Genomic DNA, 253932 nt, shown 5'->3' with positions numbered 1-253932 from the left:
ATTAATAAGATAGAAATGAAATAATTGGTAATGTTGAGGTGCAATGATTAAAAATAATTTGGAAGAATTTAATTAGTTTAATTAAATAATTATTTAATTAATAGGACGAATAATTATTGTAGATTAATGACATATTTTTAGGAGTCTACATTTGCTCCTCTTTGAGACGATGTCAAAATGATGTTATTTCAAAGAAAATGAAAAAATTTCTTATCCCGATGATGGTAGAGTATAATGCCCTAGTATGTCAAGAGATAGAGGTAGGATGCCCACTTGAGAGATTGTTTGTCCATTAAAGGCATGAATGATATCTCGAAAGAAGAGAATGTTAGATGAAAGATGAAAGAATGGTTAGCTTGATGACATGAATGGGTTTGATTGGATAGAAGAGATTATTGGAGCAATTTGTAGATTGATTTGATCAATAAGATTGATTGGATTGATTGAATTGATTGATAAGATAAATACTGAGTCTGGTATCAGGAAGGACACATATTGTATAAGACAAGGATGATCAAAACATCTGGTTTCGGGAAGGATACATCTTGTATAAGATAAAGATAGATGATCGTGTCTGGTTTCAGGAGGGACACGTCCTATTTAAGAAAAATGATAGATGAAATATGATGAAAGTTCGATGAATGATGAAGAAATTATGAAAGTGAAGAATGTTAGGAATTGTAATTGATTGATTTATTGAATGAATAGTTGATGTGAGGAAATGATTTGAGATGGAATTATAGATTAGATAAATAGACTAGAAAAGATACAACCACGACTTCTTGTGTCTTTATTTTTTAGTGCAACATTATCATCATTGAGCCTTATTATGAATCAATGGAGTTTTGTACACCAGGGTATAAGGAACCAAGGGGTAAATGATACCCCATTTTAAAAAAAACACATGGAAGACAAGGAGTGAACCCCTCCATTCTGGGTGTAGTGCCAAGGGTCGAGGTATGTGCAATAGTCACAAGCATAGCTATCCTTGACATTATTTTTGGATATGATACTTGCCAAATGAAAGTACCAACACAAACACCCAAAGAACCATTGCCCTAGAACTTCATCAGTTCACACCATAAACAACAAACAAAGATAAAAGATCACGAACCATCTCGGCTCCTCTAGTCACTTGTGGAAATCCTCGAGTAGCATTGGAACATGACCTGTCATAAATTGATAAAGATAAATCAACTGAAATATAAGACTAACTTTACCAAATGAGTCAACAATCATACTGATCTTATTGCCAAGGATAAGTGTTTCGTGATAGGATGATTGTTTGATAGGATGCCCATTGTAGGAAAAATGTATCCATTAGGACATGATAAGATGCCTATTTTAAGAATGATGTATCCATAAAGGCATGTTGTTTAATAAGGATGTTGAAAACTGATAGCCATTTGATCAGATAGGTTGTAGCCTAGCTTAGTTGTTTGTTTGTTGATACATGATTTGCTAAGCTCAATGTTTTGATCTGTTTTGCATTTTGTGTCTGTTGAAATGCTTGTCTTTTGCAAAGGATAATTTATTGTGAATTGTGATTGATTGATTGTTTTACTATTTTTAATTGTTTTTTATTATTTTTTAAGATTTTTAGAGTTTATTTGTTGTTTTTTAGATTTTTTCGGGATATAATAATATTTTTTTATTTTGCGAGATTTTTAATGATTTTATTTATTTATTTTGAAATATTTTTGACTTTTTTTTGGATTTTGAACTATTATTTATTTATTTCAAGATATTTTTTATTTTTTTTTGAATTTGAGAGATGAAACATGACCTGCCATCACTTGATAAAGATGAGACTAACTAGGAAAAAATCCAACAGTCATACTAATCTGTGTCATTGTTTAGATTGATTGTGTTGGAAATAATACAACAAACTAAGAGGAGGGGTGAATCAGTTTGCTCACAAACTTAAACCCAATTTCAAATCTGGTAATTAGCAATGAAAGCACAAATTAACACCACATCAATAACACACATAACACCAAGATTTTTGACATGAAAACCCCAGTTAAGGGAAAAACCATGGTGGGAACCTACCCACAATGAGATGATACCTTGTTAGGAGTAAATGAAATAATACAATGGGGAATGCACATGTATTCAGGCACACTACCTAGAGCTCACTGCTCAAAAACAACAAAGGGCTACAACCCTGAGAAGACTCATTATCTTACAAAAACATTTGGATTACATCTAGAAGATCATGAACTGATTGAATAGTATCTCCTCATGCCTAGTTATAGTTCTGGTTAAGAACACAACACAAACTCTACTCTTTAACACTTTTTTACACTTCTTCGCACTTCTTCTCTGCTATTGAAAGATCAAATCATTGTTCACACACATAGATACATCTCTCACATGATTATTACATATATTTATACAAATCATCAACCTATATTTCAAGGTCTTCTCAACACTCATTACACCTTACAAGAATAACCACACATGCTACAACATTATATGCAGACCAAAAAATGTCAGCTAAGACATAGTATGGACCTAAATCAATACCTTGAACATGAAACACCTCCAAAAATTACGCCTTGAACATCCACAACACTCTACAATCATCTGGTTGGCCAAGAACATTGCATAACATGAACATACCGAAGAAATCATCCACAACGAGCACAAGGATGAATGCAAACCATCAACACAGATAGGACATGATTTAGAAACAACCACAAGTATCATGAATTACCACAGTAACAACCGCAACATCACCACTTACTAGAATATTCATCATCATTATACCAAACCTCAAGAACACCAACTATACTAACTGTCAACCTAAAATATTCACTTGCGGACCTTTAAATCACCAACCATCTGAATTGAGGACACATGTGAAGGTCCCAAACACTCTACCAAATCCACAAACCAAGATATTGCAATGCAAAGCAATGCAGAGCAAAATCCAGAACATTGATCAACACAAACAACTAAAATATCATATCTCATAACTCGATAAAATCATTGAAACCTTAGTTGAATCAACTAGAGATACTTATCTCAAAACCCTTTAATCCGCAACAACTCATCTGGAACACACTGACTAAACCAACTCAATTAATCTAACTGCAACATTGGAACACATGGAGGAATATTCTGACATCAATGACAATACATTATTCCAACAAACTTCTCAGCAATATCCAACAATTTCCCCCTTTGGCATTGATGGCAACATATGAATGTGAAAAATAATCATTGCAAAGAAAGAATTCAATTACCAATAATCTCCCCCTGAAATCTAGCATATGATATAGCAATTTTTCACATGATCTTCTCCCTCTTTGACATCAATGCAAAAGGAACATACGCAAATCATGATTCTCTCCCCCTTAGAACTATCTCACAAATCTGAACAACACTAACTACTCCCCCTGAGTAGCAGCCTCACTCATCAATCTAGATCACAAGATATCTCTATGAAGTCTACCAGAGTGATGCAAATCCATGCATATTAGTTCTCATCAAGAGGGGCAATCACCCCTAGATTCTCTCTGAGATACTCAAAAGTATCTTTAGGAAAAGTCTTAGTAAAGATATGGGTATGTGCAAGATCAAGGGGGGCCAAAAAGTGGCAATGGAGAAAAAAATGCATTTTCAACCTTTCCAAACATGCCAAAATCTGCTTTGACTTTTTGTTTGGGTCGGGCGAAATTTGAATTTGGTTTGGTAATACCAAACCAAATCGGATATCCGATTTGTGATGTCACTATTGTGATATCATACTTTTCAAATCGGATATCCGATTTTATCAACATAAAAAATATAGTTTAGTAAAATAGCCATAACTTTTGCATTTCTTATCGAAATTTTGATTTTTTATAGGCGTTGGAAAGGTAATTCATAGACCTATCAAATGGATGAGGTAGTTTGATGATATTATAGACCAAAAATTAATTATAATCATTTGAAATTAGTCCTTCAATTTTAAAACTGTAAATACTCACAAATTTTGCATACAAAGTCTCATTTTTTTTTCCTATCACCTCCTTTATCTATCACTTGTCTATCTATACTTATATAATATATTTTATATATCTCTTTCTTCTCTAATTATGTCACTTATTTTCTCATTCCATGTAGATAAATAAATTCCCAAGTTACATGCATCTCTGCATATATCTCCATCTTTCTATTCATATCTCTCCCTCTCCCACTCCATCATTGTCACTCCTTATTTCTATATTTCTCTCTAATAATATCTCTTCTCTATATTTATCTCCCTCCTTTACCTTATCCTACTTATATTTATATATTACTTGTCTCTATCACCTCCTTTCTCTCCCTATCTTGTCCCCTCTCTCTCTATATCCCTATAGATCTATCTTCATGTATATTTATATCTCATTATCTCTAAATCTCACTTATTCACTCCATCTCTCCCTCCATTTGTCTTACTATCTCTATCTCCATCTTCACAACTCCATCTCTTTCCCTATCAATCTCTCTTTTTATATGTTCCTCTATCTTTATATATATTCCTCTATACATGATTAATCTACTTCTCTGTCTCTTCCTCTATCGCCCTCTTGAAGTATCTTTCCCTTTCTCTACTTTTATCTCTTTATTTACTCCATCTTTATATATCTTTTGCTCTCTCCCCACATCCTTCTCTATAGTGCCTTTATATATCTCTATATCTTCCTCTTTTTCTTTCTCCCTCTCTATCTATCCCTATCTATAATCTCTATCTCTCTTTCTCACTCTCTTGTACTATCTATATATCTCTATCTATCTATATTTATCTTCCTTTATCTCTCCATCTCTTCCTTTTTTATCTCTCTCTTTACCCCTCTTTATCCATTTTTCTCCATCTCTTCATATATTTATCTTTGTATTTACCTCTCTCTTTCTCTATATCTATTCACCTCCCTCTCCCTTTATCTTCATTTTTTATCTCTATCTTCCTCTCTCCTTTTCAATATCTAGATATGTCTACCTCTTTCTATCCATCCTTGTCCTTTAGTTTTTCTCCCTCTCACTTCATACTCCTTAATATCTATATCTCTATTTATGTCCTTGTCCTTTAGTTCTTTTCCCTCTCTTTAGTTCTTCATCTCTCTTCACCTTTATATCTCTCCTTATTTGAAAATTAGTATATATGGTCTCCTAAGGGGTTATATCATGTCTTAAGGGGTCATAGAACATCATATGACCCCTTAGGACACAATATGACCCCTAACGACACCATATGGTCTCCTAAGGGGTCATATGGTGTCATAAGGGGTCATAAAACACCATATGACCCCTTAAGACACAATAAGACCCCTAATGACACCATATGGTGTCCTAAGGGGTCATAAGATACCAAATGACCCCTTAGGACACCATACAACCCCTAATGACACAATGTGGCATCCTAAAGGGTCATATTGTGTCCTAAGGGGTCATAGGACACCATATGACCCCTTAGGACACCATACGACCCATAGCACCATATAGTGTCCTAAGGGGTCATATGGTGTCTTAAGGGGTCAGAGAATGTCATCTAACCAATTAGGACACAATACGACCCATGATGACACCTAAGGGGTCATATAGTGTCATAAGGGGTCATAGGGCACCATATGACCCCTTATAACACCATACGATCCCTTACAACACCATATGGTGGCCTAAGGGGTCATATAACACCATATGACCCCTTATACCACAAGAAGACCCATAACGACACGATATGGTGTCCTTAGGGGTCATATGGTGTCAGGAGACACAATATGACCCCTAACGATACCTAAGGGGTCATATGGTGTCCTAAGGGGTTATATGATGTCCTAGGAACCTTTAGGAGACACCATATGACCCCTTAGGACACAATATGACCCCTAACGATACCTAAGGGGTCATATGGTGTCCTAAGGGGTTATATGATGTCCTAGGAACCTTTAGGACATAATATGACCCCTTAGCACACCATACAAACCCTAATGACACCATATGGTGTCCTAAGGGGTCGTAGGACACCATATGACCCATTAGGACACAATATGACCCCTAACAACACCTAAGGGGTCATAGTGTGTCCTAAGGGGTCATAGGACACCATATGACCCCTAATGACACTATATGGTGTCTTAAGGGGTCATATTGTGTCTTAAGGGTTCATAGGAGACCATATGACCTGTAACGACACAAAATGACACCTAACGGTACCTAAGGGGTCATATGGTGTTCTAAGGGGTCATAGGACACCATATGACCCCTTAGCACACCATACAACCCCTAATGACACCATATGGTGCCCTAAGGGGTCATAGAACACCATATGGCCCCTTAGGACACCATATGATGCATACTGATACTATATGGTGTCCTAAGGGGTCATAGGACACCATATGACCCCTTAGGAGACCATATGACCCATAACAACATAATATGGTGTCCTAGAGGGTCATAAAACACCATATGACCCCTTAGAACACCATACGACCCATAACGATGCCATTTAGTGTCTTAAGGGGTCATAAGACACAATATTACCCCTTAGGACATAATATGACCCCTAACGACGTCATATAGTGTCCCAATGGGTCATAGGACACCATATGACCCCTTAGGACACCATATGACATCATACCACCCTTTACGACACCATATGGTGTCCTAAGGGGTCATATAACACCATATGACCCCTTAGAACACAAGAAGACCCACAACGACATGATATGGTGTCCTAACGGGACATATGGTGTCATGAGACACCATATGACCCCTTAGGAAACAATATGACCCCTAACGATACCTAAGGGGTCATATGGTGTCCTAAGGGGTTATATGATGTCCTAGGAACTTTTCGGACACAATATGACCCCTTAGCACACCATACAACCCCTAATGACACCATATGGTGTATTAAGGGGTCGTCGAGCACCATATAAACCGTTAGGACACAATATGACCCCTAACAACACCTAAGGGGTCATATAGTATCCTAAGGGGTCATATAACACCATATGACCCCTTATACCACAAGAATACCCATAACAACATGATATGGTGTCCTAAGGGGTCATATGGTGTCAGGAGACACCATATGACCCCTTAGGAAACAATATGACCCCTAACGATATCGAAGGGGTCATATGGTGTCCTAAGGGGTTATATGATGTCCTAAGAACCTTTAGGACACAATATGACCCCTTAGCACACCATGCAACCCCTAACGAAACCATATGGTGTCCTAAGGGGTCATAGGACACCATATGACCCATTAGGATACAATATGACCCCTAACAACACCTAAGGGGTCATATTATGTAGTAAGGGGTCATAGGACACCATATGACCCTAACGACACTATATGGTGTCTTAAGGGGTCATATTATGTCCTAAGGGGTCATAGGACACCATATGACCACTAACGACACTATATGGTGTCTTAAGGAGTCATATTGTGTCCTAAGGGGTCATATGGTGTTCTAAGGGGTCATATGACACCATTTGACCCCTTAGCACACCATATGACTCCTAATGACACCATATGGTATCCTAAGGAGTCATATGGTGTCCTAAGGGGTCATAGAAAACCATATGACCCCTTAGGACACCATACGATGCATAATGACACTATATGGTGTCCTAAGGGGTCATAGGACACCATATGACCCCTTAGAGGACCATACAACCCATAACAACATAATATGGTGTCTTAGAGGGTCATAGAACACCATATGACCCCTTAGAACACCATACGACCCATAACGACACCATGTGGTGTCTTAAGGGGTCATAGGACACCATTTGACCCCTTAGCACACCATATGACCCCTAATGACACCATATGGTGTCCTAAGGAGTCATATGGTGTCCTAAGGGGTCATAGAACACCATATGACCCCTTAGGACACCATACGATGCATAATGACACTATATGGTGTCCTAAGGGGTCATAGGACACCATATGACCTCTTAGAGGACTATAAAACCCATAACAACATAATATGGTGTCTTAGAGGGTAACAGAACACCATATGACCCCTTAGGACACCATATAATGTCCTAAGGGGTCATATAATGTCCTAAGGGGTTATAGAACGTCATATGACCCCTTAGGACACCATAAGACCCATAACGACACCATATGATGTCCTAAGGGGTCATATGGTGTCCTAAAGGGTCATGGGACACCATATGACCTCTTAAGACATAGTATGAGCCCTAACAAAACCTAATGGATTATATGGTGTCTAAGGGGTCATACGATGTCTTATGACCCCTTAGGACACAATATGACCCCTTAGCACACCATACAACCCCCAATGACACCATATGACCCGTTCAGACACAATATGACCCCTAACAATACCTAAGGGGTCATATGGTGTCCTAAGGGGTCATAGGATACCATATGACCCCTTAACACACCATACAACCCCTAATGACACCATATGGTGTCCTAAAGGCTCATAGAACACCATATGACCCCTTAAGACACCATAAGACTTATAACAACATCATATGGTGTCCTAAAGGTTCATGAGACACCATATGACCCTTTAGGACACCATATTCTCTCTCACATTATTTATTTTCCTCAATTACCCTTGATCACCTCTCTCCTCCTATGGGTTTATAGATACTTCCCTCTCCCCCTCTACCCACCCCCTAATTACTCTCTATGTCTCTCTTCACCTCTGTCCCCATCTCTCTTCTCTCTTTGTTGATACTTTCCCCTCTCCCCCTCTCCTCCTACCCCCTAATAATCTCAAACTCTCCCTCTCATTCTCTCTTCACCCCAATCACCCCCTCCCTCTCTCTCTTCGCCTTCCACCTAATTACCTATAGCTCTCTCTCTCACACTCTCTCTTCCCCCCAATTAATCTCTCCTTCTCACCTCTCTCCCCCTCTCCTTTTTTTGATACTTCCCTACGCCTCTCCTTGTCCCCTCTGAATTTTGTTGCTAGAGATGAGAAGGAAATGTAGAGAGAGTAGTCTAGATCTTAGGGAAGACAGAGTGACATAGAGGAGGAAATTATGAAGAGGTAGAAATATAAGCACCTTGTAGAGCTTGAGAGATTTAATGAAGTATTCATTGATAGTTAGAGATATAGGTCTAGAGAGAGATGTATAAATATGGACAAAAGAGAGGGAGGAAGAAACAAATAGGTGGAGTGATAGGTTTAGGAGAGAGAGGTGGAGAAAGGAACAAACATAGATAACATGGTTTATCAAAATTTATCGAACTCAATAAAATTCATAAATTTTCTATTATTAATTAATTACTTATTTAGTTTATTTTGAGATGATTGTTACAAAAATTCATGCAATAGGGAAATCATATGAAAAAGTCATGAGTTTTTTATGTTTTAAAAATGTAGGATGAATTTAAATGAATTATAATTATTTTTTAAAACAAATAATTGAAAATATAGCTATTCCATATCATAGAGCTCTTAATTACCTTTCCAATGCTTGTAAAAAATCAAAATTTCAATATAAAACGCAAAAGTTATGCCCAATTTACTAAAATATATTTTTTATTTTTTCAAAAATCGGATATCTGATTTTAAAACATAAATTTTTCCCTCCATATTTTGGTTCGGGTTTGCTTCAGGATTTGGCTTGGAAGTGACAAGCCTAGAAAGTCAACTGAAAAAACGTGTTTTTCAGTATTCCTTGATTTTCCAGACTTTACACTGGTGGCTGACGACTTTTTTTATAGCCAAAATTGATAAAATGAAAAGGGTTTTTTAAGGACGTTCTCAGCTTTCCAACAATATAAGGCTTGTCTTATTTCGACTTTAATAAATAATTATTATTTATTTTCTAATTGAATTATGACAAAAGTCCTGATTGATAGACTGATTGAAAAATACTCATAACTTTCAAACCGCATAACTTTTTTTGAATCTCAAACATGCGTCACATCCTATGCTTCGTCTACTATAGGGAAAAAAATTTTAAAATGAATTTCATAAGGTTTTGACCAAGTTAAGGTGGTCAGACGTAGGAGTTTCTAAATTTCTGAAAAGTTGTAGTAAAAAATTCATAAATAATTATTTACTTTATAAAAAATTATTAAAAAATATGTGTCACATCCAGACATGAGTCTAATACTTATATTATAAATCTTATAAAAAAATATTATGATTTGATTGTGATTAGGGTGGTCAGACATACACCTACTTCTTATCTTTTTCCTGAAATTTTTGTACCACTGCATTGAAATTTGAAATTTTCATCAAATAGGATTTTTTTTTTTCAAAAAATAACTAGTAGCTTAGAAACTACATTCAATTTTCTATAGATTTTCTTCTTACATATTTTTAAAATAATGTTCATAACTTATTCAATTTTGCATGTCAAGTTGCATAACTCTAATTTTTTGAAATTTCATTGCCACTTAAGGGCATGTTTTGGCACACCATGATCCTGCACATACCCATATCTACAATCTGTTCCTTTGTAGATACATTCTCCAATCTGACTTCCCTCTCATTCACCTTCTCTCTCAATAAATGAAACTTGATTGATATATGTTAAGTCTTTGAATGCAACACCGTATTCTTAGAAATGTTGATAGCACTAGAATTATCACAATATATAGTAGTAGGCTCATCAAAAACAACACTGATATCCTTCAGTATCTACTTCATCCATACCACCTAAGTACAATTGTTGGCAACAACAATGTATTCAACTTCTACAGTAGATAAAGACATAACATTCTCCTTCTTACTCATCCATGAAACCAATCTCTTACCCAAGAAAAATGCACCACCACTAGTACTCTTTCTATCGACCACATCACCTACCCAATCAACATCAGTAAAAGCATTCAAAGTAAAATCATCATCTTTAGGATACCACAAACCAAAATCATCTGTTCCTTTCAAATATCTGAAAATTATTTTCACAACTACAACATGAGATTCCTTAGGATCAACTTGAAATCTAGCAACAAGACAAACAACATTCATAATATTTGGTCAAGTCTAAGTTAAATATAAAAATCCACTAATCATAGATCTATATCTAGTCTAATTTGCTTTTAGAGAATCATCATTCTTTGTCAACTTACATCTAGTCACCATAAGTGTACCAACTTGCTTCAAATCATCTAAACCAAACTTATTCAACAATTCTTTCACATACTTAGACTGAGATATAAAAATACCTTTATCCAACTGAGTAATTTGTAATCCCAAAAATAATTTCATCTCACCAATCATAGACATCTCAAACTCATTTTGCATATCATCAACAAACTTCTTGCACAAACCACCATTTCCACCAAAAATAATGTCATCAACAAATACCTCAACAATCAAGATGTTATCATTATCAATCTTGAAGTATAGATTACTATCAGTAGTACCTTTATTGAATTTAAGCTTGTTCAAATACTTATCCAATCTAGCAAACCAAGCTCTTGGGGCTCGCTTTAATCCATACATTGCTTTCTTCAATCTGCAAACCATATCTTTCTGATCTGTCAACTGAAAACCATATAGTTGCTCAATATAAACTTCCTCTTCTAGCTCTCCATTAAGAAAGGATGACTTGGCATCCATATTATAAACCTTGAAATCTTTGTAAGCGACATAAGCAAGAAATAATCTAACAACTTCAATTATAGCTACTAGAGTAAAAGTCACCTCAATATCTATTCCTTCCATCTGAGAATAACCCTTACAAACAAGTCTTGCTTTATTCCTAACAACTTCACCTTTTTCATCCAATTTATTTTGAAACACCCATTTAGTTCCAATTACAATTTTATCCTTAGGTCTGTGAACAAGAATCCATGTATTATTCTTTTCAATCTGGTTCAATTCTTCTTCCATTGCTTTAACCCAATTTTCATCTTTGCAAGCTTCACTAACATCCTTAGGTTCAATATTTGAAATCAATAAATACTCTTCTAGAATTCTCCTCCTAGTCATCGCACATCTATTCTTATCACCTATGATCTGATTCTCTGAATGATTCAATCTTACATACCTAGGAGTCTTAGGATTTTCTTGATTTCCAAACTCCTGAGATTTTTCTTCTGCACTAGCACTTGTACCTTCTCCTTCATTCTCAAGCTTTTCTGGAACAATCTAAATTTGATAATGGGTCTACACATGCTTTCCTTTATCTAAATTGAAATCCTGATCATCTGAATTATATCCGCAAGATCTAATTTGTCTCGCATTTCCTTCATCAACCTTCACATTAGCACTTTCAACTATCTTTCTCAATCTCTTATTATAACACCGGTAGGCCTTTCTCTTAATAGAATAACCATGAAAAATTCCTTCATCACTTGTAGCATCAAACTTCCCGATTTCTTCATCTCTTCTTATATAGCATTTACTTCCAAAAATTTTGAAATATCTAACTGTAGGAATATGACCAAACAACAACGCATAAGGAGTCTTACCGATATCACCTTTGATATGCACTCGGTTAAAAGTGTATACTATAGTACTTATAGCTTCTCTACAGAAGATATGCTGAACATTTCTTTCAATCATCATGGTTCTCGCAACTTCCTGAATTGTTTTATTCTTCCTCTCCATAACATCGTTTTGTTGAGGGTTTCATGGAGTAGATAACTGTCTCTTCACCCCATGCTCTTCACAAAATGCATTGATCTCACCAGAAGTGAATTCACCACCTTTGTTAGATCTCAGACACTTCAGCTTCAATCTAGTCTCAGTCTTAACCATAGCTTTGAAAATATTGAACTTCAATGCTTCAGACTTCTCGCTTAAGAAAGTAACCCAAATCATCTTTGAATAGTCAACAATCAACAACATGAAATACTTGTCACCCTACAAGCATATCACTCTAGAAGGACCACACAAATCAGTATGCACAAGATCCAATATTCCATTAGAACTATATTGCTTTCTTTTTAAAGTAACTCTCGTCTTCTTCTCTAATTGTAATTCCTTGCATACCGGATTAGTAGGCTTCACCAACTTAGGAAGATCTCTCACTACTTGAGTAGAACTTATCTTAACCATGCAATCAAAATTTACATGACACGTCCTTCTATGCCATAACCAACTTTAATCAATCTGAGCAATCAAAATGTTTTTACCACCAACATTCAAGTGAAAGATATTAAGTTTAGTCTTTTTACCTAATGCAATCTCAATTCTGGAACCACTCAAGATCTTACATTTTTCATTCTTGAATTTCAAGTCATAACCCTTGTCAACCATCTGTCCAACACTCAAAATATTATGCATTAGACCTTCAACATACAAGACATCATCAGTGTTATGCTTACCATCAAGAGAAATAGAACCTCTACCACAGATTATACCATATTTGTCATCTCCAAATCTTACTACACCACCATCATACTTTTCCATACTCACAAACTTACTCTTATCACATGTCATATTATGAGAGCAACCACTGTCAATAACCCATTCATCTTTCTCTTCAACTTTAGCAGCCAAAGATTTCTCCTCATTAATGCAGCTAGTAGAATCAATAGTCACCAGATCATCTTCCTTGAAAGCAATGAACACCCACTCATCTCCTAAATTTCCCTTATCAGATTCATCATTTGTCACACCTTCATCAACAACATAATAACACTTCTTCTGATATTTAGGCTTGTATGGTTTTAATGGCTTGTTAGGAACTCTTTTAGGACACGTTGAGGCAAAATGTCCTATCTTATTACATGAAAAATATTTAAGAGGCAAATTTCCCTTCGTACTTATCAGCTCCCTTCAACAATCTTTTGGCAATCAGGGCTTCAAGCTCCTCAAGCTCTCTTTCTTCTTCTTCAAGCTCTCTCATCTCTTTCTCATATCTAGACACCCTTGTAGAACTTTCTCCCGAATCATATTTCTACTTCCTAGAAATAGTAGCTTTGAATGTAGATTTTGTCTTAGGAAGAGATTCACTAAATTTGCCTAACTCAAAGGCAACAATCATTCGGTCATCCAAGAACATCGCATAACATGAACATACCAGAGAAATCATCCGCAACGAGCACAACAATCAATGTGAACCATCAACACGGATAGGACATGATCTACAAACATCCACAAGCATCATGAATTACCACAGCGACATCCGCAACATCACCACTTACTAGAATCTTCATCATCATTATACCGAACCTCAAGAGCACCAACTATACTAACTATCAACCTGAAAGATTCACTTGCGGACCTCTAAATCACAAACCATCTGAATTGAGGAAACATATGAACGTCCCAAACACTACCAAATCTGTAAACCAAGATATTGCAACACAGAGAAAAATCCAAAACATTGATCAACATAAACAACTGAAATACTGGATCTCATAACTCGATCAAATCACCATGCAAACCAATAATTGACTAGAGATACTTATCTCAACTAGAGATACTTTTCTCAAAACCCTTTAATCCACAACAACTCATCTACAACACACTGACCAAACCAACTCAATTAATCTGACTACAACACTGGAACACGGAGAGGAATATGTTGACATCAATGACAACACATCATTCCAGCAAACTTCTTAGCAATATCCAACTAATTGATGTGATGATTGATAAGAATGTCTGGTTTCAGAGAGTGAGTACCACATATAAGACCTATTTGTCTTGTTTCGAGTGTACCCTTCCTTGTATAAGACATGTTGATGTTCTATAGAGTTTTATCAATAGATTGGTTAACAAGACATGTTATCAGTTTGATTGCAAACTTTGAGAGTTCGCCTATTGTTGACTTGATTTGATGGATGGTACATGCTTTCTTTCTTTCTTTGATTTTCAATCTTTTGGTTTTTTCGATTTTTAGGGCTTTTTTCAAGACATTTTTGTGAATTTTTTTTCGAAATTTGAAAGATGTATGGATCATTGATTGAGTTAAAATAAATGTGCCACGATTTATTCTCAAGAAAGATATGTTTATTTGCCCCGATGTCTAGAAAGACATGTAACATTATGAGTGCATGGAGGAACTGGTGGGATGGAAAAGGATTGATGAAATATGGAGGTAACTTATTATGAAGGGACATATCAAGAGCTTTTTTTTGAAACCATGTTTTTTCATTTTTCTTTTGTCCTTAGTTTTGATCAAAGATCAAGGGTGGAAAAGTGGATATGGATGGAGATTAGGTAGTAATGGATGATGGAAGGAATGGATGGATTTGATAAGGGATATGGATTAGAGGGTATGGATAAGGTGAAGCAAAGAGGATGCTTGATGCCTATGAAAATCATTAACCTCATTAAGATCAAAGGTGGAAAAACAAGATGGATGTAGATACGATGATGGGTAGTGGATGAGAGATGATGGGAGATTTGGTAGGAAGGATGGAGTGGATGAAACTTACCCCCAAGTATAGAGGTATCCATTTGCAAAAAGGTGATGTGTGAAATCTTTAGAACATGTAGCACCACCCGAATAAGTGTTCTTGAACCTTTCAAAGATAGAGACCCAACCCACACTTAGAACCTCTGGAAAATTCAACCAAACATATCTATTAACTAGAAAACATACTCAAAAGTGAAGAAGAATCCCAAACTGGATCAAGGTACTTAGTCTTTGATTACCCATGTGTGTGCATGATCATTGTAATCTTTAGAATCTAGCGTGACTGGATATGTGAGTTATCTTGACTTCAAAAGTATCTTGGATAGAGCCCTGTTGCCAACGAGCATCGATAGCCCCGACAAGTTTATCATTGTAATCTCATGAATATTGCTCCATTGTCTACCAAGCATCCATAGCCCCGATGGAGTTACTCACTTGTTCCCAAAGCTAAGAATTTTGATATTGCATTTCATTACATTTTTTTTCTTTTCTTTTCTCGATATTCCTTTTCTTGCTCATTCTTTTGTTTTGATCTTTTGATATTGTTTTTTATCTTGTCACTTACTCTTTTGTGCATTGGCTTGTAAGCAATGAAGCTCATGTTGGTTAGAGAATTACAGTGGTGCTGAAATAGGATTTTAGGTTTTTCACTAGCCACGTCATCACCTAAGAAACCACAATGACTTAAGGCAATTGATTAAGTGCGTAAGATATAGTAATCAAAAGATGTCGATATCAAGATACAATAAGTGATTCTTTTCAGGATCGAGTATGCATCCCAACCAAAAGATAGTGTTAAAGACGAACAACCTCGGATTCTAAAGCATTTCATGAATATATATCTATGAAATAGATCGAACATAAGATTGAGCATGGGTGACCATGTGACAAAATGACATAAATGCCTATTTCACAAATGAAGGATTTATGCAAAGGATTGAATGGGAGGGATGGAAGGATGAAAAAGAGGTGTTGGATAGTAGATAGGATGTTGGAAGTTTTGCGGTTGGCTGGATAGAAATGTTTTCGAGATCAATGTTGGCACACCCCTTGAGGGGTGGTGGAGTGATGAAGGAAAAGTGGATTTTGGATTTTGAGGTTTTAATGGAGTGGATATGGAATTCAAGACATAAGGACCCAAAATAGATGACGGAAATGATGGAAGAATAGATTTGGAAAGTGGGAGATATGTAGACAAACGATTGAGAAAGCATTTGGAATAGAAAGTCTCGATGCCAGTTTTGATTTTCCTTTGGGACATAATGTTCTTAAGGGAATCCAAATTGATTTTGATTTTTCTTTTCCTTCTGGTTTTTGGAACACATTGCTTCTATTAGCAATTTAGGAACCCACATGGTTTTTTATTTTTCTTTTCTCATAATGGGCCTTTGTAGCCTTTTGGATATTTCTTTTTACTTATGGATCAAACTTTTCTTGTATTTGATATGTATTTTAAATTGGACATGTTGATCTTTGGATGTATGTGGATTTTGGACTAGTGGATTTTATTCTTGACATCCAAATTTCTTCCAAAAAGAATGGGATTCATGGATGAATAGGAATGATATGGAGGTCTTTTGGATGGGTTGATGTAGGTAGATGGTTGGAAGGTTCTCAAAGATGTGTGCCTTTGTTGATCTTGATTAATTATAAGATAATTGAATTTGGAGCTAGGGATCATATGAATAGTGGATGGAGGGACATAGGGTCCTAATATGGATGGAAGAGAGGAAGGCTTTGACGTTGGAATAAAAGGACCTAAAATAGATTTAGAGGATAGGGATTGTGTATGCTCGGAATTACAAGAAGGGATACTTTGATCTTGACTTGGAATACGATCATCAGAGTTTGTGTTTCGCTCTTAATTTTGAATTGGATCATTGGAGGGGATAGAGCAGATATTACGATCTTTCTTAGGAGGTGGGTGTTGAATGAGACTTAAAAGGACATTTTTCTCTCAAGATGGAAGGGGATCATCGTGGATGGAATACAAAAAGATTAGGGGATCAACATAAGACTCTTGACAAGTGAGATCTTGATCAAAAATTGGATTAGACAAAGTGTTTGTTCTTGATCTTGATTAATTTCAGGACTCATTTCTTTTGATTTTGGATTAGATGCAAAATGAGGACTAAGAACTTTGGACAAAGCTCTACGATTGCAAAAGATGTGAATAAGATATTTTTTGGGGGATTTTGAGACCTTGCTTGATAGTTTTGGTATTGATTGCATTGGTTGTTTGAGTGACCTTGTTTGAGCATATTTTTGTATTTTAAGGGGTTTTGAAAACATTGCATATAGATAGAAAAGACAACATGGTCAACTGGACTTGTTTTAGACAACTCTAAAAATCAGAGTTACGTGAGAAAAAGGGCCTAGATTGGCCCAAAAAGGACTAACCCTTTCTAGTTTAAAACATTGAACAAATTAGAGACATGATAAAAGATTTTACAACCTAGGTTGGATACAAGAAACTATTCAATGGGGCCTCTACAATAAAATACCTCATGCAAGACAAACAGATAGAGATTTTGGTAGCCATAGCTCCACTCCACAACATACACTTCTCAAGCATACTAGATTCTCTTACCCCAAAGATCCAGAGATCTTATGATTGGAGGATTCTTGTCTCATCAAGATGGGTACATGAGAGGTATCTGTGGGCTACAATGATACACACTCCTTGAACCATCAAATGTGGGATTTTGGGTTAACTAAAACAATTGGCTCGTAGTAAAGTTATGAGGGATCACCAATCCAATGACGAATTCTCGAAGCAAGCCACTTAAGGCTTTAACTGAGCTTATTAGTGCAGAGGCGGACTCCACATGCGTCGAATTCACTTAGCTCTCCAACTACCTGACCAACATAATTATATAGCGGCTTGAAAAACCCGCTCGAGATCGCATTGGAGAGTCGATATCCTCGAGATACCTCCGTGGGGTGATGAAATCCTTAGTCAAAGATACCCCTCACTACTAAAAAAAAAGATGGGTGTTATTGTCACTAATCCCTATCTCCCAAGACCCCGAAGGCAGGTGGAAAGGTATTCTTGATGCAACAGCGGGTCCACCCTAGAAATCGAGCAAGCGCTCCAACACGGAAGATAGAAGTTCATTAACCTTAAAGCATTACAATGTGTGATCTATTCTAAGCATAAAGTAGATCCATGTCCATTTTTAAACCCAAATTGAAATGTGAATTGCATATACATGTTTATTTTAGAGCACCAAAACGAAATGTGAGTAAAAATGGAAGTCTCAAAAGGACACCCTGCTAACCACAAGTTAATAGTTCAATATGGTTCTTGGATCATTCGTTTCTTCCTTGTTCTCCGGCCACACACTGCAAACAAATTATCAGAAACACAAAAAGAACATAACAGAACAAGATAAAACAGAAATAGAAAGTGATCTATTCTAGATAACAAATGCAAAAAATTGTAACTACGAATGTGAATTTATGTAACCATGAATGTGAATTTTTGACAGAACTCTTGTGAATTTCTATCAAAAAGCATGCGACACAGATACTGAGCAAAAACACAGAACTTGAAAACTGCAAAACCAAGAGTTAGAAAATTCAAATTTTAATAACTTTTTTCTCTAAAATCCTAATCCCGTTCCTTCTATCATTCCATATTTTTCAATGTAGGCGAAGACTCATCTCTGGTATTTCATATAGGCGATTTGAAGTTTGGGTTCATTGAATTCTCTTTCTGCTTGCAACAGTCTCTGGAAATACTATTGTTGCCTTCTTTGTTCAGCGCTCCTCCTAGATCCTGAAATTTTAAATGTCACCCTGCGTGCTATGGGTTATGGGAACTTTAAATGAATACATAAAAGTAAAATAGAAGAAACCAAAATTTCCAAAATTAAGAGAATTAATCAGGATCTTAAAGGAAAATCAATCACAATTAGAAATGACTTAATCATTAGAATGTGTCTACATTTTGTACATATGTGAAATCATCGATCAACGAATATGAAATTTGGTAAGGACAAATGTGAAATAGTGACAGGATGTATGCAAATTTTTGCACATACGAATGCGAAACATTTTTTTGTTCCTGCGTAATTTCATATAGGTAACCTATAAAAATACCAAATTAGGCCAAAATCTGTACACAGAACCTACAAAAACACAGAATGAAGGAAGAATATCAGTTGTTGTTCTTCACGTTGGGTTCACCATTGTTTGTATAGAAAAATTACTCATGTTTAATTAGATTTAAGAGAGTAAACCACTAATACTCTAATCTAATTAAGCAATTTCATAAGCACAATCAAATAAACAATAGAAATCAATGACTTGGAAATTAAACACATAAAACTCCCTCATTGACTCCATTGATGGCTTCCATTTCTCTTCTTCACCATTGTGTTGTGTGGCTCTCAATGTCTGCGTGCTAGGATTCCTGCATAAAGATGGCACAATAATTCTAAAGATAGTGGTTCCAAAAAATAGGAGAAATGGGCTGAATTTATAGGTTTTGGAGGATGAGAATGGATGGTTGAGATTCATTCTGGAACAGAATTGATCAATGGCTAAGATTTCTTGAGACAAAACTGACTGATAGTTTAACTCATTTGATTGATGAGTTTACTAGATTGATTGATCAAATGATTGAATTGATTTGTCTGTTAATTGAATTGCTTACTCTGTTCCAAAAATATGTTTGAGAGTTGAAAAATGTGATTGATGAGTTAACTAAGTTAACTAGGGAGATGACTGAATAGATTGATCAGTTGACTTAATTGATTGCCCAATCAGACTGAAAGTCAATGGGAGTTAGAATTTCAACATGTGTTGTAGGATTTTGAAATGAAATTCACATTTGATCTGCATTTTAATTTGAATTTAGATTTTCGAAAAGTGAAATGCACACGTAATTAATTGAAATTTGGGGAGAATATGAATTTTGAATTTTGAAAAAAATGAGTTAGTTAATTAAATAATTTAAAGAAATTATTTAATTATTAAAATTTGAATTTAATTAAATAATAAAGATTATTTAATTAGAGGATTAAATCATAATTAATTAAATAATAAATATTTAATTAATTTAAAAAAGAAGTTAAATGATTAATAAGATAGAAGTAGAATAATTAGTAATGTTGAGGTGCAATGATTAAAATCAATTTGGAAGAATTTAATTAGTTTAATTAAATAATTCTAATTATTTAATTAATAGAACGAATAATTATTGCAAATTAATGAGACATTTTTAGGTGTCTACATTTTTTAAGTGTCTACAAGAAATAAGATATATTGTAATATTATCTAATTCTATTCCACTTATGAGTGATAGAGTATTGAATTACATGAGAATAACCATAACAAAACTAAAATAAATAATTTTAATATTATAATAACTAAAATATTGTTATTCTAAATATTATATTATTATCATATTGACAATATTACTTTCTTATCAAAGTTTTATAGTATTAAATTGCATGAGGATGACTGTAACCTAGCTAAAATAATATTTTTAATTTGTATATTTTAAGATTATTGTTAAGTTAGTGTTATATTTAAAGTTATGTTAGGTTAGGCTTAAGTTAAATCTTTAGTTTATGGTTATGTTAAGATTCAATTAGATATATGTATAGATTTAAGGTTAGATTAAAAGTAGTTCAATATAGATAAACATTAAGATTTTATATTATTTTATTTTAATTATTATATTATTTAAAGATAACCCTAATCTAACTAAAATAAATAATTTGAATATTATCATACTAACATACCCATATTTTAGCATACCTATATTTTTACAAATATATATAAGATACTACGAGAATATATATTGAAACAAAATTTAACCATATTGAAAAAAATGATCATATAGAATAGTTAAAGTTGTCACATGTTAACAGCATAACCTAACTCCCATAAAAAAATATAAGAATAGTGTATATATTAAAAAATAAAAATATTGTAGATCAAATGTTACAAATAATGTATATATAAAAATATTAATTATTTAAAGTTCATTGCACATTTTAAAAAGTATAAATTTAATGAGATAAATGTATTAAGAGTGGATAAAAAAGAGCTTATAGTCAACAAAACAAAAAATTAAAATCAAAATGTAACATACTCTTTCAAATTTAAAGTTGGTGTTAGGTTAGATTTAAGTCGAAGTGAATCGCTTTTATCGAACAAACTGAAACCAAAGACCTCCCAGGTAGGAGGCTCACAACTAACCACTACGTTACGAGATCATCCCCATTTATTATTTTTTTGTATTAAGTATCATAAATGTCATTACAAAGTTCAGAAGACTAGGCTGGAAAACACATAGCCAGCTAGCATTTAGATTTCATAGTGTCAAGAAAACCATGGCAGGAAGGTCAGCGGGCCATATTATGTGGCCTTATACACAGGATGCGACTGAATCACAAAATTACAGAGTTGGATGTCCCATATACAAAATATATCATAGAGGATTGTCGGATAACTAAAGAGGAAGGAGGAGTCAGGATCAATATTATCTCCCAAGGGGGGGAGCCACGCAGTCCATCCTAGCTCTTCCTCGCACCACATCAGTACATTTCCTTCGGCGAATTGGTCTCTAAAGGGGTGGGAAGGCAGTCCTTCCAGTTCAATCTCAATAAAATCCTCTCTCTGTTGTCTTGCCTCCATCTCCTGCATAAATCTCATTAGCGCCTACTCAAAGTGTGACTTGTTGCTTCGCATTCGGTCCAAAGTGAACCCATGGGATAGTTATGGGATGAAGACATGTGTTGTTCCATCATTCAGCCATCTGTCAAATTTTTCCTCATCCAATCATAGAACCACAGTGACCTGCATAGCAACAAGGTAACGAATGAGTCTCGTAAGAGACTCAGTGAGGTATCTACCCTTTCCAATAAACACATCATCATTCCTAGATTTCCAAATGATCTAAAGAATTTTCAAGGAGAGAACAGAGCAAAAAAGATTAGCACATTTCTTGCCACCTTTAATATAACCAAGTACCACCTCATCAATAGAAAGACATTTATTATCAATTGAAAAACCAAACAATTTCCATACCTCTTTGGCAAAATGACATTAAAAAAAAATATGAAGCCATTATTGTCCTTAAGAGGGAGCTTGTGAAGCAAAAGTTTCCAGGCAAAGAACTTTTTTGGTTCAGTCGAAGTAGACCAGAATCTCGAGAGACTAGTGTGTCAATTTTTAGAATCCCAGGTGAGGTTCCAGATATTGTTGAGATGGGTTAGAATATCTTTGGAGTCAGAAAGGGTAGAGTTGATCAGTTTGGCCTTCATTAGAGGGAGGGGAGAGCCATCTCCCCAACAAAGGGTGGAGATTGGTGAGAGCGGAGAAGGGGCAAGTGAGGAGAGGATGGGATCGAGTGCAGTCTTAAGGACATTGTAGGTTCTGGCTTGGGAGATGGGGAGGTTGAATTCGGAGCTAAGGGCATCCCAAGAGATGAGGGAACCGTCTTTCAAGATGTGTTCAAAAGTAACCAATCCTAAGTTGTGCCACTTCAAGGCAGAGCATCCTTGAAGATTGGCCAGCTGCTTTCCATTATGTAGAGTATTCCACCATATAGATATGCCCAAGTTGAGAGATCCCTTATTATCAACAATGCCCCTGTTACTGATGAATTGTATGACATGGTTCCAAGCCTTCCATATAGACTTGAAGACTTCTAATCCCGCATGAGAGATCTCGAAATTAACAGCAATCAGGTCCCACATGGGTAAGTTCTTCCAATTCTTTGCCTTTTTAGAGGTGGAGTGTTGTATATTATGTCTGAATCCTCATTTATTATTATAAATATTAGTACTATATTATTAAATTTCATGAAGATAACTAAAATACTATTGTTAATTTATTTATTTATTTATATAATATAAAACTTAAAAGAATTTAAATATAGATTCTAACTAATTTGTTAAATATTTGTTTATGGGATATGTAAAATAAATTTGAGAAGAAAATTTAAACATACTAAAAATTATGTTAATCTACCTAAGACTTTGTCTAAAAAATTAGTTAAATAAAAATTGAGTGCAATCAATTGCAATAGTAAGAACTGTATAATTTGTCTCCCCATGCTACTTTTTAGTATTGGTTATTGACATATAGGTAGTATTGGTTATTGGCATATAAGAAGTAGATGATTGATCTATACCATTTCTAAAAGTGCATGTTTTTTATTTGTCATAGATTAATTCAAGGGTATCAAAAAGGGATTGAGGGGAGCCCTCATCCTATTATTTTTGTCTGCTCTTATGAATATAACTCTTTTCAATTTTCTTATATCATAAACTTGCAAAACAAATTTAAGGAAACTTGGAAATTGAAAACTTTATGTTAAAAAGAAGTTACTTTCTAAAATAAATTTCTTGATTCAAGATATATTTAGTTTCATGTGTGTTGAAAATGATAAAAAATATGATATTTTATTTTTTCTTCTTATATTTAAAACTAGTTTTTATTAGAGTGATCCATATCCAAGATCACTAGCCATGATCAAGTTTAAAAAATTGATGATTTTAGAATAACTATTCTTAATGGCAACACATTATATTATCAAAATTATTTAAACAAAAAATATTTTAAAAAAAACATTATCACTTATCTTTTATATTCTAAGTAACTCTTCTAGTCAGGTTTATAAATCCCAGTAAACTCATACTTAATTCAATTGCAAAGCTATATCATTTTGTTGTAAAGGATTGTTTCCAGTCTGCTAAAGACCATTAATATTATTATTACTACCCTGTTCGAAATAAGTCTGCTGCAGGACACGTACACCACTTCCTTGTGTTGAATTTAGACCAGGCCAAGGTTGCATTGCAGTTCGACTAGTTGGGAGTGTTGTTTGCACACCAGATTGCTGCAACCGTGGCATGGAACTATGCTGAACAGTGTTTGGTTGCACTAATGTTGCAGAATCCTGTAAGTTCATCTGTTGCAACTGAGGTATTAGAGATTGTGATTCTGGCTGCATAGAATGCAAATGGTTAATGGACTGAGGCGGGAAATGCTCATGTCCCTGTTCGTGTTGCGGGGCGGGATTTCCTAGCATAAATGAGCTTAGAACACTTTGAATTTGCTTCTCAACAGCATCGATCTTGTCTTCTGCGAAGCCAGGTGGAATATTGATCTTTGGAACTTGACAATATTGCATCATACGAAGAACTTTGGTTCTATATAGCTTTAACTTTTCAAGCTGATCGGCTGCCACAGGCTGCCAAAATAACATTTTTTAAGTTTTGATGCCAAAAAAAATTAAAAATTAAACATTTGCTAATGCCTTCAGACCCTTTTGTTTAAATTTATAGCCCACAAAAAGTGAGTGCGGATAAAAAAAGGTAAATCTACCTGACTAGATTTTATAGTAAGCCTCCGGAGTAATTCTGTTAGGTCAGGAAAATACATATCCTTCAGCCTTTGCAGCTGCATGAAAAACGCATCACCATTTGTATCAAGATCATTGCTAGAAAAAGATGTCCTGATCCTATTTTACTGAGAAAAATGCTAGAAGAAGAATCATTATATGCACAAAATAGAATATGGACAATTAAAAACTATTGAATAATAGGTGATAGATATCATATAAGGAAACGTATCATTGAAACCATATATTATGGAGGCACGATAACATAAATAAAAAATGACAGACCAAATAGGATAACTGTAAATGTTTTCTTTAACTAATAATACACAATTTAGATGATAACAGCAAGCAGATGCTAGTTTGAAAGACTTGAAATCACACACGTATCATCAGGGAAGGTTGTGGCAAATTACAGCTAAAGTGAAGTAAAGGGAAATAACATAGTTCTCACAGGGCGTCACTAAGCATTGGAAACTGTTTTCCAATAAAGAAATGGCATGTTGGCATGTTAATTTCCCCACACGCATTCGATCAACTGTATGAGGAAATTAGCATGCCAACATTAAAAAAATTAAAAACAAACACAGAATTGTAAAGCAGATAACATTTTATATTTATTCAAATGAAATTACAAACTTCTTGATCGCGTGATCAAGAAGTTTCACAATTGATATCAGAGCTATTTATTTTTTTCGTGACTGTGTCTCATAACTGATCTTTTTCTGTAACTGCCACACCACACCTAAGGTTAGGTAAGTAGGAATACCAGCACAAAATAAAATAAACATCGTAAAGTTTGGGGCTGACCTAGTGTTTAAGGGCGAACAATAAAGATGATCACTAAATAATTATGGGCTGACCTCCCTGACCTAGGCATTCAAATAGAGTATGCAAACAAAATTAAACAAATTCATTGTTGGGGCCAACCTCTCCTAGCATTGGCACCCGCCTTTTGAAAAGGGATTTAAATTAATTTAAATAAATTATTTTCTGGCTGACCCCCCGTTGGTTGTGCCCATCTTGGTTGGGGAAGAAAAAATTCGCAGCAGAAAGAGACCAGATTATTGGAGCAGATTTCATGCGTTATTTCAGATTCTCGTGCATACATTAAAGAATCAATTGCAGGTCTAATAGTTAAATTGATCAAGCAGACCCTAGTGCATACAAAGAGCAGATTGAAAAAGTTGAGTGAATCTGCAGCTAGTTCAAATCTTTCACGTTGAGTGCCTCTGTGATGCATTATGTTTCACCTTCTGGGAGTGCCATGGTGAGTGTTATTCCATGACACAGATATCAACAAGGAGTCCCCCCTAGCTAAGAGGGAGTGTTGATGTATATATATGCGGGAGTCTCCTTGGGGACTGATTCCACCAAATATGCAATTGACCTTCGGCCTTGCATATTTCATGTTGCCCGATAATTATCTAAGATGTGCGATTTCTTCATTGTGTGCAAAATAAATATAATAAATATATTTATTAAGGGGGGGCGACTTTTGGGAAAGTCCGCCACCCTTGATGGAAGGATACTTTGCTTTGTATGGATTCAATCTAAGGGAGCCGACTCTTCATGGAGAGTGACCTTGTACGGGTATAAAGGGAGATCGATTGATTTCTCCTTGGAATTCGAATTACACACCAAGCAGACCGAATAAGATACACAGCAGATCGAACTTCTAAGGCAGATCATATATCTTTATCAGCAATTTGTATATCCTCTTCAGCAGTCCGTGGATTATCTTGTGATCATCAAACAGCACATTCAGATCAGACTGTGTGTTATCAAGTGTTTGCTTCTAGCTTCAAGGAGTGAAGCGAATCTATTGTAAAGACAATTTGTTTTCTGATAAATATAATAAGAGACAATTTGTTGCTGAGTTATTCACCTTCAAGTTGGAAGGTTTTTCCATGGTATATGCTGTGCAAACTTGTGTAAATTGTCTTATTCTGCATTGTTCTAAATCTGATCATAAAATAACAAACTTTAGTTCACATTGTTGAGAATTATTGGGACACCCCACCCTAGAGTAAAGATAAAACATATCTTGGTTCAAATTTGCAAGCTGAATAAATATCATTGTTGTGCATCAGAACTAATTATATCCTAGGGAGGATCTAAGGATAACAATCTCCTAAGGTTAGTTTAGGGACCCCACATTGAAAGAATTTGAATAAATTTGACATTGCTTGACAACAAGCAATTTTGGAAAGGGTGAACTATCATGTCCCACATAAGGTTAGGGCTTTATAACTACAAATCTGAGCACTAAATAAAATAAACATTTGAAGGTTTAGGGCCAACCTAGAGTTTAGGTGGGCAAATAATAAAGATTATCGCTAAATAATTATGGGTCGACCTTCCTGACCTAGGCGTTCAAATAGAGCATGCAAAGAAAATTAAACAAATTCAATGTTGGGGCTGAATTTAAATAAATTATTTTCTAGGTGATCCCCCTTGGTTCTAGTGCCCATCTTGCGTGAGAAAAAATAAAATTAATTAAATGATAGTTTTGGCTGAGCTGATTAGAAGGGTTGCATCTTTTGGTGAGAGGGCACTCTTGAAGGGTATAAAAGGAAGGTTATTATAATTCATTTGGACATCAATTCATTTTTAAAAACAATTCCTAATTAAGAGTAGATTCACAGGGTAAGAGAGCATACCATTGGAACAAATTTGATGAGGAGTTATTTCAGAATCTTGTGCATACATTAAAGAATCAATTGCAGGGCTAATAGTTAAATTGATCTAAGAGCTAACTGGTGCAGACCCTAGTGCATACAAAGAGCATATTAATAGTAGCAATCAGGCCATAAGATTATATCAGAGTTTTCTATTTATTACAGGCAGTAGTATTCTCATTTCTCTTGTGATATGTATACTTGATGTATGGTTGTAATGTGAATATAATGATGTATTGGATGTATAATCTTTAATAAATTGATATAGGCAATAAGGTGCAATATTTAGACTCTCAATTCAATTGTCAAATCGCTGCAACCAAACATGCAGAGGTTAGTGAAAGGGTACAAGGAGGGGAAACAATTATGAGATCCTCTTCTAAGCACACCACCTCATGTTGGTGACTGATAGACCCATGAGGCCAAGGGAGTGCAAGGAGTGCCCTACCCTTGGGCTTAGAAGGAAGGATGTTTCGGACACCCTATTGTAATTTGCCACAAACCTCTACCATGGTTGACTTGTAAGGACCCTTATATTATGTTCATATATATATATATATATTCCCATAGCCTATTATTGTTAAAAGATTATTGTCTTACAATAAAATTATCCACAATTTATTATTAATATATTTGTTTATTAATGTTGATATTTAATATACTTGTTTAATATAAATATGCATAAATGGTAATTCACAAGCACCGATCTGTATTAAGGGTTAATACGTTTATATTGGAAAGACATGACCCAAGGGACATCTATCCAAGGAATTATGTACCCTTGAAAGAGTCATAGCAAGTCAAATGGTTTGATATACCATTGACCCCCCCTTTCCTCCAGCATTACACACTCATGGAAAAATAAGATGAGGAGAATACAGAAGGATAGGATAAAGAAAACAGGAAGGGAAAGAAAGAGATCGACAGTCACTAAGGCTGAGAAACATTATGAGTATGAGGTTTGTTTACAGAATCGCATGCCACTGTTTTATTGTTAATATAATTTAGCAATGTTAATACAATTAACAAGTGTCACATAGTGGTGAGTACTTACCTTCATAGTATTGTAATAAAAATAATTGTTTAGTTCTTAATTACTACAATTTAAAATTATTATTATTATTTAATTATAATATATTTTAATTATATTTATGTAATATTAATTATAACTCTCACTTTAATAAAATAATACAATATAAATATTATAGTAAAAATATATATTTTTCTTAAAAACATAATCTTAATTTAATTTAAAAACTTATATAATTATAGTTCTAATAAAAAAATTAATTGTAAACTTAATTATTAATTATTAGTTTAATGTTACATAATTTAAATTATATTTATGTAATATTCATTATAACTAATCTTAATAAAATAACTACTAATAATAATAAAATTGTATAATATAAACATTAGAGTGAAAATATGTATTTTTTTAATAACAAAAAAATATAAACTTATGAATAACAGTTATTAAAATATTTTGTATATATTAAAATAATAATAAATAAGATCATGATTTTCAAAAAGTATTATCAAATGGATGATTTCAAGAAAAATTATACAAAATTATATTTATTAAAAAAATACAATAGTTGAGTTAATTTTTTTAATAGAAATATTGTTGTGTAATGCTTGTCATGAAATATTTTTATTTTTATTTAATTAAATAGCTGATAAAATAGAAAAAACATTTTATTTACAATAATTATAGATTAAAAATTTTAAAAACAACTATTTAAACTAGACATTTCTTTTTTAAATATAAAAAAATCCCAAGATAACTTAGAAAATCTATCAATAATTTCTTAATATGTTAATATAATACGCTTATAAATCCCAACAATATAAAAATTTAAGTTTATTTTGAAAACAAAAATAATAATCACTTTTGAGAGCAAATGATTAATTTTCATCTCTCCGTCTTCTACAAAAAAATTATTTATAAAATATAAGTATGCTAGTTATAACTAATTTAATATAAAATTTTATTTATAAAATATAAGTATGCTAGTTATAACTAATTTAATATTTACTTAATAAAAAATATTTTCAATTAAACTCCCCATTTACGAAAATCAACTCTTTTTCCCTCTTTCATTTCAATATTGATATACATCAAATAGTATTTAATATTTAAATTCCAAATATTGTCATTTAATTATTCACTACAATAATCTAGCTTTATAACAATTATTATTATTAATTTATTTTAATATACTTTAAAAATCTAATAATTATAATGATTTTGAATGACCCCATTCATTTGAAATCGTTTTTTGAGAGTTGACAATATTATTTTTTTTTAGAAAAGAGGAATAAAGACAAATTTAGCAAATTTTATAACATGGAAGTTACAAATTTATTTTATGACAAGAATATGTCCACTCATGGTTGTTTTTTTTGAAGTTACAAAACTAATTTGGGAGGAATAAAAGCAAGTTAGGAAAGCACTATGACAAAATTTAATAAATGGAGGAAGTTATAATATTTTTTTTTTGACATATTCTCTTACAACTATTAATTGGAGAATCTCCCTAATTGAAAAATTACTCTTACTAATGGTAAAATTATTTTACATCTTCAAAATCTATAAATTGAGAGGGTATTGTATGCATTTGGAGGGGATTATGAGAAATGTTTTGAAGATTTTATTTTTGTAGTTCTTCTATTTCATATAGATTTTGCAAGATATTTTATTTTGAAATTGAAAAAATGTCAACAATCTTGTAAGAGAGCGAGAGGAAAAGCCAAGAAGAATTCAAAGAGATTTCAAGATCTTCAACAAAAGAGAGCATTATCACATAAGTGGATTTTCCTGCAAATGATTAAGGAAGTTTGATTTATTAAATTTATTTCGTTTTATTTTAAAAATTATAGTCTTTATTTCTTTGTAATATCTTAGGAAGCAAAATAAAAATTTGTTTTTGTCATTTAGAAAAGAAATAAATACTGTTTCTTATTAAGATTTTCTATTAGTTTCAAATAATATTTTAAATTTTGAGTTTTAAATCAAATTTTATTTCAAAAGAATGCTATATATACATTTGTATTCAAAAGGAGGTAAATTAGCATATTATATATTTTAAAAATCTATATGAAATAATGGCGATGGCTTCTGCAACCCATGGGCGATCGTATCACCAGTGGTCTGGGCAAACGTATCCTCTAAGGAATGAACGTCTCAACCCCTTTCATCATCCATGTCCATCATTTGGCACTTCTGCTCATTCTAAGTTGGCCTCAGGTTTCGGATCTTTGCAAATATCAAGCATAGGCCAAAAGTAAGGAATCAAAATACCTCATGGAATGCAGCGAAGGAACCCACAAAGGAAAAATAATGCTCTTCTCCATTTCCAACCAGATGGGTGGGCCTTCCACAACTTTTCACGGTGCGGTGGAGCTATTGCGGCTCCCAATGCAGATAATCCCTAGCCCAGATTGGGCTTAAGGTGGCGACGGGTGCAAACAGTATTCCTCTTTGGAATTTCAAGCAATATGTGCTAGCTCAAAATCAAAAGGGTTTAATGCTCAAAGCAACATTTCTTCCCTCAGGCACGGTAGGGTCCAGAAAGGCCAATACGAATTCCAAATGGCAAGGTTTCTCGCGACTAAAGTCTTGGCGAGGAAAAATGGATCCATCCTTTATCAGAGCTCCTCACCCACAGTTACAACTTGAAGAAAATATGTTGTCAAAAGGATTCTAAACAGAACAAGGAGCTGGATAGAAGAGTCTCTCTCTCATACCCTAAGACAGCCTGGTCGAAGACTTCATCAAAAGAATGGAGTAGGAAGGACCCGAGAAGTGAATTTTTTGTTATGCCATCAGAGGCCATCAACCTTCCATTGGTCTTCTTAAAGAGAAAGCGTTCTTTGCTAAATGGTGTAGTATTGGCAATGACAGCAAAGAAATCATTGCATGGTGGCAACAATCCTTTCCTAGTATGGTCACTACCTGCTCAATTTAGAACGATTCTCTTAATCGAATGCATAGACTCTAGTTTGAAAAGAAGCATACTTCATGGTAGCCCCATTTTTTATCTAGGATCCACCTTTCATTTCATAGACTGGAAACCTGGATTTGATCCACATTCATATAGAATTAGGAGGACTCCAATTTGGCTCATCTTGGTTGGTCTTCCTTCTGAGTTTTGGTGTGTGGAAGCTCTCCTGAAAATTGGAGATGCTTTGGGCTCCCTTCTAGGTATAGAAGAGGACTTCCTCAATGGGAGCCAAGGGGATGTTGCAAATATTTATGTAGATATAGATTTAGACCTAGGCTTCTATGGTGAGCTTGAAATAGTGTCTGAAGTTGGAAGATGGAAACAGAAAGTTAAAAGATTGATAGGTAGATGTCCAAGGAAATGTTTACTGAGGAATCAGATAATCTCGAGAACTTATATGAAAGGTGCATCAGGCCCACTCTTTCAAGAGTCCCGCTTGCTCATCTTGGATGCCTCTCAAGCTAAGGAGGCAATTTTGCAATAGAGCAATGGGAAAGATGCCTCCTTGGAAAAGGATGATCTCAACCCCACCATAGAAGTATCAAATGAATCTCCTCATGAGCTTAACCCTGAATCCCCCCTAGTTCTAATTCATCATTGGGTGATCATAAAAAGTTAAAAAGCTATAAGAAGAAATCCTCTAAAAGGGGATATTGCAAGGTCTTTCTAACTAAATATAAAAAACCCACCAGAATAAGGAAACGAGTTGGGAAAGCCAAAGTTGAAGCATCTGCAAGACTTATGAATCAAAAGAAAACTAAAGTTCAAGCTCTCTCAGACCTCCTCTCAGAGACAGAAAATTTAAAGGAGGAAATTTTACAAGAAATGAATGGGTCCAAGGAGGATAGGGCTCCGGAAGATGAGGTTCATTCACTAAATACAGAGAACTTGCAATTGCCTGGGGTGGTTGAGGCTACTAAAAGCACACCTCCCCCAAATTTACTCCCTCCTCTGTCTTTCAACCCCTCGCCCACGAGTGTCTCTCTCAACCCAAGGCGTCTAAATCTATCTTTGGAGGTCCCTAATTCTTTGGAAGAATCTCCAGTTATTCCCTTTGCATCTCCAGATTTGGGAATAGCTTCAAACATTCAAAGTTTGTTGAGCAACTACATGGAGGAAGAAGTTTATGAGAAAGTCATGGAAACACCCCTGGCTGCCTTATATTCCGAGGTGAAAGAAAAAAGAAAATTGGGTATCAAGCAGCTTAAATTGGGTATCAAGCAGCTTATTGACGGCAATTCTAAACCTGACTTTGGCATTGCTTCCCCTAAGAGAGGAAGAAAATCACTTAGTGAGCACAAATCTTTGGAGGGAGAGGATGATGGTCAACGCAAAATCACATATATTCTGAAAGTAAGGAAGGGTACTACCCTTATTGAACAAAAATGGAAATCTTATTTTGGAAGGTTAGGGGCCTCAATGCCCCTAACAAGAAAAGCTTAATCAAAAGAAGACTTCTTTTGATTAATCCAAATATCATCATGCTACAAGAAACCAATTTTAATTCCCAACAGGCAGAACTCTTTGGTCAATATCTTGGCAATCAATATAGAGATTGCAAAATGGAATCAGTTCAAGCAAAAGGTGTGTTTGGAGGCCTTCTCGTAATATGGAAACCAACAATTTTACAAGTTGAGAGGCTAGCTTTAGACAAACATTGGCTATTGGCAGCTGTTAAAATCCTATCTTCCAATTTTTCCTTCTTCTTGATCAATGTCTATGGACCTGTGTCTCCAACATTGAAACAGGCTTTTTTGTCAGACTTGGATGGAATTATTTCCCAATTTCAAAATGAGAATTTATTTATTGGAGGGAACTTCAATGCTTTTAGAAGTCTGACAAACAAGAGGGGAACTACTCTTAGACTCGGTAAATCCCAACGAGAATTTAATGATTGGGTTGATAGGAATGGGCTTCTTGAAGTGGAGTCCAGAGATAGCATTTTACCTCGAATAATAGAAGGCTGGGGTTCAATAATATCGCAAAAAAGATTGACAGATTTTTTTGGCTGGGTGACTCCTCTTCCTTCCCTTACTCTCTTGAATGCAAAGTCCTCTCGTGCTCAGGATCATATCACTACCCATTGCAATTAAGTTTCCAGGGCTCATCTACTTCTTTTAAACCCCCTTTTAGATTTGAGAATATGTGGACGAAGGACCCAAATTTTATGTCCCTCATCGACCAATGGTGGAAAGAAGGCACCTTTGAGGGCTCCCCATTATATTGCTTTGTTTCTAAACTGAAGTATATCAAAAGGAAGCTTTTAGAATGGAACGTTGAGCACTTTAAAAACATCTTTGCATCCAAGAGAAATATAGAATCTCAATTGGAGGAGTTGAATGAAAAAGTCATTCAAGATGGCATGTCTCAAAAAGAATTTTTAAGAGAGGAGTTATTAGTAGAATATGAAGATATTTTATCCAAAGAAGAGCTATTTTGGAAGCAAATGTCTAGGGAAAGTTGGTTGCAAGCTGGGGACAAGAATACAAAATTCTTTCATAGTGTCACAAAGCAAAGAAGGTCTATAAACAGAATTGACAGAATAGAAATACAAGGAAATCATACAATAGAAGATCCTAAGATCATTCGGTCAAAATTTCTCAGTTTTATTTCAGCCTACTTAATAATGAGGAAGGATCTGATCTTAGGGAACAGGACAAATTTCTTTCAATCATCCCTAAAGTCATCTCAAATGAGCAAAACCAGCAACTAAATGACAACATCACTTTGGAGGAAGTATCAACGGCCTTAAGCCAACTCCCGTCTGATAAAGCCCCTGGTCCGGATGGCTTCCCTACTAGCTTCTTCAAAAAATGTTGGCCAATTGTAGGGTTGGAACTAGTAGAGGCACCTGAATCTTCAAGGAAATCAAGACGCATTCTCAAGGAAATCAACAATACTTACATTGCTCTCATTCCCAAAAAGAGAACGATGTTAGGTTGGGAGATTTCAGACCAATATCCCTTTACAACACAATCTACAAAATTTTATCGAAGGCGCTCACCAACAGACTTAAATCTCTTATGGATAGCATAATCTCAGAAGAGCAGACTGGATTCGTGCCAAGAAGATCAATCCTTGATTGGGTGATTGTTGCTCAAGAAGCAATCCACACACTCCAAAACATCAACAAAGCTAGGATGATTATAAGTTGGATATATCAAAGGCATATAACAATGTCGACTAGAGATTCCTTTGCAAAGTTATGCAGACATTTGGCTTCAACAATCGATGGATTAATTGGATTTTTGAATGCATTTCAACACCAAGGTTTTCTATTCTTATAAATGGGAATCCAGAAGGATACTTTCCATCTTCCAAAGGCATAAGACAAGGGGATCCCCTATCTCCATTTCTTTTCATCATTATGGCAGAGGCTTTGGGCAGAGCAATTAAAGACATGCACAGCAGAGGTTTAATAAAAGGTATCAAAATAGCTAAAAACTTCTCAACTACACATCAACAATTTGTTGATGATAATCTATTGCTGGGAGAAGCCAATCCAAGAGAAGCGACTCATCTCCAGAACATACTTTTTTTTCTATGGTAAGGCTTTGCATCAGGTTATTAACAGAGAGAAGTCTGAAATCTATTTTTTTTCTACCCCTCCCAAAACATAAATCAGAATTTTGAAGATCTTCAGCTACAAGAAAGGGAGCCTTCCTTGTTTCTATCTTGGAATCCCAATTGACAAAGGCCTATGAAATTCAAAACTTTGGGACCCATTAAAGATGAAAATGGAGCATAGCACTAATTCTTGGAAAGGAAAATGACCTTCATAGGAGGGAAGATTGATTAGGCTACAGGCGGTTATCTCGGTGCTTCTCATCTATCTTCTTTCTTACCTTGCTCTGACTGCAAGGATGAACTCTTTCCTAATTCAGAAAATGAGAAAACAAATTTGGCAAAGCTCTGAGGAGAGGCATAGAATTGCCCTAATAGCCTGGGATAAAATTTGTAAACCAAAGACCTTAGGTGGCTTGGGAATTCATAATCAACAACTACAAAATCAAGCTTTAGGAGCTACTTGCGTGGAAGATGGTTAAAGACCCAACAAGAAGATGGGTAAAACTTATGTATGCAAAATACATTGCGGATGGCAATCCAAGCAATTTCATGAGTCATTAATCCGCCTAAAGGATCAAGGATATGAAATTTCATTATTAAATGCAGACCCCTAGTGGCTGACTATATATCTTGGGATGTTCATGATGGCTCTTCATGTCTATTTTGGGAGGATTCTTGGGGGGGCTACCATCCAATTCACAAGAGATTGGCTCAAACCTAATTGGGGAATATACATCAAGGACTATGTTGTTTTTTTCTGAGAAAGATCCCCTTGGGTGGCGTAGCTTTGAGAGGCTCCCTCTCCCTTCCAATGAAGTTGATCAACTCTTGCACTCTATCAAAAATACCCAATTGTTCTTTACAAATAGCCATGATTCTCTAATATGGACCCCATCTAAATCAGGTCAATACACGGCCAAGGAAGGCTATAATCTTGTAGCTAATCAGTTTGAGAAAAATGAATTTGGAATTCATCATAAACTTTTCTGGAGTAGCAGACTCATTCCAAAAGCAGGAGTCTTTGCTTGGTTAGCCACGAGAAAGAAAATTCTCACCTCAAAAAGGTTCAAGAAAATGGGCTTTGAAGGCCCTTCAAGATGCGTTGTGTAAGGCACAAGAGGAATTAGTTGATCACCTTCTTCTTAATTGCCCTTTCTCAACCAGATGTTGGAGGTGGCTTTGTGCTAAGTTGGGATGGAGCACTACCCTCCCTAATAACTTTATTTCCCTTTTCCAAGGATGGCCAATCAGACCTAAAGATGATCTTCTCAGCCCTTTATGGGAAGTCAATCCCTCAAGCCTCATATGGGAGTTATGGAAAGAGTGAAATAGGAGAATATTTGACAATAAAGCCAAGAAGGTAGAGTCAGTTATCAATTCTATTGAAAGCTCCATAGTAGAGAATATTAATTGCAAACTGAGATTTAACCCCAATTCCAACAGGGAATTTACAGACTGGGATGGCAAGACCAGATTTAGATGGAATGGCATTAAAATTCCTCCATTTACTCGTAAGAAGGCCGAAGAAAAGAAGCATTGTTGTTTGGTCTCCACCAAAAGCAGGCTAGTTAAAACTCACTTTTGAAGGTGCATCAAAAGGCAATCTAGGTCCATCTGGCATAGGCTACATTATTAGGGATCACATTGGAACTTTTAAAGGCAAATTAGCTATTCCTATTCCCCTGGATACTAATAATGTGGCAGAATTCAAAGCCCTTCTTATGGGCCTTGTTGAGTGCTCCACAAGAGGCATTAGGGACATTGAAATTGAAGGTGATTCAGTCATAGTGATTAATGCAATTAGAGTTGAGAGTACTCCTAACTGGCGTCTAAAACCTTATTGGAGAAGATTCTATTGACACTGGTTGAGTTTGATAACTATTCATGTAGGCATATTTATAGAGAATCCAATTCGGAGGCAGATTTACTTTCCAAGTTAGCAGTTGAAGGGTCTGGATTAAGATGGTGGACGAATGATACCAATCATAAACAAAAATTTACTAATTGGATTCAGATCGGCTAGCAGAATCAATCGTTGCCTACCCTAACCTATTCTTGCCTTCAGCTTATTGAAGAGATTGGTGCCATCTACCTGATTGTTGAATTGACAAGTAAACCCTGTTCTTTCTCTAGCCACATTTTGAATTTGAAATCTGCACGGTAATATATGCCATTTAATAGAAATAAAGTGGCCAATTGGTTAAAAACTAGCTTTGAGTTATACGGCAACAAGACATTCCTAAATATGGACATCTCGGTTGGTCGAAGAGTTGACGTCTCGGTTAGTCGAAGAATTGACAATTGATGTTTGCCCTCTCCCCATTAGGAATTTGAATTTGAATTTTCAACATTAAGTCATACCATATGAAACAGAAGTATAGCGGCCTAGTTGGTAGCTGAGGTGGAACTCGTCTTTATTTGGAAGTAGGTCGTATTCAATAAGAGTCGTTTGTAAATTCTAATTGTTGGCAAAGATGGCCTTTAAGGTGAAGCTACATTTATGGCTCCCTTAGGTGTGGTTGTCCATGCAAGAAAACAAAGCAGAATTTCAAGGATTGTGTCATCCTTTCCACTCAAAAACAAGGGTCATAGATAAACTCGTTGGCGGTCCTATTCTTCATCTCCACATCAAGATGGTAATTTCTATCTTTGGCAGATCCTTTGCAAGCTATTTTCTCCCAATTCAGCTAGCTTACTTTCATTAAATTGGTATGATGACCTGTCTTCGTCCTAGAGATTTTCTGAGACCTGCTAGTATGTTTCTTGGATTTCCATCTCTCAACGGCACTTGTATTTAAGGCCCCTGTCTATTCCACTTGCTTTGAAAGGCAAAAAGCGAGGAAGGATGAGTTAATGCTCTTCATGTTGTAGTCTTGATTGACGTTTAAGCTAATCCCAAGTCAAGTTGGCCAACCCAAATTGAGGATGACAAGGCATCCCTAAGGGATAAGATAATTAATACTCATTTGATCGCAAGATTGGAATGTCTTATCAAATAGTTCATCACTAAAGGCAACAGACTTTTCTTGAGCGGGATGAATGCTTTCTTTAATGAAGGCACTTCATTCATTTCAATTTATCCTCAGCTCACCGTCCTTATTTTTTCTTAATCTATTCTTCTCTAAGTTGGCTGGCCTTCTTTTTGTGTTGATAACAAGGTTTTTTCTTTCCAAACTCGGCATTGGCTAAATCTTCCAAGATTATCGTCAAGCTATTCACAAACCCCATTTCATGCTTTTGGGTGGATACTCCAATTTCCTTATCCAGCCCTGTTCGACAATGTTGTTTTAAGGAAATAACTGACTTGAGAATCAAGCAAATTCTCCACACGGTTAATCCCTTGGTTATTTTGGCTACAAAAATGGTTTTGGGGTAGGGCCATTTAGACAGGAAGGAATATTATAGGGATAATATGCAGATTTCTTCATGGTTAGTTGCCTCTGTCCTTGATGCAGGCTTCTCAAAACCTCTCACTACCGCCCTTGCTACCGAATTGTTTGAGCCCAAAGTGCTAGGAGGGCTTGATAAGGCCCTATATTATGCCCTACCTAGCTCTAGCGTTTTGAGGTCGGCTGACATTAAAGTTGCCCACGATTTTGGAGACACTATCAATTTTTATCCCCTTCTACTGGATCTCAAGGGGCCTGCTAAGAGAAAGCATAGACAAAATGTAGCAGCAGCAGTAGAATTCTTGAAGTGGAGGATCCTATCGGATCGGTCTGAAGACCTCAATAAGGAGAAATATTTCAAAGAATATGCCACTCTTAATGGCTTCCTACCAGCTACAGAAACAAATGTCCCTCCCCTCCCAAGTGGAGAATCTCAAACAGACATGTCGAATGCTAGTGACAACAGCGGTAGTGGTGGACCGGGCCATGGTAGGGGTCGTGTAGGTGGACGGGGCTGGAGTAGGGGGCAGGGTCGTGCTTCTAGGGCCTTAAACATGTTGTTGGTTCCTTCTAAAAACTGAGAGATATGCATTCCTTTGCTTTTTTCTATCATTAAGTTTTGTAAAGACAAAAACTTTCTAGTCTGAAGTCATTTCAATTTGCTCATGGTGGTTAAATCAATTTGGGTGGTTTAGCCATTATCCTAATCAGCAAGAACTTTTTATTAATATAAAAATCTTGGCTCTACCTTTATCAATAAAAAAAAAATTCAAAAGAAAGCTAATAGTGTTTGAATTTATTCTGAACATGAAACACTAAAAGTTCAAACAACAACAACAACAGCAACAACAGCAACAACAACAGCAACAACAACAACAACAGCAACAACAACAACAACACAAACAACAACATCAACAGCAACACAAACAGCAACAGCGACAGCAACATCAACAACACAAACAGCAACAACAACAACAACAACAACAGTAGCAGCAGCAGCAACAGCAACAGCAACAGCAACAGCAGCAGCAGCAGCAGCAACAACAACAACAACAACAACAACAACAACAACAACAGCAGCAGCAGTAGCAGCAACAACAACAACAGCACCACCAACAGAAGCAACAACAACAACAATAGCAACAACAGCACCACCAACAGCAGCAACAACAGCAACAACAGCAACAACAGCACCACCAACAGCACCACCAACAACATAATTAAACTAATAAATATTATAGCGAAAATATATATTTTAAGAGTATAATCCTAATTTAATTATTAAATCTATATAATTATAATTATAATAATAAATTAATCTTAAACTTATTATTAATTTAAGATTATATATTAATAGTTATTTTATTAAGATAAATTATAATTATAAAACTATATAATATAAGCAATAAAGAGAAAATAGGTTTTTTCATTCTCTAAATGAAAAATATTTAAATTTATGAGTAAATGTTATAAAATAATATTATATATATTAAAATGATTAAAAAGAAAATTATGATTTTTAAAAAGTAGAGATAAAAAATAGAATTGGTTTCAAAAAAAAATCAAACAAAATTATAATTATAAAAGATATGGTTTTTTTTTTATTTACAAATATTTTAATATATATATATATATATGGGAAAGATCAATTTATTTACAAGATTATGAATAAAAATTGATAAAAAAAAATCAAAAAAAACAAACAGGCTTTATCAAGGGCAGATATATCCTCGAGAACCTCATTACGAGCTGGGAAGCCATGGATTGGGTTAGAGCTTCTAACCAAGACACTGCTATGTTTCTACTGGATTTTGAAAAAGCCTATGACCGTGTGGAATGGGACTTTGTCATCATGATGTTACAAGCCTTTGGGTTTCCGATTAACTTCTGTAAATATGTTAAGGTCCTTCTCCAGGATGCCTCAGCTCAAATTGAAATCAATGGATCCTTATCCCAAAACTTTCAACTTAGTAGATCTATCAAGCAAGGTTGTCCACTTGCACCCGCTTTATTTGTCATTGCGTCAAATGCTTTGTACTATCTTCTTAGGGACAACTCTCTATCCCCCTGTGTCAAAGGAGTTAAGCTCCCTGATGACTCCAACCTCCTCAACATCCAGTTTGCAGATGATATTGCCCTTTTCCTTGAACTTTCACCCCAGAATATTGACAACCTTGTTCAAAAGCTTAAAACCTTTGGTATCATGTCTGGAGCTAAAATCTCCCTTGCCAAGTCTACTCTCCTAGGTTGGAAAGAAAAACCCCATGACTGGCTTAGTCCCTATGGGTTTCAATGGGGAGGCCCCAACAAAATCGTCTGGTACCTTGGCATCCCTTTCTCTATTTCTCCCTCTCTTAAAGAGTTGTGGCAGTGGATAAAGAATAAGATTGACAAAAAACTGCATAGGTGGGATAATAGATTCCTCTCTCTTGCTGGAAGAATCCAAGTCTATCAGAAAATCCTCTCCTCATACAGTGTCTACTACTCCTCCGCTTGGATGCTGAATAACTATCAAACCTTGATATCCAGAAAGCCATAAGGCAGTACCTTTGGTCTGATGGCAAAGGTAGGAAAAAAATGCATGCGGTTAAGTGGAAATGGTGTCACATGACCAAGAAAATGGGTGGCCTTGGGCTAAAGGATCTCAAGATCCAAGGTATTGCCCTTGCTGCGAAATGGATCTTTCATGCCTTAGATGGCATGGAGCCCTGCAAAGTCCTGATTAGAAACAATATTGAGAGAGGTGTCCCTAAGAATGCTAAGTCCTGGAAAGCCCTTCCCCTGGCTGACCTGGTGGCAGGTCGCTTTCCTGTTTCCGTGCAAGGCTCATATGTTTTTAAGTCCATTTGGAAAGTCTGGGAGCATATTAGACATCTTATTGAAAGCCCTAGTGTTAGCAACAATGGTACCATTCATGGGGAAAGGTCGATTTGGTGGAATCTCCTTCATGCTAATAAACCCTTAGCCCTCACTCAAGGCTGCTCGACCAAGCTTTGGGCCAGATCCGGCATCAGGGTCTTTGAGGACTTATTTGAGAATGGTGTCCTAATCAGCTGGGAAAAGCTCAGTGCTTCCTACAATCTCTCTCCCACCCAGAAAAGAACTTACTATATGATAAAGAATACCTGTGCTGCTCCTGCCCTGTCCTCTAGTACTAATCTGGACTCCCACCGATTCTTGACTCTCAAATGGAAAGATGGCTCTCTCCTACCCAATACTAAATGCCGCGCCATTTATGACCTGGTCTCCAATGATGACTCTATTATTAAACATGTTAGCATTCTGTGGTACTTGGATCTGCCTGACAACTCCTGGTATAAATGCTTTACTCATCTATGGAAAAGCCCGATTCCCCCTAAAATTCAATGTTTTAAATGGCAGCTTATTATTGACAGACTCCCATTAACGATAAACCCTCTCAGTACTGATATGTGTTCCATTTGCAGACTACCTGAGACTGGCAGACACATTTTTTTTGACTACTCCTTCGCCAGGGAGGTTTGGTTAATGTTTGGTTTTTGCATTCCTAATCATGTGGATACCCTTAACATCATTACTGGTTATATTGATGGACTAAAAAAGGACGCTAATTTATTCTGGTTTATCTTATCTTCTTATATCCTTTGGTTCATTTGGAAGCTGCGAAATGAGGACAAATTTAATGGCAATGGCAGGCGTCTTACTGAGTCTCTTCGTAGACTCACTTTTTTTAAAATTGCTTCACAAGTCTCCTTGGTGATGAATGTCGAAAAGCATAAGTTCCTCCGGTTCCTGAAAGATGGTCACACCACTATGTTCATACATGAGATGAAGGATGGCTACAAGTGGAGAAGGCTCGCGAAAAACAAGTCTTCCTTTGAAGAGGCTCTAAAGAAGCTGCATAAAGAGATCAACAGTAACAAGATGCCCGAGGCTGACCACATTGCCATGCTGACTCAGATCCAGGACCGAAAGAAGGTGATTTGGATGGAAGGGGCCCAAGGGTGGACCACTTGGATTGATCCTTTCGATCACATTCTACAATAGTGCTTTGGCTCTCCTTTTGCATTGTTCCTTTTTGACTTCGGACTACTCTCTAGTAATGTAACACAGATCCTTGATGGTTTTGGTGGTTGAGGCGTAGCCTCCCCTGTTTACAATTGGTTGTATTTTGTTTACTCTCGATCTTTAATACCAAAAAAAAAAAATTAAAATAGATATTTATTTTTTAAATATAAAAAAATCTTTAAAAAGCCTATAAAACCTATCATTCCTATAAATTTGCTCCTCGAACACCACATTTATTCATCCAATCATATTGTAAATAAATAATTTCTAGTTCAAAAATATAAATCTCAATTTTATAAAAATCAATTTTATTTTGAAAACAAAAATAATAATCAAATTTCGTTCGTGCAAAAAATTGATTAATTAGGCTTAAGTGAATGCAATAGTATTGCATATAATAAAAATATTTGTTTTAAGTTTTTATTATTATAATTTTGAATTGTAATAAAAATGTGTTGTAATTTTTTAATTATTATAGTTTTGAACCATTGTTATTTTTAAATTATATTAGTATAAATATATTTATGTAACATTAACTATAACTCTTATTTTAATTAAATAATTATAATATAATACAAATTTTATAGTGAAAATATATATTTTTCTTAAAAGCATAATCCTAATTTAATTTAAAAAATTTATATGATTATAATTAAAATAATAAAATTAATTTCAAATTTAATTATTAATTTGTAGTGTAATATTATATTATTTTTTATATTTATGTAATATTAATTATAATTGACCTTAAATAAATAACTATTAATAATTATCAAAGTGAAAATCGATATTTTTTGAATAACTGAATGAAAAATATTTAAATTTATGATTAAAAGTTATTAAAAAAAATTGTATATATTAAAATGATTAAACAAATTATGATTTTCAAAATAGAATGATTTCAAAAAGATATTAAAATACAATTATAAATAATACATATAATAATTAAGTTTTTTTTCTAAGTAGAAATACTTGTATTTAATTTTTCATCTAACTTAATTTAAACTAAATCAAATTCCTATAATTGGTTTTATTATCTATATTTTGAGATTAAAAAAAAAATTATTATTTATATTTTGAGATTAAAAAAATTTAAAATAGTAATACTAACGACTGACTTAGTCAGTGACCGGGCTGACTTACAAAAAATAATATAGGAAAATTGTCCAAAACCATTCCAATAAGGGTGTTATATCAATCTAAGCCGCCAAAGCTCAATGAAACACCTGTCATTGCCAAAAGTCGGATCAAACTATCATATTGAGTCCTCTAGACCTAACTAATTAGCCTATGAGAACCCATTGAATAAGCTAATGGTCCACCATGTTGAAGTGCTTAGGAAGGGGACATTACATTTACTTGCAACAAAAGCTTTACCAATCTTGAAACGAGCATTCTAGGTGCATGTCCTTGTATTGATTTCTTAGCTATCTCCCTATCTCACTCTTTCTTTCTCTCTCCAAAGTTATTGCTGACAACAATTTTGGGTACTTTGAATGAGACCATAAGCTGTAAATAGACTTTCATCAGCCAAAATGAACCAATTGACTACTATGTTGGCCACTAACCGATCAAGGGCTCTCAAGCGAACTAAAGGGAGTTTTTGAATGATGTTTAGCATTTTCAGTTTACATATATGGAGTAGTGATTATACTGGCTGATGTAAAACAAGTATTTCATCCCAAGGTAGAAAACATATGTATAAAAGACTAAATAGTGAAGGCGATAGAAGAATTAGTCCATATCATTGCTAACCGTTAATACCCAATTTGGACAAAAAAAGATCAGTTATGGGACTCTGCCATTTCTTTATTGGAAAACAATTTCCAATGCTTACTGATGCCTTGTGGGAATTATGTTATTTCCCTTTACTTCACTTCAGCTGTAATTTGCCATAACCTTCCTCGATGATACTGTAAGTGCCCTAGCTTTTGCCCTAAAAATCACAATTCCAAGTAACACGAGAAATGGAATGGAGTTAACGATATCCTTTACCAACTTAAATTGTGGAACAAGATAGATCCTAGTTGAGTCCTTGCAACCATGTTAAGGTAATCATTGAAGCATAATCCATAAAATAGATCTTTCCTACTAGAAACATTATCTTAATCAAAGGCATAGATCTTTCCTACTAGGGTTAGGAACATTAACTTCATCATATGATATATCTAATTCATCAATGGAAATCAATCATAGAGGAGTTAGGATAAGGAGGCATGATAGGGTGTCTGAAATGACCCTCAACCCTAGGCCCAAAAGTGGATATACCAGCCCACTTGGCCTCATGTGGCTTTTCGCCATCCATATGAGGTAGTGTTCCTAGTTACGTCACGCTTGTCACTCTGTTGATGCAAGGTAATAGAGGACCGAATCTATTGTGACATTCTTCTATTTGTATCTCACTTCTCTTTGTTGCTCCTCACGTTGTCTACTTTGGGACGCTGCAAAATATTGAGATCTCTTTTGGTCTATTCCATGTTGACTCAAAAGACACATGCTCCCTTCTTCCATTGTGCTTGTGGTTCCCCTACCTTTGGGGGACGAGGTCAATTCAACGCAAATATTCATGATATGCATTGCTTATCGTAAGAGCATACTGACCTCAGAGTTAGTGGATCCCTTATGCGTTTTCTTTGATTTGTCCTTTCTTCGGAGCATCTCATTGTGGTAATGTGCTTCTCTTTTGGATGCATGCTACCTTAAAGCAATTTCTACCAATAAGTCTTATGCAATTGCTTTAACTTGGGGCATACACTCTGCTCAATGTTTCAATTTATGCACACACCATAACGTGTTTTGATACTCAAGTTATTTTGCAAACTAAACCTTTTGTAATTTGGTATTTTTCTTTTTCATGACTCATAGTAAGCGAACCTTACTGGGATAGTACTCATGATTCTCTCTCTCTTTCCCCTTTCTTATGATGTCCCTTTTATCTTGATAGTGAAGTAGTAAGATCCTAAAGTCCCTTGGGGGCTTGGTGTATCTTGTCTCTTTGATGTCTTGATGAAAGTTTTCAATGCAAACCTTTGTACTTTACCATGAGTATGCTTAGTCTCATACTCCTACTAAAATGGGGGCTAAATGTAGCGTCCTAAATTGTACTAACTACAATTTTGTCCTCAGTTAGGCCTCACTTTGGTGTTCGTCCTCTAAGGCCTGATTAAAGAATTGATTATACTCACACCAGTATCAAACACAATTGTTCACTATCTTTTCTGACTCCCCTTGATACTAGATCCCTGATTTTGAGGCAAAAAGGGGCCATCTTGGGGCCTCAAATAGTCACCTAATTTGAGCACGGACAGATCCCATGGCAGCCTATGTCAGAAATTCAACCTGTTTTTTGACCAGCAAGTATAAAACGAGGTCTACCCCTCTCATTTTGATATAGAACACTCATAATTCGAATTCATCAACTCAAGGGAGAAAAATTGAGATCCTGCATTACAGTGAGCAAGCAATCAATCTTATATCAAGCATTGGAGCAGAAGTGAAGTCAGGATTCAAGCATTGGACATGGCATTCATGTTCTATGTTTTATGAAGACTATCCACATGAAACCCTAATTCCTTGTGAGGACAAACAAAACTTCATTTAAGGAATGGGTATAGAGCTGCATTTTGGAAGAATCGATAGGATTTGCAAAGACAAACAGGTTCACCTTTTGATAGTTGAATATTCGGAGGACCAAGGCGGCCACCACTACGGTCCCGACAAATCAAGCTTAATTTCTAAGAATAGATCCGAACCATCATCTTTTGCTCAAATCCTGGTTGGTGGCTCCGTAGGACGACCGTAGCTTACTATTTCTATCAAATTGCTTCAATAATCATTATTTTACCCTAATCATTAAATAATTCAAATTCAATTGAATCTTACGGAACGAAGAGCCCATGATTGGGGCTTCACTTAGCGAACCTGGGTTATATCACATGCATTCATGGCATACTAAATAATCCCCTTATTTAAAAAAAATATTGTCCTAGAATCCTTGTTTTCCATCCCCTCCCAATGCACAACCTAAATTAAAAGCCCCCATATTCACCAAGTATTGAATTTTTTCATAGCCTGAATTTAAAACCCCCCTATTTTCACCAATAGGCAATATATTGTACCCTCATTTTTGGGATATTAAACCCCCCAATATGAATGCATGCAATATGATATTGCCTAGCTAGTGACAACCCCATAAAACCCATTTAGGAGGCCTGGAATTTGCTCAAAATCTTGGTCTATTAGGCTTAGATCTATCAAATTCCATTCTCCCCTAATGTAATGGTAAATTAAGCAAAATTGGTAGTTTTATTAAATTTTATGGTGACACCCTAATTTTCACCATTACAGGTTTATCTTGATGCCAACCAATTACTCGTCATGTAGTGAACAAATCATATCTTCTCAACTCCTTAACCACAAACATAGCAAATGATAAAACAAATCTCAACTGAAGGAGAAAAATGCCAATTCCTAAATATTTAAAAATGTAATGTTGGAGGTCATTACAAATGAATTTGTGTATTGTGTAGATTGTCATCATGGGGACAAAAACAACATTGTCCCTAAAGTTATCATTTGTGAATTCAAAGAGAAAGAACCATAATGACCCTATGCATAAGGTTAGGCTTTGAGAGCTTATCAACAAATAATATGTTAAATAGATTCATTGGCCTTTCCCTTCATTTGTATATTTGTTATAACATTAATCTTTAATACATACTATTATTGTGATCAAAGTTGGATTAAGTTCTAGACTATTAAGAGAAATGAGTAGTTTTCAAATGATTCAACAACTAAACACAAAGAAACAATGCAATAATTCAACATATGTGTGTGAAAATGGAGAGTGTAATAATTCAACATGTGTGTAAAAATGGAGAGTCAGCAAGGGGTCAAAAGTGGTCATTTTAATCTTGAAATCACTAAAACTTGATCTCAAATAAAGTAAAGAAATATACTCATGCTCAAAATTTCAAGATGGAATACGAACAAGATTACTAGTGCTGAAAATCTAATTTATAAGCTACCACATTTTTGTAAATGGTGGATATTAAGCAGGTCAAACAAGGGTAGTGTAGTGTGTCCCTAGCAAATATTAATGGTAGTACTCTTTAAGTCCTCTACAAGTATATATTTTAATCGATATGCTCCAATACCACTATGATATCCCAACTAAATATTTTAAGGAATATTTAATAGATTTAATATTCTTGGCCAAAACTTCTAAAGCCTAAGTTTTTATCACTTTTCTCATTTAACTTTTATAGAATTTATTATTTATATTATTTACCTAAGTTTAGCTCAAACCTACAAATTATATCCACATTTTCCTAATAACATTAATATCACATATCAAATTCACAAATAAGATAACAAACAAATTTAGAGTTTTAACAAGATTTAACAGAGACATTGAATTGTTTTTTTACATCAATCCACTAGTATCGATTACCCATAATAAAATTAAGTTCTTAAGGATGTAAAATGAAATGTAAAGTTTTCCATATATTAAAAATTTTAAAAGTCATTATAGTACATTGCTATAACAATAATAAATTATTAAAATATAACACTTGTAGATGTCTAAAATTAATTAAATTATTATTTAATTAATTTAAGTCTTTCCACATAATTAATTAATTTAATTTAGTCCTCTTTTCAAAATTAATTAAATCTAATTTAATTAATTTTATCACTATAGCCTTATAAGTAATTTATTAAAAAATTAATTATTCCTCATTCTTCTAAAATCATTTCAACCTTTATCATTTCCTCTAAACCTCGATTAGTTAATTGATTCCAATTAACTAAACTAATCATGTGATTCCTACAAATCACCCTTCTTAATCTTGTCATCTAGCCTAATTAATCTTATATCATTTCCCCCAATTTTATATTCCTCCACTCAATCTCTCTCCTCATGTCACATCCTCCTAACTTTCCGACTTGCATTCTAATCTCTCATTAAGCCACTTCATTTGTCCTCCTAATCACTTGCACATGCTTAATCACCTTAATTAGGGATGAGTCAACTATTTTCCATAAATGGCTTTCTCATCTCACATTCCAAACCTTAAATGCATCAACTTTGCCTCTTCCAAGGAATGTCAAATCATTGCACATCCCCATACCTCCTCTTATGGAATTTTTAATTTCTTTCTCCATTTACTCTCCCCACACAATCTTCTATTTTGGAATTTTTAATTCGTTTGTCCTCCAAGAAGAATTTTATATTCTTTTTTTCTTCCCAATGTACTTGGGGAACTCTTCCCCATGTACTTGAGAAGTGTGGATACAATTAATGTCTTTATACCAAATCTCTTGGACCTTCCACTTTGTCCTCTCAATCCTCCTCCACTTTCTTTCAATCCTAGCCCTTCATTCCCATTCAATCTTGAACTTCCATTTTGGGTCCCTTCAATCTATATATTGGAGTCTCCACTCCTCACAAATCATCCACTTCATTAGTAAGCTTATATTGTTAGTTTGATATCCATCTTTCATGCAATCTTATGTTGTCCATTTGAGCTTCAAAATCCATTTTCATAGCCTCATAATGCCAAATTGTTGCCTCATATAATCCATCTCATCCACACTTACCATTTAAATCAATCCAATCTTGTTGTGTAGTGGAGAGCAATTCATATATCTTTCACCAAAAGGGCAAATCAAGTGGAGCATAGGGCGCACATCCATTTCTAGCTCAATCGGAGGAAGAAGAGAAAGCTAAGGTATAATTGTTATTTGCCTTGTGTGAATACTTTTATTGTGCTTCATTTGATTTATGCATTTGATAATTAGCTTAGATTTTCCTCTCTTCATTTTGCCACGCTCAGTGGAACCCTCCTAAGGTGTTTAGACAAAAAGGAGGTTGAACAAGCATTACATGAGGTACACAAAGGTATATGTGGGGTACACTCAAGCAGCCTCACTTTGGCTAACAAGTTGTTGTGTACTAGATACTACTTGCCCACAATGGAACAAGATGCCTAGCACTATGTGAAGAAATGTATTCCTTGTCAAAAGCATGGTACAACATTCATGCACCCTCTCATGATCTGCAGCCATTCATAACACTTTGAACCTTCTCTCAGTGGCAGCTTGATCTCATAGGTAAAATCCATCCCACCTCATCCAATGGCCACAAATTCATAATCATCGCTACAGAGCTCTTCACCAACTGGGTGAAAGCCATACCACTCACCTTTACCACTGGCAAACAAATTTCTAAATTTATTCTGAACTACTTATTCTGCGACTATGTAATTCCTAAGGTGATGCAGGAGAATCCCCGGTCGATGAGCAATCTTGCATCAACCAAAATCTTTTGTTTTAGTTTTCTTTTTGTTAAGTTTTGTGTTGCATCTTCTGTGCTTCTTCTGGCATTCTCTGGTAGCTGTTTATTTTTTGTCGTGGATCATATTCTTGGCTTCCAGACGTGTTCTTATTCCTTATTCCAGAATTTCCAGTTCATTTGGACTCTTTTCCGACAAGTTAGCGCTTCTGGATTGGTTGTTTCTTGGTTCTCAGAGCAATTTTGAGCTTAACTGCTAGTTGGAGATTTCTTGGCTTAAGGATCTAATTGGCACTTCATTCGATGTTCCTGAGCCCTTGGCCGACCTTCCTTGGTGTTTTGCACTTCATTTGCATTCTTGGTGGAGATCTTCACGTTTTGGGTCCGACTTATTTTACATGTTTTATTTTCTTGTCTTGGAGAATGTAATCTATTGTGGTCGACACGGATGTGTTCTGGATGCTATATATGTTGTTACATTTGATTCTTTGGTAGAGAAGCAAAGATAGATGATAATTTCGATTCATATTTTGTAATTTAAACTCCTCTGGAGGTCCAGATGGATTGTTTTCCGGAATGTATGTTGCTTTAGACCTGTAAGCTTGTATGTATATCGGATGTTGTTAGCTAGTTTATCATGAATCTATGATGTTGCAGATGCCTAATCTTGCATTTTCTACTATATGTTGTTGCTCCAATTGTGTTACTCTTGTTGCACGATCTGGATTGTTCTCTTTGAGGGCCCTCTGGATAATGGCTACGTCAGATGGTATCAAAGTTGGTTGCAAACCTTGAAGTATTCCTTTGGGTGAACAGATCGTCGATTTGAGGCAGGCTACAAGTGTGTTCAATAGATTGTCGACGGAGAAGCAATTGGAACCTTGTAGTCAGATCGCCAAGTTGAGGTAGTTGCACAGGGTCAAGGAGGAAATGTCACTGAGAAGGATGAACCCTAGAAGGGTAGAGCAAATGATGTAGGATTTCAAGAATGAGATGAGGAATCAGATCTGAAACGCACTGGTTGGTTTGTGGAGGAATCCAGGATCAAAGGATGAGTATGAAGAGGTATGGGAAGATCTACAGGCCGAAGAGGTTGAAGGACCGGTAGATGAGGGAGAAGAAAGATTTCTCAGATCAGTGGCACAAGTAAGTAAAATTCATAAAGTTGAAGTTTCTAACTTTTCAGGCATTGAATCTGTAAGACTCGATAGATTGGATCGAAGAGAGACTGGTTAGCACAAACTAAGTTCAAAGGGCACATTGCTTTATGGTGGAAAGAATTGCAGAGAGATAGAGTGGAGGATGGTGAGATGAAAATCACCTGGTGGAGGCAAATGGTTACGAGATTGAAGGCTAAATTCATTTTGGGAGACAATGAGTTGGAGTTGTTCAAAAAGTTGCAAAACTTGAAGCAAAAGGACATGAGTGTGAGAAGAATTCTACAAGGTGATGATCAGATTTGAACATCGAGAGATGGATAGGGAGAAGGTGACTAGATACATAAATGGACTCCAAATTTAAATTCAAGATGAGATGAGTATGCTAAGAATTTCTACAGTTGAGGAGGCTTACCAATATGCTTTGAAGGCTGAAGATAAAGTGAAGAGACAACAACAGAATAACCCTAAGGGAATAGAGAGACATGCAGTGGATAGAGGGCAAATGAGTGGCAATATGGAGAAGCAAACTGCTGAAGAACCAAAATCTAAATGGAGTAAAGAACCAGAGCAGAAGATTCAAAGAAAGCAGTAGTAGCAGGGAGTTCTTGGGCAAATGTTTCAAGTGTGGACAAACCGGACATAGATATTATGAGTGTTCTTAGGGAACTGGTAGCAAAGGAACCCCAAGGAATTTCATGGCACATGAACGTGGGAGCTTCACATAGTGAACCTGGGTTATAGCATGTCCATTCATGGCATACTAAAGAATCCCCTTATTTTCAAAAAATATTACACTAAACTCCTCCTTTTGTCACCCCCTCCCAATACACACGTTGAATTAAAAGACCCCCCCAATTTTCGCCAAATATTGCATATTTTCATAGTCCAAATTAAAAACCCCTCTATTTTCACGAATAAGCAATATATAGTACCCTCGTTTTTAAAATATTAAATCCCCCAATATGAATGCATGTGATATAATATTGCCTAGCCAATGAAGCCCCCGTGCACATCAAAAACCGAATGCTAGAGTTGCAGATGAGAACATGATAGCATCAGAGTAGGGAGAATCCCTTATGTTTAGAAGAGTCTTAATGGAACAAAGCAAAGAAGAAATTGGACCTACACAAAGGAAGAATCTTTTCCAGACTGTTTGCAAATCAGGACGTGAGTGTTGTAAGGTTATCGTGGATAGTGGAAGTACTAATAATTTGGTATCAAAGGAGAGGGTAGAGAAGCTTGGTTTGAAGAGGCTTGACAACCCATGGCCTCACAAGGTGAGTTGGTTGCAAGATGATCACGTGGTAGAGGTGAGAGAGCAATGCTTGGTGAATTTTAATATTGAACATTACAAAGATGAATTCTTGTGTGATGTTTTCTCTATGAGTGCTTGTCATGTTTTACTGGGTAAACCTTACCAGTATGTCAGAGGAACTATCTATGATTGTAGAAAAAACATGATCACTATTAAGACTGATGGACATAAGTTCACTTTGGTTTCTTTCAAGGAGAAGGAGAAGGAAGTGAAAAACTTGAGTCTGGTGAAGAGTTGTTGAGCTAAGAAGAAGGATGCAGAGGATGGCTTGGATTTGAAGAAAGACCTTGTGGATAGGCCTGATAGCAAGGTGGTACTGGATGACAGCAAGATTAGAGTGATGGTGGCAGACAAGATGAATTCTGGTAGAAGAACTAAATCAGATTTGTTGAAGAAAGAGAGTAGTAATAAGAGACAGTGTGCAAATATGAATCAAGGAAAAAAAGAGAAGTGGCAAAAAAGTTGGAGAATTCAACTGAGTTACTGGAAGGGATAAGGAGGAATAACTTTGAAGACAAAGAGCACATTTGGGTCAGAAATGAGCAATGGGGTCTATATTCTGAACCCTTTTCGATCTTCATGAGCTTCCTCTAATGGAACATCTTTTATACCTAGGGTGTCTGAGGCAAGAACATTCCCAGTCGATGAGCAATCTTGCATAAACCAAAAATAGTTGTTTTAGTTTTGTTTTTGTTTTGTTTTTGTTCAGTTGTGCGTTGTAGCTTCTGTGTTTCTTCTGGCATTCTCCGGTAGCTGTTCATTTTTCGTTGCGGATAAGATTCTTGGTTTCCAGATGTGTTCTTATTCCTTATTCTAGATTTCCAGTTTATTTGGAATCTTTTCCGGCAAGTGAGCGCTTTCGGATTGGTTGTTTCTTGGTTCCCGAAGCAATTTTAAGCTTAACGACTAGTTGGAGATTTCTTCTCTTGTGGAGCGATTTCTTGGCTTGTCAATCTAATTGGCACTTCATTCGATGTTCTTGAGCCCTTGGTCAACCTTCCTTGGTGGTCCGCACTTCATTTGCATTCTTGGCGGAGATCTTCACGTTTTAGGTCTGACCTATTTTACATGTTTCATTTTCCTCTTATGGAGAATGTAATCTTTTGTGGATGACCCAAATGTGTTTTGAATGCAATATATATTGATGTATTCGATCCTTTGGTAGAGAAGCAAAGATAAATGATAGTTTAAATTCATGTTTTGTAATTTAAACTCCTTTCAAGGTTCCGATGGATTATTTTCTGGAATGTATGTTGTTCTAGGCCTGTAAGCCTATATGTATACCGGATGGTATTGGCTACTTTATGGTGAATCTATGAATTTTGTCCTTGTCTGCTTTCCAATATGACAATCTTTGCATATTGCTTTTGTAGGCTTGATAATCTTTGACATATCTCTTGATAAATGTGTAGAACTAATCTTCACCATGTTGTCAAAGTTGATGTGTCCCATCCTTTTTTGCCACCCACATTCCCTACTTTGAGTCATCAAACAGTTGCTTCCTTTAGCTTCCTTTAGATGATAAATATTTCCAACAGTCCTTGTTCATTCTACAATTAGTTTTCTTGAGCTACCATTTCTGATTTCACAACCTTTTTCATGAAATGTAAGTTTGTATCCTTTGTTGCAAATCTAACTGGCACTGAAAAGATTACGTCCCAATCCCTTAACATAAAGAATGTTGGGACTCCAAAAATTTTGTTAAATTCTGAAGCCCCAGGTTTCAAATTTTGACACTCAGAATCCCCTTTGCAGGATAACACATCATGTTAGTTGCTATGTAGCTATAGGGAGTATTGGTCGTAGTTTTGCATAACATGTCATGTTAGCTACATAAGTGTTGCAGGCTAAAAAATGTTGAAAATCCATGTGAATGGTGGTTTTTGGTGAGACCGTGTCTTTCTCTCATCGACATGTTCCTTGTCGATGAGACATCATCTTTCGCTAAGACTATTTTAACTTCCTATCGGCCTTCATGTGTTATGTTGATATGTCCCTTTTTCAGTGTGACAGAGGTCTCTTCTTAGCGACAAGGCTTGGATTTCGGTGTGAGAGGGTTTGTCGGCAAGGCCAACCCCTTATCGAACTGTCGCATCCAAATGGAAAGGAAGAAGTTGCTTTTTGTTTTCATGTTGAGTTCCGGCAAACCTCCAACCCCTATAGATGGGCTCATGTTGTCTGCCCCTTATCATCCTATCACATCCAAATGGAAAGGAAGAAGTTTCTTTTTGTTTTCATGTCGAGTTCCGACTAGCCTCCAACCCCTGATAATCGAGCCCACGTTGTGCGAGTGTCTACAGATGTCCAAGTGGTGAGCATGTGTTGGTTCATTCAGAGTGAATTGTGGTTGTGTGGGCCCTTTCAATCATGGTTCCCTGGTGCCATGTGGCAACCACGGGTTAGATCTCCCGGTCTATGTGGGCCCCTTTGTGGAATGGCGGCAAGTGCCTTTTCGGCAAGACCTTCTCTCCTCTTGGCCGCCCCTTTTGTCTTTCACTGAAATATCCTTTTCGTTGTGATAGTTCCTTTGTCTGAGTGACATGTGCTCCGTGTCAATGTGACAACCATCCCATTTTGGCGAAGTGTTTTCTTTTCGGCATGACTTTGGAATTCAGTTAGACCAAATCTACCTCTCTTTAGCCCTTTATGCTACCCCAACATGATCTTATTTTGTTGCGACTTTGGGAATTCTGGCCAGCAATGGTTCTTTTTCAGTGTGACATGGCATTTTTCCATGACCCAAAGTGCCTCCTTACAAAGCATTTGTGCTATAGCGACATGGAGTTTTCGATTTGACACATTTACTGTCACATCGATAAAGACTAGCAAGGTTTTTCTTTTCGGCATGACATAGGGTTTCGGTATAACCCCAAGTGCTTTGATCCAGCTTGTGAGAGTTACAACGAAGATGTTCCCTTTCTGTGTGACTTAGTTTGTATCTAGACAATAAAGTGTTATCACCATCCCGCAAAAAGCTTGTTGTTGAGAGAGCGCATAACACACGTGTTAGTCGACCTGCAAGTTTGCTAGCATGCAACCCGATAGACTCGATTCTCCACGTCATTATTAACCAAGCTTGACGAGGTGATTTGGACAATGAAAATGATGATGTGGCATCCAAGGCGATCATAGAGGCAATTGAATACATAGAGGTCGGTAATGTTGGGGGTAGTTGTCAATCTTTTTAGGGCAAATCGACAGAGGATGGAAAGTGCATTAATGGGGATTTTGTTACAAATTGTTTAGCGGCTTGAGATGATCAGAAGGAAGATATCACATTTTATAGGTAGATGAAGATTACTACATATAGTAATCTAGACTCAGATGAGAGCCCCGAGATATGACAGAAGATCAAATCTTTGCTAGCAATTGATCAACAAGTTTGGCGGATTTCTTCGAGGCTCAAGAAAATTGCTCAGGGTGATTGTAGGCTCACGGCTCCAGAGGCTACCATTGCAACTGCTCACATTTAATGCATCCAAATCATGTGCAATGTACAAGGACTCATGCCTTAAGGTTTATTGTGATCTCATGCAATCAAGTTGTGACATGTGTCTCACCTGGCTTGTAGCTTGGTTTACTCCCTTGTCATATAAAAGGGAACTCTAGGCCAATGAGAGGAGGTTTGATTCTGATGATTCTCAATATAATCCTAGAAGCAGGGACTTCCATGTACAGTCAAGGATTAGGAGTAAGCTACAGTTTGATTATCAGTTTGTAGTCATTTTATCATAGTGTATAACCAGAAATCATACATGTTTTCAATGTTTTTATTGTAATTATCACCAGCATGTAATCTAATTGTTTTATGAAAGAGATGATCAAGGATCCTCTGTTTTGTCCCTGCAAGCTCGGGTGTTTGTCTTGTTTCTTTCTTCTCTTCAAGTAAGAGATTAAAGTGATTTTAACAGGATAATGAAATGGTGTTGCGTGGATGTAGAATAAGTAAGAATGGTTGCAATAACGTTGTAATAGGGGGTGTAAGTGTAATACATTAATACTGAGAACCCATTGGTTATATGTTAGTCTATTTGGGTTTAATGTCTATTAGTTGTAACTTGACTCTTGTGCCCCAATGAAGGCACTGGTAATGGGGTTTCCTCCCAGTTTTCAAAATCAATCCATTCTCTTAAAGTCTCTCTTTTTTTTTTGTTATTTATTTTTTGTTCTAGGGGTTAATTTTAGGAGTAGGTTTAGTGTAGAAATCCTTCCCAAATGTTGAGTGAGAGTTTAGAAGCCAGGATTGTAGCCAAATTTGAAGATTCATACACTTTCCTTGGCATATACACATTGGGATATCTACTATAACTTGTGAGGCCTTGAGTGTTGGAATTTGAAAGTCATTTAGGCATTGCATAGGTACACCCGCCTTGGTCTTGCAGAGCCAAAAAGTGCAAGAGATTTCAGTCTTGTGACTAAATCTCGTTCGTTGGACAAATCTAACCTTGAACCTATTGATAAGAACATGGCTAAGTCTTTAGGGTTTGGGGATCTGTTGATTTGGGAACCAACAGAGAACATCACCCAATGTAGACTCTTTGGGTGATGCTTCTCAATTGGTGGCTATGGATGTTGTGGGTACTAAGGTCGTGCCCAAACCTTTTGTTGGCAGGCACAACTTTGCTCGTGTGGCCAGATCTGCTACCCAAGCCTCCAAGGGGGTTCGTCATCTTCCCTATGCCAAATCCTCTATTGTGGTGGATTGTGGACAGGATGTGATGGACAACATTGGGTTCTACCAACGTTGTGCTTTAGTGTGCATATTCTCTAGGCTCTGGCCCTCACTAACGGACCTCTACTACAGGGTAAGTGATTCTTGGAGGTCTTTGGTGGCTCATAATATTGAGCTTTTCCCTTGTGCTAAAGTCTTTTTCAATGCTTCTTTTACATCTTCAACTAATTGGGATTTGGTTCTGGGCAAGTTGTGAGCTTGGGGAGTCCACTCCCTCTCTGTTAAGCCTTGGATAACTTCTTTCAACCCTCTCACTAAACCACTTAATGTGCATCTAGTTTGGGTCCACCTTCCAAATCTCCCTCTCCATTTTTGGGAGCATTCTTGCTATGAGGTTATTGGTAACTCCTCGGGTTGTTTCTTAAACGTTGATCATGTCACGTCTTCAATGGGCCACACTACCTTTGCCCCTATCCTAATGGATATTGACATCTCTTTGCCTCTCCAGGGAGATGTGGCTCTCATGGTAGGGGATCGACCTTGGACACAACCATTGGATTTTGAGGGCCTCCCCTTTCGCTGTCAAAAATGCTTCTCTACAGATCATCTTGCTTTGAACTGCTCTATCTCACGCCACAAACGTGTTGCTACTTGGTAGATGGATGCTATTGATGATCACTTAACCATCTATGTTGTTGATCCCGATTCGATTGCCTCCTCTCATGAGGATGAAGTGCCTTTTAATATTGTTGATATTGTTGTTGATTCCACCATTTTGGCTCCTCCTACCTTGGTGTATCCAGCTCTTGTTGCCTCTAACTTGCATCTCCGCTCCACACCTACCAGTTCTGATATTGATGACGTCTTTCTGCATCAACCTGTTGTTGTTCTACAACAAACCCTGTTGTTCTATAGCAGCAGGCTACCATTCTGCAAAAGCTCTTTGATGGATCTATTGATGGCAACCCGGCGTGGTCCTTACCGCTTGACCACTCTCTTCTTGGTCCCAATGACAATATCGCTTAGAATGTTGGTTGTCCCAAGAAGAAGGGGAACTCCTCCCCGTCCCACAAAACCCCTCATTATCAAGGCTTGGGTGTCCCTACCCCTCCTTGTGTTAGGCCTAGGTTGTAGATGGTTAGACATGTTTTCTTTGATAGTCTTTGACTATGTAAAGGGTCAACACCCTAGTTAACACTGCTTTTTAATCAAAAACATAGAGAACATCCTCAGTTTTGTTCTTTCCATCACTTCTTATGACTCATTTACAACAAATCTGAGCAAACTCTTCACCGGCAAACTTAACTTATCCACCATTCTAGTTTTCAAGATTGATAAACTTTCCTCTATCACCAATTATATGACCAGAGTACCCACTATCAACCACTCATTTGGTTCTTCTTTTGCATGAAGAGCAGTATACACAATTAATGAACTTTTATTTTCATCTGTATGTAAGAGATTCCTTACATTTTTCAGCATTATCAACTTTCACAGTCATATATAGTGTTTTATCATTTGAATCATCATAAAACTTCTTTTAGACTTATGTCTTTTGTTTCTGTCTTCTCCACTTTTGTACCTATCATCTCCCCTGGTATTAGTATCTTCCTTGAAAGTACATTTAGATGAAAAATGACCACTACTTCTTCCACAATTAAAACATTTGAAAGGTAACTTAAGTTTGTATTTGCTAGTGCCTTTCTTCAATCTTCACACAAAACTTGCTTCAGCATCATCAAGACCATCATCTTACACTTTCTTACTGGCTTCGAATGCAGCATCCTTCTTAGGGTTATATAATTCAAACTCTCTCATCTCAAGGAAGTGACCACACCTACTTTCCTCAATAGAAAATACTTTAGAACTATAGGACTCGAGAAGATATTTGACTACCTTTTTCACTACTACATCATCATCCAATTTTCCATCAATGCCTCTAATTCCATTCACCATCTCTGTTACTCAGTGCATATAGCCATCAATGTTCTCCTCTTTTGACATTCTTAGATTCTCAAATTGGTATTTCAAATTTTGCATCTTGATTTGTCTTACTTTTTCATCTCCTTCACAAATGTTGTTGAGCTTCTCTCAAACATCATTATAAAACTTATAGTGCAACACCTTCATCAGTACTAAATCTGCCAAACCACTTGTAATTGCATTTCTTGCCTTGCCATTGTTCTCATGCAATTTGATTTCATCTGAAGTAGTTGGAGGAGTACGAGTAGTATAACCATATACAGTAGAGTTCCAAATTCCAAATCCCATATAGCTCTTATATAATTCCATCCTTATCTTCCAAAAGGTGCAGTATGTACCATCAAACTTAGGTATCTTGTAAGATCCATCTTGTGTCATCTCAAATCTTCCTCAAGCGGTTAAGCTTCTTCTGGAGGAACCTAGCTCGGATACCAATTGTTAAACACACCACAAGATTGAGAAGGGGGGAGTAAATCAATCTTGAAAAAACACTAAAAAAATTTATCCATCACTTCATATTCAATTAATCCTTAATTTGATTACCATCAATGAAAGATAAAGCAATAAGAACAATACATAAGAGAACACCACATTTACGAGGAAAACCCAAAAAGGGAAAAACCATGATGAGAGTTAACGCACAATATATGAACAAGATTGCAATAATTGGTTTAGGCACTCTACCAAGGAAGCTCGCTGCTCTTGAAAGGACTTGTAAGTTGAGGTGCACTACCCCAAGAAAAAGATACAAGGAACTTGCAAGCTAAGAGTCACTACCTCAAGGCAAGATAAAGAGAATTTATTAGGGAGACTCATTATCTATGAGCAAGGCACATGAATATATGAACCAAGATGAATAAGCCTTCAGCATACTACCTCCAACAATCTCCAAGCATGAAGCTATTGTTGAACCTTTGTCTCACGCAACCAACTTCAAAAACATTCACCAAACACTTTCTCTACCTCAACTTTGCATCACATACTCTGCAATTGATATGATCTTGTAAGCACACACCACAGACATATTGATTTGATCTTCTATATATATCAACCTCCTCATAACAAAAACATTAATTTTGTTGGCTAGAACATGGGACGAGCATAAGTTTTATCAAGTCGGCCACTAAACACAAGGTGAAAGCGATCCAATCCAGGAGATAGAGAGGACCTAAAACATCCTTTCACATCTTTCTAGGTGGCCCCAAACATCACACATGTTGATGCACATCACCTCAAGTTAGAAACAAGGTAGCATGCAGGTAAACCATGTAGCACATAACTATCAACCCAAAAACATATCTTTCCAAATGCCATAAGGTCATTCCTTGAACATCCAACAACATTCCCAACCACTTCTTTCTCATTGTCACATCAAAAAATGTTGGCACAACACAACACAAATAGATACAAAACACTTCAATCCAAAAGGATAGAAGAAACAGTTATGAACATAAAATCACTAACAATTCTTGCAAAACATTTCAGTACCTAAAACTTGAACATAGACATAACACAAACATTACAAGCATGTCTCCAAGATAGAGCAACAGACACACTAATGTGGAGCAATGTAGAGCATTCTCTAGACTACACATGTCAACCACACAAATTGGTAACAACTTGTTGAGAAGATTCTATAGTATCACTACTTCCCTTTTTTATATTATCTAGATCCTCGGTGACAATCTCAACTACTATATTTCACTTACTAATTCTATTTTGGACCCTTCTTATCTTGGTTGCATTGTGAAAGTATTTAGAGTTTCTATTACCATTTTTCAACAAAATTTATCTTCATTTTTGTCTCCAAAACACCTCTTGTCTAGCTAGAATAATCCAAGTACTCCTTCATAAGTTCCTTTCCTCTAAGAAATCTATATTGATTCATTCCAAAAATGAAAACTTATTCATTCAACTCCTACATTTCCCTTCAATTTCGTTCTTCTATTCAAAGATATTCTTGAAGTGATCTATGTTACAGTGCTTCATCTTTCTTTTTACATATTTCAACTTTTCAACAAGGCAAAACATATTTGTACCTAATTGGAATGGATCAATCCACAAGCTTGCAATAAGGTGGAGGAAGTCAAGGTTTTTCATCGACATGTTCTCAAATTTAGAGGACTATTTTACAAGGCACATGTCACTACTAATTAATCGAATCAAATAGTGGTTAGACCCAAAAAAAAGAATCAAATTACATTCAAATGTGAATGGACTAACTTTGAGGTTCCCTTGCAAAGGAATTTGACAATTTTTAAGGTTGTTGAAACCAAGTCTACGATTGGTCCAAGTGTAAGAGTCGTCCTTCATAGGAATTTCAACCATATGGTTTCTCTCCACAAATTCTTCAAAGTCAATTTGAGATCAATATTCCCTTCTAACCCCTTCAAATTTCTCAACCCCATTAAGAGTCACATTGATGTCCCCTCCAAGAATATGTAGCTCATTTGAATAGGAGGCAAATACCTAATCCAACTCCCTTTGCTTCTTCTCAAGACAAGGACATTAGAAAGTGGCAATATGGTTTTTCTTGAGACTATTTACTCTACTTGTAATGTAATTTTCGCTTTTAGCTATTTTCTCTAGATGGATCGTTTTAGGGCACCAGAAAGTGGCAAAACCCCCAAAAGCTCCCATTGTTTTGACAATTTCCACCTCCAAAATTTTAACTTGAATTTCGAAATATCTATATCCATGTTGGTCAACTTTGTTTCTTGTATCAAAAGGATATTCAAATTTAATAACTCTATTCGGCACTTAACTAAGCACTTTTTGTTAGGGGCATTTAAGCCCCTAACATTCCATGAGGAGATATGGCTCTCTAAGAAGGGGCTTCTTCCTAGATCTTAGCATCATAATTATATTCTATCAACCGTCAACATCTCCATCTTGACTAAGTTGTTCTTTACTTAAATTTCTTCCTTTTCTCTTGCCCTCTTTATAGTCAAGAGTTTCTTTAGTAAATGAAGTTTGGAGATTCCCAAGTTTCTCTAGGGAAAGGTGTTTTGTAGCTCCTTTTCCAATGACAAAGGGCTCCAATGATCATGTCAACTCTTTTATCTCCCCTTCCTCTAAAAATATTTCCCAATGGGCCTTAACATCTCCATGTTGGATTCCTTATGAAGGCACATGGAATCTACATTCAGCCCTCTATATTTGTTAGAAATGCAAAACAAATCATAAGCCCTCTCAAAATTGTTTGCAGCGAAACTATGGTCAATTTGTGAATTCACTCTAGATCTCAAAGAAAATGAGAGTCATGTCCTCTAGATTATTCATCTCCTACATCTTAGTACCGGTATTTCGTAATCCTTGATCTAGCATCATATAATTCTATATTGGATTAAGGGGGTATTTTGTTTTTTGTTTTTTGTTTTTGTTCTCTCTAAGTGTCTCTTTTCCTTTGAATTTGGTTTGCCAAATTCCTTTCCCTCCCTAGAGTGCCTTCCCCATTTTACCATCGCTCAAGTTATCTAAAGAATAACAGATCAATAGAGAGGAGGGAGGTAATCCCTCATCAAAGTGAGCCATTCCCTTCTAATGTGCCTCTGGGTGGGTCTCCCTTAAAAATTTACCTTCTAAATATTTCACTATGGTTATAGAAGCTATCTCCAACTTGATCTTTTGGCATCATATGTCAAATTCAGATCTCAATTCTAACTCCTTAGTTTGGGGAGAATTTGAATTGATTCATACACAAATTATGGCATACATACCAAAATCCGCTTGCCCTAACTACTCATCTACTCTAATAATTTTACCTATTTTTTCCCGAATCATCCTAAGAGATTCTTCATCCCAATATTCCATCATAAAGTTGTAGAGGTGAAAGTAGGTTGGAATATTTGAAATCTTGTTTTAGCATGTTGAAGTTATGAGTCCAATTAGAAATGATAAACCCTACCCCATCCATCATCAAACCACAATGCCTTAATTTTGATCTCATTGCCATATTTCTACTCACACCACCATGTGTGAATTTTTCCCCTAACAGACCATTAATCTACCCATTTGATAAAAAAGGCATAGACTTCTAACCTAGAGACAATTTTCGATAATTCAAACAAATTGAAAAACGATTGACATATTTCCTTCAATCTCGATTGAACATGGATTACATTTGCACCAGTCACCACCACTTCACATTTTGGAATCCACCATTTCTCTAGGGGTTTCAAGGCAAATCTTTGTCTTCTCCCAATTTCATTCTTTGAACCTTAAAAACCAAGATACCTACTTGGATCGAAACCCTAATGTCATGGTTGAATCGTCTACTTGGGGTCATAAGCTCAAGCCTCTTATGCCCATATCAGTGCCTTCACCTTGCTCAAATTGCCTTTTTTCGCCCTTTTTGTCAAAGAACCACATGTTTTTAAGAGTCTTATTATGTGTTATATTTTATTTTTTGTATATTGGCTATTAATTAATTTTTAAATAATACATTTTTAAATTGCATGAATTGGGTAGCCCCCCCTAGAAACTATAGTGTGCCCGGTAAAATTTTTAATGTGACTGGTGACATCAACACAACGCACCCTCTAATACCACATAGGCTAGAAGGATACTCGACCTTATAATCTTGTAACTACCACAAGAAGCTCTCACCAATTAAACCAGACCCCAACCTTCGAATCTTACCTTTTTTAACAATATGACAACTTATATTGAAAATCCCAATTTCAAACATCATCACGACATTCAACTTTATTCATATATGATTGTAAAGTGGAAAATTGAACCCTAGTGACTCCCCACCTAGGAGAGAGAAAGGAAGTCACTAGGAAGATTTTCGCTTGGAGGAACTTTACATTCAAAAGAGGGGCTTGAATCCACTAGATCCAAATCCAAGGGAAACAAGGATGTGAATTCCAACTGGGTTACAAGGTTTAAAGTGTGACTTGCCCTCTTTTGTAAATGAGAAAGTTTACTTGTTGACTATGTAGGAAAGAGAGATAAAATGAGTGAAATGAGGAGCTACCAGTACTGGACCGCATTGTAACTTCAAATCTGAAATATTTAGACTAATATGGATCTACCATGCAAATTTGGAGAAAAGTCATCAAGACCATGTTGAAAGTGTACACGGTCCTCCGAAAAATCCGCGAAACAAAAATGGTTTTTCCGTCTCTACAAATTAAGTCCAAACCTGAAAATACAGCCGCACACCTACAACCTACACAAAAAAGAGAAGGGGAGAAGGGTTGTGGATAGGGGTTTGCCTCAATCAAACCCCGGTTGAGGAATCAACCTTGAAAGAAAATAAATGCAAATGCTTGAATGTAAACAATGGAAATGTATACCTTGTAGATCTGCAATTTTGTTGACGATGGTTGCTTTTCTTCTTGAATGTAATCACAAATGTTGTATGTAATGGCATGTAACATGACAAAACCCTAACACACACATATGCTTGCAAATGAATGTTGTAACGTTGCTCCAAGGGATGAATGAAGAAGACTTGAATGCTTGAATACTTGATGAAGACCTTCGCTTGAATTTCGCCTATCATGTATTTCGTGTACTGCCTATATCATGTATTTCCTGTATATGCAAATGAGAGGACCAACTCCCTTTTATACATGCCTCAAAAGATTAATTCATCTCACCAAAGGTCGACATCGGGGAGATTTGGAATCCTGAAATGAAGATAGGACCGAAGGGACCTATCTTGGGGCCACCCTAAGAGAGGGGGGGGGGGGGGGGCACCACGCCCCTGTCCTGCTCTATCTTGGGGTCTAGATAGGGTCCTGAGGCAGAATCAGGGCTCAAACAGGAGGGGTTCAAGGTGAAATTGTTGAAAGGGGTCTCAGTTGGAAAAGAAGATACTGTCGCCAAGGTGAGAACCTCAAATGTGGTTAAAATTTCTAGGGTCACAATTTTATGACACTACATTTAGCCCCCACTTTAGCGGGAGTATGGCTTAGGCCAATATTGTCGGTAAAGTAGAAGAAAGAGATCACAACGAGTAAGACATCACTAATCTTGAGGAACAAAAGCCTCCAATCTTAGGATCTTAATTCACGCACACATATGCGAGAGCACACAACACAAAAATGAACAAGACAAACAAAGCAAAACAAAGCGCAAAAGACACATGACAAAAACAAGACACAAGACGACAAACCAACTAGCCGAAGAGACCTCGATACTCAAATGTCTCAACAACTAATTAAAACACAAAAACAAATGCCACCACATAAACACAAGTGATCACATAAAAGAGCAAAGCTGACATCATCCATGAACCATCAATAGTAAAACTATGGTTTCATGAGAGGAAGGAGAGAGAGGACATGAATACACACTTTGGTGATCCATGAGAAGAAATGCGAACAAGAGAGAAGCCATGGACATCTCGCCCCTAAAACTAGGTGATCCGTGGAGAGGACATGGAAATCTAGCCCCCAGAGTCTGTCTAGGTGATCCATGTAAGGGAGGAGGGTGAGAACACTGTTAGTTCCACCTGACCTCAAGAGCATGTGTGCAAGTGAGGTTTCAAGCGCCTCATAGGAGTCTATGCCCGAGTATGCTACAACTTGTATAAGATGTATAGTACAAATGTCAAGAAAGGCGTGGCATCTCACTCTAAGAGCTTGTGCTCTGGTTCCGAGAATAATCACCTTGTATAAGAGAAAAGTGGCGTCATCTCGCTCTAAGAGTCTGTGCTCTGGTTCCGAGAATAACCCACTGTACAAGAAAAGAAGAAGTGAAGACATCTCGCTCTAAGAGTTTGTGCTCTGGTTCCAAGAATGACCCACTGTACCAGGAAAAAGGAGCGTCATCTCGCTCTAAGAGTTTGTGCCCTAGTTCCGAGAATGACCTATTGTATAAGAGAAAATTGACCACATCTTGCTCTAAGAGGCTACCCTCTGGTTCTAAGAATGTCCCATTGTTCAATGTAGGAGAGAAGTATAGCACAAAGGAGCGGTGTGGGTGTCCCCCCCTTAAGATGTCAACATAGGTTGATGTTTATATCTTAAGGAAAGTAGAACAAGGATACCTACCTTCATCACAAAGAAGATATCTGTTATGCAACAATGTCATAAATCCAAGCAAGAAAGGGAATACTCTTTAAGAAATGATAGGATAGATGAAAAGAGATATCTTGTTGTAAGTATAAAGGATATCCTTGGAGGAGAAGAGATCTTTGTTCAAAAGACATCTCCCTCCAAGAGGAGTTATCTTAGACAAATATAGCATCTTCTAGAACAAGGCAAAGGAGAGAACAAGAATGCGATCCTTCCTCCTATTCCTAAGTGAAAGGTATTCTTGATGAGGGATGACTCACTTTTAGCCCAAAGATGGATGGGTGAATTTATCATAAATGTACATTACCAAGTGTGAAAGAGGTTGTAGTCAAGGACTTACACCTCTTGTATAAGAGAGAACCCTTGAGCAAACTACCAATAATTTCGCACAAGGAGTGAGATGAAGTAATATAACTCACATTATTCACAAAATAGGGCAAAGTGGATCCCCAGAGAAAGAGAGAGAGGGATCATTGCCCCCAAAGCGGAGGGACAATGAGAAAAACTTACACAATCTTCTAGAGATAGATTAAACATAATCGAATGCACAATGCACTTGCGTGCAAGAATGACATTTATATATGTAAAAATACATGTCTCAAGAAGTGGTATCTTCAAAAGGAAGGAAGAAAAAGCATCACATATTCCCCAAGGGGGATTAATCATAAAAACATATCATTGTAAGAAATGATGATCACATATGAAAAATGCAGCCCCTAAAGGAAACAGTGATACATGGGATAAAAAGAAGGAAAGGAGGAGTGAAAATCCTTGCCCCCCAAGTGAGGAGGACAAGGAGAAACATTACACATCTTCTAATGGTGAGTATTGGCAAGCGATATGCCTTCCTAGTGGAACAAATCCTTGCAAGGAAGGGGTACATGCTTCTCAAGAGATCATTCCATGCTAAGGGGTATATCATCCTTGCGAATAATCGAAACCATAAAAGTGGTAAGTTTTCCAAGAGAATGAAAGAGAAGAAGTGCACTGCTCATTAAAGAAACTGCTCTCAAGCAAAGAGGAAAACCCAAGAACAATTATATGCTCACATAGGAATGATTCTTATGCAACAAAAGAGATCTAATAATGAATAATGCACCAAGATAGAGATGAATACATAGAAAGAATGAGGAAAAATGAATTTCATGTTGCTGCCCCAGAGTATGTAAATTTGAAACAACACCACAAATGATATAAAGCCCCCAACTAAGTTGACTATTTATGTAAGAGGGTAAGGAGCAACATGAAGAGAAAAGAAAGTGCTAAGGCACTATTTTGATGTCAAGGAAGACAGCTAGATCTATGGTAAGAGAAATTCATGCAAAATCATATTGTTTTTGAACAAATTTCTTAAATGCATAACATTTCCCAATAGAATGTGGATATAAATCATGAAAAATGCAATATTCAATACCTTTCGCTTGCTTAACATTATTGTTCTTCTTCCGAGGAGGAAAGGAAATGTTCCTATCATATTTCAATTTCCAATAAATTCTTGCAGCTAGTCTTTCAGGATGATAAATATCGTGTTGACATAAAGGAGAAGAAGAAGGATTATTATCCACAATTCGAATTTTGCCACTATCTATGCGTTTTTCAAAATCAGGGCAATCATCAGCACTATGGTCATGGGTTTGATGAAATGAACAAAAAGGACGTTTTGAAGAAGAAGCATTCTTGCGGGCTCATTTGATTTGTTGTCTTTGAAGATAATTTTTAAAATTTTGGAGCCTAAGGAGTTCATCCATAGAAAGAGGACCATCATTTCCTAGGCCTTTTGTAGTAGTTTGTGTAGGAGGGTTTATAGGGACACGAATTCCTTGCTCAAATTTCCCAATTCCTTGTCCTTTAAAACCTTGTTTTGTTATTATATGAAAGCCACGACTATAAGAATGTTCCAATTGACTAGATGGAGGAATAGGGTCATGAATTTCTTTGAAATCTGATGTGTAAGGGGGAAGAAAAGGATTTGTATATGAAGCAACAGTATCATGTGAAATGACAATCTCCTTTCCTTTATCAAGCTTATCCTTTTTAGGAGATTGGGAATGAACATCTTCATCATCTAAAAGCTCATTTTTACTTATTTCTATGTGAGGGGAAAGATCATGAATAAAATGTATGGCATCATCCTCCCTACATATACTTTGATATTGAAGATAGGTCTTAGGAGAATAAGGAGGATCTAAAGATGTAAGAATGTTAATGTTTTGATTTGGCCCCCTTGTTCAAGGGTATGTGGAAAAGAAGATGGGTACTTGTTGCTTTGCAATGCTCACTCCTTTTTAGAGAGATCATTGGTTAAAGCATTAAGTCTCATCTTATCCACACAAGATACCCTAGGAGAGGTACAAGGGTTAGGATCTCTAGGTTTAGGGTCTACAAAATCTTTGAGGTGATCAACATAGAAAATGCATTTTGTTAATAATATCACCATAATGCAACATAAATCATACATGAAAGCTCTGAGATCTAATTGAAAAGGGAATAATTTTGAAATCCTAACAACACAATATGACCAAGTGTTATGAATGAAGAGAAGCAACATGAAATGAAAGAAACCCTTATCCGACACATGATTATAATAAATATATGTGAAAAATAATGTAATCACATGTGACTGAGCAAGTAAATCCAATTTGTTAATTGCCATTGAAAGTCTCTTAATTAAAATCTTAGTTTGCTGGAAAAGATCTAAAATTAGGACCTTTTTATGAAAATTAATTTAAAAGATGAAAGTGGTGAAATTTGAATTTGTTTTCGACCTTAGGAGGTGTTAGAATTGATAAATTACATCGATTTCTAGATTTAAGCAGAAAAATGCAATCGATTCTGTCTCCCAAAAATTTGAGAAAAAAGTCAAGGACAATGTTAAAAGTGCACACAGTTCGACCAACTTTTTTCGAAATTTTCAAGGATGATAGATATTATGATTTTATTACAGAATACAAAAAAACGGTTGATTTGGAGATGTCTAGATCGGTCAAATAAGCAGTCAAAGGTCAAAAATAGAAGGTTCTTAAAAATTAGGGGCTTACTTTTTAACCACTGAATTTTCAGAATAAAAATGCATATTTGAATTGCAATTTTGAAATAGAAATCAGATCTGAAACAAGCAATTAAAATTTTACCGTTCACAAGCTTAATTTTCTCAAAATGAAAAATTAGGGTTTTTATGCAATAACCTCCAAAATTTGCAAATAGATCAAACTTGGAAATGAAATTTTGAAATTCAAATTGCACTTAATCAAATCTAATAATGGGAAATTAGAATTAATGTGTAAGACGTCGGGTTCACCAAAATGTAAAGTGGAAAATTGAACCCTAGTGACTCTCCACCTAGGAGAGAGAAAGGAAGTCACTAAGATGATTTTCGCTTGGAGGAATTTTACATTCAAAAGAGGGGCTTGAATCCACTAGATCCAAATCCAAGGGAAACAAGGATGTGAATTCCAACTGGGTTACAAGGGTTGAAGTGTAACTTGCCCTCTTTTGTAAATGAGAAAGTTGACTTGTTGACTATGTAAGAAAGAGAGATTAAATGAGTGAAATGAGGAGCTACCGGTTTTGGATCACGTTGTAACTTCAGATCTGATATATTTAGACTGATAAGGATCTGCCCTGCAAATTTGGAGAAAAGTCATCGGGACCATGTTGAAAGTGTACACGGTCCTCCGAAAAAACCGCGAAACGAAAAGGGTTTTTCCGTCTACAAATAAAGTCCAAACCTGAAAATACAACTGCATACCTGCAACCTACACACAAAAAATAAGAGGAGAAGGGTTGTGGATAGGGGTTTGCCTCAGTCAAACCCCGGTTGAGGAATCAACCTTGAAAGAAAATAATTGCAAACGCTTGAATGTAAACAACGGAAATGTATACCTTGTAGATCTGCAATTTGTTGATGATGGTTGCTTTTCTTCTTGAATGTAATCACAAATGTTGTATGTAATGGCATCTAACATGACAAAACCCTAACACACACATATGTGTGCAAATGAATGTTGTAATGTTTCTCCAAGGGATGAATGAAGAAAACTTGAATGCTTGAATGCTTGATGAAGACCTTTCGCTTGAATTTCGCCTAACATGTATTATGCGTACTGCCTATATCATGTATTTCTTGTATATGCAAATGAGAGGACTAACTCCCTTTTATACATGCCTCAGAACATTAATTCATCTCACCAAAGGCCAACATCGAGAAGATTTGGAATGCTGAAATGCAAATAGGACCGAAGGGACCTATCTTGGGGCCACCCTCAGAGGGGGGGATAGGGGCTCCATGCCCCTGTCTTCCCCTATCTTGGGGCCTAGACAAGGTCTTGAGGCAGAATCAGGACTCAAACAGGAGGGGTTCAAGGAGAAAGTGTAGAAAGGGGTCTCAATTGGGAAAGAAGATACTGTCGCCAAGGTAAGGACCTCAAATGTGGTTAAAATTGCTAGGGTCACAATTTTATGACACTACAATGATAAAGAAAAAACCTAACATTAAAAAAGTCAGAAAAAAACAAAAAATAGGTCTCCCAATATGTAAAGATGCATGTCTACTCTCTGAATGTCTTGGTCATCATGGAAACCAGCTAGAGTTGCCTCTTCTTGAGTATATCATTGTCATTTATATTACCATTACAAACATATATTCTTGTTGGCTGATTACTTTCCAAAAAATAAAAGTTTCAAGTTCATTATACACCCATGGTCTTAAAATTCTTTATATTAACAGTTTTGACATCAAGTTGAGTGCAGTTATCATTATTAACTTCTCACAACTACTTCTAGACCTATCTAATTCATCAAATGCACTTCATAAATGGTACAACTCATTGTACATTATTAAGAAATTTATCACTCTAGTTATCATAAATTTTCTCAACCTTGTCATCCCATAGGTTATAAAGCAAGAAACCTAGACATATTTATATACCTACCATGAACAGTATGTAATGATGGAGTGAAACATCATATAAGGTTTTCTCAAAATCAATGCACCGGTCATGAATTTACTTATACTCTTTCTACCTAAAGCTCTTCTATTCTCCGATTTCAAACAGTACTTATCATTTCACAAACTGCTTATCACACATTATGAAACATAACTAAAAATTGTACAAAAAATTTGTCACAATATCAAGCTTCCTTACAAATGTTTTTTATTAATAAAGCAGCGTTAACTAGGGTGTTGACCCTTTACAAAGCCAGAAGGCTATAAAAATTAAACATACCAAGCACGGGTACAAACCCCAAACAAACAAAGTTGGACAGGCCAAACAAACCAACTTGTCAAACCTGCAACAACCCAACCCAACTCAAGAGTGGGGAGAAATACCCAAAATTTGATGAAGGGGGAGCTGGGGAAGGGGGGTTGATTTTACCTTTCGCCTGCGACAAACAACCGTCTAGGCAACACTTTCATTAGGAATATTCAAAGAAAAATCAAGCGGAGAAGACCCCGCAAGGTCACTGCCAGACTGCTGTTGCAGAACACCAGCAGACTGTTGTTGCAGAAGAACATCAAGAGAAGAATCGCCAGGAGAAGAGCAAAGTTGAGGAGCAGGAGCAACGGATGTAGGAGCCAAGGGGACGGAAGAGTCTACGGCAGCAATAACATCAGCAAAGGCTTCATCAGCAATAAGGGGCACCTCATCTCGAGAGGATTCACCAAGATAGAGTTAGAAGCATTAATTGTCAAGTGATCTTCAATAGCATCCTTCCACCAAGTAGCGGCGCCTCTACAGCAAGAGAGAACAATTTGAAGCTAAGTGGCCCGTTGAGAAGCACCTTCGGTAGCGAAAGGGGAGGCCCTCATAATCCAGTGGTTGAGCCCATGGCCTATCCCCAACCATAAGAACCACATCCTTGGGGAGGGCCAGAGATATGTCGACATCAATTAATAGGCGAGCAAAGGAAGAATGGCCCATGGAGATCATGGCATCATCAACCTTCAAGAAGCTACCAATGGAGTTACTGATGGCCTCAAAGTAAGAAGGCTCCCAGAAATGGAGGGTGAGATTGGGGAGGCAGACCCAAACCGGATGAATAAAGAGAGATTCGTAAGGGGGTTGAAGGAAGAAGACCAGGGCTTAATAGAGAGAGAGTGATCCCCCCAGGACCACAACTTTCCCAGAACCAAATCACGGTCAAGAGTAGAGGTAAAAGAAGCAACGAAAAATCCTTTAGCACAAAGGAAAAGCTCAATGCCATGAGCAACTAAAGGCTTCCAAGTATCACTCACCCAATGATGAAGGTCTGAAAGAGAAGGCCAAAACCCAACAAATCTGCAGACCAAAGCACTATGTTGGTAGAAATCAATATTCTCCACAACCTCCTGGCCACAGACCACAACAAGGGAAGTCTTGGCACAAGGAAGAGGACGAACCCCCATGGAAGGATGGGCAGCAGATCTGGCCACACGAGCAAAGCTACGATTCCCAGCAAAAGAAGGTCTAGGCAGAGCATTAGCACCCACAGGAGGATCGTCAAGAGCACCACCAATTTGAGGAGAGTCCCCATTAACCTGAGCATCAGCAGCAACAAGGGCATCCAAATCCGAAATTGGATCAGAGACACCAATCAAGGGGGAACCAGCACGAAAAACCCACCACCAGGGGAGCATCGTGCATAGACCCATCAGCAGAAAGGGGAGGGAAGGCAACGGTAAAGGGCACAGAGAAGCAACCCCCACCACTACCCACAGCAGCAACGACACCACTAGCAGTTGCACCATTTGCAACAACGAGGTCCAAAGCACGGGAGCCGTTTGAAAATGCCTGGGCGAGAGACATGACGGGAGCTTCCTTACAAATGTTATATAGTCAAACTCATGCATTTTACACTCTCAAATCATTGTGTTAGGGTACAACTACCATACAAACAATGAGATTCGGTGAACTAATTCCTAATATCATAAGATCTCCATTTTATAGTTAGCATGATTATTTCACCATAAAGGTCATATATGTGTGTCATGCTTCTAATCCTCATCTTAATATGTGGATAGCTCACTCTTGCTTCGACTCAAAAAGATATCCATGACAGGGCCAACCAAATCTCTTGCTCATACCATTAATTCTATTACGAAATGACCTTGTTCCTTCTCTCATGAGATGAGAGAAAATGTCTTAGATTTACGCAGGGCCAACCAAATCTCTTGCTAATACCATTACTGCTATTAAGAAATGACCTTATCCTTCTCTCACAAGATGAGAGAAAACCTGTCTTAAATATACCAAATTCGCAAATTTTCAATTCTTAGTTATGTTGTGGGATGGTGCACTTTGAATCAAAGGCAACAATCTATATATCCTGATTCAAATTTACAACTTGTGATAATATCAGAGTAGCACAACAAAAGTTGAATTGTGAAGAAAGTTAGAAGCTTCAAATACCAAATTGTTTACTCTTGAAAGTCATCTTGAACATTCTCTCCATGATCATCCGAATGCAAAATTTCTCAAATTTAGAAAGGGCGGATTGTCATGCCCCCACCATATACACATACAGAGCACAACATTACCATATCCTTGTCTTGTATAAATAAATCGAAGTGTCCAAATAAAAAGGAAAAATGATCACTGTAGGCACCTAAAATTGTCCTAGCCTAATTAAATAGATGTTTTTATTTAATTAATTATCCCCTTTTCTTCTATTAATTAAATGAATTTTTATATGTTTAATTAATTCACAAATCTTTTTCTTGCCATTTTTCTAACCTAATTTAAATAAATATTTTTATTTATTTGAATTCCTTTTTCCTATGTGCCCCCTCTACTAATTAAAATTTTTTTTAATTTATTTAATTAATTCATTTGGCTTTTTCCCCCATTTACCTTAACCACTTCCTTTATTTTCTTATTTTCTCTACTTACTATTCAATCTTAACCAACCGTCCGTCATCCCACCTCTTAATCTTAACCCTTCGTTTTTAAGATGTTTAATATATAAGAGGCTTCATCCTCTCTCTTTCCAATCAATCAACTTGGCAGCATACTTGCATTTTGTCGAATTGACTTTAGCCTACATCAGGCTACATCATCACAACCACATATGTTCACCATTGAGCCCTTGTGCAAGTGCAACACAAATCTGAGAGTAAAATCAAAGCAAGATTAATGGAGATAGGAGAATAATGAAGGTCAAACCCATGTGAATGTGTGAAAGTATCATCTGGTTTATTTTATGATTTTGCATGTTGCATGGTTCTTCATTAATGTATTGTTGAAATTCTTTGTAAATCTAGGGTTTTGTGGTTGGAACTAGGGTTTCCAATATTGACAATTCAAATTCCAAAAATACATTTGGCATGCCTAGTGGGACTCTTGTCCTTTATTTCTAACATTGTCTTGGAGTTTTAGTGTTTTCAAATTGTAGGCCGAATTTTGTGATGCTTTTATAACCATTTTGTGTTTCTAGTAGATTTTGTCGTGTTTATGTTTCTTCTGTCAAATCCTTATTTGTCATGTTTTAGTCATTATTGACACGTTTGTGGTAGTTTACAACATGTATACGATAGTTATGGCCATGTATTTAGTTTTTTGCATCTCTGTTTTAACATGTTTTTGTTCATTCATGACACATGTTTTATTTTGATGCGTTTTTGGCTAATATTAGCACGTTTTTTGTAAATTAGGGTTTTCAATTTTTCCTACAGATTTTATTTCCTAGCATGTATATGTTTTGTTCTAACACGTTTTTAGGTTTTGTACTGACACGCATATGCTAATTTCTGACACATTTTTGCTTTGTTCTATTGTGTATGTGGTTTTGCAGGGATCTCGAATCTTGGAGTTATTCATCTGCTTGTAGAAGATTCCCCTTTGTTATTTGTTGTTATTATCTTGTCCTACTTTTTGTGTTTACAAGTTGGGGGTTGTTTTTCAAACTACTAATATGTGGTTTTGTAGGGGTATCATAGGAGTGTGTTTGTGATTCCTAGACTAGCTTACATTTGGATTTGGTGCACTATAAAGAACCTTTGTTTGAAGCATCTTGTGCGCTTGCACAATCTATGTTATAGAACCCCATTTTTTTGTGAAAGTATCATCTCCCCTCAACTTTGTGGATCTTCTATCTAACAGAAATCATTAAACATCTTCTTTTCTTTTGTAAAATGCCCTGCCTTAGAGAAGTAATCACTTCAAGGGGATGACCCTAAGTGGATCTTTCCTTCAAGCTGCTATATAAATCAATTAAGACAAAAGTCAAGATCTAACTAGTGTTAGCCTTCATACAGTGGCAATCTAAAACGAGATGTATCCACATTTATGTGAGGTATTCTACACTCCAAGTAAGCTTGGTCAAACTCTTAAGTGACTTGTTAGATGCTCGCAAGGCACTAGTCCCCCGAATTGCAACTAGAAACCTTTTTGGAGGCCCACGCTTATTTTAACCGAACGTTCTAATATTTTTTAATGCAAGGGTATAGCTAGTTGCGTTCCCAAGATACTCACCATATGGCTTCCTTGAGATGAGACAGAAATCCTCGGCTTAGCATAAGTTATACGCAGCTTTCCAAGGAGAGGGTGATTGGGTCATCCTTGTAGTCCTGCATGCCCCTACATATCATCTCTCGCAAAGATAAGAGTGTACACACCCATTTTAGGTAGCTCTACATTTACATCGACGGAGATTCAAAGTTGTGGGCTAATGTTATCACAATGAAGCTTTGACCTTAGGCATAGGAAATATTTAAAGTGTTTTCAATTGTGATAAGAACTATGGAAATTGGGAAAAATTTGGCCTACGACCATTCACTATACGCTCAAAATTTTGACAAATCACACAACAACCATTGTATCTTCTTGTGTGCAATGTTTTCTTGCCACAACAATCATTAAACAATCAGATCTAGACACACTTGACACTTTGATAATCAAAATCAGATTTGGACAAACTTGGACATACAATTTTACCGCAAACACGTTTTTGACACTTTCTGTCACGTCTGTGGCTTATCATGTCGCATATCTGGTTAATTATGTCGTGTATTTGAACAATCTTGCCACATATCTCATACATTTTGTCCCACATTTGCATCATCCTAATGCATATTTAGACATTGTTAATGCATATTTCGACAAATTTTGTTGAGCATTTAAAAACCAAAAAATGCATATTTGGATGTTGTTAATACGTCTGTGGCACTTTTCGACATGTTTGTGGTTTCTTACTCCATATATAGTTATAGAGATTGAAAGAGCTTCTAGGTTGATTCCTTAGGATTCCCAATCAATCAACCATCTATTTGTCATTGCTTCCCTTCCATTTTTAGATACTTTCATGCCTCCATTTATCCAAAGTACCATATCTCCCTCAAAAAGTCAAAAATATGTTTTGTTGTCCTCATCTATCTTGCAATATACCTCTATATCACTAGGTGGTTCCCACATCAAATTTATCATCTAGGGTGTCATCTTAGTCTCTTGAGTTGGGTCAACTTACCTATTGGAATTTGTCATCTCCTAAGAAGCAATATCTTTCTTAAGCTATCGATTGTGGCTATCTGGCATCATCCTAATCTTATCATTTAGAACCTCATCTTAGGACCTTGCAAGAAAATTCTAGGCTTTTCTCCATCGTCGTCATTATTTTAGCTTCATTCTTCAACATTGTCGTTCCTTTAAATTTCACCCAAGTCAAGTACTTTAATTTTCATGGTTGAAACCTGAGCCAAAAGAATTAGAAGACAAAACGAAGAAGCTCCAAGACCTCAAGACATGGACCCTGATGCTTATGAAGAGGAAGAATATTATAAAACTACAAATTTTGAAAACCGTAGTAATATGCAAGATTCAAACATTGAGTCCTTAACATCAATAGGACTTCAAGATCATATGTCCAATGCTAGATTCAATGAAGTGCTTGAAGCGATTTGGTGAAAAGATCCCCCATGCTATTTCTATATGCTAGTTCAAGATGGTGTCAAGTTACCTCATGATTTCAATGTATCTCAACTTTTAGAAATCACTCTGGTGGTAGCAATGCTGGAAATGGACATGAGCATAGCTTCGTGTGTGAGTCACCTTCATCCATTTTACAAAAACCAAATATGCCTATCCACGCACGTACTTGTTCAACTAATATTCAACAGAATCATGAGCAACCTCATCCTAATGACCTCCATGACCGAAGAAATACACATGCATATACTCATGCTCAACAATAAGATGCCAACCAAGGTCACAATTGTGACCATGCTCATACTAGACAACCTCGTGTTACATTTGATGAACATATCCAAGAAGATGCTTTTGATACCAATTATGCTCATGGTCATGATGCTTACACCTGTCAAAGGTCTAATAATCAATATCAAAATCACGTTCCAAATGGTCCATACAACAATTATATACCTTCTCCACCACCTCTGAAAGACCCACAAGACCAATATCATGCTTATATACATCCGTCTGATGGCCATTACAATAATTACATTCCTCAGCCACCCAATGGCTCAAGCATAGGGGTAAATCAAAGGAATAGAAAACCACCTAATGGTGATTTGCAACAAGTGAGAGAATTGCAGCAACAAATGGCTAGTATGCGTACTCCTATAAAGAACTACACACTTCAAGATATGTGTCCTTATCCTTTCGATAGGACCATACCAATGTTGGCTTTTCCTCCAAATTTCAATGTGCCCAAATTTGACAAGTACAAAGAAAAAGGCAATCCTAAGGCACATATTAGAGATTTTTTCACAACTTATATAGAAGTGGCTCACGAAGATTCTTACATAATGGGTCTTTTTCCACAAAGTTTGGGTGGACAAGCCACATAATGATTTTCACAGTTACTGCATGGGATTAGTTCATGGGTTGATTTGGCTAAAGAGTTTATTCAACATTTCTCTTACAATATTGAGTGTGAGATTTTAGTGACAACTTTATGTTACCAAACAACGTAATGGGAAATCTTTTGCATCATTTCTACAAAGAAGGAGAAGTTTGGCTAGTTGTTGCCCTTATAATGTTCCACAAAAACAAATGGGTGAAATGCTTACACAAAATCTAAATCAAAAAAATTGGATATGAGCTTCGCAACATTTGTTTGTCCATATTTCAAGAAGTTGTTGAGAAAGGTTTATCCATTGAGAAGGTCCTTCTTGAACAAGGACTTATCCAAATTATAAGAAGAAGAAAAAAAAACTGATACTAATTCAAAGGAAAAACCCCATTTTGGGAACAATAAGAACACAGTAAACGATGGGGTTCTAGATGTGAATGTGGTCAAACCTTTGGTAAGTTTTCTCAGAGCTAGCTCGTCCAACAATCAAGTCAATACCCAAAGGGCGCCAAGGCCTACGACACAAAGGAAATATACAACATTGGAAGAGCCAATTAAATCAGCATTACAAAAACTAGTTGATAGCAAGCTCATCACAATACAAGATAATTGGCCATTTGAACCATGGATAAAACCATCATTGTGGAATGACAATGAGTATTGTAAGTATCATAAAATCAAAGGGCCAAAGACCAGTAATTGTCATAAGCTTAAAAATCTTATTCAAGATCTTATTGGCAATGGAACAATCGAAGCTGAAAGTCACTCGTCCAATGAAGAGCATGTGATGTTTAAGGATCCATTGCCAAAACATGACAAAGGAAAAGCTCCAAAGACCAATACTAATAACAATGCCAATTATGATATACCTCTTATGAGTACACAATGAACCACATTTATAAAATGGACCATTGTGTTTCTACCATAACTATCAAGGACAAAACCCCTAAATGTAATGTAACAACTCATTGGGGTAAAGTCATCCTACAAGGTATTATGTCCAAGCCTACTTCGTCATCCAGTCAACATGACCTTGTTGACCAACTTGGTAAAACACCAACCCTCATATCCCCTTCACATAAGGCTATCCTAGATAAGACTTTTCAAGAAAACTTTGTACCTACCGACCTAAATGTGGATCAGTTTCAAGCCATGCTGGGACATCTTTCTACCCCTCGTAGTCTTACATTTACTAAATAAGACAATTCATCCCCACAACAACCTCATAATGCACCACTCCATATTGAAGCTTTTGTCCATAAATATCGAATGGAGTCTTGATAGATGGAGGAGCAAGTCTAAACATTTGTACCTTGGAAGTAATTCTAGTATTAGGATATTCTAAAGGAGTTGTGGACTCAAAGAAAAAGATAACAATCAAAGCATATGATGATGAACAATGCTCATCTAAGGGAACAATCACCTTGCAAATCAAAGTGGGGACAGTAGTAAAAAGATGTGGTTTGCCAAAGTTTAGACCTTGATCTCACCCATAACATACTTTTGGGTCGTCCTTGGATATGTGCTATGAAGAGCAGTTCCTTTGAAATATCACCAATGCATCAAATTCCAACATAATGGAATGGAAGTTACAATTCATAGTGATCCAAACCCATATCTATATTGCAACAGCATTCGCCTTAAGCTTGAAGCAACAGTACATATCCATTGGGAAGCTAGTCCATCTTCGTCATATGTTGACCCCAAGTCAATAAAAGCTTCCACTTCTAAACAATTTGAGATCAAGGCTAAGGTCAAGGACAAAGGAATGGGAGAGTATAGCTTGCAACAATCCTTGTATCTTAGACAACTTATGGACTCTCCAAAGTCATATGGTAGCCTACCATTTTTACTAAATGGGGTCCTACCATTTTTACTAAATGGGGTGACATGGAAGAAGAGGGCCTTTATAAAATGTTGTACAAAGATCTAGAGGAACAAAAAGATCAAGAGGATATTAAGATACATGTTGAGAACTATGGAAAAGGTTTTAAGTTCTTACAGAAAATGGGACACGATGGAAAAGGTCCTCTTGGCTTGCAAAAACAAGGAATTCTAGAACTTCTTCAACCTGAGTTGGTACCTATGAAGCTAAGGACAAAAGGATTAGAATATACACCTTTGAAGTTGTGTTGTCCTAAAGGCAAAACTCACACAACATTACAAATAGGGTCATCCAATTCTACAATCAATAATTAAACAAAAAATGGCGATTGTCCAATAATAGATTCCAGTGAATGGGAATGAGATTCAGATAAGTCATCTAGTGTTCTTCTAGTAACATCAATCCAACTAAATTTACAATCAAAACTGATAAGATTATCAGCAATGACCCTAATGACATCATTGACATATACAAAGACTCATGTGTCTTTACCCTCACCCCTTCTGATTTCAATCATTTCGATTGCCTTCAATTCATTCACCCTCAATTTATAGACTGAGACCAACAGGAGCCTCCACAATTTATAGACTATCTTGGACTAAGAGATGATATTCCTATCAGAGATCATAGAATAGGTTTCATCATTGGACTCAACAATGCAACCTCCTTTGGAGAGGGTGCCAAGCCTTCTAGTCGCAAAAGTACAAAAATAAAAACAAATGAAGGGTCTTCTAGTGAAAACCGCTTTGCGATGCTTTTAGACCAAGAAAAAGTAAAAATAAATGATTATCAAATGGTGAAAACCTCTCTAAGGCACCAAAGGATGAAAGGCTTGGAACTCTCCCCATAGCATCATATCATGAGAGATCATTTGTGTTGGTAGAAGAGACAATAAAAACTAATCTTAGGACTGGGGAAGATCCACATAATATCTTTCTTGCAACATCTCTAATAGAACAAGAACAACCTAATTTCATTCAATTTTTCAAGCAATGCCAAATAAACTTTGTGTGGTCATATGTTGATATGCCTAGTATAGATCCAAATCTTGTTATGCATCTTTTGACAGTAGTACTCGGTGCAAAACCAATAAAACAAAAGCTAAGAAAAATGCATCCACAAGTAACACTTTTGGTCCAAGTTGAGCTTGAAAAAGTATTGGATGTTGGTTTTATTAGACCCATAGATTACCCAGAATGGATATCAAACATTGTACCCATTGGCAAACTGGATGGCAGTGTCAGAGTGTGTACGGACTTCAAAGACATTAACAAGGCTTGTCCTAAAGATGATTTCTCACTACCTAACATAGACTAAATCGTTGATCTCATAGCTGGGCATGCAATGTTGTCACTTATGGATGGATTCTCCGGTTATAATCAAATCAAGATTGTACCTAAGGATCAACACAAGACCGCTTTCACTTGTCCTTGTGGAAATTTTTATTGGAACATCATGCCATTTGGGTTAAAGAATAGGGGTGCTACCTATCAGAGAGCCATGACCACAATATTTCATGAGATGATGCATACCTTGATGGAAGATTATGCAAATGACCTCTTGGGAGAGTCACAAGAGAAGACCGTTTGAATATTCTATCTAAAATCTTTACTTGATTGGAGAAACACAAAGTGAGATTAAATCCCAAGAAATATGTCTTTGGGGTAACCTCGAGGAAGCTCCCAAGATACATCACGTCACACAGAGGTATTGAAGTGGATCCTACAAAAGTCAAATCCATCTTACAGATGGCACCTCCAAAGAATATAAGTCAATTTCGATCATTACAAGGAAAACTTCAATCAATTTGTAGATTTATAGCTCAAGTTGCATACAAGTGTCATTCATTCACCCATTTGTTACATAAGAATATGAAGTTTAGATGGGATGATAAATGCCAACAAGTGTTTCAGTTGCTCAAAAATTATCTCATAAATCCACTAGTTATTATGCCACCAATCGAAGAAAACCCCTTACTAATTTACATATCATTGACAACAACGGCACTAGGGGCACTTCTAGTGCAACAAGATTACGAAGGAAGGGAAAGAGTCATCTATTATATCAGTCGAACATTAGTGGGATACAAACTTAATTATACTCCTATTGAGCGTGCATGTCTTGTCGTAGTTTTTTCTTCGCAAAAATTGCGACACTATATGCTTACTCCAAACAAAACTTGTAGCAAACATTGATCCACTCAAATACTTACTCAACAAAACAGCTCTCATAAGCAGATTGGCTAAATGGGTAAAGATCCTAAGTGAATTTGATATTGAGTATGTTGACAGAAAGGCTATAAAAGGGCAAGTCATTGCAGACCAAATAGTAGACGCACTCATGATAGATGACTATCCTTTAATTTCAAAATTTCCAAACAAATCTATTCTAGCAGCAACACAATCAAAGTTATGGCAACCCTATTTTCATGGATCTTTCACACAGCATAGAGTTGGTGCAGGCAAACTTTTTGTAACACCACAAGGAGATTGCATCCCAAAGTCATATTGATATCCTTTCCTTGCACCAACAACATAGAAAAATATAAGGCACTCACTACAAGTCTATAGATTGCAATTTAATGGAGGATCCAAGAGTTTCATGTTTTTTATTAAGGCAAAAACAGGTTTTGAAGGGACCCGAAACCCTTTACAAACAGATTTTGAATGGATCTGGAACCCTCAACCAAAAAGTTGTCCTAACACAAGGAACATGAAAGCACCAGACAAGCATGGGTTAAAAAGGCACGCATAGCCAAAAACATGGGTTTTAAAAAAAAAAAGGCTCACATAAAGTAAAACAAAGCTGCAAAAAGAACAGCCAACAACCATCCTAAAACCAGCCCCCAACCAAGAACCATCAAGATTTACATTTAGAGATACTCTTGTGGGATCGAAGAGAGATATCATTAGTATTCCTCCCTACAGGCATGGCCTTATCAAAAACGCCACCAGTTTTGATAGCCAAATCGTAATCCGACAAACAATGACTATCAAACTAAGAGCTTCAAGTTTTTGGTGACTCCCATATCGTAATCCGACAAACAATGACTATCAAACTAAGGATGAAAAATTAATGCCTTACAAGCAGATGGTGGACGATTTCAAGAAATATTTTGCAGAGATAACCTTTGAGCAAATTCCTAGAGAAAACAACTGATCTATTGATGCATGGCTATGATAGTTTATTTCATTGACATACTGCAGAATACGACCCACTATGAATTCTTGGTGGATAATCTCTTGGTCCTTGCATACGAGATCCCTTCGTCTCAACTCATATGTGTTATTGGTCTTGATTACCCTTGAATATGATATATTCTCCTACCTCTGCGATAATATCCTTCCACCCAACCTTTCCAACAACCAGCATCGTACTTTCATTTGTCAAACCTCTCGCTATGTCATCATTGTCGACACCCTTTATTGTAGGGGCTTTGATGGTACTTTTCTTAGATGTCTAGAAAGGGAGGAAGTTCAGACCACGTTGCAAGAAGTTCACAAAGATATATGTGGGACTCACTCTAGTGGTCCAAACTTAGCCAAGAACCTGATGAGGACCGCTTATTATTGGTCTACAATGAAAAAAGACGTCTATCAATTTTTCAGAAAATGCAAACAATGTGAGATTCATGGAGACCTAATACATGCACCAACACAAGAACTTCAATCGATAGCTACACCTTGGTACTTTTGTCAATGGAGACTCGACCTTATGGGTAAGATTCACCCTCCATCCTCCAATGGCCTTTTCATAATAGCCGCCATTGAGTATTTCACGAAATGGATTGAAGTTGTTCCCCTAACACAAACCATCGGCAAACAAATTACCACATTCATACTTAATTATATCATATGTCGGTATGGTGTTCCCCTTTCCATCATTATCGATAACGAGTTTCCTTTCATGAACCAGGATGTTTGCAAGCTTTGTGAAAAAATTCCATATCCAACACTGTTTTTCCACTCCCTCCTATCCTCAAGGAAACGGTCAAGCTAAGGCATCCAATAAGACTATTTTGAAAATCCTCAAAAAAACAGTCAATGATGTTGACCATGATTGGCACATACAAGTTAATCCCGCTTTGTGGGCCTACCGTACAAGTGTTTGCATACCCACTAGAGCCACACCCTACTCACTTATCTACAGTGTCGAAGCCATCTTACCCATCAAGGTCGAGTTGTCATCCCTAAAGGTTTCTTTACACAATCTTATCAATGATGAGGATTACTGAGCCTCGCAATTACAAGATCTTGAACCAATGGATGAGCGCAGACTGAATGTTTTCAATTATCTTAGGGCATACCAACAACGCATGAGTTGAAGCAACAATCAAAAGGTGAAACCTTGCACATTTGAGGTTGGTGACTTATCTCTTAAAGAAAATCCCAAAAATAAACAAGGTCAAGAGAAACAAGGTAAGTTTGAACTAAATTGGCTTAGCCCTATATTGTTACAGTTGTTTATGGCTCTAGAGGTATCACTTATCTACTCCTGAAGGTGGGCCGCTTGACAACCCTATCAATAGCATGCACAATCCACAATAAAGGTTCATTTGCATCATTGATCCGCAATAAAGTTACTACTTGCTTCACAATAAGATATTAGTTTCATGGAGTGAGGCAATTTTAGATAAGAGAAACATTGAGCTTCAACCAAATCAATATTTTGAGTAGATTGAGATTCTAGCATGATTTGAGTCCATCTTGTATGCTTATATGCTATTTGTCCTTTTACCGGGATGCAACATTATGACCACATCAAAAACTTTAAACATATATGGCATAAAACATCTACAACATGTGAATTTCAATGATTGTTGGTTTTTAAGTCTTTGTTTTCCTTTGATTTGATCTTTTCAATATCATGTTTCCTATGCTCCTCAAGGATGTCTACAAACTACAATGGTCAGGATGGGGTATGCTCACCTAATTACTACTTGTGGATTGTTTCTTAGTAACACTATAGCTTGTCTGACGATATGGTGACACAAGATCACCAAGGACATCATAAGTCTAGTATGAACAAGGGCATTCCTTGTTTGTGAGTGTTTTATCTCCACGCAAATGACACACTAGCTAGCTAGGTCTAAATCGTATCTAAATGGTTACACAAACCTTTGTCATAATAAGCTCAATGATGACAATAGCACAAGAAGCTCGTCACACTCATATCTTCTTCCTTTTGCCACTCAATCCTTTTGTGTCTTCTATCATTTTCCCTTTGTCCTTGTTCCCATGTAGTCATGCATCAACTTACTGGGTATAATGACACACCAAAAAAAATAAAGTCATGCATTGCATTAGCATCATATCCTGCATCACCACATATAAGTCTTGCATCATATAATAAGCAGATCATGTAAATAAGATATAGCATCACATCCTGCATCCATCACATGTTGGTACATATCCATCTATCATAAGTATCTTAATGCATCATATATGTAAGATCATCCACTATATTATTGCATCAGGTATATACATCTAGAAATCATACATCATATTGAGCATTATAAACATCTCATAAGATGGAACACGACACAAACATTAACCATGTATCATCGTCCATCATACATCATTCATCATAAGCACATCTCATAATGGCATAAATAACATCACATATAGTACATCATGTATAAGCACATAGACCATGTCATAGAATCGCAAACAAATACATATAGTTGTCATCAAGAATAGAACTAATCTCATATATATATCAAAAATAATAATACAATGAAGTCAAAAATCATAATGGCTACTGTCAGCCCTAAAATCAACCTCGAGTGTCTATGTCATCATACAAAATGCACTAATACAAAATGGACTAAAGAAGAGAGCTATGATGAACTACTACCCTCGAACCCTGATGATCTCGAAGGCCTCTGAGCACTCGAAGGTCTTGCCACTCCAATATCATATGGTGGAACCTCTTGACCCTGTAGTAGGCCCTGTCCTAGGAGGCCCCATAACCCCTCCGCTTTTTGTCTAGTGTCTCTAGCTCTTGCCCTATGAGGTCATAGCAAAACTCCCTGCTCTTTGTCCAACCGGTACTGCTGCCTCATAAAGGTTTCGCCAATAGGCGATCTCTTGTGTAGCCCTGTACACAAAGTTCGTACCTGAGCTCACATACCCCTGTTGGGTGGCTCTCGCTCGCTCAATGGCATCCTCCAACCTGTCGTATCGTTGGATCGCAACATCTCGCTCTCCAGTGATATTCTAAACCTATTGCCTCAGGGTTGCTATCTGTGTAGCTTGTGTCTCAATTTGCCCCTGCAATATTTGTATCTGGGTTCTCAGTGCACCCACCTCATCTTGCCCCTATCCTTGTACATTTGATACATAACCTCTCATATATTGGATATAGGCAATAATGTGAAATTTATAGATTCCTAGTCTATTCATCAAATTGTTGCAATCAATCATGAAGAGGTTAGTTAGGGAATGCAAGGAAGGAGAGAAGAGATGGAACCTCCTTTCTAAGTAGACCACCCCATGTTGGATGTCCAAAGTGCCTACCACTTGGGGGCCAAGGGGTGCAAAGACACAATCTTGTGCTTAGATGAGATGTTCTAGGTGCCCTATTGCGGCTTCCTCTCCAACCTCTATGATGATTGATTATGGACACACTTGTATGTGGGTTAATGAAATGGCACAAAAAGGGAAGGCAGAGACGAATTCCCCCACTAAGTAGGACACCCCATGTTGGATGTCCACAGTACCAATAACTTAGGGCCAACGGGTGCAAAGTCATGCCTTAGGACTTAGATGAGAGATGTTCTGGGTGCCTTATCATGTTCCCCTCATTCAACCTTACAATATGGTTGATTAGTATATTTAAGCATGTTGCCTATTTATTCTTTAAGTTCAATGTGATCTAATATTAACACATGATTATTACTACAATTGATTATCTATGTATTTATTTGTGATTAAACCCTAGCCCTAATGAAATAAATTGGTCTTATGAATTACATTTCCAACATTGTCTAACATGATTGTAGGGCCTTAACCAAGATTTATCTTGCTTAAATCTTTTTAATTGGTAAAATTATAACTCTTTACATTTCTTATTTTAATGAAACTTGTGATTTTAGGGCAAGAATTAGGGCAATCCCAAAAAGGGACATTACAACTATCTGACTCCGACCATTTAATGAGTTGACTAAATGTTATTGTGTGTTATTCCTAGCAATCACTATGTTCTACTTCTCACGTTGCCATATCCTTTCCCAACTCAAATGTAACTTAGCGTGTTCATAGTTTGATGGAGAAAAAGCCCTTGAAAATTTGATACAATTCTTTCATAAGAGGATAAATATTATGCAAGAGCTCTAATACTTATCATAGGTGACCTCCCAAGAAGTCTCAATGCATCACCCCTATGTGGATCACCTAGATGCAATGAACATCAAGTGGACAATTCATGCTCTTGAGGGATGGGTTCTACTTATAAAATATGGGTCAATGAGATTGGCACACAAAACTATATAGTTAAATACTGGTAAAAACATCATGAAAGAAAGAGAGAGAGAGAGAGAGAGAGAGAGAGAGAGAGAGAGAGAGAGAGAGAGATCGCTAGCTAAGATCAGAATCACTGGCAATGTTAACAGCGGAGAGAAGGAGGATGCTAACACATCAATACAAGGACCTGCAGCCCCAACATCTGTTTCAGGATTGCTAAAGCTTTTGTTAAAGGTAATTCCTACATAATGTATCAATTCTCAAAAGTGTTATCCATATTTAAAATATTGGCCAAAAAAATACTTCACAGTTATTTCATTGAGTTGAAAATTATTAGAGTATCTATTTGACTCCCATGTAATACTCACATCAACCAACGTATTACCGAGTTAAGTCAACCAAGTTGAATGACAGACCAAATGTATTAGATTATCATTTAATGAGTTGACCAATTGTTAGTGGTGTTATTCCTATCAGTCAATGAGTTCTTTTTTTTCTCATTGTAATATACTTCCTTTCCCCAGCTCAGGTGTGACTTAATCGTGTTCATAGTTTGATGGAGAAAAGCCCTCTGAAAATTTCAGACAGTTCATGAGAAGATAAGTATCATGCAAGAACCCTGATGGTTATTAGTTATTCGCATTTCTATACCCATTGTACCGGTTATTTACTGTTTTACGAACTTCTTTTGGATTTTCTTTAATCATTGATATGCTAATTTCGTTGATTCCGATATGAGTTGCACATATCAGATTACAAATCATTCTACTGATAATTAATCCTTTCACTCATCTTGCAAACTCGTACTCTAATTTTAGATTATACATAAGCAATCACTCAAAACTCTATCCCCAGCGAAGTGAAAAAACTGCAATATTGAAAATTGATCAACAATTGGGAAGATAGGAGATTACAATTAGCTTTACCTTCTGATAGATCTTCTCCTGCCCATTTGATTGTCCAGTTTGACCTGATGACTCCACTGATACTGAAAAATCCCACAATTTCTAAATATATAAGGCCACTAAAAAATTTCTACAATGCAAATATATTAAAAGGAAAGAATGAATGTATACATTCCATTTCTGCTAAACCAAGTCCAACATGTGCAGTATATAGATAATAAAGATGGCCAACATGTGTCATCTATCTCAGTTACATTCAAATAAGAATATAATAAGAAAACTGTGATAAAATAATAGTAGAGTTAAATGAGTTTTACTTTTAAGGACATCTGACAGCCTCTGGGTTTGGTCTTGCAGTAACTGCTTCTGCTGTTCAATAGAGCTCAGTTGATGCTGCTGTTGCAATAAGCCAACAGCCATGTCAAGCCTTTGCTGAAGCTCTTGCTGTATTGAGTTCAACTGTGGTTGTTGAAACTGCTGGGGCTGATGTTGGAGCTGACAGACAAGTCTCTGCTTTTGTGGTAGTGATGCTTCTTGAGGTTGGGGCTGTCGAGGCAGTGAAATGCCATTGCCACTTACTCTAGCTGGAATCAAATGAAACCAAAAGAACCCCACTTCTCAGTCAAACTTCTCATTGAAACACTGAAATCAAAGAATATAAGGAATTATTGTAATTAATAAAGTCATTATTGTAAAAAAAAAAATGGTAATATAAATTATGCTTAAAGAATAAAACCAGTCCTCCTATTAGAAAGTAGCCAATCATCTGCCTGTCCCCACCAGGATCTAGAGGCTTCTGGTTGCCACTAGTAGAACCACCTGCCAAAGAATTTCCATCTCGAGAAACATTGTTTTTTAATGATAGCATCTTGAGAGATATTTTGCGCAGATAGTCTTGCTGCATAACACAGAGGGATACCATTATCCTCCAAAGGAAAGGGAAAAATTATTTCAGCACAGTAATCGCTTGACAAACATGTATACTTTTCAAAATGCATGATGCAAATGATAATAGAAACCATATGACTTGAATGACTCTATGCAATGAGAACTTCATCTGGCTGTAAAAAGTGTGCAGTAGAATAGATATTCAGAAGAACCATACCTCTGCTGCCTTCCTGAGTAAAATGAAAGTTGAAACCGTTCAATTGAAAAAAAAAGTTTAAACTTTCACAGAAAAGGAAAAGCGTAAGAAATCTCAGTAAAATTATCATTTATTGCAAGAAGATGAAAGATGCTTGAAGACCTGGATGTGCTCAAAAACTTTTCCCCAATTTGGGGAATTGATTATTTTAAGCTAAAAAGGATAAATTAAGACAGACTGAAGTTTAAACACTCAAAATAATACAGATAAGGGAATACATGCACACATATACATCTATGATTCTATCAGTTTTATCATTTTCCTAACTTGATCAAACATTTTGACGATTTGGCTCTCATGTTTTATATTTTCTTCCAAACATGGTAGATATAAAATTTCAATATAATTATATTGCAATAACCAATCACATGAAATTTTGAAAAAGACATGTTCAATGATGACATAGACAGCAGTTATTTAAGGAAATTCATGCAGAACGAGTTGTTTTGGCAAGTATTACAACCTCCAACAACAACAGCTGGGATCCATTTAAAGGATGTAGAAGGCTATGCGTATAAAAACACATGTACATGTATATGAGATAACTGCTGGTAACACACCTGATCCACAGCAGCTGCATAGATCTTCTCTTCAAATCGCAAAGCAATCTTTTTACATTCATTCATGTCATCGGGACCTATAAATGGCATATGTTTTTGGAGAGTATACATTCTGCAAACAAAAACTTGCCATTTAAAAACTCCTTCCATTAAAAAACTCCTTCCATTGTTTCTATTGACAAACTAACCAAGTGCAAGAATTTTTGCCAAAACACAAACACCTCAATATATTTCCTTTAGATCACATAATTTTGATAGGTTAAACCCTGAAAGCTACAATGAAAAAGCAGAACATCATGTGAAGAAAATACAAGGCTCAAAATTGAAATAGATAGGTTATCAGTTTGCCCACTAAGTGCTTCTCTAATAAAGAATTATTCAGCCCTGCAAACAGTGTTAGAACAGTGAAGGAAATCTTGGCCATGCAAGCAGGGAAGAAGGTTTTATAGGAAAAGTTAGAAAGATTAAGCATTTTTTTGCTTAAATCTCAGGAAATCATCTAATAAATAGTCAAAGGAAAAAGCTCTTCTCCAAGGCCTCTCTCTTGCCATGTGTAATATGTGGCTGAATATGGAAGCCGAATGAGTTGAAAGCTAGTTATAAGCTCCATTTTTGAGAAATGGACCTCAAAATTGAATATTAAATATGGTTATTCAGGATGTTTTCTATATCAAAAAGTCTTTCATCATCATTCCTTTTAATCGTGCTGTTAGAGGTAACAATGTTGCAGACTTTTTAGTAAAAGAAGGGATTGCATCTAGGGTCTAGAATTGGGTATAAATCAAAAGTTTTCAAAAAAGTCCACACAGAAAGAAAAGCATGTATTACTATTTGAGATGATTTCCCTTAGTTCTTGGATTATATGAGTACAACAACTACCCCACCCCTTAATCAAATTAAGGCTTTCACATATGAAGTTTCGGAAGATATCATTCATGCCCGAAAGGTATCCAAGACAGTGAGTATAATCTGGAGTCAAGGCTCTTAAAGTAGAAAATTTCCTGTCAATTCAAGACAATCATGTATGCAGGTAGTGACCGTGGCTTCAATGCAAGTGTTGTTATATGCATGGATGTTCATTTAAATCATAAGATTTACATTTTCTGGGTACTTCCAGTTGAGCTTGAAGTTATTTTTCTTCTTTAGCTTCCTTGGTTAATGCAGTTTTAGATAACATTGCCAGAGCTGCCTGCATTGGTCATTCCAGTTTTGGGGTCTGTAGCTCTCTTCAGTTGCCTCTTTGGTAATGAGCTTCATGTAGCCTTTGTGATTGTCATTTTTTATCTACATCTCTAAGTCTATCAAATTGTTAAAAAATCTTCAATTATTTAGAGATATTTAATTAGGCCAATTTGTTTTCTTTCACGTGGGGATTTTCTAAGTGGATTCTTGGTCCTGTTCTTTCTTTTTTAAGATTGCTCTATGCTCCATTTTGCTGTGGCTTTCATAACAAATTCTAGTGGAACCAGACTACAAGCTTTAAGAAGAATTTGAGCAAAGGGTCATGACAAAGTTTGATTCCAAAGACAACCTTTGTTGCTGCAAGTTTCAATAGGCATGTTTCTGGTACAAAATCAAACACAGCAGAATAGAAAAGAAATACAGTGTAGATGAGCAATACCAAACAGAAATCGAGCACAGCATTATGAAGTGGTTCATCAGACAAAAAAATCAAACTTACTTCTTAGAAGATCACTCTCAACCATTCTAATCTGTTCACAGAGGCTAAGCCTCAGGGTAAAGAAAAACACCTCATAAAAATAAATGCTACTTCTACAAAGTCCAAGGATGGGTCTAAGAATGAATGTGAGTGAGTGCCAAGAAAAACTCGTGCTAAGGACAGAATAACCAAAAACATTGCTAATAATGTGCAATAAGATTTCAAAGGTTCAAAAAGAAAAATTAATGACTTGTTATTTATAGTTGGACTATGCACAGCAAGAAGAAACATTCACACTGCAGTATCATAAATTGTATCCCTCTACAATTTTACTCACTTTGGTGGTTGTCCCTCATGCCCCTAATTCATGACTTACTGTGCTCATTCCATGGCCAATTCTGGAAGCCCAGCACAATTCTATACTCACTGACCCTGGTATTAGCTCAAAAAGCTAGGACTATGGCACCATAGTCTAGTCATTCCAGGACCACATTTGAACCTCTAAAAGTCATGAAAATGTGGAGAGGGAAATTGCTCCCCGATGTTGGCCACCTTCAAAATTTATACAACTCTCTCCCCCTCATTTGAAAATCTCCTAATTTCAATTCATTACTCTAATTGAGCATTACAATCAGGCATCTTCAAGGCAATTGAGGAGAAATATGAAGTTAAGCATTTAAGCATCAAAGTTCAGCAATCATGATCAAGTTATGTGTTCCTCCATGTAGACATACATTAACTTCTATCAAGTAACATCAAGCTTTGTGAAGGCTTCAAGGCAAGAAGTTCATAGAAAAGGTATCATTTGTCAATCCAATCATTTCCTTAAGGTTTTCAGCATCTGCCCTACCAGGGGTAAGCTTTCTCTCTCATTAATCATTTTGTAGTGGAGATTAATTCCTACCTAGGGTTTGACTTAGGCAAACCCCTATACAACACAACATTTTTCTTTATTTTCTGTGTGCAGGTTACATATCTGATAGCCAAAAGTTGCAGGATTGCACGGAGCATACTAAAAGCTACAATTCCAGGTTTTGAACAGGCGAATACTCATGGACTATGTCAATTAGCACATTCGTCTGATACTTTGTGGCTGAATTTCAAAGGGCGTCACTACAGAGCATCTCTATCCGAGATGACCTCCTAGACTAGGGCACCTAGCACACTGGTTCATCACTTTCAGGCTCAGATTTCAATCATACGTTCCTTTTTTAATCTCATTTCAAGATCTGTACTTTTGTGTTTGTATTATGATTTGTTGTCTGTTTATGTTAAATCTTGTCAATTTCTTAGCATTTTACCTAGTTCTTGCATCATTTCTTATCCTAATCATATTCAATCGATCACAAATAAAAAAGGGAACAATCATTCACAGTGCTCAGCTCTCCTATAGGACTGAAGTATAAAAGGATATGGAATGAAGAGAGGAAGAAGGAAGGAGAGGGATTAAGGAAGGTTAGAGGAAGAAAAGAGGAATAGCCAGAAAAGTGACTTTAAAGGATAGAAACAATCAAAGGTTGTTACACTTTGATAGGGTGGTAATTGTGAAAGGTTGTGACCCTTGCCAAGGGAAGACATGATCAAGGGGTGTGACTTCACCCTTACAATGGAAGATATAAAGGGAAGAAGGTTTCATTTGAGGAAAGGTAGATATCGAAATATAATCAGTAGATCAGATTTATATAAGCATTTAAAACCATCAAGAGAGATGAATCAAGTAGGAATCTGAATAAGTGAATCATATTCAGCATACAGTCCCTATGCATTTATATGATTGTTTGGATCTGATGCATAATGCATGAACCATGACCTTACCAATTTGCTATTTTGTCATCCATATAGAAATGGATGTAATTTACATATTATTGTTAATATATATATTTATATATTTCTATCATTTAATGATGATGAAGATTCCTTTAAAGCTTCAGCCGAACCATCATCCCGTTATGGAGGGGAGATGTGGGCATATAAGGAGAGCAAGTAGTCAAGTGGTCCATTCAAGTTAAGTAGGAGGCCGATACGACTGATATACTTCTGTGCCCCTTACGAGGCCGATATGATGGATATACTTATGTGCCCAATTGAGGCCGAATGACAGATGTACTTTTGTGCCCCTGAACTTGATGGATAGGCTCAAGGTGCCTTGTATGATCTCTCGTGGGTTTCATAATATGGATGAGTCATTGGGAAATCCTAAAAGGAATCCAAATGCACAGTATGTAAACTACAATGATGATTAAGATAATGTTCCCAAGCCTGGTAGGAAAGATTGATCTTATATCGAACATGATTAAAGGGTCTCAATCAAGATCTAATTGGTTAAGTTATACCTCTAACCATCTTACATCTCCTAGTTGAATGAAATTTGTGATTTTAGGGGAAAAGTCTGAGACTATCCATTGCACGTCAAGACCTCAAAATAGGAACCTTAGGTAACCTTCTTTGATCATATCTTTAGCATTTGAGGTTTCCTTATTCAAGAGAGGATACAATAGTTAGTGTATTTTATTCTCTATTGGAGAGTCACAAACAGCCGTCAACAGGAATCCTATTAATCAGTATGCCTATCAAGTTGATATTCTTCAACTTTGGTGGCCTTTGAATGAATAGTTACATCCACAAAGTTTGTCTCAATTTGCATTACCAAGAAAATGTAGAATTCATAACACCACTGGGCATGGTGAGATGCATTGCTTAACTTTTTTGTTAAGGATGGAATAAGCTTTACAATAGAAAATTTACTTTTCGGAAATACATAAAGGCATAGTGTTTGCAGAATTAGAAGTCTCAAATAGTGAAAATGAAGCTTTCATAAGATTCGAGGAGATGATCAAGAAGTAGTTAAGAGTTGAGGAGTTACGTATGGAAGATATTTTGCTGCCTTGTTGGTGTAGAGTACATATTACGTCTCATTCAAAATTTACAATCTCATTATGCAAGAATACCATCAAGCAAGTTAAATGTCATTTGGGATTGTTGGAACAGCCAAGCATATGTAACGAGGAGTCATCAAAGGAGTGCAACAAAGATAACATTCAGCAAACGGTCTTGGCAAAAGAAGAATATGTTGCAGTAATATCTAGCAGTGAAGGTAGCGCACTACAAATAGATAGTGTGATTGAGCCTAATGATCAATATATTGCAGTGGAAGACAACTTTTCATGCATTGCACCAAAAGAACAACACATTGAAGTGGAAGTCAAGGAGGCAATGGAAGATATCCAAGTGAAAAAATATTCCAAATTAATGATCAATGGTTGGAAGTGTTAAAGCATGAAGAGCTACAAGTGGTCGGTATTGGTGAAAAGAATCTAAAATAAGAGATGGATGACCTAGAAAAAGGATTAAGTGACTTGGAAGATTGTCATGATTCAATATCACTTGATTCTTTATCAATCAAGGAAAAGAGAAGTGATTCAAATCGATTGCAACAAGGAGGAAGTGACTTATATGAACCTCAAAAGGAGGAAATCCTTGAAAATTCATCTATGCCACAAAAAGGTCCAAATAAAGAATTACCTATTGCCTCAAATGGAGTATCAATCAGCAATCAGATTTCGGATGATACAAGAGGGTTTTCATTATGTCATAATGTTGATTCATTACATTTTGTTGATTCTAATAATACAAATGTAAGTATAATTCATGAAGATGGTCATCTAGGTGTTGTTAAATGCACGAAATTTCAAGCATCCTTGGAGAAAATAATCAAATGGACATGCAAGATGATGACCACGTTGTCACAATGGAGGCAAAGAATGAAGAACAATTTGAGTTGACACTTGAAGGACCATTCATTGATACATTGAACGATGTGTTTGCCAAAATACAAAAGGATTCACTGCCAAAGATGTTTCAAGACGAACGAATAGGTGAAATGTTCCCTTGTTTCTAAGTTTCAATTTAAATTTAATTTTCACCATGAAAAACTTACTAATGAATGTAGTTTAGTTTGCATGTTTTGAATGCGAGAGGAATGATACATCATCAAATTCGACCTCTTGAAGCTATAGAAGGTAAACAAGAATGTCCATTCGAGGGCAAAGCACACTTGGTTGTTTCTTTCCTTACCATAAATTTTGAAAGATACCAATTTGATTATGGAAGTTTAGGAAAAACAACTTGTGTATGGATAAATCATGGACCCAATGAATTGCCACAATTATTGATATTGCATGCTCTTTTCGTTATATATGAAGGTTGCATAATGAAAGGTCATTTCTCTGAATTTAAAGACAAATTTGCAAAACTTTGAACCATGACTTATGCCATGTTATTGCTGAACATTTTGAGAAATCATGTTAGGTCTAGTACATATTTAGGCCCTTTGAGTCTTGTTTGCTCTAGTGTTTTATACATAGTTAAAGTAGGTTTCCTTTTTGTTTGCTTTAGTTTAGTTTTCTTTAGTTTGGTTTGCTTTAGTTTTTTTTACTTAGTTTAGTTTGCTTTGAGTCTTTTAGTTGTTGTTGCTTAGTTTTAGTTTCCTTTCTGGGAACTTTGTTTGTGAGAAGGATGTTATGTTTTTGGTATACTCTAGCACAATTCTGATTTTATGACCAGTTTATTTCTTGGGTAAGTATTTATGAAGTGCTTTAGAATCTGAGGTTAGTTCTCTCTAACTTTATCACTAGTTAGGATTTGTCCTTGACTCAGAAGGGAATCATCTATTGTGTCTTGACACCAATATCTTTTTGATTACCATATCTTTTACACATAATTAATTGCTCTAAGTCATTGCAATTTCTTAGGAGAAATCGTGAGCAGTAAAAAATCCTAAATTCTACTTCAGTGCAACTGTAATTCTCAAACCCATTATGTATGAGCTTCACTGCTTATGGGCCCAATTGCAAAAAAATGTGAGAAAAGCAGTATCAAAAGAAAAGAAAGAAAAGAAATATTAACTATTTTGGCTTTGGGAAGATGCAAATATTTCCATCAGGGCCATGGATGCCTGACAGGTAATGGAACAATGTTCGTGGGAATTACAGTGATAACCTCATCAGGGCGCTAACTGGCAACGAGGCAATATCCAGTTTGCTTTTGAAGTAGGACTACTCATGTAGCTTGTCACGATGGACTCTAGGAATTTCAATGGTCTTTGAGATGGAATAAATGATAAAGTGTCATGATCCAATTTGAGGTTTTTCTTCCCTTTTAAATATATACTAGTTAGTTGATAGGTTGGAAGGAATTAACGAGAGTTTTTGGGTGCGGAATGGGTCTTTATTTTTGAAATGTTCAAGAACATTTTTTCGAATTGGCGCTAGTGTTGTGTCCTTAACAAACGCCCCATTGCAAAAGAGTAACCCCCTCTTTTTGCTTGTTAGCTTAGTTGTCTTGCTTAGCTTGGTAATAGTTTTGGTCTCCTAGTTGTTGGGAGAAGGTAGCAATGTCTTGTCAATCTGGAAGAAAACATTTATCAATCCATGAAATAAGAGTGCCAAGGTTCGTTCTTGAAAAAGGTGATCAAGTCAAGAATGGGTAGGTCAAGTTAGGAAATCCAAGTCGAGGATAAGGAGTGAACAGGCAATTCACCATCCAACAAAGGAAAATTCCTTGCTTAGGATTAGGAATGTGCAATTGATCCAAGGAAAACAAGAGAATCCAAGATTTTAGGCGTGGATATGGAATGAAGGAAAATTTCAAAGATTAAGGCAAGGAGCAATCAACCGATTCTAAGATGAAATTGAAACAATTTCAAAGAAAATTCGCCAAGACCAAAAATCCATGAATGAGTGACCTTCAAGATGAGGAATAGAGTGCAAAATCATGAGGAAACTTCACTTAACAAATTATGGAAATCGATAAAAGAGGTAGAAGGATTGTCAAGGAATAAAAAAATTCCAAAGTTAGACATGGAATCATGAAAAATTCCAAAGTTTAGATAAGGATCAATAAAAAATTCCAAAGTTGAAATAAGGAAATTATCCAAGGAATGAAAATCGAATTTGGAATTTATCCAAGACTTAACGAAGGAATAAGGATTCATTTTCCATGGAATAAGACAAGGAAGAAGAAAGAAAACTAGAAGATTCCATGACTTCAAGACCATCAGAAGGGAAAATTCCAAAGAACTACCTCCAAAATCCAAGACCAAGTGAATTTCCACCCAAGAATCCAAGACCAAGGTGAACGTCCCCCCAAAAAAATCCATGAACAAGTGGAATAGCTAGGAAATCCATACCCACCTTGGATTTCCGCTAGGAAAGCAGAAATCCACTCTCAACTTGGATTTCCACCCAGGAATCCATGCACACCTTTAATCTCAGCCCATGAATGCATGCATGATTGTTTGAATATGAAATGGATGGAAAACTTCGTGTGATATTCAAGATCAGTTAAAATTTTATGATCTTCATGTTTTCCATAAAAAAAATTTGAATGAATTGTATTTGAAGTGAAATTCCTCAATCTTGCCATGTATTTCTAATCCCGCTTTTGAAATAGGGTTTTATTCACAATTGTGATTCAAGATATTTCTCTTTTCAGGAATGATGCATGGAAATGAATGAAAGAAGGATAAGATGTTGTTTTAGGACAAGCACAAATGAAGAATGGTGCAAGGGAGCTTTTCAAGGATTGTGTTACGAAGAAGAAAGATGAAAAAATCAAGGACTCTTGAAAAGGACGTCAAAAGATATTGTTGGAGATGCAGAGACTTCTTTATGATGATATAGAAGTGGAGTTGAAACAAAGAGTTGAGGTGGCATTAAGAATAGAAATCCTACCTACCCTACCAATGATATTTTAAGGTCAACGTGTCCAAATTCATCGAACCAAACTCATACAAATAGAGAAATGGACGTGTAAAAGGCATTAAATGAAATATTACAACTCCTTTTTCTCATTGGTCCTTTCCCTAAAAGGACGTGTATTTAAAAGTTATGTAATTTTCTCATTGGTCAAAAGTGTTGTAAGTGGTGGTAGGTATACCTACCTCAACCTTAGAGTTTTATTGTTTAATCTTGGTAATTGATTAGGATCAATCTGGGCCCTTGATTTGTAATTGGAAGTCTATAAAAGGCTTGGCCTTTTCATTTATAAGGGGAGGAGATTAGAAATTGTTGCCAAGACTATGGTGAAATAAATACATTATTTTCATTGAATAATGGTCAAGATTTGTATGAAGTTTTAGCATTTTGCATGTGTTGAAATTATGTAGCAATGGTAGAATGACTCTAATCGTTCAAATGTCTAATTGGCCTAACGGCCTTAGACATTTGTACGATTATTCCTTATTCCTATCCTTCACTGCAAATTAGCATTCTGATCACAGATTAGAATATTGTATGATAATCGATTTAATCATTGTAATGACAATCAGATTCTACATATAATCGATCATATGTATATAGCATCGAGTGTATTATATACCAATTTGTGTATATCCAGTGATTAAATATTGTCATCATAATCTATTATCGGTTTCACTAATTGCTAATGGATTGTTTATACTATGTTTATTAATCAGTATAATTTACTAATTGTGTTTGCATGTAATCCCAATTATACAATCGTTTTTGACTGTTTGTTATACGTTGGTGATTATTGGTTAGCATGCCTCCACATAGGAGTAACGACTCTGTGTGGAACCATGTCGGTTCCACATAGAGTCGTTACTCTATGTTAATCGCTATGCTTATATATCATTGACTATCACATTAAGTCGACGATACATATACAACGAACAAACAAATCATAGTACACAATCGACATAAAGGAGTCGATACTAATATATATCTATGTGAAGGCTGTTAATGTTTGTAGCTTCAGTCGAATGATCATTTAGAATACATATAATATATATTGATTAATAATAATATATTATAATGTTATATTATATTATTATTAATCATATAAAATTTAATATTCAATATTAATCTATTATATTATTCTAAATTAATAATTGATTGATGAAACATTATAATATTGATTAGATTATTATAATTAAAGGAGAGACATGTCCGTTCAAGGACATACCTCTCCAAAGGAATATATATAGTATAATGTTATTCAATTTGAGAACACATAGAATTCCAACAATGCAAGTATCAGATTGAATCAGATATATACATTAAAATGCATCCAATAAAACCTGGGAAAATCAACATGGTATCAGAGCTCAGGCCTATGAAGTTTAATTTGGAGGTTGGAGAGGGTTGGAGAATTCAGTTTTTTCTAGAATTTTCAGTCTGAAATATGCAATTGTACGGCCTTTGGTTGGCCTCAAAATGAGGACTATAATATATGGATGGAAAGATCTGTGTTTCTAGTTTTCAAATATGTTTATCTCATCAAATTTGATTCAGTTTTGTGCAAGATATGACGACTTTGGTGCAGGTCACTTGAAACCCTACCTAGGGTTAGCAGTTTTGGGAAAAATGTCATAACTTTTGTTTTAACCGTTGGATCTGGCTATAACTTGGAGGAAATGTTTGTAATTAGATTTTCTAACATCTCACCGAAGAGATTGGATAAATTTGGTAAATTGCAAAAGTTATTAACGACTGTGTGTGGCAGATCATAATGAAAGTGTTGATCAAAATTATGAAAATGTTCTACATCATTCAAAGGGAATTATGATGAGAGATGATTCATGCTTGATATTTCTTATATGGGATCACCTTATGAAAGGAAATGTTTTAAACTTAAGATAAGTATTCCATGTTTTATTAAGGCACATGAATTATTGAGTTTGTAATTTATGCTATAATATTGTCTAGTAAAATCTTGTATGCTTCTATCATTGGTATTTCTGTTCAAGATAATTTAGTTTATGAGCTATTTGTAATCTCTCTCTGACATACCTTCAGGACGAAAAGCACAATAAAATTGAATTAAAAGGAGAAATAAATTGATGCTTATAAACGAATTGATGATTGAGACCAGATGCAGAGAGAGTTTGACATTTCAAAAGAGGACAAGAGGTTGATACAAGAACTTGAGCTTCAGAGGGAGCAGATGGTTCAGTCAACTTGTGACAATTTCGATCATAGTGATTGAGAGGGATTTTCACTATTGAAGGTGAAACACTTATGAGGTAAAACTTGATTCAATTGATTATTATACTAATGAAATCATTTAATGCCTTATGGGCCCTGTGTAAATCATAAGGAAGTGACGACTTCCAAATGATTTCCACTTGTATTTTTGAGGTTATTGGAAGGTGACGATCTTACAATAGCTTGAGCTTGTGGATAGAATCGCCGACTGAGGCAATCCACGTGAGAGCTCATGGATAGAATCGTCGACTGAGGCAATCCATGTAAGAGCTTGTGGATACAATCGCCGACTGAGGCAATCCACGTGAGAGCTCATGGATAGAATCACCGACTGAGGCAATCCACGTAAGAGCTTGTGGATAGAATCACCGACAGAGGCAATCCACACAAGAGCTTATGGATAGAATCGCCGACAGAGGCAATCCACACAAGAGCTTATGGATAGAATCGCCGACAGAGGCAATCCACGCAAGAGCTTGTGAATAGAATCGCCGACGGAGGCAAATTCATACCTTGAGACTATGGTCCCCTGTGATGAGCATCATATGGTTGATGCAAATACTCCCAATATCATGAGATGATGTTTTTGCGTTATGGTGAATATCATGTGCCTTGATATTCTTGTTTATACCATACTTCCTGATATCATAGTGAGATAATATTTTCTCTATTCCATAATTAATCTAGACTTAATGCATTTGCATTGATTTTATCTTCCCTAGCTAAGAGGGAGTGTTAATTATGTTTTGTGTAGCTATGGTGAGGGCCATAAGTGTTGACATGGGAGATCACTACACATTCTGTCTAATCATCCTCCCTAGCTAAGAGGGAGTGTTAATGTTTGTAGCTTCAGTCGAATGATCATTTAGAATACATATAATATATATTGATTAATAATAATATATTATTATGTTATATTATATTATTATTAATCATATAAAATTTAATATTCAATATTAATCTATTATATTATTCTAAATTAATAATTGATTGATGAAACATTATAATATTGATTAAATTATTATAATTAAAGGAGAGACATGTCCGTTCAAGGACATACCTCTCCAAAGGAATATATATAGTATAATGTTATTCAATTTGAGAACACATAGAATTCCAATAATGCAAGTATCAGATTGAATCCGATATATACATTAAAATGCATCCAATAAAACCTGGGAAAATCAACAAAGGCAATATCATTCAAAATATATAGTGAAGTGATCTGCATTTCATAAGTCTGTGATACTGTTGGGTGATTGACAGTACTTGACTAATATAATCGAACTATGGATAGTTCGATATATAGTGTAAACAACATTATAGTATATGTATATATATATATATATACTGCTGAGTATAATTTAACGTTACAACGCAATCTGAAAATTGTCAAAGACATCAGTGATCCATTCTATATATATTCTGCAAACTGAAATATATCGGAAGTTATAGTGTTAGAATAAAACTAAGTGACTATAAAATTTTGAAAATTACCATATATATAAATCTGATCCAACTTTAACAGCATGGTTTCTACTTCTCAATATTTAGTTGAAGTTCATTGGTTTTAAAGGTGAAGTACGAAGATATTTGAGAGATTCTTGGGTTCATACCATTGTAGTTTGTTGATTGCAAATTAGTTTGCATGGTTAGTCTGAACCTTATTGTGGCAATAGTTCGATTGTAGTTGTTCATTTAGATTGAGCCAACATTAGGTATTTGGATGGATGTTTACAATATAAAATTCTTTCACTACCTTTGAAGATTGAACTCTTTCTATGTCGTTGTCAGCTATCTTTGGTTAAGTAGAAAGTAGTTCCATAAGGAATTCGTCTATCTAAAACACTATCCATTATCATAATTGTAGAAGTGTAAAGTGTAAATCCCTTTGTGTAAACGACAAATCATGTCATTTCATTGAGACTATCCATTGCACGTCAAGACCTAACAATAGGAACCTTGGAGTAGCCATTTTTTTATCATATCTTCAGCATTTGAGGTTTCCTTATTCGAGAGAGGCTAGAATAGTGTATTTTATTCTGTGTTGGAGAGTGTCACAAAACACCCATCAACAAGAATCCTATTAATCTATATGCTTATATTCTACCTTCAACCAATCTCCCTTTTGTTTCTCAAAACATGCATCAACCATCTCTTCCACCCACTTACCACAATGTTCCACCCACCTACCACACTATACCTTCAAATCCTCCATGACAATCAAACATTTCCCAAACCAATTCATCCACCGAGTGTACTATAAACCACTTGTTGCAAATGTTTCATCTTTACAACCACAATTTGCTAACATAACCCAATCCCAATCTACTATCCTTTCACATACCGCAAGTAGCCCACTTTCCATTGAGATTCTTTGTACCCCACTCCCACAAAACATTGAGGTCCCTCACTTGGAGATGTACAATGGAAAAGGTGACCCCATTACCCATGTGAAAACATTTTCTGGTTTATGCAGTGACTACTTCTATGACCACAAGCTTCTTGCAAAACTTATACCTTGATCCTTAAAACATATTGTTTTGGAATGGTTTTGCTCCTTGCCTAGTTATTCAATTGTTACTTTACAGCAATTGGTAGATCCATTCTTGCAACATTTTCAAAACAACATCGGGCCACAAGTTCTTTGATTGATTTATTGCATTGCAAACAAGGTACTAAGAAAAAATTGACTGATTTTATTGGTAGATATCAACATCTGTATTCACAAATTTCTTATTATATTCCTAATGCTGATATTTAAGGAGTGTATATCAATAACTTGCGACATGATATTTGAGAAAAGATTTTACTTTTGCAATACCCATCTTTCACACACTTGTGCAAGGCACTTCATCAATATCAACTATAGGTTAGTCAATATGAAGCTTCTTCATCTTTGACTCTAGTTGATAAGATTGAAGATGCTCATCAACCATACCAAGCCTTTAGAAACAAAACAAAAACTTAATAGAGATCAACAACAACAATTCTTCCAACAACATTGACACTCAAGTTGCAGCCATAACACCCTATGTTGTATCTCACTTTTCTTCTAAACCATTCAAGAATCACAACCTCGCACCTCTTTCTAAGTCCTTGCACTCCATTATGCTTCAATAGATTAATAGCAACTTGATGAAGCTTCCCCTTGTTCATCCCATAGATACCTCTAAACCTATACCTCCTTCCTTCAACTCAAAAGCCTATTGTCAATATCATCGTCAACCAAAACATGACACGGACATCGATGCATCTAAAAAATGAAATTCAAGACCTCATCGACTTTAATGTTATTGTGGTGGGTGGTGTGAATGACAAAGGGAATAAATCCGTAGCACCACCTAATCAAAACTTGCAAATCTTTACCAATCCTTTGCCTTCCCATTCCACGAATGTTGTTAAGCTTAAAGATGATAGTTATATAGCCACTAATGAAGTGCTTGATCAAACAATGTTGTGAACTTAATAAACCAAGACAACCTAAGCCTAAGCGTGAACCTAATATCACCTTTACCTCAAGCAATATCATAAAAGTACTTGATGGTCCATTATACAAAACTGTGAAAATCAAGGACAAACTCCCAAAAGGAGTGCTCACTGATCCAGCATATATGGTGAATGTGATTACAAAATAACATCTTTACACACAACAATTATATCAAGACACATGATAGAGCTGACATCTTGATCAAGGTGCATGATGGTTTCACTTGTCCCACCTTAGGTTCCATCATCCTTCCTGTAGAAGTTGTCCCTACCTCAGACCAATTTCATGTGAAGTTGGGTCATCCTTGGCTCACCTCCATGAAGGCAATCTCTTCTAACATTCATAAGTGTTTGAACTTTCCTCACAATGGATAAGTTATAACCATACATCATAATTTTTTCCAACCCTTAGTTAATCGTGGGAACTTCACCCTTGATTACTTTTGGCCTCAAAAACCTCAAACACTTAAACCTTGTCAAGATATCCTATTCCTTTCCTACCAAAAGTTAAGGCCAAAAGGAAATCTGCCCTCTACCAAGTAATCCTTCAAGATCCGCTTTGACTGCTACCCCTAAGGATCCTTTGTCATCTATGGATATAGAAGTAGCTCTTCCTACCCCACAGGCAACAATCGAACCACATCCTAGACATCCTTCCTACTCCTAACATTCCTCCTATATATGTGGTTCCACCTCCAAAATCCTATGATGAACAAAGAGGAAACCGCACAACATCTTCTATCTCTCAACCTTTAGTGGTTCCTTCTATTCCTCCTATTCCTCGAGCAATTGAAGAAAAGGAATCAATGTTGAGTGATCCCCAACCTTCTACACAAGCTTCGATTCGCAATCGATGAAATCGTAGTGCAAGAGAACGCCAACAAAGACATCGTGTCAAGGCTTGTGAGCTTGCTTCTAAAAGTGATTCTTCTCCTAAGTAGTCAAATGCTGATTTGATCTCATATTCTCAGCCTTGTCATCTTCCACACCTAGAGAGGAGCCTTACCTTGACCAACCACGCCAAAAGTTGACGTTATTGATTCAAAACGATTCTTCTTCCTCTTCTCCTCCATACATCAAACCTCCTATTGTGATCAATTTAGATGATGATTATGATGATATAGTTAAGGATGTTGAGAATGCTAATGATGATCCATATTCAATATTTTCAAAAGCATTAACTCGCATTCCTAGTGACACACATTGTGATTCATCATCAAAGCATGGTCCTTGTTTGGCACTAGAGATAGCTCCATCTACCATGCTAGCCATAGATCCTTTGGCATTTTTTCCACCATCCCTAAATGGTGTTGAGCAAGATTGGGAAGCGGATGATTTGCTAGACTAGCTTGTTCGTGCAGTAGATTCCTGCTTTTGAGTGTTTGCTTGAATGTACTGTGATCTCCCGTACTGTGTTGCTTAGCATGTCTTTGTGTTTGTCAAATGCTCTTTAGATGACCCTTGTTGCTCTGTTGGCACAAGGATACAAAGGAACCACATCTCACTTCTATATGTCTTACACATGTTATGTCATAAATGTGCTTTTGTGTTGTCTACTTGGGGACGATGCAAAGCATTCAAATCTTATTGGTCTCTTCCATGTTGACCCAAAAAGATTTATTTATCTTATGTGCTCTTCTTCCATTGTATTTGTAGTTCCACTTGGTAAATGAGGTCAATTCAAAACAACCATACTTGATATACACAATTTATCTGATGCGCATGTTGACCCCATCCCTTATGTGCTCTTCTTCCATTGTATTTGTAGTTCCACTTGGTAAATGAGGTCAATTCAAAACAACCATATTTGATATACACAATTTATCTGATGCGCATGTTGACCCCATCCCTTATGTGCTCTTTCATGTCTTGCAACCATGGGCTTTGATTTACCTATGTTTGGGGGCATTTCATTGTTGTGGCATGCCTGTCTTTTGGATGCATGTATGCTACCTTAAAGCAATTGCTCTTGATAAGGCATATGCAATCGCTTTAACGTGGGGGCATACACTCCGCTATATGTTACACTTTGTGCACACACAATGACTTTGATTTGTACACTTTGATCACACACCATGCTATATTTGGTGCACACTACAACACTCATTTTGCAATCACAGTTTTTTCCAGATTATCTAGCAAACATAGATTGTGCTTTGTAATCTTTCTTTAATAAGAGTCAATTAGCATAACACAACTTGCTAGACCCGTTTCACTCTTCCGTCTCTAAAATGACTCCTATTAAGCATCTCTTATTAGACCTAGATGTCATGCCTCTTTTCTTATGGCTCCTAGTACGCATTCCTTACTAGTCCTAGATGACATACCCTTGTTATTGCATGCTCCATGTGTCTATGTAACCTAAGCCGATCATGTTGCTCCTTTTATCTTGATATTTTAGACCAATAAGATCCTAAATCTTGGGAGCTTGGTGTTGTCTTGTCTCTTTCATGTCTCCATGAAAGTCTTTTTATGCTATCCTATACTTTACTGAGAGTATGAGCATAAGGTCATACTCCCGCTAAAGTGGGGGCGTAATGAAGTATCATTAATAGTATACCTCTACAATTTCACTCATTTTGGTGGTCGTCCCTCATGCCCTTGATTCATGACTGATTGTGCTCCTTCCATCACCAATTCTAGAAGCCCAACACAATTCCATGCTCAGTGACCTTGGTTTTGGCTCAAAAAGCGAAGATTATGGCGCCTAGTCCTACTAGACCATGGCGCCTAGTACCATAGTCTAGTCATTTCAGGCCCAAATTTGAACCTCTAATTGTCGACAATATGTGGAGCAGGAAAGCACTCCTCGACATCAACATTCTTTGAAATTCAAACCCAAAAGGTGTAAGTTGTATATAGATACAACTCCCTCCCCCTCATTTGAACATCTAATTTCAAATCATCACTCCAATTGAACATTACAATCAAGCATCTCCAAGGCAATTGAGGAGAAATCTAAAGTGAAGCATTTAAGCATCAAAGTTCAACAATCATGATCAAGTTATGTGTTCCTCCATGAATGAAGGCATGCATTAACTCCCATCAAGCAACATCAAGATTTGTGAAGACTTCAAGGCAAGAAGTTCATAGCAAAGGTATCATTTGTCAATTGAATCATTTCCTTAATGTTTTCAGTCTCTGCCCTACCAAGGGTCAGCTTTCTCTCTCATTCATCATTGTTGTAATGGAGGTTGAATCCTACTTAGGGTTTGACTTAGGCAAAACCTTATATAGCACAAAATTTTTCCCTTTTTTCATGTGAAGGTTACAAATCCGACAACCAAAAGTTGCACGATTGCGCAAAGCGGACTAAGACCTACAATTCCAAATTTTGAACAAGCAAAAACTCGTGGACTATGTCAATTAGCACATCTATATGATGTTTTTTGGCTCAATTTCAGAAAGAGTAATCTACAGAGCATCTTGATTTGGAATCCGAAGTTGTAGCCAACGAAAGCACCTCCAGGACTAGGACATCTAGCGTATTCATCCGACATTTTTAGGCTCGGATTTCAGTGACAAATTCCTTTCTGTATCTCATTTCCAATCTGTCCTCTTGTGCTTTCTTACTATTTGTTTTTGTTTGTTTATGTCGAATCTTGTAAATGTCTTAGCATTTTACCTAGTTCTTGCATCATTTATTGTCATCATATTCAATCAATCACAAATCAAAAAGGGAACAATCATTCACAATGCTCAACTCTCCTAAAAGACTGAAGTTGAACCTAATTGGTTGTTCCCCAATGCAAAAGGTTGGAAATGGTTCCTAGAAAACACATTTTCACAACAAATCACACACCAAGACTGAAAATGATTGCCTACTTTGGCATTACTGCAAACTTTTAAGTAGAATTTGGGCATATATAATGTGAATAAAGCAGAAAAAGCTGAACGAAAGATACTAAATCAAATTTTCTCATAAGAAGATCACCCTCAACCATTCTGATTGGCTGGCAGAGACTAAGACTCATGAGGGAGGGAAGAAATGTCAAAATAAATGATGCTTCTAGTAAGTCCAAGGATGGCTCTAATGATTCACTTAAGAGAGTGCTGGAAAAAACTCATGATTAGGGCAGAATAACCAGAGACCAGCTAGTTACATGGGACAAGAATTTCAAACGGTTAAAAAGAAGAATTAATAAATTATTATTCACAGTTCAACTATCGACATCATGAAAATTAGGCTACAAATTGACCCCAAAATGACGGCAGCTCAGCTTCTTCCAAAGAAGGCAAAATAATTTTTAAGCAAAGCCAGACAAGAATAAATATGCTCAGAAGCAGCATTCACAACAAGGCTACTCACATCCTAAAACTTGAGATGATTGCCTATTTCAGAAACTATGTACATTACTTAAGTTTAACTCTTGCATGAGCACGGGAATCTAGATAAGATACTCAAACTTCTAGCCAAAATAAAATTGGTTGAACCTTTGAAAATTTAAATGAGTTGTCTTGTGATGTTTTAGGTGTTGCCTATTAATGTAGAGTTAAATGATTTCTAGCCATAGTCACACAAGAAGAAATATGCTCAGAAGAAGCATTCAACTCACATCCTGAAACTTGAGACGATTGCCTATTTCAGCAATTGTGTACATCACTTAAGAAAAACTTATGCATAAGCACAGGAATGTAGATAAGATATTCAAACTTCCAGCTGAAATATTTTTCTTGAACCTTTGAAAATTTAGATGAGTTGTTTAATGATGTTTTAGGTGTTGCCAATTAATGTAGTGTTATATATGATCAGTGTTTATAACGTCTATGTTGTTGCAGGAGTGGGATTTTTCTGTATTTTTCTTTATTGTGGGGAGGGGCGAGAGGGACAGCAAGGCCTTATGGATACACAGAAAAAGTACTGTGTTGGAGTGAGGCTGTGAATCTAATCAATGTCAATGATGGGAAACTCCTTAAGAGTTTAGAGTAGTTATTCATATTAGTTAAAATGAGACTGACCTCTTGTTAGCATTTTAATTTGTCTTTTTCAAGACAACACATATGTGAGGGTCATTCTTCAAATTATGTGGGGAAGCTCCTTGAGACATTATTAAACCTAGAATAAAATAATAGAAAAATTTCACAGAGTATGCACAATGTACAAGATTTCAATGGAATTTTTCATAGATGTAAATCACAAATTTTTACCTTGATTGCAAGCAACAAACTATTAACAATTGAGCTCTATAACAAAACATTTAGATATTAATAAACTCAACTACATATTGTCTAAAGCAAAGACTAGCATTCAATTACAACACATTTAAATGAAACACAAATGCATGCTTGCTACTAGCTAAAGCAAAAAGTAGCAAATTCAGATCAACAACAAGAAATAATCAAACAAATGAAATTATAAAATATGGGAAAACAATAATTTCTACATAATAAGCCCAGCATAGTTTATGCATAGTTGAATCCACATACAGGCTATGGAAAATTGAGTTTGCCTCCATCCATAGTTTTGCAGGTGTGTTAGTGTGGATAATTGAGTTAGTCTCAATTCACAGTTGATTGGTGGTTGTCTTAATGTGAATAAATGAGTGAGTCCCAATTCACAGTTGGTTGGTTATTTTCTTATGAATAATGAACTATGTCCCAATTCACAGGTAAATGTTGGATAATCAGAATATTTTCCCAGACATGAGGAGTTTGGGTTGATGCTGATGCTGATGCAGAGTTGAATAATTAGGCCATTTGCCTAGATAGAGAGTTTGGGTTGATGTTGATGCATAGTTGGATAATTAGGACATTTACCTAGGAAGAGAAGTTTAGGTTGATGCTGATACAATATTTTTCTTTTTTTTTTTTAATAATGTAAACCTTAAGGGGGTGTTGTTAGGAAATTAAGGTTTACATACAATAAATTAGTTAATAGGTTAGTTAGTTGGGTGAGAGTTACTCTCGTAACAGGAGAATAATAGTTTTATAAAGCCAATATATTGAATGTACTGTAAGACTAATGATTATAATGAAATTCTTCTTTAATTTTGTTTGCAATGTAAATCTTTAATATTGCTCTTCTAGTTTTGCTGCTCTACATAGTTCCCATGTGTTTTTCTGTTGTGATGAAATCTGCCAATTTCTATTATTTTTTCTGCAACTTTAAGTGCTTTGGCTATGTTTCACCCGCTTCCCTAAGTCACCCACCCATGTGTGCGAAACACCTTCCACTAAATCCCAAATTGAATAGTAATGTCGTGAACCCATATATAGATAGGGCAAAAGGTGGATTGGCAGGATGTGCTAGATAAGTTTCACAGGAGGGTTAACCATTGTACTTGCAGATGGCTTTCGAATGTTGGGTGAGTATCATCTAAAGTCGGTGGTTCAAGCCCTCCCTTTTGACAGGTCACTCCTTCGAGCTTCATTAAGGAATTTGATGCCCTCTTCCATCAATTCTTATGGGCAGGCAATTTGCTTTCGTCTAAGTGGAGCTTGGTTAAGTGGGAGTCTGTTTGTAGGCTAAAGCTGGAGGGAGGTCTCAATCTTCATTTAGTGGGCTTGAGTGGTCAGGTTTTAGTTGCTAAATTATATTGGCGGTGGTACATAAACTAGGATTAGGATTGGGCTAGAATTCTTGCTAACAAGTATCTAAGGGGGGGGAACAATATTGATGTTCCCTAGTGTAGCCTTGTGGGGAAGAGATCTATGATCTGAGATACTCTTGAAAGAGGAGCTAAGCTAATCAAACAAGGTCTCTTCTGGATGTGTAATAAGGGCTCCAAAGCTCTTTTTTGGTATGATTCTTGGGATGGTCATCCCCCTATCATATCAATGTTTCCACACTTTAGTCGCTTTGTGAGAATTTTCTTGAAGCTGGCTAGAGAAAAGTTGAAAACTTTAAAGTTGTTCAACACTTGGATTAGGTGCAGGCCTTTAGATGGAAAGATCCTCACAAGTGGCCACCTGGAGGTATGTAGGAGGCTTGGCAAGAGCTAGCTAGGATTTTGGCTTGTACAGTGTGTGATTCCCTAAAAGGGCTTGGGGATCTAATCTGAAGGGCAAGTTCTCAGTTGCCTCGAGCTACCTTGAGTTAGATAGGCAAATACATGAGAGGTTCGGTGTTCCTTGGTGGAAACAGCTATGGAACAAATTTGCTTGGTCCAAATGTAATTTCTTTTTATGGCTGATTGCGCAAAATAGATGCCTCACTTGGGAGAATTTACAGAAGAGAGGCTTCCTAGGGCCTTCTATCTATGTTCTTTGTAATAATGGTGAAGAATAACAAATTTTCTTCTAGTGTTCTTTCTCTAGGGAGATTTGACACCTCTAGTGGGGAGTTTGGAATTAGCCGTGTATTCATGCCACATCTTTGGTTGAGTTTGATAGGCCAAAACTAGGGTAAAAAGAGAAATAGATTTAATGCATAATAATAAGGTTCAATTTGGTCTAAGTGTCAAATCGGAGGCATAAACTTGCGAAAGATGTTGTGGCTATATGCATAAGGGCTATGGGTAGTGTTGTGACCTTTTTCACACATCACCCCATTACAAATGGGGACCCCCAATTTCTGCATTTTTAGGGTTTTTAGCGCCAATCTTTGAGAGTCTGGAGTTAAAGTTTTCAAGAGGTCATCAAGGTCAGTCAAGGAAATCATCATCAAAACAATGTTTGGACACCATCAAAGTGCTTAGAAGGCCCAAAGGACGAAAAATGCAACTACTTAGGGTCAATTCTGACACCTTCCTATTTTTGTCGGATTCTGCTTTTTTGTAATGCCCCCAATTTTTAAGCGATACTTAATTAAATTTTTTTTATTAAGTTGTCAACAAAATAAATAAAATATATAAATGATGAATTAATATTAATTAATTTAATTAAATAATGATAAAAGTAATAAAATATTATTATAATATCACTTTATTAAATATATTTCTCCAGCGAGTCAGCCTATCTTCTAGATTCTTCTTGGACATCTTTATAAGGGGATTCGTGATGATGCATTGGGTATGCTTTTGACTAGATAAACGCTTGGTGATTTCTAGAGACGAAAACCTTCAAGAGTTTGATAGAAGGACTAGATGGAAACCTGGTTCTTCATTGAGGTGGATTCACGAAAAAGTTCACAGATAGACAAATTTGTGAAGTCTCCATTGGAGACAAATTTGTAAGGTTAGGGTTTGTTTCAGAAATAATGCTTGTAGAGATTGATGATAATCAATATTGCCTTATGACGGAAGGAGACATTTATATATGGTTGAGAGTTGGTTGCATGTGTGCTTGATTAAATTATAAGATTCATTATTGGTCTACCATATTTTGAATTACTATATTTTCTGTAGGGAGTTTGTGTGATGAAATTGATATGAAAATCTTCGAAGCTTCTAGCATTGGTCGATATCAATATAAGTGCTTGGTGGCAATATTGAATGGATACATGTCCTGTTGTTGGGCCCGATTCCCATCTCTCTAATGTTAGACACTTATTGTGAAGTTTGTGATAATAAAAAAAGGCACAAACTTCGTTTGCCGGAAATTATATATGTTATACTTGGTGGCAGCAGCTATTGCGGGAGTGATAGTTGAGGAGAAGAATACCAAACTATTGGTGGTGGTGGCATATCTTGCAGTTCACAGGGGACCTACGTCTATCATGAGATAGCTTTTAGAGTGAGGCAAGAAGATTGGCGACTCTCAACACCAATAAATCGATCTATCTCTATCTGCCCTTGACCCGTGAACCATTGTAAGAGCTATAATGTTATGTTAAATTAAGTCTATTTGAAGCTAAAAGGTTGTATTCCTGAATTTGCTGATGATAAGAATCAATGATAATTGCCTTCAAAATTGTTTGGTGTTATATCTGTTTGTAATTCGAAACCTATCTATTATTCAAGTTTGAATGTAATAACATTTCTGGAAAGGAAAAAGAATTCTATAAGCCAGGGAATTTTTAAGATCAAAGATATTAAATATATTTCAGGCTTTGGGATATTTCATTTTTTTCTTTTTTTATTTTTGGCATTTTGGGACCAATCCGGGAAGCAGCTTTTTCCCCTGCTTTTTTGCTTTTTGCTTTTTTGAAAGTTGACCTAGGATTGGGTCGCTCAGGTCATGGAAACAAGGTCCTTGACTTCGAAATGAAATTTTTTTATCTCCAAGTATAAAAAGCAAGAGAAAATCATACAGGTCGAGCGTTGATCCAAAAGTTTTGGACAAATAGGCAAAGAAATCCATCAAGTGTTTATGGCAAAGAAAAAGTTTCTAAATGGAGATAGCATTGTCTCAAGCCAGTATCAACTCCACCATGATGGAAATGGCAACGTCTTGTGCCATGTCCAATTCCGCCAAAGAGGGAGATGGGAATGCCTTGTGCCATAGCAAATTCCTCAAATTCCTCAAGGCAAAGATGAAAATGTCTCAAGTGCACATGAGCTCCCCTCAAGGCAAAGATGAAAATGTCTTAATCGCACATGAGTTCCCCCCAAAAGTTGAAAGAATTGGTTTGCGAAAGTGCCAAGTCCCCCATGGAGGGAGATGGGAGTGTCTTGTGCCATGCTAGATTCCGCCCAAGCAAACCAAGAAATGTCTTAAGGAAGGGTGAAGTTTGCCATGCCATATGAAGGGAATGTCTTGACTAAGTATCAAATCCGCCTAAAAACAACAATCAAAGTGGCATCACACCTAGCCAACTCCGCCAAGGAAAAGCAAACATTGGCATGGAAACACCCAAAGTCCGCCAAGGTTGAAGTGAAAATGTCTCAAGCCATAGCCAAGTTCGCCCAAGTTTGAAGAGTGAATTAGCTTGCCAAATGGTAAAATCCGCTCAAGAAAAGCAAGGAAATGGCACAACAAGGCACAAACTCCGCCTATAATGAAGAAACATATATGGCATAGGACATGTCCAAGTCTGCCCAAGGTTAAAAGAAGAATGTCTTGCCAAGGGGTGAAGTCCGCTCAGCATGGTAAAAATGGCTTAGAAAGGTAGGAAATCCGCCCAACTTCATAGAGAAATGTCCCAAGACATAGCAAAGTCCACCTGTACATGATGCAAATGGCATAACATATGTCGGAGTCCGCCAAAGCAAAGTGAAAGAATGGCTTGAGGCCACATGAAGTCTGCCAAGATCATAGAAGAATCTCCTAACACATGGCAAACTCCACCATGAATAAAGTTTGACCAAGTTTGGAAAGTCAAGAATTTGCCCAACACTTAGAATTATTTCTCAAAAATTCGCCCAACACTTCGAGAAATTTCTTAAAACACGAGAAGAATCTAGAAGATACCTTGCCAACACATGGACAAAAGGAAGACAAGGTGTGAAGTGGCGCCAAGCACAAGAATAGAAACTTTCTTTTAAAATATTTCGAAGGGATTAAGTTGCCATTTCAAGGAAGATGAGAATGGGACTAGGTTCAATGAATCCATGAAAAAATGAAAAGATGCTAAAATGATCGAACTTCTCAACCTTATATAAATTTTAACATCACATTTCACTTTCATTCTTTTCTCAAGTTTGAAAGTGAAAGGTCTCTCTCTCCCAAGTTCAAGAAAGGAAGACTTTTGAAGGCAACAAATGGATTTTTGAAGCAAAGAAGGAATTGATCAAGAATTTTCAGAAGTGAAGGCATTTTTTTCAAAGAATTCAGTCAAAAGTATAATTTCAAAGTTTAAAGTCTGAGTTGTTGACTGATTTCATTTGTTCTTTTCTGTCTCAAACACTTATTTTCATGAATTTTACCAAGTGTTGAGCAGATTTCTTCCATATTACAGTCTGATTTTTCACAGATTTTTATGACTGGTTGAAGGTCAAAATTTAGGACAAAAGAGTTCAATCCGGGTTAAAATTTTTAAGTTTATTGAAGTAATGTCTTTTTTTTTCATGTTTCTTGCACGTAGTAGATGACCACTCAAGGAGGACTTACGAGGAAGGACCAAATGAAATTTGCAAGCAAAGGAATGCAGACTGAATCCAAAATCACTTCAAAGTGGAAAAAGGTTGAGACACCAACCTTGGTCATGTGGATTTCAACCAGAGTTCCGTGACTCGCCATGACTCGCCAAAACTCGGCGAGTCACAGGCCGGGCCGAGTGATCCTCAGCGAGTCTTGGGTGGCTCGGACTCAACAAGGCTGACCCGACTTGCTCTAGGCAAAAATCACTAGAAAATTGGTTTTTTTGCCGAGTTCTGTCGAGTTTTTGCCGAGTCCTGTCGATTTTTTGCTGAGTCCCGAGTCGGGTCAGCCTTGCCGAGTCCGCGCCGAGTTTGAGTCTCGTTTCTATGATTTCAAGTAATTCAGAAGAAGATTGTACGGGCATGATGGATATTTACCCACACCAATTGCTCAACAAATGATGAGGAATGGCATAGTCCAAGTAGTTGGATTTCCACCAGCCATGGAATGCAGTGAGCTGATGGTTGAATGTGCAAAGCACTATAATGTCCAAGAAAGGTAGATCGTTGCACCAGACAGGAGAGTATTGGCGTACCTTGGAGAATTGGCTATCCAGAAGGCATTTGGGATTCCAAGCTACAACTGAACCTCATTCAAAACCAAGGAAGAAACCAAAAAAAATTATGATGACCAGCTTGAACTGTGTGCGACAACTATCAATAGGCTATGGCTGGAGAAGCCAAGGCCCACCTATAAAAAGATGCCAAAGAAGCTTCTTCGCACTGATTTCAAGGAAGATTATGGGGACATTATTTTGTTGTTGAATAGAGTAATGTGCAGCCCTCACGGTGTGCCATTTGAGACTTGAATGTATTATTTTATTGACGAGATTACTTCAAGGGTCAAAATGTTCAATTGGTCTAGGATAATCAACAATAACCTAGATGAATAACTGAGAAATTTTGAGAGGGCAAGGTCCTTCTACATGAGTTCCTACATTATTTACCTACTGGCAAGAAATTATAGATACACGGGACTGATTTGCAAGGGTGTAGTAGGTAATGGCGAGAATGAATTCAAGGCCTATGACTGTTACCCACAGTTGCAACTTCATGAAAAATCTCATTTCAAACAAGTGAATGATGCATTTTTAATGTACATCACTAGGATAACGCAAGGAGGAACTCATTAGAGGCTCACTCAGGAAGCCAAGGACTTGATAAGCAAATATGGATCCTGGTTCATTCAGTATCCAAGATTCACGTATTTAAGAGTTCAAGGATTTGCCAAATGTCCTTATAGACTTCCGATTTATCCCACCAATAGAATGATATTACTTGAAGTTCTTAGGCAATTGGAAACATATGAGGGCTTCCAAAGAGAAAAGCACAAAACTGCCATTTCCTTTCCATTCTTCATTGGAAATATGTTGGAATCTTGTTCAACGGCACAAGTAGTTGAAGGTGCAAGACTAGAGATACAATGGTATCCATTCATCTTCTACCAATCAAGAGCTAACTTTGACACCCACAATCACATTGGATTGGTAAATGGAGAGAAGTACAGGCATAGAGTGGATCTTGAAGACTTTTGGGCGAATGCTATAGACGAATTTGATATCAGGAAATGGCTATGGTCAAGATTGTCTGTAAATTTGATAAGGAAAAACCAAGCTTTTTCGTGTGCCTAACCAACTAGAGGATGATGGAGAATGCACTCAGCCATGCTATGATGAGAATAGGCCTCTTTCTCTGATAAGATGGCTGGAACCTGAACTTGCAGATTTGACCACCCTGATGCAACCAGTTGTCAAATATACACAATGGTGGGTTGATCAGCAAGTGCAAGAGCTGAAACGAAGAAGTATGACTCTCACTTACAATTTAGTGGGCATGATGGAGCCATATTCTTCTAATGAAGGAGCATCTCAAAGTGCTGAGCCACTTGAAAGTATTAATTCAAGAAAGAGAAAAGAAACAGTTGAGGGTTCTGCAAGATCCAAAGGGAAGACAATCGTAAATGAGGGGGCTATTGAAAAGAAACAAAGATCTAAGCCATCCCATTCCACCACATCCAAAAATTTGAACGAAGTATTAATTCTTGAGGATGAACCAATGGCTGAGATGAAGATTCCTTCTCCAATCCATGAAGGGAATATTGAATCAATCCAGCAAGATGATCAAGTACCCCTGTCTCCTTCAAATACGAAGATAATTGAGTCTAAAAATGAGACGGATATACTAGACGAAGGATTCCAAGAGGGAATGATTTCCACTCTTTGAGGAGTTGAGGATAATCCATGTGAAGAAAGTAATCGGGAAGAGCAAGGCGTTGAACAGCCCACAATTCCTAATTGGTTAAAAGGAAAGGATGAAAGTAAAGGCATCTATGGGAGTTCAAGAAGAAGAAGAAGACTGTAATGTCCCTGCTAAGTTCTGATATAAAATCCTAATATTTATCACAAGAACATTTCATCAAACACTTGGTTATCATGGTTTAATTTGATGTTTTCAGTTTCAGTTTGACTTCAAGGATATTCAAAGGCAACTACTTCATGTATAATGAGTCACCGCAATGATGTAATAACATAGAAATACTTCTAAACAACATCTACAACATATCAAGGGGAAGTTGGGCTCGTATATGAGACAAAACTCCTTGCCGTCATTTAGTCAAACACTTGGTATACATCTCAGAATACTATCAAATTAATGTAGTCCCAAATCAAATTCAATCCCTTCTTACAATATACCAATTGCATGGACTGATTTACATGAACTAGATCTCAGACTTTCTGAGGACTCAGGCCTGATATACATTCACACTTTCACCATTACAAACAAATGAGATGAGAAATAGAGAACCTGGTATGGTTCCAAGGTAGACGATGGAGGTAGCAAACAAATGTCAATGATGAAGGCTCCAATGTGCAGATTCAAACCCAGGTATATGTCGTCCCTGCTGCTGCTGATGAAGGTCTCCAATCTGCAGTCTATGGTCTCAGTAAATCCTCCAAACTGATCGAATTCTCCTTATTATAACAGCGCCTAACCCCCAAGAGAGGTTCCAAGCTTCATATGCAATTAGCAGTGAAAATCGAAGGACATAAGGGCCACGGACCTGCCTCAGATCAGACTGACTGTATCTCCCAAAATTGAGTCCAAACCCCTTGCAAATTGTCTCAAAATGTATTGCCCTCCACTCCTATTAATTTTGGAATCATCAAAGGTTAAAATTGAGGCATGTATGGAAACGAATGAACAAAGTCATGGGTTCCTGGTTCTGCAACTGGTTCAATAACACAGCTCCCAATGACTTCGATTTGCCTCCAATAAATGATGATAGATATCGCCAAGATGCCCAAATGAAAATCGCTGTCAAAGTGGTCCAATGAATGCACTCTCCAATACAAGGTGGTCACAAATCTGCAAGTCTGAAGCACTTCTATAATCTGATATTAAAACTCCTTATGCTCAATGTGGAAGGCTGAATGCTCTCCACTCACCTCGCAACCCTTCAGTGGGTCTTTCACCTCCTCAGTTATGCTGACCAATAGGGAGGTATCGTTCCCCAAGATCTTTTGCGTACAACCTGTGTCTCCACAACTCAACAAGAGATAACATAAACAACTAATGCCCATCCCTCCATTTCCCTATTCTATTTATTCTTTTTCATACCCCATCATAAGATTCCTTCTAGAAGAGGGTAGGTACACTTTATTATTTTTAAGTGAGTTTTAATTATTTTTATTTTATACTTTAGTCACTTTATTAATTTAATAAAATATAAAGTCATCTCACGTGTGATTTAAATAAATATAATGAGACAACTTAATATAATATTAAATTAAATAAATTTCCTCCTTATTTCTCCTCAAACAATTCCAGGCTAAAATCGGGAACATTACAATCCGCCCCTCCTGAAATTGCTTGTCCCCAAGCAATCACAGCTGCAAGGAATTCTTCCCCCACCTGGTTCCCACAGAAAACTCTGTGTAATGTCCCTGTGAACACCACACAACTGTTGCACTATCACCTAAATCTACTGAATAAAATCAACAACCTCATCAAGTGCTATAGGAATACAAGTCTCATGAAGTGGCAAATCAAGTAGTTGATCTTCCTTGCTCCCAATCTTTGTTGTAAGTGAATCATCAAATAAACCACCCACCACCTGTAGTCCTAAATTATGTATCTGAAGTAAGTTGTTATGCACATGAGGATCCCAAGTGACACTGTAGAGACTCCTCACTATATATATATTTGAATTTCCTTGTGGGGAACCTGTATGAAGTCCTGATACACTAGAAGATGAATTCCCATCATCACTATCAGGAGAATGATCCACATCCCTATCATAGAGTGGATTGTCTAACAACTAAGTAGTATCAATCTCAAACAAAGGATTATCCATCAACTCAAGCTTCTCCAGCATAATCACATGATCCCTTTTCTTGCTTTTCCCTCTACAAAGAGACATAGAATGTAAGCTTCCATCTACAATTCCCCTTCATACATGAGTCTTGTCATTTAATTCAAACTTCATTTCCATCTTGGGCACATTAAGGGTAAATACTCCAATATCTTGGAGCCATTTCATGCCCAAGACTACATCCACTGCACCCATGTTAACTACATAGAAATCAGCTTGCAACTCATAATCATTCAACTGCAAAGTAAGATTACCTATCCGTAATGTAGGCGGGTCAAAGGCTTTCAACCAACCTTTGAGAAGGAGTTTCCTTATGATAACTTTTGCTTTTAGGTGCTGCGAACTCTATGCTTCTTGCTTTCTTCATTGCTTCCTGTAATGTAGGCGGGTCAAAGGCTTTCAACCAACCTTTGAGAGGTTCCATGAGTCCTTCAGTGAATAGGACTACCAATCTTCTTTCGCTGATACTGGGAACCATGACTGACAACTGCTGGAATTCAGAGATGTATGATTCAAGGGAGCCATGTTGCTTAAGTTGAGCTAGCTCACGGAAGCTTACCTCAGGGTCCTTCACATCAAATCTGTCAATTAGCTTCTCAGTGAACTCAGCATAGGTGGTGATTAAGTTATGACCAAGGGTAATTGACCCGTGGTACCACCACTCATTGGCATCTCCTTCCAAATGCAAGGTGGTAAACTTAATTGCGTCTTCCTCCGGCATAGGTCTTAAAGAAAGGTAATTATCAAGTTTTTGCACCCAAGACTTTGCTGTACATTTATTGCTGCCATCAAAATAAGGCATAGGTATCTTCCCGAGGGTCTGTTGATAGTCATTTCTTGGTTAATTGTAGTGATCATGTCTAGCTCCTCCTCTCCTATTCCTTTGATTCATGTATTGATCAAAGGTCCACTGGTCCATCAAATCAACACGTAATGCACTATACTCCTAGTAAGATTGCCTTGCTTCATCTCCAAATGTGGTAGTAGCAACTGCAGGAGGGTCTTCCCTTGGTGTAAAGGTGGGGAAGAATGGTCTAGAGGCTGATCCTCTAGTAGAAGTCCTTTGGACAAACCTATCTCCTTCAACATTTCTGATGTTTTCATTGCTCCCGCTGTGCTCGGCTTCATTTCTTTAGTGATTGTTGTTGTTGTTAGTTTGCTGCTCCATTTTGCCCAGCAATCTTGACATCATATCCAACATGGTGTCAAACTTCCTTTCTATCCGGGCAACATTGACATCTTCTGCCATTTTTCCAGCGTCTCTTTCCCTTAATGCTGCTGATAATGTGTCTACGTTAGGTACCTGTGGGTTTTGGTATTGCTGTCTCTGTTGTTCCCTGTTATAGTACCTTACTTCCCTTGCACTCATTCACCAATTTTGATCACAGGATGGCAGGATGAAAGCTCTGATACCACTGTAATGTCCCTGCTAAATTCTGATATAAAATCCTAATATTTATCACTCAAACATTTCATCAAACACTTAGTTATCATGGTTTAATTTGGTGTTTTCAGTTTCAGTTTGACTTCAAGGACATTCAAAGGCAACTACTTCATGTATAATGAGTCACAGAAATGATGTAATAACATAGAAATACTTCTACACAACATCTACAACATATCAAGGGGAAATAGGGCTCATACATGAGACAGGACTCCCTGCTATCATTTAGTCAAACACTTGGCATACATCTCAGAATACTATCAAATTAATGTAGTCCCAAATCAAATTCAATCCCTTCTTACAATATGCTGACAATGACCAATTACATGGACTGATTTACATGAGCTAGATCTTAGACTTTTTGAGGACTCGAGCCTGATATACATTCACACTTTCACCATTACAAACAAATGAGATGAGAAATACAGAACCTGGTATGTTGCCAAGGTAGACAATGGAGGTAGCAAACAAATCTCAATGATGAAGGCTCCAATGTGCAGATTCAAACCCAGGTATATGGCGTCCCTGCTGCTGCTGATGAAGGTCTGCAATCTGCAGTCTATGGTCTCAGTAACTCCTCCAAACTGATCAGATTCTCCTTATTATAACAGCGCCTGACCCCCAAGAGAGGTTCCAAGCTTCATATGCAATTAACAGTGAAAATCAAAGGACATAAGGGCCACGGACCTGCCTCAGATCAGACTGACTGTATCTCCCAAAATTGAGTCCAAACCCCTTGCAAATTGTCTCAAAATGTATCGCCCTCCACTCCTATTAATTTTAAATTCATCAAAGGTTAAAATCGAGGCATGTATGGAAACGAATGAACAAAGTCGTGGGTTCCTGGTTCTGCAACTGGTTCAATAACAGTTCCCAATGACTTTGATTTGCCTCCAATAAATGATGATAGATATCGCCAAGATGCCCAAATGAAAATCACTGTCAAAGTGGTCCAAGGAATGCACTCTCCAATACAAGGTGGTCACAAATCTGCAAGTCTGAAGCACTTCTATAATCTGATATTAAAACTCCTTATGCTCAATGTGGAAGGCTGAATGCTCTCCACTCACCTCACAACCCTTCAGAGGGTCTTTCACCTACTCAGTTATGCTGACCAATAGGGAGGTATCGTTCCCCAAGATCTTTTGCGGACAACCTGTGTCTCCACAACTCAACAAGAGATAACATAAATAACTGATGCCCATCCCTCCATTTCCCTCTTCTATTTATTCTTTTTCATACCCCATCATAAAATTCCTTTTTGAAGAGGGTAGGTACACTTTATTATTTTTAAGTGAGTTTTAATTATTTTTATTTTATACTTTATCACTTTATTAATTTAATAAAATATAAAGTCATCTCACGTGTGATTTAAATAAATATAATGAGACAACTTAATATAATATTAAATTAAATAAATTTCCTCCATATTTCTCCTCAAACAATTCCAGGCTAAAATCGGGGACATTACAATGACACAACTGATTTCTTGGCCAAGTTGGGAAAGGTTGCAATAAAAAAGACAGCCAAAAGGTTTTTCATGATTCAAAGAGACGAAATAGGTTGTCATTCAGTTCAGATTGTTGTGCCAAAAGTTGATAAGGCAAAGGAAGACATTACTCCTCAAGGATATGAAATCACAACTATCAACTTAGGCCCAACCACTAAAGGACGGGAGGTTGAGGACTTCAATAATACGGTCATTTCCATCAAGGGAAGATTGGAAAAGGAAATAGGAAAGAAAAGGGAATACAAAAGGGAAGTTGAGCAAATTAAAAAAGTATATCCAACACTTGACCATACCTATTGACCAAGGGGATACATCAGCTCCTCCACTCTTGACTTTTCCAGATAAAACCATTGAAGATCTTGAAGAAAGAAAGGTGACAGCTAGAGAATCTAAGGAATGGATAGCAAATAACAATGATGAGGCTGTCACTTTCGTTGAAAATTTGATGTTGACATATGGACAAACTTCTTTTTTGCTCTCCAGAATTGCAGACATGGCAGAAGCGTGGGAAGATCTTCATGATATTCAAGATAGAATAATCCCATGCCTAAGGGTGTTGAAAGGAATTCCTAAGCAGGAATTAATTGATGGATAGATAATTGCGGCAACGGCTATATATGATTTCAACACATAGTATTGGACATTAATTGCACAAAATGAAGTTCTGGAAAAGGTAAAGGTTGATAGCATCAGAGTTGAAGAGCAGATTAAAGAAATTCAGGACAAGATTTTCCTTGTGGCTGCTGATATACTTGGGAAATAAACAATCTAGGAAAATGAAATGCAAGTGGAAAATCTAAAGCTCAAAACTCATGAGAATTTCTTTACTATCACATGGCCAATCCTGAAACAGAATTTGACTAAGGCATCAAGTTTCTTGTCCATTAGGGATACCTTCCAGAAATAGGAATTGGAATAGGAAAATGCTTTTGCCACATATGCAAATGACTTGGACGGAATGGAGTTCAAGGTGTATATGCTACCACATGTCACGATGGAAGAAATCAGCCCTATTGTGTCCAAATTCATCGAACATGTTGCCACGAAAGAGGATAAGGATGCACCTTCCTAGAAGATAGCTCCTCGTGCCACTTGTCTTTCATGCATTTGTTCTTATTGCTATTATGGGAAACCCTAATTAGGGTATTTATGTTTTGAACTTGACCGTTGATCTTTGATTGATCTCCACCTTTCATTTGTTTTCAGAAACTCTATTTAAGCTCCTCTTCTCTCATTTTATTGTGTGGAGAGATTTGTGAGATTGTTGCTAAGAGCTATTTTGATAATAAAAGTTCATTTGCATTTGCTTTGAATCCTTATCGTTATCATATGGTTGCATGGTTACATATTTTCTCCAACTTAGAATAGATTTGCTTTACAAAGTTGTTAGATGAATGAAAGATTTGATAGTATAGATTGGTGAAATTATTGCTCATACTTTTTATGAACAGATGATTTTTGTTCATTGTGCAAAGTTAGTCTAAGCTTATTTTGTGGATGCTTTAACTTCTACTTTGGATAAATATTGTTCATTTGATGCTATTATTCACAGTATGAAAATCTTTAGCACAACCCTTGAAGATTGCACCTACTTTGTGTAGTTGTCCTTAGTGTGGCGAAGCAAAGCGTGGTTATTGGTTTCACCTAATCTTTATCGTTTCTTAAGTTCTTAGGAATAGTATAGAATTCCTAAACCCTTTCCCTTTTATCCTTGTTTTTTTAAATCCAAAATTGTGAAAATCCCAAAAATATAAAGCTGAAAGTCTTCATTGTCATTGAAATTTACAATTGCCCCTTGGATTACCGGCATACATCACCCAAGAAGCTATATTCGACATTAAAGTCACTAGTTGGTAGTGTAAACCTTGGAATCGCCATATGATCTTCTTTGCAATCTTAGCATATGCGGTGGTTTTTATTCAAGAGAGGATAGAGCATCTTTTGGGCATCTTTATTTTGTGTTTGGTGTGTCATAAAACACGCACCAACAGGTAGTGAGGTGAGTGAGGATGAAATGCAACTAAAACTCATAAGAACTACCTAGATTACAAGAACAACAATAGTCTACAATGGCAACAACAGCAGCCTGTGACAGTAACAGCAATAGTAGTTTATGATAATTCCATAATGTAAACTTATAGCTCTAAAACATTTCAATCTAAGAATCACAGTAAGATAAAGTACTGAAAAATGGTTCAAAAAATAATACCACAATTCATAATCGAATTACCAGCGATAAGCATCAAACTATTCTCACGATTAATGCAATAATAACTCAATCCAATCACTAACAGAAAAATGCAACAAAAACACACATTATTGAAACCATAGATGGAACACTTGCAGAGTACTCAGCGAGTTTCAAAAACTCGCCGAGTTTTTGAGCTCTGCAATTTTTTACGACTTTAACTCGCAGCAAGAACTCGCCAAGTTTTTGCAAAAAACTCGCCGAGTAATCACCAAGTTTTTTGCAAAAACTCAGCGAGTTTCTTTTAAAAACTCGGCTAGACCTAAAAAAGAGGCCCAAACATGTCAAAAAATAATCAATTTTTGTTTTTTCAGGCCAGTTTCATTCTCTTCATCAAAATATACACATGAAATATAACATTTAAGTATAAGTGGCATTTCAATATGTCTTTTTCCTTTCTTATACTTTATAACACCCGCTGCCCCTTGACCCCAACTTGGGGGCGCTGCCCCTTGACCCCAACTTGGGGGCACTGCCCCCAAACCCCCATCAAAAAATATAGGGGGAAACTGCGCTGATGGAAGTAGGGAAAATTTAACCTCCAAGTCTGATTAAGCTCCATATAACAACATAATTAGCATTGAAGAAATCCTGGTATTATACATTTTAAAGTTGAAAGTTTGAAACTATGAGTATGAATGATGAAATTTTAAATATTGTGTGTTTGTAGATCTCCACCAAGATCTAGACCTATCTCTCTACCCCTCTTTTTCTCACCCTCAGACCCCGACGAGGGGTGCTACTTTCAACCTAATTTTAATTTGCAAATGCTTGGTGGCAAAGTTGGGGTGGAAATACCCAAATCTCAAAAAATTTGCCCTCAGAATCTTATGTCAACCTTGTAGTTCATCTAGTTGTGAGCACAATTAGAGTTTGTTTGAAGTCATCGACACAAAGAAGAGGAGTAAGCTACCTCAAAAACACCTCAATGACCTTGTCTTTGTGCAATATAATCTTCAATTGCGCATAAGGAAGGTAGAGGAAGTAGCAGGTGTTCCACTTGACTTGGATGATATAGATCCTTACAGTGATTGGACATCACAGGAGTAACCTCCATTGTTTTCTGAGGATGACAACACTAATTTGGAGAGGCAAGCTATGGAGGAGGAGGGGGGTGGATTTGGTTTCACGCTGGATGACATTGAGGAGGAAGAGGATGAGGATGAGGAGTCATTGCCAGTGCCACAAGCAGGTGGAGACATAGCTTCATCCAGGATGGACGATGAGCCAGCCATACCGAGCGAGGAGGCACAATCACGCCCACTGTAGACTTCTAGGACTAGACCCTCTAGTTTTACCTCTCCCCTAGTTTTAGCTAGAGCTGGGAAGAGGAAGTTGTAATTGTAATTTGTAATGATGTATTTACTTTTGGTTTTACAAAAACTAGTTACTATTTTGCTTCCAGCCATCAGCATTCCTCATGAGGATGCGATTTTGTAGACACTTTGCATTTAAATATATCTAGAATCAGCTTGTTTCTTTTGTGTTATCATTTATTGACTCATTGGATGCATCTTCTCATTAAATTTTGCAAAAAAATGCATTTTTTATTAAAATTAAGCGTGTTTTTACGTTGCCGAGTTTTTCGCCGAGTTTTTCTCGAGTTTTTGCCGAGTTTTTTTCTCAGGGGCTTCGCGAGTCGAGCCGAGTCGCGAGTAGTCCAACTATGACTGAAACAATAAAAATTACAAAAAATCATCAGCATTCCAATAAGTGGGCCCTGCCTCCTTAGCCCGCCAAGTGATGAAATAAAGAAAGCCTTTCTATGCTGGTTTGATCACTCGCAAAGTCTAAATTATTTCCCAAAAGATCTGATACAAAAAATCTGCCTTCATAGCTTATACTATGCTACTTATATATACGTAATCTATAACAACTAAGTACAGAAAAAGATTTTTTTGGCCTACGGCCAACAAGCTATCATGTAATGGTTCACATAAAACCTTGATCACTGGCCACAAATTAAAAAGTCTTTTTATGACAAAAGATGAAAATAAGAAATGGAAGATTTTTAATTTTCTCCTCCACATAGCTAGCAAGCACATCCTTTATCACAAATTCTTCTCCTCAATTCGATTCGTATTACCATTCACTATTGGGAAAAGTCATGAGCTGAGTTGGCGAAGAAATTAACTCCACAAACAAGAAGTGATTATCATAAAGATATATAAAATCGCCAAAAATAGCAAAAATAATGCCACCATCAAAGGAAATGATGGTGACGGCACATGAACATATCCATTGGTTGTTGTGGAAGAACGTGGCTGGGAGGAGTTATGGAAAGGAAGCCTGTAGAATGCATGTCAAAGCAGGAACGCAAATATCATGGCAATTATGTTGACTTAAGTCCACAGTGGAAGGTGTACCATAAGCAGAGGACGTAATAGCAGACATCGACATGTAGTATGGCTAACGGCGGATGACATGGAATTGCTTCAAACAGAGAGATAGGTCCAACATGGCAGAATTAGATGTTACAAACCTGATGTGGCAAGAGTCCATGTGGCAATGACGGAAGAAAGAGCTGGGTGATAGGAAGTCTGCATTCTTCTTCTTCTTCAATTAGCATGTTGCATGACATATTTTCTTAACATAATGGAAGAGAATATCAGTAAATACAATCTAATATTTATTATTCACGTATTTTATCTAAAAAACTAAATTAATACTAAAATATATTTAACCATATGCAGCATAAAGTGGTAAAACAGTATGGAAATGGAATATGAAAATGGATATGAAGTCATATAAAAAGGCTAGAATATGGCATAAAATAGAACATGAATGGCTCTCATCAAAATTCAAGGAAAGTTTAGGTAGGCCTCCAGCTAAGACTTCTTTCCTTCATGTAGCTTGGGATATTGTTCCTACTTTCATTATCTGGCATCTTTCCTTAGATAGGAATTGTAGGATATTTCAGGATAAGAAAAAGGTGGTTCATCAACTGTGGCAAAAGATTATCGGCACACTTCAGCAGACTGTTTTTGCAAAGTGCGATCTTTTTGTTACAGTGGACCCTAGAGATTTGGTTAGAATAAGAAATTTGAAAATTGTTGATTGCGGTATTGGTTCTTTTGTGGGAAGGAGGTATCAACAAGCCAACAGAAAGATTATCATGAGGGTCGGTGGCTTCCTCCTCCTCAAGGAGTTTTAAAGGTAAATATTGATGGCTCTTTCAGGGGGTATCCTGGGCATGCTGGGGTTGATAGTATTGGCAAGGATAGTTATGGGGATGTCTTGTTTTTCTTTTCTATCTATAAAGGGCAGCATACAAATAACCCTTTGGAATCCCTTGCTATTCTTTATGTTGTGGAAAGAGATTATGCCCTTGGTTGGAAAAAGATAATCTATGAATCTAATTCACAGGTTCCGGTGGATGTGTTGAAAGAATAAAGGTTTGATGGAGTTAATTGGCACTTGGCCTTGGTGGTTAGACAGATTTTGAGTTTGAATGGTTCTTTGGAATCTATTTCCTTTTGTCATATTCCTAGAGAGTGGAAAAAAGTGGTGGATTGTCTAGCTAAAATGGACTTTTGAGCGTATGGAGGGGCGGAATGTTGGAGATTGGGGACTCTCGTCTCCGGAGTGTTCCCAAGCTTTGAAGAAGTTAGTTATGGACAGGATTGAGTAGCTGATTGCCCCTTCAAGGCTCCCCTTAGGGATTCATTCTGTTGTATGTGGGTTGTTCTTTGCTAGGCTTGAGGCTCTTCTTGCTTTGCATTTCTCCTTTGAGTTTTATACCCCTTCTTTTCAACAAAAATTAAAAAATAAAAAAATACAACAATATGAATATCAATATGAATCATTATTGTATTAAGTTTAACATTAATAATAATTATATTCATATATTTTACATTAATGTCTATATATATAAATATATTACTATATTTTATATTCTTTATTTTTATTTATATAAATGGATATTAGATATATTTTTTGATTTTATTATATTTATTTATTAGTTATGAAAGAAAAATCTTACATGTATAATTTTCTATATGTTTTTGTACGGACAAACTCAAAATGAATCTGATTTCAAATCTACAAACCCAAACTCAAATGAGTACGAATGTCAATAACTTAGGTTTTAAGCTTACCCATTGTTACAAAATACATGAGACCATTTAGGTTTGGTTCCCATGCGGGGTTCTTCGGGATTTATTTTGGAGGGGGTCTCACGAAGCAAAAATTAAGTTTTTTTGCCACTTGTCAATCATATGAAGTTTCAAAATCCTTGCCAATTTTTTTATATATATATTTAATAAGTTAAATTGTATATACAAAATAATAAAATTCATGAAACCACCAGCCTCCATAAATTTTGGATCTTAAACTTTTAAACTTATAGTACATTATAAAATTTATGGGACCACCAGTTTTAAAATATTCCTAAAAATCTCAACTATATCCATTGAATTTTGTTTAAGAAACTCACATAAATCCCCATCCATGAAACCCCATCCTTATAAAAGCTCTTTAATATTCATAGGAGCTCGAAAATATTCTAAGAACCTTGCACCTGGCAAAGCCCAAAACATTGATGGGCTGCAAGCTAAATTTTTCAAAATGGGGAAATGAGCTCTTGGCTCCTCACATCAAAAAAATATTTAACACCACTCAAAGTGGCTTTCTAGCGAAGAGGACAACTAGTGTGGTTATCCCTCTTCATAAAAGTGGAGATATTAATAATCCTTTTAACTATCGTACTATCATGGTCAAACATATTCTTGGAAAGCTTTTTGAAAGCATGATAGAACACAGAATCAGCAGTTGCACAAAAAAAGAGGGAAAACAAGCAAAAGGGCAAGTTGGCTTTAGATCAAGGAATTCTACCATCGATCATCACTGTTAGAAATTTCATTGAAAAGGTTTGGAACATTCAATGGGAAGAGGCTTTTTGTTGCTTCATTGATTTCAAAAAATCCTTTCACACTATCCCTAGGGGCAAACTTAGGAGCAAAATGGAGGAACTTGGGATTCCTAATGAGCTTAGCGCAGTGATGCATAAACTTTAAAATCAGAAATAAAGAGGGTATGTTGGAATGCTAGGGTAGCGACATCAATGTCAAACACAGATGCCCTCTATCCCCTACTTTGTTTGGCTTATATATTGATACAATAGTACTAGGGGCATCCAACTTACTAGTTATGTAGTTAAGTTACTTTTATATGCGGATGATCTTATCCTCATTGCTAAAACTGCCCAAGGTTTGAGAGATCATTTAAAGGCTTTAGAGCTCTATTGCTAGGAAGTTGGGATGCAAGTGAACACCAACAAGACCAAATTCATTATCTTCTTATTGAAAAGGAAGAAGCAATAGGTTGGTTTTATCTATGAGGGGAGCTCATTGGAAATAGTGAACAAATACAAGTACTTGGGAATTGATTTTCACAATAGGCTCAACTAGGAGACATGTAGAACGAAAAGGATACAAGGAGGTTGGAGATCTTATTACCTTTTGCAGAATAGGTGTACGAAAGTAGAGTTCTAGGATTGGAAAACCAAGAAAACCTTTTTGGTTTGTTGGTCAAACCAATTGTCCTCTATGGTTGTGAGGTTTGGGGGAGCAGCATGTCAAACCACAAGAAGAGGTAGGTAGAAAGAATTCAAAAGCATCTAATTACTACTAGTCTCAAAGTCAAATAGATGATTTTGCATGAGATTCTTGTAGCCGAAGGAGGAATATTTCGGATGGAAGCATCATTGATAATTCATCTAATAAGTTCCTCAAAAGAAGTTGAAAATATGGATAAGCATCACTAGATCAAAATGGTTGTTGAAGAGGAATTAGACCGTAGAAAGTAGTCTTGGATGAAACAAAACAACAAGTGGATGAGTAAATGAGACATCAATTTGCATTAGTGTCCCAACACCAATGAAGAGATAATAAATTGTATTAGAAAAATTTAGGACTGCCATGTGGATAAAACAACGTTACCCTATTTTTAAACTAGATAAATTTTAAACTTTTTGCATGCAAATCCTTGTGTCAAATACACCCTACTCAAAGATATCCCTAATCATCAACAAATCCCAAGCTTCTCACCATTTCAAAGCAAAATCAGCAGTTGTTTCAATTAAAAACCCTCAAGAGCAGTGGTGCAGCTTGTAGCAAACCACGAAAACAATTCAATTTGAAAATTTGTCAAAGATTGTGCAAAATCTTTTTATGGGAATGTTCCTAGCATTGTTTTGGCCAATGTGGCAAGCTTTCAAGTTGAATCGGCTTCCTATTAGTGAGATATTAAAACTTTATTTTTTCCTCAATCAAATTGCGAAAATTATTAAATTGAAAGTTTGAATCGACTTAAATGGAATCAACTTTATGGGTTTGGGTTTCAATGGTATTATCAAGAAATGGCCAAGTTTCAAAAGAAAATGTTGTCTCAAGCAAAAATTATGTGTTAATCTCCATTTTTAGATTGGTGAGTTTATCAAGAAAATCATTAACGTCTCCAAGAGTAGCATCGAGCACCTATCAAGTCCTTGGAACTCCTATTAAAATCCACCATTGTAGGTTGTTGGCATCAGCGAAATAAAAGTCGTAGTGCTATTACCTATTGCCAATGACTTGTAAGTGATTATCATTTTATTGAAAACAATGATTGAGTGATACACAAAGGGTGATTGATGTTCTATGCATCTAACAAAGTAATACATTGAAAAGTGGTGCCAATATCCATGAAAATTTTACACATGTAGATGACCAAGTTTGAGTGAAATAGGTATTTCCACGTGTCGTCATATCTTTTATATACAATTCCAATCTTGAAGACATGGCTAGGTTTTGGTATCCAAGAAGTATATGACAACACAATGCAAATCATGATTCCTATCAACAATTGCAATTGGACAAAAGTCATAAACACTTTTGAAGAGGAAATGATGCCTTCACAACGTTAGCAATAAGAGAACTCCAAGGGAATATGGCACTCGAGATATCTTTAGAAGCAACAACTCTGGTCAAACAATATCAAAGCTTCTTCATCCAGTTCCCAAAGTTTACATATGTGCGGGTAGGAGGATTCGATTGATATCCCTACAAGCTACCTAGATATGTCAACGACAGACTCATCTTAACAAAAGTTTGCAAGCAGCTTGGTGCAATCGATAAGAGGTGCAAAGACAAAAAGAACAGAATCCCTTTTCCCATTGGCCTTGATCACTACATCTATAAATTTGTGTCAAATGCTCATAACATTGAACGATCTCTAGTAAAATAAATCTATATCCTTACACTATGAGATTCCCTTTTGATAGCAAAGACTATGTTAAAAACAACCTAAATCTTGGTCAAGGGTATTATCACTTTCCAAAAATTGAAGAGGATTGCGAAGATGATTATGAGGTTCGTAAGAGAGATTGGATGAGGCCTACTCTTACGAAGATCAAAGAATTCAGACTTGGTTAGGATGTAAGAAGGATCAAAGATGATGGGTCAGATTTGATAGATTTTGTCTATTTTGAGAAGATCCAAGTGCAGCCCTTGCCTCCCATTAATTGGGCAAATCGAGAAGGGAAAGAATTGGGTGAAAGGACCACTTTGTGCTTAAAAGATCAAAAGAATGGGTAAGAAAAATGATGACTAAAACAACAGCCACTAACCCTCTAGGAAAGGGAGATTACTCAAGGAGGAAAGTGACAGGTACAGAAGATACTTCTTCAACTTCTCAAATTTCCACCTTGATTCTTAATTCACAATAGAATAGTCAAAGCGGTGGCAATAATGAGGATCCCTCCAAGAGGAACAGCTTCTAAAGCACATGTGAAGATAATTCCAAGATAAAGAAGAAGAGATCTAAGACAAAGAAAAGGTCATTGGACCCCATTCAAGAAGAAGTTGAAGCAAAAGATCCAATAGAATCTAAGGATGATCCTAAACGTGATGAGCAAGTCCCAACTGTATCTCCATCTATTCTCATCATATCTCCTGAACACAAGGTACATCAATCTTCTCATGCAGCACAACATTCACCATTAGCAAATGCAAATGTTCCTCCTAAGGACATTCTTGAACCACCTATCTCACCTCAGCCTATGATATCTTATCCATCGGCCATTAATATCCTAGAATCCTAACAAAGTCCTTCATCAAGTTGGTTAGAACAAAGTTTATTGAAGAGGAAAGTTGTTGAGTTGGTCATTCCTAAGTTTGATTTGGCAGCTAACTTGTTCCAAAAACAAGAAAAACCAAAGAAGATAAAGGTCACCTTCAAGTTAGCAGTGGATTCTGTGTCATAGAATATGTGTCTAGAAGTCGCTCAACCTATTTCGAAAAAGGACATAAATAAAGCTACTGAGGTAGATTTCAATACCACTAAAGTGGACCTTGATCCCTCAACTCATGAGGGTAATATTCAAAATTTCCAGATGTCAACTACCAAATTAGTACAGAGAACAGAGAAAGAAAAGCAGACGAAAGACCAATTGAAACAAAAAGCGCAGACTTTGACTTCGTACCTCAAGTCTATTGTAGAAACGACTACTTTACCCATGAACGCAATTCATTCTTCTGCAGACTATTTATGAGGTGAGTATTGATAAAGAAATCATAGAAAGTGTCCATAAATATCAAGCATATGGGAAGATAGAAAAAATGGATTTCATCAAGAAAGACAAGAAGATTTATGATGAAGCAAAGGTCAGGAAAGAGGCAATTGAAAAAGAGTTGAGAAGTATTACGAAAGATGAATTAGTTTGGCAAGGAATTTTGAAGGATGCTGAGGAAATGATGAGGATAGATCCTAATATCCTAATTGCCGAGAAGATCTTTGCGACTATAGAAGAGAACTAGTCCGCTTCTTGGTTCTAGAGTGTGGAATGGAAATTAGTAACTATCAATCAGATCTCAACATAACAGAAAAAGCTCTTGGTGGCTTGTGAAGAAGTCAAGGTCAAAGTTTAGAAGGAATTTCCTTTCAGTCAATCCAAATGCATCATTCAAAGACGAAGTCCAAACTATCAAGAAGAATTTGGAAGACATGATTGATAAGGAATTGTATAGCAAACAAACTTTCAGTACTGGGGCAATGAAGAAGTTGAGTGGCATCTCAATGGCTCTAAACACATGTAGCAGTCATTTCCCTGATTTTTGTCATGAGTCGGATGACATCTAGAAGAGTCAAGCTATGTGAAGGCTAAGAATGGACAATGTCATTATTCCCAAGAACAAATTTGTTGCCCCAATTATCAAGTTATTTAGGGCATATAAGACAAAGTCTCCTCTTCATCAAGATAAGATTCCACAAGGGACTTCAGGGAAAACTGGAATGGATAACAATAAAGGAAAATAAATAATTCAATAGTCAAGGCAACCAACTACTTTATCATGCTTTAAGTTGGATTTTATGTAATGTGACTTATGTTACATTTTTGTTAAAGAAGTTAGAAAATGGACTTTATTTCCAGGAAACTCGAGAAATCATAACCAAAATAAAGTTTGTTTTATTTTCCAAGAATTTTGCAAGAAAGTGGATATCAAGGTAGTTATCTAGGTAGTTACAAAAGTAGTTATGAATCTCAAGGCTTATAAATAGAGCTTTTATCATTGTAAAAGGGTTCTCACTTTTCACAAAAACTTTGTACAAGGGATTTTGAATGGTAATGTTTGGCAAAGAAATAGAAAGCAATTTTGGATGTAGATTCAATTTGTTCTCTAAATGTCATTGTTAATTTGTCATATATCTTGTTAATGGTGATCTTTGTTATCCCAACTATTATTTGTGGGAGTGATTAGTAATATTCTTAAAATTATTTACTGAAAACATATCAGTTTCTTGGTAACTTGATTTGGATATGTTGAAGCTTAAAACTTTCTTTAAATTTCTATGTTAAGTTAGTGTCTTTCTTTTCCTTAAGTACTTTTTGGTAAAAAGTACCTGAAAACCCAAAATTATTGATCATACGAGAGAGCTGCCCCTCTCAAACACAAAGGAAGTTTGTTAATCCATAGTGATCTCTCCAACTGTTGGAATGTTTTGTCACTTTTTGGTGGGCAAGTCAAAGAAAACTTCCAAGTGACATCTATTTACCCATAGTTCAGTTTGTGCAGAGGCTCATACACGAGAAAAACACAAGTTGGACGCGATTTTCAACAAAATTTTGACACGTTTGAAGGCATTAAAGGCCTAGCTTGACTGTTGAAAAACTAAATATTCTATCCTCTCTTGAACAAAGACTCCTCAAATGCTAAACTACATGATCAAATGGGAGGACTCCGAGATTCTCAAATGTCAAGCCTTGACGTGCTCTTGGATAGACTCAGTTGTTTGATGTGATATTGCTGGAATCACAAGGTGGACTTATCTTTGAATGTTCAATGCCGCTAGAACATGGAAATTTCACTTGATTGAAAAAAAGGAAAAAAGGATGAGGGTTTGAAGAAGCTATTCTAATCCTAGGAATGTAAGAGCGATGGACAATCTTTAATGAAACTCAACTAAGCTTTGCTTTAACATGCAGCGAATATCTCCACGAGGCTAGTGCGATCTTCTAGGGATAGCTTTATGATTTTCAAATCACCACTACAAGCATGGACACTCTCAAGACGAAGCATATCAACACAGGAATGATAATTGAAGTTGAGCTTGGCTAAGATGGATCCAGTTGACTACGCAAGCAACCTTTACAATCAGCAAGGTGATAGTAGTAAGGATGTTTGAATTTCACCATTGACCATACACAGTTCTTCCATTCATCTAAACAACATGAAAATTAAACGAGTAGACATCATGCAAATTGTCGAATCAACACATAAAGTTCACCATATCTTCAATGAAATTGATATGCAACTTACAACAAAGTCTTCGCAACAATCTTTGCCTTCTCTTCCTACTCTACTCTAACTACTTGCTCTCTATTTTATTGATCAACTACTCATTATTCCTTTACAAATGAAAGAGTGGAGCCTTATATAGTGCTCTCATTACAATTGAGTGACTTAGATTGAGTCACAATCAATGGCCAAGATCGAAAGATAGAAATCCTAATTAGGGTTTGTTACACCCATTACAAAGCATTTAATGCTTGACCAATGATAGATTTACAAAATGTAGGATACATGTCCTTCCTTGAATATTCGACCAATAGATGATGAAGGTAGGTGCATCAAACTCTGTGCCCACATGTGGTAATTATCTCTTTGATGGATAAGTCAAGTACATTGAATCTAGCAGCCTTAGCTTGAAATAATATAATTGGACAAGTGATGACTGGACGCCACCTCAGCTTGCTTGATCTTTGTAACTCATCACTAGTGTTGTAAATGAATGAGGCATATTTCTTGATACTCAACATTATCCAAGCTTGATCAATGAATGAGACAAAGGTAGGAGATATTCCCAAATTGCATCATCTTCTAACTTTGATTAACTCTTCTGAACTATCTCCTATCTTGATCACTTCCATCTAGCTATGCTGCCAATGATTCTTGGATTTCCAGAGAAAATTCAAGATTGTAAAATTTCTTCCTTGAGTGCTTGATGTTGATTGCTACTCTTTGCCTTGATGTTGCTTGACTTCCATTATTCCTAATGCTGACTCCCTACATCAGACCTGAAAAGACAATGAAAACATCTTAATCGAAAATTGTGAATTGATTATATAAATTTACCCCTTTTTCTAGGAAAATAGATGTTATTAAGTTCTGATTTCATTTTGAAAATGTATAATTCTGAATTTGATTTATTTTTCTTAGGTCTGATTTTCTTTCCCACCAGCTGGAATTCTCTTAATTTCTGCCCTGCAATTCGCATTCTAGTCTGCTCCATACTACTTAGCACCTCTCTAATATATGCCTCCCCAAACATGAATCGGCCTTCCCTATCCTTGCTAGCACTGGCGATTTCCTCCATGCCTATCATGGGTGATAGCCAACACAATAATCTAGCACTTTTCATAGGCAAAGGAAATGGTGAATCCCTTAAGTCCCACATTTGGGATAGCAAAGGAAATTACTTGATCTTAAGTTGCGCTTTTGATATGGCAAAGGAAATAACACTATCCTTATGTCGCACATTTCAGGGGTCAAAGGAAATCATGTAATCCTTATTTCGCACTTTTTGATGGTCAATGGAAATAATTCAAATTCTTAATTCGCACTTTTCAAGGGGCAAAGGAAATCCTTTATTCGCTGATTTGGCAAGGCATTGGAAGTCGTTCAAAATACTAAAGTCGCTCTTTTGAACGGTCAAAGGAAGAGCTAAATTCTTATGTCGCACTTTAGAGGCATCAAAGGAAATGACAAGGCTTATGTCGCACAGTTTGGGTAGCAAAGGAAACAATACTATCCCATAAGTGGCACTTTCCCATAGGCAAAGGAAATAATTCAAATTGCTTAGTTCGTGCTTTTGAGGCCCAATTGGAAGTCTTAGTTTGTTGTTTGGAGCAATCAAAGGAAATTTTAGTTTGTGCCTTTGAATGGTCAAAGGAAATGCAAGGCTTAATTCGCTTTTTTTGATGACCAAAGCAAGTGTCGATGTTGGCGCATTTGAATAATGCCTTAAAAACTTTCTTATCTCCATCGTAAGATTGGTGGGGCCCAAGCAATGCTACACGATAGTGGAGGGGTAATAAAGGTAATGAGTTGGAAGAGTGCCACGAAAAGAAGGCATGAGGGGACATGGTGAATGGGAGATGTCGTTGGGGTAGGGTGGAAGGGATGTGGGGATAGGATAAGTGCCGCAGTGGGGAGTCATAAGGGATAAAGGATGTCATGGGAAAGGAAGGGGTTAACGGGGTAGGTTAGGATAGGATCGAGGTAGGCGGTAGTAAAGGAGTTGACGGTGGGTAGTGAAAGGGCTAGGCTAAAGGGAAGCAAGGGGTAAGGGGTGTCATGGGAAAGGAAGGTGGGTAGTGGATGAGTGGGCTAGGACGGGATCGGGGTAGTGGAAGGTATGCTAAGGGGAGCAAAGGGGGGTAAAGGGGGGTAAAGGGTATGAAATGTGGGTTAGAGGATGTAGGAAATGGAAATTGGGAGGTATAAGAGTTGGAATAAAGGTAGGAAGTGGGGGTGAAGGTGAGAGAAAGTAAAGATGAAAGGGAGGAAGGGTGAAGGCAAGGGAAGTTAGGAAGTGGGGGGATGAAGGTAGAGGATGAAAGGAGGAGGATAGGTAGAAGGTGAAGGATAAAGAAATGCTAAGGGGAGCAAAGGGGGGCAAAGGGTATGAAATGTGGGTTAGAGGATGTAGGAAATGGAAATTGGGAGGTATAAGAGTTGGAATAAAGGTAGGAAGTGGGGGTGAAGGTGAGAGAAAGTAAAGATGAAAGGGAGGAAGGGTGAAGGCAAGGGAAGTTAGGAAGTGGGGGGATGAAGGTAGAGGATGAAAGGAGGAGGATAGGTGGAAGGTGAAGGATAAAGAAATGGAGGATGAAGGGATAGAAGATGTAGGTGAGGTGGTAATGGTAGGTGAAGGTGAAGAAAGGTAGGAAGGAGGTAGGAGTGAAAGGTAAAGTGAAAAGATAGGAAGGAAAGATGGAGGGTGAAAGGAAAGATGGAAAGGAAAAGAAGATGGATGGCAAGGAGGATGAAGGAAGGATCGCGTTCTTGCTTGGGTACCGGGAGTCTTAGGTCGCACATTGGAGGGGTCAATGGAAGTGATGTCAAAGCATGTTGTCAATGTCGTCAATGCCTTTGTTTGGCAAAGGAAATGTTGTCAATGTCGTAAGTCGCTGATCTAGGGAAATCAAAATGCTTAAGTCGCACATTTGGGGAGTCAATGATAGTGCCTAAATGCTTAAGTCGCACTTTTGAGGAGTCAAGGACAGTGCCTGAATGCTTAAGTCGCACTTTTGGGGGGTCGATGACAATGCCTGAATGCTTAAGTCGCACTTTTGAGGGGTCAATGACAATCCTCCAAAATAAAAACTTAGGATGTCTATCCTCAAAATCAACTTGCGTTATCCAAATTTGTACCTTATTTCCATTAAAGCAAGCAAAAGATGTAAATCATTCATTTCTTAAGCCTTGAAAACTAGCTGACCTTTGTTCATCCCAAAGAGAGAACCCTGACCTGATTACCTTTTAGCCACTTAAGATACTACACCTCTTCCAAACGAAAGGCTAGTAGCTAAAGACTCCACAACTAACCTCGAAAGCAGAAAAAAGTGGGAGTCCCCATTTGCAATGGGACGATGTGTGAAAACGTCACAACACTGACTCTACCCATCTTCATTGTCAATTTTTGGCATTTCACGAGCAGCGATTTTTGACAATTCAAGAGAAAAAATTCAAGCCCTAGATAAGTTCAAAAAGTTTTCTCTTTTCCTTCTGAGTTTTGCCAACACCAATATTTGCCTATTTGTTTTTATTTAGGGCATTTTTTAATGCGTTTTTCCTTTCTCTGAATCGCATAAAAACAGTTTTTTAATATAGATTTTTGATATAGTTTTCTAATTTAGATTTTTAATATAATTTTTAAATATAGTTTCTAAACAATTTTTTAATATATTTTGTAAAATAGAGTTTTAATATAGATTTTAATATAGTTCTTAATATAGTTCTTAATATAGATTTTTAATATAATTTTTTGATATAGTTTTTAAAAACTCTATTAAAATTTATATTAAAAAACTATGTTTAGAAACTATATTAAAAATTATATTTAAAAACTATATTAAAAATCTCTTAAATCTTTTAATAAATATTAAACTATATATAAAAACTAAATAAAATATACTTTTTAATATAGTTTGATTTTTAAGTTTTTAATTTTTGCTTTTAAACTTTGTTAATTATTGGTTTTTAATATAGTTTTATTTTTAAGTTTTTAATTATTAGATTTTCAATATAATTTTTAATATAGCTTTTAAATACAATTTTAAACATAGAGTTTTAGTTCTTAGTTTTTTTCTTTTTTTCAACTGTAATGGCAAATTAATTCCTTTTTCAACTATAATGAAGATAAATTATTCTTTTTTGTTGTCCCCAATGAAGATAAATTATTCTTTTTTTGTTGTCCCCAATGTTGTAGGTTGACTTAAAATCATAATGGCATCTAGATCTGCATCTGCTTCAAACTCGTCAAGTGCAAGTACAAGTCAACCTGTTGGAACGAAACCTCTTAGTAGTCATGACCCCACTTGGAAACATGGCATAATGGGACCAATGCCAGGGACTGTTATTTGTAACTGGTGCATTAAGAAGCATAGTGGAGGCATCAATCGCCTCAAATACCATCTTGTAGGCATTCCTTGTCGTGACTCCTGAAGAGGTCAAATGAGAGATGATATCCCTCCTTGCAGCACTAGATGAAAAGAATTTGGAGAGGGCAAGGCAACAAGCAGCAATACAAGAGGCCATTACTCCTAATTTGTCAACAGGAGATGAGGTGGATGTGCAACACATTGTTGGCTCTAGTTGCAGCCCACGTATACGTGGCCAATCTTCCTCCTCCACCTCAATCAAATCCAATTTCTTTGTGACTAGAAATGAACCATGATCACAGCCTTCATTGGAAGCTACTGGGTGGAATAGAGATGTGCACAAGCAAGCAGAGAAGATTTGTGCCAAATTTTGGTATTATAACAATCTTCCCTTCAACGTGGCAGCGAGTCCATATTGGGGGAGCTTGATAACAGCAGTGACAGTTGCAGGGAAAGGGTTCAAGGCCCCTAGTCCAAAAGATTTAAGTTTCAAGTTGCTTCAAGATGAAATTGTAGATGTAAAAGAAATGGTGGAAGTTGAAAAGAAGAAATAGCAAAAGTATGGCTGCTCAATTCTTTTAGATGGCTGGACAATTGGAAGAAACTGCACTCTTATCAATTTTATAGAAGTTTCAAATGGTGTGATGGTTTTCTTGAAGTCAATTGATGCCTCCAACATAATAAAGAATGCAGAAAATGTAATGTCCCCATTTTGAAATAGGATTTAACTAAGTATAATGACCCTTACATTATGCTCATTATTACTTCAATCATTTCAGTATATTCTTATTATTAAAAGATTATTATTATTTCCACAATCCTATTAAAGAATTGTCCACAATTTATCATTATCTAAATATTACTTACAATTATTAATATCATTGCTTATTAATTATTAATATTCTTGTTAATATTACATATTTATTCTTATTAATATTACAAATTCTCTTATATACTTCATCAGTAATTACATGAAGTCGATGAATATCGGTTAATTATTCATATAGTAGCACTTAGCTGACATATGACATCAGAGTATTAAGAGTTGACGAAGCCATAATCCTTGCTGGAAAGGTATGCAATGCCATTATTTGTTACCACAAAGAACGATGATAACGGATATTGATTAAGCTGTTAGGATAGAGATTATTATTTGTGAAGGGGGGCGAAGACAAGTTAAGAGACCGATTGTTAATGATTGTAACAAACAATTATTTGTGTTCGATAATGATATATCCATCAACAATTAAGACTTATCAAACAGTCTATGAAGGATATCAATCAAGCCAAGATCGTATACAGAAGAAACTGACAAAAACTAATCAGCCGTTATTCAGAATATTTGTGTTGAGCGAACCTTACATATGACGGCCATTAAGGTATAAGCAATAAGAATATACACACGATTATGAAAGGTGCAGTTTTGGATAGCAACCAAGCATAGGGTGATATGCGATTTGGAAGGACTAAAAATAAGTATCGAACTTAACCATTAAGGCAGTAGACAAATCAATAACCCTTAAACTAATGAAAGGATGCGATTATGCTTAACCATTATTATTTATGCACATAACCGATTTGCTTATAATATGAAGAGGCACATCCAAAAGGACAACCTTTGGAAAGGATATAAGAGGTCAAACAAAGGCATCAAAAAGGGGGGAGGAGATTCTTATCATGGGCAGATCCATATTCACTGACAGGCAGTGAACATCCTTGATCTGGGTGGCATGCATGAGAATGTGCTCAATATGAATGCTCAAAATCTGAGACCCGGTAATGTTTTATGCAGAATTTAAATACTAACATAAACTGCAATATGTATTCTAATAATACATAATTTCATAACAGTGGCAGACCAGATCTGACACATGTCAGATCTGTCTGCCATTACCAACCACTTAATATATTAATAACTAATATTTTCAAGCAGGGGGAGTACTAATAGTTTATAGAATTGGTAAGTAGTAAATATATAAATTAGAGGTAACATTATTGAATTCATTTAGTTATTTATGTATATATATATACACTAAAATCAGAATAAGGAATAATAAAAGGGTTATAAATATGGATATTGATATAATAATAGATATTAATATAATAATTATAATTAATGTAATATTTTTTAGAAACTGTTCTACAGTAATACATAATAATTCATATAACTAGTAATTAATTAACAAGTAATGATTTATAAATGAATCAGAATAAGACTAATTATCTATTATGGTAAATTAGCAAGTATTTGATTGATTAAAGAGAGATAGAATATCACAGATTTGTTTCATGTTAAGATAGACTTGACTCTTAATCAAGCTAGTTTAAGTCATGAGTACTTTGAAATAGATTAATTGTGGTTAAAGTAGTCCAAATCCTAGTAGGGGACATTACAGAAAATTTGAGCTTGATGTTGGAGGAAGTTGTTTTAGAGGTAGGCATAGACAATGTTGTCCAAGTTCTTATTGACAATGCAGCGGCATCTGTGTCAGCTAGAAGGTTGCTTCAAGAGAGGCATCCAACACTTTTTTGGACCCCTTGTGCAGCTCATTGCCTTGACCTTCTTTTGGAAGACATAGGCAAAATTGATTGGGCGAAACCAATTGTAGAAGAAGCAAGAGATATAACAATATATACATAATCATCTATTGGTTCTTCAATTGATGAGAGAGCACACCAAGGGCAAAGAACTTGTGCGATCAGGAATTACAAGGTTTGCAACAAATTTCGTGCAAATTTCCTAACGTTGCAAAGCATTTATAGTTTATTGACTCCATTGAAGCAGATGTTTGTGAGTCAACCATGGATAGACTCAACTTACTCAAAGAAGAATGATGGTGAAAAGATTGTCAACATAATTTTTTATGTTAAATTTGCAACTAGAGCATTAAAGATTGTCAAGGTAACTTCAACTTAATTTAATTTCAAATTGTATCCTTCATTTTTAATTTTGAACTTCAAAAGTATTTTATTTCATTTAAGTTGTAATTTAAATTTGTTTCTACTTTGTACTTTAAAGGTGACTAAGTCGTTGGTGAGGATCTTGCACTTGGTGGATGGTGAGAAAAATGTGATGGGATATATTTATGAGTCAATGGATAGGACCAAAGAGGCCATCGAACACTATTACAAGGGGGAATCAAATAGACTTACCCTATTTGGGACATCATTGATCGAAGGTGGAACAATCAACTCCACCGACCCATTCATGCAACAGGGTACTTTCTCAACCCCAAGCTCTACTTCTCTAGTAGCTTCATGAATTCTAATGGGGAGGTTATGGAGGACCTATTAACATGTGTTAAGAAGATGACACCTATAAGTGCAACAAGAGACCTCATCCTTTTAGAGTTGCAAAATTATAAGGCAGCTAGGGGGAAATTGTTTTCTTCCAACTCATGTGTACAAGGAAGAGAGATCCAAACACTAAGTAAGAAAAAGTGAAGCCTTATATTTTGCAAGTTATGAATTACAATTATTGATAGAATATTGTTTATTTAAAAAAATTTGAATATCTTATTTGCAAGTTCTTGGTGGGAAGATTTTCGTGGAAATACCCAAAATTCGCAAAAGCTAGCCCTCCAAATTTTGTCTCAACCTTGTAGTGCTTCTGGCTATGAGCGCAGCTAGAGTTTGTTTGATGCCATTCACACGAAGAAGCATAATAAATTGACTCAAAAACACCTCAATGATCTTGTTTTTGTGCAATATAACCTTTGGCTTCACACAAGAAAGGTGCAAGACCATCTTGGATGACATCGATCCCTACAATGATTGGATCGGGCAAGATGATGAGGACCCCTTGTTTATAGAGGATGAGATTGCTAATTTCTAGAGGCAAGCTAGGGAGGATGTGGCTGCAGCAGAAGAAGGCGAGATTGGATTAGATGACACTAATATGGAGGAGGAGGAGCCATTGCCACCTACCAACATGGTGGAGCCACAAGCACAATCTTCTACACCAAGGAGGGAGCCAGATTCGTGTGCGAGGACCATACCCTCTACTTCCCATTAAATCTATAGGGCGAGGAAGAGGAAGATGCAAAAACTAGTAATGTCTAAGTTGCCTACATATTAAATTTATGATGATAATTTTCAAATATAATCATCATAAATACATAATAGTTATTAACTAGTAGCTAGCTATTATATCCAATTCCACTATCTGTGTGATATCCCCCATATTGTGAAATAATAATGTCTAGCTTAATTATTTAATTATGAGATCATTGATATGAATGAACCGGCCATGCCCGTCCTGTAATATAAGAATAACAATTAAATTAATATTAAATTATTAATTAATAAATAACTTAATATTTATTTGAATATGAAATAAATTTAACAATAAAAAAAACTCATTATTTAATTATATTTATTAATAAGTATTATTATCAATTAATTATATTTATTAATAAATATTATTATTAAATAATTAATATTAATTAAATTTATTAATGAATAATATTAACCATTAATTAATATTTATTTGATATGAAATGTTTAGTGGGGTTAGATCCTTTGAGGACCCCACGGTCACCTCTTTTCACCTGGTAGGTGACTCTCCCTTTTGGGATCGAATAAGGCATACAAAAGGGAGAGGGGAGTAGAGTAAAAGGGGTACGGCAACAGGATGGAACGATAAGAAGAAAAAAAGATATAAAAAGAGAGGAAGGTTGTACTCCCTACAGTGGGATCGAAACCATTCCGGCAGAGATAGGAAAAGGGAAAAATAAGAAAAGAACATGGAAAGAATTCTTTCAGAATTATGATTAAGTTACGGGCAGTCACATCCTTGGTTTGGTGGTCTGCATAGGGATACAATTAATATGTATGCTTAATATATGAAGCCGGTAATGTTCTTAGGCAAAATATAATAATATAAATAAAGATAATAATATAATAATTATAATAAATATAATATCTTTTGAAAACTACTTTGCAGTTATATATAATAATATTTTAATCAGACAAATATATATTAGAATATAAATCAGAAGAATTCTTAAAGTGAATATCAGATAAATAACAATATTATATTGTAAATCTGAAAGAGCTCATAAGGTAATAAACTAGCTTGTCGGTTCGGGTTCGGGCACCAATTCGGGTTCGAAGAACCGGTACGGCAAAATTTTCAAAAGGGGTTTGGGTTCGTTTGGGTTCGTTAGTACAAAAACATGTAAATTTTATATATATATATTAATATTTGTGCAGCCTGTAAGCATGAATTAAGATTAGCATGTCACATAGCATCATATAAACAACAAAACAAACATAAACTTGTAATCATAGCATCATGATCATACCATAATAGCATCATATACATCAAGTTTAATATCAAAATGACAAAATATTCAAGTATCATTGTTTCAACTTTCAACAATATAAAGTTTAATCATCAAATGGATCAGCTAATTCATCCGCCTCCTCCTCCTCCTCCTCCTCCTCCTCCTCATTGACATTGACATTAGATGAGCCAACGCCACTTGCACTTGCACTATAAGTTTGCTCGCCCTCCAAGTCATCAAGTGTCAATGCAAGAAGCTGAGAAGCGGGAGCATCCAAATCAGTATGCTCTAGCTCTATATCCCACATCTTTGTTTCCCCTTGTGTGTAGTCACGTTGTTTGTGTGAAAAAAGACGTAGGTTGGAATGCACATATACTAAATTCTTCACTCTTTTTTATAGCAACCTATTGCGCTTTACTGAGTGGATGAAAGAGTATGTGCTCCAATTTCTTTTTGAAGCAGATGAACTAGCAACCTATGAAGACAAAGTAAACAATTAAAGTTATACATTAATAAAATTAAAATTAAAAATTACTAGCAACCTATGAAGACAAGGTAAACTATAAATAAAATTGTGATAAATTTTAATTAATTAAACTTACTTGTGATAAAACTTTTACAGCGAGGGGTTGTAGGTGTTGGAAGCATGCACCATGGAAGTACCACCAAACTTTTACAGCGAGGGGTTGTAGGTGTTGGAAGCATGCACCATGGAAGTACCACCAGCTATGAGCATCCTTCTTGGATCTATGACGAAGTGCCTCAACACTTAGACCATTCCCATTTGCGAATTCTATGAACTCATTTGTAACAATATCTCGCAAATCATTATCAGGATATAGTCTAAGAAATGCTGCCTTGTACCCATCAGATACTTCTAGATCTCTCCATGGTGGAATCCTTCTTGGTTTATCAAGAAATTGATTGCTATAGTACTTTGGTGTCAAGGCATAGGCAAGAAGATGCAAAGGAGTGGTCATCTTATTCCACCTTTCTACAATAATTGCTTTCACTTCTTTGAAGAATTTCTCCTCGGGGTCATTCTCTTTTGCATTTATAGTGAACTTTATTTTTTCAAGCATTGAGTCAATGCCATCATAAATCTCACCAATGCAAGGCCTATCCATGTCGGTATAGCGAATCATACTCATAATGGGCTCAGTGATACTTAGGAGATATGTAACAAGATCCCACCATTTCTCATTCAATATTCTCTGCCTAATTTTTTCAGCCCTCTCACTGCTACTCTGCTTCCGTACAGTCCAATTGTTGCTGATCACCATATTGCATAGTGCCACTCTAACTTTGACAAGTCGTCTTAAGACGATTGTGTTTGATGCAAAACGGGTCTCAGCAACCTATAACTCAAATTAATGCCAAAATGATTAAAAAATAAAGCCAAACTTTAAAGAAGAATACACAATATAGCTTACACAATGATATTATGAACATTGAAATTAAAAAAATCAGAAAAAGTAAAATTAAATTACTATTTCACTTACCTTCAATAGCTCCAAATTCGAAAAGGATCTAAAAATCCCTTGAGACATGTGGTGGTTTGTGATGAACATCTGGATGTCCTCAGCCTCTCCATACACATCTCTGATCCATTTCATTTTAGTCCCAATCCTTTGTAGCATAAGATTGAGTGAATGGACCGCACAAGGTGTCCAAAGATGTGATCATAGCGTTCATCAACCAACAAACTAGCAGCTCTACAATTTCTTGCATTGTCCATTATGACTTGGACAACATTGCGGGGTCCCACTGACTCAATGGCGGAGATGAGAATTTCTGCAATAAATTGGCCATCTTTTACTTGGCCCTCACAATCCACAGCTTTCAAAAACATTGCCCCTTTAGGGGACACTGCTATGACATTGATCAATGGACGATTTTTAGCATCTTTCCACCCATCTGAAACAATTGTTACACCTGTCTCAGCCCATGAATCCCTTATGGGTTTCAATGCATCTTCAACCCTCTTCACCTCTTTGTCCAATAATGTTCCACGTACCTTCTCATAACCTGGGCCCTTATACCCTTTTGGAGCTTCATTAACACTTTTTATCATTTGCTTCCAATATGGGGAGCGAACAACATTGAAAGCCAACCCATTTGCACAAATGCACCTTTCTATATCTTGGTCAGCAATGTCTCTACTCTCATTTTGAAATGCGGTTTCTAAAGGCCCCTTTGTTCTTTTGCGTGTCAAGGGTGGTTCATTTTCAGGTTCATTTGTGGAAAAGAAGGGGTGGTATTGTACTACAACATCGAAATTAGATGGGGCTTGTATTCCCCTTGTTTTCTTTGTTGCGGTTTGATTCAATCTACGGGCTTCTCTCTCTTCTGCCTCCTCATGCTCCTTAAAATATTTCATCACTGTCTCATCTGGTATAGGTTTACCATCTTTTCCAAGGCATTTTTTGATCCCTCTTCCTTTTATTCCACACAAATGGCCTACCACCCAATAATATGAACTATTACGTTCAATACCACATCCTTGGCATCTCCAATAGAATCCCCCACCTCCTGGAAGTGGGTTTAATATGTCAACATACTTCCATAAGGGAGAACTCGAATCATTTCTTTGTTTTGTAATTGTTTGTTCATTGCCAACAGAGGAAGAGGTAGATGCCATTCTAGTTCCTATGGCAAGAAATAACATAAACATATTCAAAAAAAAAAAAAAAATGAAAAACAATTAATGTTTCATGTTTGACAATTCGTGAAACAAAAATAGTTGGAAAAAAATGTTAAAAAACCTACCTGTTGTGACGTTTTCACACATCGCCCCATTGCAAATGGAGACCCCCCACTTTTTAGGCCCTCCCGATCTTTTGGCTTGCGTTTTTGGAGTCTTTTCGCAGCAGTCTCGTCAGTCTCTCTACTTTGCAAGTGTTTGGGGGTCATATTGGTCAAGTCTGCCTTTCGTTTGAGCAAATTCGGCTAAGTCTAGGACTCGTTTTGTGAATTTTAGGGTTTTTGCCTTCTGTCCTAGATTTTAGGGGTTTATATTAGGGTTTTTGGAAAACTGAACATAGAACTGGAATCAGGACCCTTCAAGGAACCTCCCAGTGAAATTTGAGCCCAAACGGAGCAACTTTTTATTTTTAAAAAGTCCCTATTTTTTAGGGATTTTTCCGAGTCCCGGAATGTCGTCATTTTGCCAAAAATCAAACTTACTATTTTTAGTAATTTCTATTTTTAGTAAGTTTCTATTTATAGTAAGTCATTCCTGCACCCTGTCTAGGGGTCTAACGCTGACACCTTGAAGGTTTCTATTTTTGGAAAGTCGGTACTGGCAGGGTCAGTCAGACAAGGCAACAAGGATCAGGCATTTGCAGATATCTCTAATTCCGAAGAATCAGATAGCAGACAGAGAAAGCCAGAAATTGATCAAGTGCTGGAAGCCTATGCCTAAAATGGAAAGCTCAAAAATTCGCCAAAATGAGGAAGGCAAGGACAGATGGAAAATTCCATGTATCCATGGCATAGTGGAAATTCCGCCCAAGTATGCAGTTGGGCGCCAAAATGGGTCAGGCAAGGATAGATGGAAAATTCCATGAATCCATGGCATAGTGAAAATTCCGCCCAAGGATGCGGTTGGGCGCCAAAATGAGGAAGGCAAGGACAGATGGAAAATTCCATGAATCCATAGCATAGCGAAAATTTTGCCCAAGGATGCAGTTGGGCGCCAAAATGAGGAAGGCAAGGATAGATGGAAGATTCCATGAATCCATGGCATAGCGAAAATTTTGCCCAAGGATGCAGTTGGGCGCCAAAATGGGATTCCCATGGAGAGAAGGCAAATTCCATGAATCCTTGGCCAGATGAAAAATCCGCCCAAATGTGGACTTGGGCGCCAAACTGGACATTCCATGGAAGGCGTGGAAATTGAAAAAATTCCAAGGCACGGTGAATTCAACGCCCAAGCTAATAAGTTGAAATTTTGCCTAAGGCATGGAATCCAAGGGGTCCAGGAGGAATAGAACAATAAAATTCCCCTCGGGCAAATTTTTGAATTTGCTATTTTTAGACACCGAATCTCGCCGGAATGAGGAAATTGTTATAGATTCGGAATCGTGGCAGAATTCTCCATCCAATGAACCTGGCTCCTAATTTTTTGGAGGATCCCTAAAAAATAGGGATGTTGAAAAGAAGACATGGACAATTCACAAAACAATGAATTCCTTCCTCAGGAGGAATTCCCGCCCCAGCCTTGTGGAGGGTGCCAGAATGAAGAGTGCATGGAGAAACAGGCAAATTGCAAGAGTCCTTGACCAAGGCATTTTAGCGCCCAAGTGAGAGAAGGAGCGCCAGATAGAGGGATGCAAGGAATCCATGGAATTGAAAGAATTCCCCACCAAATGTAAAATGTCGTCCAGGAACACAAGAGTGCGCTAAAATGATCTTCTCATTGACAGTGCACAAAGAGATGAATTCCTTCATCGGGAAGAATTGCACCCAAGAAGAAGAAATTCCAAGAAAGGTGAAAAATTGACTAAGTGTTTGAAATTTCTTCCTTCAAGACATAGTTCTTGGAAATCATGAAAATTAGCTAAGGTATGAAGAATTTCCTTCCTCAAGGTAAGGAACAAATTTCTTTCCAAAGGAGAATTCCTCCACAACAAGAAATCACATCCAAGGATGAATTGAAGATAAAATTTCTAAGGCAAGGAAGGAATCAAGGATGAACTAAACAAGAAACTTCCCCCAGGAAAAGTTTTTAAAAAATCCATTCCCGGGCATCAAATCACATCCAAATTTCAAAACTTTTTATAGATTTGGATTCGTAGGAGAATTTTCTCTCTCCTGGACCGTGGAACCCTAATTTGGAAATTTTCCTAAAAAATAGGAGATGGTGAAAATTGATGGAAAACCTTCTTCAAGCAAGGAAAGTTGAGGAGACTTCAAGAAAATTCTTCCTGAATCAAATTTTCCCTCTCCAACAATTCCAGACGTGCAGGAGCGGATATACGACGGCGGGGTCCACTTGCATGGCGAGGATCTATTGAACACATGGCAGTAGAGTGGCGCATTCATTACCGGAATATTTGACCAAATGGCGACCCGGTCATTGCATGTTGAATTTATGGCAGATTCCTTTTGCATGCAGCCGCCGCATGTGGAAATTGATGGATCATTTATGACATAATGGGGTGATTTTTGCATGGATGAATATTCAACGCATGTTGGGCGAATTTGAAGGAGGCGGTGCATTTAATGCACAATGGATGCTGTTTTGGGTACTTTTGAATTAATTGTATATGGGCATGATGGGTTATTAATTGGAGATTCCCACCTTGTTGTATCTTGAGTGGAGAATCTTTTAGGGAAAAACCCTAGTTAGGGTTTGCATGTAATCATGGCCTGAGGCCTATATAAAGGGGTGACCCCCCTCATTTGTGAAAAAAGGGAGCTTTGTATGAAATTGTTGCGATAAGTTTTTGAGAAAATAATAGTGAAACATTGTTCTCTGATGGTGTCCACTTAAGTTATTTTTTCAAAACTTGCATGGTTTCACCTTCCTCACTTAGAGTAGTAGTATACTGCTTTGATTTCAATGGAGAATTTAATGGTGTTTGATGAATTTCCATGGTTCATACTTTTTGCATCTTGCTGATTGTAAGTTGCAGTGTAAAGTTAGCCTGAACCCCTTAAATTTGTGCTAAGTTCGATTGTAGATGGTTGTTTGGATTGCGCCGTTTTGGGTATTCAAATGTACTTTCTCGATTTGAAAATCCTCTAACATCCCCAAAAGATTGCACCGGTTCTTGCGGAGTTGTAGTTGATCTTGATGAAGCAGAGCTTGGTTTATTTAGAATTTGTCCACCAGAGCACTATTCATTGTTATCACTACCCTTAGGAGTAGATTTAGATCCTTCTAAACCCTTTCCCTTTTACTTTCAGTTCATTTTAGTCCGTTCGAAGCAGCAGCATCGCAGAATTGCCATATCCGATGATGGAGTTCCAGCCACAGCGAAGAAGTGAAAGAACGATGCAAACGTAAGGCCCCTTGGATTACCAGCAATCACATCAGCCAACTGAGTCACATCCGTAGCATAAAGGAACCTTGGAGTCGATTGTCTGATATTCCTGCAATCTTAGCAGACAATCGCACTTTGATCAAGAGAGAGTGAAGTGACCGTTAGGCAACTTTATTCTGTGTTAGACGTTGTCATAAAAAACACGTCAACACTACCTCTTGTAGCCAATGGGAGCTTGCAAATGTATGGAAATGATGCTGCAACACTTGTTGAAGCTTCAAAAATCAGTCTTCAACTCCTCCTATTTGATCTTGGAAGCCAAACTTTGTTCACCCTTTCTTCAACCTACTGTCAAAAAACTTTTGTTTGCAACACAAATGAGGAGAAATGAGCCAAGATTATGTTTTAGAAGTCACTTTTAGGGTATAAAATTGACTTTTTACATAGCGGATTTCAAAAAAAAATTAAATTTTGCATAAAAAAACCCGTTTTGGGCCGCCCACCCGTCTGGGTTCGACTTGGGTCCGCCCGGGTTCGACCTAGTTCGATCTTGGTCCACCCGGGTTCGAACCAGGTCGAACCCCCTCTAGAAAATTCGAACCCTGGTTGAACCAAGGCCGGACCGAACCCGAACCAGGGGGGTGTGGAGGCGAACCTGGTAAGCTAGGTAATAAACAATAAGAATAATATGTTTATATATAATTCTTATGACTATTGTCATTGTTTAAGAAGTTGGGAATTGAGATGTTTCCAAAGAGGGATAGTCTAAATCCAGACAATACGATAATTCCCAAGAGAGGGTGGGGATCAACGTCCCGAGAACCTTGAGGGACAGGGTCCCAAGATAGGGTAAGGACTTGGATCTGTAAACTTTGAGAGAACCTATTGTATTTGGTATCTAAGTGCTTTGGTAACATTCACATCCTCTTCTTCCTTGCAACTGAAGTAGAAACAAAGTTTGACACTTGCATTAAGAATTATGGATGTATGATAGATGGGCAAGTTACTTATTAACAAATTAATTGATTGAACTATGGAATATCACTGATTTGATTCATGTTAAGATATTATTGTCTCCTAATTGATTTAGTTTAGGTCATAAATATGTTGAGATAGATTAGTTGTGGTTAAAACAGGCCTAAACCTAGTAGGGGAAATTACATCCGGCTTCATATGATGATGCCATTTTGTAATCCGTATGTATTGATCAATTAAATTTAATAGAAAACACTTCCTCATGGTTTTTAGACTCATTTGATACATTTTGTAATTAATTTTTGCAAAAAAAAAGTGTTTTATGAGAAATTTCAGTACTTTTGAAGTTGGTGAGCTTTTGCCAAGTCAATAAATTGATTTTTGCCAAAAAATAAAAAGTGTTTTTATAAGAAATTTCAGTACTTTTTAAGTTGGTGAGCTTTTGCCAAGCCAATAAATTTAGGCTTGCCAAGTACTCTCTAAGTCTGAGTCTGTGAACTATGTATTTACCTACAAATAAATTAGCCGAAAAAAAGCACAGTATGTCAAAAAGTGCAACCCCACATGGGAACATGGTGAGAAAGATTATTTAACGGTCACAATCAAGGGAAAGGCTAGACTTTTAGTTGCGCAGTTGAAAAACGGTTCACACTATCTTAGACATAGGTAGATGGATGATCCTCAAGGAAGAGTGGGAAGAAAGAACCTATAGTTTCTACAACAAATTGGTGCTTGAAACTGAATGGCATTTTACAATGGAGTGTGTTGCATATAAAGATATTTGTATTCAGTATTAAAAGGATTTGAAGGTGGGTAGTCTAAATGAGCTATTTGAGGAGGCAAGGCCTCACAAAATTGTTGGCTTCTTAAACAAGATTCATAATAAGAGAGTCAACATCAAAAAAAACATGAAAACTGTTAAGATTTCGATTCTCAGTCTCTTAAGTTAAGATTTTGATTCTCTGTCTCTTAAACTGCTGGTGTCGTGGACATTATTAAAATTCTTTCATTAATTTATTCATCCCCTCCTTAAGACCGCCTAAGGTAATTGTCACTTTTGGGGCCTTGGGGAAAAAATACAAGAGGAAAAACACTGGGAATGTGCACCTGCCTTGTGTCTGAAAGGCCTTCAATGCTGAGCACGGATTTCGTATAATTTTTCCAACTTTTATGTGCACTTGGAAGAATATTTAGATGGCTCGAGATGTGCACCCTTATTTTGATCTTATCATCTCCTAAAAGCTGGAAGTAAATCATTAAGTAGATAACATGTTTTAACCTGCTGTTAAAGGATACCAATTTCAGCTCCACTGCTGAGAAATATCCTCCTGCCCACCTAACATCTTGCTCAATAGAAGACTGATTGTTTCTGCCATTTAAAGACCTACTGAAAATGCACCTTTGTTGTTTTGCTGCCTTACTGCAAATTTAATGAGAAAAGAAAGGCAAGCTTGAACAACATACTTACTTACACAAATTCGCCATGACGCCAGCAGAGGTCAGCCCAATTTTGAGGACAAATTAGGTCAGCCCTAATATTGAAAAAACAAATGTTTTTCTCTAAAATTTTCATGAGTGCCAACACCTCTCTTAGTCAACTCTTGTCAGGATCTTTGAATAACAAAACAAGTTGAAGAACTTCAAAATTCCAGAAAAAGAAATGTTATAAAAGATTTTAACTGCTAATTTCTAGAAGCTAAAACAATCCGAATGATAATGAAACTCCAAAATAAGATCAATAGAATATTGCAATTATCCTAACATCGGCTCTATAAGACATGCCCCATTGTAAGACATGCCCCATTGTAAGGACAAATCCATCATCAATGTAATCAATGTTGATCATGTTAAATATAACAGAAATGCGCCTATATTGAACAATATCCAAGTGAATTATACAATAATCCTTTGCAATATTCTACAAGAAGAATTTTGTTCACCAAATTAATGTTTTCCATATTACTATCTCCTTCTAATCACCTTTATCTGTTTACAATAAGCATTCTTATATTTATAAGCATTAATATCGTTTACACAATCTTAGATAAACTTTAAGAAAACCTTTATAATGTTTAAAGTTTTAAACACCATCCAAGATAAACTTATTTTGAAAAGAATTCTATCTTTACTTTTTTAATTTAATTTTTGTTTTAGATATTTTTTTTTTTAATTTGAGAAATGCATATAATTTATTGTAATTTATGATTTATTTTTTCTTATAATTTTATTAATTAATTTTATAATGATATAATGCGATGATTAAATTGCAGTGTTGTGAGGTTTACCTCTACTTGAATGTTATTGTTGAATGCTCGTATTGGAGATTAGGCCCCCCTCTATGACCTGACTAATTTATAACTCCCAAAAAAGATATTTACCCCAATTTAGATAATAATATATTTTACATAAAAGACACACTGACATGTAGGAGAACAAGAAGGAAAAAATAGATTGCATTATCAAGAGAAACATAAGCAATGCAATATTTAAAACAATTACATATGGATGACACCTTTCCTTCTCAGGAAGTTTGAAATATGGACGACACCTCTAATTTTAATAAAATTAGATTTACATTCCACAATCAAGTAAAGTCAAATTTGATTGTATAACTTGAAAAACACATAAACAACAAAGAACTAATCTGTTTTCTGGAAAACAAAGAAATAATCTGATCTTTTTAAGTATGCATATGCGTGGGCAGTGCATGGTATAAGATTGCTCTGGATGTTTTTGAATCAACATATTGATGTCTATGCTTTGGAAAGGGTTGATGAAAACCCTTTTATTTATTTACATAAACAGAGTATTGGGTAATGAGTTTTTGCAATATACGTGCGGGAGCCATCTACTGATATTTATGTGCATTCTAAAGACACCCAAATTTGGGCTAATTACAAGGTGGGTTTTTGCGAATCAGTCTAATAATTTGACAATAGGCATACTACTGCAATATGAGAGAATCCATTGAAAAGAAATACAGGAATTTAATTGCATACATCTTATTAAGGATCTTATTTCTGGTGTCCTGCGACAACTCATTCCTCCAGTTGGTTGTGGTGACGATCCGACTTGTACGTGATGTCCTTCCCCTGTGTCTCGCCATCTTCCCTTGGTCACTGCTCACTATTGAGACACGAATCTAATCTCTCCTAAGGTTTACCCCTCTGCACTGCTTCGTCAACTTGATATCTTCGTCAATTAATATCTTCGTCAATGAGAACAGATGAGAAAGAGAATGAACATCGATTTTCTCACAGACGAAAAAGAGCAAGGTAGCATTGGTAGGAAGTTTTGCCAAATGTGGTAATACGATTTTGGTTCTTGTTTATGTAGATAATTAAGATAAGGTATTTTTCATTTTTCATTTTTCATTTTGTAGAAATCCTTCTAATTAATAAGATATGAACTCATCAGTGTGGCTTAATATTTCTTAGATAATAAGATATGAATTGGCTTAATTTTTCTTACATAAAATTTAAATATAAGTTATGTTTGATAATTTCAAATGGAATATAAGTTGAATCACAATGTAATGGTTGTTGATGCATATATATTTATTATATTTATAAAATAGTGATAGTATAAAATAAATGAAAAAGAATAACTCTATAAAAATAGAAATGGGAAAAAAATATGGAATGAGTCTAAAATGAAATGAATAATACTTGGATGGATATTTTTTGTTATATTGTTCTAAAGGGAATGATGTATAAAATCATAGTTGTTTGAGATGAGAAATTAATCATTGCACATATCTACCATGTCAAATGATAATTATGATGAGATATACTAAATATAATAAAATATATTTAAACATAAAATTATGGATGCAAAATCAAGCCTGAGATCTTATGGGAGAAGATCCAAATGATTCAACATCAGATAATGAAGTACCTGCAAGAAAACAATACATGCAAAGCAAAACAAACAATGTGCACACACATGCATTTAACAGGGATTTGTCTCCATTGCACTCCTATCTATCAAGGTCTTGTGTTTGAAATGGATGCTCTCGGAAGCACTACACAAGATGCTATGAAGAACGGAGATTTGAAAGATTAATGTAAATGATATGAAAGCTATGAAAATCAAAGAGGTGATGAACTAGAATGTGTTGGAATCCAAGAACACTAAGAGGGGGGGGGGTGGGGGGAAGGGGTGTATCAATGTTCTACCGGAATGATCAATTTTAACCTTATTAAAACATGCATACACCAACCGGTATAAAAGAAGTAAAGCAACCAATAAGCCAATCACATAAATGAATACCATAACACACAGAATTATATGTGGAAAACCTCAAAGAGGAAAAACCACGGTGGGATTTGTGACCCACAATATCAATCAACTGGCCACATGAAGAGATATTACAAAAATATAGGGGTCTGCATTTGCAAGAAGGCTTACAGCCTATAGCACACTTCTCAATCACAAAAGGAGCCTCATTGACTACATACAAATCCAAACTACAATCTGGAGAAATGATTGAACTGCAAAGATAGCATCTTCTATGCCTGAATACAGTTCTGATTAAGCTATGTCTGCTCTGGTCTGAAACCCTAAACCCTTACCAGAATAACCCTTACATATATATCCTCACATACATGATCTCTCTCATATGTTTCGCATCTCTTTTTCATTTCACAACCATTATATGATTCATACATTTCATTACATTCCTATATATATGAAAATGATCTAACCAACTGACCTATAAACCCCTTACAGTTCATTATGCCTTATATCCACTTACAAAGATAATTATAATATGAATATACATGTCAACTAGATAACATAAATACATGAATATCAAAAATAATTGTTGATGTTGGATCCAAAAGATGTCGGCCTCCAATACCGATAACCTGATTCTAAACCATGTCGGCCTGCATTGTCAGTAACCTGAGAATTCCTTCCAACCTACCGGTGTCGGTGCCGATGCCGGTGAAGTGTCTGTGAAGTGCCCGCCAATACACAACTAACCAAAAATATGAAGTCGGAATAACTTGCCATGTTGCCATCAATGACAACATATTGAAACCAACCAATTGAGTGTCAATTGCCAACAACGGAGATTTGAAAGATTAATGTAAATGATATGAAAGATGAAAATCAAAGAGATGATGAACTAGAATGTCGGGAAAAAAAGGATATGAAAATGCAAGTATGCAAATGATAAAGAGATTTTTTAATCAAATTTAAAAATGAGGAGCAAGGTATTTATAGATGTTCTCAAGGGTGAATCCAATATTAGGAAAAATGTGGGATAAAAGATTGATGTAAAGATGTTTGTCCCACATGCATTAGGTGAGTGAGACTAATAAGAGTGGGAGATGATAAAAAAATGGGTGCAGTTGATATGTAGGATATTTGGAAAATGGTTTTATTTAAAATGAATAAAATGGAATATAAGTTATCAAATCGATGAATAAAAGAATCTATATTGATTTAATGGATTTAATGGAATAATGGAAAAAATAAAATAATATTATGGATGAATATAATAGAAAATAGGACTATTAAATAATGGATCCACTTGATTAATGAAAAAAATTGGCATTGATTTAAGAGGACAATTTAATAGAAAATTTTATGTGTCTTCATTTTGCCCCTCTCTAAGACAATGCAACTTGTCGCGTTGTTACAAAGAAAATGATCAAGTGATATATGCCCCAAAGATATCTTGGTAAGGGTGATGATTGGTCAATTATGCCCCCTCGAGAGATTGATCGAATATATTGATGGAGATAGATCTCGCGATAGATTATGAAAAGGATATTGGATGATTGATATTGCACAAGTGATTAAGTTGAGATGTACATTTGATGGAAATGCACGGGTGATGAGGTGTAGCTAAACAATTGATGGAAATGAACAATATAGCCATGTTGATTAGTTGATTGAGTTGATAGAGATTGATGCTAGCACAAGATAAGGTGATCCAAGGATTGATTGATCCAGGGGCGTTGAGATTGCGAGAAGCAAGTTGATCGATTTGATAAAGCAATTGATAAAGATTAAGAGACACGTATCAGTTGGAAAAGGTGATTGATTGTTCTCTCTGAAACAAGGAAGCTGAAGAAAATGATTAAAGAAATGATTGAAGATGAGAAGATGATAGAGAGAAATGATCAATGCGACAGGCGATGAAAGGAGATGCAAGCAATGAGAAGATGCAAGAGGATGGATGATGAGAAAAGGGAATGAAGATGATGAGAAGTCTTGTGCTTTTTAAAGTGCTTATATCATCATCCAACTTATTATGCCAAAAGGATAAAACTCATCTGTATATGGATCATACCCAAATGAATCGTCAAACCAATTGCGTGCAGGAAAATACATTAGATAGTCAATGAATGCCCTAATACACATGAGACCCAAACATCCTCGATGATCTTAGAAAATCATGTCCTAAGACAAGTCATCATATTACTAAGGAACAATCCATAAGCAACAAACCAGTGAACATGCCCTATCGTTACCTTTCTAGTCAAAGACATCCTGGAGATAAAATCTCTAGTCAAAGGCATCCTGGAAAAGCCAAAAGACATGTCACCAAAGATAAAAAATCAGAAACATTCAAAAGACATAATCAAACAAACAAACAATATGTTTCAGGCTAAAAATGATCTTGTCCACAGTTAAGGTGCTTGATTTGATAAGTCGATAGGATGTTGTTATGTCTGCTTAATGTTTTGATTGTGCTTGTACGACGTGTTTGTGTTTTCACAATGTTTATTCAATGTTTTTGAATTTTGATGAAAAGTTTTATGGTTTTTAGGGTTTTTTAAATGTTTTAATTTCTAGGGATTTTTTTAAGGCTTTTTATCATTTTTAAGATTTTTTCAAAATATTTTACGATTTTTAATGATTTTTAGAACTTTTTACGATTTTTGAGATTTTTTAGGATAAAAATGGATAAGTGAATGATGGAGGAGGCTTATGCAATTTTCAAGGACTATCTCACTATAGGATAACATGTTAATCCAAGTAAAGGGACAAGATATGGCAATATAAGGCAATGATACAGTGTAACGAATACCATATGGTCCAAAAAAATCACCATGCCAAGAGGTTTTTTTTTTTTAAACATGTTTTGCCTTTTTGTCCTTAGTTTTGATCAAAAATCAAGGGATAGATTTGGATAGGAGGCAAATAAGATAATCGAGATCAAAGGTGGTAATGAAGGATGGAAGCAAGCAATGGACACAATAATGGATAGGGACTCAAGGGTGTGGATCAAGTGCAATAGATAGGACACACAAAGCCTGCAAAGGTCCTTAACCTTATCAAGATCAAAGGTGGGAAAAGGGATATGCATGGATATAGAGTAAATGAGGAATAATGGAGGATGGAGGATAATGGAGGATGAGGGAGAATAGATGGATGTGGCGGATAAGATAGCATGGATGCGTTGGCAAGTGACATGCATTAATGATCAAATATTGTCATTGATGGCAACTGCCAACTTGAGTCAGATATCCAATCTGTAGTTCATGATTCATTCATTTTAGAAGATTGATTGAGGTCCAATGAGGTCCTACTAACAAGAATAGTGTATTTGGCAGATTGTATAATTTGGTGGTTAGCAAATTATTTTGGTTAAGTATTTTGCTTTGTGGATTTGTGAGATGTATTGTGGATATGCAATTTACCTTAATCCAGGATTGTGGCCTCCGTTGTTAAGTTTGGTATTGGTTGGAAAATCCGGTAGACGGTTTTTCTGGTAGAAAAGTGTTTTGATGTAGTAGCGTGTGAAGATTCATTGTACGGATCGTGTGGAGTAATTTTGGTGGATGTTAGTGTGTTCAAGATCGATGAGCCAACATATGGGAAGCATGTGGACATCTTGTGGACATCTTGTTTTGGTTCCCTTAGTTGTTTTTGTATTAGATTTGTTAAATTTTGTAACGTTGGTCGTACTATTTCATGCTTTCGATATATATATATATATATATATATTTGATTACATATACTAATATGTTAACGTTAACTAATGATAAATAAAACCAAAGTTAACTTATCGCATTTGATCAACTGTTACACCGCTCATGGTATCAGCTGGTAAAGCGATTCTCAAACAAGTCGCACTCCTTCCGATCGGGTAAGTAAATGGTGACTATTTTATATACTGTGGTGAGAGGTACGTAGGGAAGAGATGTGTCTTCCCACGTGGGAAGACACATCTCTTCACTACGTAACCCCTCATCCACTTATATAGCATGCTTACATTGAGGAGGATGTACACACCGAAATTAATAAGTGTGGTGCATCTTCAAAACACGCTATAGCAAATAAAATACAACTTTCAGATCATATCTCCATCTCTTCTATTTTGATCACAGAATTTTGAAAGAACTTAACATGGTATCAGAGCGAAGTTAAAGAAGATCATATTAAAATTATGTAACAATCTCATAAACTTTCACCAGGCTCTTACTAAGATCACATTCCCATAATCCTAATGGCAACAGGAGTTAGGTTTGAAGATAGATTAGATGAAGCATCAAATTTTGTATCTTGGAAAGTCAGGATCATGCTTGTTTTGAAAGAAAATAAAATTGACTCCCATGTCAAAAGTGAAATTCATGAGCCCTCTGATGATATAGAGAAAATTTAGTGGAGCAAGGACAGTGAGAAGGCCCTTAAGATAATTGTGGATTCAGTAAGAGACCACATTGTACCAGTTATTTCTAAATATGAGACGACCTTTCAAATGTTCAAAGCACTAGCTGACATTTATGAAATCAACAACACTAGCAAGGCTCTCACCCTAAAGAATCAACTACACCATATAAAGATGAATAAAGGAGAAACAGTTACATCCTATTTCTTGAGGATCATTGAGCTTAGGGATCAACTATCCACTATTGGACATCTAGTAGACAACAAAGAACTTGCTATGATGGCCCTAAATGGACTTCCTACCTCATGGGAATCGTTCATTCAAGGAATCAGTGCTCGTTCTAAATTCCCAAGTTTGATAGATTGAAAATCGATTGCATTCAAGAGGATTCTCGGCTTGTCACAAGAGGAATAAAACAAAACAATGGTAATGAATACATTCAAGTTCTAAACTATAATTCCCACAAGAAAGGAAAGAAGAACTTTAAGAGAAAGAGGGACAACAACTCAAATGGGAAGAGGTCTTCAAAGAAGAAGAGAGACATTTTTGAAGTACAATGTTTCAGATGTGACCAATATGGGCACTATGCAATGAAGTGTCCAGACAGGATCAAACAACAAGCTTCAACGGCAGAAATTAAGAAAGGGAGTAATTTCGAGAAGCTAGTCTTCTACTCAGCCCTCTCTAGTCAAGTCACCTCTAGTTTCAACACATGGGTGATTGACAACGGAGCATCTCAACACATCACTGGATTTCGTGAGCACCTAGATACAGTTGTGGAAAAATCAAATGAAGAAGTGACAATTGGTGATGACTCAAATTATCCAGTTATGGGAATAGGAACCTACAATATCAACCTAAAGTCAGGCATATCCCTACAGCTGACTGGAGTTCTATTTGTACCTGGTATAAAGAGAAACCTTGTCTCAGTTTCTACACTTGAAGATAAGGGTTACAAATTAACCTTTATGGAAGGAAAGGTACTTGCTTGGCCAAAGAACTCCACCATCAAGAAAGCCCACACCATTGGAGTAAGACAAGGGAGCCTCTACAGACTTTGCACCATTCCACCTTGAGCCTTGATTCATGAGACTCCATATTCTAATGAACTTTGGCACAGAAGATTAGGGCACCTTCATTTCCATGCCCTACCTAAGATAGAGAAGATGGTGATCGGCTTACCCAAGCTAAGTCAAAAAAATTTGAAGGAGCCTACAAAGGGTGTGCCTTGGGAAAGAATACTAAAGGGTCTTTTAATTCTAGCAACAGTAAATCCAAAAATGTATTAGAATTAGTTCATTCTTATTTATGTGGACCCATGTCTGTACCTCCATTAGGGGGATTTTTATATTATGTAATATTTGTAGATGATTATTCTAGGAAGACCTGGATATATTTTCTGAGGTACAAAGAGTCTGAAGAAATCCTTTCAAAATTTAAGGAATTCAAAGCTCTTGCAGAAAATATGACAGGTAATAAAATCATAACCTTAAGAACAGACAATGGGGGGGAATACACTTCTGATATGTTTAAAGATTATTGTATAGATGTTGGGATTAAGAGGGAGTTAACTATACCTTATAACCCACAACAAAATGGGGTAGTTGAACGAAAGAATAGGACTATAGTAGAAGCTGCTAGGGCTATGTTGTTTGACCAAAATATAGAAACCTCATTTTGGCCTGAAGCATCTAGGACAACTGTGTACATTCAAAATAGATGTCCTCATTCTCTTCTTGACAATAAAACCCCTGAAGAAACCTTTACTGGCAACAAACTTGACATAAGTCATTTTCGGATCTATGGGTGTCCAGTCTATATTCATGTCCCCAAAGAAAAGAGGTCAAAGTTAGAACCTTCTAGAAAGAAATGAGTATTTGTTGGGTACAGTGAAACCTCTAAAGCCTACATAATATACATACCTGGTCAAAGACAAATTGAACTAAGCAGAGATGTCATCTTTGAGGAAGACAACATTCAGGAGGTCCAAAGCTCTAATGAATTAGAACACCAAGATCCTCCTACAAGCTTGGATGAGGATTCCACTGTTGAGATTCAGAGGGAGACCCCTGAAGATGCTGAGCATGAAGTTCAAGGCTTACCTTTAGAAGACAATTATCCTGAAACTAGGAAGAGACCACTTTGGGCTAAAAAGATGCTTCAAGAAGCTGAAAATTATGCTGCTCCAAAGGGGACCTTCAGAGAAAGTAAGAGACCTAACCTATTTTCCAGTTATATTGCCTTAATGAGTGAGATCGTTGATGCAGAACCTTCCTGTGTTGGAGATGCACTCAAGCATCAAGTTTGGAAAGATGCTATGTCACAAGAGTATCAGTCAATTCTGAAAAATAATGTTGGGATATTGTGCCTAGGCCTAAAGGCAAATCTGTGGTATCTTCTAAATGGCTCTTCAAAATCAAACATGCAGCAGATGGCAGCATTGAGAAGCACAAAGCAAGGTCTGTTGCTAGAGGTTTCTCACAGAAAGAAGGTATTGACTATGAAGAGACATTTGCTCCTGTTGCCAGATACACTTCTGTCTGAGCAGTTTTGTCTATTGCAACATCTAAAGGATGGAAAGTCCATCAAATGGATGTTAAGACTGCTTTTCTAAATGGTAAGATTGAAGAAGAAGTTTATTTGGAGCAACCTGAAGGTTTTGTGATTCATAAGGCTGAATCACATGTCTGCAGATTAAAGAAAGCTCTATATGGATTGAAACAGGCCCCCAGAGCATGGTATGAAAGAATTGATCACTATCTCCTTGAATTAGGGTTTTCCAAGAATGAAGCAGATCCAAATCTCTACTAAAAGGTACTCAATGGTGAATTATTAATTATTATTCTTATGTTGATGATCTACTAATCACAGGAGAGGATAATTGTATTTCTCAATGTAAGAAAGAATTAGCCTCTGAGTTTGATATGAAAGATTTAGGAATTCTTCACTACTTCCTTGGATTGGCAGTTTGGCAACAGGCAAATGGTATAATCCTTAATCAAGGAAAATACACCATTGATATACTCAAGAGATTTGGAATGATGGATTGTAGATCCATGACCACACCTATGGAAACAAATCTGCACAAACTAAAGGAAGCAGTTGCAGAATCAGAGTTTGCAGATCCTACCCTCTACAGACAGATTATTGGATCTATGATGCATTTGGTAAACACAAGACCTGATATATGTTATGTTGTTAATGCACTAAGTTAGTTCATGTGTGAACCTAGGGAAATACATCTTGTTGCTGCAAAACATATTCTAAGATATCTTCGAGGAACTATTGGTTTTGGTCTGAAGTATAAACATGTAGACCTTGACCTACATGGATTCACTGATTCTAATTGGGCTGGAAGCGTAGTTGACAGGAAAAGCACATCAGGATGTTGCTTCAGTTTAGGATCAGGAATGATCTCATGGATATGTCGAAAACTGTCTTCAATTGCTCAGAGTTCTACAGAAGCTTAATACATTGCAGCCTCCATGGGAGCAAGAGAAGTAGTATGGCTTCGAAAACTGCTTGTAGGACTGTTTGGTCAGCCCTTAAATCCTACTGTCATCTACTGTGACAATCAGAGTTGCATCAAGCTTTCAATGAATCTGGTATTTCATGACAGGTCTAAAGACATTGAGATTCCTTATCACTATGTTCGAGATATGGTGGAAAGGAATGTGATCCGACTGAATTATATTGGTACAGGTGATTAGATTGCAGACATTCTTACCAAGCCTCTCTCCAAGATCAAGATTGAACACTTTAGAGATAAACTTGGTATGGTTGAAAATGTTATTTAATTTTGAGATAGAGTCTCATTTATTATGATATACTAATATATTTAAAGATATTTAGTGTGTAAACTCTTTTATTTGTCATGTGTGTGACTCCATGACTGCATGGGCCTTCTGTGAACATTATTGAAGGGTGACGACTTTTCAATTATGAACACTCGTTTCAAATTGATATTGTAAGGTGACGATTTTACAATTATCAATTTAACTATCTTGATGGATATCATGTGACTTGATATCTGTGGACATGTCATGATAGTATATATATCTTCGAGACATTATGGTAGATATCTGTTGGTTGATATCATTAAATAAACCATAATTATGATAGAGATCTTCATGGTGAATATTATGAACATAATATTCATGGACATGCCATGAAATCATTATCAGTATGGTAGGCATCATGTGACTTGATGCTAGTGCACATACCTTACTTGATAACTATGAGTTATGGTGAGTATCATGAGACTTGATATTCATTGTTGAGCCATATCTCTAAATATCACTATGGTGTGATATCTCCTCTCTTCACAATCAATGGATGAATTGTGATGTTTTCTCTAACATGAAATGTATCCTCCCTAGTTAAGAGGGAGCATTAAATTTTGTAACGTTGGTCGTACTATTTCATGCTTCCGATATATATATTTGATTACATATACTAATATGTTAACGTTAACTAATGATAAATAAAACCAAAGTTAAATTATCGCATTTGCAACGGTTACACCGCTCATGGTATCGGGTGGTAAAGCGATTCTCAAACAAGTCGCACTTCTTCTGATCGGGTAAGTAAATGTCGACTAGTTTATATACTGTGGTGAGAGGTACATAGGGAAGAGATGTATCTTCCCACGTGGGAAGACATATCTCTTCACTACGTAACCCCTCATCCACTTATATAGCATGCTTACATTGAGGAGGATGTACACACCAAAATTAATAAGTGTGGTGCATCTTCAAAACACGCTATAGCAGATAAAATACAACTTTCAAATCATATCTCCATCTCTTCTATTTTGACCACAGAATTTTGAAAGAAGTTAACAAGATTGAGTCGACTTGGGTAACACGTTTCATGTTGTGTGTTATGCGGTTTTTTGGGCCAACATGGAATTGATTTAATTTGATGATGCAAATATATTAGTTCGATTGATGTGATCATTTAGAATGTTGATGGTGATGTAAGAAGTGTGTATGAGCGATTGTGCACAATTTCACATGCATGTTTGAGAGATTTGTGCTCTGATATATGACAGAACAAAGCAATGTATCAGAACAGTAAAAGAAGACTTTTATGCTTAACCGGAACTGCATTTTGGCATTTGTAGACGTTATTCATCAATTCAAACAATCATTTATCATTTGTAATCATTTGTAGGATAATGATTCATCCAAGAGTTGTAGCCCTCTCTTTTGTAATTGAGCAGTGAGCTCTAGGCAGTATGCCTGAACGCATGTGCATTCCCTTTTTGTAATATTTTATACTTCTAACAAAGTATATTAATAGTGTGGGTTTGAATCCCACCATGGTTTTTCCGTTAACCAGGTTTCCACGTAAAAATCTCGATGTTATGGTGTTGTTGATCTTGGTTTTGTGTTTCTGCACTTACTTTTCTTCATTTGCATAAAGTGGTTAAGATATCAAGTTATTAAAGTTAATTTTGTTGTACACAGCCTCACCTCTCCCCCTCTTTGTGTTCCCTTGATTCCAATAGGATGGAACTTGCCCACAATGAATAGTGCAAGAAAATGATGGATTACACATGACGCTTGTTTGCCAGGTTTTCATCATCGTACTTGTCCAAGGCGCCTATTTGCCAGGTTTTCACTAGTGGACAATTTTTTTTCTCTTTACTTTTTTTTCTAATTTTTTTTCACTCTCTTTTTTCATTTTTCCATTTTATTTTCTTTCCTTTTCTCACTTTTTGAAAGATAATTAATGCATGATAGAAGATGGAAGGACTCAAGCATCTCACTTCTTTGGATGGTACCCTTGAAATATCTCTTGATATAGACCATGGCTATGAAGGTATGTTCAAAGACATTGGTAGGATAATGAAATGAAACTAGAGTAAGAATTTATGCAAAGGATTGGATAAGAGGAATGGAAGGATAGAAAATAGGTGTTGGATAATAAATGGGATATTGAAAGAATGGTGCATGAATGAATGGAAATGTTGGTGAGATCAACATTGGCAGACACCTTGAGGGGTGGTGGAGTGATGGAGGAAAAGTGTATTTTGGATTTTGAGATTTTGATGGAGGAATGACAATGGATTTTGGAACATGAGGACCTAAAATAGATTTGAAATGTTGCAAAAGTTTGGAAGTAGGGATAGCAATCTTGGATGCCAACTCTATTTTTTTCTTAGGATGTTGTGCTTAGAGGAGCTGCTTGGAAATCCACATGGTTTTTGACTTTTCTTTCTTTTGTAGTTCTTTGGAATGCATTGCTTCTACAAGCGCCTTAGGAACCCATATGGATTTTGAATTTTCTTTCTTTTGCTCAATCCTTGTAATGCATTGCTCCTACAAGCACCTTAGGAACCCATATGGCTTTTGAATTTTCTTTATTTCGCTCAATGGGCCTTTGTGGCCTTCTATATATCTCTTTTTCTTTGTGGATCACATTTCTTTTGTTTTTACATGTCGATTAGATGGGACATGTTGAACCTTAAATGCATGTGGATTTTTAGACTTGTCGATTTTATGCTTGGCATCCAAATTGTTTGGAAGAGGAACGTGATTTATGGGTGGATAGGGATTATATGGAGGGTTGATGGATGGGGTGATGTAGGTAGATGGTTGGCAGGTTCTCAAAAATGTGTGCCTTTGTCGATCCTGAATAAGGGTTGGAGGGGTATAAGGACATAAAATGGATGGAAGGGATGAAGGGCTAGGCATATATTTGTACTTAGATGGAAGGATATGGGATTTGATAAGGATACCAAAGTCTTGAAAATCAGCTTTGTTGTTGGGACCATGACCATCAGGATTTGCTTTGATATGGAGGGATTCTAATGTACCTTGTTCGTGGAGGCCTGATTGCTTGCCTTGATTAATCCTTTGACTAATGGGATATTTGTTGCTTTTGGAAGAAGATGCGAGTCTATTTTGAGATGGATATGGAACGAAAGAAATGATAGGGTCACAAAGTAGACCAGGCCCAATGGAAGTGGAGGAACTCATTTGACCTATTAAAGGTTTATTAACAACCTGCACAGAGATGTTGGGGTCATGAGGGGTACTAAGAGGAATGATGGCATCTTTAGGTGGATATAGAGGCATGGTAGGATTCTTAGACAAAATGGGAGGAATGATAGGTTCATCTCGGGAGATGGGATCTTGTGGAATGTAAAAATCACATCAACTGAATATCACCGAGTTAAGTCAACCAAGTTGAATGACAAGTTGAAGGTATTAGAGTATCATTTAATGAGTTGACCAACTATTAAGTGTATTATTCCTATCAGTCATTGAGTTCTGTTTTTCTCATAGTCATATTCTCCTTTCCCCAGCTCAGGTATAACTTAATTATGTTCATAGTTTGATGGAGAAAAGTCGTTTGAAAATTTGAGACAGTTCATGAGAAGATAAGTATCATGCAAGAATCGTGATGGTTATTACTTATTCATATTTCTATACCCATTGTACCAGTTAAATACTGTTTTACGAACTCCTTTTGGATTTCCTTTTTCTTTGATATGCTAATTTCATTGATTCTGATGAGTTGCACATATCAAATTACAAATCATTCTACCAATCATTAATCCTTTCACTCATCTTGTAAACGGGTACTCTAATTTTAGATTATACATAAGCAATCACTCAAAACTCTATCCCTAGAGAAGTGAAAAGTCTGCAAAATTGAGAATTGATCAACAACTGGGAAGATAGGACATTGCAATTAGCTCACCTTCTAATAGATCTTCTCCTGCCAATCAATAACATTTGATTGTCCAATTTGACCTAATGACTCCACTGATACTAGAACATTCCACAATTCCTAAATATATAAGGCCACAAAAGATTTTCTACCATGCAAAACTATTAAAAGGAAAGATTGAATGTATACCTTCGACTGTTGCTAAATCAAGTCCAACATGTGTAGTATATAGATAATAGGGATGGCCAAAATGTGCCATCTATCTCAATTACATTCAAATAAGAATATAAAAAGAAAATTGCGATAAAATAATAGAAGAGTTAAATGAGTTTTACTTGTAAGGACATCTAACAACCTCTAGGTTTGGTCTTGTAGTAACTGCTTATGTTGTTCGATAGAGCTCTATTACAGTTGTTGTTGCAATAATCCAAGAGGCATGTCAAGTCTTTGTTGAAGCTCTTGTTGTATTGAGTTCAACTGTGGTTATTGTTGAAACTAATGGGGTTGATGTTAGAGTTGACAGCCAAGTCTCTGCTTTTGTGATAGTGATGCTTCTTGTGGTTGGGGCCGTCGAGCCAGTGAAATTCTTGCATGAGCACAAGAATCTAGATAAGATACCCAAACTTCCAATGGAAAACTTATACCTGAACCTTTGAAAATTTAGATAAGTCATCTTGTGATGTTTTAGGTGTTGCCTATTAATGTAGTGTTAAATAATTTCTAGCCATAGTCACACAAGAAGAAATATGCTCAAAAGAAGCATTCACAACAAGACTACTAACATGCTCAAACTTGAGATGATTCCCTATTTCAATAACAGTGTACTGAAAGTACAAAAATCTAGGTAAGATACTCAAACTTCAAGCAGAACCTTTGAAAATTTAAATGCGTTGTTTTATGATGTTTTAGGTGTTGCCTATTAATGTAGTGTTCTATGTGTTATAACATATATGTTGTTGCAAAAGGGAGATTTTTATGTATCTTTATTTGGGGAGCGGGGGACCGTGAGTTGGGGACGACAAGGCCATATGGATACACAAAAAAGGTACTGTGTTAGAGTGAGGTTGTGAATTTAACCAATGCAAGAGATGGTAAACTCCCTAAGAGTTCAGAGTATTACCATAGTTATTCATATTAGTTAAAATGAGACTCTTGTTAGTATTTTAATTTGTCTCTTTTGATACAACACATATATTAGGGTTATTCTTCAAATTGTGAGGGGAAGCTCCTTGAGACATGATTGAATCTAGAATAAAATAATAGACAATTCACAAGTATGCACAATGTACAATATTTCAATGGGATTTTTCATAGATGTAAATCAATAATTTTTATCCTAAATGCAAACACCAAACTACTAACAATCAAGCTCGATAACAAATAAAATTAGATGTTAACAATAATAAACTACCAAGCACAAATGAATAAACTCAATTTCATACTGACTAAAGACTAGCATTCAATTACAACACATATTTGAATGAGACACAAATAAATGCTTGCTACTAACTAAATCAAAGACCAGCAAATTCGCATCAACAAGAAGAGAATCAAACAATTGAATAGCCACACAATTTTAGGAACTTAAAAACTAAGAAGTATATTAATTTAATTTAAATATGAAATTATAAAATATGGAAAGACAAGAATTCCTACATAATAAGCCCAACATCAAGTTACATTAAGACTTAATGTGCTCGAAACACTTATTTATAAACTCACAAAGGGTAGGTTTAAGGGATTTCAAAATAGAAATATATTCCCAAAATTACTACTTTAAAGCAATTCTACCCGTTTATAAAAAAATAAAAATATAATGACTTTAACACACACAAATTTGAAAACAATTAACTAAATACAAAAGCCTAAAATAAGACTCTTTAACGTCATTTAGAAAGAGCATTGATGATGATGTCAATTGCCAAATATGGCTATCGTTTGGAAAACAAATTTTGGGACAAGTGACCCTTCAAAAATCTACAAAAATTTGACTTGTATTTGCAAAATCCTCTCGAACCACTGAAATATGGCAGACCTTTTCTAGATTTGAAAATCACTGAAACTCTATAATAGTGAAACTGATGAGCATTTTGCCATTCTCAACTTGACAATAAAAAATTGGAACTATGAGCATGATGAATACATTGATTACAATCATTCCAAAACCTACCTTCAATTTTCTGCAATTTGCTCCAGGATTTTGATAAAAATCTCATTATTCTAAATTTGAAATCTTAATCTTTGGAAGCACTTTGAATTTTCTAGAGTGGCAAATCAATGTTTGAAATATGATGTCTTCCTTGTTATATCGAGAATCTAAGTTACTGGTTTGGATTCAGGTTTGTGTTTCAATGGTTCGGTTCGAGGTTTGGTCAAAATATTTTTGGGGGTAGGGTTCAGTTTGGATTCGTCGATACAAAAACATATAAAAATAAGAAAAACATCCATATTTACAGTAGTAATAAAGTTCAAAATACATGACCATAATAGTCAAATATTAGTTAAACTTGAATGTCATGATATAAATTAAATTTGAAAAATAATAATGTCGAGTGTCAACAATCAGGCATGATTGAACAAAGATCATATGCATCATAAAAAATATCATCATCATCCATATTAGAGAATCTATGTTCTGGTAAATTAGAAGAACTACAAATAGTACTAACATTGGCACTACCACTAGCACTATCATTGCAGTAGCACTCTCATTCCAATCAGGTGGCTCCTAGTCATCATCAACATCTAAGTGCAGCAAAGCATGCAGCCGCAACATCCATGTCAAGCCTTTGCTTGAGCTCTTGCTGGATTAAATCTAGAAGAATTTCCATCTCGCGAAACATAATTTCTAAGTGATAGCATCTTGAGAGCTATTTTGCGCAGATACTCTTGCTGCATAACATAGAGGGACAACATTATCCTCCAAACGAAAGAGAAAAATGATTTCTGCACAGTAATCTCTTGAGAAACATGTATACATTTCAAAATGCATGATAAAAAAGATAATAGAAACCATATGACTTGAATGACTCTATTCAATGAGAACTTCATCTGGCTATAGAAAGTGTGCAGTAGAATAGATATTCAGAAGAACCATAGCTCTGCTGCCTTCCTGAGTAAAATGAAAGTTGAAAGCGTTGAATTGAAAAAAAAAGTTTAAAAGTCACCAAAAAGGAAAAGTGTAAGAAATCTGACTAAAATTATCATTTATTGCAAGAAGATGAAAGATGCTTGAAGACCCGGATGTGCTCAATAAGTTTTCCCCAATTTGAAAAATTGATTATTTTAAGCTAAAAAGGATAAATTAGGACAGACTGGAATTTAAACTTAAAATATTACAGATAAGGGAATACATGCACACATATACATCTATGATTCTATCAGTTTTATCCTTTTGCTAACTTGATCAGACATTTAGACGATTTGGCTCTCATGTTTTAGAATTTCTTCCAAACATGGTAGATATTAAATTTTAATATAATTATATTGCAATAACCAATCCCTCGAAATTTTGAAAAAGACATGTTCAATGATGACATAGACAGCAGTTATTTAAGGAGATTCATGCGTATAATTATTTTGGCACGTATTTCAATCTCCAGCAACACAAGCTAGGATCCATTTAAAGGATGCAGAAGGATGTGTTGTTTATTACTTGCTGTTTTAGAAAGCCAATAAATTATAACTACTTGTGTGTGTATAGAAACACATTTACATGTATATGAGATAACTGCAGGTAACACACCTGATCCACAGCAGCTGCATACATCTTCTCTTCAAATCGCAAAGCAATCTTTTTACATTCATTCATGCTGTCGGGACCTATAAATGGCATATGTTTTTGGAGAGTATACATTCTGCAAACAAAAACTTGCCATTTAAAAACTCCTTCCATTAAAAAATTCCTTCCATTGTTTCTATTGACAAACTAACCAAGTGCAAGAATTTTTGCCAAAACACAAACACCTCAATATATTTCCTTTAGATCACATAATTTTGATAGGTTAAACCCTGAAAGCTACAATGAAAAAGCAGAACATCATGTGAAGAAAATACAAGGCTCAAAATTGAAATAGATAGGTTATCAGTTTGCCCACTAAGTGCTTCTCTAATAAAGAATTATTCAGCCCTGCAAACAGTGTTAGAACAGTGAAGGAAATCTTGGCCATGCAAGCAGGGAAGAAGGTTTTATAAGAAAAGTTAGAAAGATTAAGCATTTTTTTGCTTAAATCTCAGGAACTCATCTAATAAATAGTCAAAGGAGAAAGCTCTTCTCCAAGGCCTCTCCCTTGCCATCTGTAATATGTGACTAAATATGGAAGTCGAATGAGTTGAAAGTTAGTTATAAGCTCCACTTTTGAGAAATGGACCTCAAAACTGAATACTAAATATGGCTATTCAGGATGTTTTCTCTATCTAAAAGTCTTTCATCATCAACCCTTTTAATTGTGTTGTGACAGGTAACAATGTTGCAGACTGTTTAGTAAAAGAAGGGATTGGGTATAAATCAGAAGTTTTCAAAAAAGTCCACACACAAAGAAAAGCATGTATTACTATTTGAGATGATTTCCCTTAGTTCTTGGATTATATGAGTACAACAAATACCCCACCCCTTATCAAATTAAGGCTTTTACATATGAAGTTTCAGAAGATATCATTCATGCCCGAAAGGTAAGTGTTGTTCTATGCATGGATGTTCATTTAAATCACAAGATTTACATCTTCTGGATACTTCAAGTTGAGCTTGAAGGTTTTTTCTTCTTTGGCTTCCTTAGTTAATGCAGTTTTGGATAACATTGCCAGAGCTGCCTGCATTGGTCATCCCAGTTTTGGGGTCTGTAGCTCTCTTCAGTTGCCTCTTCGGTAATGAGCTTCTGCTAGCCTTTGTGATTGTCATTTTTTCTCTACATTTCTAAGTCTATCATATTGTTAATAAGTAATAACTCTTTAATTATTTAGAGATTTTTAAAAAGGCCAGTTTGTTTTCTTTCATATGGGGATTTTCCAAGTGGATTCTTGGTTTTGTTCTTCTTTTTCTAGATTACTCTATGCTCCATTTTGTTGTGGCTTTCATGAAAAATTCTAAAGGAACCAGACTACAAACTTTAAGTAGAATTTGAACAAAGGGTCATGCAAAAGTTTGATTCCAAAGACAACCTTTATTGCTGCAAGTTTCAATAACCATGTTTCTGGTACAAAATTGAACACAGCAGAATAGAAGACAAATACGGTGTAAATGAGCAATACCAAACAGAAATCGAGTACAGCATTCTTATGTGGTGCATCAGACAAAAAAAATAAAACTTACTTCTTAGAAGATCACCCTCAGTCATTCTAATCTGTTCACAGAGGCTAAGACTCAGGATAAAGTAAAACACCTCATGAAAATAAATGCTACTTCTACAAAGTCTAAGGATGGGTCTAAGACTTCACGTGAGTGCGTGCCAAGAAAAATTCATGACAAGGACAGAATAACCAGAAAGATTGCTAATAATGTGCTTCAAAGGTTCAAAAAGAAAAATTAATGACTTGCTATTTATAGTTGGACTATCCACACCATCAAAATTAGGCTACAAATTGACCCTAACAAGAGAGAGCTCAAATTTCTTCCAAAGTGTGCAAAAGAATGTCAAATTCTAGGCATTGTTGAACCAAAAGAAATATACCAAGAAGAAACATTCACTATAGTATCGTAAATTGTATCCCTCTACAATTTTACACTCATTTTTGGGCTAACTTTGGTGGTTGTCCCTCATGCCCCTAATCCATGACTGATTGTGCTCATTCTATGGCCTATTCTGGAAGCCTAGCACAATTCCATGCTCACTGACCTTGGTTTTGGCTCAGAAAACTAGGACTATGGCACCATAGTCTAGTCATTTCAGAACCAAATTTGAACCTCTAACAGTCAGGAAATGTGGAGAGGGAAAGTGCTCCCTGATGTTGGCCTTCTTTGAAATTTATACAACTCCCTCCCCCTCATTTGAACATCTCCTAATTTCAATTCATCACTCTAATTGAGCATTACAATCAAGCATTTTCAAGGCAATTGAAGTCAAGCATTTAAACATCAAAGTTCAGCAATCATGATCGAGTTATGTGTTCCTCCATGAAGGCATGCATTAACTCCTATCAAGTACCATCAAGCTTTGTGACGACTTCAAGGCAAGAAGTTCATAGCAAAGTTATCATTTGTCAATTCAACCATTTCCTTCAGGTTTTCAGCATCTGCCCTAACAGAGGTAAGCTTTCTCTCTGATTCATCATTGTTGAAGTGGAGGTTAATTCCTACCCAAGGTTTGAGACAGCCAAATTCCTATGCAACACAACATATTTCTTGCTCTTCTATGTGCAGGTTATAGATCCAATAGCGAAATTCTACCTACCCCACCAATCACAATTCAAGGTCAACATGTCCAAATTCATCGAACTTGACTCGTACAAAGAGAGAAATAGGCGTGTAAAAGGCATTAAATGAAATATTACAACTCCTTTTTCTCACTGGTTTTTCCGTAAAAGGACGTGTATTCAAAAGTTGTGTAATTTTCTCATTGGTTAAAAATGTTGTAAGTGGTGGTAGGTATACCTACCCCACCTTAGGGTTTTATTGTTTAATCTTGGCTGTCGATTAGGATCAATCTAGGCCCTTGATTTGTAATTGGAAGTCTATAAAAAGACTTGGCTTTTTCATTTGTAAACGGAGGAAATTAGAAATTGTTGTCGAGACTATGCTGAAATAAATACATAATTTTCATTAAATATATGGTGAAGATTTGTATGAAGTTTCAACATTTTGCATCATTTCTACCATAGTTGAACTACTCAACAAAAACAAAAACTCTCCAAGGCCCAAAAGAAAAACTCGGCAACTTAAAAATTTGCTTAAATTTAATAAGAAATGCATTTTTTTTTGCAAAATTCAGTCAGGAGATGCATCCAATGAGTCAATAAATGAGTACACGGAAGAAACAAGCTGAGTCTAGATATATTTGATTAATTTAAATGCAAATTGGGTACAAAATTGCATCCTCTTGTGGAATGCTGATGGCTGATAGACTGAAACAAAATGAAATAGCAAATTGTTTTTGTAAAACTAAAAGTAAATACTACATCAAAAGATTTTAGATCTTCCTCTTCCCAGCTCTAGTGAAAACTAGGTGAGAGATAGAACTAAAGGGTCTAGTCCTAGAAGTCCAATGTGGCTCCTCCACCTCACCAAAATGAGGTTGAGGGTAGCACGCCTCACGGGGATCCGAGGGTGAGAGAGAGAGGGGTAGAGAGATAGGTTTAGATCTTCGGGGAGAGAGGAGAGAGTGGTACAGAGAGGGGATAGAAGAAGAGTGATAGGGAGATAGATAGGTCTAGAATTAGGGGAAGATAAAGTGAGTGAGATAGAGAGAGCTAGAGAATGCTGATAGGAGCCTACTGATTACTGAAATTTGACTAAGTTTGAAAATATAGAAGATCTAAAACCTAGAATTTGCATTACAACTCCTAGAGATTTGAAACCACTCTCAAACATCCTGCCAATATATACATGAAATATAACTTAAAAGGGAAAAAGACATGTTGAAATGTGACTTATACTTGAATGTTATATTTCATGTATATATTCTAATGAAGAGAATGAGACTAACTTGAAAAAAAAGAATTAGAAAAAAAAAATTTGTGTTTGGGCCTCTTTTTTTATGCAGCCGAGTTTTTGTACTCGAGAAATTTTTGTGGTGAGTAAATGGCGAAATTACTCTTCTAAGCCAAAAACTCACGAGTTTTTGAAAACAAAACTCACCGAATTTTTTACGAGTAGTCCATGCGTGGTTTCTACTTCTCAATATTTAGTTGAAGTTCATTGATTTTAAAGGTGAAATGTGAAGACATTTGAGAGATTCCTTGGTTCATACCATTTGTAGTTTGTTGATTGCAAATTATTTTGCATGGTTAGTCCAAACCTTATTGTGGCAAAAGTTTGATTGTAGATGTTCATTTAGATTGCGCCAACATTGGGTATTTGGATAATTGTTTACAATATGAAAATCTTGCACTACCTTTGAAGATTGGACTCTATGTCGTTGTGAGCTATCTCTAGTTAAGTAGAAAGTAGTTCCATAAAGAATTTGTCTATCTAAAACACTATCCATTATCATCATCGTTCATAGGTTCTTAGCTTAGTTTCTCTAACCCTTGTCCTTTTCTTTGAAGAGTTCGAGTTAGTTTAGGAGGAAAGCATCACCAAGATCGCCATAACAAATATTCAAAGTTCCAGCTGCTTTGTAGAAGTGTAAATCGTAAGTCCCTTTGTGTAAATGGCAAATCACATCACTTCACTATGACTATCCATTGCATCAAGACCTGACAATAGGAACCTTGGGGTAACCTTTGATCATATTTTCAGCATTTGAGGTTTCCTTATTCAAGAGAGGATAGAATACTTAGTGTATTTTATTCTATATGAATTCCTATTAATCAATATGCTAATGTTCCACCTTCAAACAATCTCCCTTTTGTTTCTCAAAACATGCATCAACCATCTCTTCCACCCACTTGCCACAATGTTCCACCTACCTACCACACCATACCTTCAAATCCTCCATGACAATCAAACTTTTCCCAAACTAGTTCATCCACCGAGTGTACTATAAACCATTTGTTGCAAGATGTTTCATAGTTACAACAACAATTAACATAACCCAATCCCAATCCACTATCCCTTCATATACCGCAAGTAGCCCACTTTCCATTGAGACCTTCGTACCCCAATCCCACAAAACATTAAGGTCCCTCACTTGGAGAAATACAATGGAAAAGGTGACACCCATACTCATTTGAAAAAAATTCTGCTTTATGTAGTGACTTCTCCTATGACCACAAACATTTTGCAAAACTTTTCCCTTGATCCTTAAGAGATATTGTTTTTGGAGTGGTTTTGCTCCTTGCCTAGTTATTCAATTGTTACTTTTTAGCAATTGGTAGATGCATTCTTGCAACATTTTCAAAACAACATTGGGCCACAAGTTACTTTGATTGATTTATTGCATTGCAAACAAGGTACTAAGAAAAATTGACTAATTTTATTGGTAGATATCAACATCTGTATTCACAAATTTCTTATTCTATTTTTCATGCTGCTATTTGAAGAGTGTTTATTGATAACTTGCAACATAATATTAGATAAAAGATTTACTTTTGCAATACCCATCTTTCACACACTTGTGCACAACACTGTGTCAATATCAACTTCAGGTTAGTCAATATGAAGCTTCTTCATCTTTGACTCCAGTTGATAAGATTGAAGATGCTCATCAACCATACCAATGCTTTAGAAAACAAAACAAAAACTAATTCAGATCAACAACAACAATTCTTCCAACAACAATGACACTCAAATTGCAGCCATAACACCCTCTATTTTATCTCACTTTTCTTCTAAACCATTCAAGAATCACATCCTCATACCTCTTTCTAAGTCCTTGCACTCCATTATGCTCCAATTGATAAACAACAACTTGATTAAGCTTCCCCTTGTTCATCCCATCGATACCTTTAAACCTCTACCTCCTTCCTTTCACTCAAAAGCCTATTGTCAATATCATCGTCAACCCAAACATGACACAAACATCTAGGCATCTGAAAAATGAAATTCAAGACCCCACCGACTTTAATGTTATTGTGGTGGATGGTGTGAACGATAAAGGGAATAAATCTGTAGCACCACCTAATCAAAACTTATAAATCTTTCCCAATCCTTTGCCTTCCCATTCCACAAATGTTGTTGAGCTTAAAGATGATCGTTATATAGCCACTAATGAAGTGCTTGATCAAAACAATGTGTGAACTTAATAGACCAAGACAAACTTAAGCTTTGGTGTGAACCTAATATCATATTTCCCTCAAGTGAATCATAAAAGTACCTGATGGTCCATTATACATTACTATGAAAATCAAAGACTGTTAATGTTTGTAGCTTTAGTCGAATGATCATTTAGAATAATATAATAGATTAATATTGAATATTAAATTTTATATGATTAATAATAATATAATATAAGATAATAATATATTATTATTAATCATCATATATTATATGTATTCTAAATGATCATTCGACTGAAGCTACAAACATTAACACTCCCTCTTAGCTAGGGAGGATGATCAGACAGAATGTGTAGTGATCTCCCATGTCAACACTTATGGCCCTCACCATAGCTACACAAAACATAATTAACACTCCCTCTTGGCTAGGGAAGATAAAATCAATGCAAATGCATTAAGTCTAGATTAATTATGGAATAGAGAAAATATTATCTCACTATGATATCAGGAAGTATGGTATAAACAAGAATATCAAGGCACATGATATTCACCATAACTCAAAAATATCATCTCATGATATTGGGAGTATTTGTATCAACCATATGATACTCATCACAGGGGACCATAGTCTCAAGGTGTGAATTTGCCTCCGTCGGCGATTCTATTCACAAGCTCTTGCGTGGATTGCCTCTGTCGGCGATTCTATCCATAAGCTCTCACGTGGATTGCCTCAGTCGGCGATTCTATCCATGAGCTCTCACGTGGATTGCCTCAATCGGCGATTCTATCCACAAGCTCTTGCGCGGATTGCCTCTGTCAGCGATTCTATCCATAAGCTCTTGTGTGGATTGCCTCAGTCGGCGATTCTATCCATGAGCTCTCACGTGGATTGTCTCAGTCGACGATTCTATCCATAAGCTCTCACGTGGATTGTCTCAGTCGGCGATTCTATCCATAAGCTCTCATGTGGATTGCCTCAGTCGGCGATTCTATCCATGAGCTCTCACGTGGATTGCCTCAGTCGACGATTCTATCCACCAGCTCTGACGTGGATTGCCTCAGTCGGCGATTCTATCCACGAGCTCTCATGTGGATTGCCTCTGTCGGCGATTCTATCCACAAGCTCAAGTTATTGTAAGATCGTCACCTTCCAATAACCTCAAAAATACAAGTGGAAATCATTTGGAAGTCATCACTTCCTTATGATTTACACAAGGCCCATAAGGCATTAAATGATTTCATTAGTATAATAATCAATTGAATCAAGTTTTACCTCATAAGTGTTTCACCTTCAATAGTGAAAATCCTTCTCAATCACTATGATCGAAATTGTCACAAGTTGACTGAACCATCTGCTCCCTCTGAAGCTCAAGTTCTTGTATCAACCTCTTGTCCTCTTTTGAAATGTCAAACTCCCTCTGCATCTGGTCTCAATCATCAATTCGTTTATAAGCACCAATTTATTTCTCCCTTTAATTCAATTTTATTGTGCTTTCATCCTGAAGGTATGTCAGAGAGAGATTACAAATAGTTCATAAACTAAATCATCTCGAATAGAAATACCAATGATAGAAGCATACAAGATTTTACTAGCCAATATTATAGCATAAATTACAAACTCAATAATTTATGTGCCTTAATAAAACATAGAATACTTATCTTAAGTTTTAAAACATTTCCTTTCATAAGGTGAGCCCATATAAGAAATATCACGCATGAATCATCTCTCATCATAATTCCCTTTGAATAATGTAGAACATTTTCATAATTTTGATCAACACTTTCATTATGATCTGCCCCACACAGTCGTTAATAACTTTTGCAATTTACCAAATTTATCCAATCTCTTCAGTGAGATGTTAGAAAATCTACTTACAAACATTTCCTCCGAGTTATAGCCAGATCCAACGGTTAAAACAAAAGTTATGACATTTTTCCCAAAACTGCTAACCCTAGGTAGGGTTTCAAGTGACCTACACCAAAGTCGTCATATCTTGCACAAAACTGAATCAAATTTGATGAGATAAACATATTTGAAAACTAGAAACACAGATCTTTCTATCCATATATTATAGTCCTCATTTTGAGGCCAAACAAAGGCCGTACAATGGCATATTTCAGACTGAAAATTCTAGAAAAAACTGAATTCTCCAACCCTCTTCAACCTCCAAATTAAACTTCACAGGCCTGAGCTCTGATACCATGTTGATTTTCCCAGGTTTTTATTGGATGTATTTTAATGTATATATCTGATTCAATCTGACACTTGCATTCTTGGAATTCTATGTGTTCTCAAATTGAATAACATTATACTTTAAAATACATCCAATAAAAACCTGGGAAAATCAACAAAGACAAGCTCCCAAGAGTTCTTATTGATCCGGTATGTATGGTGAACGTGATTACAAAAGAACATCTTTACACACATCAATTATACCAAGACACATGATAGATTTGAAATCTTGCTCAAGGTGCATGATGGTTTGACATGTCCCACCTTAGGTTCCATCATCCTTGTAGAAATTGGCTCTAAGTGCTTGGATGTTCCTTTTACCATTATCCCTATCTTAGACCAATTTCGTGTGAAGTTGGGTCATCCTCGGTTCACCTCCATGAAGGTAATCCCTTCTACCATTCATGAGTGTTTGAACTTTCCTCACAATGGATAAGTTATAACTATACATCATAATTTTTTCCAGCCCTTAGCTAATCATAGGAACTTCACCCTTGATTACTTTTGGCCTCAAAAACCTCAAACACATAAACCTCGTCAAGATATCCTATTCCTTTCCTACCAAAAGTTTGAAGCCAATAGGACATCTGCCCTATCCTAGGTAATCCTTCAAGTTCCACTTTGATTGCTACCCCTATTGATCCTTCGTCCTCTATGGATATAGAAGTATCTCTTCCTACCCCACAAGTAACGATCAAACCACATCCCAGACTGAGAATCCTTGCTACTCCTAACATTCCTCCTATATATGTTGCGGTTCCACCTCCAAAATTCTATAACAAAACAAAGGAAAACGCCCAACATATTCTATCTCTCAACCTTTAGTGGTTCCAGTTGTGATGCTTTCACACATAGCCCCATTGCAAATGAGGACCCCCACTTTTTTCCGCCTTTAAAGTTAGTTGTCTTAGTTGAGTCATCTAGTAGAGTCTTTGGCTATTAACCTTTTACTTGTAGGAGGCGTGATGCCCAGGGTCATCATGAAGTAATCAAGTCATGTCTCTCTCTGAGTTGGAGTGAGGTCAGTTTTGCTCTTAATGCCTTGGTGATGAACGATTTGTGATGATCATCACCATGTGCCTTCGAGGTCAGAGGTGAAATGTTGAGTGCAAGTGTGGAGGTCAGCCATAAGAATTGAGATATTAGATGCAAGACCATTAAGATAGAGGCCTAAACAACCATGGGGAGGCTTTGTTGATGATGATGGACCCTTAGAATGAGTGAGGTGAGTGCCACTACTCACAAAATTGAGCAGGTGAGGTCACTGTCAATGATCCCCTAAATCCCTGCCTTGCCTCATCAGTACTATCAATTATCCCCTGGAACCTCGACCTACTGCTGGAGGTCACTTCCTGTGACCCTGTTGTGACGTATTCACACATCACCCCATTGCAAATGGGGACCCCTACTTTTTTTTGCTTTCTGGGGTTTGTTTTCTAGGTTTTTAGGGTTTTGTCTGTTAGCCTTTGCATTTTTGAGTGTCGCCAAGGGGATCACTAGGATGGCAGGCTCTACTTGAGCTTGGGTGAGTCCACGGGGCCCCAGAATTAGGGTTTCTTTGAAAGTCTTCCTTAGGACAAAGTTTTGCTCTTGTTGCTAACAGTGTCTTGTTTGAGGAGGTCAATGAGGCTTGGTAAGTGAATATCATCCTTAAAGGTCTGAGTTAAGTCAAATTGGTAAGTGATGAAGTCTGGAATGTCATCCTGATCTTCAAATGTCCCAAAATTTGGCTGTTTGGAATGTCATCCTGATCCTGAAATTTGACTAAGTCTGGAAAATTGAAGAATCCTCCAAAAACTAGATTTTGCATTATAACTCCTGGAGGTCCGAAACCACTCTCAAACATCCTGACAGTATATATGGAATATAACTTACTTATACTTGAATGTTATATTCCATATATGAATCCTGATGGAGAGACCAAAATGTCAAATTTCTCTCCTAACCCTTCCAAAGGGTCCAAAGCGAATTTCAATTTTGCTCCTGACCCTTCCAAAGGATCCAGAGCGAAATTCTCCATAAGACATTCTACTTTGACCCAAACTTAGAACTAACTCATTCCCAGGCATTATTGAGGGCAAAACACTTGTTTGGATGAAGAAATGTGAGAAATGAAGTCAAGATTTGAGCCTAAATGTGAATTTCGCTCTTGACCCTTCCAAAGGGTTCAGAGCGAAATTCTCCCTAGACACTATTTTCTCCCTTGTTTGGGCTAACATCCTTGTTCCTTGGACATGGTGGGGGTAAATTGGTCATGTTCTTGCCTAAGGAAGTGATTGAAAGTATTGAAAAGTGAGGGTTTTGTCCAAGAATGGGAATTTCGCTCCTGACCCTTCCAAAGGGTCCAGAGCGAAATTCCCCATAAACCTCATTTTCTTCCTTGTTTAGACCAACATTCTAGTTCCTTGGACATATTTGGAAGTGGATTAACATGTCTTTGCCTTTTGAAGTGATGGGATGTAAAAATGTGAAGGATTTTGTCCTAAAACTAGAATTTCGCTCCTAACCCTTCCAAAGGGTCCAGAGCGAAATTCTTGGAAACTCATATTTTCTTCTTGGAGATGGTCAAATTCTTGAGTTTTGTGGCATGGTTAGAAAGACTTTGACATGTTCTTGCCTTGGGGAATGATTGAAAGCAACAAAAGGAGGAGATTTTGTCCTAGAGGGGGAAATTCGCTCCTAACCCTTCCAAAGGGTCTAGGGCGAAATTTCACATAACCACTCTTTTCTCTCAATTTTATGCTAAGTCAAGTATGGGCTAGGGTAAATTAAGATGGGAGATGTCTTTAGGCATAACTTTGACTTGTTGGTGATCTTCAAACTTGAAGGAATTGAGCAAAAACATGAATTTCGCTCCTGACCCTTCCAAAGGGTCCAGAGCGAAATTCTTAAAATCACCTATTTTCCCTTCAAAGCAAGTCAAGTCTTTGGTTTTTATGGCTTGGATGGGTGTGAGGTGGCGTGAGCTTGCCTTCGAAGATGAATTGAAGTGAGTGTAATGAAGGAATAAGCTCAAAATAAGAAATTCGCTCCTAACCCTTCCAAAGGGTCCAGAGCAAAATTCCTTAAAACACCCTTTTCCTTTCATTTTTATGCCAAGCTAAGCCTAGACCAAGGTGGGAAAAGTTGGGGGATGCCCCTAGGATTGCCCTTGAATGGATTGTTGCCTCCAAAAATGAAGATTCTAAGCTTGGACAAGGATTTCACTCTTGACCCTTCCTGAGGGTCCAGGGCAAAATCCCTTATAGGTCTTGTCCCTAGCCATGTTTTTTAGCGAAATTCTCCTTTTAGCCATTTTTTGAGGCCAAGTAAATGTTGTCAAGCAAGTTGAGAGATAGATCCAGAGGTGAGAGGCAAAGTGAGAGGAATGGAGTTGAGTGAGGGAAAATAAGCAAAACATGAATTTAGCTCCTGACCCTTCCAAAGGGTCCAGAGCGAAATTCTTCAAATCCACCATTTTCTCCTTGGGTGAGGCCAAAACATTGATTCTTGTGGCATGGTTGAAGGTGGAGTGAGGCATTCTTGCCTTGCAAGATGATTTGAGGTAAAGGAAGTTTAAGATCAAGCCTAAAACTAGAAATTTGCTCCTAACCCTTCCAGAGGGTTTAGGGCGAAATTCACAAAAATGTCCCTTTTTCTTTCAAATTTGTGCTAGGCCAAGATCGTGATCAAGGTAGATTGGGCTTAAAGATTGCCACAAGCATGCCTTGGAGGGGATTGTGAGTGAAAAAAATGAGTATCTTGAGCTAAGGGAAGAAATTCGCTCCTGACCCTTCCTAAGGGTCCAGGGCAAAATTCTCAATTTTACCTAACTTGCTCATGATGAAGGTCAAAACATGGATTCCTAGGCTTTGGATAAGAGAAAGATGGCATATGCTTGTCTTGGAGGAATTTTGAACCAATAAAATGATGGAATTCGAGCTTAAACAAGAATTTCGCTCTTGACCCTTCCAGAGAGTCCAGGGCGAAAATCCCAAATAGGTCCTGTCCTTGGCCAAGGTCCAGGGCGAAATTTTATGGGGCCTGTCCCTAGGAAGAATTTCAAGAGAACTTCATTTTGATAACTCTTATTGATGACTTAAGGTAGAAAATGCTATGTTAAATGAATATGTCATATGTGCCTAATCATCCTTTGGTTTATTTTGGAGATGGGAGGAGACCAAGCCAGGGCAAGGACGAACTCTTCCAGTCCATCGTCCTCAAGGACGTTCCACAGGCAAAAGGAAAGACTCAAGGTGCTTTGAAGCATTGGAAGACTAGGGGTGTTCAAGGAGTTCGAGTTAACCTCAAGACTTCATTCTTTCACAAGATGACAAAGAAAGGGCTTTGCCAGCACTTCCAGGCGGAGGTGTGCTACCGGAGGAGAAGGACTTGACAATAAGGAAGCCTGGTCAAGCAAAGGAAGTACATCATTCATCATGTCAAAAGACAGAAGAGGATCAACCAAGTCACAAGCGTTAGACAAGGCGGCATCCCAGTCATCATTCCTCTAGTCGGATTGGTCCACCTCAGCATGACTAGATTCAATGTACCTAATTTACCGGAGGCGGCACAAACTTCAATGTACCTACCCCTGCTTCTTATTGGTCCTCACCCTTGGAATGTAATTTTCTAATTGGCTAAGGAAGTTTGTTGTAACAAACCCTAATTAGGGTTTCTATCTTGCAATCCTAGCCATTGGTTCTAAGTCAATCCGAGCCGTTTGTTTGTAAAGGGTTCTCTATATAAAGCCCTCGCTCCTCATTTGTAAAGGTTAATAGTCGGTGAATAGTTAGAAATAGTGAATAGTCAGCTGATAGAATAGCAATTAGAGTAGATTAGGAGGACAAGGCAAGAAATTGTTGCCATTGATTGTAAATAAGCTCCATTTTCATTGAAGTTATGGTGAAGTGTGTTGTTTCTTTGCAATATGCATGGTCTCTTGTTGAATCTTCATTTTAGATGATAGATAATTAAATTGAATGAAAGAAGTTATTGAATGCACTCGTGTGGAATCCACCTAGTCCAAACCACTAGCCTTTTGCTGACTGTAAGAGCGCCTTGCGTGGTCAACTGGCATAGAACAAGCTTAATCTCAAGTCATAACACCTCTATTGTTCACGCATTATCTTGAATGGTGATCAGTATCTGATGGTGTACAATTTGGACATATTTGAAACATCCCTTAGAAGATCGCACTGAGTTGGTGTTGAATTGGTCAACCTGATGGTGAGACCCAGCCCAGTAGGATTTCGCCTAGTCATCCCTCCATCTTCTCGCATTCTAGGTCTTTAGACTTCCTGAACCTTGAATCTTTTGCCATTTCTTTATCTTCCAATTAGATAATAGGACTTGTGATTCCAGCAAATCAGACGTTCAGGTCATCGAATGTAAGTCCCCTTGTGATTCCAGCAAAATCACATCACACCACAAAGAGCTTATCCACACGTAGAGAACCTACATAACAGAACCTTGGAGTTACTCCGACTGATCCTTCGACGAGATCTTCAGCAGTCGGAAAACTTTGTTCAAGAGAGGATAAGGTACCTTTAGGTATTTTATTCTGTGTTTGGTCATGTACAAAAGACACATCAACAGACCCCCCAAAAGTCTGACCACCTTGAGGGTGCATTTCTTGTGACCCATCAAAAGCCCGATCAAGGTGAGAAAGTCTTTACACTTGGTGAAATGAACAATGCAATGACTGGAAATGCTTTAAAGAAGCTAATGGAGCAAGTAAAGTTGGCATCTTTGAGCCACTGTTAGTGGGGTGAAATCCCCAACCACTATTAGTGGGTGTCTAAAAGTCCGACCAGGCTAGAACATTTCTAGTGAGTGCCAAAAATCCCAACCACTTCCACTTGCACACCAAAACAAACTTCTTGCTCACTTCCAGTGGATGCTCAAATCCATGAACTATCTTGGAGACTTCCAATCAGCACCCAAATCCTTGCCCAAAGACCTGAAGACAAGTTTGCATTGCTAAGAGGGAAATGATTTCAATATGAAGACAAGAAGATGATCAGATTGTTAAGAGATGAAGTCACTTCAAGTTGGAAGTGAGATCCATGAACTTTCCGATCTCCTTATGACCCCCATGTCAGTGCCCCATCAAAAGTCTGACCTCATTGCTGGCCCTGCCAGTGCCAACATCAAATCCACAACCTATCTTGGAGACTTCCACTAAGCACACAATTCTCCGACCTGCCTAAAGCTCACTTCCTATGCCCCTTGAAAAGCAAGTGAGGTTGCTGTTAGTGACCCCCCAAAAGCCCGAACTTCTTGAAAAGCACTGCCAGTGCTACCCTAAATCTCCGACCAGCACATGGTGACTTCCAGCTGGTCCCTAGATCTCCGACCTACGTGGCATCAACTTCCAGTGAAATTTCCGACCTGCCGGTGAGGTTACTTCCAGTAGGAGGTCAAAACCCCGACCACCTGGGAACCACTTCCACTTGCTCCTAAATTCCATGACCATGCATGTATCTAGGTAGGAATCAGGTCAAAAAACTCAGAGCTCAAACCCAAATCAGTAAATCATACTATTGGTTTGAAATCAGGTCAGAAGTATCAAATCTGATAGAAGCTTATACCTAGAGGATTAATCAGATCTTGAAACATTTCAAATCAGAGACTTAAATCAAAAGCAGACCTAAAAAAGTGAAGTCTCAGACTGAAAGTATGAGCAATCAAACTTTAAAATATCAGAAAATTAGACATTGAAAGGTGAAAATCAGAAATTAAACAAAGGGAAATCATTTCCAAATTTAAAGAATGAAATTGTTTACTTCTATATCTTGATCAAGGTGTGTTTGTTTTTTCAGGTTATGGAAGCAAGGGAGGAGGAACATCATCAGGAGATAGGGACATGCAGGAGATCAGTTCATGATGTTCAAGCCCAAGAAAGTGGGTACAAAAAAAAAAACAAGAAGGTGAAGATGAACAACATTCACACTTCAATATAGGTGAGGCTAGGGAGAGACATTCAAGGTATGGAAGAACTTAGCAACAAATGATGAAGATCAGCTCAAAGATGATGGTAAGTCAAAGACAAGTGAGATAGGAGGCAAGGAGGAGTATGATCAATGCATTCACAACATCAAGGAAAGACACTATAAAGCAAGTGTAGGGCGTAGCATCAAAAGAAGTCAACACATATACTTCACTCTTTCAACATTACACTTAATGCTAAAGAGGTATATGCAACATAAAGATGCCAGCTTGCTTAACGAAGAGAGAGATTTCACAACATAGAAGAGATCAAGGACAAGTTGAAGACATCATAAGGAAAGAATTATTACAGAAGAGGAAGAGAATGCAAAGGTGATCAAGAAAGGAGACAGTTTCAGAAGAGTTAATCAAAGTTAAAAATATTGATCCCCAAGGATGATGCAATTTGGGAATATCTCCTGCCTTCGTCTCATGAAAAAGCTTGGAACTGTTGAATATCAAGAGACATGCCTGAACCACCTACAACTTGTGATGAGTTACAAGGAGCAAGTAGTTGAGGTGGCGCCTAGTCATCTTCAAGCCAATCACATCATTCCAAGTCAAGATGTCTAGATTCAATGCACCTAACTCATCCAACAAGGCAGATAACTACCACATGTGAGCACAAAGATCGAGATACCTACCCTCATCTATCATTTGTTGAAACTAAAGGACATGTGTCCCATTTTTTTGTAATTTTATCATTGATCAAGCATTAAATACTGTGTAATGGTTGTAACAAACCCTAATTAGGGTTTCTATCTTGTAATCTTGGCCATTGATTGTGAATCAGTTCGAGCCACTAATTGTAAAGAGCTATCTATATAAGTGTAGTTGGCATAAAATGCCTATCGTTATATTTGATAATATTTGTTATATGCCAATGTATTAATTGTTTGTATTAAGTGGGTTGTCACTCTCGGATAGTTAATGTGTCGGTTGGTTGATGGTTGTGTTCCTCTCGACAACCATCGGGTCCTTTAAAAATGTTGTGTACCACCAAGGAAGGTAGTATGGAATAGTCAGGTCAATTGTAATCCTTGGCCGACCATCTTTGATCTTCTCACCTAAATTGGGGTCTATGGGCATGAATCACTCAAGACTAACCCGATTTCTTTTAAGGCAACGGCACAAAAATATTTGTTGCTATATCTGATAAATAAAGTACAAAAATAATAATACAAATGATTAATGCATACCAAACATGGCAGTAAAATATATCTTTGTTCGCACATGCAATTATTACAGAGAAGAAGACCAAAGATGGTCGGCCAAGGATTACAATTGACCCGACTATTCCATACTACCTTCCTTGGCGGTACACAATATATTTAAAGGACTTGACAGTTGCCGAGAGGAACACAACCATCAACCAACCAACACATTAACTACCTAAGAGTGACAACCTTAATACAAACAATTAATACATTGGCAGATAATAAATATTATCAAATATAACGATAGGCATTTCATGCCAACTACAATAAGGCTCAATTTCCTCATTTGTAAAGGTTAATAGTTAATAGTTAATAGTTAATAGTTAATAGTTAGCAAGTAGATCATTAGTAGATAGCTAGAGTAGAGTAGTAGAAAAGGAGATTGTTGCCAAGACTTTGTAGCAAGAAGCATATTATTTTCATTGAAGATATGGTGAATTTCATGTGTCGATTCAACATTTGCATGGTCTCTACTTCTCATTTATTTTCATGTTGGTTAGATGAATGAAAGATTCATGTGCATGATTGATGGTGAAGCTCCTATTGTTCATGCTACTAGTATTTCATTGATGGTGAAGTATCTTGCTTAGTCAACCGAACTCATTTTAGCCAAGCTTAACTTCAATTGCTATTTCTTCATTGATATGCATCGTCTTGATGGTGTCTATGTTCGTAATGGTGATTTGAATATCATTAGCTATCCTTAGAAGATCACACCAGCTTTGCCTAGTTGTTCCTTGCATGGCGAAACAAAGCATGATTGAATTTCAATAAATCATTCAGTCTCTTACATTCTTAGGATTAGATTAGCTTCCTAAACCCTCATCCTTTTTTATCTTTTTAAAGTCAAGTAAATTCTACATTCCAGCAGCATTCAAACATTCAGATTCAACACAAGTCCCCCTTATGATTCTAGCAATATCACATCAAACACACTGAGTCTATCCATGTATAAAGTCAAGACCTGACTATCAAAACCTTTGAGTCACCTCATATGATCACATAGCTTATAGCATTCGAGAGGATTTTGTTCAAGAGAGGATAGAATACTTAGTATTTTATTCTGTGTTGCATAGTGCATAAAAACACGTCAACAGAATTGGCACAGAAGGAGAACGTGACAGTGAATACATGAATGCGAAATCTTGAACAGGTGAATCCAGTGGAAGATCAATGGAGAGTCATCCTCAACGCTCGACAGAGTTATCACAAGAGGAAGGTGATTGTTGGACTATCAACCAGACTTGCAAAAGAAAAGAAGCAGTTCATGCAGCTGGAACCAATTAAGCTTTCAAGGTAAATTTGAGATTTGCTAGATCTCTCTTATTCAAAAAATCTAAAAAAGTGAAGAACCAAAAAAATAAAAAAAAGTTAGAAATTTCAAAAGGATAAGATTTCTCAATGGAGCAGCAGCAATTTCATGATGAACAAGTAGTTGATATTCCCCAACTTTGGTGTAGACTGAATGCGCAGCTACATCCACACAACTTGTCAGAGTTTGCAGTGTCATGACAGTGTAGGATTAACGAGACGAATGAGCACGATTGAATGCATTGTTTGACATTCTTGTCAAGATATGAGCTAGCATTACAAGGGAAAATCTTCTTTTGGGATATCGCTAAGTCGGAGTTCATAAAGTCCGACAGTTTCAGTGCTCCACAATGCAATGACAACTTCACAAGATTTAGGGGGATGATTGAAAATAAGTTTAGTCTCAACAAGGAATTGCGCTTGGAGAGGATATTGCTACTTTGGTGGTGTAGGATTCACAACGAACCTCATTCCAAGTTTACTTGCCCACTATGTCAGGAGGCTATCAATCAAGTCAAGTGTCAATATGGAATACCTAAGCCATCCAATGAGTGCATCACTAACAAAATTTGGAGTGCCTACCTTGCAACTGATGAGTATAGAAGAACACGAGAACAACTATCGAACATCATCCGAGAGCGAAGGAAGCCAGTTGCAAGTCTATGACACAAGTCGACCTACTGATCAAATGTATTGCAATGAATAGCTTTCCATACCTTGCACATAAAGAGGAGTATGTTGGAATGCAAGTTGAGGAAACAAATGAGAATGATCAAGCTAAAGGAGATACTGACAAGTGATGATCAATGTGTCAATCCGACAATCAAGGAAGACAGTGAATCACATCCATTGCAAGAGAAGGAATTCCTTGAGGAATTTTCATTCATACTACAAAAGGAGATCCTTGCGAATGAATTGCAAGAGATTTCAAACGTCCTTGGAGAGAAAGACGATCAAATGGACATGTTGAATGGAGAACTACAAGTTATCACAAGTGAGCCCAGTATGAAGAACGACTTGAGGGGGCGCTCAAAGACATCATCATCATCAAAGGGTCGTTGAACGATCTCATGGAGGAAGTACAAGATGAGTTACTGCCAACATTGTTCCAAGACAAAAGAATTGCTACAAGAGGCATGATTCATCATCAACTTCGACCTCCTGAAGTACCATTGGAAGAGTGGCCAGCTGATAGCATGATTCCATTTGATGATCAATGTGTTACAATGGGTTATAGCTTTGCATACCTTATATCCAAGGAAGTCAAGGAAACAATTGAGAACGTCAAACTGAGTAAAATGGTGGCAAGTGAGGATCATCAAGGGATTGAGAGTGAGAACGTAGTAGAAACCATAAGCGGCTTGGAGGATCATCATGATTCGCTACCACTTGGCTTCACCATTCCAAGAACAAGGAATTGAGTTTTATACTATACAAGAGGGAATCCTTGATGAGAATTCGGTCTTGCTACAAGAGGAAGAGTCAAATGAAGAATTTCAAGGCATCCTAAAGGGAGGAAAATTAAAATTTGATGAAGGTTAAATTAACAATTCTTGGGTTAGCCAACCTAAGGAGGTGGAAGTAAATTTGGAAGTGGTGCAATCACCGGTTAGGAGGGACCTCAAAGAGATTAGTCTGGACCAGTCAGCAAGAGTAAACACAACGGAAACACTAGGATATGATGGAGGCAATGCAGAACAGATTGTATTATATCATGAAAACTTATTACAACCAACCGGGTTACAGAAACCGGCTCACAAGCCTGCTAAAACATGCTCAAGATACAGAACAGGTCACAACCGGGACCTCAAACTTAGATTTAGCTTCTATGTTCTATCTACCACCTTCGAATACATCCTAATGCTTGATTACAATGATTTATACGATCCAGGGGGATCCGATCGGCCCATAAAAGGATCAAAACCCGAAGAGCAAGACCTAACGTGTAAAACCAACAAAGTCGGCCTCCACCAAATAAATTTCTCCGGAAAATCCAAAGGATGAAGTGAGAATCAAAGGGAAGGTCGGCCACACGCCAAAGAACAACAGAATCAACATTCAAGGCTTCGCAAGCTACGAAAAGGATCTGGTAGATCACCAATGCAAATAGGTCCAGGCAACTGGTAACAGTAAACTATCTCGGAAACCGGTAGCGATAACTTGCCGGAAAATGATCCAAATGCTCCGCAGTTTGGGAATAAGGAAGATGATCAAGTCTTCAAGCAAAATCCAACTCCACAGGTTCCGGTGAGCCAAATCCGGGAAATATAGAAAGAAATGTTGAAACTGCAAACAGAAAAGAAAACAAAAAGAAATTTTTTTTTTTGGTTGACGCAAGATTACCAAGAATCGGGGATGCTCCTGCATCAGGAAGGGTGTAGGGTAATATAAGAGGGGCATCAAGTGTTCATTTTAGCATCAACATACATCTTTTTAAAGGAGACCTGCGAATAGGAAGCAGAATTAATCAGGCTTAAAATTTAATATTTTATTTTTAGTGCCTTGATTAAAGTGTGTTTGCTTTTCCAGGTTTAGGACTAGCGGTTGGATCATGGAGGTGGACTCACCATTGTGGAGGGATCAAAGCCTTCAATTTCAAACATTAATCATTCTAAGCACGACATTTTGAGGAATAAACCTGATTTGGGGAGGTTTTGATGCGAGGATTGAAGGGAAGAACACCTTATAAGCTTAGGAAGAAGGTGAATTGAGGGGAAGACTTCACAAGATTACACAAGGAGATGCATTCTATTACATCATAACCTCAAGGATTCAAGACATTACAATATCAAGGTCAAGATAAGGACTATCTCAAACTAGAAAAAGAGAAATTCCAAAGAGACCTATCATCAAGAATCGGTCATATGAAGGAAGCCTCAATACAAGGAGAAGAGTCGACATTGCAAACATCAAAGGGACAACATCAAGGGTTCGCATGTACATGAGAAAGGAGGGCTTAAAGGTTAAAAACTCACCCAGATGGAACAAATGCAAGCAACATGATTAAGGTCACGCATTCAAGGATTGCAATCCTTACATTAAGATTCAAGAGGTTCAACCTTCAGCAATGAAATGAGGATACTCTACAATTACGTTAAACTTCCTTTGGAAATCCATGGTTACTATCAGTACAAGGGGAGATCAATGGGGACTACTTCACGATGAGAAGCCTTGCACAAGATAGGCTAAGTGAAGGAAATAATTATGACAATGGAGATGCCCACCACATCAAGGCAAGGTATTCAAGGGAGAGTTACAAAGATGATCAAAGTCGAATACATCAAGGATAAGTGGGTTCTACATCAAGCATTGGCATCACAAGGTCAAGAACTACATCAAGGCAAGTTAACTAATTCAAGTAAGGACATCATGAAAGTTGAGATCAAACACCATACATAGGAGGTGATGTACAAAGCTGGTAATTCCAAGTTAGAGGATTGAAATGTAAAAGTTGATCGAGAGATAGTTTTAAAAGAGTTAAGCAAAGTTAGATGCTTGAAATAAGCAATACAGTTTGGGAATATGCCCCATCATATCACATCAAGCTTGGATAAAGTTAAGTACCAAGAGATATGTCTCAATCACAATCACATATATTTTGTGATAATCAACATGGAGTAATGAGGTGGCATCCAACTCATCATCAACCCAATCACATCATTCCAAGTCACCTTGTCCATGTTCGTTGAACCTGACTCATCTTAAGAGGGACAATCACACATGTGACACATGACACTACGTCAAATATTGTTTTACATACCTAACCTCATTTCTAATTGGTTGGCATTCAAGGAAGGACATGTGTCCCAAAATGTAATGATATTATTGGTTGAAGGAGTTAGTTATAACTAACCGTAATTAGGGTTTTATCTTCTAATCTCAGCAATTGATCTAGATAGATCTGCGTAATTGAAATGTAATGAGTCCTCTTTATAAGGCTCGGTCTTCTCATTATAAAGAATAATAGTTAATAGCCAAATAGTTAGTAGTAGTAGAGTACAAAGACAGGAGATTGTTGCAAAGGCTTGTTGTAATAAACATACTTTTTTCATAGAAGATATGGTGGACTCAAGGTATTCTATTTCAACTTGTTGCATGGTCTCTACTTCTCATAGCATAGATGTTAATTAAATGAATAGAAGACTTTATTGTTGATGAATGGTGAACCTATGTTCATACCACTTGGAGTTTGTTGATTGCGAATTGTAGTGTGTGGTTAAAGTGAACTTGATTAAAGGCTTAACTTCTATGACTTAATGCTCATTGTTCATAACGTTGGTGTGCATAAGGTAATATGAAAATCATTTTCTCATCCCTAGGAGATTGCACCATCTTTGTGTAGTCGTTCTCGCATGGCGAAGCAAAGCTTGTGAGTCAACAGTCATTTCATACATTCTTAGGATTAGCATATACTTTCTAAACCTTTGTCAATTTATCTTTATTTTCGAAGTCAATTAGAGTACGACAAAGTTCAAGCAAATCGTAAGTCCCCTTATGATTCCAGCAAATCACATCATATTCACTAAGTCTATCCCAAGCAATGAAGTCACATTGTTCGCATTGTAAACCTTGGAGTCATCTGATTTTATCATGTTATATAGCATATGAGGTTTCTTTGTTCAAGGGAGGATAGAATACCTTGGTATTTTATTTTGTGTTCAAGGTGCATGAAAAACACATCAACAAGACCTACAATTCCAAATTTTGAACAAGCAAAACCTCATGGACTCTGTCAATTAGCACATCTATCTGATAATTATTGGCTGAATTTTGAAAAGAGTAATCTAAAAAGCATCTTGATCTGAAATCCAAAGTTTTAGCCAACGAAAGCACCTCCAAGACTAGGACAACTAGCACATTGTTCCGACATTTTCAAGCTCAGATTTCAGTGACAAGTTCCTTTTTGTATCTCATTTTGAAATCTGTAGTTTTGTGCTTGTTTGCTATTTGTTTTTCTCTGTTTATGCTGAATCTTGTCAATTTCTTAGCATTTTACCTAATTCTTGCGTCATTTATTATCATCATATTCAATCAATCAAAAATCAAAAAGAGAACAATCATTCACAATGCTCAACTCTCCTATAAGACTGAAGCTGAGCCTAATTCGTTGTTCCCCTATGAAAAAGGTTGGAAATGGTTCCTAGAACACACATTTTGACAACATTTCACACACCAAGACTGAAAATGGTTGCCTACTTCGTCATTACTGCAAACTTTAAGTAATTTGGGCATAAGGTCATGCAAGCAGAAAAAGTTGATCCAAAGATACTAAATCAGATTTTCTTATAAGAAGATCACCCTCAACCATTCTGACTGGCTGGCAGAGACTAAGACTCATGGGGGAGGGGAAAAATGTCAAAATAAATGCTTCTTCTAGTAAGTCCAAAGATGGCTCTAATGATTCACTTAAGAGAATGCTGGGAAAAACTCATGATAAGGGCAGAATAACCAGAGACCAGCTAGTTACGTGGGAGAAGTATTTCAAAGGGTCAAAAAAGAAAAATTAATAAATTACTATTCACAGTTCAACTATCTACAACATGAAAATTAGGCTACAAATTGACCCCAAAATGAAGGCAGCTCAGCTTCTTCCAAAGTACGCAAAATAATTTCTAAGCAAAGTCAGACAAGAAGAAATATGCTCAGAAGCAGCATTCACAACAAAGCTACTCAAATCATGAAACTTGATATGATTGCCTATTTCAGAAACTGTGTACATTACTTAAGTTTAACTCTTGCATGAGCACAAGAATCTAGATAAGATACTCAAACTTCCAGCAAAAACTTTTGCTTGAACCTTTGAAAATTTAGACACATTGTCTTGTGATGTTTTAGGTGTTGCCTATTAATGTAGTGTTAAATGATTTCTAGCCATAGTCACACAAGAAGAAATATTCTCAGAAGAAGCACTCAACTCACATCCTGAAACTTGAGAGATGACTGCCTATTTCAGTAATTGTGTACATTACTTAAGAAAAACTCTTGCATGAGCACAGGAATGTAGACAAGATACTCAAACTTCCAGCTGAAATATTTTTCATGAACCTTTGAAAATTTAGATGATTGTTTTATGATGTTTTAGGTGTTGCCTATTAATGTAGTGTTATAAATGATCAGTGTTTATGACATATATGTTGTTGCAGGAGTGGGATTTTTCTGTATTTTTCTTTATTGGGGGGAGGGATGAGAGGGACAGCAAGGCCTTACGGATATAAAGAAAAAGGTACTGTGCTGGAGTGAGGCTGTGAATCTAACCAATGACAATGATGGGAAACTCCCTAAGAGTTTATAGTAATACCATAGTTATTCATATTAGTTAAAATGAGACTGACCTCTTGTTAGCATTTTAATTTGTCTTTTTCAATACAAGACGTATGTGAGGGTCATTCTTCAAATTATGCGGGGAAGCTCCTTGAGACATGATTAAACCTAGAATAAAATAATACAAAACATTCACAGAGTATGCACAATGTACAAGATTTTAATGGAATTTTTCATAAATTTAAATCACTAATTTTTACCTTGAATGCAAGCAACAAACTATTAACAATCAAGCTCTACAACAAAACATTTAGATATAAACAAGAATAAATTATCAAGCACAAATGAATAAACTCAACTTCATATTGACTAAAGCAAAGACTACCATTCAATTGCAACACATTTGAATGAAACACAAATGCATGCTTGCTACTAGCTAAAGCAAATACTAGCAAATTCAGATCAACAACAAGAGATAAACAAACAAATGAAATTATAAAATATGTGAAAACTATAATTTCTACATAACAAGCCCAGCATAGTTTATGCATAGTTGAATCCACATACTGGCTATGGATAATTGAGTTTGTCTCGATCCATAGTTTTGCAGGTGTGTTACTGCGGATAATTGAGTTAGTTTCGATACAAATTTGCTTGGTGGTTGTCTTAATGAGGATAATTGAGCAAGTCTCGATTCACAATTGGTTGGTTATTTTCTTATGAATAATGAACTGTGTCCCGATTCACAGGTAAATGTTGGATAATCATAACATTTTCCAGACATGAGGAGTTTGGGTTAATACTGACGTAGAGTTGATTAATTAAGACATTTGCCTAAATAGAGAAGTTTGGGTTAATGTTTATGCAAAGCTGGATAAGTAGGCCATTTACCTAGGAAGAGAAGTTTAGGTTGATGCTGATACAATATTTTTCTATTTTTTTTTCATTATGTAAACCTTAAGGGGGTGTTGTTAGGAAATTAAGGTTTACGTCTAATAAATAAGTCAATAGGTTAGTTAGTTGGGTGAATAATAGCTTTATAAAGCCAATATATTGAATGTAATATAATACTAATTATTATAATGAAATTCTTCTTTAATTTTGTTTGCAATCACTCCTTCAAGCTTCATTAAGGAATTTGATACCCTCTCCCATCAATTCTTATGGGCAGGCAATTTGCTTTCATCTAAGTGGAGCTTGGTTAAGTGGGAGTCTTTTTGTAGGCTAAAGCTAGAGGGAGGTCTCGGTCTTCATCTAGTGGATTTGAGTGATCAGGTCTTAGTTCCTAAATTATATTGGCGGCGGTGCATAAACTAGGATCATTTCAGCCAGAATTCTTACTAACAAGTATCTAAAGGGGGAGAACAGTATTGATGTTCCCCAATGTAGCCTTGTGGGGAAGGGATTTATGATCTGGTATACTCTTAAAAGAGGAGCTAAGATAATCAAACAAGGTCTCTTCTGGATGTGTAATAAGGACTTTGAAGCTCTTTTTCGATATGATTCTTGTAATGGTCATCCCCCTATCATATCAATGTTTCCGCACTTATAGTCCCTTTGTGACAGTTTTCTTGAAGCTGGCTGGAGCAAGGTTGAAGAATATAAAGTTGTTCAACACTTGGATTAAGTGGAGGTGTTTAGATGGAAAGATCCTCACAAGTGGTCGCCTAGAGGTATGGAGGAGGCTTGGCAAGAGCTAGCTAGGATTTTGGCTAGTAGAGTGTGTGATTCCCTAAAACGGAGGGATGCTCTGCCTTGGGGTCCTAATTCAAAGGGCAAGTTTTCAGTTGCCTCAAGCTATCTGGAGTTAGATAGGTAGATGTATGCGAGGGTCGGCATTCCATGGTGGAAACAAGTGTGGAACAAATTTGCTTGGCCCAAATGTAAGTTCTTTTTGTGGCTGGTTGTGCAGAATAGATACCTAAATTGGGAGAATTTAAGGAAGAGAAGCTTACAGGGGCCTTCTATCTGTGTCTTTGTAATAATGGTGAAGAATGTGCCCCACATATTTTCTTTTGGTGCTCTTTCTCTAGGGTGATTTTGCTAATGTTTTGTAGCTTCAATCAGATAATTCTAATCGATGAAATCAAATGCTTAAATGGCCTATCGGCCTTAAGCATTTGATATCTATCCTCTACAAGTATTAATCCATTATTTGCATTATGTATTTAATAAGATTCTCGCTTAAATATTAATCTTGAAAAATGATTATGAATTAATCATATGTAGATATTTAATAATGTATAACTATATATTATTAAATATACACATAATTAATTTGATTATATCAAATAACATTTAATCATATGCTTATCGATATTTACTATCGATCAGATTATGTGCATTTAGCAAATCATATTAACAATGTAACAAATGCAAATTGGTTACCAATAATTATCGACTGCATTACATTACGTATCGGCGTGTTCTTACACGACCGAGAGACATGTCTCTACGTGGATCATGAATTTAAGGAAGAGAAGCTTACAAGGGCCTTCTATCTGTGTCTTTGTAATAATGGTGAAGAATGTGCCCCACATATTTTCTTTTGGTGTTCTTTCTCTAGGGTGATTTTGCTAATGTTTTGTAGCTTCAATCAGATAATTCTAATCGATGAAATCAAATGCTTAAATGGCCTATCGGCCTTAAGCATTTGATATCTATCCTCTAAAAGTATTAATCCATTATTTGCATTATGTATTTAATAAGATTCTTGCTTAAATATTAATCTTGAAATATGATTATGAATTAATCATATGTATATATTTAATAATGTATAACTATATATTATTAAATATACACATAATTAATTTGATTATATCAAATAACATTTAATCATATGCTTATCGATATTTACTATCGATCAGATTATGTGCATTTAGCAAATCATATTAACAATGTAACAAATGCAAATTGGTTACCAATAATTATCGACTGCATTACATTACGTATCGACGTGTTCTTACACGACCGAGAGACATGTCTCTACGTGGACATGATCCACGTAGAGGCATGCCTCTACGAAGGCATGTCTCTCTCCTTATATAAGGAGGGAGACAATCGTATTGTGGATGTACAGAATAATTACAGTGCAGAAACAATATCGACTGCCTCCCAGAATATTGCAGGCCATTTGCTGTTGGAAATTTAATATATTACTTGATTCTATTTTCATGTAAAATTGCAATAAGATTAATATCAGTTTTAATTGATCATTGTACAACAGTTCATGTTAAATTAATTGATATATGACAGGATCCTTATAGTGATATAAGAAGTGGAAATTGCATTAATAAGATTTAAAAGATCCTATATTCAAATCTGATATAAACATTAACAGATTTAGCACCTCTAGTAGGGAGTTTGGAATTAAGCTTGTATTCATGCCAAATCTTCGGTTGAATCTGATAGGCCAAAACTGGGGTTAAAAGTGTGTTGACGTGTATTTTATACACAATCATACACAGAATAAAATACCCAAAGGCATCTTATCCTCTCTTGAATAAAGTCTCTAACTGCTGAAGATTCGCATGAAGGATCAGTTAGGATGACTCCAATGTTCTGGTTAGTAGGGTCTCTACGTGTGGATAAGCTCCAGCGGTATGATGTGATTTGCTAGAATCACAAGGGGACTTACATCTGATGATTGAACTTCCGATCTGCTTTGCTGGAACACAGGCTCTTACTAGCTTAGATTTGAAAAAATGGAAAAAGGATGAGGGCGAAGAGAAGATCTAATCCTAATACTAAGAATGTAGGAGCAATGATTTGATTTTTGATGAAACTCTAACTAGATCTTGTTTTGACATCAATGGACCATCTCCACAAGGCTAGTGCGATCTTCTAAGGGAAGCTTTATGATGTTCAAATCATCACCGCAGGCATAGACACCATCAAGTTGATGCATATCAATGAAGAAGCGACAAATTGAAATTGAGCTTAAGCTGAATGATTCCAGTTGACTACACAAGGCAAGTCTGCAATCAACAAACTGCTAGTAGTATGGATATACGAATTCCACCATTAATCAATCGCATTTCCTCCATTCATCTAATCATCTACCATCTAGGATTGAAGACTCAACAAGAAACCATGCAAATTGCAAGAAACGACACACTTCACCATTACTTCAATGAAAATGGAGTTTGTTTACAATCAATGGCAACAATTTCTTGCCTTGTCCTCCTATTCTACTCTAATCACTATTCTATCAATTTCTAACTACTCTCTATCTACTAACTGCTTTCTATTATTTACAACTCTCTCTAATTATTTCTAATTAGCCTTTACAAAATGAAATGCCAGGGCTTATATAGTGCCCTCAATACAATTTGATGGCTTTGACCAATTCAAGATCAATGGCCAAGATTTTACAATGAAAACCCTAATTAGGGTTTGTTACAACCATTACATAACATTTAATGCTTGACCAATGATAAAATTGTATTGCTTGGACACATGTCCCCTCTAGAAAAATCAACCAATGGATAGCCGGGGTAGGTACATCGGAGTTTGTGCCACCTTCCATGAGTTAAGTACATTGAATCTGGACATGCTGAGGTGGACCTCACTGATTGGAGACGTGATGACTAGGATGCCACCTCGTCTGACACTTGGTTGATACTCAATTTGGTAGCGTTGAGAAGTTATCTTTGATTAACTCTTCTAAAATTATTTGCTTCTTCAACGAGCCCTTGTCCTAACTCCATGTGTCCTTGATGTGCAGGATGATGATGTACCTCGCCTTGGAACGCTGGATTGAAAGAGGTCGCCCCTGTCCTGGCTTGATCGTCCCGGTGAAGATCGTCCTTGATCCGACTTGATTTTCCTTGATGAGATCTCCATTTGATGCCTCTCTTGAGAGCTAACACTAAATGCAAAATGAGGAATTTGCCTAGGCAAAATTAACGTTAGAAGCCTTCAACGTGATCTTCAAGGATAAGGAACGTCCTCTTTATCAATTCGCCACCCTTGGAGTCTTTGATGTGTTCTTCAATGTCCTTGGCAAGCTTGCCTTAACTCTAACCAAGGTCCGCACGTACTCTCCTTTTGATAATACTCGCGCCCTGAACACAATTCGCACTTCCTCTTGAATGATAATTTCGCATTTCCTTTGTATACTCCAAATCGCATATGAAAAGATGATAAATGATGATGTGAAAATGAAATAAACTACTCCTCCTTTATAGGCGCTCACCTTCATATTGACCCTAGGCCGACTTTGGTGAATAAGGCAAATTTAAAATAAACTTAAAGGCTGACCCTTGTAAAATGAAACAAATTTTAAATCAAGCGCCCCATTTTTATTTATAATTAATTAATTTAATGCCTATAATTTTAAATAGACTCGATTTTTAAAAGGCAAAAATTAATTAATAAAGGCCCATGCGCTAATTTTAAATGCTATTTTAATTGAATTTTTTTTTTGATTTTGGCATTTAATAAAATCTAAAGAATGTTTTAGCGCCAAATTTGGAAGAGGTAAGGACACAAACCTATCGCTCTGGTCCCTGACCAAGGGACAGGAGCGAATTATCACCTTGATCTTGATTCTTCTTACTTTTATGTTCAAAACATCCATCTTCACGTTAAAACCGGCATGTTTGTCAAAAAACTCGAGCTTGATCGTCTTGATTTGGTGGATGAATGCCCTCTAAGGTGGATATCGCCCTGGTCCCTTGGTGAGGGACAGGAGCGAACTTCATGCTCTGGCCAACATTTGCTATTTCTCAAGTTTTACTCCTTGTTCATCACCTTGTAAATGATATCCTTGATCTTGCGAACCTTGACTTTGACGTGATCTTGAAGGAAAACGAATGATTTAATGAGAATCGCCCTGGTCCCTTGATGAGGGACAGGAGCGATCTAGGCTCTGGACTCAATTTGATCACCCTTCGACGTTTAACTTCTTTGCATATCATTTTCTTTAGACCTTGTGCAACCTTATACAACCTTGACTTGGCACGAATTTTGAATGAATTGGCAAATATAGTAAATATCGCCCTGGTCCCTGACTGAGGGACAGGAGCGAACTTCAATGTCCTGGGGCTCATGCTTGCTTTCATCAACTTGCCATTGCTTTCATCGTGTAAAATGAAGTCCCTTGATCCCTCTTGGCCACTTGAAACTTGATAAACCTTCAAAATTTAGGCCCTCATGAAAATTTCGCTCTGGTCCCTGCCTGAGGGACAGGAGCGAACTTGGACACTTGATGTAATTCTTTCAATATTGGCGACCTTTGATACTTCGTTCTTCATTGAGACGCTTCAAAACGTCCTTGCCACCTTTCACCTTGACTTGGAGTGGTTTTAAACTTGGAGGAAAGGCACATAACTAAGATATCACCCTGGTCCCTGGCTGAGGGACAGGAGCGAATTTGTACTTGTAGGCTCTATCACATTTTGCCAACTTCAAAATTTATCTTCAACGGATTCGTAATGTATCTTTTCATTCATCCATGGCTTGGAATTCATTGTAACTTGGCAAGAAATTTGTCTAAGGTAAAAATCGCTCTGGTCCCTGACTGAGGGACAGGAGCGCCCAGGCTAATATAGGTCCCATTTGGTGTCTTGCAATCTTCAATTTTGTCTTCAACGAATCCGTAACACCGTCTTTGCTTGCCTCAAACCCTAAACTTGCTTGATCTTTGCCTAAAACATGCCTTATAAGGAATTTTGCTCTGGTCCCTGGGAGAGGGACGGGAGCTACACTGAACTTCGCCCTGGTCCCTGACTGAGGGACAGGAGCGATTTTGCATTTTGGTCCACTTTTCTTCATGTTTGTGTCTTCAAATTATATTCAACTGGTAAAATGCACTTCCTTGGACCTCTTCAAATCGTCAAGTTGTTAAAATCCTGCAAGGACAAAGCAATATTTGATTTTGAGCTCCGGTCCTTCACTGAAGGACAAGAGCGATTTTAACTCCTGGGGCATTTCCGTGTTCGTGAAATTCTTCAATTTATATTCAACGGAAAGATCACGCCTTTCTTTACCATTTCTACTTGAAAAATCATCTTGATCCTACAGAGACAGTAAGATTTTTGAAAACGAGCTCCGGTCCTTCACTGAGGGACAGGAGCGATTTTGCTCTTACAGGCCAAAATATCATGATTTCACAAGTTTAATCACTTCACAAGGCAAAAACAAATCATTTCCGATGCCCGGGATCAAATATCAAAAAACTCAAAATTTGGTCAAACATACTCAATTGGACAAAATTCACAATTTCATCATTCACACTTAGACAAATTTAGGACTATGCATTCAAAATTCCAATTGAAAATAGACCATTCTAGCGAATTCACTTTATTCAAAATTGCATCCTACGAAAGGAAGCTCAAAAGCTCTCAAGACTGACTGGATTCTGGCCTGAAAACGTCAAAATGAAAAAACCCTAAGGCTTGACCCTAATCCAGACAACTGACAAACTAAACCAAAACCCTAAAAAGCAAAGCGAAAACGAGCAAAACGAGCAAAAACATGGGTCCCCATTTGCAATGGGGCGATGTGTGAAAACGTCACAACAAAGTGAAATAGATTTAATTCATGATAATAAGGTTCAGTTTGGTCTAAGTGTCAAACCAAGGGCATAAACTTGCGAAAGATGTCATGGCTATATGCACAAGGGCTATACATAGTGAGGTGAGGATGAAATGCAACTAAAACTCACAGGAACTGCCTAGATAAAAAACTGATTTAATTTTCCTATTCATTTTCTGCAAAAGGTTCTGTTAGAGGAACAACAACAGTCTACGATAGTAACAGCAGCAGCTTGTGACAGTAACAGCAATAGTAGTTTATGATAGTTCCATAATAAACTTATAGATCTAAAATGTTTCGATCTAAGAATCACAGTAAGATAAAGTACTGATAAATGGTTCAACAAATAATACCGCAATGCATGATCAAGACTTTAATATAGTTTTAATTTTAAGTTTTTAATATAATTTTAATTTTAAGTTTTAATTATTAGATTTTTAATATAGGTTTTTAAATACAGTTTTAAGCATAGAGACTTTTAATTCTTCTTAGTTTGTTCTTTTTTCAACTGTAATGGCAAATTAATTCTTTTTTCAACTATAATGAAGATAAATAATTGTTTTCTTTTTTTTGTTCCCAATGTTGTAGGTGACTTAAAATCATAATGGCATCCGGATCCACATCTACTTCAAACTCAACAAGTGCAAGTGCAAGTTAACCTGTTGGAAGGAAACCTCCTGGTAGCTGTGACCCCAATTGGAAACATGGCATAATGGGACTAGTACCAAGGACTATTATTTGTACCTGGTGCATGAAGAAGCATGGTGGAGGCATCAATCGCCTCAAAAACCATCTTACAAGCATTCCATGCCATGATGCCAAACCATGTCCAATGTGTGTAGCTGGTCAAGTACAAGTCCTCACCAAATGACTAAGCTAGAGAGGAACAACCTCGGATTCAAAAGCACTTCATGAATAGATACCTAAGAAATGAACCGAACATAAGATCAAAAATCTTACTAGCATGCTAGAAGACAACACAACACCCATCTCACAAATAGAGGTTCCCACTTAGGACACCTAACCTAAGCAAAACGACTAACTAAAGCAAACTAAACGACTTGAGCCACTAAAGGATCTTGAGTCAGATGACCCAAGGCAAATTAACAACCTGGCTCAACAAAACCTCTAAGCTATGCACGAAAAGAAAACCTACTCTAACTATATACAAAACTCCTAGAACGAACACGACTCAAAGAAATGACATATGTACATGACCTTGCATGGTTTCTCAGGATATGCAACAGGAGCATGGCAATGATGATGGTTCTCAAATGGGCAAATTCATCCTTGAATATGGAAATGTAAGCTCTCACAATGCAGGTCTCATATTCAATCAAAACTCCATTCAAAATGATCAATTGGGGTAATTCATTAGGTCCATGATCTACCCAAATGCAAGTTGTTTTCCCAAAAACCCCATAATCAAAATCATAAAAACTTTCAAAGCTAGGATTAAGGAAAGAGACAACCTAGGGATTTTCATGCTCAGGTAGGAATTCTCGCTCGGCATTCATCAGTTCCTCATCAAAAAACAAACTGGCAACTACATCAGGGGGTCGCCATTGGTGATGGATCATTCCACTTGCATCTTTGATATGCAAATCTTCGCTCACTGGTTCTCCTTGTGTCCTTAGGACTGGAAGTAGCGCAACCTCGAATTGCTCATCACTCTTCACTTTCATGGCAACAACAAGTTCAATATCTTGCATAAACCACACATCTTTATGAAACTCCATAAGCATGTCCTCAAAAATGAGATTCTCCTTGATAAGCTGGTCTTCAAAAATTTCCTCAATTCGCTTCTGGTATATGATCTCAAGTGATAGCGCCCCATTGAATTGTTCATCATCCTCTGGATCTATCTCAATAATGTTGGAGGTCTCTTCCTTCTTGATGGCTTGACATTCTTCATTCAACTCTTCTTCTTGCAAAACTAAATGCTCATCCATACTATCTCCTTGCAACCCATTCAACAATACCTCGGGAGGTCGAAGTTGGTGATGGATCATGCCATTTGCAACAACTTACTTGTCCTGGAACAATGTCGGCAATGACTCCTCTTGTACTTTTTCCTTAAGACCTTTCAACGTCCCCTCGAATTGTTCTTCATATTCGGGCTCACTTGTGATAACTTGTAGTTCTTCGCTCAATATTTCCGTATGATTGTTCTCTCCTCCACGACTGCTACTTGAAACTTCTTGCATTTATTTCTCAATAATCTCCTCTTGTAGCGAGAGTGATAAATCATCAAGGAATTCTACCTTTTGCAATGGATGCGAATCATTATCTTCCTTGATTGTTGGACTAACATCTTGATCGTCACCTGTCATTGTCTCTTCAACTTGGATATTTTCCTCCTCAACATACTCCTCCTTCGGTGCAAGATATGGAAAGTTATCCACTGCAATGCATGGATCATCAGGTGGACTTGTATCATCGACTTGCAAATGGCTTCCTTCACTATCAGATGATGTAGCGATGCCTTGTGTTTGTGTTCTTCTATACTCTATAGCTGCAAGGTATGCACTCCAAGATCTATCCACAATACACTCTTCTCTAGATGGGATTGGCAATCCGAATTGGCATCTGACTTGGTTGATAGCCTCTTCACATATTAGACAAGTGAATTCTGAGTGAGGTGCATTGTGAATCTGACACCAACGGGGAAGCAACACGCCCTCAAGTTGTACATTACCCATCTCAATCTGTTCCTGAACTCTCAACTTGAATCTTGAGAAAGAATCATTTCCATGGATATCAGCATTAGGCATTATGCACAACTCTGGCTTGAGAGCATCCCAAAAGAAGATTTTTCCTTGTAGAACCAATTCTATCCTTGACAAGAATGTCAAGCAATGCATTTCATCATGTTCATTCGTCTCATGGATTCTACATTGTCCTGGCCTTACAAACTCGGACAAGCTGTGCGGATGCAACTGCGCATTCAATCTCCACCAAAGTTGAAGGATATCAACTTCCTGCTCATTTTGGTGATGCCGCTCCATTTTCTGATTTTTATTTTTTGAAATTTTTCACCTTTTTTGGATTTTTGACATAAGAGAGATCTATAAAATCTCGAATTCAACTTGAAAGCTCATTTTGGTTCCAGCCTCCTTTGTGAATCCACTTGATAATCCAACAATCACCTTTAATTGTTCATGCATGTGTTCACTGTCAGGCCCTCCTCCTAGCGCCAATTCTGTTGTGCGCAGGAGGAGGGTGAAAAAAAGTCTTTAAGATTACTCCCGTAAACATGAATTGATAGAATCTGAAGTCTAGCTGTTAAGGCATTCGTCGCGATCATGCTCTCCTTCTAGTGCCAATTCTATTGATGTGTGTTTTATGCACATGCGAACACAGAATAAAATACCAAGGTATCTTATCCTCTCTTGAACAAAGTCTCTCATATGCTATGCTTCGCGATCAAATAAGACAACTCCAAGGTTACGAAATGTTAGGTCTTGACGTGTGGATAAGTTCAGTGGTTTGATGTGATAATGCTGGAATCACAAGGGGACTTACGTTGTAAATGAATGCTCAATCTTATCATGGATCAGGATAGGTATGCCGATAACTTAGGATTTGGCAATGAAGCTCCGGACTTAATTCTTACTAAAAAAGAGGCAAAAGGAATAGGGTTCAAGAAATCTATTCTAAGCCTAGGAATGTAGGAAATGATGAACAAATCTAATGGAATCAAACTAGGCGAGGTCTCACAATCAGGTATTGACACAAGCTTAGTGCAATCGTCTAAGGTATACTTAAAGATTTTCAGACTATCACCATCAAACGTAGACATCATCCAAGTTGATGCTTGTCAACGGACATGTAATAGCTGAAGTTAAGCTTACTTAAATTTCCAGTTGACCACACAAGGCGCACTTACCAGCAGCAAGAGGCTAGTGGTATGGATTAAGGATTCCACACAAATAAATTCAACAAATCTTCCACTCAATCTAACATACATGAAAATAAATTCTAATCTAAAATTCTAATCTAACTTGGAGGAATTGAGAACCATGAATGCAAAGACAACACTTGAAGAGCAAAATCACCAAGAATTGAACAATGATTATGATTCAAATAGCTGTTGCATATACCAACAATTCTACAAAACTCTCCCTTACAAATGACAGACAATGAGGTTTATATAGAGCCTAAAAAGAAATGAATGGCTCAAATTGATTTGAGATCAATGGCCAAGATTACAAGATAAAACACTAATTAGGGTTTGTACAACCACCATTACATTGGCCAATAAGAAACGAGGGTAGGTAAGATAAATAATATTTGATGTAGCGCCATGTGTCACCTATTCCCTCCTTGAATGAATGTTGACTTGGCACCCTTTGATTGAACGAATGGTGACTAGGATGCCACCTCATCTTGCCTTGTACACTCTTCATCTTCACAATGTTTGGAATCCCTTACGATACTTTACATTCCATCCTTATGTTAAGGAATTCCATGAACTGTTCCCTCCTTATGTTTGGAAAATTTCCCAGTCTTGGAATCCTGAAATATTTCCTTCCTTGGCGCTCTTTGATATTGAAATTCCTTGATGTAGTTCCGGATTTCTTGATGTGAAATCCCTTGTGTTCATTTCTCGAGCTTGCTTTCCTTCATTTGTTCACCATCAAAGTGAAATCTTCTTCATGATTGATCTAGTCCTCATCTTCACCTTCTAGAATCTCTATCCTGAATTCCTCATCCAATCTTTGAAGTATTGATCTTCCTTATCCGCATTGCGTGCATCCTCCTTCACCTCAAGCTTTGATCATCATGCTTCCTTTCCTCATAACAGTCCTGCAAAACAAATAAGCATTGAATCAAACACTAGTATGATAAACTTAACTTCAACCTTGGTGGGAAATTCATCTGCATATGGACTGATCATTCCTCAAAACCATCCACATTATCCTTGTCCATTCTTCACTTGGTGGAAATTTGATGCCTATCTGGACAACTTCCTTCCTTTGTAATTCCACCCTGCAGTGGAAATCCAACCCTCATCCAGACTCATTGTCCTTAAAAATCTTGTGTTGACTGGATCACCATTCCATGGAGTGGAAATCCGGACACCATCAAGACTTTGTTCCTGACATTTGTCCCAGCATGTGATAGGTAATCTTAGAAAATTGTAACACCAAGTCTGGAAAATATGAAGGTCCGGATTAAAGTCTGGAAGATTTTCCTTAAGAAAAACTGATTTTCAGACTTGGAATAAGTCTGATCATAATTGCTAAGTCTGAAGACACCCATGTAAACTCAGAAAATCAAGTACTTGGAGCCCAAAAATGAATGTCCAGGTCTAGAAATATCACTTGGAGGTCTGAAAACACTCAGAAAGTGACTGATTTTTATATCAAAGTTGTAATAAAAGTCTGATTTTCTGAGGACAAAGTCTGAATATGCCCTCCAATGCCTGAAAATACTCACAAAATGGTGTATTGAAGTCTGATTTTTTTATGCTTAAGTCTGAATACACCCTCTAAAAGTCTGAAAATGGCTCCAAAAAGTCTGAAGACACTCTGAAAATGATGAATATCAATGGCTGGAAGTGGTCACAGCCCTGTCACATGCTTGCATTTGAATTATTTTGACCTTCAAAACTCAGAAATGGTCACATCTGGGCACAACTATGTGGTTGGAAACGAAGTTTCAGTCCGAAGACAACCTGGTATACTCAGAAACATATCAAAATTAATAAGTATACCACAATTTTGAAAATGCTTGGAAAAGGGTGTGGAAAAGTCTGATTTTTAGTTCTTAAAGTCTGAAGACACCCTTCCAGGGTCCAACAATGGCTGCCCAATGTCTGAAGACAACCTGCAACTTCAATAAATCAGTCATTTAAACTTGTCGCATTCATAGGAAACACCTGTATTTGATGGATTTCACCTTCCGAAAGTGAAGTTTGTCAAATCTGGGCACAAACAAAGGGCTGGTAAAAAATATCTAAGTCTGAAGACCAATCTGAAAATGGAGTTTCAGACTTAGATCAGCAATGGAAGCTCCACCAAATGCCCAAAAAACTCATAAGAAATGACACCCAAGTAAAATTTTCCAAGTTGGCAAGTGGCTGGAAATGAAAATCAGTCTGAAGACAACCTGCAACTACGGAGTTTCAGACTGTAACAACAATGACAGCCCCTGAAAATGCACTGAAAAATCCTCCAAACAGCCCTTAACCAAAATCGCCTTAAGTGTGGATGAGCTGGGCAATGGAGAATAATTCTGAAAACGTGTTCCCAGCCAACAATGGAGGTCAAATCACTCCCAGCAATGGTGCCCAGCAAGTTCTGAAAATAATGGCAGCCCCTCAACACTAAAAAAAATCACCAAAATTCATCAAGATATGGAGGAATCAGCCTCCCAAATAAAATCGCCCAACTTCAGCCATGGCGCCACCTCCCAAATCTGAAAATTACTCTCACAAACTTGCTCCAATGGCTGCCAAGAAACATCGACCAGCTTGGAATGAACAATAAAACTAACTTTTAGCTCCAAATGTGTCAAGTAGACACTTCACCAAAATCGCCCAGCTAGAGAAAATCATCCAAATCAACAACTTAACAATCACACTCAACAAATATAATGATATTTTAATGCTGGTCACCTCTCTTTAAACATGTTTTCACCTTGAGACTTCACCACACAAGCAATGTGGGATAAAACTTTTGCTCTTTTACAATTGTTGTGGGAAAATCAACTTGCCTGGGAAATAATATTTTTTTAATTTTTTAAAACATTGCAAGTCATTAAATAATTGTTTTTCAGTTTTTAAATAATCGTCAACACTTGTAAAAACAATTAAATTTGGGGTCAATTTATTTAAAATATTCCAAAATTTAGATCAAAATTAAACCTCGAGGGAAAATCGCCCCATGTTGGGATAAAAATCCCAATAAAAACTCATTAAAAATCATTAAAATGCTCTTGGGGGAAATTCGCCCGACAAAATTTCATCAAACTTGCACAAATTTGCCTCTAGGAGAAAATCAACCCCTATCTGGACTAAAAAATCATCGAATGTGCACAAAATGGGGCTAGGGGAAAATCGATATGAGTGTGGAGTGAAAAACTCCACTTAAAATTAAGTCATCACCCAAAAATACCCCTTTGGTGGAAAAATGACCTTAGTCTGGATAAAAATCCGGACTCAAAATTCATCATATTGCTCTCAGTGGAAAATCGACTTGGGTATGGACTGAGAGTCTGCACAAAAATCCACATTAACTTGTCACAAATACCTGGTGGAAAATTGACCCAGGCGTGGAATCTTCCTCATCTTCATCTGCATTCTTGTCCACACTCTAGTCTGCACTCCCGGTGGAAAAACAAAGGCAGTCAGGACAAAATCCTGACACTTAGTCAAATTTGATGCTTCCAGGGGAAAAACGACCCAGGCATGGATAAACAGTGGTGGAAAATTATAGCCAGTATGGATTTCAGGGGAAACCCATGTGTAGTCTGGATTTTGAGTGGGGGAAAGCGGTGGGTAGTGTCAAATATGAGGGGAAAAGCACCTCTAGCATGGAATTTGACCTTTTAACCCTTGGAATATGAATTTCCCTTAGGAATTTGGCATTTTAACCACTCAAAATCACTTAGAAACTTCAAAATCAGACTGGACTTAGGCAAATTCAACAAAAAAATTGAGCGAAACGCTAGGAAATTATCGGGATAAAGTGCGAAATTGACTTAAATAATACCTCGGGAGCGAGAAAACAACTCCAAAAGATCTGAAAACACCTTGGCACTTTAAAATCACTGATATTCGTGTTTAAAACACGTTAACACTCAAGAAGCTCAACACTTAGACAAAAATAAATCAAAACCCTAAGGCAACCCCTAGACTTAGACTAAGGCAAAACTCAAGATCACTCTAACATTTTGACATTTTAAACACATGATCCTATTCAAAATTCAAAAACCCTCTCATCGGCAAAGGCAAACACTAGGAAACTAGGCAAAACTTCTACTTTAAAAAGTGAAAAGTGGGGGTCCCCATTTGCGATGGGGCGATGTGTGAAGATGTCACAACACCTACCAGCATGGTGGAGCCACAGTGTTGTGACGTATTCACACATCACCCCATTACAAATGGGGACCCCTACTTTTTTGCTTTCTAGGGTTTGCTTTCTAGGTTTTTAGGGTTTGTCTGTTAACCTTTGCATTTTGAGTGTCGCCAGGGGATCACTAGGATGGCAGGCTCTGCTTGAGCTAGGGTGAGTCCACAAGGCCCCAGAATTAGGGTTTCTTTGAGGGTCTTCCTTAGGGCTTGGGTTTGCTCTTGTTGCTAATTGTGTCTTGCTTGGTGAGTGAGTATCATCCTTGAAGGTCTGAGTTAGGTCAAATTGGTGAGTGATGAAGTCTGGAATGTCTTCCTGATCCTGAAATTTGACTAAGTTTGGAAAACTGAAGAATCCTCCAAAAACTAGATTTTGCATTATAAATCCTGGAGGTCCGAAACCACTCTCAAACATCCTGACAGTATATATGGAATATAACTTAAAGTATAAGAATGTCTTATACTTAAATGTTATATTCCATACATGAATCTTGACGGAGAGACCAAAATGTCAAATTTCGCTCCTGACCCTTCCAAAGGGTCCAAAGCAAATTTCGCTCCTGACCCTTCCAAAGGGTCCAGAGCGAAATTCTCCATAAGACATTCTAGTTTGACCCAAACTTAGAACTAACTCATTCCCAGGCATTATTGAGGGCAAAACACTTGTTTGGATGAAGAAATGTGAGAAATGAAATCAAGATTTGAGCCTAAATGTGAATTTCGCTCCTGACCCTTCCAAAGGGTCCAGAGCGAAATCTTCCATTTGACCTTCCTATCTTGCCTTAAATGATGAATAGAGTTTGAAAGGACCTTGAAATTGATCAAGTTTGAGAGAGAATTGGATAAATCAAGATTTTCGCTCCCGACCCTTCCAAAGGGTCCAGAGTGAAAATCCTCATAACCCTCATTTCCTTCCTAATTTTGGCTAAAGTGTTGGTCTCTAAGGCATGTTGGAAGGTGGATTGATGTGTTCTTGCCTTGGGGGATGATTGAAAGCGTTGAAAAGTGAAGATTTTGTCCAAGAATGGAAATTTCGCTCCTGACCCTTCCAAAGCGAAATTTCCCATAAACCTCATTTCCTTCCTTGATTGGACCTACATTCTAGTTTTGAAGTGTTCGGATGTAAGAATGTGGAGGATTTTAGCCTAGAACATGAATTTCACTCCTAACCCTTCCAAAGGGTCCAGAGCGAAATTCCTTACAAACCTATTTTTCAACCTTGCTTGGGCTTAAAACTTTGTTCCTTGGGTGAAAAACGATGAAATTTTATCTTGTAATGAAGAATGAGATTGAAAGGATGAAAAATCAAGTCAAGAATGAGAAATTCGCTCATGACCCTTCCGAAGGGTCCAAAGCGAATTTTCTCAAAACATCTCTTTTCTCTCAACTCTGTGCTAGATCAAGTGTGGGCTAAGGTAAATTCAAGAAGGAGATGTCCCTAAAAGTGACTTTGAGTTGCTAGTGATCCAGGAATTTGAAGGAATTGAGCAAAATAAGAATTTCGCTCCTGACCCTTCCAAAGTGTCCAGAGCGAAATTTCTAAAATCACCTATTTTCCCTGCAGGTCAAGTCAAACTTTGAGTTTTTATAGCTTGGATGAGTGTGAGGAGAGGTGTTCTTGCCCTTTTGAAGTTGATTGAGGTTGAAAGATGGAGGAATAAGCCTAAAACAAGATTTTCGCTCCTGACCCTTCCAAAGGGTCCAAAGCGAAAAACCCTAAAACCATCTTTTTCTCCAAAATTTGTGTGAAGTCAGGCCTAGGCCTAGGTGAGAAAAGCTCTTTAGATTGCCCTTGAATAATTTTTGATCACCAAAAGTGTAAGTTTTGGGCTAGGACAAGGATTTGGCTCCTAACCCTTCCAAAGGGTTTAGGGCGAAATCCTAGATAGGTCCTATCCCTGGCCTTGATTTTGAGCGAATTTTCCCTTTCAGGCCTTCTAGGGATCAAGCAAATGTTGTCAAAATTGAGAGATGGATCCAAATGAGGGAATCAAGGGGAGACAAGGTGAGAAGAATGGAATTGAGTGAGGGAAGACAAGCTAGGAATGAATTTCGCTCCCGACCCTTCCAAAGGGTCTAGAGCGAAATTCTTCAAATCAACTGTTTTTTTTCTTTGTATGAGGTCAGGACTTTGTTTCCTAGGGCGTGGTTGAGGATGGAATGGTGTTACTTTGCCTTGCAAGGTGAAGTGAAGTGAAGGAGATGAAGAATCAAGCCTAAGACTTGAATTTCGCTCCTGACCCTTCCAAAGGGTCCAAGGCGAAATTCACAAAATGTCCTTTTTTCCTTCAAGTTTGAGCTAAGCCAGGATAGTGGTCAAGGAGGATTGGACTTGGAGATTGCCACAATCATGCATTTGAGTAAGTTTTGGGTCCAAGAGGTAAGGATTTTGAGCTAAGAATGAATTTCGCTCCTGACCCTTCCAGAGGGTCCAGAGCGAAATTCTCAATTTCACCTAGTTTGCTCATGATGAGGGTCAAGTTGTGGATTCCTAGCCTTTGGTGAGGAGAAGGATAGCATATGACTGCCTTGGAAGGCATTTTGGAGTAGAGACATAATGGAATTTGTCCTAAAATGCAAATTTAGCACCTGACCCTTCCAAAGGGTCCAGAGCGAAATCCTAAAAACTCCATTTTGCTCCAATTTTACCTCAAACTTGGTATTGGTTGAGATTATAGGGATCCTTGGACATGCATCTAAGCAAGCGTGGTCACAAAATGAGAAGAATTTAGGCCAGGAATGCAAATTTCGCTCCTGACTCTTCCAAAGGGTCCAGAGCGAAATTCTTATAGGGCCTGTCCTTGGGGAGAATCTTGAGCAAACTTCATTTTGATGTCTTCTTGTTGATGATTTAAGGTAGAAAATGCTATGTTAAGATGAATTTATTATGTGTCCTAATCATCTTTTGGTTTGTTTTGCAGATGAAAGAAGACCAGGCCAGGACAAGGACGACCTCTTCCAGTCCATCATCATCAAGGATGTTCCACATGCAGAAAGGGAGGACTCAAGGTGCTTTGAAGCATTGGAAGACTAGGGGTGTTCAAGGAATTCAAGTTAGCCTCAAGACCTCATTCTACCACAAGAGGACAAAGAAAGGCTTCGCCAACACTTCAAGGCAAGGTATGCTACCGGAGAAGGAAGACTTGACGATAAGAAGGCCTCATCAAGCACTTAGGAGCAAAAGAGGTACATCATTCATCAAATTGAGACAGAAAGGAGATCAACCAAGACACAGGCATCAGACAAGGTGGCATCCCAGTCACTGCTCCTCCAGTCGGATTGGTCCACCTCAGCGTGTCCAGATTCAATGTACCTGACTCATCAAGGACAGCACAAACTTCAAGGCACCTACCCCTGCTTCCTATTGGTCCTCACCCTTGAAATGTAATTTTCTAATTGGCTGAGGAAGTTTGTTGTAACAAACCCTAATTAGGGTTTCTATCTTGCAATCCTAGCCATTGGTTCTAAGTCAATCAGAGTCGTCTGTTTGTAAAGGGTTCTCTATATAAGCCCTGGCTCCTCATTTGTAAAGGTTAATAGTTAGTTGATAGAGAATAGATAATAGTGAATAGTCAAAGAATAGGAAATAGTTAGAGTAGAGTAGAAAGAGAAGGCAAAGATTGTTGCCAAGATGTTGTTGTAAAGGACTTGTAAACTTCATTGAAGAAATGGTGAATGCTATGGATCGATTCAACAATTTGCATGGTCTCTATACTTCTCAAATTTGATTTCATGTTACTAGATGAGTGGAAGAAATGTGTATGATCGATGGTGAAATATGTATATCCATACTACTAGCAGTTTGTTGATTGCAGACTACACAAGGCAAGTTTGCAATCATTCAGCTTAAGCTTAACTTCAATTGTCGCTTCTTCATTGATATGCATCAGCCTGATGGTGTCCATGCTTGTAGCGGTGATCTGAACATCATAAAGTTTTCCTCAGAAGATCGCACTAACCTTGTGGAGATGGTCCTGGGATGTCAAAGCAAGACTTAGTTAGAATTTCATCAAAGGTCATTCATTGCTCTTACATTCTTCGTATTAGAAATAGATCCAGTTTCAACCTTTCTCCTTTTTCCTTTTTTTTCAAAATCAACGGCCAGTAAAATCTCACGTTCCAGCAATATCCAAAGCAAATCAGACGTTCAAGCAGTTAAACGTAAGTTCCCTTGTGATTCCAACAAAATCACATCATACCACGAGAAGCTTATCCACACGTAGAGAACTTACATACAAGAACCTTGGAGTTACTCCGACTGATCCTTCGGCGAGATCTTCTACAGTCGGGAAACTTTGTTCAAGAGAGGATAAGGTACCTTTGGGTATTTTATTCTGTGTTTGGTCGTGTACAAAAAACACATCAACACACAGGCACAATCTTCTACACCAAGGAGGAAGCCAGATTTGAGTGCAAGGACCATACCCTCCCTCTACTTCCCATTATTTCTTTAGGTTGAGGAAGAGGAAGATGCAAAAACTAGTAATGTCTAAGTTGCCTAGATAAGAAATTTATGATGATGATTTTCAAAAACAATCATCATAAATTCATAATAGTTATTAGTTCATAGCTAGCTATTGTATCCAATTCCACTATCTGGATTCGTATGATGATGCCATTTTGTAATTGTGAGATTTTTTATACCATGAGAAAGTTCCGATACCATGTGAGATTTTGCCAAGATCTAGAGGCAATGGAAAGCACAAATAAGAGAGAACAAAATTGATGATAGGAATACACTGTATTCTATCAAGATGCAAATTATAATCAACTAGATCATTACAAGATGTTCAATGATTGTCCGTCAATAATTGCCCGTACAAACAATGTAGATGAGCCTGCTTATATAGGCAAGGCTATATGGATATGTGAGCACACAAACATGACATGTGGCTCAATAAGAAACAAGGATAAGTAGGAAATAGGTGTGGGTAGGTAGGAGAAACAATAAAATATTCCACATGAAGTGGATCACCTACAAAAGGTGGAATTATCACTCCACAATAAGTGGATATGATAGAGTAGTAACAAGATCAACACCATAAAAGGTGGAAATTCTCCTACACACACTATCCCAATGTGGCACAAAAACCCAAGTGTCTCATACCCAAACTACTATGAGATGCATTTCCTAAATAAACTTAAGTAAGGTGTAATAATATCCATGATGAATAATTATTTACACCAACACCCCGCCTTAAGTGCAACTTAGGGGAATGCACTTAAGTCTACAATGCAACTAAGCAATGCAAGATGGGTCTCGGCTACAAGGCCATGTTAGGTACCCATGTACAAATGCAAATGCATGTAAACCAATGCAATGAAATCCCTCACAAAGCGGGGAAAGAGAGAAAAAACCAATGGGAAAAAATCCTCCCCCAAAAGAGAGATGAAAACTATACAAGAGAACTCTCATAGAAGCATGTGAGGAACAAAACCCCATGTGAGGAAAAAGTCCCCCCATATGAGAGAAGAAGAGAAGCTAGGAAGCCCCCCCTCAATGTAGAATCTGCACCGATGATAGAAGCTCAATGATGTATGAAGAAACTGCTCCACGAACATCGAACAAACTTCCTCCCCTTAGCAAGAAACAAAACCAAAGGTGTATCCATGAAGTCTCCCCAATCATGAAGGGAAGATGTATGAAAAAAACTCATCATGAATGAAGTCTCTGAAAACTGCTCAAGTGTCCCCATGTCTATGTTGAAAGATACCCCCTCCAAAGGTGGTGAACTGCTCCACACTGCTAAAAAAGGCACTCCAAGATCTAGTGGAGATGAATGTAGAACAAGTCCCAAAGACTCACATGTCTCCCTAAAGGATAAAGAGACCTCCTCCAACTGTTGTACATAAGTATACACAATCATGTCAACCTCGAAAGAATGATCATGTAGAAAATGAACAAGAGGGTCAAAGTGTTCCCTCGCAACAATCGAAGAATGATCATCTTCATCAAAGAGAAGATGAATATCATCAATGATGTCTCCCAAATCTGCAATGTAGGATTCCACAAACAAACCTGCAATGTCTGTCAAGTACTCATCCCATGAATTTGAAGCTGGAAGACAAGATATATCCTACTGCACTAAATCACAAGAAGGCAAAATTGTCGCACTATCAGCATCATTAGGTGCAATAGGTGATGTAATATCAATAGGAGGAGATGAAACACAAGGCTCAAGAACGGGGTCACATGTGAGAATCCCCAAGTTCAAGTACCCAAAGTTCTCAAAATTTGAACCATCACAAGAAGTGTGATCATCATGTGTAGAATCATCATATGTGAAATCATCATCAACAACAAAATCTGAAAAGGAGTATAACAAAGATGCATGATCAACCACCCCAGTCGCAATGATAGCTCTAGTCTCCAAGTCTCTAATGAAAACTGACTCAGGTGTGAACTCCACAATTCTCTTAGTTGCGCCATGTGGGATTTGATAGATGGAAAGGAGATTGTTTGTCAAATGGGGTACACACAACATATCATTGAAGGAGTTGTCCCCAATGGCAATAGATCTTTTCCCAATCACATCCATGTATGTATGATTGCCCATCAAAATTTGCAGCATGGTGCAAGGCTCAAATGAAGAGAACATAGACTGCGAAGATGCCATATGATGAGAAACCCTTGAATCTAGAAGCCATCTCCCTGAATCATGACTTGTAGTAGCACAAAGAGCTTTTCCTTTTTTTGTCCCAAAAGAGTGAATCTTCCCACTTATAGAAGCCATGAATGCTTGCCCTTTTCCTTTTGAATGTGAGGAAGTGGAAGTTGATGAATCATCCTTCTTGTAGACATTAGGCAAATCAATGTTATGCTTTTTGAGGATGTGTGTGAGCTCATCAATCTTGGCAACGACGCTCCTCATGACCAAACTTTTTACAATAAGCACAAGTAGGTCTCTCCCTCTTTGGCGAATTGTCCCTCTTGGAAGAGGATGAATCTCCTTGTTGTGGAGAAGGTGATGCTTTGTCCTTAGGCTTTGATTGCCATTTCTTCTTGTTTGAGTTGTTCTTTCCTTGATTTCCTTTGTTCCCTTGATTTGCCACTAATGCTTGAGACTTAGAAGTCTTAAGAATGCCCATGTTTATCAACTTAGTTTGTTCCATCATCAACATTTCAGCGAAAGCATCAAATGTAGGCATTGTGTAGCTTGAACCCATTGTCATCCTATGGGTTTGGAAACTAGAAACAAATGTTGCATATTCTTGTGGAAGCTTGCCCATCAAGTTGAAGATCAATTGAGTATCCTTCTTATCAATGCCACAATCCTTGAGTTGTGCCCTCAACTCTTTTGCCTTAGTGACATAATCTTGTATAGTATCAAAATTCTTGGGATCTAACATGGTGAGATCACTATCAATTTGATATCCTCTAATCTCATCAAATTGACCATACAAGTCTTGAAACTTTTGCCAAGCATCCTTGATTAGAGTACATTTTTCAATATGAAAAATAAGGTCCTTTGATACATACTTTCTTAAGGTACCAATTGCCATGATATTTTTAGTGAGCTAATCCAAGTGACCAACAGAATCAGCCTTAGGATCAACAAGAGCAACAATAGTTCCATCAATATAATGAGTTAATCATTTTTCCATAAGTTTACTCCATGCATCAATTTTCCAAGTAGCATAAATATGAGGAGTTAAGAGAAGAAACTTAGGAGAACCCATAGCAACAAAAAGGAAGGAACACAAGAGCACAAAAGCACAAGAGACACCCCCCAAATTCAATCAATCAAAGTACCCCCCCAAAAATTATGATTTTGGCACTTTATATGTAGTGCGTGTACAATAGGCCACTTGCAAACAATGGCAAGGTGGACTTCTGATTTTGTTTTACAACTGCTCCAATAGGCTAAGAGCTACAAAGCAAAAGACCAACAAGATAGATCTATGCAATACAAGTGCCAAATTGGCCAAAAAAAAGACCATATGCTAAAAGTACAATTTCTAACAAAATTTCTGCAAACTAATGGCAAATTATGAAAGTAGACAAAAAATTATGCACTTTCAAAAAAAATGGCACCTGAAAAAGAGTCCATATGAGCCCGAACGAAGCCTCCAAAGTTGTAAAAATCGGGATTCCATGATTTCAGAAAAAACCTATATCCGAAAATCAAACAAATCCTACACCACTGTACAGATCATGAAATTCTACCCCAAAACAAAAAAAATTGCTCGAAAAAAGGAGTCTGGATGAATGAGATATCACTATTTGAAAATTGCCTGCAAAATTATAATTTCTAGAAAATTTCCGCCGCAGCTTCAAAACTTCAAATGCCTCTAGAATTGCCCTCCGAAGTCCGATTTGGATGAAACAAAAGGCAAAACTGACTTTCTTGGACCTCCTCAATCCAATGGTGACCTCAGATTTGACCCATCAAGCTTCAATAATAACCTGCAATAGAAAGCTCCAAAATGGAAACCCCAAATTTCTCTCAATTGGCAAACCAATGACACTCTAATGGTTCTGATACCATGTGAGATTTTTGATACCATGAGAGAGATCTGATACAATGTGAGATTTTGCCAAGATCTAGAGGCAATGGAAAGCACAAATAAGAGAGAACAAAATAGATGATACGAATAAACTATATTCTATCAAGATGCAAATTATGATCAATTGGAGCATTACAAGATGTTCAATGATTGCCCGTCAATAATTGCCTGTACAAACAATGTAGATGAGTCTGCTTATATAGGCAAGGCTATATGGATATGTGTGCACACAAACATGACATGTAGCTCAATAAGAAACAAGGGTAAGTTAGAAATAGGTGTGGATAGGTAGGAGAAACAATAAAATATTCCACATGAGGTGGATCACCCACCGAAGGTGGAATTATCACTCCACAATAAGTGGATATGACAAAGTAGTAACAAGATCAACACCATAAAAGGTGGAAATTCTCCTACACACACTATCCCAATGTGGCACAAACACCTAAGTGTCTCATACCCAAACTACTATGAGATGCATTTTCTAAGTAAACTTAAGTAAGGTGTAATAATATCCATGATGAATAATTATTTACACCAACAGTAATCCATATGTATTGAACAATTAAATTTAATAGAAAACACTTCCTCATGGTTTTTAGACTCATTTGATACATTTTGTAATTGAAATTTGCAACAAAAAAAAAGTGTTTTTTATGAAAAAAATTGAGTACTTTTTAAGTTGTTGAGTTTTTGCAGAGTCTAAAAAAATTTGGCTTACCAAGTACTCTCCGAGTCCGAGTCTACATACTATGTATTTAACAAAAAAACAGATTAGCTGAAAAAAACACAGTATGTCAAAAAGTTCAACCCCACATGGGAACATGGTGAGAAAGATTATCTAAGGATCACAATCAAGGGAAAGGCTAGACTTTTAGTTGCGCAGTTGAGAACCAGTTCACACCATCTTAGACACATGTAGATGAACAGTCCCCAAGGAAGAGTGGGAAGAAAGAACCTATAGTTTCTACAACAGATTGGTAGTTGAAACTGAATGGCATTTTATAATGGAGTGTGTTGTTTATGAAGATATTTGTATTCAATATTAAAAAAAATTGAAGGTGGGTAGTCTAAGTGAGCTATTTGAGGAGGCAAGGCCTCACAAAATTGTTGGCTTCTTGATCAAGATTCATAATAAGAGAGTCAACATCAAAAAAGAACATGAAAACTGTTAAGATTTCGATTCTCAGTCTCTTGACTTAAGATTTCAATTCTCAGTCTCTTAAGCTGCTGGTCTCATGGACATTATTAAAATTATTTCATTCATTCATTCATCCCCTCCTTAAAACCACGTAAGGTAATTGTCACTTTTGGGGCCTTGGGGAGAAAATACAAGAGCAAAAACACTGGGAATGTGCGCCTGCCTTGTGTCTGAAATGCCTTTAATGCTAAGCACGGATTTTGTATGGTTTCTCGAACTTTTATGTGCACTTGGAAGAATATTTAGATGGTTCAAGATGTGCACCCTCATTTTGATCTTATCATCTCCTAAAAGCTAGGAGTAAAACATTAAGTAGATACCATGTTTTAACCTGCTATTAAAGGATGCCAATTTCAGCTCTCCACTGCTGAGAAATATCCTCCTGCCCACCTAACATCTTGCTCAATAGAAGACTGGTTGTTTCGGCCATTTAAAGACCACTGTAAATGCACCTATGTTGTTTTGCTGCCTTACTGCAAATTTAATGAGAAAAGAAAGGCAAGCTTGAACAACATACATACACAATTTCACCATGAAGACAGCAGAGGTCACACCAATTTTGAGGACAAATTAGTGTTGTTTATAACTAGGGAAGATGGGTTCGGATTGCCTTAAGGCAACATCCGAACCCATATAGGACTGGGTCCTATCTTAAAGGGGTAACGTGCCCCCAAGTCAAGTCCGGCCCCATACCTCCACGCTACACTAAATGCACCATGCCTCAATAAAACAAATTGGCGCCAAAAAGGATTAAGACCGACTTGAGGTATATGGGTTAAAGACTCATATAAATAAAGTTAAATTACAAACACAATTCATCACATCATCTCTCATGCAATCAGCAAACTAGCTCTGCAACTAAAGGTGCGAAATATAGAAGAGGATTGTGCAAACTTATCCAAGAGGATATAAGGCATTTTGGTGCAGACTTGGTGTATTTAGAAGGGCAGATCTGATATACTAAAAGGGATCAGATCTGGAGAATCAAGCTAAGTATTGTATTTGTACAATTAAGATTGAATACATAATCTGACCTGTGGGTCTTTAGTGCTGGGTTTTTCCTCCTTGGAGGTTTTCCCAGGGTATTTGTGTTTGTCTCTTGCTCTCTTGTTTCATTCTTGAATTTACTTGATTATGGTTTACTAAATGCTAACAAATAATTAAATGTTACAAATCTGATTACTGAACTAGGGCACAAATTTAACAATTAGGTCAGCTCTAATATTGAAAAAACAACTGTTTTTTTCTAAAATTTTCACAAGTACAATCACCTCTCTTAGTCAACTCTTGTCAGGATCATTCAATAACAAAACAAGTTGAAGAACTTCAAAATTCCAGAAAAAGAAATGTTATAAAAGATTTTAACTGCTAATTTCTACAAGCTAAAACAATCCAACTGATAATGAAACTCCAAAATAAGATCAATAGAATATTGCAATTATCCTAACATCGGCTCTATAAGACAAGCCCCATTGTAAGGGCAAATCCATCATCAATATAATCAATATGTTAAATATAACAGAAATGCACCTATATTGAACAATACCCAAGTGAATTATACAATAATCATTTGAGATATTCTACAAGAAGAATTTTGTTCACCAAAGTAATGTTTTCCATATTTAAAATCTCCTTCTAAACCTTTACCTGTTTACAATAAGCATTCTCATATCTATAAGCATTAATAACGTTTACACAGTCCTAGATAAACTTTAAGAAAACCTTTATAATGCTTTAACAACATCCAAGATAAACTTAATTTGAAAAGAATTCTATCTTTTCTTTTTTAATTTAATTTTGTTTTAAATATATTTATTTTTTTATTTGAAGAATGCATTTAAATTTATTGTAATTTATAATTTATTAATTTTTTTATAAATTTTTTTATAATGATATAGTGTGATGATTAAATTGTAGTGTTGTGACATTCAAACCTCTACTTAAATGTTATTGTCGAATGTTCGTATTGAAAATGAGGTCCCCTCTATGACCTGACTAATTCATAACAAATGTTTACCCCAATTTAAATAATAATATATTTTTACATGTAGGAGAGCAAGGAAAAATAGATTGCATTATCAAGAGAAAAATAAGGAATGCAATATTTAAAACAGTTAGGGCGTGTTTCCATTTGGCCGTCGCTGCTCAATATTTTTAGGAATTATTTGTGAAGCAGCTAGTCCCATGAATATTTATCTTTGCTGCTTATTTTCAACAAAATATTTTAACTTTGTATTAATAATATTAATACTAATTTGTGCATTTAAAATATGAAAAAAAAAATAGAAATAAAATATTAAAAAAAAAGGAAAGCAAATTATGAAGCCATATGGCAAATTTGTTAATAAGCTCTCCCTGATTATTTCTAGCTCCCCTTTTCTTCCCACTTATTTTTAATCCCTAAACAATCGCTGCTCCACCAAAATAAGGAAAGATTCTAAATTATCCCTTTTTTCATAATTTTAAAGTTGCATGGGAACGCTTAATTAAATATGGACGACACCTTTCCTTCTCAGCAACTTTGAAATATGGACGACACCTCGAATTTTAATAAATTAGATTTACATTCCACAATCAAGTCAAATTTGATTGTATGACTTGAAAAACACACGAAAACCAAAGAACTAATCTGTTTTCTGGAAATCAAAGAAATAATCTGATCTTTTTAGGTATGCATATGCGTGGGCAGTGCGTGGTCTAAGATTGCTCTGGATGTTTTTGAATCAACATATTGATGTCTATGTTTTGGCTAGGGTTGATGAAAACCCTTTTATTTATTTACATAAACAGAGTATTGGGTATTGGGTTTTTGCAATTTACGTGCGGGAGCCATCTACTGATATTTATGTGCATTCTAAAGACACCCTAAATTATAAGGTGGGTTTTTGCGAATCGGTCTAATAATTTGACAATAGGCATACTACGGCAATATGAGAGGATCCATTGAAAAGAAATACAGGAATTAATTGCATACATCTTGTTAACGATCTTATTTCTGCTGTCCGGTGACAAGTCAATCCTCCAGTCGGTTGTGGTGACGATCCGATTTGCACGCAGGTTGATCCGATTTGCACGCACCCAAGTCCTTTGCCTGAGTATCGCCATCTTCCCTTGGTCACTGCTCACCGTTGAGACACGAGTCTGATCTCTCCTATGGTTGAGCCCTCTGCGCTGCTTCTAAAACTTGATATCTTCGTCAAAGAGAACAGATGAAAAAAAGAAAATGAATATGGGAGAAGAGCGAGAAGGTGCGGGGGTCCAATACATGCCATAGTACCAGGGCTGTTAGAGATCCACAGGTGCGCCTGATCACCACTAGTGTCAAATCGTACTCCAAAATATACACATTTACAATTAACTGATATAAATTAAACACATTTTCGGTAAAAAAATGTTTCATATATATATATATAAAACATAAATTCAAATTTTAGCGGTCAAACAAGTTGAACTACTTCAAATTCCAAGAGACGCAAAGGGTCAAGTTCCTACCTTTAGTAGGTAGAGATATAGTGATGGAGAGAGTTGAGATAGAGAGGAAAAAGTAGAGGGAGAGATAAAGGTCAAGAGAGAGATAGAGAGAAAGAGATAAAAAAATAGATAAGTATATAAGGAGAAGTAGAGATATAGAGAAAGATATAGATAGATACAGAGGGAGAGGGGGAGGGGAAAAATAACACATACACATGATGACAACGAATTTATGATATGTTAACTGATTGAGACTTGAGACTAATATAATAGAATACAAGAAAATAGGTGTCAAAGTGACCTAGTGCAAGAAATAGGTTGTTGATGTAAGAGCCAATATGACATATAAAATATTGACTTCCAACTCTTGAGTGCTCTTTGTCATAGATAAGTTATCTTAAAATGATGGATGGGCATGATTCTTTGCTTTATTAAAATATTATAGGGTGATTTCATTTTCTGAATGTCTCGGGCTTGCAATTTAAAAGTTTTGATGCAAGAGTTAGTGAGTTGTAGTAAGTTAGAAGAGAATCAAATTGGACCGATTAGCAAATTGGAATTTTATAAAAGTGAATATTCAAAAGTAAGATGTTGCTCTCTACACTGAAGTTAATTTGGTCAACCTTTGGGATAGTTGCCTTTAATTGTTCTTCGTGGTAGAAAAATTATGAAGCCACTAGAAATCTAATTAGAAAATTGGTTGACCCAAGTTTATTACATAGCTTCCCATACTCTATTAGTTTACAATATTGGTCTTTTTTCCTTCAAGTTTAGCATACTCTACTGATCCTCTAGAGTTAGAGCAAGGTAATTATGTAACCTGTAACTACATGTAACTTGTAAATTGTTGAAGCACCTCCTTTGAAGAATAATGGATACTTTAGTTATGAAGCATGTTTATATTGGTAAAATTACATGAAAAATGCATTTTTAGTCCTTGCACATTTATAAGTGCATCTACCTCTCTACTAGATATTTATGATGTTTAAAAATTGTCATAATATTTTATGATTAGATTTTTCCCTTCTCTCACCTACTTTAAAAAGACTATACATTTTTAAATATTTATACTTTATTTACAAATAAATAAAATGTATGTCATATCAAACAAGAATTCTTAATCCCTCCTTAATTTCCATTATAAAAATGTAAGTTTAAAAAGTTAATTTTTTTTTACTAAATTACTTCTTAAACAAACAATTTATTTTATGTTATATTTTTTCCATGTTATATGATTTCATTGAATTGACGATATAAGATGTGTTATGCGTTTTCACTTTCTTATCTAATGTTGTACATTTGTTGCACAACTCATTTGATTTATTAGAATTAAAATTATTTGTCTAATTGCTTCGTAAAATTGCTTCTTAAAATTCACCTTTAAACCATCAATCAACACTTAAAATTATTTTCCAATAAAAAAATTATTTTCTAACAAAAAGACACTTAAAATTTTAAAATAAAATAAAATCATTTTAAATTTTAAAAAAATATTAAATGTATAAGCATACAAACTCAATGCCATAACCCACTTGCCACGATGAAGAGGGGAATACGTTCACAAGGAGCAAAAAGTCTCTTAAATTGATACATTAAAGTTAAACTATATGCATTAAAAGTCCTCTCGCTAAATTTGGTAGAATCCACAATTATCGACGGACCATGTTCTCTGTAATTATTACCCCCAATAATGTAAAAACAAACAGTAAAAACAAGGTGTACCTTTTTTCAGGAATAATGGAAGTTGAGAGAGAAATAGAATTAAAAAATCATCCCACCAATGTAAAGCTTTTGATGGGAATAAAATTTTATGTAAGGAGAGTAATATATAGCATTAAATGATTGTACTATTGATTTGATTGTACATTAATGTTGATTTGATTGTGCATAAAAAATCTATATTTTTTTGTTTAGCAAAATTAAATTTTATGCCTACAGAAATTAGTATAGACCAATCAAATGATAAATAAATAATTTTTAAAATAACTTTTGTTAAAAATTTTACATGTTAACTTTTGAAAAGTTAAAAATTTATTTTAGATTGAAAAATTTAAAAACTTGATTGATTGACAAGAAAGTGATTAATAACTATTTAAGTTATTTAAAAGCATGATGAATGCATAAGTATCCTGCCATGGCAGGAACTAAAAAGGTTCACAATCCAACTTGTCCAAAAATGAGCTGATTGTTCTAAAAATAAGTGTTTTTTCAAAGCATAAAATGAAAACATTAAATGTTTATAGAACCCGCCATCATACATAGTAACTGACATAACATCACTACAAGGCCACCTGCGCACCCTGGACTCAAAAGTGGCCCATCAAAGGTCATCTAAACAGACTACCATGTCCACGTGTGTGTCATAAAACGTGACCTCCTTAACACGTTACTGCACCCTCCGTCCCATTTGTCCAGCTCAAACAAGAATGTAGTGGTCACTTCATCACACACATACTGATCATTTCATCGTCACTCCCACCTGCATCCACCACAAGAAACACATAAGGCCACCAATTTCCATACAAAATTAATCAACTCAAGCTTAAATGGTGTAAAAAAATTGGCTTTGCAAATTGAATAGAGATTCAAAATTCAAATTGGACATAATATCGACATTAAATAGGGTACAACGACAAATAAATGTATATATAAAATAGACATAAAATCATCTCATTGCAATCATGAAGAAGACATAGTAGGCATCAAAGAGGAGCAAGAAGACAAAGCACGTCAAAGAGGAGCAAGAAGACACGAGAGTAATAAGTCACATTTTTTGTTCCAGGTATTAATCTTCTTCATTGTCCACGTTTGTTGTCATTTGCCTAAAAAAATATTACCAAAAACATTAACTATACGGGTGGCTTTGGGAAGTTACCAAAAACCTTCAAAAAAATATCGCCCAACGCCCACAGAACTTCAATCCTTGCGGACCCCATGGGACCATTAACCCATAAATCTCCCAACTCCCATTTTGACTCTAGAGGTCACTTCTCATCACCATCTTCCCCACCTGCACCTCTCACTACCTCTGTCTGATTCTTTCTCTCGAAGATATTGTTCCAATAATTTCGACCCCACCACCACTTCTGCCCTCCTCGAGTCTCAGTCCTCCCCAATTTTCCATCTAATAAAGGGGAAGAGGAAACGAACTCCTCCTTCCTCTGCATCATTCCCATCCTCAAGATCAAATCCCACACCAAGAATGGCCCTACCGAGCAAAGGCTGGAAGCCACACATCCATTCCTCCCCCACACATGCCTTCAACATCCACTCTATTTTGTCCTTCTTGTCGATCTCCAGCCCCCATGTCACCACCATGGTTACAATATCCACATTTGTGCGATACCTATGTGGTGTTTCCATGAAGCATCCCCCAAGAAGCACCTTCAATGCAATTAGAAATCCATCATCCCGGTACTTGAAGATAGTTTTCAACCTCTTATACGACATTTTTTCGACAAAAGCTAGTTATTGCCTCGTTGTGTAAAGGGTGAAAGTGGCTTCCATGCTTTCTCTGGAATTTTCCAATGCCACATGTTCCCTACATAAACAACAAAATAGACTATATTCTCCAGGAAGTACCTACTTCACCCTTATAAATACTACCAACATCTTACATCCTTGTGGTGACTTAAATGCTTTGGAAATATGGCGGTGTCCCAAATATCTCCATGATCTTCACACAATTAATGCACACTTCCCATTTGAACATTGCAACCGCTACCTCATCCCATAAGCATTTGCCATGAAGGCTTTCGAATGATTTGATTCACTAGGATAAAGACCATTGATTTTTAAATGCATGAGAATTGATAAAAGGACTATTAATTATTCTGATCACTAGGATTTTATTCCCTCCATCGATATCCCTCATTTATTTCGCAATTAATAGTCCTTTTTCCAATTTTCCAATTCCTATGCATTAACAATTAATTTTCATGCATTTAATGATTAATTCACATGCATTTGACAATTAATGGCTTTTATTACTTGTTTAACAATTAACATATATATACATACATACATATATGTACACACACACACACACATGTGTGTGTGTGTACACATATATACATATGTGTATGTACACACACACATACATATATGTATATTGTAGCGTCCTAAAATTGCGACACTTGCAATTTCGACTGCATTTGGGTCTTCACGATGGCGATGCAACACGGAACCTGAATGGAGACCCCGAAACTTGTTCACGACACCAAAAACTACATTTTTCTGCACCCTGGCCTGATCCTCCTTGCACCCTGCTGTCCCGGGAGGTGGGACCATGGTGCCCAGCGCCCTGGTCCTTCAGGACGAGGGCGCCCAGCGCCCTGGTCCCTGGCCCTATTTTGGGCCCGGTCTCTTTTGGGGCTTCGGGTCTTTAAGTTTGCAAATTGGAAAATATTATTTCCTGGTCGGCCTAAGGTCGAGAAAATCAATCTATCAGCCCTAATTGACAAGTATATAAACTACATTTCCTCTCCCATTTGAAGGGGACAGAGAGGGGAAAAAAGGTGGAAACGATATTCAAACATTCAAGCATTCAAGCATTCAAGCATTTCTTCAAGCAATTGATCATTCTAAGTTTCCATTCAAGGCTAAGTGTTGCATTCAAAACAAGGATTCAACCATTGAAGAGGAGATCACATACAACATACAACATACTACATACATTACACCTTCGCATGTAAGAATACAAACATTCTTACAACAAGGTTGCAGGTACGCGGCTGTAATTGAAGATCTGGAATCCTTGTGCAGAGACGAACAGATCCACCTTCGTTTCACGGATTTTTCGGAGGACCATGTGCACGTCGGGCGCCATCGTCCTGTCAACTTTCGCTCAAATTTGCAGAACAGCACCGTCTCGACATTTTACTACTAATTCCAGGTCCGCAGCTTCATCCCATATCCCTATCTCTGTTTATAAGCGAATCTTTCCTACTTTACATGCATTCTTAGTTCAATCTTTCTATCTACATTTCTTTACAAAAGAGGGTATCCTTGCTATCTTACCCCTTGAAACTCATATAGAATCCAATCTTGCATTGCGTGGGATTGGATCTTGTGGGTTTCAACCCCTCTTTTGAATGTAAAGTCTCCCCTAAGTGAAAACCATCAACCCTAGTGACTCTCCCTTCTCTCTCCTTGGAGTTGGGGAGAGGAGAACGACTAGGTTTCGATTTTTCCGCTTTACATATATATATACATCTGTGTATATGTATACACACACACACACACACACACACACACACACACACACACACACACACACATATATATATATATATACATATATATGTATATCTATATGTATATATGTATATCCATATGTATATATGTGTGTATATATATATATGTGTGTGTGTGTGTGTTATGTATATATGTATAGATATATACATATACATATATCTATATCTATATGTATATATGTATAGATATATACATATACATATATCTATACATATATATCTATACATATATCTATATGTATAGATATATACGTATACATATATCTATAGATATATATACATACATGTATATATATATACACACATGTATATATATATATACACACATGTATATATATATATACACACATGTATATATGTATACATACATGTATATATACATGTATATATACATGTATGTATATACATACATGTATATATATGTGTGTGTGTGTCTATATATATATATATATATATATATATATATATATATATATATATATATATATATATATATATATATATATATATATATATATATATATATATATATATATATATATATATATATATATATATATATATATATATATATATATATACGTGTACATGTATACATGTACGTGTATATACATGTATATATACACATATATGGATATATACATATGTATATATATACATGTACATACGTTCTCTCTCTCTCTCTCTCTCTCTCTCTCTCTCTCTCTCTCTCTCTCTCTCTCTCTCTCTCTCTCTCTCTCATATATACAAATATATCTCATATGTGTGTGTGAACATGTGTAATGTCCCCTTCTCAGTGAGCACCTGAGTTCAGAGGACTAGCCTATCATTTAACTCTCGTAGGCTAGTATGGTAGATTAGGGGGTCCATTTTGGGCATTCATGAGCTCTTCGAGAGGTATTTGGCAGTGATTATTCTCTCCAGTTCATTGCTTGATTTGTTGGTGGTGATATTCATGAGTTTACAACTTAGTTTGCATGAACTTACTATTTATAGTAAGTTAGCGGGTTGATAGAGGTTGACCTTAGTATTCTTAGTAAGACATCCAGTTGGACAGGGTAAGTAGTGGGATAGCCTATGGTGTCAGTGGTATTGATTATTGCCATTTATTTTTTGAGTTATGACATTATAATTATTATTAAAGTAATTCTTTAATAATTATTATTATTAATGGTGTAATAGTAATGACATATTATTACAATTCATGTTGACTAAGTATTGAGGGGTACATTTAATAATGTTAAAAAAAGTCAATATGAATATGACTTCATAATGAGCACTCACTTTAATGAATTGTATTTTAAACATTAAATGTTCATTATAATTTAATGTTATTAAAAAGCTCAATTATGTGAAATTGAGCCCTTTCTTGGTGGTATAAAAGACTCAACAAAAAAACAAATGGGGATTATTGAACATATGTGCTTTGGTTGTTGCACAAGTTGGAGAAGAGACTCGAGGTTGTGTCATTGTTGGCTTTGGAGAACGTAGTTGCTTCGAAGTTGTGCATTCTGAGGTTGTGAGATATCAGCTGAGGATTGCTTATAATTGATTGGTTCCATTCATGAATCAACATTATGCATATTGTTGAAAGATTTCAAAGATTTTACAAGGGTTTGATGTGTTGCTACAGTAACCTTGAATAATGATGCTATAGTAATCGTGTATAGTGATGCTACAATATCCGTGAATAGTAATTGCTAGAGTACCTTCCTCTTGGCACATGGGGTTCATATCAAGCAATGATTAAAGTTTGTCAAGTGCAAATGACATACTTAATGGGGAATATTTATTGAGGACTTTGATTACTTGTTTGCACTTCCAGAATTTGTTGTCATAACAGTTTTCAAACTTGTAGTCATTGACATTGAAATCCAAGTATTAAAGTATTGCATGCAAACTATTTGTAATAATGCCTATGTTTTTTCAATCATTGTAATCAATTAAAAATGTTGCAATAAAAGAGTTTGGAGCTACATATGATTTGTTTGTTAAAATACTTCCTTGTTGTAGGTGTTTATATGCATAGGTAGGTTGCTCGCCAAGTATTTTCATTAATGTCCCTTGGCTGTAGGTGCACATCAACGATCTTATTGCATTATATATACCTTTATTACATCTTAAATGCATTGAACAATCATTTGCATATGTTCATTTGAGTCCATTGAATGCATATTATCATTATCTTTGTCGAAAATACCAAAAAAGAATCACCAATCAACAAGTTCAGATTTCGCAAGGCAAGTGTTTGACAAAACTCCTAAGGGCAGAAATTAGTGTTTTGAGGACAAAATTAGCAAGGGACATTTCAAAGTATGTGTTTATCTCTCCCTCCACGACTTCCTTTTTGTCCTCTTGTTGATTTGGAACTAAGGCAGCGTTTGTTCCAAAAATTGAATCATCTTCGTCATCCCAATCACCCAACACATGAGATGATGACATATTATCCCCATGTAAAAGAAGAGGGTCAACTTTAGAAGCAACTATAGAACTATCAGGAGAATTCCTCTCCTCACATGGCTCATCGATGATGACCTTTAGGTCACCCACCAAGAGACTCTTGCTCATATTACCTTTATTAGTAATTGGTTTTTCAATTTTCTGGACATTATGACACTCGTCTACATTTCTAGATTGATAATCAGCATTATGCAACCCTAAATTGATTAATTTTTTAGGTTAGTATCAACACCATCATTGATACGAATGCCAACCTCCAAATCAAATTGCTCGGAGGAAGTTTGAGCAAAATTTTGTTCAGAGAGAAATCCATCCCAAACATCATTAAGTGTTGATGCACGAGGGGTCTCATATTGATTTTCATCTTCATTACCAACTGCTATGTCTTCCACATGACTACTTGTAGGCTACAACTCACAAACAAGTGATTCTTCTTTCTTTCCTTGTTCTTGCACTTTTATCTCTTCTTCTTTCCCAATATTTCCTTTGATATCTCTTGATTCTTCTCTTTTTCTTTGTTGTTAATATGAACTCAAATCATCATCATCCTCCTGTATAGGTCTCAATGACAAATAGTTATCCAATTTCTGGACCTATGATCTAGCAGCGCATTTATCACTTGCATCAAAATGTGGCAAGGAAACCTTGCCCAATGCACAGAAAATCGCATGTTGCTTGTGGCACCTAATGAGCTCTATGCTCCACCTTGCCTGCACCACCCCTAGGCCTCTTCCAATCCAAAAATTGATTAAAGGTCAACACTTCCCTAGTCTCAGGGGATAAAGTTATGTACTCTGCAAAGTGTCTAGTGAAATCTCTTATAGTAAGAACATGTGGATCGAGCACTTGTATCTTTGGCTCCTCTCTAGGAAGGAAAGTAGGTTGATTAGGCCTAAGTACCAAACCCCTAGAAGATGCAGACTGTTGAATCACCACTCTCGGCTTCTCTACACCTTGTGTCCCACTCGATTGTCCCTTCTGGAAGGTCTGTTGTGGTGGAGTAAACTATCTCATGGTGCCCATCAGTTGAGACATCATGTCCATCATATTATCAAACTGCTCATTAGCTTTTATATCAAGATTAATTGAACATGCATAAATCTTATCTTTGTCAGCCATGATGCCTATCACATTGTCACCATCACTACTGTTGTTGGAAGATGGACTTTTGTGAATTCCTATAACACTTGAAGTTGTTTCACCCTCACCCAAAACTGGAGGCTGCCAATAATGACCTGCACCTCTGGAATAAACTACAAACTCTTCACCCTCACTCATGAAATACTATGAATCACAAGCTAGTAGGAAACTGCTCTGATACCACTATAATGTCCCTTGTTAATTCTGCCCTCAAATCATAGATTTCTACCCTTAGGAATTTTTTCAAACACTTACCTTTATGAAACCTGAACTTGTTGATTGGTGATTCTTTTTTGTTATTTTCAATGTAAATAATGATGATATGCATTCAATGGACTTAAATGAATGTATTCAAATGACTGAAATGAATTTAGGATGTAATACAAGATATACAATGCAATAAGATCGATGATGTGCACTTAAAATAAAGGGGCATTAATGCAAATACTTGGCAAGCAACCTATCTATGCAAATAAACACCTACAGTAATCAAAGTCCCCAATAAATATTCTCTAATAAGTATTCCATCTGCACTTGATGAACTTTAATCATTTCTCGATATAAACCCCACATGCCAAGAGGAAGGTACTATGGCAATTACTATTCACAGGTACTGTAGCGTCGATGTACACGGGTATTGTAGCATCGTTGTTCATGGGTACCTGTAGAAGCACATCAAACCCTTGTAAAACCTTTGAAAACTTTCACCAATATGCACAATGTTGATTCCTGAATAAAACCAATCAATTATGGGAAATCCTTCAGCTGGTATCTCACAACCTCGCAATGAACAACTTTGAAGCAGCTACACTCTCCAAAGCAAACAATGGTAGAAACCCTAGTCTCTTCTCCAACTTGCAATAACCAAAGCACATGTTCAATAATTCTCATTTGTTTTTGTGTTGAGTCTTTTATACCTCCAAGAAAGGGCTCAAATTCCCATAATTGATATTTTTAATAACATTAAATTATAATGATCATTTAATGTTTAATATATAATTCATTAAAGTGAGTGCCCATTATGAAGTCATATTCATATTGACTTTTTTAACACTATTAAATGCACCCTCAATAGTTAGTCAATATGAATTATTATAATATGCCATTAATATTACACCATTAATAATATTATTATTAAATCATTACTTTAATAATAATTACAATGTCATGGGGATGCCCCCACACTGCAGCGGTATGTTGTGCACCTCATGTTCAGGAAATCTTGTGTTTGATTCTTTGCTCGAACACCCTCGATTAGTACGTCGCCCAAGATTTCCTCAAGCACATAGAATACGGTATGGCTGAGTTGTTAATGCCTCCCCCCGCTACAAGACAAGTGATGCGACGTACATGGATTTGCAGGCTACGAACTCCACGTGCACTAGTGGTGGTCCCCCAAGGTGGCGCGGTCAGCGAGGAAGTATGGGGCATGGTTAGCCCCATCCCACAACTGACTTAGTGGTTGCCGACAGCCAGATTTTGGAGTGATAAGGTTGAAGAACACAAATGGACAGTGATAGGGGGGTGAATCAGTGTATTTTAAAAAAAAAAATTATGTGTGGTAATACTGAGACTTCAAATTAATTAAGAACACACACAAAAAAAAAAAAAACCACAACACCAGATTTACGAGGAAAACCCAAAGTGGGAAAAACCTCGGTGATGATAGTTGTTGGAGTCTACTGCTCCAGTCCAGCCTCACAAAGTTTACATTATTTAGGGCACCAAACCAAGATCACCAACCCCTAATTTTATGAGCACCTACCCCTGCTTTGAGCACCCACTCAGAGTTTTTCAATAGTTATCACAGTTAACAATGCAGTGATAAAACCTTGTTACAAATGAGTTTTTTAACACTTGGAAAATTCTCCTATTCTGAGAGTTTCTCTGCTTGACAAATCTCTTCCTCTATTTCTTCTTCTTTCTCTGTCAAACTATCTTCCTATTTCTGCTATTGCTTCACCTTATAGAATACTCTGTTCTTGCTCTATTGTAGCTCTCTCAACTTCTGTAGATTTCTCTATTTTCTTTTTGGCAGCAACACACTCAACTCAACACTTCACATTATAGTCGACTAGTTGGAATATCTTTATTTCCACCTCTATCTCAATTTCATCAGCCACACCTACCAAATGTCAAATATCATCACACCTGCTACTCAATTCAATCATCTTTGTACACCACTCACATTTCTCCAATGCAAGATTTTAATATTTTATTCAAGTCGTCTATCTTGGAGATCTCTAATGCAAGTGATTTTATTCTCTGTCTTCAATCTGTTCTCAGATCATCTGCTTGAATTAAATGCATGATTTTTGTCTTCATATCATTCTCTATACTTGGATTACTAAGTTTAGTAATCTTCCTCTGCCCAAAATGATCTAGAATCCTTCCTCAAGCCACACAACCTACCTGCAACTCAATCACCATTAATGCATTTTCCATCCTTTGTCAACCTACTCTAAAAAGATCGATAACTACCACACTAGAATCCTTTGTCACCGACTTCTGCGTATTAGTTATCTTCTTCAATCAACTAGGGAGCCATATGTCTCCATTTCCTTTGTCTAGATCATTCAATCAAGGTCGATCAGCTTCCACATAAACCCTTGTGCCTATCGACATACATAGGTGTTGTCAATAGTCTTTTAATTGACATCCAAATCACTTGATCAACCATGGTCAATTGTCATGTGGACAATCGTGCTTATTGAGTTGCCACTGTGTCGACAAAAACACTTCTAATGATCATGATGACCTTAAACTCTGTCGTTGCGGGATGGCCTGATGTGCACCATTTTGCCTTTTAACATGCCCCACATCATTGTTCACACACCCATTTTTCTCATGTGTACTGGTGGGATACATCATCTTTTTGCCTTAACTTACCGCGCAAGTTCCTCTTTACATCCATCTGCAAGCGCAGGATAGCGAGATCCTTCTATTGCTTCATTGTCTTGTCCCACATGACCATCGCCCATCCATCTTTAATGGTGCGGGATAGCAAGAACCTTCTACCGCTACCATCATGTTTCCTTGCGCGACCTCTAGTCTCAACGCAAAACCTTCTACCGCTATTGTCTCATATTACTTAGTACTGCAGGATAGCAAGAAGCCCAATTCTCGCCTTTGTCCTTTTAACCACGCATGGTCACCATGAAAATGTCCATCATGTCACAAGATGGCGGAAGGCAACTCTTTATTCTCCTTGTGCTACCTCGCAAGACCTCTAGTCTCAACGCAAACAAGCTACGAGATAGCGGAGGGTCGCTATGCCCTGCTTGCAGTTATCCTGCATGAACACTGTGCACACACTTTGCATGGTGTAGGATAGCAGGAGACACATTTCCCCTTGACTTTTCTTGTCCCGTGCGATCAACCAAGGCTCAACAAAAATGCCACGAGATAGCGAGAGGTCTTCGACTTCTATGAAACATTTATCCCACATGGCTCATGCATCATTCTTTTCAACATTGTGGGGAGCTGTGGATGGCCTTTTCTTCGTTCAAGTGTTATCTCGCACGGTCTCTTCTCTGCAGTCGAACACACCACGGAACCCATGGATACATGTGAACCAAACAACTACTACCATGCGGAAATCACGACTCTTGACCCCAACTCAAGACTCATTCACTGTTGTCAACATGTGGAGACGATGAATCTGGTCAAAACCCCTGCAACATAACACGACATGTTATGCACAATTGCACAACATAACCTGTGTGTTATGTGTGACTACTACCTCCTTCTCTGCAACCTCTTGACATCGCGATTGCTCCTGGATATTCTGCAACCATTTGACATCCCTTGACATCAATGACAATAATGCCAACAAAGGTGTGAAGGCTGGAGAATCAGTTGTGGAGAGATAAGGCATGAAATGGAGAGATAAGGGGTGGAGAATGGGCTATGGAGTGATAAGGGGTCGAGCTGCGCGAATGGAGTGATAAGGGGTCATGATTGGTGGAGAGATAAGGGAGCTCAAGGCCAAGGAAGGATAATGGAGTCTGTGTGGTGAGATAAGGAGTAGAGGTGTTAATACCTCATGTGATATTCTAACCAAGGGGAAGGGGGTCCCCCAATTGTTACCCTCGCTAGTTAGAAACTCCAATATATATATAAAATACGTTACTGATAAAAAAAATAATTATAATGTCATAACTCCGAAAATAAATGGAATTAATCAATACCATTGACACTATAGACTATCCACTACATACCATGTCCAACTAGATGCCTTAATAAGAATAATAAGGTCAACCTCTATCAATCCACTGACTTATTATAAATAGTAAGTTCATGTAAATGAAGCCGTAAACTCATGAATATCACCACCAGTAATTCAACCAATGAACTGGAGAGAATTGTAATGCCCCTCCAAGAAACCCTAAAGGATATAACTAGAAGCACTCGAAAAGAGTGCAAAATATATATTTTTTAAATAATATAACTTTGCAATAGATGTTTCATATGTAGAAGACTTAACTCAAACTCCTAAAAGGTTTCCCAATGTGAATTACTTAATTAAACTAATCTTATTTAAGATCAATTAATCCACTTAAGAAATATATTTAACCATAAAGAACTTAATTATACAGATCAATGAGTGTTTCATACTTGCATGAGTTAACACTAACATTTCCATACTTCATTTATGATTAAACATTCAATTACATTGCATTAATGAACTTAATTAAAGATAGAAATCCTAACATTTGAATCTCAACATAAAACATTCAATTACATTGCATTAATGAACTTAATTAAAGATAGAAATCCTAACATTTGAATCTCAACATAATACATTCCTTTTACATTGCAAGGATAACTAATATTACAATTGCACTTAATACATCAAGTCTCATAATAATACATAATGGTTACATCGAATTACAACTGCTTTTAAGGAATACATATAACATATGATACAACCGATCACATAATGGTCTAAGAGATACAAATATGATCCAAGGAAAATAAGAAAGATCCAACTCGTACAACGGAATGAAATGAAACCAAGAGATACATTTGGAGCACTAGCGAAGCTAATCCCTCGCAAGAAGGCATGAACAAAATACCCAATGGAAAGTGGTACTACCATCTGACCATGTGGCCCAAAAAGGAACCACCCCTCTGTGCCAGGAGATAGTAATAAGACCCTCAAGCAAACCACAATAAAGCATCACATGGTCCAACATGTACATCAGGTACTCACATAATGCACAAGCATACAAATATGACTCTCACAAGAGTGCTCCAAGTAAAGCCAACACATGACTACACACTAGTGAACATATTGGAAGAGTGTCATCGCATGGATTATCCTGGTAGGCCTCCATAGGCCCCAACCCCAATCTTGGGTTATCCTGGTAGTCTCTCTCAAACCCCCAACCCCCATCCATGACTCATGCGGACCCAAAAAACCTTTCGTGAAGACAAGGTAGTTGGTTTTCCATTCTAGGCCTTCCCACTGCATCCTAAGTCTGTACTAGCACTCAACCATGAGCGGGGCACAATTAATCTTGATTAATGTTTGAAACCCAACCCCATTTTATTAATTATCACTTATTAGTCAACTTCTAAGGGGTTATCCTAGCATCCACTTTGGGCCCCGACCCCCACTTAGAATCCACTCTTCCTTATGACACTACACAACCTCCAAAGAACCCCAAGGCAAAACAAGAAAGCCAACTAACACATGGAGTTCAAAATACATTTGGGGCTGATTTCCGATAGCCTATCGTCAGAATTTTGACTATTTTTCGTCGGACTGCTGACAAATAAAGCCGTCGAAAACTCATCGTTGATAATTCTGACGGTGCCATCTAACGTCAAAATTCTGATGACATCTTGAACTCTTCCAATAGTAGCCATGACCGCTCATCCGGCCAAAGAATGTCATCGGGTGTAAAGCATCCTCGTTGGATGGACGTCGGAATTTCGACCCCTACCAGGAACTTACAACGACGAGGATTACGACGAGGGTCTGACAATAAAGTGTCATCGGACATACAACATCCTCGTCGGATGTTTCGTTGATTGGCATCGAAATTCTGACACCTGCCAAGAACTATGCACCGACGAGGATGTTGTTTGTCCGATGGTTTGGTCATCGGTGCAAAGTTGGGATGATGTCGGAATTTCGACGGTGATTTATTTTTAAAAAATAAAATAATACACATGCCAATTATAATGGTTCTTGTTGGTTCCCTTTTAGCATGTCCTACTAGATAGACCCAAGTAGTTCAATTTCAAGTATATTGGGATGGATTTCAATGCCATTTGGAATCCCACATGAAGCCACATTAAGATTTTATCAATAAGACTTCCTGTGCACTACTTCATACAATACAAAATTGACTTGATTCTCAAATCGCTTATTCCAAATATATCTTTAACACATCATTTTAGGAGAACAAAATCAACACAAAGTCCAAAAATTAGTAAATTCAAGAAGTATCAAGTCAAGTTCATCCTTGTGGTAGTTTGATTATGCTTGCACCCAAGAAAGATGACATATGGTGACTCTACATTGACTCTTATGTCTCAACAAGATCTCAATGAAGAACATGTATCTCTTTCTACACATCAACAATCACTTGGGTCATCTCTAGGCACACTAAACCAAATCAACATATCATCAAGTTTTGATCCAATAATTTTTTTTTGGAAAACTATATTCAAAATGTGAGGACTCTATGAATGGATGGCTATGCCTTTTGACAGTTTCTAATGCTCTTGTGACACTCGTGCTTGATAAAAAATGTTATCATTGTCTACATGGATGGCATCCTAATCTTTAACAAGATCTTAAAAGAATATATGCTACGTGTTGCACAAGTACTAAATACACTACATCAACACAAGTTGCAAGCTAACCTTGATAAATGCATTTTGGCACCACACAAAATTAACACCTTGGTTACATAATCAACCACACTTGCATTCATGTTGATCCAGAGAAAATCAAGGTGATTAAATACTAGCCTATCCCATACAATATTGGAAGAACATATGTTACACATTGCACATGTACCACTTATGCTATGCCAACACAAGTTGCAAACCAACCTCAACAAATGAAATTTTGGCACCATGCAAATTTAGTTACATTATCAACCACTCTCCCATTCAAGTTGATCTTGAAAAAATCAAGGTGACATGATACTAGCATACCCATGCAAACTCAAATAATTGCACAACTTTCTCAAACTTGAGAACTTCTATAAAAGGTTAGTCCTTAGATTTTCACATGTTCCTTGATCACTCAACAAGGTTATATGAAGCAAGGCAACATTTCTATGGACTCCACCAAAAACATGTCTTTAATGGCCTCAAACAACACCTCTACTTTGTGCTAGCATTTACTCTAGTGAATATTGCAAAATCATTTGATATTTAGATTGATGCATTTGATTATGTACTAGGCATCATAGTAATTTAGCATGGCCAACCTATTTCCCATCACTCAAGCTCCATTAATGATACCTTGTGGCATTATTAAACTTATGAAAAGGAGCCTTGCACCCTCATACAAGTCATCAAACAATGGTGGCACTATATTCTTAACAAAGAGACTACCATTCAATTGATCATCGCCCACTTCAATTACTACACACAAAGTAAATTGGAAAATGTGTGGCATGTGAAGTGGATGATCTATCTACAAAAATTCTCTTTGGCCATTAAGAATTTGAAGGGGCACAACAAGGATACAAATTAATGTAGTCATTAATGGTATTCATAATGCCAAGGGTGGTAGGTTGAGAGGGGTAATAAAAAATGACAGGAATGTGGTTTGAAGGTAGGGGTTGGAAAAAGGGATCGATGATGGCATGTACAACTCTAAAGTGCCAATGAAGAGATGAGTGAAAAATAAATTAATGTTACAACCCTTTGGCAGAATGAGAGAGAAGAACAATATCATCAACAAGTAGATTAGCAATAACCCCTCATGTAAAATTGTAACTATCATCCATATGAGTATGTAGTCAAAGAATCTCCACCAACTTGTCAATGTAGATGTTACAGAGGGTTGGAGATAGGACACCCTTGTTTGAACCCAATTGTTCTCCTCATCAAGTTGAAGATATTGTAAGCATGAAGTTGCCCAATAAATTTCATAAAGCCTACAAGTAATGCTAATGAGAGAATCCAAAATGCCGACATCATGTTTTTGTTGGAAAAGCAAGTGTCTCCTAATTGAGTCAAAGTCCTTCGAAAAGTCTATAAACAACAAAAGACTATGGAAGAGCGGTGGTGAGCCTTCTCAACAATAGCCTAGAGTGTAAATATGTGGTCAATGGTTTGATAATCTCCCTTGAAGCTAGATTTCCCACAAGCTCGAACATTACCTTTCTCTAGGTACTCATAAAAAATTGCATGTCTAACATTGTGGTAAAAAGTTTGACAAATGTATGACCAATCATTATAGTCCTATAGTTGCTAGGATTGGAGAGATTCCTAGAGCCATGAATAGAATGAACTTATGTTGAGACCAAGATCGGGGAAACCTTGAAAAAACAACTTTGTTGAAAATCTTTTTCGAAGGGGAGGCCAAGGAATTCGGATCATATTTCATAAATTCAGCTTGGAGGCCTTAACAATCAACAACTCTATTGGTACCTCACTTTAAAATGATTGTCTAAACATTACTTGTGGAGGAAATGGTAGAAGTTGGTAGTGAAGTGGGGACCACGACAATAGATCAGTTAGGCACATCATAAAGAGAGAAAGCATAGGGAATCCACTCATCAGGGCTTATGTTAAAAGTTATATTGGTAGGTTTTATTCGGAGAATAGTTTGTAAAAAGTTTGGGCAAATGCTAAAGATCAGCAAGAAGGGTAAGGTGCTAAGATGTTAGAAACTCCTGATATTGCACAAAGTCTTAACATTTTTTATTCTGTGAGAGGCATCAATTGAATTCAAGAACACAAAATAGCCATTAGAAGCCACTAGAAAGTTGACTAATATGTGGCTCCTTATATATTTTCAAATTCAAACAAAATACTTCAGCCCTTTTTGTGCCAAATTCTTTTTTGATCTTCTACCATCACCACTCTATGCTTCATGACTTCCTTCAACTAGATTCTATCCAATACATTGGGATTAGATGCCATGAACTTTTTTGACAACCAATGCATTGGCCAACGATTTTTAATATGGGTTCCTCACAACATTGAATTGTATGTTATAAAACCAAAAATTTGTAGGTGACATCCTTGTCTCATGATGTTTCTCCTAGTTATAAGTAGTACTTGCAAGAAAAGGTTGCACACTAGGAATATTACAAAGAACAAAGAATACTTGTAATTGCAATTAGTTAGAACTCTCTACAGTGGATGGGCCCTACCTCTATGGGATAGCAAAGGGCTTACTAAGTTAGTCTCTAATCTAGGAGTAGGATTCATCACAGCCGTATTTGTCTTAATTATCATCGTATTTTATATTTTGTCCTTTACATAGTTGGCAAGGAGAGCCTTTATCTCTTGTATAACCTTAAGTTCTATTGAATTATACATCTACACATCATAGCTAGAAATTTGTGCAAGGTAATATTTGAGGTGATAAATGCTTCCTCTTATTTGAAAGCCACAATAATTGCACACCACCAGTCTTGCCTCTAAACTCAATGTGCCATACTTCCTAATAATAGGATTCTTGGACTCGCTTCCACTATGGCTATCTAAAGGTGCGATCTCTATCTTGAATAAGGAAACCTTAGCAAACCTTAGGAAACATAAAAAAACAAGCATGTTTCAATTTTCAAATTTGTAAACCCAAGCTTTAAAAGAAAGAAGAAATGCAGAAAACAAGATACATAAAATAAAAGATAGAAACCCTAGAAATGCTTGACTAAAACAATAATGAAAGAAAACAAATAGTTATGTTCCACAATTTATTTGGGATGGAGACAACATGGGACAACGAGATGCATTCCAGAGATGGTAGGGCAAAATATGTTTCACAATCTATTTGGGATGGAGACATCATGGGATAGAGGGATGCAAAATTGGAAAATTAAAAAACAGAGAAAATTTCAATTACTCATAGATAAGGCAGTTATTATATACATTATAAAATCAACCAACCAACCAAAGTACAAAGGAAGTCTTACTGTTACACCATTGTCCTTTTGTTCCAGTCATGTAGGCTTGATACAATAATGAACATGGCCTTCCTCCCCTCTCCTCAGTGCCTCCAAAAGGCTTCTAGGACTTTATAGGGTCCACATACTAACCTTCCCAAAACTCCAACCACTGAACTTCCCATCACACCCTATTTGGCAAACAAGAAATTGTTGTCTCACTAGTTTTGCTAAGACAGTCACAGTCACTGTTAACTTAGGACAACCAAAGATTTGCTTAGTTATTGGTTCTTCAACTTGGTGGCCCTTGCCCTTGTCAATGGAGCCCTCACACATTCTTGTTTCCCTTCACTAGACTCCCCAAGAACCATTGATGCATTCACACCACTTCAAACTCCATGAAATCACTGTGTTTCAGACTGTGACTCAGAAATCAGTCCCTTGCATTCAACTATCACATGCCAAAATTACCCATGAGCCCCTGCAAACACCAAAATATGAAAAGGCATGATATTTTACAAGTTCCCACCAGTTTTGGTGGTTTTCCTATGGCTACAAATGATGCATTACATTATTTATGGTCACTGTTAACCCTAGGAAGGGTTTTGATAGTGCTTTACAAAAATTGGAATATCTTTTTAAAAAAAAATCAAATTGGATGAAACCAAATCCAAAATAGAGGGGATGTCTTTGAGTACCCTTGGTTTGATGTGTGCCTACTTGGCATTAGGAGTTGTGTCCAAAAGCCATTAGGAGTCCTAATTGGAGAAGGGCTTTAGGGAGTAAGATTTTGTGAGTTGGTATGATTCAAGGGTTGGAAGACCTCAAGATAGATTTGGGCAACGTGAGAATGCCCTATGTGATGTATGTCAATGGTTGTATGGGACTAGGGAGTAGGAGTGAGTCTTTGGGGTGTTGAAGCAACTTGAGGGGCTAGTAGGCTAGTGAGGGCTTGGGGTTTGTTCCCTATTGAATAGGTGAGTTGGGAGAAAGATCTCCATAATTGATTGAGATTGGTGGATTCTCTGCATCACAATGATTGAATGTTGACCTTACCTAATTCTTTTTTGCTCATTGAAGCTTACGCAAATGCTACTGAGGATGTCATGGGAGCCATCTTGTTATATGATGGTAAAATAGTATGCTACTATTCAAAGGTTTTCTTTTCAACAATGAGGGACTATCTAGCTTATGATAGAACTTTATACATTAGTCTAGGCAATGAGAAAGTGTATAAAAAATAGTATGAGAAAGACTCAAATTATGGGGATTACAAATAGCAATAAAATACATGATCATCGAGGGAAAATCTAAGATTGGTTGACAAATATAAGATAGCAACCATGCAGATCATACAACAATGATAAGGAGAATGCCTAAATAATAGTCCATATGAATCACCAAGCAATAGCAGCATATAGTCATAATAATCCTCACATAGAGAAACCATGGAGTCAAAGAACACTATCCAATGTACAATTATAGCAGGATAAGAACTTTATATCCATCTATTATATTGATACATTATTACTGGAGATAAATAGCTATAACAATCCCAATGATGATATAGGATAGTCATACTGGATTAAGAGCATGCAACAGTGAATATACCAGTATCAACATAGTGCCAATGAAAAGATCATGCATGAGGAGCATTCATAGCAATCAATGGCACAAAGGATAGTATAAGCCCAAACACAAAGGAAGATCATCGCACAATGTATATTTATCACAAGCATTAGATGTCACAAGCAAAATGCGTTGTTATGAGTCACAATAAGTGCCTTGGAGAGTGAGAAAACACCAAAAAGAAGGTCATCCAGATTGTAGAGTAGCACAAAAGCCATAGATTGGAGGTAGAATACAATCATGAAGGCATTTTTTTTTTAAAGACAGGGTTAGAGCCCAGTCATGGCAGTATCACAAGCACAATGTTGTCTAGATCATTTGATAGTCAACGGTGAAAACAAAGTCCCACACTTTATAGTTAAAGGACAGTCCCAAAGTCAGGTACATCAAAAGCATAAAAGCAGCAGTTACAGTGGCTAAGGGTCCCAAAACCATGAGATCAGTAATGTATAGAGGATCAGGTGTAAACACCATTATCATAATCACTGTACAAAAGGTCACAGTCCATTCACTGGAAAACAACCAAGAGAGAAAGAGTGACTTAAGATGCAAAGTACAGTCTTCCATTCATCAAGATAGTGGCATCAAAGTAAATACAATAAAAAATACAGTCTTAGAAAGGAATCTTGATATTAATGATGACATTGGAATTTATAGCATTATAACTGATCAAAAGTCACCATCATGGAGGTATCCTTCACAGTCATATGATATAACAAGAATGAATAATGTATTGATAGCCATCAAAGAGTTTGTCACAGTGTTTTATTGTAGTAGAACAATGATCATGATTATAATTTCGATCCAAATGCCTTCAAAGGAGAAGCTTCAACATAGGATTAGGAGTCTAAGGACAATTTGCAACCATGGAATTTATAAATAGTTAAAATTCCAACACAGTGAATAATGAAATACTGCTACAACAATTCTTCATGGACAGTCCATAGCCTTATAACAAATACACTGATAAGGGCAAAAAAGATCACTATTATCATGGGTTTGAGACAATATAAAATGATCAAAATATACAGTTATTAGCAGTCATAAACTGTCTTAGAGGATTGGCAAAGAAAAACATAGGTGTTCTCCTCATAGAATATAGAGATATGAAGTAATAACGAGATGTGAGGTAATAGATATAAAATTTGGATGAACTCAAAGAGACATTTACTAATGCAACCTACCCTTTATAATACCTAATTGAAAAAATGGATGCAATGCAAGTCCTTGTATCAATAATTTCTAGCAAATAGTAAAAAATGAGAACAGTAAATTCCATATAAAAGTGGTTAGACTTCAAATGATAAGGAAAATTTAAAAATGCTAAAGAAAATGTCAACTAATAAAAAAACTTACAAGGATGAGGCATATTCATAACTTTTACAGTCCCACCATGCATATCAACACTAGAAGCAACTCATACCGTTAGTGTACATACAAGATAATATGGGAGTTCATTATACCCAACAACTTGTGGTGGTGTTGTTCGTGTTGGCTCTGTTGGACCCTGCAATTAACATTCAATATACATTATTCAATAACATTAACTGTACAACATAATGAAATATTGAAAAGTGTGTTATCTTATTGAGCTTCGCTTGGTTTTGAGAATAGTTTAATATTCTCTACTTAACAGGGCCAACAATGTGAAGGTGGAAGCTCATTTAGCCCCTCCCCCCCCCCCCCCAACATCACTCTAAATTCACCGTTAATATCTAACATTCATTCATTCTTTCTACCAATAATAAAATATAACATTCATTCATTAATATCACATAATGTTCATTAACACATAACATTCATTAACATTCATTAACATGCAACATTCATCAATATTAATTAACACATATCATTCATAACCATTCATTAGCACATAATTACATTCATTAACACATAAAAATCAATCATTATCAAATAAGGTAGATTACAATCATTTCTTTTTTTGTTTTTTCTTTGAAGATGTGTAAAGAATAAGTGGAGCGTCGTTTTCTTCATCATTTCCGCCCTATGCTCATGATCGCGATGTATGCCTAGTCCTATACTGAGGACGAGGACACTGAAGCGAAGGGGGGTCCTCTACAATAACAAAGAAATGGGTTAAATTCAAAACATTTTTTTATTATTGTTACAAGTATTTCATTAATTTAAAGAACATAATTGTGCCACTCTTTACCTGATGGGGCCACATCATTTTGTCTATCCTCAACCTCAACATGTTGAACACCCTCTAGATCCTCTGGAGTTGAAATACTAAAGGTTACATTAATGTTGAACACCAATTGCAATTAAATTTGTTTAAAGGAATAACAACGGTCCTCTTTACCTGATTTGGGAACATCACACTCCTGATGTTGTGTACCCAAATCATGCTTCACTTGGTCACCACTGACTACATGCTCTAAAATATTAACAAACAAGGTTACATTAATTACTACACTAATTAAAATTTAAGATGCTTAATTATATTAATAATTACATAAATAAATTTGAATTGCAAATGAATACCTCCACTACTGGGATGCACATCTGGACCTTCGTGTGTAGGTCGTGTTTCACGATCAGCAAGCTGCATTCCAATGTCATGCGCATTGTTATCATTGCTTGCTTATTTAAAACATATATAGTCACTTTATGATGAAACTCAACATCAATTAGATTATTGGTAATGTATTCAATTTGAAAGAATTTTCATTTAGCTTATTTACCTGTGTAACGAATGCACTAGAATCTTGTGTTTGCCCACTCAATTCTCATAGCCATTCAGCCACGATTGTATAGCCTTGCTGGTAGGCAATTCTCTTGTCATCTTCTATGGGCTCTCTATTGAATTTAGAGCCCTGCATTTTTGCTTAGTATCGTGAATTTTGCTTGCATTGTTTGATAAAAAAAAATTGTTTCCAATTTATAAATATTTTGATGCGATATTTTATTTACTGATACTTACAATTCATGCGACAAGTTTCACATAACCACCAGAGTTGAGTTTGTGCTACCCGTGCTTTTCTTGTCTTGCCTTGGTTGCCTTTGACGTGTCGCTCAGTCTATGAAAAGTTTGAAATATGTTAGATTATATAAATATAAATAGTAATTAATTAGTACACAATTACATTCTTAATAGTATCCCATACCTTCTTTTTGCATCTGCTGGTGTATTTCCTTTTTTCCTTTCAATTCTCTCATTGGCATCCAAAATCAGGTCCTTCCACTCCCTCTGGAATCATGGGGGGACACTCGTACTTTACTTTCCTCTCTAAATGGGTCTTGTATTGGTCCCTCACATACTTTAGATATGTGCCAACTTTTTCAAGGAGCTTGGTTTTGTCGAATGTGTCATTTCCAAACAACTCAACCATACGGTTTGTCAATTCATCTTTTAACCTTTTTTCTTGGTCATTCCACCTTTTAAAGCAAAAACAAACCTATTAGATTCATAAATGAACTGAAGCTACATATATTATAGTTCAAGAAATGGATTAAAGGAAAACTATTCTAGTAATGATATGAAATCAAAATAGTGGATTAGGGTTAGTTCACATATGATGTTCCACCTTTTACGTATGGTGGGCCCAAATATCTGCAATAGTCATTAAGATTTTTATAAAAATATCATTTCCTGCAAAAAAATCATGGGATCATTAGTCCAAAATGAGTGATTAGAAAGTAAATTATAATTAGACTATATATAATAATAATTGTAAAGTACTTGGAACCTTTTGTATCTTTAAGAGAATCAATTCTTTGTCGCTCACCACCAATGTGGCCTGCAACATTCCTGTACTAGAAATACGAGAAGATCCAGGAAATGATGGTATGTTGTCAGTAGTAGTCACCTCTGGTGCATCCTCATGTGCATCTCCTGCTGCAGAAAATGAATCCACTATGAAATGCCCCCAAGAAAGAACGCTTGAAGGGAAATAAACACACAACAGAAGATAGAGCAAAAGAGGGATCTACCAACAATGGGTGAGCCAATATGACATGCAGTAGAGGATGTTTGCATGCTACATGTTGCCAACATTGCAGTCAGCAATACAAGTGGGGCTAACCTCTGATGAGGCGCCAGCGACATTTGCACAGGAACATTGACAACACCTGAAGAATAATACATTAAATATATGAAAAGTGCAAGAATTGTAAACAAGGATGAACCTTTATTATGAACATTGATAGTGTCAAATATGATGTAGTTTGGGTACTCAAAGTGATAAACCAAGAAAATCGTCATCACCTAAACTACCTGCAATACCCCGATCATGGCCACCAGGTTGATGAGGATGCATAAATTTCTGTAAAAATAACACGTACATATTTTAGTTAATGACATAAAAGTGTATAAATATAAACCATTATTGAACTTTTGTTATAATTAAAGCTTTCATTACTACTTACTTCCAATTTTTCTATTGTCCGCATCAATTTTTGCACCCTCTCTTGTATCTCATCAGTCTGAGGCTCGATGGATGCCAAAGCAACAATCTCTCTACTAATTTTTCTAATAGACTTTTTTATCAATTCTATAGGGTTTTTGGAATTTGTGATGTCATCATCACTTAATCATTTTGAGTCCACATCCCTAGAGAGGTGCTCAGGTACTGCAACTCCCTTTCCCTTTCCCCGAACATCCGTCTGTGACAAGAATATCATTAACAATTACAAAATTACTCTAAAACACCCAAGAAAAGAACATAATAATGTAACAGTTTGCTTCTATCTAATTTGTACAGTTACAATGAGGTTTACCTACTCAGTAGAAGTGTCACGACCTACATCCTTGTCTGTGCTATGTGATGGATCCATGTCGCCCTGTGACAAAGAAAAAATATAAAAACGTTAGCGAAAAGAAACCAATAGACTTAGAAAAAAAACTTCATAATAAAATGGTATATTGGAGTCATTAATTGGAGGTTGGTTAATTTAAATGGAATATAGTACGTACCACCCCCATGATAGTAACTTTGTTTGTATCTATACGATTCAAATTGTAATCGATTAGCAGCTCTTCCCTTGCACTTATTGATTTTATCACACATATGAATACACGATTTCCCTCGTGCGCCTCAAATATGCAATTGGGTTGTTTATTAGTTGACCCAGGTTGTGTACTATTTATAAAACCTGCAATATTCCTTGTTGCTTTTGGCCTTCCATCAATGTATACAACCACTCTTTTACTTTGATCATTATCTTTCCGTTGTATATAATTTGTTGACAGTGCATACCTACACATACTTTTTTTATATAGAACAATGTGCATCCAATTATTGTAATTGTAACAAGTTCTGACAAACTCCATCAATTCAGCAACTTTGTTGTAATAAACCTTTATGTCGTCCATGGAAAATAGGCCCGAACTGTGTAACGATGAAGGTTCTATGCGATATATCCTATCGTTAACACAAAAATCGGTGTTTATTGGAGGAAGTTCCTTGGGTACCCATTGTTTCTGTAGATGTTTGTACCTCAAGGGCACCTCAATGCCGCCTTTGGTCTCATCATCATAAGAACATGAACCCCCTTGAGCAAGGAAAAATTCCATGTGTTTATTGAATTTTCTTCTAATCTTTTGACCTCTAGTTGATCTCCCTATTGTAAACCTACTACATGTCTCAATTTCATTTTCTATTCCTGCATTTCCCTCACTCGAGGAAGACACATCTGACAAATACCTATTTGGTGGTACCTGCACCATCAAATGAGAGAGATATTTTTTAAATGAGGGTAATGTTGATGAAGAAGTTGGTCCTAAAGTTGATGTTGAGATTAAAATTTGAATAAGTCCAACTGGGGCCTCAAGTGTTGATAACTGTATTAGATTTGCTGCTAATGTTGAGGTTTGAAAAACTTATGAAGTTTGTTTTCCAAGTAATTTAAAAAAAACAAACTGTTTCTATAGGGTGTATTGACTTATACCTGTCGATCCATGAGACTGTGCAAGATCCTCGTCAAAGGGGTTCATGTTCCTGCACATTTAATTCAATTATCTTATGTTAGCTAAAAATTACATAGTACACAACATGAACAACATGAACTTTGTAGACAAAAAGAGTATTAAATAAAGAAATACGCTCTCATCATAATCATTGTAATTTTTTTAATTCCTTACCTTTACTTTATGTAGACTATGCAGGATCCTCAACTAAAGGGTTGACGATGTCTATATTCAATGACCTGTTCCCACCAATGGTGACAACTTCACACACAATATATACATGAAATCAACACCATCAATTGAGCATCATAAGCATTACATTTGTAAGTTGATAAACAATAAATACATAAGTATCACAAGCATCATAAGCATCACATATGTATCATCATATATGTAATTGATCATCATAAGCATCACATATGTGTCATCATAAATATGTAATCCATCACATATGTATCATAAATCACCATCCATCACATAGGTAATAAACAATCCACATTCTATAAATAAACACAAAGTTCAAAAAATGTCACTTGTATCATCATAAACATGTAATCCATCACATATGTATTTTAAATCAATATCCATCACATAGCTAATAAACAATCCAAATTCCATAAATAAACAAAAAGTTTTAAAAATGTCACATAAATAGTCACTCTCCCTATCTCCATCTCCTCGGGGTGGCATAGTTCTACTATTAGGACCTGCTATAGGTGGAACATGAATTAAAAACATTAAAAGGTGCATCATGAATTAATTATGTAATGGCATTAGAATTCAAAACATAATGAATTAATTATGTAACCATATAAGTCAAATAAATTTCTATCAAGAAATCAATATTAAATAGATAATATACTAATCACATACCTCATACATTTCATTCATGTCATTGATCTTCTTCTTCATCCAACTCATCATCATGACCATCATCATCATCATCATCATCATCATCATCATCATCATCACCATCACCATCACCATCACCATCACCATCACCATCACCATCACCATCACCACCTTCTTCTTCTTCATCATCATCGAGTAACTGTCGATCGTGATCATCATCTACATCATCTTCTACTTCTTCAGTATCTTCTTCTTCCATCACATTATACTTTATTGGCCTTCCTCTTGGATCATGTCTAACAACAAATGACCAACCCGATTTATGTGGAACCTCTGAGTAAAATACCTGCTCACATTGGCTTGGAAGAACATAGGGCTCATCCCCAACTAGTTCAAATGACCTTGTATTAACCATTGTAAAACCATTATCATGTTCAATAACAGTTCTATCAGGATCATTTTTCTTCAATCATAGCCTGTACCATTTGACGATGAACAAACTAATTTGAAGGAATTAAAGTCACACTCAAGTATATCATCCAAAATGCCATCGTATCAATTTTGAGACTCTTGAGGATGTATGTCGTTTCTCGATGAAATATTTTTCACCTCAAAGACTGCAGTTATTCCAGAACCACAAGTTTTCTTCGTGTCATCCAACTTTTCGATGAGAAATTTATGACCATTGCAGCACATAGCGTTGTGGTGTTTGACTTGCAATATGTCAAACATATAAAAATTATTGCATGAGTTGATAAACATAGAGGTGATTAATAAATTTATACGTACCTATTTATCTCTTAAACCATATGCTAAATCAATTTCCCTTTGCGTAACATTGGAATCTCCATTACGATGAGCTTCTTTAACCAATGGAGCCACATCTACCCATGTTAATGTGCGACCAGAATGTTGAAAACGTTCAATCCATACCATCATTCAATTAAGATTGTTTGCAAATATACAAATGTAGTGCATCCCACTCTCGACCAACTCTACAAAAAATAAATAGACGTCTTACAACCGATTTATTTTGAAGATTAAGAATTAATTAACTACAATAACATCTTATAATTACCTCTCACTTTCCTCAATCTACCTTTCCCCGTCAAGTACTCCCCTTCGAATTTGTTAATGGGGTTGGGATCCCAAATGTGATCCACATGGATCTTTGCTGCAAACTTAGGAAGATATTAAAAAATGTACACTATAGTCTGGTATACCATATATCCCTCCACCATAGAACCCTTAGGATGTTCTCTTTGTCGAACCAAAGCCTTCAAAGATTTCAAGTGCCTCTCAACCATCCACATTGACCTAGTGTGTGCAGGTCCACACAATTCAATCTCCTCAACTTGGTGTATGAGGTAGTGTTCTTGTGCATTGAAAAAAGCTGAAGGTAGTCACTTTTGCATTTCACACATTAGATGAGGAATTTTTCTCTTCCAATATTTTATATCTTCTTTATGGATTTCTTTACATGACAACCACTTACAAGATATTCAAGACACAAAAATATATATTACATAACAAGTAAAAAAAATCGCAAATATAATATCTATACAATGAACTGAACAAATATCACTACTTACCTCATGTATTTTCCAAGATCATATATGACTTGCTTGACATTATTGTCAAAGTGGTATGGGAGAGATAGAGGTAGAACGTACTGCAACAATTATAAAATTATCTTTTCATTTTTTTCTAACATAATACAATAAAAAGTACATCGCAGTATACAAATATATAGTAAATACACAAGAACATGAATTACCTTAATGAAGGTATGCCAATCATGCATTTTCATTCCTAGCCCAAATTCACTCTTCTTTGATATGAGATTGTTTATATTCGTAGCAAATCCCGTGGGAAATAAAAAAATTTCGTATGACTTCTTTTATAGCATTACTTTGTTGGTCCGTTAATAACCAAGGAAGGTCACTTATATTAATCTGGTCTCCATGGCTATTCGATTGAATGACATTTTTCATTGCATGATTGGATTCCTGAATGTCACTACAAATTTTGATAATTTTTTCTTTGTCACGCCTTCCATCCAATATTTTCCATAATGTCTATGTTATATTCTTTCCAATATGCA

At 36.5% G+C, this 253932-nt stretch overlaps 1 protein-coding gene across 1 annotated transcript; it reads right to left on the bottom strand.

Annotated features, from left to right (window-relative positions):
- Window positions 1–23823: 23823 nt before the first annotated feature.
- On the bottom strand, window positions 23824–224346 carry LOC131054889 (mediator of RNA polymerase II transcription subunit 15a). The gene is made up of 10 exons (XM_059212343.1): window positions 223979–224346; window positions 171624–171735; window positions 170663–170770; window positions 154566–154708; window positions 89546–89657; window positions 88622–88739; window positions 88159–88425; window positions 87863–87924; window positions 24646–24720; window positions 23824–24511 (listed from the first exon to the last, which is right to left on the bottom strand). Exons 1-10 carry the CDS (start codon window positions 224107–224109, stop codon window positions 24011–24013), a joined length of 1629 nt encoding a protein of 542 aa, XP_059068326.1. The 5' UTR covers window positions 224110–224346; the 3' UTR covers window positions 23824–24010.
- Window positions 224347–253932: the final 29586 nt, after the last annotated feature.

The sequence above is a fragment of the Cryptomeria japonica genome, chromosome 10 (assembly GCF_030272615.1).
Source record: "Cryptomeria japonica chromosome 10, Sugi_1.0, whole genome shotgun sequence".
NCBI lineage: Eukaryota > Viridiplantae > Streptophyta > Pinopsida > Cupressales > Cupressaceae > Cryptomeria > Cryptomeria japonica.
This window is presented reverse-complemented; position numbering and strand designations above follow the sequence as displayed.

What these genes read in the sequence shown, in the direction of transcription:
- LOC131054889 (XM_059212343.1), bottom strand. Translation starts at nt 224,109, where the DNA reads ATGGCGATACTCAGGCAAAGGACTTGGGTGCGTGCAAATCGGATCAAC. An exon ending in AATAAGATCGTTAACAAGAT is followed by an intron (nt 171,736 to 223,978) that starts GTATGCAATTAA and finishes TTTTGTTTGCAG; the next exon opens with AATGTATACTCTCCAAAAAC. An exon ending in CCAGAAGCCTCTAGATCCTG is followed by an intron (nt 88,426 to 88,621) that starts GTGGGGACAGGC and finishes ATTTGATTCCAG; the next exon opens with CTAGAGTAAGTGGCAATGGC.